The following is a 228,596-nucleotide window of genomic DNA, read 5'->3' as shown; positions in this document are numbered from 1 at the left end:
ACTTCTGTCGTGCCTCTTATTTCCTCTTGATTTATGATTCCTGGACCGGGGTCGTGGATCCACTGGATCCGGGTGTCAGAGACAGGCGCCCAATCCAACCGGTGATCCGACCCGACTCCGATCTGAGCCGTCGTCCCTTTCCCGGAAACCTTCGTCTTGGGCCGCGGTCGTTGTCTTCCATCACCTACGCGCCATTATCTCGTCGGCGCACTGCTGCTCTACCACACATGTTGAATCGCCACAACTGTGTCATGCTGTATCGGTAGCTCACTCCAGGTAAGTTGGCATCTATGTAGTAGTGCGGTATAATGTTGAGACAGTCATAGGAAAGACCAAAGTGAGGAAGATCTCCGTGGCATATGACCAAATCTCCTTTCGCAAGAGATACAATCGTTCCGCTGTCTTTCAGAGGATAACGACTATTCCACCCGTAAGTCGCAAGCCTCATTCCATCCTGCAATACAATCAGAACAAATGCTGGCAAATCTCCCTCGCCAGCATCCACAGTTTCGCTGTTTGGAAAGTCCAGGTGGACTTGCTGCTGCGGGCAACCTGGAAAAGATTTCAGGAACACCCACGAGCCGGGTCGGATGGCCCTGTGTTCGTTTTATGCGACGGCGTAGCTGTCCACAGCAGTCTAGACAGGCACAAGCGAGCTGTCGGATTCATCCCTTTGAGGGACGTATGCCTGCAATCTGAAGTCGTCTTGGTTCGTTCCCATGCTGAAAACGGTGGTTAACAGCTCGATATCAGTAGCCTTCAGTCAAATTACACCCGCTTGCTCATGTGTAATTGTTTTCTGATAACCTGGAACCCGTCTCCACAGATCCTCATGGTGTGCATGAGCGGAGATTGATCGAATTCTCGAACTGACGTACCCTATTAGTTATTTATCATTTTAAACAGCTATGGTTGTTACTTCCTACGCCCGAACATACCGGTCGAGCAATCTCGCAATCTTATTCACTTTCCTCAGAACAAGAGACGTGTTGCAAACTTAGCGCAAACGGTCCCACGCGCATTCTTCGTCGACCTGTTATGCTGGTGGAGGTTCTAGAAGAAGGGGGCGACCTGCAGCGTGATACATCCACGAGACTTGACCGTGTCGTGAGATTTTTTCCTGAAGTTCATAATATCACTGGATGTGTTGATGGATCAGTATGTCTAGGCTCCCGCGAAGTTCGTCGAGAACAGCATGTTATGTGCTATGCTGGATACTCATCAAGCGTGTTGTAGAGCAATCCATTTCCGTTGTAAATATTGCGACCAGAGAATTTTCCGTTAATTTTCAGACGTTCACTGCTAAGTGCATCAAGAATTATCCGTAATTTAGGAGAATGAAGCTAACAGAGCCAATATTAGAAAACTGTGTCAAATACTTGCAACAATAACAACGCATTTTTTTACCGACGCGTTCTGAGGAGTGCGACGATAACACATATAGGTAATTTTAAAATAGTAATACTTAACACTAAGTAGCTAAGCAGATGTATTTTCACTTCGGCGCTGGTTTTCCAATACGTAACGAGATCTACAGTGAAGCTGATGATCTCCGGTCTTCCTTGATGTGCCGCCCGGAATTTTGCTGAGCCCTGGAACGCGATATTTTTCATTTTACTTCTCCCAGCTTTGAACGGTTCTACACGGGACATCGTGAAAATTTTCGGTAGTGTAGGTTGACATAAACTCAGGGTCACGAAAAGCTTCTCATCAAAATATGTGTGCGCAATGACTTTGATTTTGAGCTTGTTCGGTATCGGTAACACTGCTTCGGCTTTTGCATCTTCTAATTAGCGGAATACTTCTCTGTCCCACCAATTTATAGGTAGTTGATATTTCGAACCATAGATTCACTTACACATATGAGCCGAAGACCGGAATAGCCGCGTTTAAAAGCCCGCACTAGCGCACTCTTTATCATATTTTTTGCAGATTAATAACAGTGCTCAGCAAGTAAATAACAACACAAACGCGAAAACATTTTTGAAAGAAATAAGGTTTTATTTCGTAATTACACAGCAAATTAGCGATATTAGTAAAACAAATTACCAGATGTCCACTCCGACTTGGTGACCACGTATGTAACAGCACAACTGCCAGAAACGTGCGGAACACTCTCTAATAGGCACCCAAAAAAGTGAGGTTTAATTGCCTGTTATGACGATATGCGTCAAATCACATGATAATTTCATCCAGTCATCGATTGATATAGTTTTAGGTACGGAATTAACGAATATAAACATCGTTTTATTGATTGAGAATCTGAGAAGTCAGTGCTTTGTAGCCATTTTCTATAGTTGAAGCCGTAGTGGCAAGTGACGTTGGACCGAGCCCATTAGGACCGACGGTCTTACGAAGTCGAGGGAGCTTGAAATCATTGCCTCCCTCGTTAATGATAATGCAATCTAACACTTTTTGCAAAGTGAGGAAGCATTTATCTATAGTTTCGTATTTAACACTATTAAAAGCACTAGCTACAGCTTCGATGAGCCCGTCGATCTGGTTTGTCGGTTGCCGATACTGTATGGACTGAATAGAATTAAAAATTCCCAAATCCAGTATGTTACACTCGGGTGAGCGAGGCGACTGGCACAACATTTGGATGTCCCAACCACCTTCCTTCCCGGCGGCAAGAACCTCACCATGATCTTCTTCTACGTGCGGGCCAGCGTTGTCCTGTTGGACACGTATAACGGAAGTTTTCCGACCTGTTTACGTAAAATGACAAACGTTAATAGAGAGAATGTATCGGCAGTTTGATAAATACACGTACCTGGCCATTTGGCACGAATTGCCGGGAAAACTTTTTCCTTGAGCATCTGCACGTATATCTTTCTTGACATATTGATGTTCGTGGTGATGGGCGTTCCCGCAACCCGAGTTTTGGAGGTTCTCTTTGCTGCGGTGCGCTCAACAATTGGCCAGATCCCAATTTTTCCGTCAAAATACTTTTTTCGGGAAAAATCGTATCGCGGTCTTGCTACTGCTGCAAGAAACATCACCTTACCGATATAGCGTTTGTTCGAACACGATCGGTAAGGTAGTGCTTGATCAGAGGCCAAGTAGTATCGCGAAGACGCCTTGTACATATTGAACCATTTCTCATCTATATGGACAATATCATACATCGCATTGAAACGATACAAAAATCCGCCTAACAATTATATTAGTCAACAATTAATTACAATAAATTGTAAATTAATATCATTCACAATGAAAAATCCACATTCTTACCAATATGGCGCTGCACGTGCGCAAGAGCCCACGTTAGCCGCTGAAGCTTGTGTCCGTCGGTAAGCGTCGGCTTGACCCTTGAAATGAAGCGCCGCAGGACCTTCGACTTGAGGTGCCGGTGCAGCGTCGATCTTGGGATGCCGGAGGCCGCTTCGAGAGCACGCAAAGTCTGCCGCTGGTAGAGCGGCACCGCTGCAACTCGCTCCCCCACCTCCTTGGCGCTGAGGCGGGTCTTCTTCGGCGGGTACGGCCGCCGAGGCTGCACGAGGGCAGCGGAGTCGTTACGTAGACCCCAGATGGTCTCTACGGAAGCGCGGCTAAGCTTGAAGAGCCGCTTGGCTCGCGTTATGGTTCCGTAGCGGAGGCGGCCTTCATTACCCAAGGTGGTAAGGAAGATCACCACCGCAACGCGCGTTTGCGGAGAGATATCCTTGGCCCCGACTGTGCGTGTCATCTTGGTTGCCGAAACTGTTGTGGCGATTTAATGTCCACCACCAACCGTTTTACGGTGGACTTCAGCCCGCCTTAGCCAATACTATTTTAACCAATGAAATCATTCTAACAATGTTGAGTGGTACACAAAAAAACAAAGTACCTATAAATTGGTGGGACAGAGAAGTACAGAACAAAACCACATTACTAGAGCTGCTTCCCCGCCAGAAATGTCCCGGACGTCGGTTGGGCATGGGTGGTGGGAGCACCATCACACACGAAGCAACAGTGGGTTGTTGCGGGTTTCCATCGTGTTGCCTGGAGTTTTAAAGTGCGAGAACATAGTGACCACGCCTTTCGAACTCAAGTGGGCTTCGCTAAACATAATCTGAACAAAACCTGAGAATGTCAACTTTTTTGTTTGAGAGTCGGGACAGAATAGGATTAGTAGTAGGGCGTATCTTCCGTCGATATCTGAACAATCATGAGACCACGGTGATTGAAGGCTTAATGCGTGCCGAGCGCTCGTATAACCCAAGTATCTAAAAAATCGAAAATCGAACTCCCTCATTGTCGGCATGGATAACTTGTTCATCTACCCAAGCGATGTTTCGGTCTTCGGCCTGTGAACCATTCCAACGACGCCGTTGATGTACCCAGGACTGAGAAACAGGGCCGCCTAGTGGGTGTTATAACGTGGTTAAAAGGCTTGCTGGGGCGTTGAGAACAGGCAAACGACGCTGGAAGGGTATAAGCAGCACTATGACATCGAAGGATTTGGCCGGAAGTGGGACTTAGGTAACGGAACTAGGGTGGTGAGTTACGGAAGCTAAGCTAGTGCTGTGAATACGACCAGTGGGTGTAGTAGTTACGTGCTATTTTTCGTTACTGAACACTTTATTGCCTTTATGTTTCGTCGTTTATGATTATAGTAAACGTTTTATCTATAGTCTTTAAATACGGTGCGGCAAAATCCGACCCGCTATTGTCTACGCTAAATAGATAAACCATTAATATCAAAACATACCTAACGGTGTACAACAAATACCAAATTTCGTGTAAGTTATATGGAAAACTATGCACACCTTTATGAAAAAAACTGATTATTTTATTCAAGTCGTGCGACATAAATTGTTCTTTTGTCAATTGCATTACAGAAATAACTTTCGGTAAATAGGGTTAGTTTAGGGTTAGAGGTTATACTTCGACACATTCGAACACATATTTGTCGGAATCCACTTATATTAATGTGTATCTACGAACGCCAAGTTTGTAACACATTTAGCACATATTTTCCGCAATTCACGGAACTAGTCATATTCCTAGGGTGGGACACTAGAGTAGGATACACAACGGCTTCGAATCAGCAGCCAGGCCGTACTGTTCAAACAGCCACGATAAGCAGCAAAGATAAATTGAGTCTATCCGTGTTCGTTCCTTGCCGCATCCAATCGACGATGGGGGAGGACAATGTAAACGTGGAAATTGTCCAAGATAGCTTTCAACTGACGGTTAACCTGAAATTTGTTCAAGCATAAAAATATGTTTATTCCAGGGCGAAGCCAAGGGAATTATGTATACCACATGCAATATCTGTACTGGTTACACTTCGCCTGTTAGCTACTCGTTGCGAGTTCTTCGCTCTCACTCAGCTTCCCGAAGAACATGCCTACCAAGATTTGACTCCACGAAGCTGCGTCATGGTCACCCGTGGGGCTCTAAATCCGCCAGCGCCTACGTCGCATTCATCCCGTGTTGCCGCGGCTCTTTCGGATCGGGAACCACCGGCTGACGCCGCTGTCGTCATCGACGAGACCGGCGGGGATGAGCCCTGGACAACGACCTCCACGAGTAGCACGTCTGACCCCCTCCCGCTTCGTTCGAGCAAGCGAGCGGCAGCGCGGAGCGCCACAGACATGGTGACGCAGCGCTAAACTCCGGCAGCAAGCTAGATGAAAAGGCTGCACTTTCGCCCTCGAAGAAGACGAAGAAGGACGCTGCTCCAAGCTCCCCGGCTGCCGCGGAGCCCAAGCGTCCGGCCGCACCCCGATCCGACCAAAGTTTCAACCTGACGACGTTCATGGCGTCGTTCCAGTCCGGGCGCGGTGGTGTGGCATACGCGCCATCGAGAGTCGAGCGCGACGCTCCAACAGCACTGTTGGCCCCGATGTGACTGCGGAGCTGCAGACACTCCAAGATGAAGTTCATCCCCCACGCGGGCTCGTCGTAGCTCAAGGCCTGGCGGCCTGAGATTATATTAGCCAAGACATCACGGAGCGCAACACTCGAAGCGAGCTGCCACCACCGGAGCTACGGCAACTCACTACTGCGAACTTCCCTGAGAGGACGAAGGACAAGGGGGACCATAACCCGCCGCTGGCGCAGTTGCTTGCGGCGAGTCGCATGTTCCGTACATTCGGGACGGAAACAGATGATGTAGTGGGCCTACTTTGGCTCACTACTTTAGCTTACACGTCGCGCTACGTGTATGAGGAAGCGTAGGAGTTTATTAATAATTTGAATTAATTATACTTGAGTCCACAAGTATAATATAAATCAAATAAAACACCAAGTAGCTAGTTTAAGGTAAAATGAGAACTGTATTGTTTGTAAATTGATCTTCCTCCTAAATCTGCTAAAACTGTTTATCATCTATGAAAGGGTTGGCAGCGGCTGGCTGTCAGAGTCCCGCTAGTATGCATGTCTCTGATTGGTAGAAAGATGCTGCTTTCTACCAATAGGATCTCTGGGTGGGTGTGGACCACTCATTGTGGTGGCCCACTTCAATGTATCCATTGGTGTGCCTTACACCAATGTGAGGAAGTATCTAAAACCTTTAACAGATATTTATCTGTTAAACCATAAGCGACAATTGTCATGCACAAGTGACAGTTGTCACTTGTGACCGTTGTCATGCACAAGTGACTGTTGTCACTTGTGTGTGTAACCCCGTTACAGATGAGCCTCTGTTGGTTTTGTTATTTGCCCTATGGTTGCGAAACTCGAGTACGTCAAGATCCTGGTTACGCTTGCCATGCTGATGGCCATGTTCAGCGGCCAACTGGGCTCACGCGGGCTGGTCGTGATGCATTTCACGGAGTAAAGTAAGATAGAAACTCTGGAAGATGGGTTGACGAACTCGAGTGACTTCAGCGCCACGGCCCCTCTTCCGTTAACCTACAATCACTGCACGACATTCTGGACGCCGTCCACGGCCTGAGCGCGCTCGGCTAGGAAGTGTGGTACGATCACATGAGGAAGTTGGCGTTGCGTCTGCCCGTGTTCATCGCGAAGAACAAGTCAGCGGGCCCGACGAACACCCTGGTGCGCGTCCGCCTCATGCTGTTGTACGTCAACAAGTTCGTCGGCACCGCGTTGGGCCATATGCAGGCTGACAACCCGCAATGGTGGAGTGGCTTCTTCAACCATTGAATACCGGCCGCCTGCGTGGTCCATGACGCTCGTGAGTACGCTGACCCAAGCACCTGAAGATGGTCAACGCCAAGGACCAGCCCGAGGACGTCGTAACACCGAAGAAGAACGATCACTGGCTCGTGATCCCCGACCCGATCCGCTGCCTCATTTCGATGAACCGCCGGGTGCTTGCTCAATGTGGGTGGTATCCCGGGTTCCGGCGGCCCCCGCGAACGCTGCGGCAACCCGCGTCGCGTTCACAACTGGACAGGCAGCCTGTCGGCTCGCGTGCAAGAATGAGTTGACCATACGTACAGCGTCGCCTAGTCGAGCAATGAGGAGCTGCGTTGATGGTGCCATGAGGATGGCGACTCGACGTCCCTACGGTTCGAAGCATAACTTAAGGAGGTTAATATGCCAAGGAATCATGAGAATCCGTGTAGGAGCTACTCATTTGATACGCCCGGTCCTGAACCCACCTCACGATGCACAAGGCGCAAGGGGGAGCGATCGATCTCGCGAGCGGAAATTTTTCTGCGAGAATTGTTTTGTCCTTCCACCGGCACCTCTGGACACCGAAATCTCAGTCGGTGCAGCCCATTAGCCAGTCTCATCCAGCGTCGGTTCGGGTGTAGACATTGGAAGGCTCTTGCACGTCACGGCTATGCAGCAATTATTGACCTTACGATCCGGGTCGACAATACTGTTACCTTCGGCTAGACAGTGTTTGGCCGACACACAAACTTCTGCAATCCAGTCACTTGGGCCAGCTGATGTGAACATCATGAATGTAATAACAACCGTATTTATTGACATGGACTGCCAAACATCTGGCTATAGCATCGAAGTGCTGACTGTAAAGCTGCAACGACCACGGAAGACTTCTGGGTATATAGTGTGCGCTTAGCGCCTCTGCCGAGACGATGAACGTGGAGATCTTCTCGAGTAGCTCAACCAAAGATTTCTCGATGAGGAGTGGCGGCGGGTTATGCGGAATCGCCATGCATAGACCGCTGATTGTCAAAACAGTCCCTGTGTGTCGGCGCGGATGTGAATCTACACAAACGGAACCGACGCAACTTTCTGAATGTGGCCAGGCTTTCTCGGTATATTGCTCCTCTTCTAAGATAAATGTTTTTTAGTGACTTACGATATAGTATGTGACCATTTAGGTGTGCTTTTGAAACGCTACAAGTCCGGTCCAAAACCAAAATCCGAATCCCCCCCAGTCATCGGGGTGGCCACCACCAGGTGCTTGGTGCGCTTCTACACTTCTACGTTGGCAGTATGATCCTATACATGGTGTTTGGTGTACCACCAGCACCATTGTCCAAAACCATTTGCAGTGCAGAGAAGACGCTGGCTCGGGCGCTGACTGAATTTGGTCTGACACGTATTAGCAAGTCCTCTGCACGCCGGCAAGATCAGTTAGCCAGGCTCGTCGAAGAACGCGAGCCTCTACTCCGATTTACATTTGGTTCGTGGACGGCAAGAACTACACAGTCGGTTGGCACCATGCTTCTACAGTTATTTTGTAGAATCTAACATTGATTTGGATGCTAACAGCTTCAGTAGCCGTCAAATTCTGGCCTTCAAACGCCGTGTTGGATGCATACTGTCTTCGTGACTGGTACTATCCATTTTGCTGCGGACAGCTGCATTATTTGGTCCAAAACAAATTCGGAAGTGTTTTAAAACAAATCAGAAAAGGTGCTTGGCGTAATCATCATGTAATTATGTTCAATACGAATATCAAGATGTAGTGTCCATACTTGGTAACAGGCAAATCACAGTAGACGATATGTCCAATGAGACATGCAAACACAGTACCGTGATTTCGTTAAAGGGCGAATTTTGCGACCTTTTACAATAGAATGCCTTAGATTTGCATTGTATAGTTAATAGAGGTGGCTCGCGAAAGGGTTAAGGAACTTAACGAAATCCGCGTTCTGCAGATCCACCTTCCCAATTCTGATATGCCTTTTCACGCCATCCAAAATTTGAAAAGGAAAACACAGTTCGGCGAGCTTTCAACAGAAGATGCCACCGTGCTGGATGCTGTTATCCACAATGTGGTATATGCTTCTAGCGAGGATGTCTACTCGCGTAACTACAAGTCACCCCAAGCGATGTGTGACCGTACTTATTTCGACGGCTTCTTCGACCATTTCGCTCGTAAGTTGAATACTTCTGAAGATATCTGGGTGATGTACCGCAGGACAGATCTTCCGCGCTTTAAATCCCACACCAACAAGCCGCCTACAAAGATTTGTTGGTAAGCTCAAGTGTTGCGTCGACTCGTCCATGGATATGGCTCCATCCATTAGAACTTTAGTAGCCCACGATCGCAGAGTTCCAAATGAACTGAAGTATCAGCTCACACGTGCTGGACGGTTTACAAACTCAAACAACGCCGAAGAGATGCCTAACGTGCTCTGGTTTATGACTCAATCGTTGCAAGCAAGTAGAGTCTCAATATTCACGGGGTATTTCGTTGGAAAACCAGTATACATATGTGGTAGATGAATTTCAATCTGGACTTGTACAAGTTCGCGGCCGTCATCATATATTTCACCTCACCACGTAGGTCTGGTCTTGTGATTTTGCCTTCGCGAAATTTATACTGCTTTTGTATTTGCATGAATCAGCATACAGATAAATCTCCAAAACCGCTGGACCGGTTATCCCGTGGTGCAGGATTGATGGAAGGTATCAATATTCACGCCTGGACTTGGTGAAATATTGAGAGGCTAACCCCATTACTTATCGTCAGGTAGACAATTAGTTCGGTACCGGTTAGTAAGTGCTCGTCAGGTCAAGTACAGGAAGTTTACCCGTGATGAGAGTACACAGTTGAGGCCACGACTGCGAACTCCCGGTGAACGATACAGAGAAAATGTATGTACCACTTATTTGACCGCCAGCGAACTTGCTGACATCGGCAACGATGAAGCAATTAACTATGCTTTGCAGTTTGCATTGACGCAATGAAGATCGATTCGGTAATATAGGTATATGCTACCACGAGGTTCAGACCACTTTCCAGGGGCACAGACGATCAGGATAATTCTCCAGTTGACCGCCCGTCTGAGTGGGATTTCCAGCGACGATGGCCAAACAATTCGTGAAATTTTATCAATCACGTTACATTCTTTGGTAACCCAACTAGCTCGCGAAAAACATAAAGCAAGAAAAGCTAACCTGATGTACGGAGATAGTTCCGGCGATGACGGTGAAATTGTGCGCGAAGTTTTATTAACAAAACCAGTGGCCTGCCGCAAAAACTCTGGAACGGAATTTGGATTAAAAAAGTACCCTCCCGAAAGCAGCCTACCACTGGGCCAGATATTCACCGCAAAAAGAAAAGGCTACTCCCTCCCGGTTTTGTGAAACTTTCGCGGTTGTGCCCTCCACAGAGTCACATAAACTTGAAATCAGACTCAACAGAAGTACCAGAAAAACTGCAACACCAAAAAAGAAGAAGTCTAAGATCCTTGTGGATGAAAAACGTCAAGCCCAATGTGGTTCGCTGCTTCTGAATCGGCGCGAGAGCAAGCAGCTGAGTCGAGTTTTGAAACGTCTACATCGATCTCCGGACGATGAAGAAACATAACGCCCTGAATTGCAACGTCGCCTTGCTGGTATTATTGCCGATTTTGGAGCAGAAGCTAACCAGAAACCCAATTCAAAACCCGGACGAACCCAGTCCTCAATCTCGGCGCGTTCTACTTACTCCATGTGAAATTGCTACGAGCCTGCTTGGATGCTCTCCCACTATCAACAGCACTGCGACGCCGCTTGTTGAGGACTCCAACGAATTTCTGTCAAGTACCCAACCTCAGAGTACTACTACTGAAGTCGTAGTAATTAAAAATGTTGGCGTCTTTTATCGACAACAGATTGAGATATTTCAAAGAGTAGATAACTCTCGTTGAGCAACGAACAGCTTTGTATCGGTGTTTACGAGAGAAAGTAATCCCGCCACTTCCAGCAACCTATCACGATGCAGTCAACAAAGGCGCCGATAGAGTGACCAACACGTATCCGTACAGCGGGATCGACGCATTAGCTAAGGTTCCTGGATGTGAAATTGCTGTGTCGGGCAGTACCTACACTGACGAACTTGAACCTCACATCGATGTGCTTAGCGCGGCCGGACGTATCCTCGTCCTCAATCTGCGCGATCACCGCTTGGTTTTCGACGTGCAGCACCGCTGCAGGCTGCATCGCCACGCCGATCTCCTTGAGTTGCTCCACAATGCCCAGCATCTCGGCCGTCGTCTGCGACGCCGCCACGAACTCGACCTCCGAGGTCGACAGGCTCATGCACTTCTGCTTCTTGCACATCCATCCGACCGTCATGCCGGCCGCCATGCCGCCCACCATCAAGACGCCACCACTAACCGACTTGCAGTCCGTCTTGTCCGCTGCGTAGTCGGCGTCGCTGAACGCCTCCATGAGCACGCCGTCGCTACCCATCGCGGCCGTGTCGCCGTCCATGGTGAACTTAAACGCCATAGTCCCCTACTTCGCGATCTCCTTCGCCAGTCGCCAGTCGCACTCACGCGGCACTTGCGACTGTCGGGTCACTCGGTGCACGGCAAATGCGATGTCGGGCCGAGTGCTCCGAGCAATCCACAGTAGGCTGCCGACGAGCAACTGAAACGTCTGCACCGTCAGTCTCTGTGGCGACCCGCCGCCTCCTGCCGGCAGCAACTCTCTCTTTTCGTCGTCATCCTCGCCGCCAATCGGCACCCGCACTGGCGCCGCATTGGTCAAGCCAAATTACTCTAGCATCTCGTCGATGACCGTTTCTTGATTGAGCGTCCACCCGGCATTATTATCGTAGTTGAACACGATCCCGAGGAACTTGGTCACCACCCCGAGGTCTTTTAGCTCGCCGACCTTCATTTCCTTGAAGAAACCGTCGACCTTCGTCACGCTGGTCCCCGTCACCGGCACGTCGTCCACGTAGATGCCGACCAGTGTCTTGCCGTCGGACTCGGCCTTAACGTACAGGCATCTGTCCGTAAAGCACTGTCTGAAGCCCAGAGACAGCAAAATCTCGTGTGGCATCAGGTTCCAGAGCCTACCCGACTGTTTGATCCGTAGAGCTGCTTCTTCAGCCGCAACGCTTGCTGCCGTTTGTCCTAGACTCCGAGCTTCAGCGACAGCTCGTCGTCGATATTCATTCCTTGTGAAATGTGGAGTAGTATCTCCAATTCCGCGTCCTTCTCCGCTTTGGCGTACGAACTCGGCACTCCCCGGACCCGCGATACGCGAGGATCACCTTGCCGGAAATCATCTCCAACACCGCCGAGAACGTGAAGGTGTAGTCCACACAGTAGACTTGCTCGCCGCCGTGAGCCACCAGGCGCGTCTTCAACCGCTCGATCGTGTCATCAGCGTGGAGCTTCAGCTTGTACACCCACTTGCTGTGCAGCAGCTTTGCGTCGCGCGGCTTGGTGATCACCTCCCAGGCATCGTTGTACTCGAGCGCGGCGATCTCGGTCCTCATCGCCTCCTTCCATTTTTCGTTCCGCGGATCTCGCATGGCTTCGCGGAAGTACTTTGGATCCGCGAGCACCACAGCTTCACACGTGAAAGGTGCACGTGCTTCGCCCCCATGTTTCGCGTCTGCATTCTCGCGCTCAGTACTTTGGCTCACTACTTAAGCTTACACGTTGCGCTACGTGTATGAGGAAGCGTAGGAGTTATTAATAATTGAAGTAATTATACTTGAATCCACAAGTATAATCTAAATCAAATAAAGACACCAAGTAGCTAGATTAAGGTAAAATGAGAACTGTATTGTTTCTAAATTGAAATTCCTCCTAAATGTAATATCATCTATAAAAGGAATTGCCAGCGGCTGGCTGACACAGCCCCGTCAATATGCACATCACTGATTAGTAGAAATATGCTGCTTTCTACCAATAAGGACTACAACCAATTTCGTGTTGCGTCTGTACCCATCTCTGTTTCTTCGCATTGCTCAACAACGGAGACGAATTTGCAATTAATAGTGGCAGGTACGGTGAGCAGAAGTTTTGTACTTTTGGTAGTGTTTAGTGTAATGACCACAACAGCAAGATCACTACAATCCGCTACGCCGGTGCTAACCAGACAAAACGCCTTCCAGCCAGTTTCGTATCACTTTTTATCTTGAGTCCACTATGCTCTCTTCGGAATCTGGCAGTTTCCAGTTTCTGCAGTGATGAGACACGCCAAAGGGTAGGAGTAGTCAAGACGTAATCGATGCGTGTATTGACGGGGTATTATGTTGTGGAGGTGATGAGATGTTCTAACGCTGAAAGCTCGGCTGGTTAACTGGCAGGGTTTATCGAGGGCCGTTGTGCTTGGCGTCGGTTCAAGTCCCCCCGAGTCCATCGGAGGAGGGCTTGTTGCCATGCAGTAATACACGGTTAATTCTTCGCGCAAAAGTGAACCCTCACTACAGCAGAGTCTCGAGTTTTTTTTGCACTTGGGCGCCATATTGGCAAATGGCCTAAACGAGCACCACAAAAAAAACAGATATAGAAATGGTAGGTTCTGGGTCATTCTACAGGCTGGCCAATAGAACTGCTCTGGCCTGAAGGCCAAGCTGCGATAGGTCAAAATTACAGCGACATGAAAGTGTATGGAAACACGAAATTGGTTGTAGTCCTTAGGATCTTTGACTATGTGTGGACCACTCATTGTGGTGGCCCACTGTAACTTACACCAAGGCGAGTATCCATAACTTATAACAGATATTTTATATGTTAGAACCACAAGTGGATTGTAGCCACTTGTGCGTGTAACCCCGTTACACTTATAATCGCCGTCGCCACCACCCGCGCCAACCACATTCTTGAGAGGCGCCTTGTTTATCTTCCTGGCCGTCTTGGCCGTCTTCTTTGTCGGTTTAGACGCCGACTCTTCGTCAGCCGACGACCGAGGCGTCGTCGCTGGCGCTTCGCCCGACGTCTGCCCCACCGCCGTTTCCTTCCGTTTCGCGGCTTCGTCGCGCTCTGCCACTGCGCGTCGCAATTCAGGGGCTTCGAGCTCGAGCTGCGTCTGCAGCTGCGCGTTCTGGTCACTGTTGAGGGTCTCGACGTTCTAAATGTGCTGAATGGTAATCACTACTCTCTCTTTCGACAGGTAGACCTGAAACCCTTTCACCTTGTCATTCTTGCCAACTATCATGCCAACCTGGGGCCGCGGCTTCCACGCCTTCTTGCCGGGGTTGCGGAAGATCGCGCATGGCTGGCAAACGCCACCATGTCCGACAGGTTCGGCGTCGTGCCCGTCAGCATCTCCAATGACGACATGCGCTTGGGGTTGGTGCTGGACGAGCTCCTGTTCAGCACGTAGGTCGCGTACTCGACGGCGCCGCACCAGAAATGAAGAGGCAAGCCGCTCGCGAACAGCATGCAGCGCGCCGTGTTGAGGACCGTCCGGTGTATTCACTCGGCCTTCCCGTTCGAGGTTTGGTTCTCTGCCTCGCTGAACTGCCTTCTCACTCCCGTCGCCTTGCAGAACGGGTCGACATTGGCGTACTCCTTGCTGCCATATGTGCGAAGCACATGGATCCGGCAGTTGAATCGCTTTTCGAAGTACACAAGGAAGTGCCCGAACATCTTCGTCGCAGCCACCTTGTGCTTGACAACGAACACTCACATGTAGATCGTGGGGTATTCCCTCCGGATGGATCGCTTCGAGATTGCCCGATGTACCCAGTATGGAGAAGAATCCAGTCCGGGAGCTACTCTATGATGTTCCAGATTCCAAGTATACTCAAGCCCATATATTAACGACCGACCAAGCCGACCAGCCAGGGTCTGTTATGCACGAGGGGTCACCCGATTTGCTGCACCGCTCCGGATGTCCAAGCTGATTACGCCACCCGGACCCATAGTGAAACCAAGTTAAAAATGTAGCCTGCATGGGAACGACTAGCGTAGAGATCGTCTAGCACTAAAATCAACACAGAGTCTGTTTTGCCTTGTGAGTGACTAGTGGCTCGGCACGCCGTAGGAATCGCCTCGGGCCCGGACGCCCACGCTCGCGAATAAGGCCACCTCGGGAACGGTCCGCCCGTTGCTGCGGCTCTTCACCAAACTCAAGATCTAATTGGCGGGGACCACGGGCGACGCGAGCCACGGGCTGACCCGATCATTTCATATTCCAGTTGGATATCGTCCCAAAACGGTTTTCCATTTCATATTAACTTGCGGTTTTAGGAGGTTGTTAGTAGTCACCCCTTGAACTTGATTGATAGACTGCTGTGTGTTTGGATTGTATCTGTTTTGGAGCGAATGTCTTCCGGACCAAAACTAGTGTTCAGATTCGGAAGTGGTGCGCGATTACTAATTTGGATTAGTCTGCGAATTTGGAACTTGTTGAGTCTGGGGCTCGACGGCCTGGCGCCGGTGCTGTGCCAGCCCCGCGGAATGCTAGGTGCGGTTCGGAAACCGACTGGGCTTCCCGGGATGGGTACGCAAGCACCGGGCCAGACTTAATAAGATTAGGTATATTTAGTTTAAGTATACGAAGGCAAGTGTCGATGTAGTCTACGGTACTACGCTAATGGCTGGTATGGAGCCATTAGAGTTAGAGACTACCTCTCTTTTGATACAGAGGCAGGATTTGTGCGATGAGGAACGGAAGCAGCGGATCGGAAGCGAGGACGGTGTCCTCACTTCCGCTTTTGCTTCGGACTGAGCACGTCTGATAGATAGCATTAGAATAGCGGTAAAGTGGCTAATAAAGACAATTGGCAAACAAAACAAAAGCGTTCTTTCACTTTAACATTTCAAGTTAAGAGTACAAGTGATCATGAGCAACAACGCGAGCAACCCGTTCGACCGTCTCGTCTTTCCGAGCGACACCAAACAGTTTGGGGTGTGGAAGGACCTGATCGTTGGGCACCTTCGCCAGAAGAGTGCGGCTATGCGACGTGAAGCGCTAGTAAAGGGCCTGGTAGAGCCAGCGTTCGCTTACGAGGATTTGCCGCGGACAAGCTGCGAGATTCCCCGTCCGATGGACACGGACGATGCGGAAGCGCAGAGGACATACAAGTGGCAGCTGGCAAATCTCAGCGAGCAAGACACCTACATTAGGTCGCTGCTCAACCAGACGCTGCCCAGGTCGTACATGGAGTCGCTGCGCGTCTCGTTCAATGACGAAAGTCTGCTTGTTGCATGGAAGCGACTCGAGACTGTGTTCGGTCAGTCGAATGCGCAAGGGATGGCCGCAATGATTGCGAGGTTTGACGAGGCTCTGGCAATGGATTTTGCGTCAGTGGGCGAGCTCATCTTGCGTGTCAAGGAGGCGCGTAATCGGATCAATCGTCAATCGCGCGAGGCACTGGACGGCGTGACGATGATTCCGAACCAGTACGCGGCGATGAAGGTTCTGGCTTTGTTCCCAAGCCAGTACTGGGGAAACCAGGTGGATTACACCAACGGCGGGTTCCATCTGGACAAGGTTGAAGCATTGCTGCGCAATGTCTTCATGAACAAGTGCCGCCGCGAAATTGAGGCTGTGCAAGCGGTGGTTGTGCCCGCAAATCATGTGAAGGCGTCGCAGCATCTGGGCAAGCGCAAGGCGCGTGTTGTTGAGCGGAAACGCGAAGACGAGTGCTTCTATTGTGAAGGGCGCTACAACCGGGACGGTCTCGCGCACATGAAACGTGACTGCCCGCGATGAAAAGGACAGAAGCTTGGGCGTGTATCGCACCAACATCTTCAAGAGCCCCACGCTGCAGAAGCCAGTGCCGGTCGCTCACGTGAAGGGGTCAAAAGCGGCCGCCAAGAAAAAGGCCAAGGCGGCGCGCGTCGAAATTCCGGTCGATGCTGTGATGATTCGGCAAATCAAGAGGGCCAAGAAGGTTGCGGTCGCTCAAGTGACAAGCGATATGCAAGAGCCACGACACAGCGATACGCTGACACCGGAGCAAGCCAAGGCGGATGTTGATGCGCTGATGGCTTCGCCACCGCTGACACCTGGGTCACCGGTCGTTTCGGATACGCCGATGAGTGACGACGACGACGTGGCGGACTTTGAGCCAACGATCGTTCCGGCACTTGCTGGAAAGGTCTCGGAGGCTTCCGGCAACATCGAAGTGGCGGCGAAAGCCATTGAAGAGGCGGTAAGAGATTTGTACCCTGACTTGTTAGAACGAAATGTAATTAACATCACCGGTTATGATTGGGTGCTAGATTCAGGCTGCGGTTATGGACTAACCGCCGATGCAACGCTGTTTTTGGGCAAACGGCCGAGCCAAGAGTTTAGGTTTACATTTGGAGAAGGGACTAAACTTAGCAATACACATGTTGGCTCCATACAGCTCTATTTGAGTAGTCCGGATGGAATTCGTCCTTTTAAGTTCAATAATATGGCTTTGGTGCCTAAAGCAAAGGCAAATATACTTAGTGAATATTGGCTAAAACAAACAGGCTACCAAATAGTGGAAAGTATAGACGGGAAGTACAAGTTTGTACTTTGGAAGCATAAGTTGGTATTTGTAGCCATTGCAGTAAACGGGGCTTACTATGTGCAGGCGCGCACGCTGAGAGACAGGCAATTAAACTGCTCTGCAGTAAAGCCAAAACCGATTGCACCATTAAAAGAACCAGGGTACAGACAAATAAAGGCTGATTTTAGAGAGTGGCATGTAAAATTGGGACACCTCAATAGATACAAACTAATAGAGGTAATGAGTGGAAATCTGATACCAGGACTACCGAGCTTTAGTAAAGCAGCACTGACGAAAGTGCCGTTCTTCTGCCATACATGCACCGAAATGAAAATGCGCAGAATGAGTTACAGAAATATGGTGGGATCTAGGGACGATAAACCTATCAGCACCATACACATGGATACAAATGGTCCCATGAGGACGTTAGGAGTATACGGAGTCCTAGGATCGATCAGATATTTTCTCAGTATCATTAACGACCAGACGTCGTGGCGATGGACGTTTGTCCTCCGCAAGAAAACAGAGGTTCAGATAAAGGTCAAAGAGCTGCTACTGCAGTTGGAAAGAGAGGGAAAATTCACGATTCGTCGTATAAGATCCGACGGAGGGAAGGAGTTCGTGAACGCAGCTCTGAAAACATTCTGCACTGATAAAGGAATAACGTTTCAGACCTCGTATGTGTACAGCCCAGATGAAAATGGAGCGGCTGAGCGAGACCATCAGACTAAGATGAGTAAAGTAAGGTGTGCGCTACGTGATGCAGAAATGCCGGCTAAATGGTGGCCGGAAGCACTGAAATACATGACGTATGTGCAGAACTGCACGCCAATGAGCCGTCTAAAGAACAAAAGTCCCTATGAGTTGGTTAAAGGAGTGGGTCCAGACCCAAAGACACTCCAGGTATGGGGATGCGTGTGTTTCGCATATGTACCAGAGGTTGTACGAAAGGATAAAAAGCTATCCGCACGGGCAATCAAGTGCAGATTCCTAGGAATATCTGAGGATACTAAAGGATACCGACTGTTTGATGTTTACAACAGCAAGTTCCTAGTGTCCAGGTCGGTAACATTCGATACAGAGAACTGCTTGAGCATAATTATTCGGTCATTTGGGATAAAACCGGATCAGCTCAGCAAGGAGGAGCTAAAGGAGATCGATGTACTAGATACATTATCCAACAACGATGTGACCAATGTGTTTGTTCCTGTGATTGAACAACCGAGGGGTCATCAGGAGCAGTGGGAGCCAAACGAAAGAAGAGAAAATCGTCAGTATCAGTGGGAGCTAAGCGCAGATCAAGCCGGATCAAAGCCATAAACGCGCAACGCCCAACCCAACAGGACGGTACACGGATCATTCCTGTGTTGTACTCGGACTACAAGTGCTTTCAAACCCACATCGATAAGGCAATTGCAGTAGATACTATTGCGAATAGGATCTCAGTTCCCAAAAGTCTCCGGGAGGCACTAACCGGAGAACACAGGACACAATGGAGAAAGGCACTGGATTTGGAGTACCAGTCACTACTCGATAATGGAACATGGAAGTTAACTCGGCTGCCTCCTGGCAAGAAGCCGTTACCATGTCATTGGGTATTAGCAGTTAAGTATAATGCTGACGGCACCATTGAGCGGTTTAAGGCTAGATTAGTTGCACAAGGAAACCATCAGGAGTATGGTGTCAACTGTGACGATGTCTATGCGCCAGTGGCACGATTCGAATCGCTTCGTCTTGTACTGGCAATTGGAACAATCCTGGATTGCCATATTCACCAGATGGATGTGAGTACAGCCTTTCTCAATGGGTCGATGGAGGGTGAACAGCAGGTGTATATGCACCAACCACCGAGGTACATGTTAGCAGGACATGCGGATTTGGTCTGTGAGCTCAAGAAAAGCATATATGGGTTGAAGCAAGCACCTAAGATTTGGTACAAGGTACTCCACAAGTTCTTCACCAACCTTGGTTTTGTCCGATGCAATAAAGAATACTGCATCTATGTCCAAAAAGTGGGAGAGAGTTGGATCATTGTAGTGGTATATGTGGACGATCTTACGATCATGTCGAAGGATAAGGAACTGATCAACAAACTCAAGCAGGATCTTTCGGGGAGATTTAAGATGAAAGACCTAGGAGACATCCACTATATATTGAAGATGGAGGTTAGAAGGAACAGAAAGAACAGAACCATGACAATCTCACAGCACAAGTACATTGATGAACTATTGAAAAAGTTCAATATGGGGCATTGTACAGCAGTGACTACACCGCAGCTCAGAGGAGTAGAGCTCGTTGCTGAAACGAAGATGTCAGCTCAGGAAATAGCGGCCCAAAAGTTTGACTTTAGAGGGCTAGTCGGATCACTGCAATATCTGGTAAGAGGAACAAGGCCGGACATTGCAAATGCAGTGAGAGAATTGAGTAAATTCCTTTCGTGTTACAATCAGACCCACTGGGAGGCAGCGAGGAGAGTGCTCAAATACTTGAAAGGGACGTCGACGTACGGTCTCCTTCTTGATGGTAATTCGAGAATGGTGACGTATGAAGTGTACACAGACGCAAGCTTCGCGTGTCAACCCAAAGAACGTAAGTCCGTAACGGGTATGTGATCACTATGGCTGGAACCAGTATCTCATGGTGTAGCAGCAAACAGGCATCAGTTTCTCTCTCAACTGCAGAGGCAGAACTCATTGCACTAAGCGAAGGAGCAAAAGAAAGCGAATGGCTATGGTACCTACTGAGGGAAATGGGATTTCCGCAAGACAACCAGTACAGGTGTGGTGTGATAGTAAATCTGCTATTAGCACGGTCAAAAACGCGGGAAACCATAAGGCGACAAAGCATGTTCAAATTCGCTATTTGTTCACTAGAGAACTAGTAGAAGAGGGAAGATTGAATATCCATTACTGCCGTACGGATGACATGGCAGCAGATATTCTGACAAAGGCACTACCGGCAACACAGTTTGCTAAGCTCAGGGAGCTGATAGGGGTGAAAAATCTTAAGACTACTCACGACACTTAGTGGGAGTGTTGAGTCTGGGGCTCGACGGCCTGGCGCCGGTGCTGTGCCAGCCCCGCGGAATGCTAGGTGCGGTTCGGAAACCGACTGGGCTTCCCGGGATGGGTACGCAAGCACCGGGCCAGACTTAATAAGATTAGGTATATTTAGTTTAAGTATACGAAGGCAAGTGTCGATGTAGTCTACGGTACTACGCTAATGGCTGGTATGGAGCCATTAGAGTTAGGGAGACTGCCTCCTCTCTTTTGATACAGAGGCAGGATTTGTGCGATGAGGAACGGAAGCAGCGGATCGGAAGCGAGGACGGTGTCCTCACTTCCGCTTTTGCTTCGGACTGAGCACGTCTGATAGATAGCATTAGGATAGCGGTAAAGTGGCTAATAAAGACAATTGGCAAACAAAACAAAAGCGTTCTTTCACTTTAACAGAACTGACCAGGGTTCCAAACGAGGCTTGTGGACTGGACCGAAGAAGGGTCCGAAAGAATAAGGGAGGCTGCATATTTGAATATAACTCTCTGTTTGTATTGAATGGTGTTCGGGATGGCTTTACTAATAGTCTAACCTCTCCCAGCTGTACTGTCTCCGATTGGACAGGGACGTGAGCAGTCTGTATATTTGGATTCAATTGATATATTTCGAAGGCAACTCACCTGGTGGGATCCAACGATTCGAAGACAAACGAACCTATAGGGATTACACAAGGTCACACGCCAACTCCAATTGAGATGCTTGTATTTTCATTGGAGACTGACCCCCAGTATTGGGTTTTCCGAAGGGACCGTTTGGAATCTAGTTTCCACTTAGTCGTTACTCGGATTTTCTCCTGTTCCTGGGCATTGCGACTATACACACTGGACGATCAAGGCGTTCACCCGCCTCGCCTCAAAGTTGATCTCGTTGTGAGGACTTAATTCCTCAAAATCACCGCTTTGTAGTTATCATTCTCTACCGAAGGCTGGTGCCCATGTTTTGCTGTCTTGTGGGGGAATGGGAATAGAATCCCTTCTGCCAAATATCTCTAATAGTCCAGCGGGACGAGAAGGGGTGTTGACCATTTGTGGAGCCCGCCCTCCCCGCAAACTCGAGCTATGATTGGTTCCTCCCGCTCTTGTGACGATATAAGACTGAGCGTTTATCGACTTAGCTCATTTTATTACCTTCGAAACAGCATTCCAAGCATTTGTTACCAATCTTAGCGATAGCTTACACTATGTTCCAGGTGCGGCTATAATTTTGAGACCCACAATCGTGTTTTTGTCCATTGCAAAAAAGCGGTAAAAGTTTTTTCAATTCTGTCTTTTTTGTCGGGAGGCGTTTATTTTATTTAAAACGATTATAAAAATAATAAAATTAATTTGGTGTTGAATCATACATACATGTATGTGGTGCACCTAAAGGTAATGGTGTCGTGTCAAGTATTGGATGAATGCTCGAGAACCCGATGAAGAGGCTCTGCTGCTCCTGCCGAGCCGTCATTGTAAACAGACTAATTGCACGTGCAGTGCCATAGTTCTGAGGTATATAAGTATAAGTATTAATATAAGTTTACATTAGTATAATACAATGGATTAATATAGCGTATGCAATGCAATCTTGGCGACTGTTTTTGTCTCGATGAAATTTCCAACGTCATGTAGAGCCAAAGATGGTGGAGATCTGACGCTGGCTGGGATGATGAAGCTGCCACCGGCACTGATTGCTGGATGCACCTCAGTTCCTCGCGCGCGAATATTTCGTGTGATCCTGGGGCAGCTCGGATCGGTGACTGCGTCCCGATCTGGTCGCGGCTGGAGCACTGCGCCCGGCGCTAGCCGCGTTGCAAACGCGGGCCCCTCGGCGCCGCGATCTAAGCAAACACGACCGCAGGATCTTGCGCAGAGTCAGCATTTGAAATGTGCTTGCGACGCGCGGCGCGACGACCGTCACGATGGGGTCACCAACGTTGGACCGACGGTCAAAAGAGGCTGTGCGTTGACGCGCCAGTATTACTTGGGCGGTACTGGCGCGGCAACACGGCAATGCCACGGCGTAACCGCAGCCACGTGGCGGGGCGGGGCGGGGCGGTCTATCCACCAACAGCAGCAGCCCGGTCAGCCCATCGAGCATGTATGGCTGTCAGCGAGGCGCAAATTTCGCGCAGCGTGGCGGTGCCACGTTCCACAGGCCCCGGATTAACGCGGTGTGAGCAACACCAGGCTCGGCGCTCGAGGTTAAACGGATTTGCCGGCTGTGCACCGCTGCGCGTGACTGAGTCCGCCGAAAGTTATGCTCAGAAGGCAGTCGTTGACGAGTGTCGAGCATCGACGAGCGGCGAGCGGCCGAGCAGGATTGTGCGGCGCTACGACAGACAGTCAACCGCCCGGCCTGACTGCTGCTGTACGCCACTTTTGGATTTTTGGGAAATTCGTGTTTTCAGAATTTTCGCTTGGCCAATCACAGTCGCGGTGGAGCGGACGGCGGGTAGGGGGGGGTCCGCCCGCTCTGTACCCCGCCTCTGCTTGGCGCGCGTTTCGACTGGCGTCCACTAAGTGGAGCCGCCCCAAGTTTTTGCATCACCGCCCCTCCTCCCACACGCCAATACTCGCGGTCCCGCTCAAGCAAGCCCCAGTCGCAGTTCAGCTAGCCGCCGGCATGGAGCTCATGGACCAGACGGGCTCGTGCAGCATCCGCGTGATCGACCTGGACGACGGCTCGGTGCGCTCCATCTCGTGGGACCCGAACGTGCCCGACCAGGTCTTCGAGAGCCTCGTGGAGTCGCAGCTGCGCGCGCAGTTCGGCGTGTCGGACGAGGCCTGGGTGGACCTCATCGACACGGCCAACTCGAGCCTCGTGCACATCACCAAGGACGTGCTGTCCAACGTGAAGGACTCGCTGTGCCTGTGCCTGTCGCCCAAGACGGAGGCGCTGGCCCCCATGAAGACCAGCGAGGTGTTCGAGGTGGTCTTCCAGGACCGCGCGCTCGGCATGACCATCCGCGAGCACAACGAGAGCGTGATCGTCAACCACTTCAAGCGCAAGCCCGACGGCGCGCTGGGCGAGGCCGAGGCCTCGGGCCTCATCCAGCCCAACGACGTCATCTACAAGGTCAACGGCGCGCGCACGGTCGGCCGCAGCTACGACAACGTGGTGCAGATGCTGCAGACGCAGACGCGGCCGCTCAGCATCCAGTTCTTCCGCCCGTTCCGCCGCGAGGGGCTCTTCGCCGTCGAGTTCCGCGGCGCCAGCCTCAACATGACCATCACCACGGACGACGTCAACGTCATCGTGAAAGACCTGCCCATGGCGCACCCCAACATCGTGGGCTACGCCGAGGCGCACGGCGTGCGCATCTTCGACATCATCCACGCCGTGGACGGAGAGGTCATCAACGGCCTCGAGTACAACCGCGCCATCAGCCTGCTGAGCCGCAGCACGCGCCCCATGGTCGTGGTCTTCGCGCGCTCCAAGGTCATGCCCCCCACGCCCGGCAGGGCCATGGGCGGCATGACCAACCGTTTCTCCTTCGCGTCCACGGTGGCGCCGTCGCCGCGCCCCAGCAGCATCGACGGTTTCGGCTCGCGACGCGGCTCCGGCGCCTCCGCGATGAGTGGCATCGACGGCGAGAACATGATGGTGGAGGAGATGCTCGAGTTCTGCGAGGGCCTGGGCAACGACGGCGTGCTGAACCCCAAGGAGGTCGAGATGCTCAAGGACCTGGTGCTCGCCATGCGGCCAGACGTGTGCAGCGCCGTCAAGAGGAAGAACAACAATGCGATCGTGGCCATCGTGCGGTCGCCGTTCATGCGCCTCTGGGACAGCTTGCTCAAGACCCGGGAGAGCATCCTGCTCGCCGGCCCCGTGTCGCTCAAGCGCAAGAAGCGCTTCCACCTGCTGCTCACAGACCACGAACGGCTTCTCTTTGTCAATAAGGAAACTAACTTATTAGAGGACGAGATCATGTGCTCGCAGATCGTGACCGTGAGCTCGCGCTCCAAGTACCAGGAGCTCACGATCTCCACGAGCAAAATGGACTACGTGCTGATCGACAACTTCATCGGGCCGGTCATCTGGGTGCGCGCCATCCTCCCGTTCACCTGCACGCAGGGACTTCTCAAGGTGGCGAGCAGTAGGCGCTTCCTCGGCTCCAAGAAGCGGTATTTCGTGCTGCGCGGCAACCGCCTGACGGGCTACAAGAAAGAGAGCATGATTCACCAGGTCGGCGCCAAGAGCAGCACTATCTCCCTCGCGGACGCCACCATCGACATCACGGACCCGCGCAGTCTCAGTTTCATCATCACCACGCCCGAGTTTAGCCAAGCCGGCAAGAAGCTCATCCTCACGGCGACTTCGACTCGCGAGTACAACAAGTGGGCTACAGCATTTAAAGCGCAGCAGACAACGTCTCCCACTACTGCGGCGTGAGCTTAGCGAAGGTGGACCGCTGATTTTTGGAGCCAGCAGAACTCAGCTCAGCTCGGACATCGACCGCGAGCGAACAGAGTGAAAGCCTGCCTTCATGGGCAGCACAACGACAGGAAATAGTACTTTGCAGACGCCAGGGAGGCGACTGCGACGAACGCATTGTGCACACTGAAGTGGAACGGAAAAGCAAGCTTGTGCCAGCTTGTGCTGTGCTTACGACGTACGTATGGGGCAAAACGCGAATCAATGAAGCCAAATACAAAAGTTTTATAGTTATCTTCTCACTGTGCTCCAAGCAGCTCTTTGTCTTTCGTGTACGCTTCGACCTCGGCAGCCAGCGCGTGGAACTCCTCGGCGGGAGTAAGGTACGCCCAGGTCTGGTAGAACACCAGTTTTTTCTGCACGGCCGCAAGTTTTTTCAGCGCTGCCTTGCGTTCCTTCTTGACCTGTTTGTCTGCCTCAGAGCTGCTGCCCTCGAGGTCCTGCTGGTACCGCTCCAAAAGAGCACGCGTGTCGCTGAGTGCATCAAGTAGAAACATGTCAGCGCGTAGAATTTGCTGTGCATCTTGAACAGCCAGCGCATTCGCAGTCGCGCCCTCAGTGGACTGCTTCTCCAGACAAGCCAAGCACACGTGCTCTACGGACTCGTAGCGAGCATCTGCACTGAGCACTTGACAAATATCTAACAGCAGCATCGCTGCTTCTGCAACGTCCTGAGCGTAGTCGCCGTTGAACGCTCGGAGGACCAGCGCATAGGCGAACAGCACCTCCACCAAATGATAACGCAGGCACGGCGACGGCTGCCTCCCACCAGGCAGCAGTGCCCCCATACTCTCCGGCATCTTCTGCGCATCGTGGTTGGTAAAGAGCCCAACAGGATACAGGACCGTCGGGTCCACCGTGACAGCCCCTATCGTCTCAACCTCCTCCTTCTCTTCTACATCGTCCCCACCGCCTATCTCCTCCAGTATCAACTGGCGTCGCCGCGCCGACGTCTCGCTCCGGTACTTGCGCTCGCTCATCAACCACCACGGCGACCAGAGCTTGACAAGTTTGCCCAGTCTCCCATCGGCTACTTCTCCGAGGAACCTCTTCCTCTCTTCAAGAGTGAGACTCTCGAGCGTCAACTCCCCAGCTGCATCCAGCATCGCCAGCTCCTGCATCCTCTTGGCCAGCGCTTCTTCATCGTCCTCTCCATCGGCCAACTGCTGCTGCTCCTCTTGAAACTTCTGCACCCTCTCCAGCAGCTCCTGGATGCTCTTCTGCTGATTCTTCTCGTCGTCTCCTCTAGCAGCCGAAGTTAGCTGCATCTCACTGCGTACGTGGCTCTCGAAGAACTGCTCCGTGCACCCCTCGCCATGGGATCGATAGCAGTCCACGCTGCAGTAGGGGGTGTTGCAGCGCGGACAGGTATATCTCGCCTCGTGGTTCGTGCACACGCGGCACACTCGAGCCAGCGACGCATTAGTTACCGACAGACCCTCCCCGAGTAATGGCGAAGCTGGAACAGTGCTGGCTGAAGGCTTCACGCTCGTACGCAGCGAGCCCAAGCGGATCGGCACGCGCTCCATGAAGCCCAGGACGAAATGATACGGACGTTTTCTACCAATGAATATGTAGCCATTTCGCCGCGCGTTATATTGCACTTCGGTGGTCGACTAAAGTGATCTGTGTATCTACATGTACTACCAGGACGCTCTGAAGGGGCAGTACCACACTGTGAGCCAGCGCTTACGAGCGTCGATGATGGCGAAGCACGAGTGGAAACGGGAGGAGGAACCTCGGAAGAGCGGGTCACCACTCACGCGATACACGCGCGAGGTGATCTCGATGTCGCGCTTCCCATTGGCATCGGCGATGCTCTTCTTGACTGAGATCAAAGCGCGATACAGAGCTCGAGTAATGTTCTCGTAGGCTTCCACGCGTGAATCTGCTTGACGCAACGCTCCGCCGCCGATCACAAGCGCGGAGAAGAGCTGGAAGATGAATTCGTGCCGGTCTTTGTCGGAGAAGACGTCGCAGTTGTCCGAGTCTGCGTTCGCCAGCAACTCCGTGAGCAAGTCGCCGGCAGTGCACCCGTCGAAGTCTTCGTCTATGCAGCCGCGGATACTGCCGTCGCGAGACACGATGCCGGCTGTATTGAGCTTCTCGAAGAACGCCATGCTCGTCACGCTGACATGCAACCGCTCGAAATGCAGCGATGAAGCACCGTTGAAGCTTTCAGGTTTGGTTGAGAGCTCTTTCAGGGAAGACGACGATCTGTTGCTAAGGTGTTCAGGGAGCTACAAGACCAGCGTTAGGATGCGCAGCAATGCAATACAAAACGTGTTAGTCTCACAACCGTACCGGCAGAATGCGATGCACGCTCTCGTCCTCGAAAAACTCGGCCAGTAGCGCTTCGTCCGCCTCGCTAGGCAATCGTCGATGCACGCGAAAGCGCTGCAGCTGAAGAGTGTCGTTCAGGTTCCATTGAAGCAGCTTCTGCCGAATTTCAAAGTCGCGCAGAGCTGGAACTGCATCTGGGAGGTGCTCAAACGGCCCCGCCGGCGCCTTGAGAGAGCCTGCATCTGTGTTGCTAGCGTCGTTGTCGCTCACCTGAAGCTGCGTCGGCATGGCTGTCAATCTGCTCACACACGAGGTCTAAAGATTTGTGGCGCATTCGACGAGTCGGCCGTGACTCTTCAACTCGGGGGACACTGAATTCGAGAACCCTTGCAAAGGTATTAAGAATTATCTCCTCTCATTCGCTTCAATCAGGGAAGAGGGTTTGCAGGACGCACAGTGGAGGTGCGTGCTCTTACTTGGCGAAAGTCTTGCTTCGAACCGAGAATACGACGAGGAGCGGGTGCCCATCGAGGTGCACCCGCATCGAGTCGTTGTAGAGCGGTACGCGAAACCTTACCTCGCCTTCCTCTTCCTGACGCGCGATACGCTTGAGTGATAATGTGCAGTGCCCGTTGATCGATTCGTTTTTCACCCAGACTAGCATGTGCAGTTGTTCCAGCGGTCGCGTGTGCTGGATGACAGCATTGAGCGACAGGTTCAGTCCGTTGGAGCCTTGACACCGCTCTCCGATTACGTCGCATTGCTTCGAGTCCTCCCCAACCAGCGGTGCAACGATGCGAGTCTTCTTGGGTACTACCACGTTCGTGTCATTCCATATCAACTGCATGTTGAATACCCTCAAAACTGTCGACACTGGACGGTTCTGCGCCTTCATCTGCCGGACAACGCGAGCCTGGTCGAAATAGCTGCCTGCCGCCGCGTTTGAATACCTGTCTCCCTCACTTTTACCGCTAGCCGTGGAATAGGATCGCGAATTCCGACGTGAAAGCCTTCGCGGAGATGCTGTCGACAAGACGTCACTGTCGTGCTGTAGAAAACTAAGCACGAAGGTTCCGTACACCGGGCTGTGATCGCTGACATCCATCCCGACGCCATGGTTGACGGACCTGTAGTTGTCAATGTATCGCGACGCCTGCTCTTGAGAAGTCGGATCCAGCACCTTCTCGGGGATCAGTTTCGAGTCACTGACAAGCAACGAGTGGATCAAAATTCGATCACACCAGCCGGGTACGCGCTTCTTCACTTTGCCTCCCTTATAAAACGGCTCCTTGTAGAGCACGCGCCAAACTAGCGATGGCCACAGCGGCAAGGACTCGTTCACGGGCCCGCGCTTGGGGAACTTTTTATAAGTCGGGTAAAAGTCTGGGAACTTGTGTGGCTCCATGAAACCCTCGAAGACGCCGCCATTGCGACGGTCATTCAACAAGCCGTCGAACTTATCGTGCAACTCAAGATTGCGGCCCTCCTCAAGCATGTGAAGCACCATCTGCGGGTCTAGTAACACGATGCGGTAGTTCATATCTCCCATCCACACTACGTGATGGAACTGTTCCGTCAAGTCAAAGCTATAGTGGCCCATTACACGGCCCAGGCTAGCGTTCAAGTTCCGAATCTGCTCGCGACGGTACGTATCATTTCGCGCATCCAAGTGGCAGTTCACAAACACGATAGTAGTGTGATTGATCATGAGAGCCACGGCAACACCACCTTTTGATCCGCTCGTAAGTTTGAACTTGTGTGCGCCTGCTCGAATCAGTTTGATCCTGTCCTGAATGTCAGCGCAATAAAACACAGCCATACCCGTGAATTTTGTGCCAACGAAAGCTCCATCGCCACGACCGTGCACAGCATCAATCACTGCGTCAGGCGGCTGATTCTTGTGGTTCACCATGAAGTTGCTGTTCTTGAGCTCCATGCGATAGTATCGGGCTCCTCGCTCATTCCGGTTCAGATACGCCTCCACCGCGTGATACACATTCTCCGACACGCCCTCCTGCACTCCGAGCACGTATAACTGGTAGCCGTGCGGCAAAAAGTTTTGCAGCATTGGTGCTGAACGCTGCTCGTCAATGATACCCTTCCCGTCATCAAATGGGTCGGCAGCGCCCATGTTCCACGTTCCCACCCACATCCGCACGTCTCGTACACTCGTTCGCTTCCCCGCCTTCAATCCTGGCGACGCAGCAGGCAACGAGAAACTTCCTGTCCGCAGACCGGCCTCGAAGTACGAGCGCGGTGACGTGATCGGCTTCTCCACCTCTTCAAAGTCGTCGTCCAAAACCGACGACGAGCTCTGCTGGGCCACTACGGAGGAGGTTTTCCGCGCCTTGAGCGCGAAGCGCTGCGAGCGCATGCTGGCGATGTCTTCTTCCGTCTCGGAGCTCGTGCGCTGGAACGAGTCGCTCTTGCGCGAGGCCTCCTTGTTACGCGCGGTGGCTGCCACGGGCGGGGCTGTTGCGCCCTTGTCCCCGCCGTTAGCAGTGCCGCTACTGGGTGCTGCACCGGGCAACGCGCGTAGCTTCTCCAGCATGAACTCGGGCTGCTCGAGGTCCGCCAGGTTGTTGCAGCTGAAGCTGCTCTTGACGTTGTTGGCGCCGTTCCAGTAGCCCGAGCGCAGCTTGGCCGCCGCCTCGGTGGCGTTGGCCGCGGACGCCAGGCGCCTCGTGCGCGAGCGGTGCGAGGCCGCGGCGGCCTCGGCCACCGTCAGGCCCGTGACGCCGAAGCCGTTGGCGCAGCTGCGCGACTTGTTCAGGCTCGCGCGCCGCGTCTGCTGCTCGCCGGCGTCGCCGCCGTCCGCCTCTGCGTCGAGCCGGAGCGCGCCGATCTCTCCGCCCGCGAAGGACTTGGGCGGCTCCTTGCCGGTCTTGAGCCGGAAGTTCTCGCGCTCCAGCTCCTCCACGCGGCGGCTGAGGCGCGCCGCCGCCTCGGCCCACTCGCTGGAGCCGCGGCGCGGCTCGGCGGCCGCCTCGTCGTGGCCGCCGCCCGTGCTGGCGTTGCGGCGCAGGCCCGCGGCCTCGCCCGCGCGGCCGACGCTGACTCGGCGCCGCCTGTCGGCCGCGTCGTCGCGCCCGGCGCTGCTGTTGCGCGGCGGCAGGCCGGGCCTCCCCGCGCTGCTGCTGCTGCTGTTGGCCGGAGACTTGGCCGGCTGCTTCTTGAGCGGCGGCGGCGTGGGCGGCGCCGGCGCGGAGGCGGACGGCCCGCGCGCGGGCGACACGAGGCGCCGCACGTCCAGCGTCTTCTTGGGCGCGGGCCGCAGCAGCTCCTGCAGCTGCTGCAGCGCGGCCGGCTCCTCGATCTGCGAGAACGCGCGCGTCACGCGGATGCGCGGGCCGCCGGCGGGCGCGGCGGAGTCCATGGCGGGCGGGCGCTGCTGGCCGCTGGTGCTGGTCGGTAGGTAGGGGGCAGATTAAGGCCGCGGCGACTCTGCCGGAAATCGGTTCCTAGTTTTTGTGTTTGTGTGTTGCTGCGGTAGCTGAACCCACCGGCGGCGCGAATAGGGAGTTTTGTATGGCCGCGCGGTTCAACATACGATCGCGTGTGGCGTGCCGCTGTGTTTTCAGAGAAAGACCGAGCCGATCTCGGCAAAATCCAACGCTCGATTAGCCAAACGATCCCGATCTCGTCGAGTTTGGAGAAGATCGACTTGTGCTTGAAGACGAATGTGCTGCGTTGGCGACGTTTTTACGGACGAGCGATAGGTACGTGTAATGCCGCGCGGCGACGTACAGCTGAGACCGGGTGTCCGTCTGCAGTCTGCAGTTGTGAGTTGAACGGCTACGATCTTGTCATGTGGTAGGTCGAAGTAGGTGTGCCATGGCGATAGTACTCGCTGCACCACCGGGTAGACAGACGTCTTCAAGATCGGCGTGTGACGCACATCGAAATGCCCCAACAGACAAGACAAAGGACCAGTAGTACTGGCTGTCTGTCAGTCGAGTTCATACTCAACGTTAGACGCCAAGACAGAACACAAAGCGCCATTAGTGACGGGAATAGTGCTTGCTGCTGCGTTCACTCCCGTCGCTCCTGTTATGTCTTCCCAGGCACCTAAAGCTTCAGGGTGTTTTCGGTTCGCAGTGGCACAGTCACCGCTGGGCTGTTCATGTCGTTCAGGTAAATCGCGAGGAGCTGATCGCCAGGCACCCAAGGAAAAAAAATACCGGCCAGCATGTTCGCAGTGAAAGCATCGCCGTGTGTCTCTTGACGTTGGTGCAGACTCCTTTATTCGATGTCCGACTTAGATTTTTCTTCTTCGGCGACTTCCGTTCACATCGATCATCATTGGAAACATATGCCGCGCGTCCTCGTGTCCGTAGAATCTAAGAATCCTTTTTCGCTGGTGATATCTTCTCCGCTGGCCACACTAGTGATTGCAATAGCCACCACAAGGGCAAAAAGAATGAACCTGCAAACAGGAGCTACAGGCGACAGCATTCCTTCCTCAGACCTTTGGCGTCGCTTCTCACCGAACTTCGCCCTCACCTGCTTGGAAGTGTTGTCCAAGTACTTGGCGTCGTTGATAAACGAGGAAAAAATCTGTTTGCTCGAAGCCTTGCGCTTGTCCGTCTTGATCTAGTAGAACAGGGTAGCCATGAATCATGGGCCCCATGATCATCGTCGCTCAGGTGCAGCCATCGTTTTGATTGACAGAAAGCTGCTTCACACAAATCAGTATTATCCTAAGCCTACTGAAAAACGTTTTTACACTACAGTTAAATTCATTTTCAACGCCCGAAAGTTGAGTTTTAGCGCGGAATCATGGCGGACGGCGGCGCCGGGCGGCTGGACGCGCTGGTGCTCAAACTGCGGCACCCGCTGGCCAAGATCCGCTCCCGGGCGCTGCAGAGCCTGCTGTTCAAGCTGCGCGAGCGGCTGGTGCGCTGGCCGGAGCTGGAGCCGCTGCACGCGTCGCTGGTGCCGGCGCTGCTGGCGAGTCTGGAGCCGCCGCTGGAGCTGCCGGCGCTGCACGTGCTGCAGCTGCTGGTGCAGAGCCAATCGGAGCTGCTGCTGGCCAGTCTGCAGCGCTGCGGGGCGGCGCAGGCGCTGCAGCGCGCCGCTAACGGCAACGCGGAGCTGCGCGAGGACTACGAGAAGGTTAAAAGTTAGCTTAAAATTGAGTGTTTTGAAGTTTAAAAACACGGTAGGAAGAGAAGAAAATACTAAAACTTAGGGTGTTGTCTTGCGCAGTTATTGAGGCAGATTTACGTCACCAAGGTGGCGCAAATGGAGGAGAACAAGGAGCAGGTCAGCAATTCAGCAGAAGAAGGAGAAGAAGAGGAGGAGAAGGAGGACGAGGAGATTGCTGCACAGGATGAGAAGGTTAGGGCCAGTAGAGTGCTGGCTGATAGACGGAGAGCCCCGAAGGTGGACGAGTTGGAGGCTCGAGGGTGGAGGTTCGCTCAGGTGGCGCTGACGTCGGTGGACGAGCAGTTCTTGTTCGAGTTCGAGGTGAAGCTTCAGCTGCGGACGGAGGTACAGGACCTGGTGGCGGCTTGTGCGATGTTCCGGAATGAACTGTTGAGGAACTTCCCGGCTGAAGTGTTTTTGCAGCGCCCGACGGCGCTGCAGTATCTGCTGCATCTTCTGCAGCAGCCGATTTTACCTGGAAGTCCAGGGACGACGAGTGAGTGGAGCGATGGCGGGGGTGGCAACTTGGTGGAGAGAACTATGGAGGTTTCGATGGGCGTGAATTACTTTGACGAGATGTTGAACCCGACGTTTTCGAGCAAACGTGGAAATTTGTCTGGTGCAGCTGTTATGGCGAGCTTGAAAGCGATCGAGTCGTTCTTGCACGCCTTGAAGCTCACGCGAAAAATATGCCTTGACCCAACACAAGTGGTACACGCACCAAATGTACACGTAGAGTTGTTTGATTCGTATGACACAAGACGGGTGCTGTATCCGCGTGCTAGAATAGAAGTGGGAGATGGACCTGGGCGAACTGATCAATTGGAGCAGTTCTCGCTGAGTGGGGCCATTTACAAGATATTCATGAGTGCTCTGCCATTGCTGCGCTCGGCAAGACACCCACGGTTGCACTTATTGAATCTTCTTGTCATGGCATTACCTGAATTACCGGAGAAAGGTTGCACATCAGCTGCAGAAATAAACATTCAGGAACTAGATAAATTGCGGCTTGAGCGAATTTTTGAGATCCTCGGCGGGATCTGCCGCCCTGTACCGCTGGAGCAAGCCGGAAGCAGCCTCGTTGACCCAGACCTCGAGTTTACGTACTCAATCACGTGGAAAACGGTTGAGCTGGTGCTTCGGCTGTTGCGCTTGTACCCGTCATCTCGATATTCTGTAGATACCATACCGAGCAAACATGATACGAATGAGTGTAGTGGCGATGTCATTCTCATTCCCCGAGTGTTGTGGGAGGCTGTAAAACTGTGGGCAGCTAATCCATTACTTCCTGAAGTTGCGGCTGAAGAGTGGAAAGATGAATCTCTCGTCCAAGCTTTGTCCGAAATTGACGGAACGATCCCCGCCTTCGTCAATCTGAAACATTCGTCCCAACAAGACGCAAAGATGATTCTTGATTTTGTGGAAATTGCCAAGGCTCATCGTGATAAATTAACCGATTTAAGTCATTGGGAGAAATCCCCGATTCTGAACCTGCGCACTGCGCAGAAGGCTCTTCAAATTAGAAATGTATTTGATAACGCAGATGCTGAGGCAATTGCAGACGCCACGCTTCACGCGGTCTGGTCAGCATTCTTTGGCAGTGGCAAAGAAAGTGTGGGAGATCTATCTGAACATGATATTGAAACGATTCGATTCATTCTGTACGACCAGCTGAGTGGGTTGATTGGAAAGGATTCCTTGGTATCTGATAATTTGGTGGAGGTCCGCTTTTTCCGGGGCTTCGTGGATCTTATCAACGGCATCAACAACGAGAGCAATGCTGTGCCTGCAGAACATCGGCGCCGATTTGAGAACGAGGTTTTGTGTGAACCAAAATTTCTTATGCACTTGCTACTCGTCCTAGCTAGACAGGACAGAGGCTCTGACGACCGAGTGAACAGCGCAGCATTCTGGGAGATTTTACGTTTTGCATTGAACCAGCTCTCGATCGCATCAAGCGACAAACTGGTACAACTGAGGCCCGTGATCCCGCTGCTCCAGCATTTCGCATATATTGACCCATCCGACGGGTCTTCACCAGAGCAACGCTCGACTCAGCCTCAGCTTGCAGAAATTCTGAACAGGATGGAAGCAAGTGTACCTGATAACGTAAGGTACATTTTGATCAGTCGCTGCCTGCTTCACGAGTCATCGTATATTCGGAAAGCGGCTGCCTCGGGGATTATTCGATTAATGTCCCAAATGAATGTATCTGCACTTGACTCGATTGCCAAGGAAAAAGAGATTCGTGAAGACCCGTTTGGATGCACCTTTAACCGTGATGGAAAAAAAATAACTCTTGATACGACGCTGATGGAGGCGCCGTTACCCGTAACCCGCTCCTACGACTACCAACCAAACGAAAACGAACTCTCGTCACAGTTGAGCAAGTTGACTCATTTGCGCAAAGTGATTTCCAGGACGTCTTCTGCTTTCGAGGGTATGAGGGAGGCGGCGTTTAAAGAGCTGGTCATGCTAATTGAAAACGCACCAGTGGAGTTGTTCTCACTATTTGAAGAACTGGATAAATTAGCCGACTTCTTGGACTTACTTCAAAATGTTCTCCAGACTGATGCGAGTAGTAATGACTCGACGATGGTTCAGCAAGCACTCCTCTTGTATAGGATATTGCTACTTCGCAGCCGGTTGTTGCGATCGGCTATGCAGCGTGATAGTAACATGATGGAGCGTCTGCTGCCGTTAATTTTCCACTCGTCAGCAGCTATTCGAACGCAGATGTACTACATTATCTTGCTGCTGACGTGTGCGACCGAGAGCTTCATTCCCGAGGGAGCACCTACTGAATCTGTCAGCGACAACAAATCCGAATTCACTGGCGAAGCAAAAATTCCGGAAATGATTAAACCAACGTTTGGATTGTATTCCAATCGTTGGGGACGATGCTTCATTGGCACCTGTTCGTTACAGCAACAATTGCAGGCATGTTGTGCGCTGTTTACTCGGCGAGCTGATACGTTGTGGTTTCAAGAAGTGAAGACAATAATCAACCAGATTCCATCTCGCAGCAACGGAAAATATGTGGCACTCGACGGGACGAACACCACTACATTTTCGTCATTGGTTGATGCGGAGTATACGCTGATCGCTGAAAAGGTTCGAGATGCGCCATCGCATGGAAAGTGTCTAAACGCACTATATCACTTGTTGACTATATGCGAAGGTTGGCGTTTCGCACGCAAGCGGTTTGTTGGGGAATGGGTGGCAGATTTTGAAAGGTATTTCGCTGTACCTCCAAAAAGTGAACGGGACGAAGTGATCATCGGCTCGCTTGTGAACACGCTCAGTGTGTTGTTCTGCTCAATGACAAGAGGAGAACAGTTACACACTCTTGTTGTCGTGAAGCGCAATATTCTCCCATTGTTGAAAAGATCGCAGAGCAAGGCATTTGCTCTACAAGTGGCGCGGTTGCTGCTCAACGTGAGCGAATCCAAGGTGCATGATTTGTTTTTGTCACTGGCCGCTGATACGGACATCATCGCTATTATGTGCACTAAATACTCCACAATCTACGCGACAGAACCTGTCCTCCATGCTGTGATGCTCGAGGTGCTGCTACGATTCGCTCGACCGATGGACGAGAATGCAAACACCCGCCTGTCGCCGCCTTCACGGGAGAAGATTTGCAAGCGTCTGACAGAAATGCTGTCACCGTTGCTCACCATTGTATGCCGCCACCGTGTTCCAGGCTCCTTCTTGGAGCGGGACGTTTTCGTTGTTGGTTCTCAGTGCATGATAGCCGTTTTGCGAGCGCTTCCGCGTGAATCTCTGTTGGCTAGCGACAGCCCTCTGCAGCACACCGATAGCACCATCCTTCTAGACGGGAGTTGGGCGTCTCGCTTTCTCTTCGATCACGTGTCGCCAATTCGAGAACTTGGGCTCCTTGTGATCGAGCATGTTGCATCGTGCGACCCTCCATCATCGCGCTTATTGGAAATGGCTTTTGAAACATCTACAGATGATATGGAGTCCGATGCTGTGCGAGCAGCAGCCTGCAATGTTTTGACAAAGGAAATTATTTGCTACAATCGATACCGTCTGGATCAACAAACAGCTATGGTGGAAACTGTTGGAGGGTCCAAGTTTGCACGAGGGACACTGCAATCACTTTCGAATGCTTTGAAAAATCAAAAGCTGTTTGCCCGCACGGCTAGTGCTTTTGCGCGACTTGTTCGAGTGCTTTACATTCAAAGTGAGAGTTTGGCACCGCAATTTGGCGACATACAGAAGGAACTGGAGGGTGCTGAAGAAGAGTACGATATATACCCGATACTGGTGCAGGTAAGAGCAGTATGATAAGAGGCTTGTGCTGAAAGTCTGTTGCAGCTGCTGACTTTGACTGTACTTGCTTAGGCGTTGTCCCTCCGTGAATGGAAACGTAACTGCAATCGATACTGTTCGAGTTGCATGCTCCTGCCAAGATGTGACGACGACGCGTGGAGGTGTTCACTTCTCCCGGCCATTTTAGATTTGATGATCGAATTGCTGAATCTCTTCCAGGCTGTTTGTCGTGATGCTGGTTATGATCAGGTCACTTTCTTCCTCATGGTATACAGTCTGATTGGTTTGTCTTTGGCCAACGGATAGTTAAGATCTAACCGGGTATGCTTGTTTTTCTCTTTTGGTAATGTAGCATACAACGCTACAGTATCAACTGATGGAGCTCGTCGGAGATATCCATGCTTCTTTCGACGACACGCTGCCGAAGGCTACAAAGCGGAAGCAATACGATGTGCTCGACCTTTGTGCTGGAACACTCAGTATCCTCTTGGTACAAGCTTTTGACCAGCATAGCGAATGCGATACAACACAATTTGGAACTCCAACCACATCTGGTTTTGGGTCAAATTTTGTGGTTGTGGTGAAAAAACTGCTAGAATCTCACCACCCCATCGACTTCCGGGTGTCGTTCTCACGTGTTGTACCCGCGGTAAGTGCTTCAAACATTATGATGATCTGGTTACGTGTACACTCACCTATCCTCTGATGACTGCTATTAGATCTCGTTGTTGATACCGGGATCATTCAATTCTTCAGATGGCTCAGTCGTCAATGCGCTATTTTCTGCTGTGTTTGACCTTTACCAAGAGATTGCAGAATTCCGGCCTTTGGGTGCAAACGCTACTACTCCTGCTCAGTCGGAATTGCAGGGCCGTGTATTTCCTCTAGCATCCATCCGGCGAGTCTCATGCGCACTTCAAGTTCTCCTGGAGACAAACCCACGTCTCCAACAGTTTGTTCAGATGAAGCGAGGTATCCCTTTCGCTTTGACATCTATCAAGGAGACCTTCTCCGCAATTCGCATTGCTGGGGGATTTGGCGGAAAGCGAGCGAAGAGCACCAATTCGAACACGCAAGGCGCATACATACTGGATCTCTGTGGACGCATCCAGACGCACATCGAGGTCATTAGCGCAATCATTGGAGGAAACAAGGAGACTCAGCGGCTTGCACAGGTAGGATGTTATTTCTTCAAAACGCATCAAGTCACACATCCATAACGTTTCGATTTTTACACATGCCCAGGACGAGGGTCTTCTTAGTGTAATGCTATCAAATTGGAGCGTGATGAAGGCAGCACACGCACGTGGCTCACAGTTGCTGTTACGTGCGCTCCACCTATTGGCTAACTATGCCTACGGAAACGATAGTGCAAGAGCTTCTATGTTGATTTCACTCTCGCCTGGATCTGGTAAATCCGGTGGAGACAACGCGCTATTACCCCTGCTTTTCGGTCTGGCAAGCACTCGAGGCGACGTGGCAACGACCCGGCGCCAAGTAGCAAACAGTGCTGTAACCGCAACCACCGAAGATATAGCCTTGAGCAACGCTGCTTGCCAAGTGCTGAAGGCCGTTATGCTTAACACAGAATGCGTTTTGGCATCCGTGAAAACTAGATCAGTATCGAAGATGGTGGATTCTCTTCAAGATCGTTTGAAACAGACACGACAAACAATCAAGGTGAATCACCTGGAAAACGAAAACCTCGCTCACATGATCGGCGTGCTCAGCAGTATAGCTTGCAACGAGGAGGGAGCTCGGGTATTCTACACAAACTGGACCACTGTGCTCTCTCTTGTATTCGACGATACGATGCACTCGTCCGATGAGGTGGTTCGACGCAGTGGATGTTTGTTCATGAGGAATCTTGCCCTTTCACAAGCGACGAAGAACAACTTTGCGATGTGGGAGGAATTACTTGATGAAATAGTCGCGACGTCTGTACGTGTGAACGACTCGACGCAAGGCGATTTGATAGCATTGGAATATCTTTCAGCAGCACTTTGGTCTCTTGTCTACGACAACCAAAAGGCGCGTGCGCTGCTGCTATCGAAACCAACCGCTCTGCGCAATCTACAGCAAATTCTCACTTCGCAACAAGCTGGTACGTCTTCACCTGGAGGATTCCACCCTTTTAAGTGTGCTTGATCTAATGTCTTGTATTGACAGGTTCGGAGCAGATACCCGGGGCGAAGACATCCTCCGATGAGATTGTGGAAAACCTGCGACGCATGCTGATGCTCTTGCAGGAGTCGATCAGCTACTAAGTCCAAGCTGCAGATTTCACTCGCTGTCGTCATAATTCACACAAGCTCGTATTTATTAATCACGCATTCGGTCGTGATACACTGTGGGCGGTGCACGCTTCACAGCCCGGACTGGAGAAACAAGACAACCTCTAAGGTAGTGTTCCTGGGCCAATAAATAGACGCACTCCTATGTGCACATTCTGCGGCTTGAAACTTCACGGTCCGTCCAAATTACAAATCGACGCTCAGATCACGGCACGTCAAAGCCCTCTTCTTCATCGCTGCTACGATAGTCATCTTCGTCCTCACCCTCCGAAGAGCTGCCGTCCTTCTCGATACGAACATGAGTCGTTCCTCCTGGACTCACGATTCCCTTCAGAGAATGCGAGCCCACCTCTTCGACAATCATTACCGCTTTCTTCTGCACAAAGAGAAAAAATAACATTAATATGCCTGCGCAACACCATTCGTGGCACAGTTCAAGGCGTACCTTAGCAGACATTGGCTTTGGCTTCATTCCCTTTACCGGGGTAACCATTGATGTCACACGTCGCACCTTGCCACCAGCCATGACTCCACCACCGGCTACGTGTTGACGATTAATACCCAGCACGTACGAGTCGATGTCGTCGCGCCGGCGCGAACTCAGCTTTTTGAGGAGCCCTGGTGCCTCATCATCCACTTCGGAGTCTTCATCAAGGCTATGCGAGGGGGTTGCAAACTCCGGCGACTTGATCAAACCGAAGTCCGGTAGCTCTGGCAAGCCTTCCTTGGATGGAGTTGTTTCGAAAAGGTCGTCCACGTGCTTCTTCTCGTACTGCCAGCCCCATCACAACATTCGGTCAGCTTTTCACTACAAATTTCATCAAGTTCCTCGTAGCCACCACGTTGGCTTACCTCCTCCACGAACTCGCGTACTTGCTTTTTAAACTTGTTTGAACCAGCGCGAGCAATCTTGGTAGGTATAGCTAAATTAGCCTCAGTGTTTGCTCGTTTCATAGCCTTCTTTGCAGGCTTTCGATGTGTGGGCGGGGATCTGAATTGCTCGAACGTCTTCGTCTGGCAGTCTTTCGCTGCTTTTCCAGGCACATACAGCGCCACCTGAGGAATCATACGTCTACGTCAGCGATAAACCTCACCTCTAGATGTTTGCTTTTGTGCTTTCGTACCTGGGCCCAAAAGTTTGACGCAGTTGTTGGTATCTTGAGCTTCGCATCCGTCAGAGCTTCCAACTGCTCGGCCGTCCAGACATCCACTTCTGCTTCCGGTTCAGGTTGATCCTTTTTCGCGTTTTTGTTGTTCTCCTTGATGAGAGCGGGGGCGCGAGCCTGTTATATAAATTAGCGTCAGAAAGCCTGTGGTCACTAGACGCACAACCTACTCGTAGTATAGTTACCTTCTTGGGCTTCGGCGTTTCGTATACATCATCGTCTTGCTTCGGGCTCGGTACAAACGGTGCCTCACTGGCCGAATCATCATCGTCATGGATAGGCGTAGACGGCGGGCTGCTTTCAAGCACTATCGTCAGCTGTGTTTTACCAAAGTAATATCAATCACACCATCTCTTACCTGTCGTCTGCGTCACCACTCGTATTCTTTTTCGCCGATTTTGCTTTGCGTTCCGCTTTTCCAGGTCTCGCAGCGCTCTGCGCCTTGTCCACAAACGGCAGCAAGCGTTTATAAAAGTACGCCGGGATGCCTTCCTTCATGAGGCTCATCGCATCGCGCGGGACACCTGCACTTCTCGCAGCGGCGCGATCAAACTTCCCAGACAACGAGACGTACTGTCCGTCCTTCGACGTAAACCTCGTCGGCCCTTCTCGTTTCCCCACAACAAACCGAGCAACCTCGCCGTCTACCAGGCCAATCAACACCAGCTGCGCCCTCTCCAGACCACCGTCCGCCTCCACCACAGGCGGCCACTCCGGCCGCCACTGCTGCAACACCACCGCCTTCCTGTTCACCCGCCCGCCTTCCTGCAGCGGCTTCTTGTTCTCCTTCTTGCTGTCCTCCTCCTCCTTCTCCTCCCTCACCCTCCTCTTCTTCTTAACCGGCTCCGGCGACTGCGCCGGCGACTGGAACGAGAGTTTCTTCTGCACGACCACCTCCTCCTCCTCTTCCTTCTCCTCCTCCAGCCCTGCAATATCCTCGATCCTCTCCAAGCTGCTGCGCTTCCACTTCTTCTGCTTCATCATGGACCTGGTCACGGGCGTGCGCGTCATCATCTCCAGCACGCCCGCGTGCCTCTCCCGGCGCTTGCTCTTGAGCTTGGCGGCGCTTCTCGTGACGGCCGGAGAGAAGGCTTTCGACCCATTTTCCGCCTCTTCTCGCCTCTTTTTCTTCTTCTTATGGGGCTTCAGCAGCTTCAGGCGGGCGAATGGGTCCTCCTCCTCCTCGTCCGCGGCCTTGGGGCGTCGCGCGGGGGCGCTGAACGCGTGTTCCAGGCCGCGGACGGGGCTGTGGCCCGCCTGGACGCGCCGCTTCTTGCGCAGCTTGCGCGTGGACTGCACCACGGCGTCTTCTCTCCCTAATCCCACCAGCGCGCTCTCCAGAACGGACGCGTAGCGCGTGCGCGCGCGCGGGCGCAGCGGCACCGACGCGCTGCGCTGCATGGAGGTCATGAGCTAATGGCCCACAATTCAAATTATGTCACTGAAGCGAGAGATAATGGGAGTGGGACGGATGGCACTGAAGCGAGGTGCATATGAAGAGGATGCGCTGAATGGTACACTGTACCGACCACGTGACAGGTCGGTCTGACTACCTTGACCGTTACCTGCTTGACGCAGACTCGCTCGCTCGTTCTTGTCCGACATGGCAGGGCTGGCGTCGGGGAGGCGGCAATTGCTGCTGCTCGGCTGCGAACTGCTGCTGTTCGTCCACGAGGGCGTCCACGCCGCCAGCGCACACTATTCCATCGACCTGAACGGCATCGCGTCGGGCACAGGTGCGTGTTGACCATTCGACGTAAAGGAGACCGTGCTGCTAGGTGGAGTTTTTTGTCTGACCGCGGCGTTTGCGGTTGCTGTTGTTGCGTGCAGCATACACTCTCACGGTGGACATCGGCTCGACGAAAGGATCCGGGTCGTCCAGTAGTGTGAGCAGAACTATTGTGGATGTCGGTGTGGCGATGGACAAGTTCTGAGAGTTGTGGTGCTTGGCTGTGAATAGAATGCGTTTCGGCTTATTGCAGACACTGGGTCGTCGAACGACGCGGTGCTTGGTGCTGGGTGCTGCGGGTCGGGGGCGGAGGTGACGTACTCGTGCGCTGCGTCGTCGACGTGCTCAGATAGCGGCAGCGGCTCGGTCACGCTATCGTTTGCAGGGGCGAATATTCAGTGAGTTTTTCGCTTGTTGGTGTGGGCAGGGGGAGAAGTGACTGGTACTTGACTGATCATTTTCGTTGCTGCAGAGGTCAATTTATGACGGATGAGTGGCATTCGGATGAGATCGGAGACATAACCAAGAGTTTCTTGGTCATTGAGGAGCAGGATACGTTCTACCGCTCGACTTACGATGGCATTACGGGTTTGGCTTATGAAGCCTTGGCGGCGTCCGATGGATCTATTAAGTCGCTCTATAGTGTCCTCGTGGATACCGGCAAGACGACGGATTCGTTCGGTATGCTGCTGTGCGGCACGATGCAGCCGATGCTGCAGACAGGAGGAACCGATTTTTCGTACCATTCAGGGCAGTTGTTGATCGGTGGAACGGAAGGCACCGAGGGCGAGAGTTACTATTCGGGCGACATGTTCTACACTCCCATCACACGGGTGAGCAGACTGTCAGAGTTCAAGGGCGTTGGGGTAATTATCTGATGAAGTGTTCGTTGTTATTTCCCTTACAGGAAGCATGGTATGTTGTGACAGTGTCAGATATCGGCTACGACGGCTCAAGTCTCGGCCTCACGTGTGATAAGTACAACGACCCACAGTCTATCATCGACTCTGGAACGAGTAACCTGGCATTCCCGTCGGATGTGTATAATGCGCTCATGGATCAAATCAAGACGGCCACCTTGTCGGCAATACCGGACTTCGATTCCACATACTTCGACGACTCGACTTCATGTTGCGACGAAGTCTATTGTGATCCGACGTCTTCCAATGCTGCACTGCTGGAGCTGCCTTCGATTTACTTAACGTTGGGAATGCAGTCTAGCGATGGATCAACCAGCAAACATTTCACGGTTGAAATTCCGCCCGAGTACTACTGGAGACCAGAGATGAATGGCAACAATGCTAGTACACCTTGTCGCGCAATTGGTATCTCCGAAGGGACCTCGACTGTTCTTGGCGACGTGTTCATGGATGGCTTGTACTCGTACCACGACCGCGCGGATGGGAAGATCGGCTTGGCAGTAGCTCACAACTGTCCGAACGACGTCAACTCCACCAAGAAGGTATACTCGTCAAATGACTCTGACGATTGGTGTTCGTGTTTCTCCAGTACGATGAAGAAGAAGAGTTCGTGGACAACGTATATGCCGTGGGGTAGTGGCTGTTTCTTCTGGCAGTGGTGGATGTACGTGGTGGTTGCCAGCATTTTTGTCGTGATCGCATGCGTCTGCGTGCTGTTTTGGTGGCACAAAACCAACAAGCACATGAAGAAACTGCAGGAAGACGCATGCACTTCCGGCAGCACAGATACACGCACTACACGTCTAGCTACACTACAGTCTTCCGGCTCAGGAAAAGGACCTGCGCTGGTGCCCGCGTCCCCGCCTGACGGTTACTACGCAGCAAGTGCGTCGACGCCGAGGAGAGTGTCTCCCCGTTCGCGTTCAGGGTCTAGGCAGGCAGCGATGCGGTCGCCGAGGTCTCAAGGCAGGACACCAAAGTCGAGGGAACGGGAAGTGCCGATCATGGTGGAGCCCACCTACTCTAATATGAGCTCTCCACGGTCGCCTCTATCTCTATCTTCTACGTCCAGCATCGCCCTCCTGTCGGAGCCCAACTCCTCTCTCGGGTCGATGGAGAGCTGGAAACACCGATCCAAACCACATTCAGTCGGCAGTCACCACAGCTACAACAGCAACCACCACAGCAACAACTACAACGATAGATGGGGTGCGTCTCTGAAAGAAAACGAATTCTAACTTGGCCGCGCAGTCGCGAAGCAGCGTAAAAGGTGTATGTCTACAGTAGACGAGTATAGGCAATGTATAAACACGAAAGTCGTCTCCCAACAAAAGATATGTCCATGTGAAGATAGGTAGAAAACGAAGAAGGCACGGCCGCTGAGCTGGGCATGTAGGGGATACTTTACGCTGAGCAACTTTTACTTACCTGTGCGACTTGTGCAATGAAACTTTCGGTGGACCTCCTGATCCGATTCGAGATTTGCACCACACCGAGGATATTATAAGACCACGGGCCAAGTTATGATTGTCAGTTGACGCTAAACGACTGTAGGGTGTGACAACCCACCGAGATGCGGCTCGTCCGCTTCAACTGACTCGCTTGCGCTTGACATGCAACTTGTGCCTGTTTGACAGTCCTCCACCTCGAACGATTTTTTCGAGCAACGGCAGCAAACTGTACGGAGCGCACTGCAATCGAGCCACACGAGTATAGGAACCGAATGTAGAGCTCGCGATGCAGGGCAAGGGATTGTGAGCGCCGCATTTTGCTGTGCGGCCGCGGCAACAACGCCATTAAACTGGTCGTACTCATCACCACAGGCTCTCTATACGCTCACAACGCCACACCAACTGTTCTACATACAAACATTCATATACGGTCCGTATATCCCCGTGGCACTTTATCATTTCCGTATATCGAAATCCGCAAGTTATCTGCGCGCGCAGATCCGTCCCCTTACAAACGGCCATATACTCGCGCCGGTATCGCGTCTGACGGGGCCCGCCCGCCTCTTCTCGTCTTCACTCCCCATCGCGCGCTCAATCTCGCCTGCGCCGTCCTTCCGTCCGCCGTCGCGCGCGCACTCACGCGCGCAACGCCCCACGACACTCCCGAATCCGCCGCCCCTCAGACCTGATGACGGAGCCGCGCGCGGCGCGCGGCGTGTCCACGTGCTCGGAGGACGACGACTCGCTGAGCCCGCACGAGTTCGTGCAGCGGCAGATGGAGAAGATGCGCAGCCTGGACGAGCGCGAGAACGTGTCGTTCCTGTCGCACCGCAGCAGCAACCACAGCGGCACCAGCGAGCTGTCGGCCAACATGACGGTCTACGAGAAGCTGCAGGCGCTGGCGCTGGCGGAAAATATCAAGTTAGACGGGTCTGGCGCCGGCAGCGGCAGCGGCTTCGGAAGCCGAACTGTCGACCATAAAGATAAAGAGGGACAGGTTGGAGAGGAAGAAGATGAAGACGACGACGACGACGACGATGATGATACCTACGAGATATCATGGGACGGAGGTCCTCTCGGACTTTTATTCAAGGCCAACGCCAACGGGCAGCCCGTCATCCGACGAGTTAATAAGAAGGGAGCGGCTACGGGGCTGCAGTACGCTCGGGCGGGGGACGTGCTGCTAGCTCTCAATGGGGTGAGTGTGTCTGCCACGCCCTTCAGCGAGGTGATCGAGCAGCTCAAGAACCCGGAATTCCCGATTAAATTGGACTTCCGACCTCTGAAACTTAGTGACCTGGCCACGGCGGCGTCCGCGGCGACCTCCAACTGGGGCTTGCCCGACTCGGGCTCAGTTCACAGCAGTGACGCCACCTCGGCCTTCTGCGGCTCCCCGGTCAACTCCAGCGCCACGGTGGACATGAGGAGCAACCGGGGCGCCGGCTGGGGGGAGGCGTCCCCGACCTTCTCGCAGCCGGCCAATGAACCCCCCGCAGAGGAGCCGACGGATGTGGAGTATGACGTTGTGTGGAGCGAAGGACCGCTCGGGTGCGAGCTGAAACAGCGCAATGGACTTCCGGCCGTGAAATCGGTGACCGGCACGGGGGTCACCCCCAGTGTGGCGCAGATCGCGGCGGGCGATATCTTGGTGAGCATCAACGGCTTGCGGACCGAGGAGATCGGATTCAAGAGCACGGTGACGCTGATGATGAGGGCGGCCAAGCCCGTGTATCTCAGGTTCCACCGAGGAGGAGCGCGACAGCCGTCGTACACGGGAAGCACCTTCAGTGACCTCCCGCCGAGCTACCGAGGACCTCAGAGTGGCATGGAGGGGGAATCAACACCGCTGGAACCCAGACAGTACACGGTGCTGTGGCGTGAAGGCCCGCTTGGTATTCAGATTCGCACGTCCAGCAAGGGCCGCGTGGTGGTGGCACGGCTTACGGGTGCTGGCGCCCCTAACGTTAACGACACGGTGGCGCCTGGCGACATTTTCGTTCGCATCGCAGGGGTGGACGTCGACTCGCTGGGCATCGCTGGCGCTTTTGAATTATTAAAGACCGTGCAGAAGCCGGTGGTTCTCGTGTTTCAGCGGCGCGGACGCAGTTCAGGCCACAGCAACCGCTCGCAGTCGCGCGATAGACCTGCTGGACTACCTTCACCAGCCCCAGCCCCGGTACCGGTGCCGTCATCTTCTGCAGTACCTTCGTTCAGGAAATTGCGCGAGGAGGAAGCGGCAGCTGCAGCCGCAGCAGCTGGGCGTCCACCGCTCGGTCGAACAAGCAGTGGTGGATACAGCCCAAGAAGCAAGAGTCGTGGAGGGTTTATGAAGCAGTCTTCATCGCAAGAATTCGAGAACTACGCAGCCTCGGATGACGGCACAAGCATGCACAGCTACGACTACCTGGATTCGCCTCGGTCTAATGCATCTCATCCGAAACACTTCGGCCATTCTCAAAATGACGACGGGGACGATGGACTACCCAACTACTCGGACCTGCCACCTCCGCCGTTCCCGGGTGGCGAGTCCCCTGCGGCGCCCCCTCCTCCTGGCCTTGGACACGAAGACTATTCAGAGGAAGATAGTTTTCCGCCTGAGACTCGGGACGAGAGCCCGTCACTCACAGGCCTGCCTCCACCTCCGTCTTATATGGACGTATTCACGGCTTCTGGACGAGCAAAAGACTCGGTCACAGTGGTCCCTGCATCTGCTCGTAGCAATCTCCCCGGTATTCCCGACGACGAAGACAACGCATATTATGGTAGCGGTCACCTAGAACGCCCGCCTCCGTTCGAGGCCCACAGTGACGACCCACTGCCGCCTCCTCCCGTGTATTCTGACTCCGGGTTGCCTCCTCCTGAGGAAACCCCTAGCCTGCTGAGCCAGCCTAGCCGACTGCAGGAGCTTCGACGCCAGTACATTGAATCAGAGCGAGAACGGAACATGCTGCAGAATGGCGCCGCCACAATGGTCAGCACTTACTCGGATATCGACGACTCGGGGCTCGTGGTGCGCCGTAAACCGCAGCCTGCGTTTGGAGACGACTCGTTAAATGCTGGTGCCCAAGCACCTCAACTGCCTCTACCGGAGCTGTGGGTGCGCTGGAGCGATGGGCCGCTGGGTATTACGTTTAAGCGCAAGAACGGTCAGATTGTGGTGTCACGCCTCACTGGATCGGGCTATTCGCCAGGGCTGACTCAGCTTCGCCCGGGTGACTGGCTTGTGTCGTTCAACAACCAGTCAACTCGCAACCTTCGGCTCGGCGAGACCATGGAACTGCTCAAGCGTTCACCGAAACCGGTGGACATGTGCTTTATCGTTCAGTAATATCCCTAAGGATGCAGTAGAGGAGTTTGTCTGCATTAGCTCCCAGCGTCGTTATTGCGTCATGTATCGCTCGGGAATAGCCCAGAGCGCAATAGTGAATACCAAGCAATTGTAGCTGAGGCTGGACTGACTGATGTGCTGCGGTGACGCTTGCTGTGTTGGGCTACAACAACCTGACGAATGCGCTGTTTTGTTGTGCGTTTCGGCTGGGTGCGTCTTATAAAGATGCAGCCGCACCAAGACGTCGAAGCATTTGTCGATTCCTTCGAGGGAGAATGTTTATATGCTGTCAGCTTGCCGCTACACCTTGTATCTCTCGACAATGCGTGGCTGCTCAAAACCAGTGATATCATATCATATCACTGATATGTGCAAGCAGCTACAGGAATGCAAAGTTCCGTCGTCTGTGAAGGCCATGGTAATCAATGCGGACAAGCTGGAAATGCACAGCGAGCTCGGAACACTTGTATTCCCGAGCAGAGATGCTTTCCTCGATTAATCAACGAGGCTCACGAGTTGGTTCGCCTCCATCATCACGTGCCACGTTTTGCGTGCTATAGGCATGGAGACTTTGACTAGAGCTACGCTCTTTCGATGAGGACTACTTGCAAGCTTATGGCGTCGAATTAGAATATTTGGCGAGAGTTTTCGTAGGCACGTTAACTGCCATTCGCATCGACGACAAGTGCACGGGATTTCGTTGAAGCGCACGGGATCCCGTTGGAGGCACCTAGGAATCAAGCGAATCACTCAAATATCGTCAAGGATTGCATGTGTAGGACTCAGGACACCACCTCAAACACTGTTTTTACTCGGGATTTGAACGTTTTCTTCTGGATAAATATCGCGTGTGAGTGGGGCGAGTAGAGTGCTGGCTGATAGACAGAGAGCACTTGAGGGTGAAGCCTCGCTCAGGTGGCGGTGGACGAGCTTCGAGTTCAAGGTGAAGCTTCATGGTGAACTGTGGGTTTGCTATTACTTAGTTCGCTATTCCCGCTCTAACCTTCGGAGCGCTGTCGGTGTTTACTATATCACGTTGTATGAATTCGGCGATATCGCTACACTACGCTGACACCCCGATCACACACCATACAAAGGGCAAAATAAAATAACTAGGCAGACTTTGCAGCATCGACACTTGCAGTATTCGGCGAAACCACAGACACTGCCGATCCATCAGCGCTTGAGTTGGATTGAGCACGCCTTCGAGCTCGAATGGCAGACATCAAGTCCATAGGCTTGCTGGGCTTTGATACGTTTGACACATTTTTCAGGTCTACACTTGCATCTGAGCGTTTGCCGTTCTGCTTCCGCCGAGACTTGATAGCGTCAAAAAGGAGAGCACTAGTGGGGGGAGAAGCTGGGCATCCGTGAGGCTTGACAGATGGAGAGGAACTTGAGGAGCTATCATCGATTGAAATACGTTGCGGAACGCATTCTTCGAATGGGCCATCGCGGACCGCTCTCTTTACCCAAGAAATTCGTTTCTCATCGCTTTGTACGTTGGTCGAAGGTAGCTCGTACATCAAATTCTTCTGGTGTACATCGTCGACCAACTCCTGGACAGTCTGGAATGTCGCCGCCGCCGTGATGGACTTGTCAGTGCCTTCACCATTGAACAGCAGTGCGCGAACGTCTGCCAGGATGTTGCGAAGGAAAAGGATTGTTCGGCTGGCTTCTCGAATTTCAACGGGTGATCGGGTATCATCCTCATCTTTTGCTGGGTCACGCTTCCCAGTCACGCAAATGCCCGCACGCTTAGCAAGAAGCAGCGTGAGATCTCGTGCACTATTTAGCAGTGAATTGCACTGCCTTAGCTGTTCGCGCTCACCTCCAGCACCAGAAATTGGGAACGAATCGTCAAGTTCTCGTACGTGCTCCAGAATCGAATCCATCTCCTCCAATGCGCCGATTGCTTGAGCGACCTCCCGCATATTCATCTTGTAGTGCGCCTTCAGGTCTCTCTGTCGTTGGTTAGCTACCATCTCTCGAGCATGGGCCTGGGCTTCTAGCAGGGCCTTCTCACCTGCTCCTTCGGGATCGCTCTTCAGGATATCATCTTTAATAAACTCAGCGTCAGGTGTGAACCCCAGGCCGCAGTAGAGGTTCCGAATCTTCTCTTCGGCACGCATTGGACATGCTAAACCCAAAAGTTTGCAGGTGTGCGCTGTATCGTGTGTGTCGCTCGAGTCGCAGTGATTCTGAAAGTTCGTCGCAGCAGTCACAAACGCATCCTTTAGCTTGCAGTACCAGGTGTACTTCTTCTGAGCCATATCATCCTTTTGTTGCTTCTTCCATTCCTGAAAGGGCTCTTGCATCACGACGTGCAGTGCACGGCGCTCCAGTAGCGTGAGACCCGTCGTGCGATAGCCTTCAATGACACTCGGGTGCATCTTAGCAATCGTCTTTGGGTCAGTTCGCAGTAGTTGCAGTGCATTCGTTCGCTTAATGCGGCGCGCGAGCTCACCCGGGAACTTGATGCCAGTCGGTGTCACGAGCTCGATTAGATCTCTCTCGGACAACTTCGAGATGTTCACTGGGATCGCGGACCGCAACAAGCGTAGCGCCTTCAGATTGTCAACTCGATTCGCATCTTCCCATTCCTGCTCTTGTCGCCGCTGCTCTTCAATGTACTCGTCGGTCATGACGAGAGCCATATGGTACTTCTCCATTTCTTGCTCGAGAATGTAGTACTCCTTCCGTGCAGCAGCTTGAGCCTGCTTGTTTTCCAGCACCACTTCGGAAGAACCGATCTCCTGTAGTCGTTTGGAAATCTCGCCCACTTTCTTCTTTGCCACTTCGTACGGAATGACCTCCGCCACGGAAATACCGGCTTGCTTCAGTTGGCGCTCGAGCACTTTCAGTTTTTTCTTGAGTGCCTCGCTTTCGTCGTCTTCATTTGCGTAGAGCTCGGTCTGTCGCAGTTTGCTCAAACAAATGGAGTCCCGGTTGTAAGCAGCTTGTCTGGCGTTTATCTCTTGCAGCCGAAGCTGCTCTTGTAGAAGTTTAATCGTGGCCCGAGCTTCTTGAAGCTGCACCTGTTGCTCCGTTGAGAGCAAATCTTGCTGGCTTTCCTGGTTGGCAATTTGCGCTTCCAGAGACCGAATCCGCTGCTGACTAGCCTCGACCTCCTTCTCCAGTTGCTTCGCCTTCAAAACTGCCTCGAGTTCTTCCTCCATGTTACGCGATCCGGAAAAGCTGCCGTACGAGAAGTTTGCCATGTCCCAAGGCATATCACTGCTGAATGAGTAATCGGACATCGTGTTCATTGTGTTCCGCGATGACGAATGATCGGACGTGTTATCGGAGGGTGACAGGGAAGGCGATGCTTGAACTGAAGTCTGTCGTGACGGTTGTTCAGGCTGAAGGTTGGCGGTAGATAGCGATCCTCCACGAGTTAACGCTGACTGCCTATGGTCAGGGCTGGTATCACTGGCTGAATCAGTAGCATCCGCTTCCTCCTCTTGGTTTTGGCGATCGACTTCCTCCAATTTCTTTCGGTACGCTACGAAGCAGCAGGAGCAAATCCGAAACTTGTTCTCAATCACCGGTAAATTCACCTCGCGAAACACGGAACATCGACTGCAAATTACTTCGCCACACATACGACAAGAGTGTCGTTTACGGAGCACCCCGAAGTCCCGCATGCAGACGTAGCAAGCCTTCCTAGCACTGATAAAATAAACAGTGAGTATTCATAAGCAAACCATAGCACAAACTTCACTCACCTGCGAGGAATCCATTGGTCACGTGAGACGAAGTGATGATGATCTAGCAATAAACGAGAGGAAGCAGCGGTTTGGCTCGCAATCTGCGTGCCTTCATCACTGTCGGATACGAAACTGGTGCAGTCGTTTGCCCCTTCTGCCGAGGTTCGTGAAGTGGCCCCCTGCGTCTTGGAGCAGTATCTTTCGTCCTCACTGTTGATGGCACTGCTGCCACTGCTGCTGCTTGTGGTCGAGTTCTTCTTTCTCTCTCTCCGCCTCGCCCTCTTGGCATTCTTCTTGGTCGACCCGATTCCGCGAGTCTTCACCTTGGTACCTCTATCCACGAGGTTCAGCATGTTATCGTCCAGCAGAACCAGCGGCGGAGGTTTATCCTGCTGAATCACTGGGGCGAGCGTGTTTCGCACCACACTCGTCGACATAAACGCACTCGTCATCCTTCCGCCCTGCTTCGAACTCGCCGTAGCAGCAACGGCAGCGGCATTGCTGGACGGCGAGAGCAACACCGTATTGGCTCGAGTCAACGCCGCTCTCGTGGCGTTGCTGATACCTCCGGGCAACAACATCGGAGCCGGTGTCTTCTTCTTCTCAGCGAAAGCTGCATCCTCCGGGTAAAGCTGGATGTTCTTCCTCACTGTGGTGTCCCTGTTGGCCTCTTGACCCAGGAGCACTGGTCTCCGGTGGTACCCCTTCCTCGGAGGCTCCGACAGCAGCGTGATCGACGACAGTAGATCATCGTCCAGTCCGTTGAGCAGGGACGGATCGGAGCTCATTAGCCTCACCAGAGCCTTCTGCTTGCTCGGAGAGCTGAGCACCCGGTCCATAGCCTCCGTTCTTTCGCGCGTCAATCAATGTTTCTTGTTGCTGCCTGCCTTTGAGCTGTGGACCCCGGTAGAAATTCGTAACTGCAGGATGGTCACCAGAGCGGGGCAACAAACGAAAGCGGCAAACCCGGCAGTCACACACCCCGTGCGATCAAAGCTGTGGGGTGCAGCGGCTTCCACCAGCACTGGCTCGCCTGCTGCGTTCGGTTCTTCTACCAACTAACTATATATCTAACTGCGCTCCGGCACCGCGCCGCTTCAACCGAACATGCGCTCGTGCGATCGCGGTTCATCCCCGCACCCTCACTACGGGCTCCTTTATTTGACCGCCACATGGCTCCCTCCGACTTTGTCTGCAGTTCCGCGCGTTCGATGAAACTTCCCTGGAAACGGCACGCCATTTTCGTGCGTGAATTCCAGCGCCTGGGTGCTGGCTCAGGGCGGACGGTGCCACGCACGATGAAGTGGATGACTGCTCTCGGAGGTAAAGCAGCCGCGATGGTAGATCACAGTCCAGCCGCTACGTTGGCCTGGAATTCAAGGTTCGAGCTCGTTACGAGTCGGACAGCAATTTGGAGAGGGGGAGGGGTCCCGAGGTGCCCTTTGTCGGCATGATGGAGTCGACAGCGGCTGCGTAACTACTTGTTTACTACATGTATGAGTACCTCTCACACCGCCGTTCGAACATGACACGGGTTTTCTGCCCTTCGGGTGGTTCTACGGATCGCAGGTTGTAAAGGCTGTAAAGGTTGTAAAGGAGCAGTGGCCGTACAGTAATCCCGCGTCAATAATCAATAATCAAATGGACCAGGTTATCTAGCACAACATCTTCAAAGTCGAACTCAGTGACTTTAATTTCCCTAGTTAGGTATCCGAACTATTCCGACCCCCCTCCAGCAGTCCACTCGCCGCCTTCACGACGCATGAGGACCTCAACCTGTATCATTCTCGAATTTACCTTGAGCAAGCTTCCAGCCTCAATTCAAGCACCATGGTCTCCACTGCCTCCTTTCTGATCTTCACTGCTGCCGTATCACTTGCCACCTCAGGCGTCAACGCGCATGGGACTCTGATCAAGCCCGAACTCAAGTTCACCGGCACGGGGTACGGTGGCAACTTCGCTGCGTTGGTGCCAATGACGGCGCTCACACCGCAGCAGGGTGACATCTTCACCAACTACCCCGACGCGAGTCTGAATGCCGCGGCGTTCGGTCGAGCGTTCAAGGCGTCGAAGTACACGTCGCTGAAGGAGTTCTTGTTGGCGAACCAGGACATGAGCAAAGGACGCTCCAACATGCCCAAGACACCCGAGTGCGGCTTCACGGACCCCACTGGTGGCGCCGTCCAACCGCTGCCCGACCAACTCGAATGGTACGGCGGCAAGATGAACCATGACGGGCCTTGCGAGGCTTGGTGCGACGACGAAATCGTCCTGCCCTTCACCGTCGATTGCACTGTGACTTTCCCGGAGGGCAAGTTTCCATACGAGAAGTCCAAGTGCGAGGGCAAGAAGCGCCTCACCATGTACTGGATGTCGACGCTGATGGAGTGGCAAGTGTACATCGACTGTGCTAAGATCGGTGAGGGTGGTCCGCCTGCTTCGGCTAGCACAAGTACAGCGGCTGCCAGCAATGCCACCACCATGCCAACTATTGCACCTTCCGCCCCCGTCGGACAGGAAGTGAGCACAACAGCGCACCCGCGGTGCAAGCGAAAATTAGAGAAATCTGAATCCGCCTAAGTTGGTCGCGATGTCATGTCGCTAAACTGAAGCATTGAATGTTTGGAGTAATACATGTATGCAGTGAGATCACGCAGCAAGGCACGTCATCACAATTCATTTCATAGTTTGCAACAGCAATAATGATACGTGACAGCGGGCCCTCTGCAATGAGTCGAAGCATGATGTAGTATATTAGTGCTGTCTGTGATAGACTTTAAGCATTTTCTCCTAGTTTTCTTTTACTTGGTAGTTCACCAGTAAAGTCTTCGTCTGAAGACTATACAGCGTTCTGTACAGTGTAGAGGGGAGGAAGCTTCGTACTACCGGTACATGTAGAAAAATTTATACATGTTGTAGTCCGATCAAACGATGTAATTTCTGCGACGCTCAGCACTCAGCGAATAAACATTGAAGCCCTTGGAGTCCTCATGGTCTCGCTCTCGCTACTCACGACTCATGGGATGCAATAACGGATTTGCTCATACGTCTGGCTCGTTTTCTGCTGTACAGCTTATTCATCATTTCAAAACGATGCTTTTCGCAATCCAAAGGAAACTCTTACAATACACATGTAAGGAGGAGGGTAAAGGAGCCCGTACAGTGTACGTTCGTGCTGAACGGCGTACAGTAAACGGCGTCAATAATCAAAGCGTAATCTTGAAGTTATCTAAAAGGCTGAACCACCGGACGTCCGACATCGAACTTGATCACTCGCAAATTTGCCTGAAACAGCGTATCAGTCTTCTCAAGCCCCATGGCCCCCACCCTCGCTGCTCTCGCCTTCGCTGGCGCCGTTTCGCTAGCTGTTTCCAGCGTCGATGCGCACGGCACACTGATCAAACCAGCACTCACGTTTACGGGCACCGGGTATGGCGGCAACTTCCAATCCGATATCCCGATGAACTCGCTGACTCCACCGTCGGGCGAAACGTTCACCAACTACCCCGATTACTCAAAGAATGCCGCGGCGTTTGCTCGTGCTTTGGAGTCCTCGGAGTACAAGTCTCTCAAGGAGTTCATGTACTCGAAGCAGGACATGAGCAAGGGCCGATTCAACATGCCCAAGACCGCCGAGTGCGGATTCACGGACCCCACTGGTGGCGCCGTCCAACCGCTGCCTGACATGGTGGAATGGTCCGGCGGCCAAATGATCCACGACGGCCCTTGCGAAATCTGGTGCGACGACGTGGTGGCCATGCCGTTCACGCCCAACTGCCGTGCGACGTACTCTGACGGCAAATTCCCGTACGCGAAGGCCAAGTGCGAGGGCAAGAAGCGCCTCACCATGTACTGGCTGGGGACGCTGCTGGAGTGGCAGGTGTACATCGACTGCGCCAAGATCGGCGAGGGCGGCGCGGCGGCTTCCAACAACACCGCCGCCATCGTAGCAGCGGCCAAGAAGGGTCCCAGCAGCTTCGGCAGCGCCAACTCGTACGTGCCAGTTGGAACTGTCAGGGCGGCGGTCTGACCACTTAGAAAATAGTCGGTGGTTATGTGGGAAAGCGTGAAGTAAGGTAGAAAAATGTAGCTCGACTCGCAACCTCGCGCAGGTAAGGCAGCAGTCATAGCGACTAGATGTGGTTCAAGATAATTGGCATTGAGTTTCGTACGGAGTCACATACGTTTGTTGTCGGCAATGGAGGAGGGCCTTTGAAGCTGTAAAGGTGCAAGTCAGAACGCAGCGTTGTAAAAGCTGATTACTACAGCTCTGGATCATCGAACGTAGCGTGAATGGGAAGAAAGATGGGGCTTGTTGACTCACAGACAGCATCCGTGGCACTCAGATGAGTAACAGATCAGTCACGGTACTGCACGCAACACCACACCAGGCAGCAACACAACCTGCAGGCAAGGCCGCCGCAAAAGAGGATCACGTGCCTGCTGCACGATGGACACCAGGTGCCCGTCGTGGAGGTGCGCGTGTTAGCGAAACCGGAGTCGTCGCAGTGGACGATAAAGTCGTCGTAGAGTCCGGCATGAAGGGGAAACATGGTGGAGGTAGTGCCCGCGGAGGAGGGCGACCGAGGGAGAAACGGATTCCTGGTGCAGGCGAAGCAACTGCCAGCAAGGTTCCGAAGAAAACACACAAATGCGGACGCTGCGGAAAACTTGGTCATAACAAACGTGGATGTAACGAGTAGGCAGGTGCCCTACACAAGTGGCTGCTTCTCCTCGGTAGTTTTTCGGTGTCTTATCTACGATCTTTACCTAGGACAGCTTTCTCCGCGCTGAACAAAACACTCGATACCTTTTGATGAATATGTCCATCACGGCTTCCTGCTCCACGGCCACCATGTTCAAGGCGCTCGGCTCTTCAAAGGCGTACTTCTGCATGACGGCCTCAACGGCATGATCCACCACGTACACCTCGACGATGTAGGTATATACTTCGAGATGCCAGTCTCCTCCAAGATAGCTGGCGCCTTCAAGGCAACGGTCACCACGACGACTCTATCATCAACCGCGGGGACTGCCTGGTGTGGTGTTGCGTGCAGTACTATGGATGAGCTGTTACTTCTCTGAGTGGCATACATTTGTTGGAGTGCCCGATTCTGTATTTGGCTGCCCGAATCTGTCATTTCCCCTGTTGACTCAAGATTTTTGCTCGAGGTACATCACAAGGCCGCGGCAAGCGCACGACTCCGGTCTGGAGCACACTTGCACGCCCATTCGCGTTGAGTGCGCGCATCACGTCAGGCGGTTGAACAACGACCCGCAGTTCCCGCAGTCGGTCTGCCTCTCACCCAGGATGTGGAGCACAGCGCCGCCACGGTTGACGTTGAAGTGACCGTGACGCGCACCGCGTCGGAATCAGCAACACGTCAAGCGCAGCAGCCCGATCGGCGAGCCCCGATGCCCACCTCAATGCTCGACGGCTTTGTCAGTGGTCTCAATAGCTGGGTAAATGGCACCACAGCTACTGTTCATGTACACGAATCGACGCTTGTCGACGAGCTGAATGCGAGTCGCTTCAGTTTGTTAAACGAGCTCGACTGGCCCGATGGGTCCATTTCCGCAGCTGCGGGTCAGAGGAAACCCCTCGTGACGCGAAAGACGTCGAGGTGAAGTTGCGAAAGCGGCTCACGGACCCCTATAATTCATGTACAAGGGCGGCGTTGGCACTACGGTACACCGAGTCGGTGTAGTGTTGGTGACCGACAGACAGACAGCCCGAGGCGACCACCGACCAGGTCTCGCTTCCCTTTTTGGATGCTTTCTTCTAGAACCTGGGAGACCAAGTACGTCGTGTGGAGGACACCAATACCTTCGCCGAAGCGACTTGCAACTCACCTTTGCTATCCAATACCCGGACCAATCGGATGGCTGAGCTTTGGTTGCCTAGCTCAATATCGTCAAACAAAGTCATGTTTCTAATACTCGATGTGTTCACATCGAGCTACATTTACAACTTCAACACTACGACGTTACTATACATCTCTATATCCCCGTAGATCTCAATAGTCTATAAAAATCCAGTCGGCGTGCCTCGCCGAAACTGGCTCATCCCCCTGCCCAAGAGAAAGCGCGAGGAGCTCCATTGTTCAATTGGCCGCTGTCTCCAGTGGCGCCCAGCGGTTCACAATCCGCGGAGAGCATGCCCAGAGGCCTCTGCGCCGTTCCAGTCCCTACCACTGCCTCTTAGCTCCCTCGCCGCAGCCCCCATGGCGAGCGCAGCAGCTGCAACGCCAGCGATCGCCTCCTCCGCTTCCCGCCAGCGGCCACAAGACGACGACGCGGGCAAACTCCAACGACAGAAACAACAGCAAGAAGAAGAAGAAGAAGAAGGAGCAACTCAACAGCAACAGGAGCAGGAGCAGGAGGACCGCAGAGTGCACGAGATCACCGAGAGCTCCTCGGACGAGAGTGGAGACGAGCGCCCGCCCAGAGCCCGCGCCATGGACGAGGACGCCGACGACTTCGGCGCCCAAGTGACAGCAGAAGCGGAGGCTGCGACCGTTGAAGACGACGAAGAAGAGGAGGAGGAGGAGGAGAAGACGCAGGACATGCCGCCGCCCGAGGTGGTGGAGAAGATGCGCGCGGGCGTGTACATGCCCGAGCCGGGGGAGGAGTTCTACAACACCAAGAACGTGGCGGACATGCACTACCTGTTCACGAACGACAAGCTCAAGGAGGAGTCGCCCGCCGTGGTGCTGCGCTCCGACCCGTTCTGCATCCCGCGGGTCACGGACAACGTGCCCAACTACCGGCCCATGCTCAACCCGCTGAGCATCTTCCTGGGCGAGGACAAGCTGCTGCCGGGCAACTTCCGGCTGGACCCATCCGAGCGACCGCCGAAGGCCGGCGAGACTGCCGGCGACAAGAAGGACGGCAAGGCCAGAGTCACCAACGGACGCACGTTGCCGGCCCCGCCCGGGATCTCGGGTTCATCCACGAGCACTGGCAAACAGTTCAGGGGCAAGACCAGCGCCTTCATGGGCACCATGCCCCGTCAGACCGAGTTTGCCGAGATTCCAGTGTCCGAGAAGCTGTTCCAGAACCACGAAGTGTTTCGGCCTTCGTCGTCGATTCCGAGGGTTCCGGCATCTCCCCCCAGGGATAAACGCCCAGCTGCATCAATTGGCAGCGGCAGGCACTTTACTACGAGCAGGGCAGAGGAGAAGCAGGTGTCAACGCCGTCCGCGGTTGGATCGAGCGCTACAGGTACTGCTACTACGTCAGCTTCGCTATCGGACGCGATGCTGCTGTCTTCAATCCAGCATACGCTGGACGTGACTACTGCGGCGCTTACAGCGTCGGACGGTACCGTGCCTTCGCTAGACAGTGCCGCCAATGCGATTTCGTCTGCCTCAGAAGCCCCCGCATCAGCAGGATACCATATTCAGCAACTCCAGCCTTTGGATTCCGTCGCTGACACGCTCACGAACTATTTGCCGAGTCGCACTTCATCTACTCAGGACGATGGTCGGCCTGTGGACGGACAATGCTTCAGCGCATCAGGGGGATACAATCCAGCTACGGGCTCAATGGGTTTTGCTCCTGGCAATGCCGGCACATTCGGCAGTCTGCTTTCCCAGCCCGAAACCCAAGCCAGCGCTCCTTACCCAGGTCTCTTTGTCGACAGTGGGGAGGCGCAATCCGCGAACCAGGGCATGCAGTCCTTTAGCACTGCTCTAAGCTCCATTTCTATCACGACTCCTACCAACGGCGCAGCTCATATTCACGCGGGACTTATCACACCTCAAGGCGGTGTGGCAAGGTCTGGTTTGACGACCCCGCGTCGTTCAGGAGCCAAGAAACCGCGTGCGAAGAACGTGTTTCGACCATGTACTACCCCAGGCTGCACGAAAGGTGCCCGAGGCAAGTCTGGACTTTGCCAAAAGCACGGCGGTGGCAAGCGTTGTGCTGCGCCGAACTGCCCAAAGGGTGCACAAGGCAGTAGTAACATGTGCCTCTTTCACGGAGGCGGCTATCGCTGCACAGTTGAAGGATGCAGTACAGGTGCTCGTGGTACGTCGGGTTTGTGTGCTAAACACGGTGGCTACAAGAAAGGCAAAGCAGGTTCGGCTAATGGTAAGCGTGGACCTGATGTAGATGCCACAGCAGCTAAGCGTGTACGCACCGACGAACCGGAACAAACACCAGTGGCTGTCAAGGCAGACTAACGGGTCACTCGACCGTATTTAATATGAAGTGTTCAGTTGATATTCCAGCTGCAGACATTTTCCTCACCATTGCGAGCAGATCTACTGCACTTTAAACTTGTTCGTTGCATTCACGAGTTCCTTCACAGTCGGTGGCTCCATGCCAGAGTGGCCTGCACTTTGGACCACGTGAAGTTCGGACTCGGGTAAAACCTTGTGCAGTTCCCACGCCGTCTGCACTGGACACACCACGTCGTACCTGTGCATTACGGAAGAGATCGGCTAGTCAGCGACAACGTTACTGTTGTTTGGGAATGGCTTTAAAACCATCTTACCTTCCATGCACGATGACAGTTGGGATGTGGCGGATCTTGGACGCGTTGGCCAGCAAGAAATCGTCCGAGGTGAGGAATCCTTTGTGAAACAGGAAGTGATTCTCAATGCGGGCAAACGCTTCCGTTGCCTTTGTGTTGGTCGCCACTTTTTCCGCAGCGTCAAGCTGCAAAGTCGTGTAAATACCATGGCCATGCTAGCACTTGACAACATTGGCAAAACAATCATAGAAGCTCACCGGGGGAATAAGGTTGCTTATCGTACGCTCCCACGTGGCCCAAGCGATCGCAGCAGGAACACGAACCGCTGGAACGTCGCTAGTCAGGCGCTTTCGGTACGCAGCCACGAAGTCATCTCGTTCTTGTTCTGGGATGGCATTTTGAAATGCTTCCCACCGATCAGGATATAGGAGGTTTGTGCCGTGCTACAAGCACCAGCATCATTTTGCGTTTAGTACTACATGTCCGCAATGTAGTCGTCGCCGAACTCACTTGGTACGTGAAGTCGATTTCTTGCTTGCGCAGCAGAAATATCCCACGTAGAATCAGCTCTTGCACTCGATCCGGGTGCGTGATCGCGTACACGATCCCCTGTTCCTCGCAGCATGCATATTTAATCGCCGCCATTCTGTCCAACTTGTTGAGTTATAGTTGCAGAGCGTACCAGGGTGCTTCCCCATGACCCGCCAAAAACTTGCCAACGGTCAACGTGCAAATGTACGCGAAGTTTTTCCAGGTCGTCTACCAAGTGCCAGGTGCTACGAGGGGGGGGAAAGAGGTTACTCATAGCGTGGCGTTTGGACCTCGGCGCAAACGTACGTGTTGTCGTCCAACGATGCAAATGGGGTGCTCCGTCCAGCACCGCGCTGATCCAAGAGAATGATCCGATACTGTTGGGGGTCGTGGTAACGCCGCATATCTTCCGAACAACCGCTTCCTGGCCCGCCGTGCAGAATGACCACAGGCTGCAAACCACCCACCGCAGCGATGAACCTACTGTATGCAAGCCCAGCACGTCCTGAAAGCCGGAGGTCCTATATGTTCAAGCGCACCTTCCCCGCCGGATTTCCGCACTCTTCGAAGTAGAGCGTGTGAATCGGCGACACCTCCAGCATCCCCGTGTTGAACGGCTCAATTGCTGGGAAAAGGAAGGCGTTGACGTCGTGTCCTCCCTGCATGGCGAAGGAGAGCACCGCGCTACGGACTTCGTAGGATTTCAGGATATGAGCTGTGGATACTTAGGGGTGGTGACAAAAATGTATCTAACGTAAATCTCTAGATTCTAGACACATAAAGTAATTAGTCTGGTCCAGACTACATTTGAACATCGATTTACCTATTTTATTGCTCACAACAATTAGTCTGTCTTCAAAACGGACATGCTAATTTGGAACACAGACTAATTTTGAATACCCAAATAGTCTGCTTCGGAAATACTAATTATGAATATTTCTGCCCAGACTAAAATGAACATTTTGATTTCTGTAGCACATGAATTAGTCTGGTCCAGACTAATTTTGAAGCCAGACTAATTACTGTAGATACACTTTCCGTCAATCGGTATCGTATCCACACGAAGGTCTTCCTCTCCACGTCTGTCACCTCGAGGAAGGATGGTGTTGTTGAGGAAGTGTGTGTGATCTTTATCATCGTTGAAGAGTGAAAGACGGTGGCTCTCTTCACGAAGGCTATCAAAGAGAAGAAACCGAAAATGATACAGTGTGACGTCAAGGATCTGGAGCTCTTTCTAGGCAAATGGCTCAGGCACGGCGGCTGTCACGCTACAATTCCTCGTGGACATCGATGAAGATGAAAATCACCACGGCTTCAAGTGGATGCATCCCTTACGATGCATTAACTCTGATTTGTAGTTTGGAACAAATTTTCAACCGAATGATGGCGAAGTCCACGTTCTGCAGCAACTGAGTGATTCGGGTATTCGCACGGCTACCTTGCATGACCCGGACAGGTTTGTCCAGGAATGCGCCTCATTGACGGAATGGAGAGTGTGCTCCGTGCATGAAATTCCGTGCATCTTTAGGTTTGTGAGGGTGTACCTACCCGACATAAACCTTCTCAACTCAATGCAAGACGGAAGCGTTCCTCTATGGAGCGGGGAGTACAACACCAGTAAACATCTTGTTCCAACTAATGCTGTCAAAACGCTCCTACTTACTCAATTGAAGTAGGCAGAAATGATGGTGGCTAACGGAATTCATCTCGTTCTTGCTTCGAGAATCCCATCTTGACCACCGCAGCGCGATCATAGGAGCGCCGTCACTTTTACGCCAATCTCTCATTGAGCCCTACAGCTTCTTGAACTTGTTGGTTGCGTCGACCAGCTCCTTGGCGATTCCGGGCTCCATTGCCGAGTGGCCCGCAGTCTGCACGACGCGGAAGTCAGCCTCGGGGAAGGCCTTGTGGAAGTCCCACGCCGTCTTCATCGGGCACACGACGTCGTATCTGTCAGTCAAGAAAGAGATTCATTAGCCAGTCCTGCGTAATATGTCTGTTCCTGCGACGCCTCATACCTGCCCTGGACGATAACCGTGGGGATGTGACGAATCTTATTGGCGTTCTCATTGAGGAACTCGTCCGTCGGGAAGAATCCCTTGTTGACGAAGTAGTGGTTCTCAATGCGTGCAAACGCCTCCGCGAACTTCTCTTCGTCCATCGACTTGTCCGCCGCATCCGCCTGCACCCACCCACAACATCCCCGTCACTTCAACTTCCTCCACCAAAAGCGCCGCCTCATGCGCAGCAACCAACTCACAGGAGGGATCAAGTTGCTGGTCGTCTTCTCCCACGTCGTCCAGGCGAGCGCCGCAGGGATGCGGACCTTGGGGTCGTCGCTCGTGAGGCGCTTGTGGTACGCCATCAAGAAGTCCCCGCGCTCTTCCTCCGGAATGGCGTCCCGGTACGCCTCCCAGCGGTCCGGGTACAGGAAGTTTGACCCATGCTGGTAGTAAAAGTCGATCTCCTGCTTGCGCAGGTGGAAGATGCCCCTCAACACCAACTCCGTCACCCGCGTCGGGTGCGTGATGGCGTACGCAATCGACTGCAGCACACGACAAACAAAGTCAACACCAAATGACACGTATCCCCCCAATAAGAATAATTACCAGGGTGCTGCCCCACGACCCGCCGAACACCTGCCACTGCTCGACGCCCAAGTGGCGCCGGAGCTTCTCCATGTCCTCCACCAGGTGCCACGTCGTGTTGTCCTCGAGCGACGCGTGCGGCCTGCTGCGCCCCGCCCCGCGCTGGTCCAGCAGGATGATGCGGTAGACGCGCGGGTCGTGGTAGCGCCGCATGCTGGCGGAGCAGCCGGCGCCCGGCCCGCCGTGCACCAAGACCACGGGCTTGCCGTACGGGTTGCCGCACTCCTCGAAGTACAGCTCGTGCACTGGCGACACGCGCAGCATCCCCGTGTTGAAGGGCTGGAGGGCCGGGTACAGGAACTCCTCGGCGCTGGACAGGTAGCGCGGCTCGGAGACGACCGTCTCGCCCTTGTTCTCCGTCTCCTTCGTCTTCTGCGGCTCCGAGGCCGCCGACGTCGAGTAGCTCACGGCCAGCGACGTGAGCGCCACGGCCGACAGCGCCAGCGCCGCGCGCGAGCGTCGCTCGTTCTTGGCGGGGACGTTCACGGGCTGTGGGCGCGCGTTCCTGCTGCTGGGCAGCGCCAGCAGCTGCAGCGTCTTGCCGCCTGCGCGCCGCAGAGACGACAGCTTGGAGCAGATCTTGAGCATTTTTTTATTTGTCTTCAAATTGGAGAAATGGGTAAAAACACGAAGTGGTGAACTCGCAAGAGTGATAATGAGGATGGATTTTTGTTGGTGGGAGGGACGTGGATATGGAGCGGAGCCGTTTTGTACAGTTTTGGATGCTTTCTTGTCTGTGGATTGCGATACGGGCGTGGCTGGAGTTGTTTCTAACGACGATGTAGATTGACGATTGCTGCTGCTTTGGTTGTCGTCTCCTGCACCTGCTTCTCTCTGTCGGGACGGACTCCAGTCGAAACGCACTTGGCCTTATCGTGTCTTTAGTTTTACTTTGCATGGGCGCGGTCCGAACGAAGCCAGAGTAATGTGGAGATCAGGTTCACGCCTTCTTCTTCTTCAGCATCTTCTTGTTACGCATGTCCTCCCGGAAGTCCTCGTATTCGCCAAACAGAGCACTGCAAGTGACCGTGAACAGCAGTAGTGAAGTTAGTACATAAGTAGATCAGTGGGTAGTCGAGCGCAGCATGATCCGAACGTGCGCCGTACCTGCGCTTCTCTTCCTTTTGAATCTCGTCGAACGTGGCCTCCATGTTGATCGAGTCCTCCGAGTCGATCGAGTATCGCCGCTTCCGGTTCTTGCGGAACATGGCTGCAATGTGTCCGGGGCGGTACTCGCCGTCATCACTCACCACAAAGCTGTCGTCCGAGTCTTCGTCCTCGAACGGGTCATTGCGCCGCATGCGCGACTCCTTCTGGAAACGATCGCGGCGCTGCGAAGCCGCTGAGGTCGAGTGCTTATGCCGCAAGTCGTCCAGGGCCTGCTGAATCAAACGGTGGTGGCCCTTCTTGGGCACCAGCGACGGCAAGTCCGACTTCTCGATGGTGCTGAGCAGCTTCACCGAGTCGAAGCCATTCTCAAAGAAGGCCGGAGCGTACTCGCTCATGTCCACGCTCAATCCCTTCAGCCACGACACCACCTCTCGCTGGCCCTCTGAGTAGTTCACCTCCTTCCGCTTCGCAGCAGCGCTAGTTCGTTTCTTGGCCCCTCCAGCCGTCTTACTGCTGCCGGTCGAGCTCGCGCCGACGCCGCACACGCGTGGATACATTTTGTCCAGCATCGCCTTGCGCGCGTCCACAGCAGGCGGCAGATCTCTCGGGGCCGATCCGCCTCTCGATGACGAGGCGCTGGACGGCCGCGATCCAGGTCGCGATCTTCCGTTGGCCTGTGTGCTACTACTGCTGCTGCTGGGCGCGCGCTCGGGCTCGCGGCGGTCTCCATCCCGATCGGCCTGTCCAGACAGCGCCTTGTATTTAAGCATGCGCTGCCGGTGTCTCTCCTCCGCCGACCTGCACCGACGACAGAGATCCTTCTCGTCAGAAACCGGGACTCCTCCTGTTCCATCCCTGGCAGCAAGACCTACATGTTGGCGAGCGACGTCACGGGGCGTCTGGCCTGCGGCAGCACTCTGGACGCAGGCAAGACCCGGTGCGCCACGGGCGGGGCGGACGCCGCTCTGTGGTTCGCGCCAGCAAGCGGCCGGCGCTGGGCCAGCCGCGCCCTGCCGATGGAGCTCCTGGAAGGCGCCGTGGAGACCGTGGTGCCCCTGCGGCCCTTGGCGATGGGCCCGCTGAGCACCTGCACCGTCCTGGAGTCCCTCTTGGCGCGCTCGCTGGCGTAGCCCTCCTGCAGGCGCTTGCGGGCGCTCTCCAGCCGCTTCTGGTCGCCTGAATCTGCTCACAAAGGCACCGACAGACTCGTCAGGCTGTTGTTCTACCCTCTGCTCTACTCTGCTCTACAATATCTGCGGGTTCTACCTCGCTTGGGCGGCGACGGACTGGGCGCGCGCTGTCTCTGCGAGCTGCCGCCGCCGCTGCTGCTGCTCTTGGTGGAGACGCCCACCTGGTCCATCCACTTCTTCGTGAGGCTCGTGCTGTAGCCGCGCACCACCTCGTCGTCGTGCTTCTTGAGCTTGTTCACGGCCGCGCCGATCTTGGTGCGCGCCAGCAGGTCCTTGTCCACCTTGAGCGTCGTGAGGCGCCCCAGCAGGCGCTGCATGTCGGGCACCACGCTCTTGTCCTGCTTCCAGCCGTCGCGCCTGGTCACCTCCGCGATCTGGCGCGCCATGCTGGCCACGTCCTTCTCCCCGGTCAGCGCCATGGGCCTGTGGCTCTAGTCGAATGTGCTGCCGGCGTCCGGTGCCGGTGTCGGTGTCGGCGTCGCTGCGCCTGCCGCCCCCTTGTCCCTTGCTGACTACGCGGCCCACGGTCTAACAATAAGCAAAATGGATGGAAAAAACCTCGGGCGAGAACGCGGAACAAGTAAAACCTTCGTTTCGTGTGGTGCACGTAATATTGTGTACGACTCTTTTTTTTTTTTGACAGGCGAATATTACATGTAATATTCAGGATGATGCTGCGGCTGCGGACACGCCGCTGCTCGCCGCGCGCGCTGCGCACCACGGCCACGCGCCACGCGTCGTACATTCTGGGCATCGAGACGAGGTGCGAGCGCGTTAGGTGCCGCAGTTTACGGAGAGTTTGCATTGATTTTGGCTTCGGCTGCGTCTGCTGCAGCTGCGACGACACGGCGGCGGCGGTGCTGGACGGCGACGGCCGCGTGCTGAGCAGCGTCATCTCGTCCCAGTGGGAGCTCAACGCCAAGTGGAAAGGTGCGGGGCTGCTGTTCAATTTGCACAGCTTTTTACGGTCCGGTTAACGCTGTGGAGGTTGGTGATGCAGGGATTGTGCCGGCGCTGGCGGCTCGCGCGCACGCGGACAACCTGCCGCACGTGATCAACGCTGCCATTGAGCAGAGGTTGAAGGCGACGGACTATATGGAGAGACGCAGGGGTGGTAAATGACTCATTTGTGTTTGTTGCAGTGGGTTGGAGAGCGTGCAGCAGTTGTCGGCGGTGGCGGTGACGTCCGGCCCGGGGTTGGCGCCGTGTCTGGACGTCGGGCTGCGGACGGCGCGGCAAATTTGCCTCGACAACCCGGCCATCGCGTTCTTGCAGATCAACCACCTTGAGGTGGGTTCGACGAATGCTGAGTGTGCATCGCCGTCCTGGAGCGCAGAGTTCTGAACTGTTGTGGTTTGGCAGGCTCACGTCCTGGTCTCGCGACTACCGCAAGTACGTGTGTCTATGGGAACTCCCCTGGTGCCTGTGCACGTGCTCACTGACGCTATATGAATGGTGGTCTTGCTAGTTGGAGACCACTCGGCCGGAGTTCCCGTTCGTCGTTCTGCTCGTGTCTGGAGGCCACTGCTGCCTTGTCCTTGCCAAGGGCCTCGGTGATTATGAGCTGTTGGGCAACACGCTTGACGATTCGATTGGTGAAGCCTATGACAAGGTTGCCAGAATGCTGGACATCACTGCCGCAGGAGGAAAGGGTGTTCACGGCGGCAAACTGATTGAGGACATCGCCGCCCGCGGCGACGACCGGGCCTTCCCGTTCACAGAGCCCATGAAGCATCGAAAGGTGCGAGAGTGATGCAACTACGTGGTTGGTGGCGTACATAACTGACCGATCGTGTTGCTGTTTTGCAGGACTGCGACTTCTCTTACTCCGGAATCAAGACAGCAATGCTTCGAGAAGTGAAGAAGGTAAAGGACTGCCGATTCTTGAATTTTTTTTCGCGATTTGTTTTGCCAGTAAACTAATAATCGTCTTTGTTTACAGCTTGGTGAGTTGGATGAAAAGATGAAGGAGGGCCTGTGTGCTTCGTTCCAGGTAGTCAAGAGTGTTATTCTTTTCTGCTAACTAGGTTGTTTTGACAGCATTTGCGTTTTTTTGCATTGTGAATTTATCAGCGAAAAGCAGTGGATCAGTTGATCACCCGGACACAACGAGCCTGCCAATGGAGTAAAGATCGCATGGGAGATCGCATTTCGAGTCTGGTATGTCGATTTCAATTTCAGTGGATTAAGTAGTTCACTACTAACGTTTCTTGTGGATTTTACTGCCTAGGTTGTGTGCGGTGGCGTGGCATCGAATCAATATCTCCGTGGTCGCATGCAGGCGGCTGCAGAAGAGGAAGGACTTGAGGTGGTATTCCCGCCGGCGAAGTACTGCACTGACAATGGAGTCATGATCGCTTGGGCAGGGCTCGAGCGGTATGCCAAGGGAATGCGCAGCGATCCAGAGCCCGCGCGCTACCAGCCGCGATGGCCGCTCGAAACACTGCAACCACTCTAGTGTCGAGCTGGTGCAGGGTGACAGACAAATGGTGATAGACTAGCATCGAATAGAGTCAGATTTCATGCATGCCCCTATTGTCGTGTTGCTTCGGCTTTGGCAAAGCGATATACTTCGACTCAAGTGCAATATTGGACGAGAGCGCTTATTGTTAATGGGGTTAGTGTGATGGGGATCGCTAGAACTACCACCTACTGTATGCGATTGCTCTGTAAAATTTGTCCTTGGCGGCATACGTTTGAGCCATCGCCGTCGCAAAACGCCCACAGTCAATCCCCTCTGCCAACCTGATGAGCTGCTTGAAGTGAATCCAAGGTTCCCACCGTAATTGGCAGCATGATTCATGCCTGCCAAACGTGAAACCCTCTCGAGCAAGCCTCCGGCCTCTACCATGCATGTTCGGCACCGCAATTGCTAGACAAGGTGACGGGAGGTACTGTATCGTATGTGGTGGCACTACATGTACAAAAATTTGTCGGGATTCACTGAGTTGAAATCACTTTCGAAGAAGGCGATGTAGTTTGGCCTGAGTTGTCGATAGATTTTGCAGCTCCTTCCAGATGCATTCCATACCAGGAGGTACAATATCAGGCTCGGCGGTCGGTTGTAAACCTTGCTTGCTGTTTCCAAGATTGACATCGTCTTCTGTCTTTGACAGATTCACACAGCTCAAAAAGTCATTGTAGTTGATATAGCCATCCTTGCCGGCATTAAACTTGACTGCAAGCAACTTAGCATCTACTTCACTGAGAGTAACACCAACGTAGTCCATGGCCAACATAAATTGTTTGATGGCCAGTACTCCTTGATTGGAGCGATCATATTTCAGGAAGAATGACCTCACTTCGCGTTCCGAAGCTGCAGTTGTAGTCGCACTCTTGCGCTCGTGCCATCTCTTTATGAACGCTTCCCAATTGAAAAATCCCCACAACAATTCGCAGTAGTCTACCTCGCCGCTGTTGTCGGTATCAAAGCGTGTGAAGAACGCCACACTCTGTTCGCTAGTCAACTCAGTTGGGTCTCCGGTGCCATTTTCGCGAAGCATCCGCTGAAATTCGTTGTAGCTCAGCGCTCCACTACGATCGAGATCGTACCGACGGAAAATGTCAACACTTTCGCTGGAGTTTAAGAGTAAGCGACGAACTTTACGCATGGCGCTCTCCAACGCACTCTCATTTGCAACCATTTTTGCTTTCCCCTTGTTGTGTCTGCGGCCGTGTAGATCGTACACAGAACTTTCATCTCGATTGTTGCCGGTGAGTAGTTCCATCTCTTTCTTTGAAAGCGGCCCTGGCCCAATTATTGCCCCACGCGCGGCCTTCTCGGTATTGCCTAGAACCACACGTGTTTGGCGCCTTACTCGCTCTTGATCGCGATGGGCGCTAATCGATGCTTGTTTCACTTTAGACTCCATTGTGTGCAATTCGTCACGGTACTCCAGTGTATCCACGATTAACTGACGAACAGCCTGTGCATCGCGCCGCTTTTGCTCGTTCGCGCGCAGCTTACGTGCAGACTCTTTCAGTAGTCGTGTGTGCCGCAGTTGCGCTAGTTGCTCGACCTTGTCACGCTGTCGCTTCGCAGCCTGGACATCACGTCGCGATGCACAAAGTTCCTGCTGAAAGTGCCGTCGATCTTCACTCCACTCGCCCGATGGTTCCTCAAGTTTGACCACGTCGAGCGAGTCAAGCCGTGGATTCAACCGTACAATGGCCGGCTTGAGCGAAGGTTTTTCGTTTTGTTGCTCCGTTGGAGCTGTAGACGCCAACGAGTTTGCTAAGATGCGATTACTGCTACTTCGGACCGACGTTTCTTTCTTAGACGACTGCTTCATCTGCACATCTTCAGACGGCGAGTCTCGACTCGAACCCCTGGATCGTTTGGTCTCCGCTGGTCGAGCCACTGCGGCATCTTCTTGCTTTTCGTCTCCAGAATTTACAGCTTCAACTTCAGTTTCCTCTTCGGGTGGATCATATGACGGGGGCGATGACTCGATCACTTCAACCTCTTCATACGGAGGGGGCAAATCCTCGTCGTCCTCTGTTTCCTGCTCGCTGTCATCATCACGCTCTTCAAGGTCCTTGCCGCCGCCATCATCCACCACGGGCTCGCTCGAGTCGCCTCCTGGCTCACCCGCGAACAGCTCCAAGTCTTGCTCGGCACTGTACACGTACTCGGCGCCTTTCTCGCCGCACATGAGCACGACCCACTCGTCTGCGAGTTTGTCACCCTCGGAGTCTTCTCCTGCCGGAGCCACGATCATCCAGGCCAGCAGCCACCTTGCCAGCTCCTCTTTCGGGGGAGCCTGCACCTGCCCGCCGCCCGCCAGCCATTTCTTCAGCTGCCGGTCCAATAATTCGTCCCCGCCTTCTTCCCCGCCGGGCGGCCGCCGCTGTTCAGCCTCGGGTCCAACGAACGCGAACTCGAAGGCGCGCAGCATCTGCCGCTGGTTCACAAGCCGCATCAGGTGACGGCCGGTTCCCATCTCTGCTCCGTTCTCCGCGGGCTTCTCCAGAAGCTCCAAGTCGAAACGCAGCGCGAAGCCCGGCGTCCGCTGCTCTGCCACCGAAACCCGCGCGCACACCGCTCGCTGGCGACTCGGGTCGCTGCTCCACGGCGCCACCGCGACCTGGAAGGCCTCGCACTCCCAGTAGAACGCGGAGGCCATGGCTAACTACACCGGAACAGTGGCACCGTCAATAGTTCTGCCTGGTCGCAGCTATTCTCAGACGCGTCAGGGCCCGAAAACGGGCGACGTCACGGGTCTGGTCATGGTCAAGTTGCCCTTGTTGCCGTTGCTTGACGCTCGCCTCTGAAACTGCTTGGTGTAAACAATTCGCGCGGCCTGTTTATGCGCACGTCCATAAGCCTACCTATACCTGGCTTTAGTGTCATGTAGCCATGTACTCAGAGGACTATAAATCCATATCATTACTGAAAACGGCGATGTCGTTATCAGCATATGTCGATATTTCTTGCTGGATCTGGACAAGAGAAAGCGCACATGGACGAATCAGCTCTCCGGGCCTCCGGATGAAACTGGTCGAAGGTGTCGGCTGCGGAGCGGAGGCGACTCAGGGCAGTGCACGACGATTGGCGCTAGTGCGTCACAATTGCTCCGGAGCGGGACGCCCAACGTCGGAGAGCAAAACGCGATGCACATGCGGGCGCTGCTGGGGCTGCTGCTGACGCTGGCGCTGGCCACAGCCGCCGCCGCCAAGGACGGCGTGATGCGCACGCGGCCCGTGCTGCTCATGCCGGGCTTCGCGTCGTCGCAGCTGCAGTCCTGGAGCCACCACCGCTGCGAGACCGGTTTCCGCAAGAACCTGTACCGAGACATCAAGTTCGGCGACCGGCTGTGGATCGACATAGCGCGAGTCCTGGCGCAGAGCGACTGCTGGATCCGCTGCATGAAGCTGGACATCACGACGCAGGAGGAGCTCGAGTGCAAGCTGCGGTGCGGGCCAGAGAGGGGGATAGATGCTGCTCAGCAGCCATTTGGTTCGACTAACGAGTTTTAATCTTCGTGTTTTTGCTGTTTGGGGTCGCAGCGCTTCCCAAGGCCTTGAAGCGGTGTCCGAGCTGGATCCGGGCATTGTCACCGGCCCGCTGTCGACCGTGTGGAGAGACATTATCCATGACCTCGTGCAGCACTTTGAGCTCGACCCGGACCAGCTGATTGTTGCCACGTACGACTGGAGGTTGCCGCCCAGCAAGATGCAGGAGCGCGACAAGTACTTCTTGTCGCTCAAGAAGAAGATCGAGTACACGGTGGAGTTCGACGGAAACATCGGCGGTCTGGTGGTGATCGCGCACTCGATGGGTAACGGAGTGTTCAGGTACTTCCTCGAGTGGCTGAAGGAGGAGGTGGGGCGCAACAACTGGCAGAAGTGGATCGATCGCCACATTTCGGCGTATTTTGCTGTCGGCTCGCCGTTGCTCGGAAGTGCGGAATCACTTGAGCTCATCTCGTCGGGACTGACGGAGGGTCTCCCGGTCACGCAGAGCGAGATGCGAAAGCTCGTTGTTTCGTTCGGTATGTTCTCTCTTGTTCGATGATTCTTGCCTTGTCTAACCACTCTGACCTATGCGTTGCAGGCTCCATCTTGAGCTTTATGCCCATTCCTTCTGGTCTGAACTCGGCGAAGGACGACGAAGTGCTTATCCGAGTTCGATCTCAGCAGGGGCTTATTCCTGGAGATGACCATGTGCTGCAGCGCAACTACACGAGCGCTGACATTGCATCAGGGCAGCTATTCCGCGATATGTCGGCTCATGATCCCATCTTCGCCAAACTAGAGATTTTGCGCCAGAAGTTTTACGTGAATGATCACGTCCTAGATTTTTTCAAGCCATGGGAACGTCCTCCCATTGCTTCCGTTTACAGTGTCTATGGCGTCAATGTTCCGGTGAGTTTTCGAGCCTTATCATCACCGCAGCCAAAGTTGTAGCTGACATTCGTTTCATCATGCTGCACAGACTAAAAACTTTTACGAGTACGAGAATGGAGGCGCACCTGGGCATTGGTTCCAGCTGCAGTACTCAGATGAAGAAGGGCAAGAGCCAACCTGCAGCAAGACGGGAGATGGCACGGTCCCTTACCACTCGCTCTCCTGGGCACACACTTGGCTGGGTACTAAAGGCTCGTCAGTGCGAGTCACCCAAACGCCGCAATCCGTTTACTTTTCCGCAGAAAACATCACACGCGTTCGAGCTGTACGCCATGCGAGCAACCATCACGCCGAGTACTCGCTGCTGAATGGGAAGCAACCGATTTGTGAAGCGGACAGTGAGTCATCCTCCTACGGTGCTGGCGGTACTGCGAGCTTCTTTGCAGGGCTCTTTGGATCGCTTAACCGCGACAGGATAACGTTTTTCGAGAGTTCTAAAGGAGTCGACGGAATCACGCAGTCGGTGCGTACACAGCTCACAGGTGCATTTTAGATGTTTTCTTTGTCAACTCACATACTATGTGTGTTCTTTCCAGACAGGAGTGTGGGAGATCGATGGCGTTGGTCATCGTGATATCCTTTCTAACCCGGCATTTCTGCGCGAGCTGCGCGCCGAGTTGCGTCACATTTTTAATGGAAAAACAAACTCGGACAAGGTAAGTCAATCGAATGTGATAGTGTTATCTGAAGAACTGCAACCTAACAATCGCTTTGATGCGTTGATCGATACCGTAGTCATCTCGCCCGCCGGTTATCGACAGCGACTGCTACTGGAACTATCGCCACGCTCACTGCGAGTTCCCAGAGTTCTGCGAATATCGCTACGTCTTCGGTGATGTGACCTTCGATCAGTCTTGCCGCATTCGACGCAAGGGTGACCTTCCTGTGCCGCCAGCGCACACAACACCGTTCCTGGGTGTTTCGGCGTCGAGTCCGAGCCAAGAGCCTGCCGAGTTCTCGTTTACTGGGCCGTACTGCTCTGCACCCTGCTTGCCGATTTCTTCGTCATCATCCGACATCACAATGTCTTCGTCATCCAATTTCAACGGTCTCGGCTCTCTTCAACAAGAGCCGCTGCAAACATGATAGGGTGGCGGGGGCTTACCCTTTAAAAGTAGTAGAAGTAGTGAGTACAGTCCCCAAACGGTAGCTAGCAAAATATGAAGCTTCGTATTCTCCAATAGCAGATTGACATTTTCCTTCGCCTAGTGGCATGGTTTGGACTCGACTTGACTCAACTCAACGGGTCGATGTTCTTCACTGAAGCAGAGCATCGGCGTGGTAGTTGACGTGGTCCTCCACAAACGACGCGATGAAGTAGTAGCTGTGATCGTATCCATCCTGCAAAACAAAACCAACATCCACTGGTAAGACTAGCGCATCATCTAGCAAAGTACTACGAATCAGTGCAGCAAAACTCACCTGCATGCGAAGCGTCACCTTCTGGCCGACTGAGTTGCACGCGGCCTCGAAAGCCTCCGGCAGCAGCTGCTTGTCCTGCAAGAAGTTGTCCTCGCGACCCTGGTCGATCAGAATCGGCTGCGTAATGGGGCCCTGGCTCAAGATAAGCTGTGTTGCATCGTACTCCTGCAAGTAAAATTAGCACAACGTACACTGTCAGCACAACTTCCAAACTACACGTTTTATCCATCAAAGAAAAAAAGAAACTCACCTTCCAGGTCTCCTGGTCGACACCCAAGTAGCCCGTGAAAGCCTTAATGCCCCACGGGCACTGGCTCGGGTGCGAAATGGGTGCGAACGCCGAAATGGACTTGTACTGGGTCTGCATCGCCGTAGCAACAACAAAAAATCAGTACCACCCCCACTCCACTCGATGCATTGAAGACTGGTCGTACCGGGTTGCGGATTCCGAGCACGAGCGCTCCGTGGCCGCCCATGGAGTGACCCATGATGGACTGCATGTCCTCGAGCACGGGGAAGTTGGCGGCGACGAGCGCCGGCAGCTCCTTGGTCACGTACGAGTACATGCGGTAGTGTTCGTCCCATTTGGGCTCCGTGGCGTCCACGTAGAAGCCGGCGCCCGTGCCGAAGTCCCAGTTGTCCTCGTCCCCGGGGATGCTCACGCCGCGCGGACTCGTGTCGGTGGTGACGATGGCGATGCCACGACTGGCCGCCACCCTCTGCGCCTCGGGCGCCTTGACGAACAGCAGCTCGTCGTTGCACGTGAGCCCCGCCAGGTAGAAGAGCACGGGCACCTTGTGGCTGTCGCTGGCGGTGGGCGGCAGGAAGATGCTGAACTTCATGGTGCATTTGGTGGTGGCGCTCTCGTGCGAGTACTGCTTGATGACGCCCCCGAAGGACTTGACCTGCTTCACGAGCTGCATGGCGGGCGAGGAGGGAGCGGAGGTCTTGACGTGGGGCTTCGGATACGAAAGTGGACGCGGCAGTTGATTGGGATCATGATAATAACGTATATATCCCCATAGTTAAATAAAAATTACGGATATAGACGTATATTGTATTGTGTTTTACTATAGTAGACCTAATGATTAGTCACCTGTGTGAGGTCTTCAACTGCAATTACCCTCGTATCATGCAAATTAGACGCTTGGTTGCTAGATAGATCTCTCTGTATTAATCGTGTGTGTAAGTGTGGCCTAAATCATCGCGCTGACTTCGGAGAGCAGCGGCTGGATGGCGTTGAGGCCTGGCGTCACGTTGAGGCGGCGGATGACCTCAGCGAGGCCCAATTCGACCGACAGACTGCGCGCAGCCTCGAAGTTGTGCAGCAAGCGACCGAGGCCGACGATAATGCCTTCGATCGTCTGCTGTTGCACGGAAGAAGACGCTTGAGCTCTGGAGATGCGGTCCAGCGTCTCGACGGCGCCACACACGATGGTGGTGACAACCACCTCCTCCCCGATCTTGAGCGCCAAGCAGCAGTTGCTGATGATGTGAGCGCTGAGCACGCGAGCTTCTTGGCTGCTGGACGGGTCGGCGATGGTGGCAAACACGAACGGCAAAAATCGAGTCGAGCCGGAGAGCGCCAAGTCGCTGAACCCCGCGTTGGCGAAGGCGTTCAGAAGCACAGCAAGCAGCAGCGTCTTCTGGGCTGCCGTCATCGGCGAAGGCTCTGCTTCCGTTGCGTGCACAATTGACTCAAAGCATGCTTTCTTCTCTTTTGTCGTCACCGACACGTCAGAAGGTAGCAGCAGCAGCACGCGTGACACACCCAGCGCAGGGAAGAAGAATTGTGACTCGTGGCCATGAGCCAGCAGCTTGCTGACGGTCTTCCACCACTGTTCACTCTTGGCCGCATCAACCTCCTTTTCGTCCGCTGCAATGTGCGCCGCCAGAGCATCAAGCGCCGAAACTTCGTCATCCGACAGCAGTTCCTGAGTGTTAAGTGCCTTGACGCGTTTCACCATCTTGTCCAAGTGGAGCGCCGGCGTTCCTGAGATTTTAAACCGCCGCGACGCCAGGTCCACGGACGAGCTGCCAGTTGCAGAAGCAGCCGTGGTGGTAGCAGCTGCAGGGACAGCAAGATTGGCTCGCGACGGGTCGTTGAACGGGATCGAGAAGAGCTGGTCGCCTGGCGCTGCGTGCATTTGGTTGTTCATGTTCTCCAGCATCGGCCTCAACATCGTACTGCACCACAAAACAAAGCAAGTCAGCACCCAACCCATGTCCCTCGCACCACAACCTCTTAATAGCATAGCCACACGCACCCGAACGGCGAGTTGAGCGCCTCGTTGGGCAGGTCGAGGATGTACTGAGGGATGCCCGAGCCCACGAGGAACCTGGCCGCCTCGTCCGAGAAATTGTTGCAGTTGTGGCGCAGCAGGTCGTACGTGGCGTCCGTGAAGCGCGCGCTGTTGGCGCGCAGAAACTGCTCGAACTCTGGCTGCGAGAGGCTCGTCTCGCCCAGCGCGACGGTGCGCACCGGGTGCATGCCGTAGCGCTGCACCACCAGCTCTGGCGCCATGGCCTGGATGCCGCCGCCGCCGAAGAAGTACTCCTGGCCGAAGACCAGCACGCCCGTGTGCCACACGCCGTCGATGGTCTTGCCCAGCAGCGCGGGCGACAGCTGCCGCGCCATGCCGTGGCTCAGGTCGTACACGTGGAGGGTCACGCTCACCATGTCTGCGATGTCCACGATCTCTACGATTCAAGGCAAATTCGGTACTGAGCTGGTGGGTCGTGCGGATAAACGACATATTCGAGAATGTACCATGAAAGTGGTACCATTCCTACATCAGCGAAAGCAATCATTCTGGGCGAAACATGGCTACACTAAGTGCAAGGTGCTGCTGGCGGATTCTGGGCCTGCCTACTGGAGCGGTCGGTAGCCCTGTTTCTTGTTGGTGAGCGGGCCGTGGAACTTGCGGCCGAAGAAGAGCCCGGCGAGACCGGCGAGGATCACCAGCACCGTCGTGGTGAAGTACGACACGGAGCCCTTGTGGGCCACCTCGACGATCTCCGCCTTGGCGGTGGCCACTTCACTGCTGGGCGCTGGTGGGGCCGCAGTCTCGGATGTCGCGGAGGCGGAGGCTGCATCGGCCTCCCCGCTTTCCTCGGCGCCGTCGAAGAAGCCCACCTCCTGCAGCCACCACTTCGGGTAGAAGATGGATTGCACCGTCAGCATCTTCGCGTAGAAGTTGGAGACCTGGTAGCCGTCGTGGAAAGCCGTGACCAGGTAGTCGAACAGGTCGGCAGACGAGCTGTGAGCGCGCTGCGCGTACTTCTCGCTTTCCTTGGTGAGGAAGTCCACGAGAGCCGGCACACCGCCGTTCCGCTTGCGCTGCGCAGCCTCAACGATCACGCTGTTGAGCGTTCCATCCGCGTGACTTTCAACCTCGTCCTGGACCCTCTTGACGAAAGAAATCGCGTACGAGTAGAAGCGCGCGGCCCAGTTACCAACGAGAGCGTGGATCCAGAAGGACGAATCGCGGTCAAACGCATAAAGCGATCCGCGCGAAAGCTGCTTAGGCACTTCGCTCACCTGAACGAACACAGGGGAGTACGTTGTGGCGTGCGGGGCGTACTGACCGAACCAAAGGAACGCGTTGTCAGGGTTGTAGCGGTCCAGGACGGAGACGAACGAGTAGCTAGCGCGGAAGATCGAGATGGCGCGCTCAAAGTGACCGCGGTCGATATCGGCTTGAGTAAGGTCTCCGTTCGGCGCCGGGTCGTATCGGTCAGGGTCTCCGTACGGGCCGCTCTTCGGGCCCTTGGTCATGTCGAACGGCGTGCCCTCGTAGTGGTCTCGCTGGAAGCGCATGATGTCGCGAGGAGACAGCGGGGAGGCCGGCTTAACACTGAACGGGTAATCGGTAGCAAGCACATCGGTCTCAGGAGACAGGGCCAATGCCGGGTTGGCCAGAGTAAACAATCTCCAGATGCGGCGCGTGGAGTAAAACTGGTGGGTTTCCTTGCGGGGTTGAGCGTACGCGCGCGTGAAATCGAACGGCGTGCCCTGGTCGGGCTTCCAAATGTTGTTGCGGATGGCCACGTCGTGCACGTTCGGAGAGGCGAGGAATTCCGACGGGCGGCTTAAGTCCAACTCGCGAATGACAAACTGGTTGGCAACGCCGCTGATCTGATCGTCAGGCACACGCTGCGCAGCCCAGATCGCAGATTTTCCCGTGTCATCAGGCAGGATGTGGAAGATCCAAGCCTCCTTCGTGTCAGTCACCGTCAGCGCCTCGCCAGCCTCGTCGTACACATCCTGTCCCTCCCAGACAGCGCCGTAGTACCCGTACTGGACAGCGAGGTCCCCCATAACCTGCACAGCCTCACGCGCGGTGGTGGCGCGCTGCAGCGCAATACGCGAGAGCTCTCCCACGTCAAACAGCGCCTCGCCGCCTTGCGTCAGCGGCTTGCTCCAGAAGCGCGCGGGGCAGGTGCTCTCTCCGATCGCCACCTGGTGCTCGTTGATAATACCATACGCACCTTCAATGTAGGCGAAGGTCTGCGCTACCTCCGGAATGCTGCCAATGGCTGGCGTCGCGGTCCAGTTGTAGAAGCGCGTGTCGAGGTTCTCCGGGAGGTACTCCTTGCCTCGAGCCCCGCCCACTGCACGAACACCACAGCGTCATCTCTGTCAGCAACTTGAAACTAGCAGAGATCAACCAGTCGATTGGTCTCAACGTTGCACGTACCGTAGCGAGGATAGTCGAAGGCGGCGAGCACGACGTCGTGCTGCGCGCCGTCCTGGTGCGTCTGGGCCGGCACCTTGGCGATGCGGAAGTCGCAGGACGAGCAGTCGTTCGTGTGCGTCGTCATGGGGGTACCCGTGGTCGAAGCCTGCACACAAGTCACGCCAGAGCCACAAGCTGTCGAGTCAACACTTGCCGGCGCACTCGTCAGGCTTCGCGTGAACGCACCTTAGCGCCGACGATGATGGCGGTGCAGCGGTCTTTGGCTTGCGCAACGGAGGCCAGCGCGGCCAGCGCCAGCAGCGTCGGGGCGGCTCTCAGCGCTCCGAGCATCGCGAGGTCAAGTAACTAGGGGGGCCTCTCGTCGCCGACGACTTTCGCGAAGTGCCTGATATGCAATGGCACGTAACGGCTCACATTGCACAATCAGTATGGCCCCCGGTTCTGGTGGAGGGAAGGGACGTCATCCCCCTGTATGAGCTCTATGTGAGCAAAATAACACCTGGAAGAGGAAAGTATGTGGGTACAGACACCCTGTTGTGGCTATCTGGGAGAGAGCCCAGATAAAGTCGCCAAAACCTGGTGGCGCCAAGTTGAAGTGGTCGTGACGAGGCAAAGCCGCCAGCGCGGATTTGTTTAGGTAGCGGAGACCGTCGTGCTGCTCTCGTGCTCCACGAGCAGGACGCAGCAAGCCATTACTTGATAGTGTGGACCTAGTGGTAGCAGGATCTGAGTGTGCGCAAAAATTCTCCAGTCGTTGTCGACAGCTTCGTGCTTTGAGGCTACATGCAGCTCCTGTTCGTGCGTTATTCACTGAATTGTACGTGTAGGATGTTGCCGCCTAGGTGGTCCATCACGTGTGGTTTTGAGCCGCTGGGGGTCTTTTGCGGTGGCAATCGCAGTTGGTAACGCGAGTCTGTCTTGGCAACACGAATTCCGGTATCGGCCGGTGTGCCCCGGATTCTGGCGGTGGTTGCATGCGCCCCCGACCGTTTTCGCGGTTGACTACACTACGCCGTAGCGATTTGGAGTTGCTTCCGTCGAGTTGTAGCCTCGTGGAGTACATGTACAGTGTACTTGTCGCGGCTGGCGGGTTCGTTTGCCTCGCATCGCGTGTTGGTCGATAATCGCAGCGGTGCGCAACGCGATGCTGTCTTGTCAACGGCAAGACACAGCTCCGAGTTCCCGGTCGAAGCCGTTTGCTGGCTCGGGACTTGCGGTATCCGTATAGTAGCCATCGCTGAGCGAGGGCTACTGTACGGATACATGTACCGCAAGTCGCTGAGGACCAGCCCACTCGAGTTCGACTGATGGGATAGCCGAGCGCGCCGAGACCGGCACTGCTCGATGCTTGGACTGTTTTTGGGGGTGGCACAGCTGGTGACTCGAAGCGGATTTGCTATCGCGTGCCAAGCAGAACATTTCGGAAGGCGCCAGTCGGCCGCCGACAAGGCGAGCTACCAGCAGCCAGCGAGTGGTCTCGGCGGCGATATAGGGCGGATGGCGGGCATGTGGCCTGGTGCATCGGGGTGCGTCGGAGGTTGCGCCTCGAAACGATCTTTTTCTGTTTGACGACGATCGAATGAACCCTGCAAAAGGTCGTTTCTGAAGTTAGTGACGTGGTCGGCAACCTGCAAGCCTGGAGAGCGGGTCGAGCCTGCATTCGCGCTGTCGATCGGAAAATCTCTACATGTACTCGGCTGTAACTATTGCAGGCTCGCTCGCTCAAGCTAGTCTCGCGGTCTCCGGAGAATCACAATTTATCCCGTCATACTCAGCCCAAGTGGTTTGTGCGCGCCAGCAGTTGCAGAGAAAAAAAGCGGCGAGAAAAAAGGCTGCTCCGTGGCGTCGCGTGTACTCGCGCCACCGACAGCAGTCTCCTGCCAGCCGGCCATTGGCGCAGCGCTCTCCATGCGGTGCCTGCAGACAGTGGGACCCCTTCATTGGCGAAAAAAGCCTCCTTTTTTCTCAGATGGAGGGGTCCCGCCAGGGGCCAGTATTCGGGATTGGGTGCGGTTCACTCCGAATTTGTATCGCGCATTAGCACATTAGCGCTCAGAAACCCACGCGGGGCTGGGGGAGGCGAAGCGCGGACCGGTTGGGATATAGTATAATATACACATGAGCATGGTGGACCTGCGCGACTCGCGCCTCCTGCGGGACGTGGCGCCCCCGCTCGTTGCGCCCGGCAAGGCCGCGGCCGAGTCCCCGGAAGGCACGACCGCCAGCTCGGACGACGAGGAGAGCGGCAGCAACAGCAACAACCACAGCCACGGCAGCAGCAGCGGGCGCCCCCCGCTCGGCGGCGGCAAGCCCAACGCGGACGAGCTGTTCCTCAAGAGCATGCTGGGGTTGCTGAACAAGCGCGGCTACAATGTGCGCGACTCGGCGCTCGAGACGTCCATCGCGTCCTCGAGCGCCGCCAGCTTCTCGCGCTCCAGCAGCCTCACGAGCACGAGCTCCACCATCTCGTCCGTGCTGCTGGCGCTGCGCGAGCCGCACCACGGCCAGACGCCGCTGCACATCGCCGTGCGCAAGGGCGACCTGCAGGTGCTGGACGCGCTGCTGGGCCACGAGAGCGGCGAGGAGCTGCTGCTCGCGCCCGACTTCAACGGCAACACGGCGCTGCACTTCGCCACGGGCAACTGGCGCCTGCCCTCGTGCCTCGCCGTCACCGAGCGCCTGCTGGAGGCGGGCGCCAGCGTCGACGCGCAGAACAAGCGCGGCCTCACGCCGCTGGCCGTGCACATGCTCACGCTCAAGATCGACAACCCGACGCTCGTCGTGAAACTGCTGGAGGCTGGAGCCGACCCCAACACGGAGGCTGAGGGGGTCGCCGTGCTGCACCTCGCGGCGCGGCGGGACCTGCCCGTGATCTCCGGGGTGCTCGTGGCTTTTGGAGCCTCGATGCTGGCGCTCAACACGGACGGACTCATGTGCTACGAGGTGGCCTCCAGCCGCGTCAAGCAGTTCATGGTCCGCAGCATCAGCAAGGCGCCGGCCTACCTGCCCATGACGCAGCGCAGCACCTGCATGCGCTGCAAGTCGCAGACGCTCATCAACCCCAAGAAGGCGTTCGGGAACCTCATCAAGAAGCTGCTGGGCATGCACATTCGCGCCCACCAGTGCAGCTGCTACCACTGCGGAATGCTCTTCTGCTCGCAGTGCCTCAAGCCGTCCGGCGCGGTCTCCGCCATCTCCTTCGTGCGCGACGACGACGACCCGGACGACAGGGTCAAGACGTGTCGACTCTGCGAGGCCGTGCTCCTGGAGCGCAAGAAGAAACAGGCGTCGCAACACGCGTTCGACATGCATCTCATGGGCTTCAACACATCCATATAGATCACTATCACTGGCAACACAGACATACGGACTGCGCGCGTTGGCGCAGACAACACCACCACCACCACCACACAGGCGACAAAGCTTTGATGAAGAGTGCAATTGTACACACGGCGAGCGAGGAGAGCGCGCACCACACGGGAGGTGCGGCGAGCCTGACTGCTGCTTACAGTATCAGGGCGTTTTGTCTTGGCCCCTCTTCTCTATCTTCAGATGCTTTGCCGCCCGGACCGATAACTTAATATGAGCAGCGTGCATTTTTGTTTTGTTGCCGTGTCCCGGATCGCATTCGTCACGAGGGCTACCAACTTCACTCGAACATACTGCCAAGTCCGTCTCCCTCCGAGAGCCCGTCATCGGCATTAGCGCGTTTAGCCTCACGCATCGCCGCCTTCTCCTCGCCGCGTTTGTTCTGAGCCGGGTCGAACGTCGGGTACGCGTCCAGCACGAACTTGCCCTGCGTACTGGTAGCTTCAATTGCGCGCACAGGGAATTGGGCGAATGCGGTGAAGTGGTGCAGCGTAATGGCTGTAACGACGGTGGTGTCCAGTGCCAGCGCCTTGGAGACCTCTGTTTGGTCGCCGTGGAACGGCACGTGGACGAAGTGGTCGCAGATAGCGCGCTGCTCATCCGAGAGCCCAGGGAACTGCAGTTGCAACACATGGAGCATACAAGTTAGCGAAACTCGGGTTGTGATAGTCTCTCTAGATTGCAGAGAGAGAGAGAAATCTTTACAGCTGCTGGCCCACCTCGTTGTCGATGACGAATGCGCTGGTTCCTTCGTACGGCGTGGCGTGCGCCGCTGATACATCACACATAGAATATCAACGGCCTCAGTCAGTTGCTTCGGGACCCATATCCATGCTGGTAAGCAAGATTCCTGCCCTGCAGGAAGCCTCTACGAAGGCGACGGGAGATAAGACGCACCATAAGACGCTTGCGACTGCTTGCTAAGCCCGAAGATGGTGCAGCCCTTGGCTTTCAGGTACTCGCGCGCCTCTGCGAAGTCATACACGTGCACGACATCCACGTACTTCTGCGCGCGGTGCGCGCCGTGCGTCCCGAAGCGCTCAGAGCCGACTACGCCGTCGTCACGCCACCGCACCAGCCAACCGTTAGTCTTCACCTGTGCGTCACAACATGCGCATCAACCGCCAGCCATTACTGCCACGTACCGACCAAAACTTGGGTCGTCCCGAACGCGGAGGCTGTGCGCAAGTACGTGCCGAGGTTCTGGCGCCCGCTCTTGTTGGACAGCACCATGTACAGCTCCACGGAGCTGGTAGCGGAGCTCGTCGTCATGCTGGTGCTGCTCCTTAGTCGCCAATGCTGTAGTGACGCACCGATTCACTTGAGTGACTCTGCGACGTGTGAGAATCACGTGAGCGTCTGCGTGGTGACTCGCTGGTGCTGCCGGCCGTCGACGCACTGCTCCTTGGCGTAAAACTTGCAGAAGCTGCGGTGGATGGACTTGCCCTCGCTGGCTTGGAGCACCTTGGAGTGCTTGGCGAACTCGGTGTGACGGGCACGAAGCTGCCAAATGTTTTCGTCTTGCAGATCCACCAACGGGTGCAATCGGGACTTGTCCGCTACGAACTCCAGCTCGAGACGCTGCAGCCCGGTGCTTGCCGAGTCGTCTTGCGGGGCGATAGACGATGGGAGCACGGCATCGTTGGTGAAGCGGAGAATGGTACGCAACATCCCGAAGCAGTGACGGAACTTTGCTGCTGGGTGCACACTCGAATCGAGACACGAGCTGTCGCCGAAGACAGCGATGCGACCGCCATAGGTTGACGGCACTTGGTACAGGCCCAGCACTGGAACGTCCGTTAATTCCTGCTCGGACCCGTTCAGTGTTTTTGCACTTTGGTCAGCAGCGTCGATGTATCCGAGGTATCCGCCCACCGGGAAGTTTGTGAGATACGACCCGGACCAGTACGGGTACGACGAGTCGTTGCCTGAATTCAGTAGCGAAACACTGGAGCTGTGGACGACGCCGTCCCCAAACGCGATGGCGAAGTCATGGAGTAAAGTGTTGATTGCTGGGATATTCGCCCCTCCTGTGATGGCACGCCATTTGCTTAATGTACTCGTGTCGAAGAGCTCCAGCGAGTCGAGCATTCGATTGTCGTACCAATCGGCGAAGACGACCAGGGAGACGTTCGAGTATTTGATTGCAGCTTGCAGCGCCACAACTTCATCCCGAAAAAACTCTTCCTCCGGATCGACGACCATCACGACACCATACTGCCCGAGGTCCAAACATGAATATTCAAACGGCAAGATGTCCACAAAGAAGCCCTCGCTAGTTAGGAAGTTCCACAGCTGGTGGTAGTTGGTGTGGGGGTGGTCGCCACCTACGTCCATCAGATCATGTTGGTTTTCGAGGTTGTCCCGCGGTACAAACGCAGACGGGTAAGGAATATTGTGAAACTGGTCCCACAGAATTCGCTTAGACGCCGGGGGAGTAGGGATGACCTTGATCGTCACAGGAATGAGGAGCTCATCAATTTGATTGGCATTTTCCACTTCAAGCCGCAGCGCTCCCTTCGCGATGCCTTCAAATGCAGCAGCCTTCTCGTTTACCTCGATAAAAACACCAATCGAGCCGAAGTACGGCCAAATCGCAGAAGGCGATGAAGTCGACACCGTTAGGTGTTGACCGTTTGCGTCACTAATCCACTGCGGCGGCGTTTTGATCGTTCCCACGACAGACGCAGGATTCATAATAGTTAAATTAACCATCAGAGGTAGCGCGTTGTGGTAAAGCGGCTGGGAGCAATACGGCCACATGCGAGGGCAGTCCGTCATGTCAATCCTGTCCGGGAACGAACTTGGCTTCAGCACGCTACGAGCGACCTCTTTCCCGCTTTGTGTTGCGTTTTGAGCGATCCTATGTCGGACCCATAAACTCTCAATCACCTTGCTCGCCTTCGAGATATTCAGTACTCCATTTCCTTGCTCAAAAATGTGGTTTCGAACCACATGTTCCGAATCGCGGCGAGCTTCCAGTCTGTCAGCGCTCTCCAGTAAAACTTGTTTCATTGATGCTGGGTTTAACAAACTCCACCGCTCTTTAGCAGGGATCATCGATGCGAGAAGAGCAATCGACGCCGACACGATTGGGGCTGATGCACTGGTACCGGAGAGGACTTTACACCCACCGGACGCGTCAGACCCTGGAACATCTTCAGCAAGAGTAACAATGTCGGGCTTAACACGGCCTGAACCAAACGGAAGCTCCCAGGTGGTCATACCGCGAGATGAAAATTCAGCGATCTCGTTATCTTTCGTAATACCTCCAACACCAATGACCTCTGCTTGATCTGCTGGATTCGAGAGCAATCCGTAGTGAGGCCCATCGTTTCCAACTGCAGATACCTACCGGCAAAAGTAACAACTTGTCAGCTTGAATATCCTAACAGCACCAAGGCTCGGGTTGAGATAGCACCTACCAGAATGATCCCATTCGCCGCCAGTTCTTGGACTTTGTCGACGAACGGCAGGTCTTGGAAATCTGGTCCTCCTGTACTCAAGTTCAGCACATGAAGTCCCTTGAACAACGCATAGTTAAACGCATCGAGATACCACGACGTAAATGAAAGCTGCTCTCCTGTAAACATTCTGAACACGAACAGCTCCGCTTCGGGTGCAATTCCAGGACACTTCTCATCTGTGCCACTAATCACGCCCGCGACAAAAGTTCCATGACCCACCGAGTCCGTATTCTTCGGTTCGTGGGTCCAATTGATCCTCTCCTTCACATTCGCCAGCTTCGACGACAAACCCGTATCAAAAATGCCCACTTTCACCCCTTGCCCCTTAAACCCTCGGTCCCACAGCTCTCTCACGCCAAGCGTGTCCACCAGTAACGCCGGCTCCTTCCTCAGCCCGAAGAGCTCTCTCGCCGGCTCGTTCACCGTGCGTTTGCTGCCCGCCGTCTGCAGCTTGTGGCCCTGTTCTCTGTGCTCGTCCAGCCCAAGCAGCTGCAGGTTCCGGTACTCTTTGTTCACTCTGACGGCCTTAATCCGCCGCGTTGCATTGCTCTTCTCATAGTGCCGCATTGCAGCTTCAGAGCCATGACACACAGAGCCTCCTACGGCTTCTGGGTTGCTGCCAGCTCCACAGTAAAACATGCGCAGCACCACGAAGTCTGTGGGCATCTGTCGAGCGAACGGGGACCTGCCAGCCACCTGCAGCCCGTAACCGGACGCGGCGGAGCTTACGCAGCTGCTCACGAGCTGCTCCTGCGCCTCCAGCGCGTCGTAGTCGCGCAATTGCGCGATGAATTCCTGTGTCAACGGGTTCTCATAGAATCTGCAGAGCTTCGACTGCGGCTGTGCGGCGCCAGCGAGCGGCAGAGTGGACGCCACGCATATCAACAGAAGCACCGCGATCTCAGCTATCACCCGGTGTGCCTTGCGCCGCCTCGCGACAGCTGTGGGCCCCTCGCGGGCCCCGAACCTGAGCGCCGTGACGACCATGACGCTCCACTCATCAACTGTGCTGACGTGTTTTTTAACAGCCTGGGTGGATGATGGAGCATAGTGGAACCAAGTCAACAATAGAATCGACTTGTTGGATTCAATTGGGCTGATTAATACTACAGTCCTTCATTTTCGATCAAAAAATGGTGGCGATCGTCGGCTTCGGGTCCTTGCTGTCCGGTAAATTATCCTAAGACGAGACGAAATGCCCTAAGTTTTAGGCTAACGCGTGCGTGGGTGGGTGGGTGCAGAAGTGTCGGCGCGCTCGACGTTCGGCGACGGCGTGCGCAACTTCCGCCTGGCGCGCGTGCTGGACTACCGCCGCGTGTTCGCGCACCCGGCCTCCATCTTCTTCGAGCGCGGGATCGCCAACCTCCAGACCAAGGTGCCGCAACAATAGAATTAGACTAATTAGTGTCTAATTAGTGGGATTTTTTAGTTGGTGTGAGGGTTTTTTTTAACGTGGGTGGGTGATTTAGGAGGTGGCGAGTTTGTCGACGGAGCCGGCGGTTGGGAGCAAGTTCCTGGTCAGCGTGTTCGACATCCCGGAGGAGCTGCTGCCGGATTTCTACGAGCGCGAGGAGGAGTTCAGAATCATCAACGCCAAGTTCCAGGAGCTGGATGGGACATCCGGGGGAGAGGTGAGTGGGTGGGTTGAGGTGGGTTAAATGGGGAGGGGCTGACGAGGTGGGGTGGGTGTTTTAGGCGCTCATGTGCACAAGGTGGAGCGACGAGGAGTACATCGCCAAACGGTGAGAAGCTACGAGGGAGTAAGGTTTGCTTGACGATTGTTGGGCTAACTTTTTTGTGTTGGTGTGTAGTGGGCAGGAGACTTTCGACACCAAGTACAAGGCGTACGGCTTGGACTCCATCTGGGGCTGGGACGCGCAGAGCGGCATCCTTCCGTGCAGGGTACGCAGTAGCTTGCTATTGCAGGAGGATGTACATGTTGTAAGCTTACTGGTGTTTATTCAATCGAAAATGCTGTGTACAGGTGTACCTCCGCCACTGTCTGCTGGCTGTCAAGAAGTTAGGACAGGTATGTGCAGTTATAGCCCAACCGGGCTTGTGTGAGATGGAGGTCTGAGCTAACTTTCTCTGGTTTGCAGGATGTGTACGATGACTTCGTCTCTACGACGTACCTGGGTGATCGCTCAACTACTATCAAGGAGTACATCGAGGCCAACCCGTCCATCATGCTCGAGCAGCCTCCTCCTCATCTTGTTGGCCGCTACAGCGGTTAAGTGGTGCTATTCACCAAAGCAAGGACGCACGAACTGCGAGGCGAACATTGGAAAGCAGGAGAATACCAGTAGTTGACAGCGCATCACTGACGCCGTTAAACTTGAACTCGTCCTAACATTTCCTGATATGTGTGGCTATGAACGGCTGGTGATCATGGGATCCGTGAAACGTAACGAAGACAGGGTGTGAAAACGTGAAACCTCTCACGACGGTTCCCATTTTGTAGTTTTCAGCCGTTGGGCTTCACTCGCCGATTTCACACCTCCAGCAAACTCTAGCAAACTCTACGGCACCGCTGACTTCGATGAGGATTTCCGATGCCTCGCATCACCTTAAAAAAACTTCGTTGTGGGACTATGGAAACCAAGCCGACGCGGAGGATGTTCTCACAACGCCGGATATTCTGCACAAGGCCACGGCCACCATCAGAGCCAGCCTTGGTGTGAACAGCCCGGAGAGTATGTGGAGAGCCGTGGGACAACATTTACAGAAGCAGCTTTTGCAACTGAAGGCAGTGAATATTACGAACTTTGGTGCATTCGGATTTGATCAAAACAATGACCTCGTTTTCGTGCAAGACCCGGTGTTTGTGCATATGACGCGGCTGTGTTTGGCATCCCGAAAGCGTGGGAACATCGTGGCGCCTGCTTTACGGCAGAATGGGCAAGTTGTAGACATTGATGTCGAAGGGCTAGCTGCCGAATACTTGCAAAATTGCAGTAAGGACCTGGTGAAATCCGTGATTTCGAGTGTTTTAGCCTGGGTTACATCGTGGGCCAAAGATGGCCAGCAGATGCGGTTAAGTTTTCTTCCGGTCGGCGAGTGGATTTGTGACGGCGAGAGTTTGGACTTTCGCTTCTCGGAATCATTTCGTGAAGACATTGCACTAATGAAAGTTGTTAAAGATGAGCAAGAAGAAGGAATAGCAGAGATTGTTGGTGGTGGAGACAACATGAACAACAACCAGTTCGATGAGAACGGCCAAGAACTATTTGGTGGTCAAGCCACCGGCTCGCCGCGTTCGGCACTCAATGCTGCAGCTACCGAGAAGGTAAATCACAATCCTGCAGACGATAACGCTAAAGCTGACATCTTTTCTTCTGCTGCCAAAGTAGCAGCAGTACAAAGTGGGTCTTCTGTTGAACGATCTCGCTACAAACTCCGAGCGCCAACCGTTTCATCGATAGCAAAGCAGCTCCCGCCTCACGGCCAGAGACGCAAGAAGCGCGCAGATAACTCTGTGAAGGGGATTTCTAGCAACAACAAAGTGGATATGGCATCTAAGAGAAAAGTCAGTACCTGTTGTGGCGTGTCTTGTGCCGCAGAGCAAGTGAACTCTGCATCGCCAATACCTAATCGGTTTGGAGTTGATGCTGCTACCGAAGGTATTCTCGCTGCAGTGAAAAACATTCGTCCTGGGACATCATCTAGTGTTCGACCTTGTAAAAGCATATCGCACTCGAAGACTACTCCGAGCCCTACGGCGCAGCAAGTCGATACCATCAGCCGTTTGCTGAAAAGACTCAGCAACCGAAGGAGCCAAGCTATGCAAGGACTCAATGCGCTTGTGGCCGTTCTTAGACCCTTCAAGATTGGGGCAATCTCACCCACCGAGTTGAGTCTCGCCTTGAGAAAGCTAGGCGTAAAAGTATCATCGAGTGAGCTGAAGGACATCGCTGCAACTTTTAGCCATGAGAAGCGTGGTTACATCGACATAACCAAGTTTCTCGATTATCTTCGCGGGCCACCACTAAGCGGTGCAAGACTTGATTTGGTGGCAAAAGCGTTTTACCAGATGGCCCCAGCAGGCAGTGGTGTCGTGAACGTTGATGATATGATCAAGCACTACGACGTTGGATTCCTTCCTCAGGTGCGAGACGGAAGACAAAGTAAATTAGAAGCTCTCACAGCTTTTCTGCAAGAGTGGTCAGCCATCTGCACTTCTAGTGGCAATACCGTCGCATTCGAGGCGTTTGTGAAATATTATCAGGTAAGACCTACGTTTAGCACTTACCTTCAATGGGAGTCTTGCTGACTTTGAGTTTGCACTTCTACAGAATGTCAGCGCTTGCATCGGTAATGACTCAGATTTTGAACGACTGATGCGTCAAGCATGGCGTCTGCCAGAGGAAGGTCCAGGCCCAGAATCTGAGTCACCGTCGGGGTCGAACGCCAAGAATTCGACGAGTAGTGTTTCTCCTGGTGTATCGATAAATCTTTCACCACAATCCGGTGCTGTTCCGGTGGCAGTAACTGGAGCTGAGACGGTTGTCGAAAATGATACTCGCCCAAGCAAGGCGTGGGCGTATCTTCGTGCGCTGCTACTTTTTCCCCAACCATACCAAGTTGGAGTCAGTAGCTGGCCAACACTGGACAACATGTGTCGTCGGCTGGGTGCCAACCGTGTTCTGGGCGATGGAAATGAGGCCATGAACGTCAAAGCGTTTGCCCACTCGCTAAACATTATGGACAAGCGTTTGACGCACGATGATGCTTACGATCTATCATGCTTTGTGGCGGACCATTGTGCAGTCTCACTCGATGACAGGGATACGATCGTGCTGTCGTCTCTATATCGTATGTTGACGACTAATTGGAGTGAAAAGGCTACAAGCTATTCTACAGTTGACTACAATTACGTCGAGTACTACGCGTCCAGAGCCATTGAGAGAATTAGAATGCGCATTAACGGACACCAAACTGGAGCAAATCTTGCTAAAACGCTGCCACCAGTGAATCTCAATGTATTGACCAAGTGGCTACAAGCGTCTAGCTCCAACGGTGACTCACTCCTGATGAAGTACGAGTTGAGGAGTGCTCTTATGAAAGTTGGTATTGATATCACTTACCAAGATCTGGATTATCTCTTCGCGTACTTTGACATCAACCGCCAGGGCTACATCAACTACGAGGCGTTTTTGGAGGCTCTCCGAAGTCCGTCAAGTATGCTGCCAAAGCTCGCAAAACCACAGGAAAATCTGTCAACACATTCAGATGTGAAGCTATTGGATGATGCATCGCTTCAAGAACCAACCCGTTTGATATACATGGCAACTCCACAGCCAGCAATTAGCAGAAGAAAACAAGTTTCAGCTCGAGAACCGCAGCCCAATTACCGTCGGCGTAACCTGATCCATCGAGCCATTTGGGACCAGTCAGTAAAGGGGGAAGTGGCGACCACAAACGACACGTTTGACAAACTCGAACTTGAGCGACGTCTTCGCTATCGAGCCGCGCAGCTTATCCAGACAACATTCCGCGCGTTCCGTGCTCGACAGATCGCAGCTCAGCTTCGCCGCAAAGCAGCCGCTACAATTTATCGCTCCAACACCCTGGTCCAAGAGCGCCTGGTATTACTTGCCAGGAAGAAGAAGATGAACAGAACTTCTCTACCAACTGCTTATGGATTTTAACACCCGCACTGTTTTATAGTTGAAGTTGTTATGTTGCATGTCAGCAACTTATTGACTTCAGCTTGTAATTGCACGCATCAAGGGCGGAATGGATGTACTCGATTGTGATGCACCGGAGTCACTGCCGCTATGCCAGTTGCCGGTGCAATGTTCTTTGATGCTCAATGGGCTTGCGATTAGACCACGACGATCTTCGCCACCTGCGATCTCCACACTCGTTGGCCCCGCACGACACGTCCGTTGTTGGAGTACACCCAGTCTTCATTGGTGCGAGCGTTGACGATGTGCGTTTGCGGCTTCACCTTGGGGACTGGGATGTCATCTCCGGTGCCTTGAGCGGCCCAGTTTTGATCGACGGTGGCGATGGCCTGGACGTAGTACGTTCCCGCTGCCGCGAATTTCACATTTGCGGAGAACAATCCCTTCTTGTTATCCCATGCCTTCAAGCCAAGATCCTTGTGATACCATCGCGTAACACCGTGCTGAGCTTGCGTGAGGGTAGAATTAGCGGGGTTGTCAGACCAGACCTTCAGCTGCGTGCTGTCCACTGTGATGGCTCCAGCAACTTCCCATTGGAACGCTGCTGCTTTCTTGACGGTTGCGTTTTGCGGGTGCGTTTTCCAGAGCAAGTACGGCTGCACCAGATCGATGTATAACAGCGACAAGCGTACGTTGCGAGGAACGTGGCCTATTATTTCCGTGGATGGCAAATAATCACTCAAAGCTTCGTCCGACAACGTAGAACTGTCGCCCAAACTTGTAGCATTTGGCTGCTTGGTGTGGCTCGTCTCGATCAGGACGTTGAAAGCGCGATGGGTTGCATTGTTGTACGTGGTTTTAGCGCTTGGATATCCCCCGTAGCTTGTCGGATTGCAGGTTCGAATGGGCTTAGGCGTCGTGAATTCATTTTCCCAAGACGCGGCGTAGCCCCAATCTTCCATGCCGCCGTCCACCGCATACACTACGTCATTCATGGTGCCGTCTGGGTAGTACTCACCGCTGTCTTCGAATTTGCCTCCGAATCGCGACATAATGCGAGATAGTTGTTGCTGACTGCGATCATCGGGGCTTTTTTGGCTCTTTCCAGACGCCATTACGTGGTTCTTGCCTCCCCATTCATAGGTGATGCATTCCGTTCCAGCGTGGAATGTGATACCGAGCTGGAACAAGTGATCGCGCCACAACTCGTTCAGCGCCCGAGCCGCCATAGTCACCATGCACTTTTCACCACTGTCGAGATTGTACGGAAAGTCCCGGTTTGGGTCAACGTTTAGCTCCCTGCGAACGTTGTGGTTGTAGCCGTACGCATTGGGGGTTGGGATGATCACAATGGTACGAGTCTTGACAAGGTGCTTAAGCCACGGGTTACCATCCGCTCTGTTGGCATGAGAAAGCAGCAGCCCCGCCAATTCAACGACAACCTGGGGACCCACCCGTTCGTTGCCGTGGACTTCGCCACTGAAGATCAACTCGGGGCGTTCCGGATCAGGCAATGTTGATTCATCGGTAATTTTGATCACGTAGTTCTCACAGGGGACCGTCACGTTGGCGCGAGTGCAGTTTAGTTCTGGACGCTTGGGCAGGTCGTACTTGTCCTGCACACTAAAGACCTCGGCGTAGTTGGGGTACTTGGTCTCCAACTCCAGCAAGTAGTCGATGATTTCGCCGTAGGAGCGTTCCTTGTACGTCGTGATTTCCGCCAATACTGGTGGTGGGGTGGAGATGCAGGCGACGACGGCACCAAGCGAGAGTAAAAACGCCGAACACTTCATGTTGGTAGGACCAACGAAAATTCCCTAATGTGCTACTGCCGGCTTTGAGAGGCAGTCCCAGCTTACACGAACAGAAAACGAGAAGATACAGTACACAGATGCATCACATTGCCGTAAGCGCACCGTAAACTCACAAAGTTTACATCAGAATGATGCGTGCGCGTTACTACAAATTCACATACAGACAATTCGTAACTTTAGTGATAGCCACATTTTATCACAATTGAGAGGAATCACTATCTGGAGCTGTACGTATATTCAGCACTCATGATAGCAATGCAGTGCCACAATTCGAGCGCGCGATGAGCTCGAATACCGCTAATACGTCGTAGCATAGCTGCAGCGTATCGCTGGCCACTACCACACGAACTATAGTCATGACGTGATGAATAATAATATGTTGGTCAGTGTACAGAAAGGATCAGAAGAACCACCCTCACCCCCGCTTACTGCTGGTTTATTGGCTATACTTGTCCAGGCTGCAGACCGCTTAACTAGTAATGATAGCATGTGCATTTCGTTGGAATAGTATCAAACCAATGCAGCAAGCGACCCATACTGCTTGCTGAGCTTTTTGCTGGACATAGTCCACGAGACGGACTCTACCGATAGTGAATGGCCTCTTGATAATGAGAGGTTATCTCCCTAGGGTTAGGTGTAGCTGTACTTGAATGCACTATAGAATGGGGACGGCGTCCCCCCCCTGCAGAGAGCTCTTCGGTGCTAGCAAAAAATAGTCCATAACGTGAATTGGGCTGGAAGGACGCCATGGAGCCACCGAGGTTGCAAGTTGAGCTCGAAGAGAGCGCTAACGCAACGCTAGATCGCTGTCGCGAGGCAAGGCCGACCAACACAACCCGCGCTTACGCTCTAAACAAAAAGAATTTAAAGCTTGGTGTGAGCGAAAGTGTTTTCACGAAACTACGCGATATCAGGTGACAGCAGCTAAAATGCATTTGTTTCTTAGTGAAGAAGTCGTAGATCGAGAAGTTCGTGTGAAACACTCTACACGCAAAATTGGTGTGGCGACGGTGGAGATGTACGTGAATGCGATTTCTGACTTGTATAACGATCAACAAAGCAGAGGGGCTAATACTCATCCACACCCGAGAAACAACCTGATAAAGGCGCTCCTGTCGTCTCTCAAGTGCGAGAAACACGAAAAGAATAAGCGTGAGTTCGTAGATAGCGGTGTTGGATCTTTGCTGGATGGATATTGTACAACTGAGGATTTAGTCGCAATTTCTCGCTACTATATGAATTTAAACACCGGTAGCGACTTGCGGAATCGCATGAGCCACTTTCTCTGTCATTCATGTTTATTACGAGGGGAGTCTGCGCGCAACTTGGAACTACCCAACTTGTTCAGCGTGGTGCTCGAGCACGAGGGTTTCACGGACTGCCGCGCACTCGTGATGATCATGGAGCGGGGAAAGACGAATCAATATGGGCGCCGTGAATTTGGTTCGTGCATCCGACACCGCAATGTTGAGGTTTGTCCTATCGGCGCCCTCGGTTTGTACCTCTCATTCCGATGGAGTGTTCAATTGGAAGCCGTTCCTAACTTTCTGGAGCCTGCACTGTGGTATAATATCAAAGTCCTCAAGGCAGGAAAAAATTCAACAAAAGCAATGACATACCGAGCACATTACGACGCTACCGTAAATCTTTCTCTACCCTCAGTATGCACTCAAAAGCTAAGACCCACGCTGCCCGAGGATCTGGATCTCGAATGGCCGAACTAGCTGGAGCAACAGAGTCACAGATTAGAAGGTTGGGGCGCTGGAATGCTGGCGCTATGGAGGGATATTACCTGGCGGCTTTGCCTCGGGACGCCATGCGCTCTCTTGCTGGGTTTCCTCCTGACCGCCGCGCATTCTTTTTAGAACGAGCAGCTCTTACTCCTTCTGATAGTCTGCAGCGCGAAGTGTTTCCGTTTGTTGAAAACTACATGGGAGCATATGTAAAACAGTCAGCACCCCACATATCAACCGGTGGGTTTTTGGAATTGCTACTTTACCTCCGAGTAGTCGTCCTACAAGATGCTGTGCTGCTGCGTGAAGTGCATCCATCCCACAAATTGTGGGCGAATCCTCCGTTTAACACGAACGCGTTCCACAATTTCGCAGTTGCGCTCAAGGCAAAAATGCTCACCGAGACGTCACCTCAAGCAACGCGCTTAGCGGAAGTCGTTCCAGATTTGATGGGCCACATCAACCAACAGCATCTACAAACCATAGCACACATTGATAGCAAGGTTAGCGAGGTTGGAGCATCGGTAAACAACTTGGCCGGTGCGTTCACACAACTCACCTCGGGTGCTGCAGCGGTTCGTTTGAGTGGCAACTGGTCTGGGTCGGATGTTGTTGCATCCATACCAAGTACAGCTTCCCAGTCTTCCTCCGTGCCTTCAAGCTACAAAATGGTGAGGTCGCTCAGGACACTACACCAAGTCTGGCAGGAATGGTCCGTCGGAATCCACGGTGGGCCCGCTGTGCGCGACCTCGAGGAAAGCCACGGCTCGTCGTGGCGCAGATCAGCAGCAGACAAACGCTTCTTTTTTCGACGTAAGAGAATCAGCGATCACATCGTAGCAACGGCTCAAGCAAAATGTATTAGTCACGAGCAATCTGTCTGTGCCGTCGAAGCACACCGTACACAGAGAAAGCTTACACTTAATGCGTTGAGCGACAGTCTCAAAGGCAATTCCTAGTTCACATTTAAAACCAATTTCAAACCAGTTAGTACATCCGTCCATGTCCAGTTCCCTCCCTTAGCGTACGTACAGATTTGACTGCCGCTCGTTAGCACTGGCGCGGGCCTTGGTGCACTCCTTCGCCACTCCGCCCTTCTGGCCATCACCCCCTCAGGCGTCGGCGCGGTCGGTGTCTGCGTGCTGGCCGTAACAGCGCAGACCCTGCTGTGCTTCTTCGCCGCGCCGCCCTTCAGGCCATCACCCCCTCCAGCGCCGGTGCGATCGGCGTCTGCGCGGTGGTCGTGTGCGTGGTGGGTGCCCTGCCCGGTCCGCTGGTGCTGCTGTGTTCTGTCAAAATGCCTTTTGTATAAATGTGTGTTGTGCAAATGTGTTTTTTTTGTGTTTTGAGTACGTGGATATGTGCTGTTATCCGGAAGTCCAAACTTCAGATAGTTGACATATCAGAGTGACGGGCGAGGGACGGGGTGGGGACGAGGTGGGACCGCGTCTCTCTAAAACTTCCGATAATGCTAATTGTCAATCTCGTGTTATTAACCACAATTTGGAGGCTACAGATATTTGAATTTGAATTTGTATATGGGCCAGCACGCTAGCACTACATGTACTATCACTATGGGATACCATGGTAAAGAGGATTGTCTGTAATATGTGAACTGGCAGCACACCATCCCGAAGTTGATCATTGTTCGTTCTCCGCACGAGTTCACCCCAGCCGTAATTTAATCCCTCGTCCAGGGCTCACATCAGCGAGAGTGTACCTAGTTGGCCACTCGCACTGCATGTACATGAACTTTGGCGTACATGTACTGACTGTACTGATAAACCAGAGCATGAAAGTTGTGGTCTCGCGACGCCTTATTTAGGAGGAATTGAGATCGTCCAAACCCACCGACTGCGACAACAACAACATGGCGAGACATTTAGACTGATAAACTAAGACAGAGACTATTGTTTCAAGTCAGGGAGCCGGTTCTGAGCTGGTTTGTACGAGTTCGTCAATAAATCTGCTAACCAGCTTATACTGTATAACTACATATTATGTAGTACAAATTGGTACAAACTCAAATTTACTCCAATAGTGCACGCCAAAAATACTGGTGGTTTGAGAGTACAGTACATGAGTGCTGGTCATGAAAAGAACGTGGCCCCCGTAACTCTAACTCGAGCGTTGCTGCGCGCGCCTGCGATACCACAGGGACGAACGTCGCACTCGTGCATTCAGTAATGGTTCGCCAAACACATGTGGCGTCTTCGGCAGCATCACGGGACCTCGCTTCCGGCAACCCGGATCGGCGCTTGAAGCAGTCCTCCACGATGCTGTCCGGCTCTCTGGTTTGTAACAATAGTTACATTAGTATTCTCGTCGTCGTTGATGAGATCGTCGTCGTTATGATATGACGAGCCTAAATGAATGGCCACAAGAGGGCTGGCGTAGCACTTAAGTCACTCTTCAATTTTCCATCGTGAGTCGCTAGTTCCATGACAAATTTGTAGTACATGTAAAGCTACAATGGTAATACATCGAAACAACATCACGGAGACACCGACTGAGGGATAGGACGTTGTCACAGAGCACACTCTTGAATTCCAAAAGAATGCGCCAGGAAGTCATATCCGATACCGGCAGTGTCGATAAACAAGAAACCGAGCCGGTTGCGTTTTGTCCTGTATATACTTCGAGAAACTGATGGTCCTTCAACAAAAGCATGTCTCCTACAGTAGAAGCAGGCATCCCCAAAAAAAGATATCGCTACAAATAAATTTGTATTTAGTGTTACAATACTTTATTTTGGTGCTAATTCAGGTTAAAATCCGTAATTTATGTTGCACCACTTTACTTTAAGGTTACCTATTTTGCACCACCATTCAAAGTACCAGCGTTTTCGGAGCCACACATCGAGCTCCGGCAGCTCACTCAGAACCACAGGCCTAATTTCCAAACACAAACTCAAACTACCACTCCCTACTGCACGCATCCCGACGCCACCATGGCTGACAACCTACTCGCTGCCACTCCGCCTCGCCCGACCTTCACGCCCAGGCAAATAGCAAGCTTTTACTTCAAGCCCTGCGTAGACGTAGAAGGAGAGGCTACGGGGTACTACTCCTGCAAGTCATGTGGGAAATCCCGCAAGCATACGCCACGGACGGGCTACACCAACCTGGTGTCGCACGTCCGAACCGACCATCCTAACTACGAGAGTGACATGCGCGACGCTAGCGTGGCAGCAAGCGGAACGCTGCTGCCATGGGTAAACCAGAAAGCGTCTAACCGCTACGCTTGGTTGCGTTGGGTTGTCATGGGCAACTTGTCGCTTTCCTTTTGTGAATCAAAAGAACGTCGCGACACTCACTGAGAGCATGGAAGCGGTTGTGAAGGCTGTAGAGAAGGCAATTGGGGTGGAAATGCCTGATAGCTTTGGGCATATGATCGACGGATGGTCACATGGAACGGAGCACTACCTAGCCGTCTACGCCTGCTACGAGACCGAGGCCGGGCCGCAGTACCCGCTCCTGTAGCTGGTCCCGGTGATCGACGAGCCCGACGACCAGGTGAATGCCCAGGGCCATCTTACCGCTATCACGCGCTTCCTACCGTTCTTTGGCAAGTCGATTTCTGGCTGCAAGTTCCTGGTTGGAGACAACTGCGCACTTAGCAAGCGGCTTGCAAATTTGCTTGGCGTGCCGCTGGTTGGGTGCGCAAGCCACCGCCTTAACTTGGCCGTTCGTGACTATCTGGAGCCACACGACAGTGCTCTCGAAGAAGTGCAGCAGCTCATGCGCAAACTGCGTACGCTGCGGCAGGCCGCCAAATTAAGGTAATTTGGGTATTCACACTTTTATTTTGGGTTCGGCTAAATACGATTTTATGTGTACACTCCTTTCGAATTTTAGGACCAAAACCGCCCTGGTGCCAGTTCTCCGCCAAGACACACGTTGGTCATCCACGTTTGCTATGCTCAAGCGCTTCTTCAGGCTCCGCGAGTTCCTTTCGGCGGACGACGAGGAACTGGCGGATTACATCCCATCTCGTACAGCACACCGCAAACTTGCGGGGCTACTAGAGAGCTTGCGCGACGTGGAGTCGGTATCGAAGCGTCTGCAATATGACGGGCTAACACTACTGGACGCACGCGATCTCCGCGATCCTCGGATCTAGATACGGCCATCCTTTGCTAAGAACCTGGGTAACTTCTATCCGAGTGCTAAATTATGTACCTGAGTTAGTTAGACTAATTCTGGGATGTTCTTTATGGGTGCTTGTATGCTAGCACCCGACGCAGACATTGTGCATTCTGTTAATTTTGAGAAGGCCGTGGTGAAAGTGCTTGCCGGCGATGCGATGCTGCTAACGGAGGAGGAGAGAGCGACGCTGGAGCCCTTCAAGCTTGTCGGCAGTGCTGTCGTGCCGGAACCACAGGCAAGGACAGCTGAGGGGCTTGCGGAGCAAGTGCTGAAGCGCCACAAGGTGCGAGGTGCTCCTCCTTCGTATGCGCGGTTATAAGCAATTTCACCAACTTCTAATGTGGTGGAAAGGCTTTTTAGCATCGCTCGTGCTGTGCTGCGTCACGAGCGACACCGCCTCTCTCCTATGATGTTTGAGATGATTTTGTTTTTGAAGATTAACAGCCGCCTCTGGAACGTCGCGGTGGTTGAGCAATGTCTTTAGGTGCAAATGCTTTTACTACGGTAATGTATTCTGCCATCTTCATTTACTGCGTTATTTATTTTATCCCGTTCCTCCAACAGCAACAGGGTTTTATTTTTCTTGGTGTGTATCAGTAGAACTATATGATATTTTGGATATGCCTGAGTAGAAGGCAGGAATACTTTGCCGGAGATTCCTGTAGTACACGGGTTCAAATTAGGCTATTAACATAGTCATAAATATCCACGTACTCAAAACACAAAAAACACATTTGCACAACACACATTTAAACAAAATCCATTTGACAGAACGCAGCGGCACTAGCGCACTGGGCGGGGCACCACACTGATGTCGACCGGGTCGGCGCCCGAGGGAGTGATGGCCTGAAGGGCGGCGCGGCGAAGCAGAGCAGCAGGGACCAGCACTGCAACGACTAGCGCGCCGACGACGACCGCGCCGACGCAGGAGGGGGTGATTGTAATGGGCCTACTTTGGCTCACTACTTTAGCTTACACGTCGCGCTACGTGTATGAGGAAGCGTAGGAGTTTATTAATAATTTGAATTAATTATACTTGAGTCCACAAGTATAATATAAATCAAATAAAACGCCAAGTAGCTAGTTTAAGGTAAAATGAGAACTGTATTGTTTGTGAATTGATCTTCCTCCTAAATCTGCTAAAACTGTTTATCATCTATGAAAGGGGTTGACAGCGGCTGGGTGTCAGAGCCCCGCCAATATGCACGTCTCTGATTGGTAGAAAGATGCTGCTTTCTACCAATAGGATCTTTGGGTAGGTGTGGACCACTCATCGTGGTGGCCCACTTCAATGTATCCATTGGTGTGCCTTACACCAACGTGAGGAAGTATCTAAAACCTTTAACAGATATTTATCTGTTAAACCATACGTGACAAATGTCATACACAGGTGACACTTGTCACTTGTGACCGTTGTCATGCACAAGTGACTGTTGTCACTTGTGTGTGTAACCCCGTTACAGTGATGGCCTGATGGGCGGCGCGGTGAAACAGAGCAGCAGGGCCAGCGCCAGTGCTAAAGAGCGGCAGTCAAATCTGTACGTACATCAAGGGGGAGGGGGCTGAGCATGGATTGAACTACTAACTGGTTTTGAAATTGGTTTTAAATGTGAACTAGGAATTGCGTTTGAGACTGTCGCTCAGCGCATTGAGTGTAAGCTTGCTCTGTGTATGGAGTGCTTCGACAGCACAGACGGATTGCTCGCGTTCGTGTTAAACGGAGGATTTGCCCACAACGTATGGGATGGATGCGCTTCACGCAGCAGCACAGCATCTTGTAGGACGACTACCCAGAGGTACAGTAGCAATCCCAAAAATTCTCCAGTTGATATGTGCGGTGTTGACTGTTTTACCTATGTTGTCAAGTAGGTAGATGGAAACACTTCGCGTTGCAGACTATCAGGAGGTGTAAGAGCAGCTCGATCTAAAAAGAATGAGCGGCGGTCCGGGGGAACCCCAGCAAGGGAGCGCATGGCGTCCCGAGGCAAAGCCGCCAGGTAATATCCCTCCATAGCGCCAGCATTCCAGCGCCCCAACCTTCTAATCTGTGACTCTGTTGCTCCAGCTAGTTCGGCCATTCGGGATCCAGATCCTCGGGTAGCGTGGGTATTAGCTTTTGAGTGCATACTGAGGGTAGAGAAAGATTTACGGTAGCGCCGTAATGTGCTCGGTATGTCATTGCTTTTGTTGAATTTTTTTCCTGCCTTGAGAACTTAAAATTATACGACAGTGCAGGCTCTAGAAATTTAGAAACAGCTTCCTTAGGCGCGTCGTGTCGGCAGGCCTTGCCTCGCGACAGCGATCTAGCGTTGCGTTACCGTCCTCTTCGAGCTCAACTTGCAACCTTGGTGGCTCCATGGCACCCCAAACACAATTTACGATATGGACTATTTTTTTGCTATCACCGAAGAGCTGCCTGCGGGGAGGGACGCCGTCCCCATTCTATAGTGCATTCAAGTACAGCTACACCTAACCCTAGGGAGATAACCTCTCACTATTTGTGATGTAGTGCTTCGGCAAGCGCGTCAGCGAGAGCTCTCGTGACAACGCAAGACTCGAGTGAGACAAATGACTGAGAAATTGGATAAGATCGATTCCAACAATGTTTCATCGACTGACGACCGGCGGTGAGCCATATACTGCATGCCACCCCAGCCTTACCGTAACGTGTGATAGTCTGATGGTGAACAAGACCGAGGACGAGTGAATCGCCGGCTGAAGCGGGCTCAGAAATGGCGTTTCTTGTTCTCGTCCGTCTTCCAAAAGGTCGGTAGAGACGGCAACAAGTCGAGAATGGCAATCTCATCCTGAGACCGAGGAAGAAGGCCTCTCATTACTGAAAATTAGACCTCGCACACAATGGGCAGCGGCGCCTCGCGGCACGCACTGTTACAGCGGTCTGGCAGCAGAATCGATGCCCTCCTGGCTGAAGCCCGGGAGAATGCTGACAACGATGATGAGCGGCTTCTCGGCGTCACGTTGGCGAGGATTCCTCCTGGTATGCGCGCTGAGAGCTTGCAGCGGCCCTCAACTGAACGAGCGAGGCCTTACGTCGAGCACTGGTGCCACGATACAACCGTAGAACTTCCTGCTGCTGCCGCTGACGGTGTCGCCGACGAAAAGAGTGGACGTGACGGAGAAGCCGAAGAGGAGGAAGAAGGCTACTCGACAGACGACTTCGAGGACGACGAAGTCACAGAATGGAAGAAAGGTGCCTCCATTGGTGCCGGTAGTTACGGCACGGTAAGCGCTGACAATGCCTATTTGCATGTCTAGCAGCGAGTATTTGGCTGACTAGTATGCTCGCTAATTCAGGTGTACTTGGCTCGCGACGAAGACACGGGCTGTCTGATGGCAGTGAAGGAGATCCTTATTTCGGAGGAGACCGACTCGGCAATCCGTGAGGCTACGCGAGAAGTCGAACTGCTGCGCAGCTTGAAGCACGAGAATATTGTCAAGTATTTGGGCTGCCACGTGGACAACGTCGCTCAGACGCTGTCAATCTTCACTGAGTGGGTACCCGGAGGCAGTCTCGAGCACAACCGCAAACTCTTTGGCGGCAACGAGCGCGTGGTCCGCCGATTCACGCACCAGCTCCTCTCTGGCGTCGCCTATCTTCACACGAAAAATATCATCCACCACGACATCAAGGTAAAATACAGCAATCCTCGTACAAATCTTCGATGACAGTCGGTTTTGCTAACGAAGACTTTGCTTGCAGCCAGCAAATATCCTGGTTGACCAGAATGGTGTGGTGAAGATTGCCGACTTTGGGTCTTCTCGACTTATCAACAGCGCCACTATGGCCAACGCATCTTCCCGATCTTTGCATGGCACGCCGAACTACATGGCACCTGAAGTAATCAAGCAGACTTCAGGTCGCAATCGCAAGGCCGATATCTGGAGCGTTGGCTGCACCGTGCTCCGGTTGCTGACTGGACGTCCGCTTTGGGGAGACCGTCGCTTTGACGCGCAGGCTGCACTCCTGTACTACATCGCGAACCTTCAGGAATTGCCTCCGTTGCCTGAAGGTCTATCACCAGAAGCTCGCGAGTTCATCTTGGCCTGCCTCCAGATCGATCCAGCTATGCGTCCTAGCGCAGCGGAGTTGTTAGAGTTCCCGTTCGCACAATACGCTGGGCACAAGTCAGAGCCCGTCGCCCCCGAGCCGGTTACTACTACTGCACCCAGGCGGCACACTGCTCCAGCAGTATCATCGCCGCCCGTTAGTCCTTCTCACCGCCCGCGGCGATCCGAGAGACGCCATGAATCGTCGAAAGAGGCAAAATCCGATGATTCCAACGATTCTCCAGCCAACCAGACAAGACGAGCGTCGCTTGTGGCAACTTTGTTTTCGCCAACGGATGGAAGTGCCAGTCCTCGGGAGGACAACCCGGAGAAAGAGGCGGCACATGTGGAAGCTGTTGCTCACGATTTGTCTCCAGCCAATTGTGCGTCCGAGGTAACCCATACCTCTCGATTCACTGCCGAGGATTCATCAACCAAGTCAGGAAACAATGAAGACCTGGCCGTGTCAAGATGGGACGATCGGCCGATTTCCTCCGCCGCAGCACGAAAGGAACGCGAGAAATATGAGGCCGAACTCGCTGAAGCTTCACGTCGCAATCAAGAGCGCCAGCGCAAATATCAAGAAGAGGTCGCCGCTTACATTCATGAGTCGTTTGCTGGGCGATCGTAGGCATTTTGACCGAACTCCGCGTAATGTATTTATTATTCCACTCCCGAGGCCCGCACTAACTTGAAGGCTGCGATGCATCACTGCTTCCGCTACCCCCTTCAGCCTCATCGCCGTCTTCATAGGCCTCATCATACCCATCGCCCATCGAGGATGGAGGAAGCGGTGGGCCCAGAATCAAATTGCACAGCAGACTGAAGCTTTCCGTCACCAAGAAGTAGATGAGTAGCCATTGTACCCGGACAAACACCGCCAGCAAACAGATGAGAGCAGCGTAGACTGCCCAAACATCCAGCAGTGCGGTCTTGTGCCACGGAGCTGTCAGGTTCAAAGTGGCCAAATGATCGAATCCCAGTCGTAGCGCAGCATCGATTACGTCGATGGCACGAGACGCGCCACCAGCTCGTTCCAGCAATGAGCCAACTCGCCGCGCCGCACGCGTGTAGGAGGAATTCGCCAGCAATTCAGTGACGGCAGCGTGCACGTACGGGCCCGAGAGAAGGTTTTTGTCCAGCGAAATTCCTGCCCCAGAGTCCGCTACACGAGCTGCCACATCTGGCTGGTCCACGAGGAACGGGATGCACAACAACGGCTTACCCATTACTAGTGCTTCCTGAGCAGATACCATGCCACAGTGCGATACTACCAGCCTGACCGCCGGGTGGCTGAGCACTTCCAGGTTCGACAGAGACGAGCTGGGTGGCTTCAAGACCAGCGATGTCGGCAACGCAGGCGGTAAAATACCGCGCTGATCAGTAGGAAGTATCCAAAGCACCTTCACCGGCGGGTCTCCGGGTCCCATGAGTAATCCTTCGACGAGTGCTTGAGCTTGCCACGCGTCAATGTACGCCATAGTGCCCAGGTTTAAATACACCACACCCCCAGTTGCGGTGTCGAGTTCGTTGTCACCTGAAGTCTTGGAGCGAGGGTGAGATGCCGTCCTCTGCCGGAGACGCAGCGACGGCGTCGATTCAATCGACGCATCAAGCCAACTCAGCAAAGCCGACGGAAGAGGTTGCCGCTCCAATTTGCTCGCATTCCCCCCGGGGACCGGCATGATCGGCCCCACGGCTTCCACCAGTGGCGAGAGAGGCTGCGGGTGCTCCAGCCCAAAGGCCGTATTCAGAATCACTCGCGCCCCCTTGAACAGATCATGCTGCGACCTGAACGGCGGCAGGTCCAGTTCGTACCTCATCTTGTTCAGCTCCATGAACGGCGGGGTCAGCGCCACCGACAGCAGCCTCGGGAACAAAATATTCATGCAGCGATTCCACAGCGACATGTTCTCACTAAAGCCCGTCCCCCACGCGGGCACGTAGCTGGGTGCTCCCCCCAAATCAAACAGCAGCGACGGCGAGTTCAAAATGTACGGCACCTTGAGCTTATGCGCCAGATCCTGCGCCCCCACCGTGGCGATATCCACCACCAACAGGTCTGGGGCATCGGCGTTGCTCCCGTTCTTCTCCAGCTGGGGCAGCAGCGCGTCGAACATGGGCCTCGCAGCCCTGACGTAGATGTCGTTGAACATGGTCAAGATGCCTCGGAAGTTCGAGGCGTCGCGCGTCATGGCGCGCAGCTTGACCCGCAGGTCCTCGGCGGAGATGGGGAACGCCCCCGCCGACAGGAAGGGCACCCCGTAGGCGTGCGCCCACTCCTTACCGGAGTCGTGGGTGGCGAAGGACACTCGATAGCCGCGCTCCTTCATCTCGCTGGCTACGCGCAGCAGCGGCAGCGCGTGGCCCTTGATGGCGATGGACACGAAGATGATATGGCGCTCGTGCGGGTCCACGCGGGCCCTTGGGGGCTGCGCAGGACACGAAAACCCCTCGCCGACGGGTAAGCAGACGGCGTCGTGGACAGTTGATTGCGGAGCTGCTACTGCGTCTTCGGAGCTGTAACTTGCTGCAGAGCTTGATGATGCGTTGGTGTAGCTGGTCACATAGGTGGTGAGCGCCAGGAGCGTCAAGGAGAGGAGCATCAGCGCGCGCAAGACGCCGCTCTGCAGGTGGTCATGCCGCGCCATGGCTCGAAGTGTGGAATGGATTGGATGGGTGTGTGGACCACATGGAGCTATGTGGTGTGGTGCACACCGAAATGATCTTGAAGCGGCGCGGAGAAACGGACGAGGGTCAAGTTGCAGGAAGACTGGTGGGCATTTCGAGTTCTGGAGTAAGACTTGCTGGAGAAGTAAGGAGGCTGGCTGTAGGGGAAAGGATGATTTTCACTGCGTCGGATGGCAAAACATTCGAGGACCGCGCGGCCTGGCGGCTCTACGAGTTCGAGCTTACCTACACGTTCCGGAACAAGACGAGCGAGACGCTCACGAAGCTGCCGGGGCAGATCGAAGGGTGCGTCGTGTTTTAAAGCTAGGGGGCTGAGTGGTTTGAGTTTGTAGTTCGGAGGATGATGGTCTTTGTGTTGTTTGCTGTTCGGGTAGACAACCATTTGATCTTTCGGATCTGGATGGATGTACCGTCATGCTACTGGATCATATCAACCAGGTGCAGATTGACAACCTGTCCAACTGCCGCGTGTTCATCGGTACGCATTTGTCCTCGTTGTAGTGAGATATTGGGGGTGTTAGTTTGGTGCCAAACATGCGTGGTGCATCGACGTTGTTAAGGCCCGAGCTCCGAGTCTGTCTTCGTGAGAAACTGCAGCAACTGTGTCTTCACCATCGCGTGGTATGGTTTTTCACTCGTTGGGTCCACTTTACTGGTGATTACTAAGTGCACGTTTGGTGTGTATAGCAAACAGCTACGCACCCGGGACTGCTCGAGCTGCTCTATCTACCTGTACTCGCTCACGGATCCGATCATCGAGACGTCGCAGGATATCACTTTTGCACCGTTCAACGGAGCGTACTGCGGTATTGAGCGGGTAAGTAGACGTGAACAATGCGCATTCATCGGGTTGGAAATTCATATTATGTGGCACAGAACTTCACAGATGCACGGTTGGAGCCGACCAACAACCACTGGTCGCAAGTCTACGATTTCAATGACCCTGACAAGACTGGCTGCAACTGGCGTATCCTCAGTGAGTTCTCGCGGCAGCTCAGCTCTTTGTCAGCGTTTCTATTTCCTAACACAATGGAACGGTATTTGCTCCATAGAGCACGAGGAAGAAGCAGCTCCATGGGTCATCGACATTGAGCCGCAGGTTCCTGGTGCCGCTGCGTCGTTGGGTGCCTGCGTGAACCCTGTAGCGCGGGACGCGGGTTTCATCCAGTACGCCGACAGTTCTTCGTCTGCCTCTGGTGGGATGCAGTCGTTCACGTTCAGCACTTCACAAAAAGAGGCAACGAAGGTGGTGCAGGCCACCATGGACAACACCCCAGTTGCTCCTTCCATCCCTGCTCCACCTGCACCGCCGGTGGCTCCCACGGCGTCAGCAGCTCCGCCTCCAGTTGTCGAAGCTCCGAGCATTCTACCGCCACCTGCCCCTGTCGAGGCTCCAACCGTCGAAAAGCAAGCCACTGTCACAGCTCCAGAGCACGTGGCTCCTCCACCTGCGATGCCTCCGGTGCTGCCTGCAGTTGAAGGCGCCGACTTGACCACGAAAGGGTACGTTGCGTCTGAACATCCTACACTTGTTTTTGGTGCTTGGTCTCACCATCTGCGACTTGTGCGCTGATTCATCTACAGACCTGAGGAGCCCGCGGTGGACACCGTCGTGGAGCAGGTGACGGAAATGATGGGGATGATGTAACTCAAGACGTCGTCAAGCAACGCAAGAGAACGCCAACACTACAGTATCGGCAAAACACGATGCGAAGTGGTAAAGCTGTTAGGTGGATTCTCGCACATGGCTACAAAAATATGACTTGATTTCAGTATACCTTCACGTGTCACAGCCCAAATTACCAATTTCCAATTGCACAATTGAAACCAGGGCCAGCATGGCACGGAATAGGAACGCGGAGAACCCCGTGCGGGCCGCGACGATGCGCAAATGGTACGCCCGGGCGTGGTGGGTGGGCGTGCACGTGTACGGCTACGTGGTGCTGGGCGTCAAGGGCGCGCTGAGTCCGCAGGCGCTGCCGGTGGCCCAGTTCGTGGTCTACGTGGTGGTCGCAGTGGTGACCATCGGCTGCTACATTGTGCTGCAGCTGTCGTCTCCCGGACAGCTCGACAAGAGGCCGATGCTGGCGCCAGTGCAAACCGCCACGCCGACGGACGTCGCCAGCCCACCGCCGGTTGCACCCGAAGACGACGACGGCACGGAGTTGCTGGCGGACGGACTGGAGAACGGACACGCGCGAGACAGCGCCGACCTGCACTTCTGCAACGAGTGCCACGTTTTCCAACCGCTGCGCACGAAGCACTGGTACAGCTGGTGACTGTGCTGTTGGGTGGGGTGGGTGGGTGCTAATGTGTTGTGTCTGCAGCAAGGATTGCGGGCGGTGTACGCGACAGTATGATCACCAGTACGTCGGGCTGACAAGCCGCTTCTGTAGGATTCCCTAGGAGAATGTTGTGCTGACTGACTGGGTTGTTCTTGTTGTGCTGCGTAGCTGCGACTGCGTGGGCACGTGCGTGGGTGAGAACAACCGCCGGTTGTTCGTGCTGTACCTGTTCCTGCAGATTCTGGAGGGAGCGGTGATGATGGACGTGACGTCGTTGGCGTTCACCGAGGGAGACGACATCAACGAGTGGTTCAAGACCAACGCGCTGTTCATCGTGCTGTGGTTCATGCTCCTGTGCGTGCTGCTCATCGCCGTGCCGCTCTTCTGCTACCAGGCCTACCTCGTCTCGACGAACCAGGTGCGTGCACAACAATTGCAACCCCGAGAAGCACTCGATGGTGTTGCCGAGTCCCTAACATCCTCGCTCTCGTGTCCACTTTCAATTGCCAACTGCAGACCTCGTGGGAACACGCGCGTCGCTCCTCCATCACCTACCTGCAGAACCTGCCGGACAAGCGCTCCCCATTCGACCGCGGCGTGCTGCAGAACTGGTGGGTCTTCATCTGCAACGGCGACCGCAACAAGTGGGTCCACTCTACGGCAGCCAAGCCGGTGACGTCGCACGCTGACGTCGCCAGCTCGCTCGTATAACCCCATCCAAATACACAAATTTTGCTCCGCGAGACCAAATCGCACCATACGGAAACCAAGTTCAATCTGTGTCGTACACATAAACTCCGCCATCATCAAAAACCAAAGCACACACGTGGCCAAGTTGGTCGGCGCATTGAGCTTCTGGACCGATCCCCGCCATGGTCCTGACCTCCGCAGCGCTCAATGCCGCGCTGGCCGTGCTCTCCGTGGCGCTGGCGACAGGCGCCGTGCTGCTGCTGGCCTGGATCCGCGCGCCCATCGCCGAGGCCAAGAAGCTCGCGGCTGAGCTGGACCCCCCGCAGGAAGACTCGTACCAGGATCCGAACGACAACGACAAGCTGTACGCACCAAAACGCAATTTGCATTTGCATTTGCATTTTCTTATTCTTACTCTTACTGTATATTTTACATGCACCCTAATTTTTGTGTGCGCTGAATGTATCCATGTTGCAGGCTGCCATTTGGCTCACTAGGCGACGAGAAGGCCCAGGTGACTTTGAGCGTGGTGATCCCGGCGTACAACGAGGAGCAGCGCATTTTGGTGACGATCAAGGACACGGTGGCCTTCCTGGACGAGAAGAAGAGCAAGGACCCGTCCTTCTCGTACGAGATCCTGGTGGTGGACGACTGCAGCGTGGACGGGACCGTGGACGTGGTCATGAACGAGGTCAAGAGGTTTTCGGTCGACTGCATCAGGCTGCTCAAGCTGCAGAAGAACCACGGCAAAGGTGGAGCCATCCGCAAGGGCGTCATGCGCGCTCGAGGCGAGCGCGTGCTGTTTGCTGACGCGGACAACGCGACGGAGATCAGGGACTACGACAAGTTGGCATCAGCCATGGATGAAGCCCAGGCGGCAACCAGCAATGGGGTTGTTGTGTGCGGCAGTCGCGCACACCTGGAGGAACAGGCGATTGCCAAGCGCAACCCGTTGCGCAACTTGTTGATGCACGGGTTCCACTTGATCGTGTCGACGCTCTGCATCAAGAACGTGCGGGACACGCAGTGTGGGTTCAAACTGTTCGACCGCAAGGCGGCGCGGGTGCTGTTCGCGCCGATGCATATTGAGCGGTGGGCGTTCGATGTGGAGCTACTGTACCTCGCTGCCAGCAGCAAAATGGCTATCAAGGTGGGTTGCGATTTCGTGTTGAATGGCTGGGGGAGTTGCTGAGTGATTTGCGTTGTCGCTTTTGCAGGAGGTTGCGGTGCAGTGGACGGAGGTACCTGGTTCCAAGCTGAGCGTGATCTCGGCAACACTCACGATGCTGCGTGAGATCATCCTCATTCGTTTGTGCTACACGGTCGGGATCTGGAAAGCCAACGACGGTGGATTCCGTCTTGCTAAACGACCGTGAACATACTGATTCATTGGCGTCGTATTGTACTCAGTTTGGGCCATGCAGACTGTACGCGGTAGAGCGCAAAACTTAAATCCATGCCTATCTGTTGTTTTGATGCTACGTTCAAAGTGTTGAGACGATGACAGTCTTGCTTTGGTCTATGGGAGAGGCATTCGTTGGTGCCGTGTTGGGGCTGTATGCACTCACCGAGCGATTTTCTTGTGGTTCCACTGACCCATCAAGTTCTTTTTCGGGGCCTAATTGAACGACGCAGACAAGAAATTAGACCGCAAAACGACAAGCCCTCTATACTGCGGCTAGTTCACAACGTACTCTTGCGCTCACAGTGCCGAGGGAGCCTCGCTTCTTGAGAGGCTGGGTATCTCGTTGCGAACTTGACTTCGTGTCTGTGGCGTGATGAGAGGCGTCGCCCGAGTTCATGAAGCTCAATCCGGTTTTACTGTTCATCTTAGGTGATGCCATTGCCGTCGCTGGCCTCCCTGGTGCAAGAGTTGGTCGCCGCTGTTTGGGTCGTGGAGCTTCCTTCGGAGTGTCGCTACTGGCGTCCTCTAATCCGCCTTTTTGCCGGTCCAGCGGTGTTAACCACGAGCGAAGGTTGATGCTTGGCTGCTTCGAACGAAAATGCGTCCGACGTTCATTCCAGTCTTTCTTGCTCGCATTGTTGTGATGATCGGAAGCACTTTTACTAGCAGATTGACGTCCGCCTACAGCTTTCATTTCGTCTTCAACCGTCTTGACGGCTTCCAGTTTTTCGTTCTCCAGTGCAAGGTACGCGTTCAGATCTACCGCGGTACTCTGTTTGTCGTGGATCTCCTCGACATGCTCCATGAATTTCCCCAGGATGGACTTCTTCTTCGGTGCACCGAAGAACTTGCTGATAGTCTTTTGACTCGTTTTCAGAGCTGCATCTCGTTGTTCCGGCCGTGTTGGGGTCGACCCACTTCGTTTCCTCTTGAGCGACGTGTGCTTCGTCGTCTCGTTATGTTTGTCATACTTGAATCTCTGCTCGGGCCGCGCTGTTTCGCCTTCAGGACGGCGCTTTGGCGAAGCCTTCTCTCCACCATGCCTCTTCTTCAGCTCAACCTTGTCGTGAGGTCGGCTGCTCAAGGCGTGATCCGTGTTTTCTCTGGGCGTCAGTGGTTTCCTCGTCTTCTTCTTCCGTTCGGGCGTCGCCTGCTTCTCAAACGAATATTTCCTATTCCTCGTCTCGTCAGCCGAACTCGTGAAGTAACTACTCATAATCTTCTTGCTACCAGCGTTTGCCTTCTCCGCCTTCTCCTTCGCCAACATTTTCTTTGTCGCCTTCATGGCTTCCTCCAAGCCCTGAACACACAAAAATCCCCAATCAACCTTCTCATCCAGCAGCTCGATCAGCCCAAGCCCACCCCCACCCACCTTCTTCAGCTCCGCATTCAGTCGGTCTGCTCGCGTCTCGCCCTCCACCTCTCCATCCACCAGCCTAAACGTCCGCAGCTTCCGCCACTTTGCATCTGCACAACCGTCTCAATTAACTACAAAACTCTCCCACCAACCAACCGCAATGCGTCCTCTACCAAGACAGCAGTAGTAGCACCCACCGTCGGACGAAATGTCCACGTCGTTCCGGTCGCGCTTCCGCTTCAACATCATGGTCAACGGCAGCCTGGAGGGTAAAAGACCCAATTCGTCAGCTAATTGCGCTCTTGGGACGACAATTCCAGGGCTGCAGTCCCGCGTACATCTCTTGCGTGTCCACACGGATGGGGAACTCGTCGTCTTTGCGGTCGATGCGCAGCACCTTCGACACGCGGTGGCCGCGCGGGTCTCCCGCCACGAAGGCCTGGCGCAGCGGGAAAGGACGGCAATGGGCGATTGTGAGCGCTACAGAAGGAATTAAATCGCGTGCATTGGCACACGGACACTCACCATGGAGAAGTACTCGACCGTGTCGCCCGGGAACAGCGTCTCCGCCTGCAGCTCCGACGCCGAGAGCCCCACCATGGCCGTTGCGCTCTCTCCACCACCTCTATGGCGCTTTGGCCGCTTTAGTGACACGCTTGCGTTTTAGTGACTCGTTTGCGCTTTAGTGCCCTTTTTGTCCCACTTCAAATTTAGAAGTAGCTCAGTTTGCAAGATGCGCCACTCTTAAAACAAAACTGGATGCTATGGTATTTGTACAAAAAAAGCTCTGGTTGCAACTTCTATTTTTGTATCGCTATCTTCTTGTAAATATTTGTACGTATTCTAGGTCCTCTGAAATAGTGCTTATTTAAAACCCAATAATCCCGTCATTTTGATTTTATGGGCGGGTATTTTGAAAAAAAAAACATAACAAAAAAAAACACTTGGATCGACCGACTGTCCATCTCGTTTTAATCGTAGATCTCTCCGGTAGAAGATGAAGGACAGTGCTGCTGCTGCGGACGTGTTGGTGGTGTTCGCCTTCGACCACGGGCTGGTGGACACTGACTCGAGCGTCCACATTGCACATTCGTTGGACGCCGCCTCGTCCTCCACCGTGTCGTCGGGTGGGGACCGCGCGCAGTCGATGGACGATTTCTTCCAGCAGCTCGTGCAAAAGCGTCCGCAGCTGTCCTCCACTGACATCCACAATGCAACCGAGCGTCTCCCTTTCAGTCCTTCCATGGTGGACGCTGTCCGTCTCGCGGCGGGGGACTTCGGTGCAACGGTTGACGTCGTGGGCGACATCCCCGTCCTCTGCGTGCAGAGCTTCATGCACTCCCACGGCCTGGCGCAGCACGTGGACGAGGTGGTGGGGCACCCCACGCACTGGGAGAACGGCGGCAAGAGGCTGAGGGTGAGGCCCTACCAGGGCCCCCACGTGGGCCCGCACGGGTGCCCCACCTGCCCCAAGAGCCTGTGCACAGGGAAGGTGCTGGAGCGCGTCCTGCAGCAACACCGATACTCCCGGGTGCTGTACGTTGGAGCCGGGGCCGGGGACTTCTGTGCTGCTACGAAGCTGGCGAGGTGGGCTAGAGTAGGGCAGCCGTAAAACACTATCCATAGTGATAGTTCCATTGGTGGGTCTCTGACAATTGTTTGTCTTATTAGGGACGATGTGGTGTTTGCTCGTGCTGGGAAGGACGGGAGGGCGTACGAGCTCTTGCCGTTGCTGACTGCGAGTCCGGACAAGGTCCAGGCCCATGTTTTGCAGTGGAAGACCGGGGAGGATATCCTTGCCTACCTGCGGAACTTCTTCTACCAGCAGTACCCGGAGTGTCGTGCGGCGAGTGCTCCAGAGCTGGCATTGACGAGCGGAGGGGGCTTTGAAGTACCGCGTGCGGCTCCTCCGGCGGATGGGAAGCTGTTGGTGATTTTCGACTTCGATGATTCTCTTGTGAACGAGGACTCGGACATCTTTGTGTTCGGGTCGTTCCACCCTGAGCTCTGCCAGACGGTCTACGAACGGCACGCTAAGAACCCGGTATGGCCCAGTGTGTTCGACGACATGCTCCGGGTCTTGGCGGAAGAGAGACCGGACGTGACGCCGGAATTGATTCGCAAGAGGGTGGCACGCATCCCAGTGCAAGCGCGTATGCTTGATGCGATTCGGATGGCGGTGGAGCTGTTTGGGGCTGAGGTGCAAGTCATCAGCGATGGTAACACGTTCTACATCGAGAGCATGTTGGAGCACCGCGAGCTACAACAGCACGTGAAAGAGGTCTTCGCCAACCCGGTCGAGTACGAAGCCACGGACGATGGACGCACCAGGCTTCGTATCCGCCCGTTCCATGCGGATCATTTGGAGCCGCATGGGTGCTCGTGGTGCCCTACGAACATGTGCAAGGGTAGCATATTGGACTCGATTCGCAGTGCCAAGTCATACTCCCGCGTGATCTACGTTGGAGATGGTACTGGGGATTTCTGTCCGGCGTCGCGCTTGTCAAAGTACGTTCTCAATCGGTTGCTGCCTCTGATAAGTTGATGCTAACGAATGTTTTGTTCGGTTAGGGACGACGTGGTACTCGCTCGTTCTCACCTACTTAGCGGTGAGCCGTACGGTCTGCAGCGGCGAATCAACGCGAATCCTGGTGTTGTACAAGCACCTGTAGTGCCTTGGAGCACAGGATATGACATTTATCGCCGTTTCGCGAGATTCTGCCAGCCGCCTTATGTCATCCCAAGCATTACTCCGCGGATCTCTGGCAGCGTGCTTGTCATCTTCGACTACGACTGGTCGCTGATCAACGAGAACTCGGACACCTTTGTTTTTCAGAAGCTTTATCCAGAGCTGCTTGCTACACTACGCGAACGACGTACCAAACAGCCCTCGTGGACGAAGATCATGGACGATATGCTGGGAGACCTGTCTAAGGACAAACCGGAGATCTCGGCAGACATGATCCGAGACGCAGTTGCCCGCGTGCCTGTCCAGCCACACATGCTTGACGCAGTTCGGCTCGCCGCGGAACAATACAGCGCGGATGTCAAGATCGTCAGCGACGCCAACTCCGTCTACATCGAGAGTATGCTGAAACATCACGGTCTAGCGCAACACGTAAGCGAGGTTATCACAAACCCCGCTACTTTTGTATCGTTGGATGGTGGGCGAAGTCGGCTCAGAGTCGGGCCGTATCATGCGGACGATGTTGAGCCTCACGGTTGTGCTTGGTGCCCAACGAACATGTGTAAAGGTCGTATCGTCGACACCCTCCGCCGTGCGCACCCGTTCTCGAGCGTTTTGTACGTCGGTGATGGGTCTGGCGATTTCTGCGCAGCTACTCGCCTGACGAAGTAAGGCCTGTTCACGTTGTTGCTTTATAGCTGTCCACTGGACTAACGTTTATCCTTCTTGACGCTGTGTGTTCCTCATTTTATAGAGACGACGTCGTCTTTGCTCGTGCCGACGAAGCTGACGGGAAGTCTTATGGGCTGCAGAAGTGCATTCACGCTAACCCCAACATGGTTCAGGCGTCAGTGGTGCCTTGGAGCTCAGGCGACGACATTTACCGTTACTTCACGCAGTTTTTCGACGCGCCTTTGTCAAGTTGATCGATCTGTCGGGTCTGCATATTATAGTAGTAGCGCTCTTGCTAAAAGGCAAAACTCACGTAAAGTAGTTAAGTAGCGTTAAAAAAATCAATTCACATCCACCTTCTTCGCCAGAACCAACCTGTCGTAATGGTAGCGCTGCCAGTGACACCAAGCACCAACCAAGATAACCCGTAGTACCTCAATCTTTCCCATGGCGCTTTTGGAACTGAAAAAAAAAAAAAAATGCCAGAGACCTTCGGTTGTTCGCCCCCACGAGCATTATTATCTTCGTTGTTACTGCTGTTCTCCAGCGTATTTCAGCAGCTGAGCAAGCTCCACCTTGTAGTGCCCCAGTTTTTATGCTGGCACTCAGCAAACCGCTTGCGTGTCTTCGTGATCGTCACTACCGCATCTGCATTCGTGGCGCTGGCTTCCATCTTGAACGAGGCATTGACTTGCGCTTCACGCGTCCATTTTGATGCGTAGTTGCTCGCGTCTTGAAACCCTTAAACTTGTGTACCCCTTTCGTCATCGTCATGGACGTTCCAGAACTTCGTAAGAATGCCTCCGCCTTGGCGTTGTCTCTTTCCATCTGGCATCTGCCATGAAAATGGCTTGTCAACCTTCTCGATCTGGGTCTTGAGCCACTCGCTCCGCTTGGAGACGAGCAACATGAGCAAAACAACCTTCTCGTCACTTGCATCGACACAATTGAAACACCCGAAGGCCTTCTACAAAAGCGTTGGACTTAGGAGGCTCGGATCGATCTGCTTGAGTGTGCTCACTACTTTCTCAACCATGGAGGCGGCACTGTGGCGAACCACCTACCCACTTCAAAAGTAATCCGACGACCTTGCATGAACATAACGCCTCTGCAGCGAGTTCGACCAACATGTCCGCTACCGTTTTGAACAGCGCATCTTGTGAAGCTCCGCCGTCCAACTCGCCGAGGATCAGCAGCGCCAATTCCATGCTCGAGTATTCGATGCTTCTTCTTTGAGGTCATAGGTCGAGATACTTTGGTCAAGCAATCCGAAAACTATTTGCCGAAGGCACTCCACTCAAACGTGCAGAATGATCTTCTCGACGACTGGGACGAGTGTGTCGTTGTGTTTCTGATTACCAAGCCGCGGACAAAGCTCCGCGAAAAAGTATTGCTCGAGCTCCTGATCACCAGCCTCCACTGCCAGCTCGCAAAAAAGGTCGAATAAACTTGATATGGAGAGCGTAGCAGTTTGAAAATAATACTTGCCCTCTGAGCGTTCACATCCTTCATAACCACGTCAAGTTTGGCACCATCCACCAGTTTCTGAGCGTGAAGAACTTCGACAACGACATGTAAAGGCATGGCTTTCGCTGCATGTTCCGCATGCTTCGCGGACGGCCACGCAACCATCGCGTATCTCGCATACTTGGTGCTCCTGGTCGGTCCTTCATTGCCCATGTACCCTTCTTCCTTCTTGACCCCGTGGGGAATCCACATTTGAGACAGCGTTTCTTGACCGGGGTTGAGAAAGCTGAATGTCGTCGATTTTCGAACTCGCCCGAGGCTCTCACCGCCGGAGTACCAACGCATAGATTCTTTGCGCTTGCCAGGTTTCCAACCCATGCTGTAGCCAGAGCCAAATTCAATTTTGTGTGCCAAACGCACGATGTAAAACTTGAGCTGTTTGGCTGCCGGTACCAACACATTCGCCTCTTCAAGAGCGCGAAACCTCGCGCTGTCGATGCCTTTCAGTGCTCCGGTGCCCACATCCTGAATACTTTTCGCTGCATACTCGTGAGAGAGCAGCAGTGTGAATGGTTCACCTTCCTCGTCCATGCTGCCCATAAGACCAGCCAGGTCTTCACAGAGCGGCTGACCGTGAGCTTTCTCGAGGTAGCGCATCGTTGGGGGTAAGCAATAGTGAGTACACCAGAGCGAGACGGTAGCCCTTCTTCACCTTCTTCCAACGCATGTTCTGCATCAGCATAGTGCACAGCGCGATGAAGAAGAAACACCACAGTTCCATCAGCCTTCCCGAAATGGTGGCGGTGCCTCACCCCACCACCTCGGTACACGACCAAATCGCCGCCTTCGTGAGAACTGGGCAACTGAACGACCAGCATCGCAATCATGCTGTCCTCTTGTTCCGTGTCTTGGTGCTTGACGAAGTGCCCTCCTTCGCCATACACCAGCAGCTTGTACAGCACGCACTGAAGCGGTATATATTGAATCGGTCTGAGATAACTTGGCACAGTTTGTCAAGGCCGGTTTGCCACGCCTTGTTCTCAAACCTCACTTGTGAGGGCTCGAGCTGCCAACTCTGGCGCACGTCCTCATCCATCTTGGTCTCGATATCCGAAAGGAGACTTCGCGCCCTTTTCGATCAGTTTCTGAGCTTGCTCGGCGCTGATGGGGACCGGAATGGACCCGGCTTCATTGAAAACTAGTCCAGGTGCGGTTGATCTCGTCCTTCAAATGAATATTCCCCCGCTCGTTCATCGGCCCGAGTCAGAACACTGCTTATCTGCCTGGCTGCTCCCGACGGAACTGTAACACCTTCTGGCTCATCTTCTTCCCCTAATGGCCGCTTGCTCTCTTCAAAGTCGCCGTCGATCATTGTTGTGGCTTGAACGGCGAGCAAAATGGAAAATAGCTGGAAAGGACGAGACGGTGGGCTGTAGTCGACTTCGATCTGTCTACTGGGCGTTGAGAAAAGGACATGTGTGAACCTTTCTGCAAAGTACATCGAGTGTTGTTTGCAAATTTTCAAGATATAAATGCTGGAACTTGTGTTGGATTAAAATCGACAAAAACAATTCCGAAGTATCGCCGACGTTATCTGCGTACCTTCGGGGATATCATCTTCACGACTTCTAATGCGACCGATAGTTGGTCTGAAAGTCCACTTGTAGCGTTCCTCGAGGTCAACCTGTTGGCGCAGCCATTGCACGACGTTCTGGCGGTCACTTTGAATCGCGTCGCGAATGAATCGCTGCACATCCACGTCGCCGTTGATCATTTTATTTGAGGTGTAATCCACTTCGTTCTGTCGTGGAAACGGTAGCGGAAAGTTCTGTGAAATGCATCTATTGATTGAGTGAAAGATAAAGACTATGACTAAATACAAAAAATTCCAGCCAATATTTGCGAATTGCAGCTTGGGCGATGAAGACATTCCCGTCTCGACCAGTGCTTACGGCAGTATCTGTCGTTTGCCACAAGTTTCTCTCTCAAAACGAAAGCTCTTCGCTGCCGCGTCTTGCGTATCGTATCGACAGCTTCATTGACAGATTTTCCCACCAAGGTGCTCTCGTCAAGGCTTGCGAACGAGGTGACTCCGCCCAATCGTTGCAGTATTTTTTCTCTCGCGAGGACGCAATCTACTGGTGTGATGCAGTGAAGAAGGCGGTGCGCCATGGATTCACGCACGTGCTTCAGTGGATGGACGAACTTCCAGTTGCGCAGGGGCCCTGGGCAGCAGATTTTGACAATACCATCGAGATGGCTGCCGAAGGTGGCCATCTCGAAACCATACAGTGGCTGCATGGCAATCGTAGGGTTAAATACTCAAATCGAGCGATGACTTCCGCCGCTCGGAACGGCCATTTGGATGTTCTACAGTGGTTGCATGCTAACTGCACTGAGGGGTGCACAAGTGATGCTGCGGATGCAGCAGCTTGCAATGGCCATCTTGAGGTGCTGGAGTGGTTGCACAGAAAGCGAGGTGAAACGTGCACTAAGGCTGGACTCGTATCTGCTGCGGAACATGGACACTTGGAAGTTGTGAAATGGTTGAGTGAATACGCAAGCCTCCAGTTTGATTCCAGTGTAATGGACTCTGCGGCAAGGGACGGCCAGCTTGAGGTAGCTCAGTGGCTTCATGACAACCGTCAGGAAGGATGTACGACCGCTGCAATGGACTCAGCTGCTGGTAGTGGTCATCTCGCAGTGGTGGAATGGTTGCACGAAAACCGGAAAGAAGGATGCACTACGGAGGCAATGGACAGAGCAAGCTCTGAGGGTTTCCTAGACGTAGTCAAGTTCCTTCACGCAAACCGCAGGGAAGGCTGCACCACTTCAGCGATGGATGGGGCCATCTACGGCGGACACATGGATGTTGTTCAGTGGCTCAAAGACAATCGGACGGAAGGTTGGTCGGAGACCTTTCTTGAAGATGGCATAAGCAGCGTCTCTTACAGTGGGCACCTTGAGATGCTGAAATGGATTCACACCAGTGTGCCAAATGGAATTTGGACGCACGAAGTCATGGACTGCGCCGCTCAAAATGGTCATTCAGATGTGGTAAAATGGCTGCAAGAGAACAGAACGGAAGGGTGCAGCACGGACGCGATGGACAAAGCTGCCTGCAATAGCCATTTTGAAATGCTCAAGTGGCTGCATAGCAACCGCAAAGAGGGGTGTACTGCGTTTGCCATCGACCACGCCGCGGCCATTGGTAATTTGGAGATTGCAAAATGGTTGCATGAGAACTGCCGCAAAGGATGTACCCCGGAGGCTTTCACGCTGGCGGCCAAGTACGACAACGTGGAGGTGTTGAAATGGTTGTACGAGACCCAACCGCGGGAAGCCGCAGCCACCCCGAAGCATGTAATTGCGATGCTGGCTAGTATGGCCGCTTATTATCGGCCTTGTCCCCGTGTGGTGAAATGGTTGTTTGAAAGTGGAGAACCTACGTCTGGAATTGTGGAGGGCACTGTTGTGGGGAAAGAAAACCTCGAGTTGATTCAATGGCTCGTCAAGCGGTGCCCCAGTTTCAACTCGCCCAAGGCTGTGCGAATTGCTGCTCGTAACAAAAATGGGGCCTGCATGCGGTGGCTCCTCGAGCAGTTTGGTAAACTCGACGCCGATTTGGTTGCAGACTTGGTGGGTGCATTCGGCTACACGGAAGTGTTGGCGCTTCAAGCGGAGATCCTTCGCTTGGCGTCAATCGCTAGTGCTACGCGGGAGGGAAAACTTGATATTGTGAAGAAGCTTTTCAAAGGGGACCGAGAAAGATTCGTTGATGTGCAGCGAATCATTCGCGAGGCGGTTCAAAGCGACCGCCAGAACGTCGTGCAATGGCTGCGCCAACAGGTTGACCTCGAGGAACGCTACAAGTGGACTTTCAGACCAACTATCGGCCGCATTAGAAGGCGTGAAGATGATATCCCCGAAGGTACGCAGATAACGTCGGCGATACTTCGGAAATGTTTTTGTCGATTTTAATCCAACACAAGTTCCAGCACTTATATCTTGAAAATTTGCAAACAACACTCGATGTACTTTGCAGAAAGGTTCACACATGTCCTTTTCTCAACGCCCAGTAGACAGATCGAAGTCGGCTACAGCCCACCGTCTCGTCCTTTCCAGCTATTTTCCATTTTGCTCGCCGTTCAAGCCACAACAATGATCGACGGCGACTTTGAAGAGAGCAAGCGGCCATTAGGGGAAGAAGATGAGCCAGAAGGTGTTACAGTTCCGTCGGGAGCAGCCAGGCAGATAAGCAGTGTTCTGACTCGGGCCGATGAACGAGCGGGGGAATATTCATTTGAAGGACGAGATCAACCGCACCTGGACTAGTTTTCAATGAAGCCGGGTCCATTCCGGTCCCCATCAGCGCCGAGCAAGCTCAGAAACTGATCGAAAAGGGCGCGAAGTCTCCTTTCGGACATCGAGACCAAGATGGATGAGGACGTGCGCCAGAGTTGGCAGCTCGAGCCCTCACAAGTGAGGTTTGAGAACAAGGCGTGGCAAACCGGCCTTGACAAACTGTGCCAAGTTATCTCAGACCGATTCAATATATACCGCTTCAGTGCGTGCTGTACAAGCTGCTGGTGTATGGCGAAGGAGGGCACTTCGTCAAGCACCAAGACACGGAACAAGAGGACAGCATGATTGCGATGCTGGTCGTTCAGTTGCCCAGTTCTCACGAAGGCGGCGATTTGGTCGTGTACCGAGGTGGTGGGGTGAGGCACCGCCACCATTTCGGGAAGGCTGATGGAACTGTGGTGTTTCTTCTTCATCGCGCTGTGCACTATGCTGATGCAGAACATGCGTTGGAAGAAGGTGAAGAAGGGCTACCGTCTCGCTCTGGTGTACTCACTATTGCTTACCCCCAACGATGCGCTACCTCGAGAAAGCTCACGGTCAGCCGCTCTGTGAAGACCTGGCTGGTCTTATGGGCAGCATGGACGAGGAAGGTGAACCATTCACACTGCTGCTCTCTCACGAGTATGCAGCGAAAAGTATTCAGGATGTGGGCACCGGAGCACTGAAAGGCATCGACAGCGCGAGGTTTCGCGCTCTTGAAGAGGCGAATGTGTTGGTACCGGCAGCCAAACAGCTCAAGTTTTACATCGTGCGTTTGGCACACAAAATTGAATTTGGCTCTGGCTACAGCATGGGTTGGAAACCTGGCAAGCGCAAAGAATCTATGCGTTGGTACTCCGGCGGTGAGAGCCTCGGGCGAGTTCGAAAATCGACGACATTCAGCTTTCTCAACCCCGGTCAAGAAACGCTGTCTCAAATGTGGATTCCCACGGGGTCAAGAAGGAAGAAGGGTACATGGGCAATGAAGGACCGACCAGGAGCACCAAGTATGCGAGATACGCGATGGTTGCGTGGCCGTCCGCGAAGCATGCGGAACATGCAGCGAAAGCCATGCCTTTACATGTCGTTGTCGAAGTTCTTCACGCTCAGAAACTGGTGGATGGTGCCAAACTTGACGTGGTTATGAAGGATGTGAACGCTCAGAGGGCAAGTATTATTTTCAAACTGCTACGCTCTCCATATCAAGTTTATTCGACCTTTTTTGCGAGCTGGCAGTGGAGGCTGGTGATCAGGAGCTCGAGCAATACTTTTTCGCGGAGCTTTGTCCGCGGCTTGGTAATCAGAAACACAACGACACACTCGTCCCAGTCGTCGAGAAGATCATTCTGCACGTTTGAGTGGAGTGCCTTCGGCAAATAGTTTTCGGATTGCTTGAACCAAAGTATCTCGACCTATGACCTCAAAGAAGAAGCATCGAATACTCGAGCATGGAATTGGCGCTGCTGATCCTCGGCGAGTTGGACAGCGGAGCTTCACAAGATGCGCTGTTCAAAACGGTAGCGGACATGTTGGTCGAACTCGCTGCAGAGGCGTTATGTTCATGCAAGGTCGTCGGATTACTTTTGAAGTGGGTAGGTGGTTCGCCACAGTGCCGCCTCCATGGTTGAGAAAGTAGTGAGCACACTCAAGCAGATCGATCCGAGCCTCCTAAGTCCAACGCTTTTGTAGAAGGCCTTCGGGTGTTTCAATTGTGTCGATGCAAGTGACGAGAAGGTTGTTTTGCTCATGTTGCTCGTCTCCAAGCGGAGCGAGTGGCTCAAGACCCAGATCGAGAAGGTTGACAAGCCATTTTCATGGCAGATGCCAGATGGAAAGAGACAACGCCAAGGCGGAGGCATTCTTACGAAGTTCTGGAACGTCCATGACGATGACGAAAGGGGTACACAAGTTTAAGGGTTTCAAGACGCGAGCAACTACGCATCAAAATGGACGCGTGAAGCGCAAGTCAATGCCTCGTTCAAGATGGAAGCCAGCGCCACGAATGCAGATGCGGTAGTGACGATCACGAAGACACGCAAGCGGTTTGCTGAGTGCCAGCATAAAAACTGGGGCACTACAAGGTGGAGTTAGCCCTGTTGCTGGAACTCGCTGGACAATCCGACAACAGTGTCAGTAAGAGAGCTCGCTTGAAGTGGACTCGGAGAGTTGAGGATGATTTATCGTTCCGAGCAAGGCATTCGTTTGTCATCTTCCAACAAAAAATGGAATGAAAATCTACTGTTCAGACTGGTGTCCGCAAAGTAGTGCTGGAATTTCCTTTTACAAGTTCACATACTTCTACGAAGTACGATGACTCCGAGGCATCTTACGCGCCACCCGTCTCCTTGTTGCGCAGAGACCCCGCGAACTCTTCGAACCACGTCAAACTTTCCGGATTCTGTAGCGCGTTTTTGTTGGTCACAGCTTGACCATCAATGATCTTTTTCACGGTGAGCTCCACTTTCTTCCCGCTCACAGTATGAGGGATTGCCGGGCAGGCTACTACCATACCAGGCATGTGTCGTGGAGAAGCTTGGTCACGAATGTGTTGGCGAACCTTTTTCTGGAAGACAGGGGTACACTCGTGGCCGGCTGCCATCACCACAAACAGCAGGATTCGAACGTCGGGAGTGCCGTCATTCAGCGTGTAGTTCTGTCCAACGACCACCGAGTCGGCCACTTCCTCCATTCGCTCCAGTACTTTGTAGATGTCTGCCGTCCCGATGCGAACACCGCCTACAAGATGCGTTGGTTTAGCAAAACGGTATAGAGCTACAAAATAAACTCAAGCACAGACGCTCTTACCAGGCTTCAAGGTTGCATCAGAGCGACCACAGATAATTACGCCACCGCTGTCCGTGACCTTGGCAAAGTCACCATGCCTCCAAATATTTGGAAAGGTGTCGAAGTCTTCACACGCCAACATCACGAGTCAGAGTCACAATCAAACCAAAAGTATACAGCAATAGTTTTCACTCACAGGCATCATGGTACTTCGAGCCACTATCGTCGTTCCAAAAGTACAGCGGCATCGACGGAAACGGCTGCTTGCAGATCAGTTCGCCTTGCTCTTGAATGATCTCCTTGCCATCGTCATCGAAGATACGCACATCCATGCCCAAACCGCGCGTCTGCAGCTCACTGTCAAGCACTGTGATACAACAGCAATCTTGAGTATATACATCCTTTAACTACGACAGCGGGAGCACATTACTTCGTGTACCTGGCATGTTGGTGCAGCCCAGAGCAAAGCATCCGTTCAAATCTGTACCTCCACTGATGGAGGCAAATTGCACATTGCTCTTAATCCCCTCGTACACAAACTGGGGCGACAAAGAGTTAGTTTGCAATGGTATCGTTTTCGCCCCCAAATTATGACCACCAACCTTGAAGATGTTGGTACTGGCTGGGGATCCTGTTGATGTGATCAGCCTCAGCTTGGACAAATCAAACGTTTTGCCGGGAACACATCCTGAGTCCATGACGGCGGCCAAGTAACGTGCACTAGTACCAAATACCGTTACACCAACGTCCTGCATCGACATTTTTGACAACGGAAAATATAAGATGCATTTACGGGTTCAGCAGCCACCACGAACGTTTACTTACCTGCGCGAATTTCCATAACGCGTCTGTGGATGGGTACAACGGATTGCCATCGAAGAGAACCAGTGTTGCCCCAACGCCTAGTGTACTCACGACCCAGTTCCACATCATCCAGCCGGTGGTCGTGTAGTAGAACACGCGATCCTCTCGTTGAACGTTCAGATGCTGCATAAGTTACACCCGCCGATAATTACAAAGCTTTTGTTAGTAACCGCGGACAGAAAGTTTCGAACGACGCTCAACGCTAGACGTACAATTGCGAGCTCCTTCAGGTGGTTCAGAACAACACCGGGACCTTGGACAAGGCACTTTGGAAGCCCTGTCGTTCCCGAGCTGTACATGACGTAGACGGGGTGATCAAAGGGCAACTGTGCGAACGGTATCGTGTCCTTCACAGGCTGCACTGCTTCCTCGATAAAGCGATCATAGTAGACTGCTCCTCGGATATTCGACAGATCCAAATCGTTCTTGCCAGAAATGGTAAAGCGGACGACCACCACCTTCTCCACAGTCGGTAGGTCGTCGATAACTTTTTTCAGCTGTGAAAACATGTCAATTCGGTTGCCCTTGTAGAAGTAGCCATCCGTAGTGAACACGACCTTCGGTGTTATCTGGTGTGATTCGTCGCGGAATGAATATCAGCAACCAAGTAGGGGAAACCTGGTGACAACAGAGTTGAACGAACCTGGGCAAAGCGATCCAGAACTCCTTGAGCTCCAAAATCAGGAGAGCAGCTCGACCAGATTGCTCCAAGGCTGTTGGCAAAAGCAACCAAACGTTAGTACGCATTTCAATGATTTTACAGTCGAATGCCAGGCAGCACGCGAACCTGGTGGTAGCAAGCATGCCGATGATGGCTTCCGGGATGTTCGGGATATACGCTGCAACACGGTCACCCGCGACAACGCCCATTTCCGCCAATCGCGCAGACAACTTCGCCACACGTGCGTACAGTTCCTTGAACGAAATGACCTCTTCCTGGTTACTGGTCTCCGCCTTGAAAATAATCGCCGGCCGGTCATCTCGGAAGCGCAGTAGGTTCTCGGCAAAGTTCAACCGAGCGCCCGGGAAAAACTTGGCACCTAATAGTCCCCACAACCGCGCCGCACAACCGCCATTAACCCACCACCTCTCGATGTATCAACTCAAACCGTCCGTACCTGGCATCTTCTCCTTGTCCTCGATCACCTTCGTGTACGGCTGCGACGAGATCATGCCCGTAAAGTCCCAACACTGCGCCACCAAGCACCAAGTGAGCCTCTACACTAACCCCCGCATTGCACCGCCAGCTGTGATCCACCCACCGCCTCCCAGAACTGTTCGAGGTTGTCCACCGACCACTTCCAGAGCTCCTGGGGGGATTCCAGCGACAACCTTCACCCAGACAACAGCATTAGCCACCCACCCCCTCCCCAACTAGCAACAACAACAATTGTCTCACTTGAAGCGCTCATTCACCAGCTGCGTGAACTTGGTCCAGTTGGAGGAGGCCAAGAGCTCCGGCGACGGCGTCCACACTGCTCCACGAATGATACATCGGGTTCCGGGGCGGTTAGCACCGGTGCAACAATGTTTAAAACAATTGCAGACGTACGGGGGCCCTCGTCCACGTCTCCTTTGCTCACTGCAGCCCTCTTGGCGTCCGTGGCGACTGCATCGTCGCCCTTGCGCTTGCCCAGCACCGCCATCGTCCACGTGCGGTTGTAAATGGTCGAGTGAGCCGGTTAGGGACACTTGAAGTCGTACTTAACAGAAGTTGAAGCTGGGATTTTGATGTGGTGCACGCGAGTGTTGCGAGATGGCTACATGTATGCTTGACGTTGCAGTTCTGGGAAAAATGGTTTGGATTGTAACTTACAGGCCTTAGCTACCTACGGGGCTAGCTAGCAGGATGTCGCCTTGATGGAGATGGAGCGGGAGTGCCTCGCAATCCAGGAGGCAGCTTTATAAATTTGCACTGCACCGTCTACACGAGCGACACGGCAGCTTCCGAGAGGCGAGGGCGTCCCAGGAAGGCGCGCGCGGCGGCGTTGACGGCCATGCTGTTGTTTTGACGCGCGTGACCCAAGGCGGTCATTCGAGCCACGGCGCGGAAGGTTGGACGTGCGGAAGCACGTGGGGCGTTGAACGACGCGTTCGCGGTGGTCATATTGTCCCGGACGCGGCCCAACAGCTGCATGAAGCTCGAGTTGAAGCCCAGCTCCGGCGTGAAGTGAAGCAGCTCGACGCGCGACAGCGTGTAGTGCTTGTCGAGAGGAATCTCCATATCGTTCAGCATGATCGGCAGGATGGGCTTGCCCTTGTCCTCTGCAAACGCCAACTGGTCCTTGACAAGTTCGCTGTTGACGGTCTTCCTGGACAGCACGACGATGAACACGTCACACTTGAGGATGGCTTCTTTGGCGGCGTGGATGCGCTCGGTCATGTCCGCATACGTCTGGGTGCCGTCCAGGAGACACCTCACTTGGTTATCCTGAAGTCGGTCATGGAGACGCTTGACGAAGTGGTGGTGGTGATCGCCGTGCGATACGAATGCAAAACTAAGGTTGTCGAGCGTAGCAGGATCCCAATCCGCGATGTTCTCGCCGAATCCGACCACGCTGGTGCCATTCGCCAAGCGACGGCGGCTTCCAGTGACATTAGCCTCACGCTGCTTCTCAATTTCATCACGAACGCCGTCAAGCAGGAGGCGGAATTGAGCCGCGAAACGCTCCTCGTCGTACTCGTACATGATCTTTCGCTTGTTGGCGTTGTTGACGCTCTTGATGGCTTGTTCGAAAGGAACCATCTGCCGCGTGTAGATGTACACCTGCATTTCATCGGTGACAGCAGCACCCTCAGGAGACACAGCAATGATTGGCTTACCAAGCTGCTTGGCCAGCGCCAGCTCCTTGAGACACCATTCAGAGACCGGGTAGTCCTCCGTGTACAGACAGATAATCACCTCGGCATTTTTGATGCCACGTGCAATCTCTTCGCGCCACACGGATCCACCGCCAATACCAGTGGGGTCCATAAGGTCCAGCCACGACGTGATGTTCGCACGCTCGAGACTGTCACGGATTTTCAGAGCGAACTCGCTGTGTGAATGCGTGTAGCTGATCATAACATCGCGGTCACCGGCAGCCTGCTTGATTTCAAACTGCAACTGCGTCGAGGTAGTGCAGTCCACTGGGCGGTATCCATCGCGATTCGTCTCCATTACGTCTGCACCTGCGTCCAAGAGTGCTAGCGCCGTGCCCTTTTGCTCACACTTCATGGCAATATGCAGCGCTGTATCACCGTTCGGAAGACGATCGTCGATATCTGCGCCGTACTCAACGAGGCACTCAAACAGGTCGACACTCACGTTTTTCGATGATGCTGCGCATAGCAGAGGGGTGTGGTCACGATAATCGCGCAAATTCACATCAGCGCCCTTGCTCAGTAGCAAACGAACGACTTCCGGCTTGTTCACACGTGCGGCCCAATGGAGAGGTGAGCGGCCGAAGATATCCTGGAAGTCCGGGTCAGATCCGGCTTCAAGAAGCTTTTTCACAGCCTGGACAGCACCGTTAATTGCTGCCCAGTGCAATGGCGTTCGGCGATGCATACCAGTGTAGCCGTACTCGCCCACACAATTCGGGTCAGCTCCCGTTTTCAGCAGCCTTTTGATTCCTGTGATATCGTCTTTTGCTGCAGCTTCATGGAGTGGCGTAAGCGCCACGTCAGCTCCCCATTCTTCCAGCTCATGTGCAACAGGAAAGTTGCCACGCATGTAGGCCATTTGCAGCACTGTCAGTGTGTTCATGTGACCTGGATCAGGTACCTCCAGGTGGTTGGCGCCAGCCTCGAGAAGCAGTGTGACGATGTCGGGGTTTTCAGCCACAAAAAGCGGCGGCATGCGATCCGACCAGTACGACGCCTTGGACTTGAGGTTCACGTTTGCGCCATGATCCACAAGCCATTGAACCGCTTGAATCTGCCCCGTGCTCACTGCGCAATGCAGCGGCGTCACGAGCGTCGTTCTGAAGATGGACGCAGCCATCTCATCTTCGGACGTCAGTGGCTTGGACACGAAAATCTGTGCAAACGTCCAGAAGAGGTCGCCCGTCGTAAAGCGCACGCGGGATACCTTGTCGTAGCTGTCTACACGAAAGCCAGCGTCCAGCAGCAACTGCAGCGTCTGGACGTTGCCCAAGTAGGCGGCCACGTGCATGGGGTTCTTCTTGGATCGGCCGAAGAGCTTGCACACGAGTCTGGCGTCGCAGTACATTTCTTCGGCGAAGTCGGTGCCCAGGCGCTCCTTGGCGTACTCGAGCAGACTCTCCAGCTTGGCCACGTTCCCGAGCGACGTCTCCTTGTACAGGTGCTTGCGCAGGTCGTTGATGACGCGCGAGCGCTCCGACTTGTACCTGCTCCGGCGTCGCTGCAGCCTCGACCTGATTCCTCCGGTCTGGTCCGTCTCCTTGAACGCGCCCAGCTGCATGCTCAGGTGCTCGCGGAAGCGCGCGAAGTACGTGAGTACCACGAAGTTGGCGAAGAAGGTGACGACCGCGAACACGACGTACAGGATGGCCCCGGCGCGGCTGCAGTGGAAGTTGTTGCCCTGGAAGATGGCGTACGCGAAGTAGAGGATGACCACGAGGCTGAACACGAGCACGACGACGCTCAGCAGCTCGCAGAACTGGAAGAACACGGAGCGCTGGATCTTCTGGCGGCCGCCGCCGTCGCGCCGCCGCCGGAACGGCTCGAAGACGCGCAGCCCCGAGGCCGGCAGCCCGATGAGCACGAGCAGCGGCGCCACGTGGTACACCAGCATGGCGTACACCACGATGGTGTCGCAGGCGCCGCAGTAGTCGGTGCCGGCCACGCACGCCGTGGTGTTGGTGCGGCGGAAGGCCAGCGCGTAGCCCACGTCCTGCACGTAGACGCCGCCGTGGCCCACGTCGTGCGAGGCCCAGAACACGACGATGCCCGCGACGCCCAGCGCCGCCACCAGCAGCGTGCTCATGCGCAGGCGCCACGTGAAGTACGAGTTGCGGCCGTAGCCCGGGCCCAGGAACGTGCGGGGCAGCGCCTTGGGCGTGCCGCGCGGCGCGGCCGGCAGCGCGTCGTCGTCCGCGTCGCCCATCTCCAGCACGGCCTCGTCCGTGGAGCCGCTGGGCAGCGGCGTGGGCGTGCGCGACGCCTTGTCGGTGGCGGCCGCCGCGGTGGACGGGCCCTGCGAGCTGCGGCGGCTGACGCGCTCGCCGCCGTGGCCCGAGAACGAGCCCTGCTCCGGCAGCGCGTGGTAGTCCGCGGCCTCCGTCATGGACGCGGCGGTGGCTGGCGGAGAGAGCGGAGGGATGGTAGCGAGTGGATCGAGGGCAGGCAGGGGAGGAAGATGGCACGCCGGCGCTGGAAGTCCCGTAATGCGGTTAGAGCATGCGCTGGAAGCTGGCGAACTCTAATCTTTCGGGTCACGACGTGGCGTTTTTGTTGAATAGCGCCCTGGCTCTGCGCGGCAAAGCGGAGGTTTTGTAATGGATGCGGAGTTACGCTGTTGCAGTAGATTGTGCCGGAAGTGCTGATTTTTGAAGCGGATGCATGAGGAGGTGCGTGTACTTATCTACTCGTTGGAAGATAATTGTTTGGAATAGATACTGATTGTATTGGATTTAGAGGTTGTGGAATGATTCTGTAAACACTTGATAGTAGGGAAAGGGTTGCGAGAGGGATTTTTGTGACGCTTTCCAGCTTTTATGCTGGATAAAGTGGCCTTTTCGGTTGGGACAAACTCGAGCTGGTCAAGATGCAGCGCTCGCTTTGCTGGGGCAGCGACGGGAACGGCGAGGCGGTCTGCGGTGCTCCATGGCGATTGAGATTCGAGCGCGTTCGAGTCGAACGGACCGCGCACAGGAATCGATGGCGGCCGTTGGCCGTGCGTGGTAGGGTACATCTCACAATGTATCAAGGACAACTGTGCCTATAAGCAAGGTGCCAGGTTAGCTGGTGGTCTGATATTACTTCAAAAATGAGCCCGTCAAGCATTAGTGGGCAAGTTCTCCCGTAGGTTATAGGCCCAGCAGCATTTCTTCATCAATGCAGCGCAGGGGGTTTGAGAGGCTGCAGCATGCATTGCTGCCGCCGTTACTGTCCGATTCCGTTTCTCCGCCTGCCTAGGCTGCAATCGCCACACGCCATCGATGGATAGCTGTAAACGTGACTGACGTCGTGGGAGGCCGTACGGACTGGACACGCGGTCTCTGCAGCACGCACGGACACCCGGAGAGAGTTTTCTGTCCGCGCTCCATCTGCCGGCGGGCGGGGCCAAAGTTGAAGGCCCGCAGCTGGACCATTGCTTCGGCGACGCAGCAGTGCTGCGGCAGCACACATCTTGTGCCGCATGCCGTTATGCTAAAATACATTCACGCACAGTATCCGACGGCGTGCAGGCTCCGTGGATAATAAGCACGTTGCATCTGCTTCCAGACTGTCGTGACTTTTTGACAAGCATGTGCCAGAGATTCCCCAAGCCTAATCGCGTTTTCGTGCGACGTGCAGTACCGTGGCCGCGCAGTTTCCGTCCGCCGGCGTTCAGCGGCGGAGGAGGCACAAGCAAAAGCGCGGGAAAGCCTCCAAGACGATGACGGACGAGCCGCACAAGCCGCTGAGCGTGGACCCGCAGGCCGAGACGCCGGCCGAGGCGCAGGCACCTGCCTCCGGGTCGTCGGCCGCGTCCTCGACGGGCGCGAGTCTGGGGGGCCGCGTGCGCCGCACGACGCAGAAGTTCACGTTCGCGCAGGCCAAGGGCGACGAGCCCGAGGAGTTCGCGCCGCCCGCGGGCAAGGGCGTCAAAGTGCGCGACATGGAGTTTGTCTGCGGCAACGTAAGGACGGCGGCGGATGAGACTGACGCGCAATTGGGGCATCAATTCTCAAGCTTTTGGTTGTTTGTTGCGTGCCAATTGCTGCTGCAGGTGGAGGCGCTGGGCAAGAAGCAGCAGGACATGATCAAGCAGCTCTACAGCGTCATGTACGGCCGGCGGTTCCAGCAGAAGAACGTGCGTGTGCTTGCAATTAGAGCTGCAGTGCAGGGAGCGGTTGACTGACCGATTGGTGGTGGCTGCTGCAGATGAAACTCATCAAGGAGCACATCCTCGACTTCTCGGGCGTCATCGAGCAGGACGAGAAGGTGCGGGGATTGGCTGGGGTTGTTGCTGTTGCTGGGCGGGGGCTGACGGTGAATTGGCAATTGGGTTTGTAGTCGCGCGAGCACTTGTTCGCCAAGATGGGCAAGTGGAAGCGCATTTTCGTGCACGAAGTGATGGATCTGCTTGCGGTATGGGACTGTTTTGCACTGTTTGGGGGTGTTTTGACTTGTTGTGAGGACAGCACTGTGCTCATATTTCGGTATGGTGTCGTGTGCTGCAGGTGGATCGCTCTAAAAAGTCTTTTGATGAGGCGGGCAAGCCGCACGACAAGGAGGCGCTTATTGACCGCCTGATCGATTGGCTTTACAACCCGCAGGAAACGAAGGTGTGGGATGGATTCTCTGCAAGAGGATGGTTCGTGGGGTGTGTGCTGAGTTGGTTGTCATGTGATGATTGTGCAACAGCTCGGCGAGAAGAAGGCCGCCATTGCCGCCAAGAAGGAGAAACAGAAAGCTAACAAGCGAGCGAAAAAGGCCAAGAAGGCGGTGCGACGTCGCTGCTTTGAATTGGTGGTGTGCCTCGAGATTAATTGTCGCTCACATGCCGTCATGACCTCGATCTACCATACAGAGTGAAAGCGAGCCTGCCAAGAAGAAGCGGAAAACTACCAAGAAGAAGGCTGCGGTTGCAGACGAGGAAGAGGATGAGGAGAATGATCATGAATCCACCGAGTCCGAAGGTGAAGAGTCATCCAGCGACTTCGAAGAGGGCGACAAGAAGCCTACCAAGAAGAGGAAAGCCACTCGCCGGCCGAAGAAGTCGCGCGTCGTAGAAAGCGACGACGAGGACGACGACGAAGGCGAGAAGGACAACAACGCCGCTGCCGACAAGGACGAAGAGCAGCCCGCTGCCGAGCCCGAGGAGGAGTCCGCGGTTGCTAAAAAGGAGGAGCCCGAGACGGAGCCGCTGGACGCCGACGTCTGCAGCAAAGTCAGGGACATTATCGCCCACGGCAACGCCGAGGAGCTGACGGTGAAGAAGGTAAGACCCCGCGTGTAGCTCCTGCATCACTCAAATGTGTGAACCAGAACTAACAGATTTAAATCGTCGTGCCGTGCACACGCAGATCGTACGGCAGCTGAGCGCGGACCTGGGTCGCGACATGTCCTCGCAGAAGAAGGCTATCAAGGAGTTCATCACGAACGACCAGGCGGAGATCTAGTCGGTCGGTCTGTGCAGATAGTTAGTCGCTCCAACTTTTTTCCTCCACATCCGCCCTTCCGATGGTCGATTGGCTGAGAGTTTTGGTGTCCTCACGTCCATGCCAAAGCCTCGCGTCCGTCCGTGAAAGTGTGTTGTTAGTGTAGGTAGCGCTAGTCAATCAACAAGTTGCCTTTTTCGTTCGCCCTCTATGATTGGCTGAGAAATCCCCTGTATCCACCCGACGATTGGTCGATATCGCTTCAAGCTCCTCACCGACGGCCTTCCATCCATTTCGTGACGGGCAGCAGCATGGGTAAGAAGAGCAAGAGCAAGAGCGAGGCGCCGCCCGCCGCGGAGCCGGAGCTGCCGGCGCTGGAGCCCGAAGTGGTGGAGGCCGTGCAGGATCAGGTGAAGCACCAGAACGCGTCGGCGCTGGCCGACGGCTTCGCCCAGAGCGCAGCGTTCTTCGGCAAGAAGGCGTCGTACGCGCCGGCGGTGGCGGAGGCGCCCAAGGAGCAGCAACCGGAGCAGAAGGCGGACGACAAGAAGAATAAAAAGAAGAAGGAGAAGAAGAAGGCCAAAAAGAGTAAGAAGACTCAGGAGAAGGAAGAAGAGGAGAAGGACGAGAAGGAGGAGGAGGAGGCTGCAGAGGAGAACGGTGACGAGGCGGAGGACGGCGAGAAGAAGAAGAAGAAAAAGAAGAAGAGCAAGAAGAACAAGTCGGAGGAAGGAGAAGATGAGGAGCAGCAGAAGGAGCCCACGATCGAGGACGAGAAGGCGAGCCGCACGGTGTTTGTGGGCAACGTGTCGCTTGACGCCACGCTGAAGGACATCAAGAACCACTTCTCGGTGTGCGGCAAGGTGGAGAGCGTGCGTCTCCGCCACCTGCCCATCGCCGGCTGCGCCGTGGACCAGGCTGGCAACCAGAAGCTCATGATGAAGGTGTGCGCGAACAAGAAGATCCTGACCACCGCCAAGGACAACTGCAACGCCTACGTCATCTTCGAAGAGGAGAGCAGCGTGGAGAACGCACTCAAGCTCAACGGAACGGTGCGCTGAGCTGCTTGCTTCTTGAGACGTCGAGGCTTATTGTGGAGCTAACATTTTCTTGTTTTGTTTTCGTGCAGACTCTGGTACAGAAGAAGATCCGCGTGGACCGCTCCAACCCTGTGATCGACGCTCGCCGCAGTGTGTTCGTCGGAAACGTGTCGTTCAAGTGCACGGACGAACAGTTGATGCTCTTCTTCACGAAGCGCCTCCGAACTGAAGAGGAGCCCGAGCCGATCGAGAACGTGCGCCTCATCCGCGACCGCGAGTCCGGCCTCGGCAAGGGCTTTGGCTACCTGTTACTGAAAACCCCAGCTCTCGTTGCCAAGACGCTGGCGCTTCGTGATCTGAAGATGGAGACCCGCGAGCTACGTGTGCAGGTGTGCGGCAAGCGCTTCAAGAACAAGCGCGGCGAGGAAAGTGAGAAGGAGAAGTTCGAGGGCCTTCGTGCGTCTGCCGGCGCTCGCGCTCGCATCCAGCTGAAGCGTAAGGCTGGAATTGACGACCTGGACCGTGGGCTGCCCACCAAGAAAATGAAGCGGGCGGCCGCCGCGGCTGGACTGGGCAAGAAGCTGAAGCCCAAGCACGCAGCACGAAAGGCGGCCAAGGCCGCGGCGGAGGCTGCTGCCGCCGCCGCCAAGGGTAACGGCTCCAAGAAGCGCAAGCACGACCACAGCGACAGCAAAAAGCCCAAGGCCAAAAAGCCGAAGCACGCCGGCCGTAAGGCAGCGAAGGCGAAGGAGTAGATACCTAGAGAGCACGCTAAACAAGACATTGCATTTGTGAATTCATGCACGTGCTGGAGTTCAGTGCTCGCGCGCACAACAACCAGCACCCAGGTCAGCTTAGCTCGCTCGGGGCTGCAGAGGGGTGTAACCCGATCGCTGCTTCCAGCGCTTCAGAGCCGCCATCACGAGCACACACGCAGCAGCTCCTGCAACAGTACCCAGACCCAGGAAGGCCCAGTTATCACCTCCAGACGACACCGTGGAGACTGTGGTAGTCGCAGTAGTGTCTGTCGTCTTCACCACCGCAGTAGCAGCTTCTTCAAGCGGAAAATCGCTCAGCGCCATGTACATGAGACTCATGACTCCCGTGTGAGGCAGCGTATTGTTGTACAGCGCCACGATCCGGACAATGTCGGTCGTGCGCATGCGTCGAGGCGGGTCAAACGTGCACGTGCTCATCGAGATCACATAGCCGTCTTCGTTGCCAGCTTCCGTTCCTGAGCCATATTCCGGCACCGATGCGCACAACAAGTCTCCCGTCGCATCATCATACAGCTGGATCCCTAGGCCGCCACGATGCTGGTGACCGACAGCATACACGAGCTCCACCTCTCGTTCCGGCTCCGGCGGGTTCTGGCGGTAAGCGAACAGCGGGATACTGCCGTTGTCCAGCCGCTGGCGCGTCGACAGCGTGTGCACACACCCAGGGTGCGTCTCTGGGTCGCACACCGGTACGTCGTACTCGATGTTCCCCATGTGCTCCAGATCCCCGGAGGCGTCGCAACAAGCCGCAAGGTACAGCGGGCGGTTCTCCGGCACGATCTCCGCGTACTCCAGCGAGTAGCGCAGCTGGTACTTGGCGTTGCTGGCTGCTGCCACCTCCAGCTCGTCGTGCTCGAGGCAGAACTCGGCGTCCTCGCAGCAGCGCAAGCCTCCGTGGTACGTCTCGGCCGAGCACACCGTGTTCTTTTCGAAGCGGAGCTGCGCGTTGCAGCTGCCGTTACGGAAGCGGATGCCGTTGACGGCGTCGGCTGTGAACACGTCCTCGGCCGTGCAGGGGCACTCCAGACAGCGGTGCGCGCGCCGCGGCGTCATGCTGCGCGTGTTGATGATGTGCACGTTGGCGACCCACTCGTCCTCGCCCTCCACCGTCATGAAGGCGTAGGGGAAGTAGAACTCCTGCGGGGTGCCGCGGCACTCGGTGCCGGCGCCGAACGCGACGCTGCGGCTGAAGTTCTTGGGCTTCATGGGCGCCCAGCGGCTCTTCATGACGTCGTACTGCTTGTGCGTGGAGCCGAACACGTGGTGGTGCAGGTAGGCGTCGAACGAGGGCACGGGCACCACGTTCCCGGCCGCGTCCCGCTCCACCACGTCCGCCTCGAAGCGGTAGACGGCGATGGGGCCCTTGGGGATCGGCAGCCGGTGGAACGTGTTGGTCACCTCGCCCTGCGACAGCGACAGCGGCGGCGTCAGCGCCGTGTAGCGCTTGGTCTCGGGCTTCCCTGCGGCGGCGGCGAGCGCGCTCAGCAGCAGGAGGGCGAGCTGGAGCGGCGCCATGACTGGACTGAGCTGGATCCTTCGGCCAGGGGGTCACTTGAGCCCAACGCTGCAAACCAAGAAGTGAGGCGCTTGGGGTACGGCGGGTTACTGTCGGAATGATGGTCACGGGGAAACTTCAACTTGCGATTACGGACCAAAGCCGCTGCCAGAAACCATCATCCGTCAAGCTGTGCAATAGGTTTGGTAGAAACTTTTTAAGGCCAATTTACAATTTACATTTAACATTAGTTAGTACATGCATGTATGCCGCTTATCTCTTCTGGTGGTTGATGTAGCGCAGCGAGAGCAGCGCCAGGAGCCGCAGCACAGCGATGCACAGGAGAGAGTAGCCGAAGTTGCTCCAGATGTCGTCGTGCTTCATCTCGAAGACCGACTCGACGTAGCCCTTGACGGTGATATGGTCGATGGTCACCGGCAGGTTCGTCACCGGCTGGCATCCGAGCTCCGAGCCCACGTTCTCGTACGCGCCCAGCGTGCTGTTCCAGGTCGGCTCGGCCGGGCAGTCGGAGAAAACCAACGCGGTGAGGATCGCCATGGGGTATTTCTGCGGGGTGATCGTGTAGAGCCACCGGTACCCTTCGGGGATGGAGTCGGTAGGGGGGTTGAAGCCCATGAACGAGAAGAAGATGGAGTTCACCAGAACACCGATGATCGCAGAGACCTCGACACTGGGTAGCGCGTAGACGAAGAGCTGGCCCATGTACGTCTGCATCAGCACCAACAACGAAATGTTGATCCAGTACAGCACAGCCGTCCCAAAACCGGTGAAGCCGACCAACGGATAGAAGATCGCCGTGAAGAGGAGACATCCAAAGAAGACGTACGGGATTTCGGCGATTGTCGAGCCCACGAAGTACCAGAGCGAGTTGTACGTCTGGGATGCACGCTCGCGGTAGTATGCGCCGCGTTCTCCGGATGCGATCGGTAGGACACCGTTAAACGACACGATACCGTTAAACAGTGTCGTCATGAAAACCATACCCACACCACCGTTGATCCCCTGGTAGCTCACATACTCCACGTCAACGTAGGTCAGGCCGAAAAGCAATGCCAGGAACAGGCCAATGACAAAGCGCGTCATGTTGTACGTGGGCGTACGCCAGTACATCCGCATGAACCGCATCGTCAAGAACTTCGCCTGCGTCCACGAACTCGCCGCACGCTTCTTCTGGAAAATCATCTCCGGCAAACTGGATGACGGAACCGCGACGCCCTCCTCCGCCATCTCGGCATCCAACACACGCTTCTCCTTGCTCTCCTTGAAATACTGCACGAAGTCCGTCTGGTTCGTCACCACCTTGCCCACACCTGCGCCAATGCATTCCAGCATCCAAGTCGCAGGGTTGTACCGTTCAGGAAGCGGAGCAACACCCGGGATGGCCTCGAAGTACTCCACCAGCTTGTAGCACTTCTCGCCCAGCTCGCCTACGAACACCGTCTCACCGCCACGCTTCAGCAGCAGCAAATGGTCGAATAGGTAGAACACATCGGACGATGGCTGATGGATCGTACACACCACTGTACGGCCGGTGTCCGCCACCTTGCGCACGCCATCCATGATCACCTTGGCCGACCGCGCGTCCAGTCCGCTGGTGGGCTCGTCCAGGAAGAGCACGCTCGGCTGAGCGGCAAGCTCCACGCCGATCGTCAACCGCTTCATTTGCTCCACCGAGCTGCCGCGCACGATCTGGTCCGCGATGCCGTTCATGCCGAGCAGGTCGAGGCACTCGTTTACTGTGTCGTACTTCTTGTTGTCCGGGATGCTGCTGTCCTGGCGAAGGAACGCGCTGAACGCGAAAGCCTCGCGGATCGTCGTGGCGTCCGAGTGGATGTCCATCTGCTCGCAATAGCCCGTGCACCGCCGAATAGCGAGGTCGGTGGCTTCGTAGCCGTTGAAGAGAATCTTGCCCTTGATGGTGCCTCCCGTCTTACGGCCGGCAATGACGTCCATGAGTGTCGTCTTGCCTGCCCCCGACGACCCCATGAGCGCCGTCATGGTCCCTGGTTTGGCGAACCCGCTGATGCCTTTCAGTAGATCGAGTGACTCCTTCGGGTTCTTCGGGTGCGGCACCGAGTACCACAAGTCCTGAAAGGCGATCGTCACGGGTGTGAAGTTCTTCTCGCGCTGCGTATCGACATCGAGTGCGATGGCATCCAGCGTTGTTGTTGCGTTTGCGTAGGCTGAATTGCGAGGCGTCTTGACCAGCGCGTACGCCGTCTCCACCTCCACTTCGCTGTCGTCTTCGGTCTTCTTGACGATCGTGTGCTCGGGACTCTCATACCGCTTGTACTCAAGCACCAAACAGCCCAGACCCATGAACGCCGCGTAGCACAGCATCATGAACACGATACCCGACCACACCCACATCTTCGCCGACGGCACGTCGTACTGCTCCAAATAATATTCGCCCATCTTCTTGTTGAACTGAGCGCAGTAGTCGAGGCCATCGTACACGCACACGTCGAACTCGTCCGCGCGATACTGGTTCACCGCAAGCGCGCGGAGGCACCACGCGATGGGGTTGATCCAATAGAACCAAACAAACCAGCCAGGCATTGTGCTCTTCGTCATCACGAAGCCAGCGAACAGGATGAAGAAGGCAATGCTGAATGTCGAGCCCGGTTTGGCGATGTGGAAATCCGGAGACACGGCTGTCAGCAAGAAGAACCACGCCGCGAACACCAGGTTCGTCAGCACCAGCAGGATCAGGTAGCAGATAAAGGCCCCCGCCGTCGCCGTGAACCCGCACATCCAGTACACCATGCTTCCAAACACGATACTCTCCGCGAGCGCCAACGGCACCTGCGCCACCGAGCATGCCAGCACGTACGCCGACGTGGGGAAGAAGTTGGCCCCACGCTGCTTGTAGAACACGTCGCGCGACGCCATGAACGTCGGCACCTGTGAGACCTGGCCCAGCGCCAGGAACAGGATCACCTGGAACATGATGCCCATGGCCACCTGCACGTCCGTCGGGTCCACTTGCCAGAACGTGCTCGAGTAGATCAGCCCCATGGCGATGACCATGATGGTGCGTCCCCGGATGAACGCTCGGTTGCGCATCGTGACCATGGTCTGCCGCTTCATGAGAATGCGCGTGCTCTCCCAGAACGACCGGCGGAACTCGGGCATCGTGTCCATATGAGTGCCGACGTCCGTGAGCAGCTCCGGGTGGTGCGGTGCGTGCAGCGCCCGCATCATGCCGGCGTAGATGCCGGACTCGCGGAAGATGTCTGCGAACTCGCTCGCGCGCCGCGGGAAGTGTGCCATGCCGCGCGGCAGCACGCCCTCGTACTTGTACTGCTCGTCGGTGCCCAGGTCCAGCAAGAAGTCGGCAACGTCGCGGTCGAGCGGACACACGAAGCCCAGACTCTCGAAGTAGCTCAGCGCTTGATCGCGCGGGCCGTGGTAGATCACCTCTCCCTCGTTCATGATCATGACCTCGTCGAACAGGGCAAAGACCTCGGGTGCCGGCTGCAGCAGCGCGATGACCACGGTCTTGAGCAGCGTCTTGGCGATGCCGCGCTGCGTGTTGATGATGTCGTAGGTGGCGGCGCTATCGAGGCCCGTGCTGATTTCGTCCATGAGCGTCATGTACTTCATGCCGAACTCCATCTCGCCGGTCGTCACTCGTTTGCGCTCGCCGCCCGATACACCACGCAACATGCCGTTGCCCACGATGGTGTCCTTGCAGTTCTCGAGACCGAGCTGCTTCATGACGACCTCCGGGTAGTGCGCGTACAGCGCCTTGATGGCGTCGAGCGCCTCCGCCGTGGCCTCGGGGGTGCCTCTCGACAGCAGCTTCTCTCCACGCTTGGAGATCCCACCGCCGCAGAAGGCGTGCGCGAACTCGAGCGTCTCCTTGACGGTCAGAGTGGGGAAATGCTTGTCACGCTGCGTCACATAGGCCGCGAACTGCGGCAACCGCTTCATGATATCGGCCTGCGGAACACCGTTGTACGTGATCTCTCCGTCGATCGTCACGTTCTTCTCGAGCGGGAAGCGGCCGCTCAGCACCTTCATGAGGGACGACTTGCCCGATCCGGGCTGGCCCAGCAAGAGGGTGATAGTCCCGGGCTTGAAGACGCCGCTGGCGTTCTTGAGGATGGTTTTCTCGGCCGTGTACTTGTCCTTGTTGATGCTGGTGGCGGCCTTTTTGACGCTGTTGTAGAGCGTGGGCAGCTGGGCCTTCGGGTCCGCGTGTCTGGAGGCGAAGACCTTGGCGGAGATGGAGAGGTCCTTGAAACGCACCTCCATTTGAGGCATGGCCTTGCCCATGGCGGCCTCGAGCTTGTCGGCGACGAAGCTGTGGAGGACCGTGGGGCCGTGCGCCATCAGCGCATCGCTCGAGTCTAGCCCCACTGTTGGCTTGGTGGGGGTCTCCATCTTGTCACCTCGGGAACTACTTCCGATGAGGGCAATGCGGCGCGCGGGAGAACGGAGAATGAAGGGGAAGCTGCGCTGAGGCGAGGCGGCGCTGAAGCGGTGCAGATGGCTGCGCTCATGATCACGTGATGGCATGAACGGCACCGCGGCAGACGTTGCAAGCTGCTGCGAGCAATCTCGGGTCAGCTCGATTGCGCGCCTGGAGGGTTCGACTGACCATACGATGGTGTAACTTGGTGTTTGTATGCTCCAGGTTGAAGTGCTAACGAAACGGCTGGTTGCCGATTGCGCGCCCCCCGCGCTGAGGCTTACGCGCAGCATAATGCTGTGATGGTAACGCAACCTCGGAAGTCGAAGTGCCCGCTTGCCGTTGATTTGCGTCTGCGAAGCTCCTTGCGCTGCAGCTGAGGCAAATCTTATCGTCTGGACGCTAGGACTCAAACGTGAGGTGCTGCCGATCGAGGGAAGCAGTTCCAGTCGACGATGAATTCCGAACGCTGTGCTTAACGCGCACCAAAATTGGTTGCATGGAGGCAGCAGTACATGTAGTTCGCCTTGCTGGGAGTTTGGCGTCCTGCGCACGGGTGGCATGCTGGCGGTCTTATTACAGCATCGCCGGGATTACCCTCTCGCTGTTCGTTGCGCAGCCATCACAACGTGGTACCACATTGATAGGTGATCAAAGTGTAAGGACACACGCGTAATCGTTTTACAGCTTACTGGTACTTGGGAACCAAACTCTCGAAGAGCTGAGTTGAACACGGATAGTAACCTGCATACTTGCTGATCGGAAGCTGAGAAAATTCCAATAGCCTCGATAATAACTGACAGTATTATTGCGGGTTCTACTTGAAAGTTCCCGGGCCGATTGAATTGACCGAGCCCAATCGCCCCGCAAATCGCCCAAGGTCATACAAATTTTTATATTACGCATTTAAGTACGATTTCAATTTCCCTGATCAGCTTGACATGTTGCCTCCGGCGATTGTCTGATGACTTGGTGTTTGTATAGGCGGCCCTCCGATCGATAAGACCGATCAGCCAGCTTTGGCAAATATGTGCGGAATTCACAATAGCTTACTGGAATAACTTACTGGACCCCGTCCTCAGTTTGGTGCAATAAATAAGAAAAAAGCAAAGCATGCCGCCGAACTCCAGAAATGGAACTACTGTAAAACCTGTAATTATGCCCCGTGCGGCACTCCGTTAGTACCCCCTGCTAGGATGGGGTACTATTAAAGGTGGGGTACTATTAAAGGTGGGGTACTATTAAAGGTGGGGTACTATTAAAGGTGGGGTACTATTAAAGAGATGGGACACTATAGTAGTCAAGTGAGAGCCGTGTTGATTTAGGAAGAGTCCTAAAAGCTGCATGTGCTTGCTTAGAGATCAGCCTCTCCAATGACGTCGATGAACGAGTCGCCATCTTCAGACTCGCTGCTGTTTTCAGCTTCCACAACTACACTGTCGTTGGTAGATGCAGCCGCGCGATGTTCAGTCAGCACAGCCACAAAAGCCTCTCCGTACATGGAGTGCGTGGTCAGAGAGGTTGGTTATCCGCTCCAAGGAAACAACGACGGAAGCTTGTGATGATGGTCTCGCTGGACACAGCCTTCCAAGCACGGGTCAGGCAGCTTCGAACCACATCGTTTCCCGGTACTTTCACGTTACCATATCGAGTGTACTGAAAGTTGCCGCTCGTGTTCCACTTGTCACTGCTTGTCAAAACGTTTTCCTTCGAGGCTTGAATCACGCGTAGTCTGTAACTCCTCTTCCACGGTGAACTTGCGCTTCATTGTCACGACTCACATTTGACAATGAGATAGATCGAGCCAAACCGGCGAGACCTTGTTTTAAGCGCCAAAGTTGATTTTTGCATACGATGCCTACGATCATCTGATAATGATGATAATTCTGATAATTTGAATCAGGGGTGGGGTACTATTAAAGGGACGAGGCACTATTACAGGTGTTACAGTGTGTACAAGTGCCCGCTGGCCGTTGATTGCGTCTGCGACGCTCCTTGCGCTGCAGCTGAGGCAAATCTTATCGTCTGGACGCTAGGACTCATCGCGAGGTGGTGCCGATCAAGGGAAGCAGTTCCAGTCGACGATGAATTCCGAACGCTGTGCTCACCGCGAGCGAAATTTGGTTGCATGGAGGCAGCAATACATGTAGTTCGCCTTGCTGGGAGTTTGGCGTCCTGCGCGCGGGTGGCATGCTGGCGGTCTTATTGCAGCACCGCCGGGATTACCCTCTCGCTGTTCGTTGCGCAGCCATCACAACGTGGCACCGCATTGATAGGTGATCAAAGTGTAAGGACACGCGCTTAATCGGTTTACAGCTTTACTTAGTACGCAAGTGGGAGCCAAACTCTCGAAGAGCTGAATTGAACACGGACAGTAACCTGCATACATGTATTTGCTGATCGAAAGCTGAGAAAATTCCAATATCCTCAATAATAACTGGCAGTAGCTTACTGGATTAACGTACTGGACCCCGTCCTCGATTTGGTGCAATAAAAAAAAGCAAAGCATGCCGCCGAACTCCAGAAATGGAGCTTGATATTTTCCTGACCTTCGTAGTCAAGATTGGAAGTTTTGCTGAAACGGATACACGTTCAATGACTTTGCTAGGATATCCGCAACAGCTGTATTCACTCGATGCTGTCGCAGTGGAAGTGGCTTCGAAGATGCGTCATTCCTGTGGTCCATGATGTAATGCTGAGACTCTTCTTTGGTGATCTTATTGTGGGCTCCCGGCTTTATATTTTAAGGCCGCTACAATAATGTAAATCCAAAAAGCCCACAGTGCGTCCGAAGATCATGTATTGCAAGTGAAACAGTAGCGCACTGTTTCTTCTCGTGTCCAGCACTGGGCGAAATCCGGCAGGCAATGTGGCAGCAGTGAAGCCACGCTTATATAGCAAAACCGGATTGACAACTACTACTTTTTGCTAGCATTGGGATCTTAATGCAGGCTGGAGACGGTACCAAAAGGAAGCCTTGCTGCTCTAGATAGTGCACACTGCCATTTCGTTTCACGCCAAACTCCATCTCGCCCGTGGTCACTCGTTTGCGCTCACCACCAGACACGCCGCGCAGCATGGCGTTGCCCACGAATGTAACGCACTGCGTTATATGTTACTGGTTTCGTAATTTATTACGGAGCACGTAATTTATATTTGTTGTGGTACGTATTACGGGACGGCTTTACGGGACGACTTACGGGACGAAGTTTACGGGACGACCGTCAACTAAAAAATTGCATACAACAAGGAGTGGCCATGAAGTGAGTACCGTATTCCTTATGTGCTTGCTGACATGCATCTGCATGATTTGCAACTTGTCGTCCAAACATTGATCAACAGTAATCTTCGACAAATGCAACAGTAGACAAATGTAACAGTAGTGATCAAACGGAAAATTGTATTACGCGCTTACCACTCGTCGATCTCGTCGCCATCATTGTAAAATACTGTGATCATGTTATAACGTACCTGTTTGGTCGGCATTATAGACTTTAGTCACCCGTAGCTCCAACATTTTCTGCTGGACATCCACAGCAAAGTTGATGGCGATTGTGTCCGCTGCTTCAAGCGAAACTTGCCCTTGTCTAGTCCGTGCACGGATACTGAGTCGGTGCCGCTTCATAAAGCCCTTCCTCCAGTGCCACGAAGCCTCGAAGGGGCTGATCTCGTACTCGTGTGCAGTCGCCCTGGCCTGCAGCTCCAGCATTTTGGAGCTCACGGGAGCCCCGTCCTTCCTCAGCGCGTTGATCCACTGCACCAGCTCCATCTCAGCGTCGGTGGGGAGGATGGTAGTGCTGCCGGTCGGGCGTATGTACTTTAGACTTGCTTGGCGGGGTCGGCGCACAACTCTTCGAGTTGGTCGTGCTCCTACGCCACTGGTACATTGGCTTTCTCTTCTGCTCTCTTGCATGGCCTGCCAGCTTAGGAAAGTATTTGTCTAGCGTAGCGTCGACTTTGTTGTTAGCAAAGAATCTTACTATCTCCAGCTTCTCACTCTTAGTGAAGGAGTCCCGAGTCGGTGCCAGTCACGCGGCTGCGTCCTGGTGGTTTCCGCTTCATGCCGTCGGCTGTGCGCTGCTTATGTCGAAATTGCAAGTGAGAAATTTGTGGTTGAGCTGAGCTGTCAGCAAGCACATAAAGTAAAACTGTACAATCAACACTCGAATTTGATTGGCTACTTAGATTTGTCAGTAAAATGAATCAGTCAGCAAGCACATAAGGAATACGGTAGCTAGTCTAGAGTACAAGAGAGTACGGACTTTAAGTTACAATATCACTTTTCTTTTTGCCTTCTACGAGCCCAAGCTTCAGCTACATCACAACGATGGTGTCCTTGCAATTTTCTAGTCCGAGCTGTTTAATTACCACGTCCGGGTAGTGCGCGTACAGCGCCTTGAGGGCGTCGAGCGCCTCCGCCGTGGCCTCGGGGGTGCCTCTCAACAGCAGCTTCTCTCCACGCTTGGAGATCCCACCGCCGCAGAAGGCGTGCGCGAACTCGAGAGTAGTCGAGTCCGGCACATAACACCTCCAGTTTTTTCTGACCGTAATTTACCAACGAGCACTGCTCTGCATCTTCCTGACCACCAGCTGCTGAAAACGTCGACACCGCCGCTAAGTAGCGCCTGGTGCGAAGGAGGTCTCCTCCACACCTCCGAGCACCGCACACAGCAACAATGGGTGTACATCCAAAGAAGGTATAAAGGATGATAAAAGTTAGCTGATCTTAAGACAAAAATCTAGTAAGTATATAATAAATACTACTAGTAATAACCATGTGCAATTATATCTTAGACAGTGGATTCAAGTGCACGGCGAGACCATTGCATGAGCGTTGCGGTAAGCATCCACTTGCGAAATTCCCTACGATAAAAGTGCATTCACCAGAAGTTGATGAAGATATGATGAAGAAAATAATTTCAGCTCCAATGAAGGAAAGGATCACTTGCTTATGTGGATCATCGATGGAGAGATGGAACTTTGCTCAACACCGTAATAAAGAAAAGCATTCCAAGTGGATAAGCACCATGCCATACCCACAAGATCTTGGCTGGTGGGGTCCGGACTATAGTAAATTGTAGTAAGGGACCGATTCAAAAAAATGCATTTTTTTATAAAAAAATATAGACGCTGTAGTCGCACATCTTTCATAACCTTTCGATATACGTAATAGTGATCACTGAAGTCATCACTTTGGTGAGAGTATTCGTGAATAAGTTGTCTCCGATTCCTCAAAACTTAAGCAAACTCATTGAGAGCCTCCTTTAGCTTAGGCATCTTCTCATTAACAAAGTCATTCTTCTTCAACCAATCGATATATCCACAATCAAAGGAATAGATCTGTTTGATCGTCTTACCTTTGTGCTTTCCCCAGGTCATCAGGAACGATCCATCATCATTAACGAACTTTTCCTTCAGAAAATCACCAATCGCAGGGTTAGAATCGATTAGAATCTTTTGATTCAACAACCAACGGCAATAGCCAGGGTCAGAAATATAAACTTCTTCAATCGTCTCCGACTTATGCTTTCCAAAACTTAGTACTGAACTCGTAATTATTATCGACTCTATCTATGTACAGTCCATCACTAAATATTAAAAAATATTAATTAATTGTGGGTATCTACGATCTTAGAAAAAACAAATCAGTCATTAGTATACGCATGAACAGTTTAACTGGTAGAGGAGTCTTACACTTACTTCTATTCCAGAATGAGAGAGATATTAAAGTTAAGCAAGTCGCTTGCGGAATAGGTAAGACGCTCCTATCAGTTAAAAGTAATGATGATAGGATTAAGCTAGAGAAAGGAGATTATACCATCGTTCGATCCTACAAACGAGAACTTAGTTAGCAGTATATTCTAAAATCTCACCTGTGAGTCTATTGTAGGTCAACGTATTTTCGAAGCCGACTAGTACCAGCATGTTGCAGCCCTGCGTCGAGGCGTTAGTTCCCATGACCTGAATACTCTGAGGAACGTCAGGCTCCGTCAGGCGCGATACATCGGCTACGAGGACACGGTTAGTCTGCTGCCAGGTTTGGTAGTCAATAAGTCCGTTCGATAACTCCTTTGTTTGGTCACCATTGATCGAGCCGAGCTTAGAGAACTCATTAATGAAATCTTGGAAATCATAGTCATAGCTGATATCAAACACTTGCTGACTACCGATACGTACGTTGAATTACGAATCGACGAACCAGGCTGGACGGTCCAAGGAGCGCTATCGAAGCAACTTTGGAATTGCTGAATGGTAGAGGCATTGAAGTTGCCCGAAGAGGTCTCAGCGAATGGAAGTAGAGCAACTACCTTAGCGTTATTCAGGCTTGCCGACAGCTGTAGGCCAAACGCAGTGTTTAGCTGAATAGACGATACACCAGTGCCAGCTCGCTGGTAAAACCACTGTGCGTAGTAATCCATATATCTGATAGTCTTGCTAGGCTTACTGATGATAGCTTGGGGGTTCTCAAGATCAAGGAACGGAACCTAGAGACGGGTAGTCGTGAATGGGAAGTATGTAGAATCAATAGTAGGCTCCAGGGAGTTTGTAATTGCACCCCACGCAACCGAGAATTGGCCTGCAGTCGTAGCATTAAACACACCTGAGTTCGGAGCAGAGCCAGCAGCAGATGCTACCATAATAGAACAGCTCTGACCCGAAACAAGTGTAGTTGATGATAGAGTCATTGACTGAGTGTGATGACGGACGAACCCTGATTCACTCGGAAACGAAGCTTGATCTGGGGGTTAGCCATGAGGTCCAACTCCTTGAAAATCGGGTGGAGATCGACGAGTTTGATCTTAAGCATATAGTTCCACGTTCCTGCAACAGCACCTGCAGCAGTTGAACCAGGAACAAAAGCACCACGTCCAAACTGGTTAGCGATCGTATTAGCAGCACCCGATGCGATAGTAGCCCATCCGTTCGTGTTCTGACCACCAGCTACTGGAGGGTTGCTTAGAAGCCGCTTGACGAATCCATCATTTACAGGGTATGAAGCAGCACCGGTCGGTGACGACGGCAGAAGACGTCCCAAGAGCTGGAGTAATATCCGCAGCAGTAGCACTGTACCCATCACCCTAGAGACTACTGCTACCAGATGTGAATAGCAACGAGCCCGAGCTAGGCAATCTTCAGCACCATGCTTATTTACATAGTCGAGCGAAGTCTCCGCGTGAGCTCGTAGGTTGTTAGCAAATAGCTTGTACTCACTCATGCTGATGGCAGACTTGCCATTGAGCTCGAGAGCCATCCCATCGATAACATTCCAAACACCGCATTTAGGACCAACAGATAGACGGTTGGCTACAGATGCAAGTGTAGTGCTTGCGTGAGTGTTCTTCATGCTAACTTTGTACGGGATTACAACGTACGCATCGCGAAGTCATGCGAATCCCTCCGCCCCATTGAGCTGAGCAGTACCATCGATTGTAATAACGCCATTCGCGTATGAACCCTGATTGAGATCGATCACATACCGAACGCGCTTGCGTGAACTGCCCTTGACGGCCGGATCGCTCTTCAGCGAAGACTGATATAGAAATTGATCGACAAGTTGAGTATCCGACATAGAGACAACGACGTTGTCGAAGCGCAAAACTTTGTTTTAGTTGGTGTGAGAGCACATATATAGCTCTCGATATAGGATCTACGAAAAAATAATTAAATGAACGTAGTCAAACCAGTATCCTCTGATCACGATTTAATATCTTTAGCGAAGAAGCTGGATATCCATATTGATCACATCTATGAGTCGAATGAGATCAAATCGGCTCTCCCGAGAAAAGGATCCTTTCTGATACTTCTACGAAAGCCAAAACAGAACGTTGGGCACTGGACAGCGGCCATGCTCACGAATACTATGACTCAATAGGAGAAGGCCCACCAACAAGCTATAGTATCAGCAAATATAGCGGAATTCAGGCCCAATCCGCTCATGGAGAATATTGCGGTATATGGTTGTATCCTTTGGTTATATGCAAAGCAGCATAATCACATTAATATCTTCAATGATTTTATAATTTAAAGATCGTTGTGCTTTAAAATCTGAGTTAAATATACTACGATCATGTACCGTGGACTTATCATCTCAAGCGGTGTCCCCGCCCATAAGCTACGTAAAGCTGTCAAATCTGGCAAGCTATCGCTTACAGCAGCTGAGCTGGCTGGCACAGGTGCCAAATTACACTTGCACCCTGAATCTCATGAGAAGGCGTTAAATGCCAAAAAGGGCGGTCGCGGCGTCCGGCTTCACATCACGAAGCACGAAATTAAGAAAGGCTACAAGAAGGTTCAAGGAGGCTCTATCTGGAGTAAGATTTGGCTGGGAATAAAGTCTGGTTTCAAATTCGCCAAAGACTCGGGACTACTAAGCAAGGCAGCTGAAGCTGCTATTCCAATGTTAGCTACCAAAGTTGGTGCTCCTGAAGCTTCTGTACCTATTAGAGCAGGTCTAAAGTCTCTTACCGGAATCGGTGTAGATGATTATGATAGTGATGAGGAAGGAGGTCGCGTTAATTTCGCAGATGTCAAGCGACATGCGGGCAATGCCCTCCGATATGCTAAACCAAAGGGGATCATCACTGGCGTCATCGATGAGGGCGAGCGTTTCCTACACTCTAAGGCAACCAAGCCTGAACATCACGAGCTCATCGCCAGTGTCCGCAAGGATATCAAGCATCGCTTTGGAGTATGTGTAGCACCTAAGCGAAAAACCAAGTTTTCGAAGGGTTCCGCTGAAGCTTAGGCTCATATGGCTAAGGTTCGTTCTATGCGTAAAAACATGACCGGGGACTCTTTCACTATGTGGTCGTACTAAGAAGAAGAAAAACTTCTTGTTTAGCTTCGTTTCTTACGCAGTAAAAGCATGATAATAACGCTATTATCACGACATTTCACTGGTTGATTGTTCTGGTTCCATATCGATAGGGTAATGCTCGCCCGAGGGCCGTCATGCGTCTGGCACAAGTTTCATGCGATGGGAAGTACTGAATCTGCTGACCTATACCAGCATTTCCTTTACCAAAACAGGCCATCGTATCTCCTGAAATCACGAAGTCATTCCTGATCAGATCACACCGAACTATGTAGCTCGTAGAAGGACAAATAGCAGAGATGGTATTGCTCAGAAGACTCGTAGAAGTTGTTTGAGATGCACTTAGATATGTTCCTGTTGTAAAGCCAAGAATCGAACCAAATTGGCATTATTGATGATCAAACGCGGAACTCGTGTCGTCGTTGGGAGACCAGTTCCCGTTGTCGAATACAGACCCGTTGCTGGTCGCGTGTATCCAGTTGGAAGCGATGTGGGCGTAGCTGAGCAATCAAGCTGGCACGCATAATAGGTTGAATTCTCTTCGATTTGAATGCATAAAACATTGTTTCCATTACTATCGATCAGATACGCTCCAGCTGCGACCAGCGCCGTTTGTATATTTCGGTTGATATCGGAGTACAAGTAGTATCCGTCTTGGAGATTGACACTAATAGTAGAAGTGGTAGCAGCAGTAGGCACTTCAATCGCGAAACTGGTGTTAACGAATTGCCCTGAATCGATGTTGAACTCGGAGGTGTACAGTGAAATCGATTGAATCGAAGCCTCGACATCTCGGAAATTACAAGCTGAGCCTGGAAATTGATATCGCCAGGTATTATTCAAGTCGTGTTGGACTAAGTTAGTATTATCAATCTTGACGAAACTACTCATATTTGTTATATAATCCGACTAATAGTTTTCGCCAATTTTAATTGGCTGATCGAAATTATACCTGAGCTGACCCTTTACAGAGTCTATGAACAGCATCTGGCCCTTTCCGCGCCCGACAGCTCGATTATAATAATGCAGAATGCTTTCCTCAGTGAGACCAGGAATGTTGAAGTCAGTTATTAGTAGCTTTAGATCGCGACGAGAATTCGCGCGAAGGATCACCATATACTCAGTATTGAGTCTTATCATCTTATCTGTAGCAAACCAGCTATGACTCAGGAAGATAGTCGATAGTTTATGATGGCGACCCCTTGTGAAATAATGGCTGAACACATTCTTCTGAAGGGGCTTATCATTCGAATAGTCGTTGACGATAACGAGCTCGGGTTTGTTGCCTGGCGTGCATCGGATAGCATCAACATTAGGTGGAGTCTCATGGAGACTGACAAATCCTTCAAGCTTACCCTTCAGGTAGTCGTATAGCTCTTGATGAGGATTTCTCGCGATGATATGGAGATGAGAGAAAACATGAGGCGAATGCTTCAGGATATGAAAAACCAAATTGTTCTTACCAGAGAACGATGGACCCAGTATTACCATTCTAAGTAACTTTTTAATACCCAGTTCCTTGATATCACCGACTGACTCGGATTTGTACTTCTTTGGGAGTGATCCACCATAGTCGGGAATAGAGCTTATGACTAAAAATCAATTGACTTATATAAGAGGCCACAGAAAAGTGGATTTAGTTATCCCCCGCCTACTTTCGTTTCTTTCATGCTACAATCCAGCATTTTACCTCTCGCTTGATCAGACGGGATACTTGACATATGCATACGCCCAAACACTATATCTCGGTATAAACGATTATCTTCTTAGCTATATTACGGGTATAACGGCTGGTACAGTTACTCCCGGCGTAGCACTTGTCGCTGCTCCAGATGGCTCACTCAGCGGGTTAGGAGCTATAAGTTGCTCCAGCGTAATGGTGAATGGTTCAGCAGTATCATCGGCGCCGAGCTACGTACTCGGTATTACACCTGGCACTTCAGCTTTATCGAAATCGCTGGTACTTGATGCATCGGTCAATATCACTGGAATCAATTCGCTATCAGCTGCAAACCTAACAGGAACCATCCAAACCGCAGCCCAGCCTAATATCACGTCGTTAGGTACTCTAACCGGTCTTACGGTGAGTGGAAACATTAGTAGTACTCTGAGTACATCAGCTCAGCCTAATATCACTTCCGTTGGTACGCTAACTGGTCTTACGGTGAGTGGAAATATCAGTGGTACTCTGAGTACATCATCTCAGCCTAATATTACATCGTTTTGTAATTTAACTGGTCTTACCGTGATTGGCAATATCAGTGGTACTTTAAGCACGGCACCTCAACCTAATATCACTTCCGTTGGTACGCTAACGTCTCTATCACTTTCGGGTGGAATATCAGCTGCTACTACTATTAGCGCTTCTGGAGTAGTTTCATTGACTAATACAACTTTATCTACATCAGCTTCAACTGGTGCTTTAGTTATTTCTGGAGGTGTTGGAATAGCCAAAAATATAACATTTGGGGGATCCGGAGGTACATACACTAGCTGGGGCATAAGTGGTATTCAATTCAATAGCTTAGCAACGACCTATACCATCAATTCAAGTGGTACTTTTGCTTCCTCAGTAGTTCATAGCTTTGCCCAACCAACCATTGGTGGAACTTCTTCAACTACTATTACTACGGCCGCGACTGTATACATTGATAATTCACCTAGAGCTGGAGCCTCTGCTATAATCGGTAGTGCTTATTCACTCTGGATTAATTCTGAGCCAGCATTAATTGGAGATGCTACTACCTGCACTTCAGCCACCACTGGTAGCTTGGTACTTAGTGGTGGTCTGGGTATTGCGAAAAATATCACACTTGGTGGTGTTGGAGGAGCTACTATTTCATCAGCATCATGGCTAACCAATGGCATTGCTTTTAATTCTGCCTCAAATACTCATATAAATACGAGTACCACGGCTTCTGCAACTGCTACAAGTGCTGTCGTAAGCAGCTTTTATGGAGGAACAATGCGAGCTTCGAACACAGCAGTGGTAATAACTACAGGAGCAACTGTTTAAATAGATGGGCCTCCCATTGGTGGCACGAATCTTTCCTTTACCAGTAAATACTTACTTTGGATCAATTCTGGTACAACTCTCTTAGCTGATACAACTCTATCTACATCATCTACTACTGGTTCTTTAGTTATCTCCGGAGGCATTGGTATAGGCAAGAACATCACGATCAGTGGTACGAATATTTCAGCAGCATCCTGGACAACATCAGGTATTCAACATAATTCACTGGCAACAACCTTTACGAATTCGAGCACTGCTTCTTCTGGAACTGCCGCAAGTGCTGTCTTACCTCATTTGGATCACCCACTATCGCAGCCACAAATACAGGAGTTATCACTACACGAGCGGCAACGGTATATATTAGCGGAGCTCCAATAGCTGGAAGCAATATGACTTTAACCAATTCTCATGCTTTATGGATACCAAGTGGTTCATCTTATTTGAGTGGAGCTATCCCCGCTACATCACAAGCCACGGGAACCCTTATCGTAGGTGGTGGAATCGGTTGCGGAGGCGATGTCTGGGAAAATCTCTTTCAAGCCGTTAGTGGTGTTCTCGTTAATACACAAGCTGCTTCTCAAACTTCGTGGCAAACAATTGCTGGAGATGGAGTCAATTGACTCGATGGTACTTATACTATCTGTTCGGACTACTATGGATCCAATGCAACACCTGTAAGGGGATGCATTCAGGTCAGCCATGGCTCTAATGCACCATCTACAAACGCAATGTACGTTGGAACGATGAGCAACTGTGATTTACGATTTGGTACAGCTGATAGCACTCGCATGACAATTTTGGGAGGAACGAACGCTGGGAGGGTAGGCATAGGTACTGCGACGCCTCTATATGGTTTGTTCGTGGGAATAACGGTTTCAACCACTATAGACGCTGGGGCAACTGGTGTAGAGTATTTCAAGCAATCTGGAGGTCTTGTCTCGACAGTTGGTCCTATAAGGTCTGTTCCAATAGCTATCGCTTGTGGTGGTTCAATGCTTAGATCTACTGCTTATTATACATATAGTGATCGACATCCAACGCATTGTTTTGAACCGGTGGAGGACTCTGTGTGCGATGGTCTACTGAAAATTGAGCCTTGTATGTTTAAATACAAAAACGACTCGGAGGACACTCCTATGCACCTCAGATACTGTGCTCAGGATATGCTGAAGGCAGGCCTCTACCATTGTATCAACTACGTTTCGAATCCAGATCTACACGTCGAGGATGAAACAGTTGATCTGGAAGGTCTTCAGATGACTGCTGACTATGGCAAGGTCTCCTGTCTCCTCCATAAGCTGTTTTTGAGACAGCAGACTGAGTTGGGGATTCTCAAAGCGGATCGATACGTTGTGTACGCACGTCTTGATGAGTTAAAAAAAATAGTTGCTTCAATGACTTCATAGTGCAATGGTCTTGACCGATCGCTTTTTTTTTAAGCCCAAACGCTTGATCCGGCCTTAGATTCTGACTTCTCCCATTCGTCACCAGTAGCATTAGTTTGAGTGGATACAATTTTCTTCGCCGAATATGGCTTGTCAGATGCCCACACGGCAGGTCGATCGCTTGATGGAACCTCCTTGACGAGCAGATCCTTCATGATAGCCTTCAGCTCAGCAAGATTTTGATCAGCATTTAGATTATAGAGCCCTCCGCTCTTTGAAATGTTTCGTGGGTCGAGTACTAACATAGCTGTAGTAGTCGCGTGATAATCGATTTGAATTCAGAATCAGAAATCAATCGATTGCTGAACATGTCAACGCATACTACCTTGAGTTGGTTTAGAATCGATGGATTGGTATTGCCAAGCATCAGCTCACCCTTCTGTTTATCATATTACATACGAAGCGACTCTAGCGGATCATTTAAATGCTTGTCAAAATTGTATTGAAGATGGGTCATCTCAAGTATCTCTTTGAATAGCTTCTTATCATCAATACATAGATGATCATACTTCTCCTGACTGATATCGTTTCTAAATACCAGATCCTTTATCATGGTCTGTAGAGAATCACTGATCTCACGCATAGGACTAACCTTTCTGCGATTTGGCTGAACGATGGTCAGCGTCCTGTTGTCAAGATCTGGAAGTTGGATGAATTTACAACCAAGCTTGCAATATGCATATGCCGATGGGGTCGCTTTTCCCTGAATGTCGTTGAGATTATATGTTCTACCTTTACGCTCAACACCTTCCAATGGCGCTACTCCTGCCCCTCGTAGCCCTCGGCCTTTTAATCCACCGCGACCCGATACATGGGTTTGGGCCTTAGCCATTTGATATTTGCGAAGTTTAATCGAATAAGTCACCTTAGTTGCCTTTACCGCTACTCTTGATGCTCTTATAGCTTCCTTATCGGCTTCTGAATTTGAATTTTTAAAATCGTGGATATGCTTCTGCAATTGACTCATAGCTTCTCCATACCATAAATTCTCCGACCTCCCGACCAGTTCCGACCTGTACCAAAACACTGGTACCCCATATCACATACCTTCACAAGTTAATATATTAGTTTATGCGTTTGGTTGTGTGCCACACCGATCACTTTCATTCAGGCGAGGCTGGGTTGCGGCGGGGTGGACAGCAGGAGGCGGTGGCAGCGGGGCGGAGGCGGAGCGGGAGCGGGGTGGACGGCGGAGTGGACGGCGGGGCGGAGGGGACAGGAGGCGGCGACAGGAAGAGGCAGGTTGCGCCGACGACCTTGATGGCTTACCCGGCAGGGCGGCTGGCAGGTTGCCCGTTTGGTGAGCACCTGCAAGCGTCACGCCGCGCCCTCCGGCAGCCTCCAGCGACCCTGCCGCCACGTTGCAAGTAGCACTATATTAAAATAAAAAGCGTAAATAAAAATGAAGTTCTTCATCATTATTGCACGCCTGACTCGCAGCGAGCCGCTAGGCCCTAACGCATTCACATTTAATATTTGAAATGTGGGATATTAATAAATTACATGTACGCTCATACATTTTTTTTACAGAGTCCATGTGTACCTGAACGACGGTACAGGTCGGAGACATGACAAATATGCGTGTGATATGCAATTATATTAGAATTTGTATTGCCATATACATATTTTGCGTGTGCCTCCGACCTGATACATCGGAGCTGCCAGCATACCGGACTCACCTACCCCTATCGAAATCTATTGGCCGAAATCCAAACGAGCCGTATGATGAATAGCCTAAGTTAATAAAAATGCTGTGATTGGCTATTAAAGGCTATACAAAACTTAAGTTAGGTCGGAGAGTTGATGATATTCTACCATATGTTTGAAACGTTGCTTCTGCTTCATCATGGAGCTTTTGAAGGTTCTCATCGCCATAATCGCCATAACCAAGTGGTGTTTTAACATCAAAAACGTTGCTGAAGATGGCTTCTCGCAGCAACGTCAGATTATCATTAAGATTTTTCTCGATATTCCTGTCTCCGGTATCATCGACATATTTTCCGCAGTCTTCACGATCAGTTAGTAAGGATTGGAATGTGTCCATCCATCGGATTGTTTTCATTAGGTAAGACATTCGATTGCTTTTCACCTCATTGTCCTGAGCATTTCTAAAATATAATGGCTTAGCAATTGTTGGCTTACCGAGATAATACGTTGGATGGACCTTCACACCTTTGTCCGAATTAACAATTGAACTTAATCTGACCGCAATTTTGATATCATTTTCAGCAAGCTTCCTATAATAAGCAGTGAGGATCAATTTAGCTTCAAGATCTGGGATAGAAAGAGTTTGTCCATGTCTTCATCTGTACCAGTTTTAACCCCTGGTCGTTCGTCGATCAGATCTTCAGTGAGCTCATAAGGTTTTGCAACTTTCTCAGTAGCCATCTCAGTATGTCATACTAAACTCAGCCCTTTCTCCTTGATCATTGATAAGAACCTGTCAAGAGTAAGTGTCCAACTAACTTTTTTTCCTGTTCCGCTGGCCGATGTCTGTTAGAATCCTTACCAAAAAGATAGATTAAGGGAATTTGCCAATTTAGTGCACTTTTCAAAGGGCATCAGTCAAGGCGCGGTAGCCGAAAGTCTACTGTGAGTTTCAGTGTGGAATATGCATGCCCAGACAGGTGTTTGTTTACTCTCTTTCATAGATTAATTCTGGTGTGGAGAGGCTCTTAGTGGGTAGTTTGGATGGATTGTAGTGAATGGCCTATTTCCTGCTGATTGCCAGTTTAGTGCTCCTTTTAATCTTAGTATTTGTATGAACCAGCAACTCTCAAACTGGGATAGTGTTTCTTTCGTTCAGCGGTTAGGTAACCTATAATATACGATAAAACGCAAACACATCAGTATTGAAAGGATATGTATCTTGGAAATAATTTGTCATTTCGACAGTGCTGACAGCTCAGTCGGTTAACGCCGCTGGCTTATTGAGGGCCCTACGGGGAGCAGGGTTGTCGCGGGTTCGAGTCCCCTCGGACACGTTAATTCTCCGCACTGTTATAAAGGTACGATTATCTGCTCATTTGTGTGTGCATGTAACGGGGTTACACGTACAAGTGGCTGCAAGCCACTTGTGAATTTAACAGATAGGTTATCTGTTAAAAGTTTTGGATACTTCATCACCTTGGTGTAAGACACACCAATGGATACATTGAAGTGGACCACCACAATGAGTGGTCCACACATACCCAAAGATCCTATTGGTAGAAAGCAGCATCTTTCTACCAATCAGAGACATGCATATTAGCGGGGCTCTGACAGCCAGCCGCTGCCAACCCCTTCATATATGATAAACAGTTTTTAGCAGATTTTAATGGAAGATCAATTTACAAACAATACAGTTCTCATTTTACCTAATCTAAGTCACTTGGAATCCTATCTTACTTAACTTATATTTGTGTATTCAAATATAATTAACCTAAGTAATTACTAAGTACTTACGCTTCCTCATACACGTTGCGCAACGTGTAAGCTAAAGTAGTGAGTCAAGTTAGACCCACTACACCTGGTAGCACTTTGTAGTCCGTCCAACGACCGACTGCTTGACGTTCGTACGCGGTGTACGAACGCGGAGCCGAGAACCCCATGAGCACGGAGGTGCCCATGGAGAGCTCCAATACGCCTGCAACGCACGTTGCACGCGCAGACTGCCCCCACCTGTCTGACCCAGAGTGGGAAGCCCTCCAACGACTGTCAACAGTCATTGGAGAAGCGGCGATAGCTACAATGCTGCGTACGCTATCGCCCACGGAGCAACATGGTGTTGCTCTGGGGTTCATCATGAAGGAGCAGCGTGACGCTGCTTCCTCAGTGACGGCGTCGTCAGGGACGACACCGCGTGCTCAACCATTAAAATTGAGCGTAAGTAATTACGTGGGAAGAGAGGGCGAGCCTCTTCTCCGATGGCTTGTCGAGCTCGACACAGCCATAGCGGCTCGACGCATCGTCGACCCGCTGTCGAAGGTCGCGTTCGCCATGTCCTGCCTTGGCGGACGCGCAAGGAGTTGGGCGTATGGACGCCGACTCTCCGATCCTACGTGCTTCAGCACGTACGAAGTGTTCAAAGAGGAGCTCAAACAAGCGTTTGAGCCCCCGCAAAACGAGTTCCGGTCGAGGGCGAAGTTCCTTGACCTTCAGCAGGGTAAGCATGACGTCCATGCTTACGCGCAGCGCGCACGATATTTGGTATCAAATATCGTGACAACCCGATTGACGAGGCGACCAAGGTCGTCACGTTCATGAAGGGGCTTAGAGATGGGCCTGTGAAGACCTATCTCTTCCGAGAGTACCCGAGTACTCTCGAAGCTGCGATTACTCTTGCCATGCAAGAAGAGTTTAGCCTGCGGCAGGCTAAACTGCATGTGAACGTGCCGAGGTCGTAACCGCGCCCGGTAGTGAGCACGGGAGGTCCGGAACCAATGGACCTCTCGAATGCAACGGCTGCTGGTTACCAGCAGCAGGGAGGTAACGTGCGATGCTTCCGTTGCGGAAGGATCGGTCACTTTGCACGGGAGTGCACAGCTCCCATGCCCCCTGGAGGTGGCCGTCGTGGCGATGCTAGGCATCGCCGCGGACCAACAAAAAACGCGAACGTCCAGTAGGCGCGGGGCGCCCTACTGGTAATGCAGTCGCGCGTGCCGACATCGGGCACGCGACACTGAGGACTGCAGCCCCCAGTGAGACCAGCTCTCACTGCAAGAAACAAGATGACAGGCCAAACCTAGTCATCTTGAAGGTTTACTCGAAGAGAGCGAGTGACTCTCTTCGAGCTTTGGTAGATTCAGGCGCGTCGAACAACTTCGTTCGACTACGAAGCCTGTTGAGACTTGACTTCGAGGAGGTAGATACACCTCGAAGTCTTCTGGAGGTACGATTGGCAACAGGTGCCATCGTAAAGACCGAGAAGCGCGTCGTGAACGTGCGCTTCTCGTACAAACAACGAGTGTTTGTCGAACGCTTTATCGTCCTGGACCTGGACGATAAGTTCGACATGGTAATGGGCATGCCGTGGCTTGCACGGCATGATCCGGTGATAGACTGGAAGAAGCGCACGCTCGTGCGCTTCGGACGCGACAGCGGAACAGAAAGCGATGGCCCTGTTACCGCAGCGCACGCACCAGCAGGTGCGCGCGGCTCACCAGTCGAGACAGCGCTTAATGCTGCTGTCCCGGAGTTCCCAAGGAGTGCGCGAGGGCGCGCACAAGTGAGACCCACGTCGGCAATGCTGCCGACGTCGGAAGAAAAAGATGTGTTGGTTCCGGGAACCAACACCCACGTTCAAGCGTGTAAGGGACAGTCCCTGACCCGAAGAGGTCAGGTCGACAACGGCGCGTCGGCTCCGGGAGCCGACGCACCCCCGGTCATGAGGGGCTCCGCCAATGAATGGCGTCGAGGTGACGAAGGCGTGTCAACTCCGGGAGTTGACGCTGCAAACAGTGCGGACTGTTGCAAACGTACCGCACTGACGCAATTTGCATGCTGTCGTGCAGCCGGGCTGCACGACGAAGCGCCATGCGATCAAGCCGGGCCTGATATCGCGCGCCCGCAGACAGGGTCTACCGGCGGAGAGACACATTACCGTGCAGCCGGGCTGCACGAAGGAAAATGCGGTCAAGCCGGGTTTGATACCGCGCGCCCGCGGACAGGGTCCGCCGGCGAACAACTGTCCACGGCCGGGCCTGGACCAAAAGAACAACTGTGCGGAGCCGGGCTCCGCACAACAAGAAGACAGCGCAAGCGGAGAACGCTGCGCAAGTCTCGGTCCGGGACCGAGACGCAACAAGAGCAGTCTGCTGGGCAGACTGCGGCGGTGACGCCGAATGTAAAGACGCTAAGCGTCTTGACGCGCACCGATACTGGATTCCAGTATCGTGACATGGAACTCGCTAGTCCTCCGACGACGGCGTCGGAGTTGACTTCGCTTCCAGCCGTGTGCTGGAAGCGCTTCACACGCGACTTGCACGATGGACGCATCAAGCAGGTCTGCGTTCTTTCGAACAGCGAAAGAGCGGATAGCGAGAGCGAAGAGCTGAGGCAGCTCTTCATGGGAAGTACCACTGAGAGTGAAGACACTCTCAGTGCGAATACGAAGCGAGAGCGCTTCGAGGAACAAGGTTGGAACTCGCTGAAGTCGAGTCCCTATTACGAATTGTTGAGGGAGTACAAATACGTACTCCCGGAAGAGATTCCTGCGGAGCTTCCGCAGGATAAGGGCATTCAGCACGAGATTGATCTCGTGCCGGGCACGAAGTACTGTGTCACGCGGCAGTGGCCACTGCCGCGAGAGCAAGTTAAAGCAATCGACGACTTCTTTGAAAGTCGTCGCAAAGCAGGACAAGTGCGGGAATCAAAGTCCCCGCACAGTGCTCCGACGTTCTGTGTCAAAAAGCCACAGGGCGGATGGCGCATCGTTCATGCCTACAACAAGCTGAACGATGCGACAGTACTGGCGCAGACGCCGATACCGCGAAAAGATGTTATCATCGATTCGACGGCCGGGAGCACCGTTTACAGTGCTCTCGACGTGCGAGATGGATTCTACCAAATCCTAATGCGTGAGAGCGATATCCCTCTCACGGCAGTGAGCACGCCAAGCGGCATGCTCTGGGAATGGCTAGTAATGCCACAGGGGCTTAAGAACGCCCCTGCGACTTTCAACAGGTGCGTAACGCACTTGTTGCGCTCGGTGCGCGACTTCGCACCGAGCTACTTCGATGATGTGTTCATCCACAGCCGAGCTGTGGACGGGAAGACCGACGTAGAGATGCACAGGGTGCATCTCCGGAAGCTACTCGAGCTTATGCGAAAGCATAATCACTACGCGAACCTGAAGAAGTGTATCTTCGGGGCGAGCGAGATACCCGTCCTCGGGTGTCTCGTAGGGAAAAATGGTGTTCGCCCTGACCAGGAAAAGGTCAGAGTGATTAATGCATGGCCAACGCCATCAAGAGTCAAGGAACTGAGGCAGTTCCTTGGCTTGGCCACGTACTTGTGCAAGTACGTGGAGGATTATGCGGGCAAGATCTGCCCGCTGTCACAGCTTCTTAAGAAAGAAGCTGTGTGGAATTGGAAACCCGATTGCCAAAACGCATTCGATGCAGTCAAGCGGGGCTTGACTGAGGCGCCGATCTTGGCAGTGGCTGACCAAGATCGTCCATTTCACGTAGTATGTGACGCATTCGATTTCGCGATAGGATGCGCGTTGATGCAGCCCGATCACGAGGGCCGTGATCGTGTCGTCTACTACCAATCGCGTCAGCTGAAGCCAGCTGAGCGCAACTATCCGGTGCATGACAAGGAACTCCTTGCCATGAAGTACGCACTCGCAAAGTTCCGAGTGTATTTGCTTGGAAGTAGACCATTTGTGGTCTGCACCGACCATGCTTCACTGCGCACCGCAGTGAAGTCGCCACACATATCACAAAGAATGGCGAGATGGCTCTCATTCTTTGCGGAGTATACCTTCCGGGTCGAATACAAACCCGGAAGATTAAATGTAGTGGCCGACGCGTTATCACGTCGGCCGGACTACGTGGAAGCTGCTGACGTCAATGCCATTGAGGTCATGCGATCAAGCAAACCCACATCGTCCCTGTTGGATGATGTGAAGGCCGCGTACGCGCACGACGCGGACGCGAAACTCTTGTTGGCCTATGGCACAACACCTTCTGACAAGGCTCGTCAGAAGTTGCCCAAACACCTTCGTGCGCGTGCACACCGATATCGGGTGCACGACGGACTGCTTCTTTACAATGCAGTCGACGACAACGCGGATCGCGTTGTCGTACCGAACGATCATGACCTGCGACTCAGGATCATGTACGAATATCATGATGCCCCGACTGTGGGAAATCTCGGACGTGAGAAGACATACGTCCTTCTCACGCGCGACTTCTACTGGCACCACCAGTATAAGTGGGTGCGCAAGTACATCCGTGCTTGCGAGGTATGCCAACGCGTAAAGCCTGCGCCATTCGCGCAGGCTCCTTTGCAATCACTACCGACTCCGTCGGAGTGTTGGAAGTCCATGTCTTTGGACTTCATCTTTGGTCTTCCCCCGGACAGCGGAGGGAATACCGGTGTTGTGGTCTTCGTCGACCGCTTCAGCAAGATGGTACATCTTGCTGCGGTGCCGGCAGAGGTGACCGCGAAGCAGACGGCCCGTCTGTTCGTCGACATGGTGTTCAAACACCATGGCATGCCGACCGACATCGTGTCGGACAGAGACCCGCGCTTCACAGCGCACCTGTGGCAAGAAGTGTTTACACTTCTTGGGGGCCAACTTTCCATGTCGACTGCGTATCATCCGCAGACGGACGGTCAAACCGAGCGCGTGAATCGCGTGCTCGTCGATATGTTGAAGAGCTACGCTCACTCGTTCCAATACTGGAGCGAGTGCCTATCGATGGCAGAGTTTGCCATCAATAACTCAGTGCATGCCTCGACCGGGCATACACCGTTCTACGTGAATGCCATGCGGCATCCACGTCTACCGAGTTTACTCGGAGTGATGGCTCCCACTTTAAGTGGAGGAGGATCTACGCCTGCAATACAGCAGCCGCAGAAAACCGCTGACACTTGCACAGTGTCAGCTGCAACAATGGACAAACCACATGAGTCTGCGCAGGGCGCAGACTCCCCCAACAACAAGGCCAACGACCACGGGTCTGCGCAGGGCGCAGACACCGCAAAGAACCACGCAGAGGCCGGGCCTCTAGCGGAGAGCGAGCTGAATGACTTCAGCTCGGATGCAATCAGTTTCATCACCAAAAGACAAGCCGTGATTCGGTTTGTCCAAGACACAATAGCAGCTTCTGTTGATCAACAGAAGCTGAACGCAGACAATGCGGGCAGAGGCAACACAAATGAATTTAAAGTTGGTTCATTGGTTTTGTTAGCTACACAAAACCTGCCTAGACATGCAGTTTCGGATTTCGGAGCAAGCAAGCTTGCTCCGCGCTTCATCGGGCCGTTCACTGTGTTGGCACGGCACGGCAACGCATACACACTAGACATACCGTCTAGCATGCGCCTCCATCCGACCTTTTACGTCGGACGGCTGAAGCCATACCTGCAGCACGAGCCATCTAGCTCGGCTGACCCGAAGCCTCGGCAGGAGCCGAGGCAGAAGCGGAGGACTTGGCCTCGGCGACGAGCAGCCTCTCCTCCAGCGCGCGGACGCGCTGGAGCAACCCTTCATCTGGGTCCCCAGCTCGACCTGGATATTCGAGGCGGTCTGCGAGACCGCCGCGACTTGGGCCTTCTGGTTCGCCAGCTCCTGTTTCAGGGCGGCGAACTCAGCGCCCTGCAGACGCTCCACGGCGGTCACCCGGTCGTGGAGAGGCGCATACTGATCAGCCCGGGGCTGATCATACCCGGGGCGTGTTCCCACCCCCGCCACCGCCGATCCGTGACGCCCGCGGCTCAACCCGCTGGATTGTTGAGCGGATTGTTGACCATAGTATCCCGAAAACGAACCCTCAAGGGGCTCGTTTTCGTATTCGTTGGAGAGGATTTCCTCCCCATCGAGATACATGGGAGCCGCGGAACGTCTTGCTGGAGGACGTTCCGGAAATGGTGAGGGCGTACGAGGAGCAGTACGCGCTGGCGCAGCGGAAGTAATACGAGCGCTGCGATCATCGCTAGCGCCCGAACCCTCACGTGCTAAGAACTTAGCACGGAGCTCTTTGAGACTCTCGGACACACGGAACGACGTGTACCCGTTCAGGTCGCGGTCGCTCAAGCGGACCGCGCCTGGGAAGCACTTCGCGCACTGAAAGCCCTCGGGCACAGCGCACGGCACATTTGCCTCCTCCGCAGCAACGTGGAGTTGCTCCAACTTTCCACGCTTCGAGTACGTCTCGAAGTGATCACGCGCTTGCTTAATCCGATCACGGTAAGCACTCGGCTTCTTGTTGACGTTTTCAACAAAGGCGTTCCAACTTTGACGAAGTGCCTGCCATTCGGGCACTTTGCTGCGAGAAGAGGTCTCCTTGCTTTGAAACCATCGAAGCTCATGAAAGAGTCCGATGTAGTAATCGCGCCTTTGATGCGTCTCCGCATCAAAGTGCAGCTCGGCAGCCACAGCGTCATCTTTGATGGCGCTGCATACGTACAGCGGCACCTCATTCGGAGGTACCGAGTTCCCATACCGGTCCGTGATCTCGGACGCGGACGGAATCCACGGATCGCGCGCTGCAGGCGCAGCGCGCGGAGAGCCTTGAGCTTTCACATCACGCGCTACAACAGCAGCGCGCGGAGTACTGAGAGCCCCAGCGGAAGCGAGTGGGGTATCGCTCTCAGTACACGAACGCTTCGAACTCGAAGCGTCCGATTCGTCCCCTTCACGCCGGCGGACGTTCTTGGCGTGAGGGTCGAGCGATTCGCTCGACACTGAGTCTTTGCGCTTTGAGGGCGAGTCCTCCTCGCCCTCCATATCCTCATCGTCGTCGTCGAAGTCGACGACGTCGCCGTACTTCGCCTTCTGGCGTTCGAAGTAGTCGTCGATGGAGAGATGACTCCCCACCGACTTTGTGGACTTCTTCTGAGGCGCGCTCATCGTTGAATGAGCGCGGATTTCTTCTCCAAACGCGGAGAAATGACAAATGGTCAATTCCGAAGATTGACGTGCGGAGACCCCGCGCGTCTAACCTTAAGGGGGGGATGGTGTAACGGGGTTACACATACAAGTGGCTGCAAGTCACTTGTGAATTTAACAGATAGGTTATCTGTTAAAGATTTTGGATACTTCCTCACCTTGGTGTAAGACACACCAATGGATACATTGAAGTGGACCACCACAATGAGTGGTCCACACATACTCAAAGATCCTATTGGTAGAAAGCAGGATCTTTCTACCAATCAGAGACATGCATATTAGCGGGGCTCTGACAGCCAGCCGCTGCCAACCCCTTCATAGATGATAAACAGTTTTTAGCAGATTTTAGAGGAAGATCAATTTACAAGCAATACAGTTCTCATTTTACCTAATCTAAGTCGCTTGGAATCCTATCTTACTTAACTTATATTTGTGTATTCAAATATAATTAACCTAAGTAATTACTAAGTACTTACGCTTCCTCATACACGTTGCGCAACGTGTAAGCAAAAGTAGTGAGTCAAGTTTGACCCACTACAGTGCAATTGACTTACAGTAACTAACATTGTTTTGACTGTCTGTCTTATCTCTTGACTAAACTATCGCTTCAAACAGCGATTGCTCGGGTGCTCCTGGAGCATTTTCAACCACCGTATGAACCGGTGTCAGTCGGGAACGTTTTTGCCGTGCCTTTCGAGGCTTTGCTTGTAAGTTCTCTAGCAGTTCACGGGTTAGCAATCGCCCACCAACTGTCGCTGTTTTCCGCTTCCTGCCTTTTGTGCGTGGCGGTGGGAGGACGAGAAGCTGTTGTTGCACGGTTTCCTTCACGCGAAGCCAAGCGGCTCGCTTAATCGACGCCGGTGCTCCATTTCGAGCGAAATTCTCGCCCACATGGTGCATTCTAGCCAAGGATAGCGGGAAAAGCCCGCATGCTTTGAAGCCGGCTTTGATGTTTGGCGATAGGTTTCCGCTTTCCCACGCCAGAGCCGCGAGCGTGATTTCTGTTTTCTTGTCGATCTTGTAGTCACCACCGTCGTTTGTAAACGCCTCAACTAACCCTCGCACCTTTCCTTTAAATGACGCAAAGACAGCTACGTCAAGGGGCTGGAACAGATGCGTGGCATTCGCAGGTAGGCATACCAGTTGAATCTGAAACGCACTGGCCACATCTACCAACTCCACCGAGTAGTGCGAGCTGCATCCGTCCATGATAAGCAGCAGAGGTCTAGCAACGCTACTTGGTACCGCGGCAGCAAAGAACCCAAGCCAGGACCGGAACAAAGTGCTGTTCATGAATCCAGATTCGGTTGTAGTCACCGCAGCACCTGGGATACCACAGTCGTCCATTATTTCGAGAGAGACCGTCTTCCCCGGAATCACAAAGAGTGGAGGAACCACTGCTCCTGCCGCACTGCCGCATGCCACCACCGAGAGATGGAAGCTTGTTCCGGCGTCAGTGTGCCAGACGTTGCTCGAACCACGAGCAGCGACGACCTTTTTGGTCTTTGTACTGGTCTGGAACGCCGTTTCATCAACATTAAAGACTCTCTCCGGGCTGTAATGGCCTTTGATATACAGCTTAGCCAATGTTCCAAACAACTGCCAAATGTCAGCAGTGTCAATCGCATTTCGCGCCTTCGATATCGACTGCGATGGCCGTACAGACAGAGCTGGGTGCCGCTTCATAAAGAGCTTGTACCAGCCGCTACCAACGCCAGTGCCCGTAGTCATCTCAGCGATCGTGCTGGCCTTGGCAGTGATTTCCCCACGCTTGGTCGGCTTTCCGATAAGCTGTCGCCCCATTATCCACTCACAAAGGTTTCGCTCTGCCTCAGCTGTCAAGCGTGGTTGAGGGCCACGTCGCTGAGACTCCATCGATTCGCCTTTCTTGCGCTTGCCTACCCACTTAATTAGCGTGCGGTACGGAATCTTGGTGCTCATGCTAACAGCTTTTGCCTTCTCGCCAGCAACAACTCGCTCCACGGCAGAGTTTAGCTTGCTCTTGGTGTAGTCTCCGCGCTTCTTGGTCATGATTCTCGGGGCGAGGTCAATTTGGTAGTGATAGTCAAATAGTTAAGCTCATGCCACTAGTACTAACTGCAAAAGCAGACGAGACAAATAGGGTGGTCGAGAGTTAGCCAACAGGAGCTGAATACATAATGGCAGGTTTTACGGTTTCGAATATTTCATCCAGTAATATACCAGAGCTCGTAGGTTTTTGGCGTGATTGGTCGTTTCTATTAGTGCACTAATATGCTTCTAGTGCACTAAAGTGGCAGATTCCCTTATAAATTTATTGTCAATCCACAGATAGCCTTTACTATAGATTTTACCATCCTTGAACACCGGGGTGATGCTCTCGTGAAGTTTATTAGCCTCAAGTATATCCTTATTCGGAATGATAAACCATGTCAGCTTGTTCTTAGCATCATTGTCATCTAACTTTGTAGAAGCTCCTTGCGCTGCAGCTGAGGCAAATCTTATCGTCTGGACGCTAGGACTCATCGCGAGGTGGTGCCGATCAAGGGAAGCAGTTCCAGTCGACGATGAATTCCGAACGCTGTGCTCACCGCGAGCGAAATTTGGTTGCATGGAGGCAGCAATACATGTGGTTCGCCTTGCTGGGAGTTTGGCGTCCTGCGCGCGGGTGGCATGCTGGCGGTCTTATTGCAGCACCGCCGGGATTACCCTCTCGCTGTTCGTTGCGCAGCCATCACAACGTGGCACCGCATGTAACGGAGTGCAATGCCTCCGTTGAGTACGATCTGGTCGCACTGGTTTATGCAGTGTTTGCGCCCAAGTCGTCGTTATTAAGTCCTATTGTTTACTTATGTTTACTAGCCTAAATGAAAGGCCACAAGAGCTTGGCTGTCGTAGCAGACTTAAATATCAATTCACTCTTCAATTTTCCGTCGTGAGCGCTAGTACCATTACACCGCATTGATAGGTGATCAAAGTGTAAGGACACGCGCTTAATCGGTTTACAGCTTACTTAGTACGCAAGTGGGAGCCAAACTCTCGAAGAGCTGAATTGAACACGGACAGTAACCTGCATATTTGCTGATCGGAAGCTGAGAAAATTCGCAGTTCGAAGAACTGTCGTTTGGGGCTGTTTTTCGGATGTCATCAAGTGACATTGGTGCAACATTCTCCTACTCCAGGGATGTCATCGAGTAACATAGGTGCAACACCAGATACAGGGCAACGAAGTCGTGGGCGGCACGAAGAGAAGCTCTGAAATGTCGTAACCTAAAGTTGAAGAAGCAGATGAAACAAAGCTACGCCCTCCCTCGATTTGGTTGTTTCTCGTAGCCTACGAGGCGTGGTCACAGGCAAGCTCTAACAAAGTCGTGCTTCGCCCGGAACAGCTCTGGATTTTAATTTGCGGACCGCATAGCACAACAATACTAGTACTGCTCTCATCTTTCTTGAATAACAGGAAAGAGGTAGTTTAGTTGTTGCTTCCACTCACCTACTGTCCTAATCGGATCTAGGACAGCAGTAGGAGCTGAAGCAGAACTGCATTGCAATACTAAATGGTATATTAGCCTTCAATCTTTACCGGTCACATTCCGAGAGAGCACTGCTCAAAACTAATACTGCATTGCTATGTAGATAAGACTGGTCATGCATATGGGTCTGCACAAGGAACTATGTCAATAAGACGGACGTGTTGGCTCGCGCGGACCATACGATGACCCAAAATTGTCGGGCTTATTCGTCAGGTGATTTTATTCTAAACGGTGCACTTTCGAAATCTCAGTCGCACGTTTTGATCGAGAAGTATTGGCAATTCATGAATCTTGAGAAATTGCCCTCAAGTCACCTATGTTGTAAAGTTTCGTGCTACCAACAAGCAGTCAAGGTTTAGTTCAACCCACTCGTGTTTATTTGATCATGGCATGCATTCTCTTATTTTTCATTTTATTTTCCGCGGATAATGCTTTTTTATTTGATCATGGCATGCATTATCTTCTTTTTCATTTTATTTTCCGCGGATAATGCTGTTCGTGCCCAGGGTCCACTCTAGTTCTCCTCCGTACCTGCGGCCATTAGTGGAATATAATATAATACCCATTTACAGAGCTACAGATATAGTTTACCTGACATTCCCAGATTGAAACTCATGTTGCGCACCTTAGCTTACCAACGTTGGACATTGTTACTCCAAAGTTCACTAAATAAAGCATCCACGATAAAAGTGTCGCTTCCCGTGGCCGCCGAATGTGAGCGACGTACCACGTGTTTTCTGTTGGAGTAATGGACCTCACAGAGGAATTAGGACAGAGGAGTACAGTATGTCATGGACATATACGAATGTGGGAGCTTGAGCGTAGAGAAGACGGTAGAAAAGACGAGTCGAAAGCTTTGAAAAACCAAAAGAGTGACTGACAATCAACATTCTCCAATTGCATGTTGCTCGAGAAGAGAAAAATCCGACGGATGTCGCTTGAGTAGACAGAAAAATCATTTGCCACAGGTATTGACGTTGCTTAGAGGCTACGCAAGTGAGTAGGTATTTTATTTCAATCTCAACAGGATGGGTCAACGTAGCAGCATAATATGTAAATCAAACAGGTTATTCAAAATAACAGGCATTAAACACGGACAGATCTTCTACTTCACAGACCATATTCAAAGTGCAAGGGGAGACATCGGAATCTATGGTTGTCGTCGAATGGAAGTCGTCGGTCGGAAGCATCAATAAGCCCCAGCAAGCATATCTGTTGGTTTCTCGCGTCGTTTCTCGTTCGGCTTTCTCGACTTTATCTCCCTTTACTCCTACCCTTGCTCAGTGGTCCAAGCCTCCAACATTGGCATTGCAAGAAGAAAAACTGTTATGTGATCTATCCGCTGCCGTTTTGCAATCTTTTAATACCAATTAATTTATTCCCTTTCAGTCTATGTGTCGTTTGTTTCAACCTTCGAACTGCGGTCCACCACCCGGGTCCCCGAATTCCAATATCCTCAATAATAACTGGCAGTAGCTTACTGGATTAACGTACTGGACCCCGTCCTCGATTTGGTGCGATAAAAAAAGCAAAGCATGCCGCCGAACTCCAGAAATGGAGCTTGATATTTTCCTGACCTTCGTAGTCAAGATTGGAAGTTCTGCTGAAACGGATACACGTTCAATGACTTTGCTAGGATATCCGCAACAGCTGTATTCACTCGATGCTGTCGCAGTGGAAGTGGCTTCGAAGATGCGTCATTCCTGTGGTCCATGATGTAATGCTGAGACTCTTCTTTGGTGATCTTATTGTGGGCTCCCGGCTTTATATTTTAAGGCCGCTACAATAATGTAAATCCAAAAAGCCCACAGTGCGTCCGAAGATCATGTATTGCAAGTGAAACAGTAGCGCACTGTTTCTTCTCGTGTCCAGCACTGGGCGAAATCCGGCAGGCAATGTGGCAGCAGTGAAGCCACGCTTATATAGCAAAACCGGATTGACAACTACTACTTTTTGCTAGCATTGGGATTTTAATGCAGGCTGGAGACGGTACCAAAAGAAAGCCTTGCTGCTCTAGATAGTGCACACTGCCATTTCGTTTCACGCCAAACTCCATCTCGCCCGTGGTCACTCGTTTGCGCTCACCACCAGACACGCCGCGCAGCATGGCGTTGCCCACGATGGTGTCCTTGCAATTTTCTAGTCCGATGTAATGGTACTAGCGCTCACGATGGAAAATTGAAGAGTGACATTGAGTTTTAACTGTCGCTAGCATGTTGCTGCACTACCCTGTTGTAGCTACGTCCGCTAAACTATTGACAAAAACTTCTTCTCAACTATCATTGGTCAAGTTCTCAATTGACGTGTACGCCAAATGTACCAATTGATAATTTACGTATGAAGAAATTGACGAATCATGCATAGTTACATGAATCCGTCACATCCGAGCTGTTTAATTACCACGTCCGGGTAGTGCGCGTACAGCGCCTTGAGGGCGTCGAGCGCCTCCATCGTGGCCTCGGGGGTGCCTCTCGACAGCAGATTCTCTCCATGCTTGGACACGTCGCCGCCGCAGAAGGCGTGCGCGAGCTCGAGCGTCTCCTTGACGGTCAAGGTTGCGAAATGCTTGTCACGCTGCGTCACACAGGCCGCGAACTGCGGCAACCGCTTCATGATATCGGCCTGCGGAACACCGTTGTACGTGATCTTTCCGTCGATCGTCACGTGCTTCTCGAGCGGGAAGCGGCCGCTCAGCACCTTCATGAGCGACGACTTGCCCGATCCGGGCTGACCCAGCAAGAGGGTGATAGTCCCGGGCTTGAAGACGCCGCTGGCGTTCTTGAGGATGATCTTCTCGGCCGTGTGGTTCTTGGCGTTGATCTTGGCAGCAGACTTCTTGACACTGTTGTAGAGCGTGGGCAGCTGGGCCTTCGGGTTCGAGTGTCTGGAGGCGAAGACCTTGGCGGAGATGGAGAGGTCCTTGAAGCGCACCTCCATTTGAGGCATGGCTTTGTCCATGGCGGCCTGCACCTTGTCGGCGACGAAGCTGTGCAGGACCGTGGGGCCGTGCGCTATCAGCGCATCGCTCGAGTCCAAGTCAAGATATGGTCTCCCTGCTAAGCCGTTCTCCACTGCGTCGTTGTATTTGTGCCTTGCTTAGCGACCTGCCCCCGATGCGTAAGGATTGGAATGCCAAACCCCTGAGGTGTGGTGGCGGCGGCGCGGTTTTGGTGGTGCTGCTCACCCTGACTTCAGCTTTAACTAGCCTCGGACAGGCTGCGTATTGCAGTAGTGGGCAGCGCAGTACCTCGATACAGCAATGTGTATCACAGTAGCGCGTTGATCGAGTTAGGCGGTATCCGGAGCTGTGGGAGCGGAAGATACGTTAAACCATCCACTCCGATGGCTTCAAGCGCGACTCGTGCTGAACACCTGCACTTCAACTTCGACGAAGCAGTCGCGAACGAAATTTGCAAGGCTGACTTCCATTGCCCGCCATCCTGGCGGCCGCGACTGGTTCAACCCACTCACTTGACTGTGGCTGTACTTGACTGTTGCTGTCCGCAATGTTCCCCAAGGTGCGGTGCCACTCCGCTCAAACTCGGAAACTAGAATATTTCCCACTCTGTAGCGACATCAAATCCAGATCTGAGCATACAAAACCAGAACTTATACCGGTAGTAAACTTTATCTGTTGTACTGATCCATGATGAGCAGCTCTTCTGCAGCACCGGACGCCGCCGCCGCCTCCGCTGAAGACCCCGTAGCGTCGACGCTGGGCGCCGACCCTCTCTTCACTATGGAGGCCATTGCAACGCTTGCCACACTCGGACTGGGCTTGCTCTACTGGTTCTGCTGGCGCCCCAGTGCCGCCCCCACCCCCATCTCCACCAATACCTCCGCCACGTCCAGCAACGCCAATGCAGCAGCCTCCACGGGGTTCACAAGGCCTCGCGAGGAGCGATACGCTGCGTTCGTGGACAGTGAAGTGGCAGCCAATGAGATCGTGCTGTTCGTGGCCACAGGAGACCGCGTCGGCCCGTTCCGAGCGCTGTTTGATGCGCTCCGCGTGAAGCTCCACGTCGTGGACTTGAGCCGCACTGCAGGGGGCAAAAACGTGCTAGCAGCGCTGCACGAGAAGCACCAGGAGCAGGTGGACGGCGAACAACAGGAGCTTTTGTTCGTGAGGGGGAGACTTGTGGGAGGGTTGAAGCATCTACGCGCACTGCTGGTCGGCGGGAAGAAGCACGAGCTCGGGCACGAGTGCGACTGGGGCCACGTTCGTGTGGACGAGAAGAGCGACACGGGGTTCATGGTGCTGAGTGCGCGCAACGGATTCCAGTTTGTACGGGATGTTGGTCACGATACGAAGGTCGCGGCAAAGTTGGAGACGAGACCACTGCATACGGTTGAGGAACTCCGCGAGTTTGACACAACGACGCTGGTCGGGTGCTCGGTGCCCATTGCGCCCAGATCGAGGCAACAACGTAGACGCAGTAAGCTGCTGGTGTGTCATGACATGAAGGGGGGATACCAGGAAGACCGTTTCAAACAGGGCTGCTCCGACTTCGATGCCTACAGGTTTTATCAGTGGGATCTCGTGGATTTGTTCGTGTACTTTGGCCATGCTTTGGTATGCCCGCCACCTACTGGGTGGATCGCTGCTGGTCACCGGCACGGCACTCGCGTGTTGGGAACGTTCTTAACCGAAGGCGACCAGGGCACTGAGTTTTGCAAGGAGTTGTTCCGGGATACTCAGTCTGCCGAGGTAAGTTCACCACGACTGGAACGTGAAATTCGTACGATTAACTGACGGATACTATTGTGGTGGCGGCTTAACATTGCAGGCGTTTGCTTCGAAACTCGCTGGTATCGCTTGGCACGGTGGTTTTGACGGTTGGCTCATCAACATTGAAAATGACGTTCCGGCCGAGCTGGTAACCAACATTGACGTGTTTTTGCGCACGCTGCGCAAGGGAATGCAGCTTCAGAACCCTCTGGCGCAGGTTGTCTGGTATGGAAGCCTTTCCAGATCGGGTAAACGCAAGTCGTTTGCTCGTTTGGATGAGGCAAGCGTTGATTTCTTCAGTAACGTTGATGCGTTCTACGCGGACTATGGCTGGGTGTCAGACGACGCCAAGTTCTCGGCTGCTTTCGATCTCGACCGCCGTTATGACGTGTTCATGGGCATTGATGTATTTGGCAGACACAACATGCTTGGCGGTGGTAAGATGAATTGTAGCGAGCCGCTCCGTTTGGCGTGGAACTCGGGCGTCTCTGCAGCTCTGTTTGCTCCCGGTTGGACACACGAATGCTACCAGCACGAGGCGCAAGAAGATTTCGTTGTTGTCGAGAACCGCTTCTGGGAAGCAGTGCGAGAGAGTTGGAAAGTGAGGAGTCCGTGCTACGATGCTCTTGGTGGGGAAAACTGTCTGTACAGCTCCTTCAATATTGGTCGTGGCGTCGGTGCCTGGGCGAAAGGAGAGCGTATAAGCACTGATACCTGGTCCAACATGACAGAACTTGATGTGCAGCCAAACCAGGCGCTTCACGTCGGAAGCATCGTAACTACTGCAACGGGGTCGATGAAGGCATCGATCTGTCATGACGTGGCATTTCAGGGAGGGTCAAGCGTGCAGTTGCAGGTAGGTGTCATGCTACTGTAGTTGAGTTTTGGTGTCATTACTGAGGTGCGCTTTTTGCATGCTAGGGCCAATTGGTAGGGCGAGAGAAGTCATATTTCAAGCTCTTTGACGTGGACATCGAGTTCTCACCGCGTCGTATCATGGAGCTTTCGTACACTACTGCGACACGTGAGGAATCAGTCTGCCTGCTTGTGTTGACAATTTGTCCGGGTCTCGATCGTGCTACGCACTACGTAATCCTGCGCTCCATGGACGACTCAGGTCCCGAAGCCGGGGATAACCGCGTGGACCCGAAGAAAACCTTGTCAACAGTTGCCAAGGCGTCGCTGGAGAAGCATTTCTACTTGCCAGTGTCGACCGATTTTTTCGACGTCGAAGCGGTCAATGCTGAAGCCTCACTCGGAATCACCGCAGATGGGTGGTGCAAGAAGACGTATCGCCTGGGTGGGCAGCTTTGGGACCAGAAACACATCGTCGAGATCGGTATGCTCTGCACCAAGAAGCTGAGGAAGGTACCTGGCGAGCGCGAGGACTACCTCGCTTACATCGGCGAGGTCTGCGTGGTCGGCAGTAGTGGCAAACCACTTGTGAAAGCGGCGCACCGAGACGTGCACACCCAACCGCGGTCGTGCATGAACGCGACAGTCATGTCCTTCACGCGCAACAATGCTAACTCGGTGTCGTTTGGAGTACAGTGGGAATTGACGGCGGACGGAGCGCCCGTGCGTTACGTGCTAGTGTTTGCTCGCACCGAAGCTGGCGAGCGGATTTTCTCGGGCAAGAGCTTTGACAACTCGCTCTGGGTGGACAGCTGCGCCTGGCAGCAGCCCGACATCATCGAGGGGGCCACGTCGTCGTCGTCGCACACGTCGACTCGCCTCACGATCGAACTGCAGAGTGTTTCGTGGGCCGGCCAGAGTAGCACGGTCGTTTGTCAACTACATCTGGAAGAGTGACGCGTGGACAACCACTGACGTCTTGTCTTGCAGTGAGGTTGCTCGCAAGAGAGCAAGAGAAAGAAGTTTGTAGAGATCGGCTTGCCGTGGCAACTTAGAGGCAGGTGAGGACTGGAGCTGATAAAGAAAGAGCGTGAAGTGTATCCTGCACAGCTTGTTCGATGGTGTGACGCGTAGCGAAATCGGATGCAGGTTGCAGGCGCCCATGTGTCCAGAAGAGCAAGACCTGCCCAGCGCGGGATGCAATTGCATCAGGGCTCTGGAAGAGTTCGATTGGTGTGGAGCGTGCTGGGCCCGTCTCAACCAAGATGACTCGGTTGCGGTGGTCTGCTTCAGACTAGTTTGACGTTTGTCTCAGCGCGAAAACTGAACCAAGCCGGGGCGCTCACTTCAACGTCTCAACTGGCGATATGACCGCCGCGCAATCTCGCGCCGCTCGGATCGCGCGCCACCACCGCGAAATCAACAAGTCCCTGTTGACGCGCAGCTCCGATTGTGTTGCCCTCGGCCTGCGACTGGCGGAGCTCTCGTTAAACGAAGCTCATTCCGGAATTTGCTCGCTACCTCTCAAGCACTTTCCTCCTCCTCGTCACAAGGGCGATGAACTCCTCCGACAAGAAGCTCGGGCTGGATTCGGCCGACGCGCTGATGGCGCAGGGCCCCAACGCGTTGCACAGCTACGTGGCCGACAAGGTGCAGGCCGCCATGGGCAAAGCCATGCCTCAAATGGAGGTGCGCTTCAAGGACCTCTCCATCTCCGCCAAGGTCTTCGCCTCCAGACACTCGAACCCGAAGGCCCAGCTGCCCACGCTCTACAACAGTGTCAAGAAGTCTGCTGCCAAGATCAACGCCAAGAACCACACGGCCGAGAAGATCATCCTCAAGAACGCCAGCGGCGTCTTCAAGCCCGGGACTATCACCCTTTTGCTGGGTCAGCCCGGATCGGGCAAGTCGTCGCTCATGAAGGTGCTGAGCGGCCGCTTCCCGCTCGAGAAGCACGTGACGATCGACGGAAAGATCACGTACAACGGTGTTCCGCAGGCCGATATCATGAAGCGGTTGCCGCAGTTCGCGGCCTATGTGACGCAGCGTGACAAGCACTTCCCCACTCTGACTGTCAAGGAGACGCTCGAGTTCGCGCACGCCTTCTGCGGCGGTGGAATCTCTAAACGTGCGGAGGAACTGCTGTCCAAGGGAACATTGGAGGAAAACACAGCCGCGTTGGAGGCGCTGTCGGCGTTGTACGCGCACTACCCGGACGTGGTAATTAAACAGCTCGGACTAGAAAATTGCAAGGACACCATCGTGGGCAACGCCATGCTGCGCGGCGTGTCTGGCGGTGAGCGCAAACGAGTGACCACGGGCGAGATGGAGTTTGGCATGAAGTACATGACGCTCATGGACGAGATCAGTACGGGCCTCGACAGCGCTGCCACCTTCGACATCATCAGTACACAGCGTGGAATCGCGAAAACACTGCAGAAGACAGTGGTCATCGCCTTGCTGCAGCCTTCACCCGAAGTTTTTCAGCTGTTCGACGACGTGATGATCCTGAACGAGGGTGAAGTCATGTACCACGGGCCTCGCGATCAAGCTGTGCCCTTTTTCGAGAGCCTCGGCTTCAAGTGCCCACCCGACCGAGATGAGGCCGACTTCCTTTTGGATCTAGGAACCAACCAGCAGTACGGCTACGAGGTTGACCTGCCCGCTGGTATGACACACCACCCGCGTCTTGCGAGTGAGTTCGCAGAGATTTTCCGATGTTCGTCCATCCACCAGCGTATGCTCCAAGCGTTGGAAGTTCCACACAACCCCGAACTCTTGGAAAATGTCGGTGCGCACATGGACCCGATGCCAGAGTTTCGTCGAGGATTCTGGGAGAACACCCGGACTCTCATGAAGCGGCAGACTATGGTTACTCTCCGCAACACTGCGTTCATTAAGGGCCGCTGCATTATGGTGGTTCTGATGGGGCTCATCTACTCGAGCACGTTTTGGCAAGTTGACCCCACTGATGTCCAAGTGGCGCTAGGCATTATGTTCCAGGCTGTCCTATTCCTTGCTCTGGGCCAAGTTTCCCAGATACCGACGTTTATGGCAGCTCGAGACGTGTTTTACAAGCAACGAGGAGCAAATTTCTTCCCGACGTCGGCGTATGTACTCGCGTGCTCTGTCGCTCAAGTCCCTATGGCCATCGCTGAAAGTATCATCTTCGGATCGATGGTCTACTGGATGTGTGGCTTTGTGGCAACAGCAGGTGCCTTCATCTGCTACATGATCCTGCTCATCTTGACGAACCTGGTCTTCTCTTCGTGGTTCTTCTTGCTGACGGCCATGTCGCCGGACTTCCACATTGCGAAGCCGTTCGCAACATTCACCGTGGTTTTCTTCATCCTATTTGCTGGCTTCGTCATGGCGAAGAGCACCATGCCTGGCTGGTTTGTTTGGATCTATTGGATCAACCCAATCGCGTGGTGTCTCCGTGGCCTTGCAGTCAACCAATATCGTGCTGGCAAGTTTGATGTCTGCATCTACGAGGGTGTGAACTACTGCAGTGACTACAACATGACTATGGGCGAATACTACTTATCACAATACGATGTTCCGTCCTCGAAGGTGTGGGTGTGGGCTGCTATGCTGTTCATGATTGCGTGCTACGCTCTCTTCATGGCTCTGGGCTGCTACGTGCTTGAATATCACCGCTTCGAGAGCCCCGAGCACACAATTATCAAGGACAATGACGAAGAATCCGACGAAAGCTACGCATTGGCAGCAACTCCAAAGGGATCCAGTACCAGCTCAGCCGCTAGAGCGATTGCTTTGGATATTGGGCGCGAAAAGAACTTTGTTCCTGTGACGATCGCATTCAAAGATTTGTGGTACTCAGTCCCGAAGCCGGGTAACCCGAAGGAATCTCTAGACTTACTGAAGGGCATCAGTGGATTTGCCAAACCTGGTACTATGACAGCTTTGATGGGATCGTCGGGCGCTGGCAAGACGACGCTAATGGACGTGATCGCGGGTCGCAAGACTGGCGGCAAAATTCAGGGGAAGATTTTGTTTAACGGCTACGAGGCCACGGACTTGGCTATCCGTCGTTGCACGGGCTACTGCGAGCAAATGGACATCCACTCGGATGCCACTACGTTCCGCGAGGCCTTCACATTTAGTGCATTCCTGCGTCAAGACAGCGCCATTCCCGACAGCAAGAAATTTGATTCGGTGGAAGAGGCGCTAGACCTGCTGGACATGCACGATATCGCAGATCAAATTGTGCGCGGCAGCTCGGTGGAGCAGATGAAGCGATTGACGATTGGCGTGGAGCTTGCCGCTCAGCCTAGCGTGCTGTTCCTGGATGAGCCGACCAGTGGTTTGGATGCGCGTTCAGCCAAGTTGATCATGGACGGCGTTCGTAAGGTGGCCGACAGCGGGCGGACCATCGTGTGCACGATTCACCAGCCTTCATCGGATGTGTTTTACCTGTTCGACCACTTGCTGCTGCTGAAGCGTGGCGGTGAAACCGTCTTCGTTGGCGAACTGGGCGAGAAATGCCGCAAACTGGTGGAATACTTCGAGTCGATCCCGGGTGTTGCTCCACTTCCTGAACGGTACAACCCTGCGACTTGGATGCTGGAGTGCATTGGTGCAGGTGTCAACAACGGTGGGCGTAACTCCATGGACTTTGTCGAGTACTTCAAGAACAGCGAGGAGAAGCGTGTTCTGGACAACGAGATGGCACAGGAAGGCGTTACTATTCCCGCACCTGGCCTCCCGGAGATGATTTTCCAGAAGAAGCGTGCGGCGAGTTCGTGGACGCAGGCGAAGTTCTTGACGATGCGGTTCATGCGGATGTACTGGCGCACGCCCACGTACAACATGACGCGCTTCGTCATTGGCCTGTTCCTGGCCTTACTTTTCGGCCTGACCTACGTTGACGTGGAGTACGTGAGCTACCAGGGGATCAATGGAGGTGTGGGAATGGTGTTCATGACGACGCTTTTCAATGGCGTTGTCTCGTTCAACGGTGTTCTGCCCATAGCCTCTGGCGACCGCGCCGCATTTTACCGAGAGCGTGCATCTCAGACATACAACTCGCTCTGGTACTTCGTGGGCTCGACAATCGCCGAAATCCCGTACGTCTTCTTCAGCTGCTTGATTTTCACGGTCATCTTCTTCCCGCTGGTCGGCTTCACTGGGTTTGGAGCGGGAGTGCTGTACTGGATCAACGTTTCGTTGCTGGTGCTGATGCAGACATATATGGGCCAGCTCTTCGTGTACGCCCTGCCCAGTGTGGAGGTGGCGGCTATCATCGGCGTGCTCGTGAATTCAATTTTCTTCTTGTTCATGGGCTTCAACCCGCCGACCAATTCAATCCCTGAGGGCTACCGCTGGCTGTATGCGATCACACCGCAGAAATATTCACTCGCGATTCTGGAGGCCCTCGTGTTCACCAACTGCCCGAATGAACCGACGTGGAACAGCACGCTGGGTGAATACGAGAACGTGGGCTCGGAGCTCGCGTGCCAGCCCGTGACAGGTCTGCCACTCACGATCGACCACATCACCGTCAAGGGCTACGTCGAGTCGGTCTTCGAGATGAAGCACGACGACATCTGGAGCAACTTCGGCTACGTCTTCCTGTTCATCGGTGTCCTGCGGCTCCTGGCGTTGCTGTCGCTGCGCTACATCAACCACCAGAAGAGATAAGCTGCTTAGCGTTGCTATCCTTTTTAATGATGTAGCGCTAGACGAGCTAGTGCTCAATATAAATGCAATAACAACAAACTCATTTTAGTGCACCTCAGAGCTCGCAAATGGCGATTTTCGGGTTACCCGCACCCGCCCGATCGCTCCTCTTGTTCACTCCGGGTACCCGCACCCGCCCGACAGCACCGTTCGGGTACCCGAACTTTACCCGGCCCACTATATACAAACAGAGCCAATCAAAACAAAATGTGCAATATATGGTGAGTTTATCTTTACTCTCAGTCGATGAGATCGCTATTAGATCTCACTACGAGAATATCATCTAGCATCGATGGATTGAGGGAATTCTGCGATTTACACATTACGGTTCCCGCAGTGGAGAAATTGCTTTCCGATACAGCGCTTGACGCCGGAATGCACAGTACCGCCCTTGCCACCATCGCAAGCTTCGGGTATGCTGGTTTACGTGTGGAGTTCCACCATTCCAACATGTCGAGGTTGGTTTTGTCGTCTTTACCTAGGGAGCAGCTCATGTATTTGTCGAACTCCTCTTGCTCATCAAGATTTACGCATGGTGCATTTTCGTCATCGCTCTCGTCCGAAGAGCACAAGTCTGCAGCACCCACAATGAATGAAGCGGAACTTGTTTTCTGCTTTTTGTGCGAGCGAGTACGGCCTGCACACGGTTTAGTAGATGATACAGTCGATCGGGTTGGTGAAGCACTGAAAGAACTGGTACTCTCCCAGCGTCTTGTACAATTCTTGGGATGAAAATGGCACGGAGAATCTATAACAAAGGCCAGCGGTTGTACTGTATGCAACATTACAGATAGACTCGGGTACCCGCAACCCACCCAAGGATAATTTCGGGTACCCGCACCCTACCCGAAGTTCGGGTATACCCGGCCGGGTAAGCATTTTACCCGGGCTCGGGTACCAGATTGCGAGCTCTGGTGCACCTGACCATATTAATGTTTCACTCTTGGTGATAGTCACCAGTGATCACTTGGTTTTTGTATGGGAGAAGGAAGGGAGGGGGTGAATCGATTCTCCCCTAGGCGAGCGAAAGCGATGCCTGTCGCAAAAACTGTTGCTGTAACGCACGGATTTCCGCCCAGGACCAAACGCGGCCTGGTATCGCTCGTCTTGGGGCTACGTCGGAGTTCACATGGCTTTCAGAATTGAGGCGTGGGCGTAGTTGTGAAATCGACAACTCGGCCATTGTTGGATTTGACGCTCATGACACCCGTCCCCTAGGAACCTGTTAAAAGGCATTGGTTTGGCTCTTTTCTGGGTTTTCTAAAAGTACATGTAAAAATAGGAACTGTCCAACAGCGTCACTGTTGCCAAAAGCCAGTCACAAATATTTCGGTGTTAGAAACCGCGATGATTGACGACGTGCTGGACGACGCGTTCCTGTCCGAGCTCTCAGTGCTTCTGGCCGGCAACCCGCTGCAAGCACCGCCTGCTGGGGGAGCCCACGACGCGCTGCTTCTTGCCAGCAACCAGCTCATAGAGGAGACAGAGGCCTTACTGTCGTCCTGCAGCTCATCACCAGAGGGGACTTCAGCCGATAACACGCAACCGGAGCGGGTTTGCGATGCCCGCACTACCCCGGAAGCAAAGAGCCAAGTACTGGACGAACGACAGAAAGTGCGGAATGCCAATGCGGCCAAGAGGCGACTCAAGTACGCCAAGAAGGTCAAGGACGAGAAGGAGCAGTTGGTGCAACAGGAAAAACAGCTAGTGGCAAAGTTGGCCGGCCTAAAGGCCACGAAGAGTGAAAACAAGTGGATTATGGAGAGGACGAGGTCCATGCCTGTGTGGAGAGCCATTGCCACGCGCCAACTACAAGGTCGGCTTGTGGCTGAAACGGAACGGCGCCGGCTGCGAGAGCTTGTTGCAGCTCGTGCTACGCTGATCCACGAGCTAGGGGAGAAGATGCGCCGACATTTGCAAGGATCGGGTGTGAGCATGGATGAAACTGAAGGGCAGAGTGCGCCTCCGTTAGAACAAGAAGACGTGCTACTTTTTGATAAGTATTTGTTGGAAGTGGATACCGCTTTCGACGGGATTGACGAGGTTCACCGCGCCTGGCGTGTAGAGGATGCTCCTTTATCATCAGTTCGTGCAAGACCGAGCGGTGAGGGACTGAAATACTTTGAAAATTTGGATGTGCAGTTGACCCCTTTCGACTTCAGGCGGACTGGTGACGCGCTGTGGGAATCAATGCGTCTGGTTCACTTCCGAAGTGACCGTCAGCGCTACAGAAGCGTTGTTGACCTTGATAGCGTGATTGCAGTCAAGTTTCAAGTGGGAAATAATTGCCAAGATGCCTCAAACTTGATCATCCGGATCGTCATGAAGCGGCGTGTCGAGCCTGAGAGGATAGTGATTTTGTGGCGGGCTCATACCAAGGGTGAAGGTGAGCTTAATGGTATCCACGCCGACGAGACTGGCTGGTCAGTAGTTCGTCCAACGGATGCAGAGTCCAAGAGTGCGGTAGGTATGTCTACTGCGATCCTGACCTTTATCAGGTTTGTACCGTACAATGCAAAGGGATGCGAGAGCAAGCTTGCTCAATTCTTAAAGTTAGCGGAGTTTTCGGGTCACGAACATGGAGCGGAGATAGTGCGATCGATGGAATCTATTCTGCTTGATGGCGCACGCAGCACCCAACTGGGCTGTTAGGCAAGCTGAGCAGGGCGGTCTTCAGGCCCTTGCGCTGAAGACCAGAAGTGATCTTCAACGTACCTGAAGACCACTCTTCGGCTGTTCGAGTTTCTCGCCGTCTTCCAAGCCCGAAGTTCCTAAGTTCCCGACTGCTCGCGCTGTTGTTATCAACCATCAGGAGAGATAGGCGAACGGCTACATACTGTGTATCTTTTTATCGTACGATACGGCTTTGTGTGACTACAGTACATTGGTGCGTAGAGTAACCTTATTTCTTCGTAGTGGATCATTGGGTTGACCCACTTCATCCCCACCGCCCGTACTGTCGCGCTACAGTTCTCGTTACAGCTCGAGCTGTAGCCATTACATGTACAGTAGGTTGTTGAAGTCTGAAGTCTGAAGTCTGAAGTCTGAAGTCTGAAGTCTGAAGTCTGAAGTCTGGAGCAGATCGGGTCGTACAGTAGCCACCGATGAGACAGTCGAGCTGGTCTCGACGATCTCGATCCCGTGTCGACACTTTGCGAGGCTGCAGCGGTGCCGGCGACGACTGGAAGCGAGGAGGTAAAAAAATCCGACAAGAGCACCCGCATCGGCGAGCTGACGCTCGACGCTGGCTTGCTGATATCGTCCGAAGGTGGACATCGGTGTAAGTTACGCCGCGTAGCATCGACGCTGTCAAACCAATGGTTTGAAACCACCGCTTAGTATGAGGGCGAGGGGGGTGAGTTTGGCCGTCCGCGCAGAGCTGAAAGGACCGTGTTCCACCCCCACTGAGAAAACATGCATGCGCCGCCGCAACGTCCGCCTCGCCTCTAACCGCACCTCCAAGCGCAAGCTCACCACTCATCCACGATGCACCAGCGAAGTTAGCACCCAGCTGGCGGCGGACACAATCATTGGAGCCTGTCGTGCTCGTGAGGCTGGGGGATTGCGCTCGACGTCGCCGGCCGCAAGCGGAGATCAAGTCGGCGGCGGAGGACGATGACCGAGAATGGTGGTTGCAGCGCGTGCGCTGCGCGCAAACAGCGTGGCGACTACGCGCACGCGCCAGCGGCTGACCTCCCGCGCATGGTCGGACTCATCGATACCTAGCGCTGGTTTAACCAAAACGATCGCCGCCGCGCCTTACCGCGACAAAGGATACTTTTTGCGGCGGTGCTGCCGCTAACGCCTCGGTACCGAGGCGAAAGCGCGCGTATTGCCGTCGGGCAAACGCCGCCGACGCTGCCGCCGAGGTCAGCGCATCAGCGTAATGTCAGTCACGCGACTTTCGATTCGATTGACAGCAGCGCGCCATACAAACGGCCAGTCGAACGGCTGGCTCCAGCGGCTCTACTGGCGAGAAAAAGCGCGACCAGCGCTGATGTCATCAGTGATGATGCCACAGCCCTACTCGCCGCGGCGGCGCGCGTAGTACAGGCTCGGCTCTGCAGCCGATTGCTCGCACACAGGTGTGTGTCGCACCTCGCGCTGTCCCGCATTGCGGGCCGATACTGGATCCCTGCATCGACCGTATTCGACCCGCCGGCAACGAGGCGCTTGGTATTCCAACTGCGGACACATGCACCTAGGCAGCGTCCACAGCGACGGCCAAGTTCACGACTGCTCGACTCGTCCTTCGTGGTATCGCGCCGCACTAGCGAAACGGCCGTTTCGGTTAGCGGAGTCCCGCGCGCACTTCTTCGAGTATACACTTGTGCGCGCAATCCAGCGCGTCTACACCCACTCATATTACGCGCGTCCCCTAGCCGCGACGTTGCGGATCTCTCTCTTGGCGGTACATGTACATGCACATGCACGGGTCGTCCGCCGCCGGTCGATGCGTGAGCTCCTCGCCCGGCTCCGATCCGTCCATTCCTGAATTTGCTCGACGAGAGCGACGCCGACGTCAACTCATAGATCAGCAGCAGCAGCCACAGCTACTGCTACTGCACACACGTCGCTGTCCGCCATGTCGACCACCTCAGACCAGAGGACCCCGGGCCACGAGTCGGGCGCGGCGCTCATGGCGTACGGGCCGGAGGTGCTGCACGACTACGTGGCCACACGCTTCGAGGCGGCGCTGGGCCGCACCATGCCGCAGATGGAGGTGCGCTTCACCAACCTGTCGATCGCCGCCGACGTGGTGGTGGTCGAGGAGAACGAGAGCAAGACGGAGCTGCCGACGCTCTGGAACACGGCCAGGAAGGGCCTGGCCAAGTTCTCGGCCAAGAAGCACGTGGTGCGCAAGGAGATCCTGCGCAACGCCAGCGGCGTGCTCAAGCCGGGCACCATCACGCTGGTGCTGGGCCAGCCGGGCTCGGGCAAGTCGTCGCTCATGAAGGTGCTGAGCGGCCGCTTCCCGCTCGAGAAGAACGTGACGATCGAGGGCGATGTGACGTACAACGGCGTCGCGCAGGCCGACATCATGAAGCGCCTGCCGCAGTTCGCGGCCTACGTGACGCAGCGCGACAAGCACTTCCCCACGCTCACCGTCAAGGAGACGCTCGAGTACGCGCACCGCTTCTGCGGCGGCGAGATGTCCAAGCGCGCCGAGGAGAAGCTGTCCAAGGGCACGCCCGAGGAGAACAGGGCCGCGCTGGACGCCGCGCAGGCGCTGTTCGCGCACTACCCGGACGTGGTGATCCAGCAGCTCGGCCTCGAGAACTGCCAGGACACGATCGTGGGGAACGGCATGATGCGCGGCGTGTCAGGTGGCGAGCGCAAGCGCGTGACGACCGGCGAGATGGAGTTCGGCATGAAGTACGTGACGCTCATGGACGAGATCAGCACGGGCCTCGACAGCGCCGCCACGTTCGACATCATCAAGACGCAGCGCAGCATCGCCAAGAAGCTGCAGAAGACGGTGGTCATCGCGCTGCTGCAGCCAGCGCCCGAGGTGTTCGACCTCTTCGACGACGTGATCATCCTGAACGAGGGCGAGGTCATGTACCACGGCCCGCGCGAGCAGGTCGTGGGCCACTTCGAGAGCCTGGGCTTCCAGTGTCCGCCCGAGCGCGACGTGGCCGACTACCTGCTAGACCTGGGCACGAACCAGCAGCACAAGTACGAGACGGCGCTGCCGTCGGGCATGGCGCACCACCCGCGCATGGCGAGCGAGTTCGCGGAGTACTACCGGCGCTCGAGCATCCACCGCGACATGCTGGCGGCGCTGGAAGCCCCGTACGACCCGCACCTGCTGGAGAACGTCAGCAACGACATCGACCCGATGCCCGAGTTCCACCAGTCCTTCGTGGACAACACGTGGACGCTCATGGAGCGCCAGAACAAGGTCACGATGCGCAACACTGCATTCCTCAAGGGCCGAGGCATCATGGTCATCGTCATGGGCCTGATCAACGCGTCGACGTTCTGGAACGTGGACCCCGTGAACGTGCAGGTGCTGCTGGGCGTGCTGTTCCAGGCCGTGCTGTTCCTGTCGCTGGGCCAGGCGTCGCAGATCCCGACGTACATGGCTGCGCGCGACATCTTCTACAAGCAGCGCGGCGCCAACTTCTATCGCACGGCCTCGTACGTGCTCTCGTGCTCGGTCTCGCAGGTGCCGCTGGCGTTCGCGGAGACGATCGTGTTCGGCCCGCTGGTGTACTGGTTGTGCGGCTTCGTGTCGTCGGCCAGCGCCTTCATCATCTACGTGATCATGCTCATCCTGACGAACCTGGCGTTCGCGGCGTGGTTCTTCTTCATCGCGTCCATCTCACCGGACCTGCACGTGTCCAAGCCGATCGCCATGATCACGATCCTCTTCTTCGTGCTGTTCGCGGGCTTCATCGTGGCCAAGAGCCAAATGCCGGACTGGTTGGTATGGATCTATTGGATCGACCCGATCGCGTGGTGCCTGCGCGCGCTGGCCGTGAACCAGTACCGCTCGTCGGTGTTCGAGGTGTGTCTGTACGAGGGCGTCGACTACTGCACGGAGTTCGGCATGTACATGGGCGAGTACTACTTGTCGCTGTACGACGTGCCGTCGGCCAAGTCGTGGATCGTGTACGGCATCATCTTCATGGTGGTGGCGTACGTGGTGTTCATGTTCCTGGGGTGCTTGGTGCTGGAGTACAAGCGCTACGAGAGCCCGGAGCACACGATCCTGACAAAGAAGACCGTGGACGAGGACGAGGCCGGCAGCTACGCGCTGGTGGCGACGCCTAAGAAGAGCAAGTCGCCCGCCGGCGGCGATGCTTTCGTGGTGGACGTGAAGGAGCGCGAGAAGAACTTCACGCCGGTGGCCGTGGCGTTCCAGGACTTGTGGTACTCGGTGCCGAACCCGAAGAACCCGAAGGAGACGCTGGACCTGCTGAAGGGTGTCAGCGGCTTCGCGATGCCCGGCTCGGTGACGGCGCTTATGGGCTCGTCGGGCGCAGGCAAGACGACGCTGATGGACGTGATCGCTGGCCGCAAGACGGGCGGTACGATCAAGGGCAAGATTCTGCTGAACGGCTACGAGGCGAACGACCTGGCCATCCGCCGCTGCACGGGCTACTGCGAGCAGATGGACGTGCACTCGGAGGCGTCGACGTTCCGCGAGGCTTTCACGTTCAGCGCGTTCCTCCGCCAGGACAGCAACGTGCCGGACAGCAAGAAGTACGACTCGGTGGACGAGGTGCTGGACCTGCTGGACATGCACGACATCGCGGACCAGATCATCCGCGGCAGCTCGGTGGAGCAGATGAAGCGCCTGACGATCGGTGTCGAGCTTGCTGCTCAGCCCAGCGTGATTTTCTTGGACGAGCCCACGAGCGGATTGGACGCTCGCTCGGCGAAGTTGATCATGGACGGCGTGCGCAAGGTGGCGGACAGCGGCCGCACGATCGTGTGCACGATCCACCAGCCTTCGACGGAGGTGTTCTACCTGTTCGACAACCTGCTCCTGCTGAAGCGCGGTGGCGAGACCGTGTTCGTGGGCGAGCTTGGCGAGAAGTGCCGCAAGCTGGTGGAGTACTTCGAGTCGATCCCGGGCGTGACTCCTCTTCCGAAGGGCTACAACCCAGCCACGTGGATGCTGGAGGTGATTGGCGCTGGTGTGGGCCATGCCGCCGGCACGACAGACTTTGTGGAGACGTTCAAGAACAGCGAGGAGAAGCGCGTTCTGGACGCGAACCTGGCGAAGGAGGGCGTCACCATCCCGTCGCCAGACCACCCGGAGATGGTGTTCACGAAGAAGCGCGCCGCCAGCTCGTGGACGCAGGCCCAGTTCCTGGTGGGCCGCTTCATGAACATGTACTGGCGCACGCCGTCGTACAACCTGACCCGCTTCGTCGTGACGTTCCTACTGGCGCTGGTGTTCGGTTTCCTGTTCCTGAACGGCGACTACGTGACCTACCAGGGCATCAACGGCGGCGTGGGCATGGTGTTCATGACGACGCTGTTCAACGGTATCGTGTCGTTCAACAGCGTGCTGCCGATTTCGTGCGAGGAACGCGAGTCATTCTACCGCGAGCGCGCCGCGCAGACGTACAACGCGCTGTGGTACTTCGTGGGCTCGACGCTGGCGGAGATCCCGTACGTGTTCGCGAGCGGCTTCATCTTCACGTTCGTGTGGTTCTTCATGGTGGGCTTCACTGGCTTCGGCACGGCGTTGTTGTACTGGATCAACGTGTCGCTGCTGATCCTGCTGCAGACGTACATGGGCCAGTTCCTGGCGTACGCGCTGCCGAGCGTGGAAGTGGCGGCTATCATCGGTGTGCTGATGAACTCGATTTTCTTCCTGTTTATGGGCTTCAACCCTCCGGCGAACGCCATCCCGAGCGGCTACAAGTGGTTGTACGCGATCACCCCGCAGCGCTACCCGCTCGCGATCCTGGGCTCGCTTGTGTTCGGCCAGTGCGATGTGGACCCTACGTGGAACGAAAGCACGCAGGCGTACGAGAACGTGGGCTCGCAGCTCGGTTGCCAGCCGGTGACGGGCCTGCCCGTGTCAATCGACCACATCACGGTGAAGGGCTACGTGGGCTCTGTATTCGGCATGCACCACTCGGACATGTGGACGTACTTCGGCTACGTGTTCATCTTCATCGCGGTGTTCCGTGTGCTGGCGCTGCTGTCGCTGCGCTTCCTGAACCACCAGAAGAGATAAGCATATACTGTAGTATCCGGTACCGGGGGTGTCGCCGCTCCCCTTAGACAAAACCTTTTGAACAAATAAACTAACTTAGAATTGAGCACGGAGTTGCTTCACAGATTTTGTTCCCGCAACCTACACCGAGTACTGCATGTATCAGTCAGTAGACGAGTCACGCATGCTCCGGTAAAAATGACGTGCGTATTCAAGCATCGATCGTATATTGTAGCGGCAGCGCACGACGCGAATCGTCGAGTGGAGTAGCAGGAAGCGATGAATCTAAGTTGAAGTTGTTATGTTGCACTTCAGCGATTGGGAGGTAACCCCCCCCCCCCTCCATTTGCTGACAACAAGGGTAAGTATGTGACTTGAGACGAAGCTTAGTGTTCATTATTTTGAACCACATCTAGTCGCTGTGGCTGCAACCTTACCTCCTCGAGGTCGCGAGCTGAGCAACATATTTTCTATCTTTACGTTGACCTACATAGCACCGACCATTCTCTATGTAGGCACTGTATTTAGACCGTCGCCCTGCCAGGCCGAACTGGCACGTACGACTTGGCGCTGGCGAAGCTGCTGGGACCCTTCTTGGCCGCAGCTACGATGGCGGCGGTGTTGTTGGAAGCCGCCGCGCCACCCTCACCGATCTTAGCACAGTCGATGTACACTTGCCACTCCATCAGCGTCGACATCCAGTACATGGTGAGGCGCTTCTTGCCCTCGCACTTGGCCTTCGCGTACGGGAATTTGCCGTAAGGGTACGCCGTACGGCAGTTGGCCATGAACGGCATGACCACCACGTCGCCGCACCAGATTTCGCAAGGGCCGTCGTGGATCATTTGGCCACCGGACCATTCCACCATGTCCGGCAGCGGTTGGACGGCGCCACCAGTGGGGTCCGTGAATCCGCACTCGGCGGTCTTGGGCATGTTGAATCGGCCCTTGCTCATGTCCTGCTTCGAGTACGTGAACTCTTTGAGAGACTTGTACTCCGAGGACTCCAAAGCACGAGCAAACGCCGCGGCATTCTTTGAGTAATCGGGGTAGTTGGTGAACGTTTCGCCCGACGGTGGAGTCAGCGAGTTCATCGGGATGAGAGATTGGAAGTTGCCGCCATACCCGGTGCCCGTAAACGTGAGTGCTGGTTTGATCAGTGTGCCGTGCGCATCGACGCTGGAAACAGCCAGCGAGACGACGCCAGCGAAGGTGAGAGCAGCGACCGTGGAGACCATGGGACTTGAGTAGACTGGTAAGTTGTTTCAGGCAATTTTGCGAATGATCAAGTTTGATCTCGGACGTCCGGTGGTTCAGCCTTTCAGATAACTTCCAGCTGCGGGTGCAAGCTTATTAACACCCTTCGATTATTGACGCCGTTTACTGTACGCCGTTCATCACGAACGTACACTGTACGCGCTCCCACACTCGTGTAATGTCCAGCCGATCGCGAGGTGAGTATGTATTAATAATATTAATACATACCAGTAGTTTATTAATATATGTCAAGAAACGATAAGCAAGAGATACGGCAGAAAAACCACCAACTGGGCGAGAAGAACTGCTGTCCAGCAAATCAAATGCTTCCCATGACTTGTGAGTCACGAGAGCGGCACCACGACCGTTCCAAGGGAGGGTTTCAACGTTTCTTCGCTGAGCGTTGGGCATCACCGCTGTCATAACCTCGATCCAAGTTTTTGGGGCTGTTATGCTAATGCTACGTATCCTTCGTATCCTTCCCGCTACACTACAGTATGTCAGTAAAGTGTTCATGTGTAGACTCTACACTGCTACGTATCCTTCCCGCTACACTACAGTAAGTAAAGTATCATATGTGTAGACTCTACAGCGTTTTCGACAGTGTAGCGGGAAGGATACGAAGGATACGTAGCATTAGCATAACAGCCCCAAAAACTTGGATCGAGGTTATGACAGCGGTGATGCCCAACGCTCAGCGAAGAAACGTTGAAACCCTCCCTTGGAACGGTCGTGGTGCCGCTCTCGTGACTCACAAGTCATGGGAAGCATTTGATTTGCTGGACAGCAGTTCTTCTCGCCCAGTTGGTGGTTTTTCTGCCGTATCTCTTGCTTATCGTTTCTTGACATATATTAATAAACTACTGGTATGTATTAATATTATTAATACATACTCACCTCGCGATCGGCTGGACATTACACGAGTGTGGGAGCGCGTACAGTGTACGTTCGTGATGAACGGCGTACAGTAAACGGCGTCAATAATCGAAGGGTGTTAATAAGCTTGCACCCGCAGCTGGAAGTTATCTGAAAGGCTGAACCACCGGACGTCCGAGATCAAACTTGATCATTCGCAAAATTGCCTGAAACAACTTACCAGTCTACTCAAGTCCCATGGTCTCCACGGTCGCTGCTCTCACCTTCGCTGGCGTCGTCTCGCTGGCTGTTTCCAGCGTCGATGCGCACGGCACACTGATCAAACCAGCACTCACGTTTACGGGCACCGGGTATGGCGGCAACTTCCAATCTCTCATCCCGATGAACTCGCTGACTCCACCGTCGGGCGAAACGTTCACCAACCACCCCGATTACTCAAAGAATGCCGCGGCGTTTGCTCGTGCTTTGGAGTCCTCGGAGTACAAGTCTCTCAAAGAGTTCACGTACTCGAAGCAGGACATGAGCAAGGGCCGATTCAACATGCCCAAGACCGCCGAGTGCGGATTCACGGACCCCACTGGTGGCGCCGTCCAACCGCTGCCGGACATGGTGGAATGGTCCGGTGGCCAAATGATCCACGACGGCCCTTGCGAAATCTGGTGCGGCGACGTGGTGGTCATGCCGTTCATGGCCAACTGCCGTACGGCGTACCCTTACGGCAAATTCCCGTACGCGAAGGCCAAGTGCGAGGGCAAGAAGCGCCTCACCATGTACTGGATGTCGACGCTGATGGAGTGGCAAGTGTACATCGACTGTGCTAAGATCGGTGAGGGTGGCGCGGCGGCTTCCAACAACACCGCCGCCATCGTAGCTGCGGCCAAGAAGGGTCCCAGCAGCTTCGCCAGCGCCAAGTCGTACGTGCCAGTTCGGCCTGGCAGGGCGACGGTCTAAATACAGTGCCTACATAGAGAATGGTCGGTGCTATGTAGGTCAACGTAAAGATAGAAAATATGTTGCTCAGCTCGCGACCTCGAGGAGGTAAGGTTGCAGCCACAGCGACTAGATGTGGTTCAAAATAATGAACACTAAGCTTCGTCTCAAGTCACATACTTACCCTTGTTGTCAGCAAATGGAGGGGGGGGGGGGTTACCTCCCAATCGCTGAAGTGCAACATAACAACTTCAACTTAGATGTCATTGTGATCATCGCTTCCTGCTACTCCACTCGACGATTCGCGTCGTGCGCTGCCGCTACAATATACGATCGATGCTTGAATACGCACGTCATTTTTACCGGAGCATGCGTGACTCGTCTACTGACTGATACATGCAGTACTCGGTGTAGGTTGCGGGAACAAAATCTGTGAAGCAACTCCGTGCTCAATTCTAAGTTAGTTTATTTGTTCAAAAGGTTTTGTCTAAGGGGAGCGGCGACACCCCCGGTACCGGATACTACAGTATATGCTTATCTCTTCTGGTGGTTCAGGAAGCGCAGCGACAGCAGCGCCAGCACACGGAACACCGCGATGAAGATGAACACGTAGCCGAAGTACGTCCACATGTCCGAGTGGTGCATGCCGAATACAGAGCCCACGTAGCCCTTCACCGTGATGTGGTCGATTGACACGGGCAGGCCCGTCACCGGCTGGCAACCGAGCTGCGAGCCCACGTTCTCGTACGCCTGCGTGCTTTCGTTCCACGTAGGGTCCACATCGCACTGGCCGAACACAAGCGAGCCCAGGATCGCGAGCGGGTAGCGCTGCGGGGTGATCGCGTACAACCACTTGTAGCCGCTCGGGATGGCGTTCGCCGGAGGGTTGAAGCCCATAAACAGGAAGAAAATCGAGTTCATCAGCACACCGATGATAGCCGCCACTTCCACGCTCGGCAGCGCGTACGCCAGGAACTGGCCCATGTACGTCTGCAGCAGGATCAGCAGCGACACGTTGATCCAGTACAACAACGCCGTGCCGAAGCCAGTGAAGCCCACCATGAAGAACCACACGAACGTGAAGATGAAGCCGCTCGCGAACACGTACGGGATCTCCGCCAGCGTCGAGCCCACGAAGTACCACAGCGCGTTGTACGTCTGCGCGGCGCGCTCGCGGTAGAATGACTCGCGTTCCTCGCACGAAATCGGCAGCACGCTGTTGAACGACACGATACCGTTGAACAGCGTCGTCATGAACACCATGCCCACGCCGCCGTTGATGCCCTGGTAGGTCACGTAGTCGCCGTTCAGGAACAGGAAACCGAACACCAGCGCCAGTAGGAACGTCACGACGAAGCGGGTCAGGTTGTACGACGGCGTGCGCCAGTACATGTTCATGAAGCGGCCCACCAGGAACTGGGCCTGCGTCCACGAGCTGGCGGCGCGCTTCTTCGTGAACACCATCTCCGGGTGGTCTGGCGACGGGATGGTGACGCCCTCCTTCGCCAGGTTCGCGTCCAGAACGCGCTTCTCCTCGCTGTTCTTGAACGTCTCCACAAAGTCTGTCGTGCCGGCGGCATGGCCCACACCAGCGCCAATCACCTCCAGCATCCACGTGGCTGGGTTGTAGCCCTTCGGAAGAGGAGTCACGCCCGGGATCGACTCGAAGTACTCCACCAGCTTGCGGCACTTCTCGCCAAGCTCGCCCACGAACACGGTCTCGCCACCGCGCTTCAGCAGGAGCAGGTTGTCGAACAGGTAGAACACCTCCGTCGAAGGCTGGTGGATCGTGCACACGATCGTGCGGCCGCTGTCCGCCACCTTGCGCACGCCGTCCATGATCAACTTCGCCGAGCGAGCGTCCAATCCGCTCGTGGGCTCGTCCAAGAAAATCACGCTGGGCTGAGCAGCAAGCTCGACACCGATCGTCAGGCGCTTCATCTGCTCCACCGAGCTGCCGCGGATGATCTGGTCCGCGATGTCGTGCATGTCCAGCAGGTCCAGCACCTCGTCCACCGAGTCGTACTTCTTGCTGTCCGGCACGTTGCTGTCCTGGCGGAGGAACGCGCTGAACGTGAAAGCCTCGCGGAACGTCGACGCCTCCGAGTGCACGTCCATCTGCTCGCAGTAGCCCGTGCAGCGGCGGATGGCCAGGTCGTTCGCCTCGTAGCCGTTCAGCAGAATCTTGCCCTTGATCGTACCGCCCGTCTTGCGGCCAGCGATCACGTCCATCAGCGTCGTCTTGCCTGCGCCCGACGAGCCCATAAGCGCCGTCACCGAGCCGGGCATCGCGAAGCCGCTGACACCCTTCAGCAGGTCCAGCGTCTCCTTCGGGTTCTTCGGGTTCGGCACCGAGTACCACAAGTCCTGGAACGCCACGGCCACCGGCGTGAAGTTCTTCTCGCGCTCCTTCACGTCCACCACGAAAGCATCGCCGCCGGCGGGCGACTTGCTCTTCTTAGGCGTCGCCACCAGCGCGTAGCTGCCGGCCTCGTCCTCGTCCACGGTCTTCTTTGTCAGGATCGTGTGCTCCGGGCTCTCGTAGCGCTTGTACTCCAGCACCAAGCACCCCAGGAACATGAACACCACGTACGCCACCACCATGAAGATGATGCCGTACACGATCCACGACTTGGCCGACGGCACGTCGTACAGCGACAAGTAGTACTCGCCCATGTACATGCCGAACTCCGTGCAGTAGTCGACGCCCTCGTACAGACACACCTCGAACACCGACGAGCGGTACTGGTTCACGGCCAGCGCGCGCAGGCACCACGCGATCGGGTCGATCCAATAGATCCATACCAACCAGTCCGGCATTTGGCTCTTGGCCACGATGAAGCCCGCGAACAGCACGAAGAAGAGGATCGTGATCATGGCGATCGGCTTGGACACGTGCAGGTCCGGTGAGATGGACGCGATGAAGAAGAACCACGCCGCGAACGCCAGGTTCGTCAGGATGAGCATGATCACGTAGATGATGAAGGCGCTGGCCGACGACACGAAGCCGCACAACCAGTACACCAGCGGGCCGAACACGATCGTCTCCGCGAACGCCAGCGGCACCTGCGAGACCGAGCACGAGAGCACGTACGAGGCCGTGCGGTAGAAGTTGGCGCCGCGCTGCTTGTAGAAGATGTCGCGCGCAGCCATGTACGTCGGGATCTGCGACGCCTGGCCCAGCGACAGGAACAGCACGGCCTGGAACAGCACGCCCAGCAGCACCTGCACGTTCACGGGGTCCACGTTCCAGAACGTCGACGCGTTGATCAGGCCCATGACGATGACCATGATGCCTCGGCCCTTGAGGAATGCAGTGTTGCGCATCGTGACCTTGTTCTGGCGCTCCATGAGCGTCCACGTGTTGTCCACGAAGGACTGGTGGAACTCGGGCATCGGGTCGATGTCGTTGCTGACGTTCTCCAGCAGGTGCGGGTCGTACGGGGCTTCCAGCGCCGCCAGCATGTCGCGGTGGATGCTCGAGCGCCGGTAGTGCTCCGCGAACTCGCTCGCCAGGCGCGGGTGGTGCGCCATGCCCGACGGCAGCGCCGTCTCGTACTTGTGCTGCTGGTTCGTGCCCAGGTCCAGCAGGTAGTCGGCCACGTCGCGCTCGGGCGGACACTGGAAGCCCAGGCTCTCGAAGTGGCCCACGACCTGCTCGCGCGGGCCGTGGTACATGACCTCGCCCTCGTTCAGGATGATCACGTCGTCGAAGAGGTCGAACACCTCGGGCGCCGGCTGCAGCAGCGCGATGACCACCGTCTTCTGCAGCTTCTTAGCGATGCTGCGCTGCGTCTTGATGATGTCGAACGTGGCGGCGCTGTCGAGGCCCGTGCTGATCTCGTCCATGAGCGTCACGTACTTCATGCCGAACTCCATCTCGCCGGTCGTCACGCGCTTGCGCTCGCCACCCGACACGCCGCGCATCATGCCGTTGCCCACGATCGTGTCCTGGCAGTTCTCGAGGCCGAGCTGCTGGATCACCACGTCCGGGTAGTGCGCGAACAGCGCCTGCGCGGCGTCCAGCGCGGCCCTGTTCTCCTCGGGCGTGCCCTTGGACAGCTTCTCCTCGGCGCGCTTGGACATCTCGCCGCCGCAGAAGCGGTGCGCGTACTCGAGCGTCTCCTTGACGGTGAGCGTGGGGAAGTGCTTGTCGCGCTGCGTCACGTAGGCCGCGAACTGCGGCAGGCGCTTCATGATGTCAGCCTGCGCGACGCCGTTGTACGTCACATCGCCCTCGATCGTCACGTTCTTCTCGAGCGGGAAGCGGCCGCTCAGCACCTTCATGAGCGACGACTTGCCCGAGCCCGGCTGGCCCAGCACCAGCGTGATGGTGCCCGGCTTGAGCACGCCGCTGGCGTTGCGCAGGATCTCCTTGCGCACCACGTGCTTCTTGGCCGAGAACTTGGCCAGGCCCTTCCTGGCCGTGTTCCAGAGCGTCGGCAGCTCCGTCTTGCTCTCGTTCTCCTCGACCACCACCACGTCGGCGGCGATCGACAGGTTGGTGAAGCGCACCTCCATCTGCGGCATGGTGCGGCCCAGCGCCGCCTCGAAGCGTGTGGCCACGTAGTCGTGCAGCACCTCCGGCCCGTACGCCATGAGCGCCGCGCCCGACTCGTGGCCCGGGGTCCTCTGGTCTGAGGTGGTCGACATGGCGGACAGCGACGTGTGTGCAGTAGCAGTAGCTGTGGCTGCTGCTGCTGATCTATGAGTTGACGTCGGCGTCGCTCTCGTCGAGCAAATTCAGGAATGGACGGATCGGAGCCGGGCGAGGAGCTCACGCATCGACCGGCGGCGGACGACCCGTGCATGTGCATGTACATGTACCGCCAAGAGAGAGATCCGCAACGTCGCGGCTAGGGGACGCGCGTAATATGAGTGGGTGTAGACGCGCTGGATTGCGCGCACAAGTGTATACTCGAAGAAGTGCGCGCGGGACTCCGCTAACCGAAACGGCCGTTTCGCTAGTGCGGCGCGATACCACGAAGGACGAGTCGAGCAGTCGTGAACTTGGCCGTCGCTGTGGACGCTGCCTAGGTGCATGTGTCCGCAGTTGGAATACCAAGCGCCTCGTTGCCGGCGGGTCGAATACGGTCGATGCAGGGATCCAGTATCGGCCCGCAATGCGGGACAGCGCGAGGTGCGACACACACCTGTGTGCGAGCAATCGGCTGCAGAGCCGAGCCTGTACTACGCGCGCCGCCGCGGCGAGTAGGGCTGTGGCATCATCACTGATGACATCAGCGCTGGTCGCGCTTTTCTCGCCAGTAGAGCCGCTGGAGCCAGCCGTTCGACTGGCCGTTTGTATGGCGCGCTGCTGTCAATCGAATCGAAAGTCGCGTGACTGACATTACGCTGATGCGCTGACCTCGGCGGCAGCGTCGGCGGCGTTTGCCCGACGGCAATACGCGCGCTTTCGCCTCGGTACCGAGGCGTTAGCGGCAGCACCGCCGCAAAAAGTATCCTTTGTCGCGGTAAGGCGCGGCGGCGATCGTTTTGGTTAAACCAGCGCTAGGTATCGATGAGTCCGACCATGCGCGGGAGGTCAGCCGCTGGCGCGTGCGCGTAGTCGCCACGCTGTTTGCGCGCAGCGCACGCGCTGCAACCACCATTCTCGGTCATCGTCCTCCGCCGCCGACTTGATCTCCGCTTGCGGCCGGCGACGTCGAGCGCAATCCCCCAGCCTCACGAGCACGACAGGCTCCAATGATTGTGTCCGCCGCCAGCTGGGTGCTAACTTCGCTGGTGCATCGTGGATGAGTGGTGAGCTTGCGCTTGGAGGTGCGGTTAGAGGCGAGGCGGACGTTGCGGCGGCGCATGCATGTTTTCTCAGTGGGGGTGGAACACGGTCCTTTCAGCTCTGCGCGGACGGCCAAACTCACCCCCCTCGCCCTCATACTAAGCGGTGGTTTCAAACCATTGGTTTGACAGCGTCGATGCTACGCGGCGTAACTTACACCGATGTCCACCTTCGGACGATATCAGCAAGCCAGCGTCGAGCGTCAGCTCGCCGATGCGGGTGCTCTTGTCGGATTTTTTTACCTCCTCGCTTCCAGTCGTCGCCGGCACCGCTGCAGCCTCGCAAAGTGTCGACACGGGATCGAGATCGTCGAGACCAGCTCGACTGTCTCATCGGTGGCTACTGTACGACCCGATCTGCTCCAGACTTCAGACTTCAGACTTCAGACTTCAGACTTCAGACTTCAGACTTCAGACTTCAACAACCTACTGTACATGTAATGGCTACAGCTCGAGCTGTAACGAGAACTGTAGCGCGACAGTACAGGTGTCCCCGCTGAATCTGCAAAGGTGGGACCAAAAAAAACTGCGAGGTTACAATATCTGCACAGGTTGCGCATAGACGCTAATGTACTGCTTTTATAGATGCCAATGTACTGTTATGGATCGACATAGCTGAGTTTGCGCTAGATACGATGCCAGAATGCATCCAGCAGTTCCTGATAGAGGCCGGAGTTACAGCATTCCAAGCCTGTGACGCCCAACTTAAGGCTGTATAGATTGAGATCTTCTCCTGCGGCAACCCTACAATATACCGATCAATGCTATCCTTGACCTTAATGCGCGTGAAGAGACTCTTGATGCACGCAATGATGCCCTGATCTAAGATATAATGTTCATTGTGGGCCTTTCATTTCTACCGATCTAGCAACTCGATGTTTCCCGCAGAGACATTTTCCCGCAATGATCTTACTAATTCAGTACATATCACCAGACAGCTGTGGCAAATCTTGTGCACTGGCAGACTCCCGCACACTCTGTGTTCGCGGTAGATAGCCGATGGCAGTTGCAGATTCAGCGGGGACACCTGTACGGGCCGTGAGGACGAAGTGGGTCAACCCAATGATTCACTACGAAGAAATAAGGTTACTCTGCGCACCAATGTACTGTTTTAGTCACACAAAGCCGTATTGTACGATAAAATGATATAGGTTGCAATCTGCGGTTGCTGTCGCCTATCTCTTCTGATGGTTGATGAAGCGCAGCGACAGCAGCGCGAGCAGCCGGAAGACGGCGAGGAAAACGAATGCATAGCCGACATTGCTCCAGATCTCAGAGTGCTTCATCTGGAAGTGGTCTTCGACATACCCCTTCACGGTGGTGTGCCCCAGAGTAAGAGGGGCGTCCTCAAGTTGTTGGCAAGCCTGCTCGGAGCCGCCATCCTCGTACACCTCGAGCGCGCTGTTCCACATGGGCTCGTCGCTGCAGTCCGTGAAGGCGAGCGCGTTGAGAATGCCCATGATGTACTTCTGCGGGGTGATCAGGTACAACCAGTGGTAACCAGACGGAATCGAGGCGGCCGGCGGATTGAAGCCCGAGAACAGCAGACAGATCGAGTTGTAGAGAACACCGAGAATTGCTGCCACCTCCACACTCGGCAGCGCATAAATGAAGAGCTGGCCCAGATACGCCTGCATCAGCACGAAGAGCGACATTGTGATCCAGTACATGACACCGGACGCGTGGTTCGTGAAACCCACCCACGGGTAGAAGATGATCGTAAAGACCCCGCCACTCAAGAACGCGTATGGGAGTTCCGCCACCGTAGAGCCCACGAAGTACCAAAGGCAATTGTACGTCTGAGACGCTCGCTCACGATAGAATGCTGGGCGCTCGGCGGACGTGATCGGTAGTGTGCCAGTGAACGAGATAACGCCATTGAAAAGCGTGGTCGTGAAGATCATGCCGATACCCGAGTTGACCTCTTGGTACGTCTTGTAGTCCTTCCCCATGAATACGAGACCAAAGACAATTGCCAGCATCAGCGAGATCGCGAGCCTTGTGATATTGTATGAGGGTGTACGCCAGTATCGGTCGTTGAACCGCTTCACCAAGAACCGCAGCTGGGTCATCGAGCTCGCCGCGCGCTTTTTCGTGAAGACCAGTTCAGGAACCCCAGGGGCTGGGTGGCTCACGCCAGGTCTCTCCAAGCCTGCATCCAATATACGCTTCTCCTCGCTGTCCCTGAACTCCTGTACAAAGTCCGTTGTGACCTTGTTGCTCACGCCAGCACCGATCACTTCCAACATCCAGGTTGCTGGGTTTTGTCCCTCTGGAAGAAGTAGTGTGCCTGGGATTGCTTCGAGGTAGTTCACCAGATTTTGACTCTTCTCGCCCAACTCGCCCACGAACACAGTCTCACCGCCGCGCTTCAGTAGCAGTAGGTGGTCGAACAGGAAAAATACATCAGCAGACGGTTGGTGAATCGTGCACACGACGGTCCGTCCGCTGTCGGCCACCTTACGAACGCCGTCCATGATCAGCTTGGACGAATGCGCATCCAGTCCGCTGGTGGGTTCGTCCAAGAACAGCACGCTGGGCTGAGCTGCAAGCTCCACACCGATCGTCAAGCGCTTCATCTGCTCCATCGAACTTCCTCGGACAATTTGATCGGCGATTTCGTGCATGTCCAGCAGATCCAAAACCTCATCGACCGAGTCGTATTTCTTGCTGTCTGGCACGCTGCTGTCTTGACGAAGGAATGCACTAAATGTGAAAGCCTCGCGGAAAGTTGTTGCATCCGAGTGGATGTCCATTTGCTCGCAGTAGGCGGTGCATCGACGAATAGCTAACTCGTTCGCCTCGTAGCCGTTCAGCATGATCTTGCCCGTAATTTTGCCTCCGGTCTTGCGGCCAGCTATCACGTCCATCAGAGTTGTCTTTCCGGCACCTGATGAGCCCATGAGAGCCGTCAACGTACCAGGTTCGGCAAAACCACTGACTCCCTTGAGAAGATCGATACTCTCCTTCGGATTGCTAGGCTTGGGCACTGAGTACCATAAGTCTTGGAATGTAAGAGTGACAGGTACGAAGTTCTTCTCACGAGAATGCACGTCAACCACGACTTCAGCAGATGACGGAGACCACCCTGAGGAGGTGTTGGAGCTATTGGGTGTTGAAACCAGCGCATAGTGGTTGGAACCGCCTGTCGACCTGGAGTGCTCACGCTCGATATCCTTTGGTGTGAGAACAACGTTCCTCGGGCCATCATAGCGCTTGTATTCAAGAACGAACGCACCCAGAGCCATAAAGAACAAGTACGCCGCAGTCAGGTAAACGATTCCTGCCCAAACCCACTCGCTCCTTGACGGTACGCTGTACTCCGACAAAAAATACTTGCCCATCGTGGCATTGAATTCACCGCAGTAGTCCACGCTTTCGTATACGCACACATCATACTTCGCGGCGCGATACTCGTTCACGTCGAGCGCGCGCAGACACCAGGCCATGGGGTTGAGCCAATACACCCATATCAACCAGTCGGGAATCACGTTTCTTGACGCCACAAAGCCTCCGAAGAGCACGAAGACTGCGATCGAGAACGTCGACATCGGCTTGGCGATATTGAAGTCGGGTGACACCGCCGTCAGGCAGAAGAACCACGACGCGAACACCAAATTGGTCAGAACGAGGAGTACGATGAAGATGAAATAGTGGCCTGCGTGGACGACGAAGCCGCTCATCCAGTAGACTAATGAGCCAAACACGACACTTTCGAAAATGGCCTGCGGAACAAGCGCCACGGAGTTTGCGATCGCATACGAAGAAGCTCGAGCAAAGTTGGCGGCTCGTTGCTTGTAGAAGATGTCTCGGGCAGCCATGAACGTCGGGACCTGGGAGGTTTGGCCAAGTGCCATGAAAATGGTCGCCTGGAATGTTACACCAAGTCTTCGCTGCACGTCAACTGAGTCTGCTTGGTAGAATGTGCTGCCGTAAATCAAGCCCATTACGACCACCATGAGCGCTCGCGTCCGGATGAATGCATGGTTCCTGATGGTCACCATCCACTGTCGGCGAGTCAGCGTCTTCGTGTTTTCCCAAAACGACTGTCGGAACTCTGGCATAGACTCCATGTGCTTGCTTGCATCCTCCAAGAGGTGCGGGTGGAACGGGTCATCCAGCAGCTCAACCAAGTTGTTGTAGACCGCTGACTGCCGGAAGAGCTCAGCAAACTCGCTTGCTCTGCGCGGGTGTTTCTCCAAGTGGCGTGGCAGTCGTGCTTGGTATTTGCCCTGCTGCTTTGTGCCTAGATCCAGTAAGAAGTCGGCCACGTCGCGACCGGGCGGGCACTTGAAACCCAAGCTCTCGAAGAATGGGAGTGTCTGCACTCGAGGTCCATGGTACATCACTTCACCGTCGTTCAGGATCACAACGTTGTCAAACAGGTCGAACACCTCCGGAGCGGGTTGAAGCAGCGCGATGACAATGGTCTTGTGCAGCTTCTTGGCAATACTGCGCTGGGTCTTGATGATGTCAAACGTGGCGGCGCTGTCGAGACCCGTGCTGATCTCGTCCATGAGCGTCATGTATTTCATGCCAAACTCCATCTCGCCGGTCGTCACGCGCTTTCGTTCTCCGCCTGACACACCACGACGCATGGCATTGCCGATGATTGTGCTTTGACAATTCTGCAGTCCGAGCTGGTCGATGATCAGGTCCGGGTAGTGCTTAAAGTACGCCTTGGCCGCTTCGAGTGCTGCCAAGTTGTCTTCAGAGGTGCCATTTGAGAGCAAGTCCTCGTTGTGCTTTGAGAGACCTCCGCCGCAGAACTCGTGGGCAAACTCCAGCGTCTCGCGAACTGTCAACGAGGGGAAATGTTTATCCTCCTGCGTCACGTACGCCGCGAACTGCGGGAGTTGCTTGGCAAAGTCCTTCTGTTCGCGTCCATTGTACAATATGTTGCCCTCGATCGTGACATTCTTGCTCTTGGGGAACTGGCCGGCCAGAACGCGCATGAGGGACGACTTGCCCGATCCGGGTTGACCCAGCAGCAGCGTGATAGTGCCCGGCTTGAATACGCCGCTCGCGTTCTTGAGGATGTGCTTCTTCTCCATTCGCTTGTTCGGCGCGAGCTTGGCTAGGTTGCGCTTGGTCACGTTGTAGATGGTGGGCAGCTCCGACTTGGCCGAGACGTCTCCGATGACAGCGACGTCGACCGTGATGGACAAATTGCTGTAGCGAACTTCCATTTGAGGCAGCTCGCGCCCGATAGCAGCCTCCATCGTGTTGGCCACGTACCCGTGCAGTTCGTGCGGGCCCTTGGCCAGCATGGTCTTGCTGGACTCGAGATCCACTTTGGTTACCCGTGAAGCCCTCATCGCTTAAAGTCTCCGCTAAGAGCCCAATGCCCTCGAGGTCGCAGGCTTTTGCCAAGCTGAGCAAATTTGATAATGGCTTTAGTGCTCGCTCGACTGCGGAGAGCGCAGGGCATTCGGTGGACGGACAGTCGGGTGTTCGTGACCTCGCATGCTGGTGCCTGGCGCGCAAGCAAACGCAGCCGAGTTGACGCGGTGTCCGTCCCGCGGCTGTCGATTGAGCGGCACGATTGGTGGGAATGCAGCAGCAGGTGCAACCTGAACAGGACACTTCGGACACATCGAGGGTGGCGCGCAATCCCCGACGCGTAATAACGAACAGAAACAGTGTTCAAGTTGCCTTTTTCGCTTGCCATCGGATGGGGTCGCGTGAGTTCGATTGCGCGCCATGTGCGTCTCTGGCTGGATCTGAAGCAAGACCGCCGGGTTTGCTTGGCGCAGCCTGCAACCAGACGAGCATTTAAAAATTAACGCAGGGAAGCGATTAAATTTCGTGGTTGTCTCAGATTCCCCATACATGTACATGTATTACACCAGAGCTTCCGATAGCATCCACCCCTGTGACGATAGCTTTGGCTTGCTGGTGTATAACGTCAGAACAGCTTCAATAGAAAGCACACCGGCAAGGTTCAAAGCCGTACATGAAGGATGTCGATGCCATCACTTCCTGCTAGCTTATCGTGGTGACGTTGGTGGAGAATGGCTCTACTCTGGTGTTTGCTCGTTGTCGTTTGCAGTAGCTCGTACGGCTTCGACGCACGTCCGTCAGTTCGCCAAACGAGGTGACCGTTCCTGTAGCGTGTCCAGTTATCCGCCACAGGAGTGGAAGCATTCATCCGAGTGAAGCCGAACGCCCAAACAACAAACGGCCGAAATCCTGATTTCTGTATGCGTGGCCGTTTTGCTTCGGTTGCAAAACGCGATGAGCCAAGGCGTCTTCACGCCACAGTCTCGAAGATGCATCTTGGTCTATTCCTCACTGCACGATCCCCGCTGGCACTGCCTTCTCGGTGCGCAATGCTCCAAATGGCGCACCATTGTCGCTTTTGCTGAGTTGAGGTGAGCATGGCGCCAAAGATATCGTCAGTACTCGGCTTTCACGAGCGCGAGCAGCTCCACAAGAACCCATCCATCCTGGCCTACACGGGAGACGTAGGTCAGAACTACCTCGACCTAGGTGACGGCTATGGGAATCAAGAGGGCCAGCAAGAAACCCTTCCCCAGCAGCGCGGTCGAAGCCGCACAAACTCAGACAAGAAGACGACAGCAACCAGCTCGCGCTTGGCATCAATTTCGACCAGCCTCCACAGTGCTCGCGCTGCCGTGACCACGCGCGCCAAGAAGCTCCATGTGCGCGTAACTACCCGCCAGGCCATCAGCCAGCTGCGCAAGACTATGACAAAGGGCTCATCGTCACGGACCGACCGCTCTCAGACCAGGGAGTCCGAGGTAGCAGACCACCACCAATCCAACCAGTCCAACAGCGACCACTTCGACAGCGATCACGTTACCGCCATGGGGAACCAAGCTGGAGTCGAGAACGTTGGCTACGCTGAGTACGCTGAGGTTAGTCTGGAAAACGACATGGAGTTTCGCCATTCGACTCGGGGTTCCACAGCAGCCAGAGGCAGCCGGCTGGCCAAGCTCCTCCCGTCGCGCCCCTGGATCAGAGGCTCCAAGCAGAAGCCAAGATTCAGCGACGAGCTCTACTAGCGTTCTTCGTGTGGTACCCTTTTCATACACACTGAAGTTGAAGTTAGCCGTTGAAGTTGTTGACCAGAATGTGTTTGGTTGATCGCATTGTAGCTAACAGTAAAGCCCCTTGTGCTGCACTTTCGTGTTATGGCTTTCGCGGGTGAACACAAACAGTAGTAGTAGTTAGGTAGCAGATTCTATGGCCTCGCCAGCAAAAGCAACGCTCGGGTGCTATCCCAGCGCCAAGCATACCGCCCACAGCGCTGGAACGATGCGGCTTCAGGTCCGTTAGCCGAATATTTTTATACAACTTACTAAGCTTAAACCGCGCGGATGCAGTGGTGCTTGGGGTGCAGCAGCCAGCAACGGAAGCCACCAGCGAATCTGAATCTGACTGTCTGCAGTCGCGACACCTATGCTCCGCGCGCTGCAGCTGGAAGGCAGCGCATGTTCATGATCCAGCACAACCCCCGCCAAAGCTCTGCCGCGGCGTGCGTCACCGTGCCGATGGGGCCGCAGGCTATAAAGCCCATACCACACATGGATGGGAAGATTCGAGCGGTTAGCGTAACCGAATCTGGGCCAATTAGCTCCCGAGCGGTCACTTGCGTATACGCCAGGCGAGCGTCATTATCCCTCGCGCGAGCATGCGCGACTCGAGACGCGTCAAGGCCGAGCCGCTGGGGCAGGTGACGCCGCGCAAGCGCGCGTCGTCGGGCGGCTTCAGCACCGAAGCCAGCAGCTCGTCCGAGATGACGGAGCCCCTCGTGCCCAAAGATCGGCAGTTAGGATACGGCAGCACCACGCCGGAGGTGGAGCCGCAGGATGACGGGGGCGACGTCGTCGTGAGCGACCAGGTGTTGGTCTCCGCCATCGCCAACCTCAGCACCGCCGTACGTAGAGATATCTCCCTGATTGAGTACATGGAGAGTGCTGCACTGACTGACTCGTGGCGCGTCCTCCTCAGTACAACCTGGCGGTGATCAACTACGCGCTGATGATGCTGCAGCGGTCGTACCCGAACTCGAGTCCGGAGCTGCGCTCGACGGTGGACTCGTGCTCGCTGGTCGGGGCCATCGTGGGGCAGCTCACCTTCGGCTACGTGGGGGCGGTGATGGGGCGCCGCAAGGGGATGATCTTCACGCTGCTGCTGTCCATCCTGGGGGCCGCCTCGAGCGCGCTGCTGCCGTGGGGCACCGACTCGGTCTACCACGTGCTGGCGGCGTGCCGCTTCGTCTTGGGCGTGGGGGTTGGAGGGGTCTACCCGCTGTCGGCGGCCTCGGCCGTGGAGTCGACGGACAGCGACGACGACTCAAAGAAGAGCAAGGTCGTGGCGGCGGTCTTCAGCTTCCAGGGCATTGGACAGTTACTGGCACCACTCATGGCCTACGTCATGTTGGCCATGAATGCCCAGCATACGATTGGGTGGAGGGTGCTGCTACTGGTCGGCGCGTTCCCCGGGCTGTTCGTGCTGCGACGAGCGTTCGAGGTTAAGGAAGACTTGCCGCCGTCGCCGATCACCCCGCCGATCGTGCTGAAAAGGATGGACGCAGAGGTGACGTGCAGGTCAAAGCTGTGGGAAAAGCTGCGGGACAGCACCAAGCTGCAGCACAAACTCTTCGGAGCATGCGCGACTTGGTTCCTGTTCGACCTCACGTTTTACGGGAACGTCATCTTCACTCCGATTATTCTGCAAGACACCTACGGATTGGACAAGCACCACTTCGCTGATGTCGCACTATGCTCGCTGGTCGTAGCAGCCATCGCTCTGCCCGGCAACCTGCTCACCGTATTTATTGTCGGCAAAGTCAGCTTCAAGGCGATCCAGATACTGGGCTTTGTCGTCATGGCGCTGCTCTTCCTGGTGCTTGGGTTCTTCTACGAGCAACTGCTGGACTACAGAGGACTGCTGCTCGGAATGTACGCGCTCACGTTCTTCTTCTCAAATTTTGGGCCGAACGTCGGCACATTTTGCCTCCCCGCGGAGATTTTCCCGGAAGACGTGCGCGTTGAGCTCAATGGTGTCGCTGCCGCTGCCGGCAAACTGGGCGCTGCAATCGGTGCGGCGTCATTTGGAATCATCGAAGCTCGTTTTGGTGTATCGTATCTCCTGACTCTCAGTGCGACGGTATCTCTGCTTGGAGCACTCGTGACCTACAAATTCATCCCTTCGAAGCACTACACCCCCTAATAGGTTTGTACCGCTAGACTAGCGCTTCACCTGCCTGTTGCTGGCATAACAATGCTTTATATATCGATCTACTCTTGTGCTCCAGCCCACCTGCTTCGATGCCTATAAAGCGCACTGATCGATATTCTAGCTTAGGAAAGACTGCCGAGTCTGGTTCATTTTACTTGCGCCGGGCAGCGTTGCGCTCTCGTCTCGCCTTGAGTGTCTTGTCTTGGTTGGCCACCTCATCTCGAAATGCCTTCAGCAGATGCCCACCAGCAAGGCTGTTGCCACCGCAAAGTTGCGTGAACCGAGCATGAGTGAACCGAATGAGCATTCTGCCATCAATGGAGCTGTTCACGTTGTCCGCGAACTTTTGAAACCTGCCCTTGCGCACCGAGCAGATCCAGTTTCTCACGCGGTCATTGTCCCATTCGCGGATCGGGACTACCCGCTCTTCTTCGCCCTCTCCAACTTCTTTCACATCAACTCGATCCGTGCTGACATGCGGAGTATCTTCGAGCATCTGACCGGCACACAACAGAGTGTGAAGTGTGTGTTCCGTGTCTATCGATAGCGGAGAGATCGTAGCAATCACACTGGCTCGGGAATTCATGCTCCAAAGACAACTCTTCAAAATGCGAGTCAGATTGCTGGCACGATAGGGAACAAAACCCGTGCTGTCTTCGCGTCCGATGGCCCGAACGCACTCCTTCAGTGCTAGGTGGCTCTTGTTGATCTCAATCGCTTCCTTACGCCGAGCTGCGTCATGGTAGAATGAATCTTCATTGCGCTCGCTGCCAGCCAAATCCAGCAACACGAGCTGTCCGTAGAGCTCACCCAACTCCCCTTTTCTAGAACTGCGGTGACGCAAATTAACGTAGCACACCAAGTGAGAGCGCGACGACTGATGATTCACCGTTGTCGACTCGGTGGAGCGCAAGTCCTTCACGCCCTCCAGCACTTCCAGCAGAGAGTTGGTCGAGTCGGCCTCCACTTCGGTCGTACCCACCAAGCTCGTATTGCCTTCTCCGTCATCACACACAAGCACCTTCGCGCGGTCGTGGATGAGGTCTGAACCGGGAAACAGACAGCAACAACCGTCATTACCAGGGTTTCAACCAGGCTCCTGCATCTCGAACGCACCATAGCACTTCGAGCCGGCGACCTCAACAGCTGAGACAGAGACGACGAAGTCCACGTCGCCCACCGCCTCGGTGAACAGGTCATCCGCGACGTACTGGAAGAGCCCACTCATGGTGTACGTCTTGCCGGATCCCGTCTGTCCGTACATCATGCACACGGCCTTGCCACCCTGCATGGCGTGCAGCAGCAAGTGCTTGACCGCGTCCTCGTAGATGGTCTCCGTGTCGACCTTCTCGTCGTAGCAGGTGGAGAAGCGCTGGTGGTGGGACACCACGTACTTGTGCCGCATATCTGCACCCCGCACAAGCAGCACGCATCAGCGTAAAATGCCTAGTAAATTAGCCCCCTTCTCTCCGTACCGGGGTACATTTTGCACTCGTGGATGACGATCTCGCGCTGGCCGACGGCCGTGGTGACGTCGAACTCGTGCTTGCGCAGCTCGTGCGGCAGCAGCGGGCGCTTGCGCACGTACACATGCATGTGGTCGCTGCCGGGCGCCTCTCGGTTCGCCTCGTCGCTCTCGCCTCCGTCGGCGTGCAGCCTACTCTGCATCTGCTGCAGATACTGGCCGCGCAGCTCGCGCAACGTGCGCTGGAAGTCCGCCGCGTGCACCTTGCGCGCCGTACTGGGGTGGAGACAGAGCGGTGGGTTAGCTGAGCTTGTGCGCTGTCAGAGGGTACTAAGTGAGGACGACGCCACCTACGCACCGCTTGTCCATGTTCTCGCCGACAGGGCGCCATTCCCGGTCTGGCACCATCGTCCTCGCAGTGTCCTGGCCGCTTGCTTGGCACAGGGCAAGTTCTGCAGTGACGGATCCTGTGCGGCAGTTGAAGTCGCAATCATTCCTGTTTCAACGTGGACCACACACTTTTCAATTCGCATTGCATTTATCAAAACTTTTCACAGGTTGATGGCCAGTGAAAAGTTTTTACATGTATTCACCAATGGGCGCCTTCCAAAACCATCATAAAACCGTTTTATCGCCGAAGTTTTATACCCCCTTTTATCACTTTTTTATGCGACAGCGACCGCAAAAGGGACTGTCTAACGAGGGCTACAGCAAACGCTACCACTTCCGGTACCGTGGTCCGACCACATCATAGGATTTGTGGTAGCTTTATGCAGATTAGAGATGCAATTCTGCAGCACGGATGAAAATATCCTCCACCTCTATATCCTGCCCGTAACTACTTTCTTCCATGCTCCTCTCGTCTACTCCATTGAAAACAATGCCAGTGTGGTGGAAACATTGTAAAAATTGTAGCCTTGTCCTGAAGATCCTACCAGATTTCTTTTCGCCAGTGTATTGCCTGGAGCTGGTCGACCTTGTAGGCTTCGCCCTTCTTAATCTCCTCTGCACGTTTGATCTTCTCTTATACCCACCGGAGCTGCTTCTTATGATAAGCACGCTTGAACCCGGCAATCATCCCTGCATCCATGGGTTGCAGAAAAGCTGTCGTGTTTGGTGGTAGACACTCTAGGCGAACGTTAGTGCGTACAATATCGCCAAGGCTATGCGAAGAAGCATTGTCGACTAGCAGCAAGATGTGCCGTCCAGACGCTCGAATGGCGCGGTCGAGGTTGAGCAGCCATTCACGGAAAACTTGACCTGTCATCCACACCTTCTGGTCCGACTTGTACCTGAAGCAGAGCTGGGACGCAGTGCGATTATTGAAACAGTACGGTTGCTTGGCGCGGCCCAAAAAGAGTGGAGGTAGCGCATCGGAGCCGTCGGCGGTTGCGGTGAGAGCGATGGTGATTCGTGTCTTCGTATTCTTCACGCCGCGGGCGCGTCTCGTGCAGATGGATCGGGCCGGTGCCATAGCACAGCACAAGCCCGTTTCATCCATGCTGTATACATCTTGAGGAGAGTACTAGTCTGTCAGGTCCTGCAGCTGCTGCCTACCTAGGTAAAGAGCAGACGTATCGGCGAACGCAGCCTCACCATAACGCTGGTGCGTAAGCCGTCGCGGTGCTCAAACCCAGTGGTATCCGTCAGAGAAGTTCAACTCCCACGCGTCACAGAGTTCCTTCTCCAAGTCCTTCGCCTTCATCTGGATCAGCTCCCGCGAGAGGCAGACGTTCTGGGCCTCGATGCGCTGGATCCACCCCAACTTCTGTTCTAACCTTAATGACGTCACCTCCGGCGGCTTGCGGCGCATGCCGTCGCCGTACGCTTCGCTCATGATGGCGGGCGACTTTCGTACGATGTCGGAGATCGTCGTCTGGGCTGGCGTCCGCTTGAGCTTTAACGTTAGCTTTGCCCACACGACAAGATCATGCTGGGTCATTGTAGGGCACTCGTCACCAGCTGGATGAAGTCTCGCTTCTACCGGATCCTCATCCAGGCTCCCATGACGCACTGCGGGTGGTGGGAGGCTCCGATTCTGTTGTGTAAAGTGGTGCGCGGCAACAACCAGTGGGGTGTTGGCCAGACAATGACTGGTGGGTGGCGTATATGCACTGCTGCTTCTGGGTCGCGATTATCACTGGTGGGCGTGAGTTCCCGTCAATACCATACCAAATCCTCTTTAACAAGATTTTATCAGAACGAGGAGGATATTAATTGTAACTAGTTCCGGAATCGGGAACAGTTATTGTATTTCAAATCAAGGTCATTTTCAAAAAAAGGAACAGATACATTTTTTTGTACTATTTAAAACTTCAACGTTGTAGACGGATAATATCTTTGTTGGCGGCATAGCGAACGCCTTGCAATATTCCTGCTCGGCACTACTAATAAAAAAATGTACCATTCCGCAAGCACATGGCGGCATAGCTGAGAAGAAAGTGAACGTTCTAGATTGTTCACACGCCCGAAGGATTCAGTACTGATTAGCTTTCCCTTGTCAATTCGAGTTCAGTCCCGCATCATTATCTCTACGGCTACACTATCTTGGGACGCAATGCACGCTTCTAACAACGACACCAGCGCGGCGACGTTTGCAATCCCGCCACCTCCGGAAGAAACGTTTCTATCGGAGGTCAAAGCTCTCGCTGCAGTTCACCGCTGGACACGAGCGCACTGCTACAATCGGGCTTTCTTCGTAGGCAACAACGTGGAAGTGCGGTTTGAAGTGTGACCGAAAGGGATCACCCAAACATCTTCCGGATAACGACAGAGTGCGACCAATGTGTGGCTCCAAGCGAATGGGGTGCTAGATGAAGTTAGTATTACAAGCCGTATCGAAGGACGACCTTGAAGGGCCGCGGGAAATCGTCCACACGCGGAATGGGTGTAAACTGCATAATCATCCGCCCTCTGAAGACACGCGAGTCCACTCGTGTCATCGTCGGCGCTCCGCGCCTGCAGAAACCAGTGCTGATACTACCCGGCCAGGAATTGGTGGAAGCCCAGACGAATGCTGGCGAGTATTTTCGCCACTCTCCAACAGGCCGATCCAGATTCGTTCGTCATTCCTAAGACATCGCAAATACGATGAACGCGGCCCGCCGCCGCGAGTTGCCTACCAACACAGCAATGGAAGCTCTCTGTGCGGACCTCTTAAGCGTGGTTTCGTTTATCGCTTCGCATCCAACCCGGATACACAAGAACTGTGGTATCTCTTTTGAGCGCATCGTCACGCCACGATGTCCTCGTCGTGGATTGCACGTACAACACATACAAATTCAAGGTCTCACTTTTCGACACCATTGCTGTGACGGTTTTAACACTGGCCCTCCCGTGGAGCAGTGCTGGCTGCCCGGAGGAAAAGAGGAAGATTACGTGTGGGCGTTGAGTATGTTGCGACTGTTTCTGATTGAAAAGGATATTGAGCTACTCGGTGTGGTGCTAACTGATCGCGACTAGGCGTTCATGAATGCAGTTGATCGGGTGTTACCTGAAATACCAGCGATGGTATGTCGTTGACATATGAACACTAACGTGGAGGCTATGGCTTGCAAACATCTAGGTCAAGTGACTATGGTAGACCCCATTACTGGAGATAAGACAAAGGTAAATGTATGGGAAACGGATGACTGCATGGCGGCATTTCACGAGGTGGTTGACTCACGTACGGAGGCAGAGTTCGAGACCCGGCGCGGTGCCTTAAAAGCACACCGTGCATATCTGGCATCTTACATTGACACTAACTGGTGGAAGTACATGTACAGAGAGAATTGTTCATGCTTGGACGGACCGGTATCCACACTTTGATGTTCGCGACACATCCTTGGTTGAGGGTACGCACGCTAAATGCAAGGCGTGGATTCACAGCGGCCGAGGCGATCTATTCACGGTCTTAGAAAGTCTGTTGCCTTGTTGGGAAGGTGCAGCAGCTGACACTCGACTGATCTCAGCGTGTAATGGTGTCATCACTCCAGCATTACTTCAGCCGAGCCAATACACTACTGTTGTCCGAGACATCACCGTCGATGCGCTAACCGAGACCCAGAAATTGTGAAAGGATGCATGCAAAATCGTGTACACTCCGCTTCCTATGGATACATGCTCTGGGACGTTCAGGGTAGTTGCAGTTGGTCTAACTTGACTCACTACTTTTGCTTACACGTTGCGCTACGTGTATGAGGAAGCGTAAGTACTTAGTAATTACTTGAGTTACTTATATTTGAATACACAAATATAATTTAAATCAGATAAGACTCCAAGAGACTTAGATTAGGTAAAATGAGAACTGTATAGTTTGTAAATTGGTCTTCCTCCTAAATATGCTAAAACTGTTTATCATCTATGAAAGGGGTTGAAAGCGGCTGGCCCGCCAATATGCACGTCTCTAATTGGTAGAAAGATGCTGCTTTCTACCAATAGGATCTTTAGGTAGGTGTGGCCCACTCATTGTGGTGGCCCACTTCAATGTATCCATTGGTGTGGACACCAAGGTGAGGAAGTATCTAAAATTTTTAACAGATATCTTATCTGCTAAAATCATCAGTGGCTTGTAGCCACTTGTGCGTGTAACCCCGTTACACCTCCCCCCTTAAGGTTAGACGCGCGGGGTCTCCGCACGTCAATCTTCTGAATTGACCATTCGTCAATTCTCCGCGTTTGGAGAAGAAACCCGCGCTCATTCAACGATGAGCGCGCCACAGAAGAAGACCTCGAAGTCGGTGGGGAGTCATCTCTCCATCGACGACTACTTCGAGCGTCAGAAGGCGAAGTACGGCGACGTCGTCGACTTCGACGACGACGATGAAGACATGGAGGGCGAGGAGGACTCGCCCTCAAAGCGTAAAGACTCAGTGTCGAGCGAATCGCTCGACCCTCACGCCAAGAACGTTCGCCCGCGTGAAGGGGACGAATCGGACGCTTCGAGTTCGATCCGTTCGCGTACTGAGAGCGATACCCCACTCGCTTCCGCTGGGGCTCTCAGTACTACGCGCGCTGCTGCTGCAGCGCGTGATGTCAAAGCTCAAGGCTCTCCGCGCGCTGTGCCTGCAGCGCGCGATCCATGGATGCCGTCCGCGTCCGAGATCGCGGACCGGTATGGGAACTCAGTACCTCCGAATGAGGTGCCGTTGTACGTATGCAGCTCCATCAAAGATGACGCCGTGGCTACCGAGTTGCACTTTGATGCGGAAACACATCAAAGGCGCGATTACTACATCGGACTCTTCCATGAGCTCCGATGGTTTCAAAGCAAGAAGACATCTTCTCGCAGCAAAGTGCCCGAGTGGCAGGCACTTTGTCAAAGTTGGAGCGCTTTTGTTGAGAACTTCAACAAGAAGCCGAGTGCTTATCGTGATCAGATTAAGCAAGCGCGTGATCGCGTCGAGACGTACTCGAAGCGTGGAAAGTTGGAGCAACTCCACGTTGCTGCGGAGGAGGCTAATGTGTCGTGCGCTGTGCCCGAGGGCTTTCAGTGCGCGAAGTGCTTCCCAGGCGCGGTCCGCTTGAGCGACCGCGACCTGAACGAGTACACGTCATTCCGTGTGCCCGAGAGTCTCAAAGAGCTCCGTGCTAAGTTCTTAACATGTGAGGGTTTGTGGTGAAGCAGACCGCGAGACGAGAAGTGATGAGCGAGGCGCGCCAGAGGACCGTTGCCCAAAGTGAAAGAACGCGATCTGTACGGAATCTTCTGCGGAAAGGGTGAAAGACTCCTCAGATGTCAAGGCTGAGTCGGAGCTGTCATTCAGGGCTCTCGGACTACCTCACTTTAGTGACACCCCGCGTGAGTGACCCCGCATCAGGTCTAGGACGACCCCGTCCTAGGAATCCCTGAGACGCGGTCTGGAGGACCCCGTCTCAGAGATCAAGCGTCATAAATCAGGGCATGGGTCATCGAAGTAGGGTTAGACATGGAACCGTACCTTAGCAATCTTCAAGTAGTCAATCGGTAGGATAGGATAGGTGTAAGGCTCAGTCCCGAATCTTCTTTGTGCCGCTCAAGTGGATTTCTCCCTTTCGGTCCAAGGCTTCCGAGTGCCGGCAAGCAGAGCCGCCCCGATAACGCGGCCCCTCGTCCCTCGGTCGTCGGTGTACTCACCCTCAGACCCGTGCCCGACAGGAGGGACACGTTAAACGATACCGCTCAAGCACGCCCGATAACGCGTCGCTGAAGGCGAAGACCCGTGCCGGCCCCGATAACGCCGCACAAGACGGCGTCGGCCCCGATAACGCCACGCACCCCAAGGACGCGACGCACCGATAACTGCACGTGTTCAAGGGCAAGAAAGGAGAAAAGACGGATCAAGGACAAGATCGTCCCAGTAAGGAAGACTTCACGCTCCAAGCTCGAGCTACTCGTTACCCTATCCTGAGATACGCTACTCAAGTCCCGGGGAAATATCCGACGCGCCCACCGACAGCGGACGCGACGGGTTTGTGCGAGGACGACTTTGCAGATTTCTGTGAAAGCGCTACTCCACAGGTTCGGGCGCTAGCGATGACCGCAGCGCTCGCACTACTTCCGCTGCGCCAGCGCGTACTGCTCTTCGTACGCCCTCACCATTTCCGGAACGTCCTCCAGCAAGACGTTCCGCGGCTCCCATGTATCTTGATGGGGAGGAGATCCTCTCCAACGAATACGAAAACGAGCCCCTTGAGGGTTTGTTTTCGGGATACTATGGTCAACAATCCGCTCAACAATCCAGCGGGTTGAGCCGCGGGCGTCATGGGTCGGCGGTGGCGGGGGTGGGAACACGCCCCGGGTATGATCAGCCCCGGGCTGATCAGTACGCGTCTCTTCACGACCGGGTGATCGCGGTGGAGCGTCTGCAGGGCGCTGAGTTCGCCGCCCTGAAGCAGGAGCTGGCGAACCAGAAGGCCCAAGTCGCGGCGGTCTCGCAGACCGCCTCGAACATCCAGGTCGAGTTGGGGACCCGGATGAAGGAGTTGCTCCAGCGCGTCCGCGCGCTGGAGGAGAGGTTGCTCGTCGCCGAGGCCAAGGCTTCCGCTTCTGCCTCGGCTCCTGCCGAGGCTTCGGGTCAGCCGAGCTAGATGGCTCGTGCTGCAGGTATGGCTTCAGCCGTCCGACGTAAAAGGTCGGATGGAGGTGCATGCTAGACGGTATGTCTAGCGTGTAAGCGTTGCCGTGCCGTACCAACACAGTGAACGGCCCGATGAAGTGCGGAGCAAGCTTACTTGCTCCGAAATCCGAAACTGCATGTTTAGGCAGGTTTTGAGTAGCTAACAAAACCAATGAACTAACTTTGAATTCATTTGTGTTGCCTCTGCCCACATTGTCTGCGTTCAGCTTCTGTTGGTCAACAGAAGCTGCTATTGCATCTTGGACAAACCGAATCACGGCTTGTCTTTTGGTATGGAAGTTGATTGCATCCGAGCTGAAGTCATTCAGCTCGCTCTCCGCTAGAGGCCCGGCTTCTGTGTGGTTCATCGCGGTGTCTGCGCCTGGCGCAGACCCGTGGTCTTTGGCCTTGTTGTTGGAGGAGTCTGCGCCCTGCGCAGACTCATGCGTTTTGTTCGTTGTTGCAGCTGACACTGTGCAAGTGTCAGTGGTTTTCTGCGGCTGCTGTATTGCAGTCGTAGATCCTCCCCCACTTAATGTGGGAGCCATCACTCCGAGTAAACTCGGTAGACGTGGATGCCGCATGGCATTCACGTAGAACGGTGTATGCACATCTACTATGATCAAATGTGGCATTCGCGTTGCCGCCATGTTCTTGATCAATCGTTAAGCTGACCAGCCTTTGACCAAGGACACAGGCTAACAACCTGTGGGCACTATTTGAAGATCAACTGGGTATAAAACTAATTAAAAAAATCTAATACTAAGGCCATAGTGCCAGCGCTGAATTTCAGTGGACAATGGTATTGTTCATCAAGGTCCCCGTCACTACGACGTCATCAATCCAGTGGAGTGCAAAGCACTACCGCGCTAAAGACTCCGATTGTTCAAGATCGCCCACACCGTACTGAATTTCGACACGTGGATCATTGGTTGGCTGCTATAGACATGTTTGGGAAAGTTGTGAAAGGTACGGCTACCGTATGTAAGCACCACCAACTTGATTTGAGCTGCTCCGCTGTCGAACTGGCGAGATAAACTAATACACCATTTTAATAGGCCTTAACTCTTGATCTACCTCGAAATTTGGTGGACGCAAGGTGCTTTGTATCGTCCTGTTAAGGTAAACGAGTTCCGGCCTCCAAGCGTGTGCTCACTATATTTAAACAAGAAGGTTGCCTCGCGTCAAAACCTCTTCAGACGGGGCTATGTACCATCCAGCCGTTTTCAGCTGGACGCATCGGTCAAATATTTAACTAGCGTATTCGCATAACTATATATAGGTGAATCACCTCTGAATTGCTATTTTAGTCGGTCATGTAGCACTTAACCAAGTCAAAGCATTCTATTGAATGTTCTCGTTATCTAAATACAATTTGTAGACCTTCACCTATAAAAAGGACTCGAATACGGTAAAAAATCAAATCGAGCTTAATTTTGTCAATTACTCCATCGAATGTTAGCAGACTTACGCCAATATTGCGTATGCGCGGGCTGACGCGAGTATAGGCATCGTATCTTATCCGTTTTCCGCGTTGGTAGCATTGTGATATCAGCACTCGCTAGAGATGGTTTTGGATAGGGTGAATAAAGAACATTTAAAACCAACCTAAATGTCTTAAATGCTTAGAACTATCCAATACGTCCAATAGTGTCTAAACGTCGGTGCAGCCTGATATTCAAGGGTCCTCACGGGGGGTCTTGCCGACTATACACATTCTTGCCCATCAAGTGCTCCCGAACAGCCCCCGCCTTCTCCATGCCGATCTACTACAGCGCCGGCAGCACTCCTCCGATGTCTGCTGCCTTGCCATCTGGGTCGCCTCTGTCGGTATCGCAATCTGCAACGCGTACTTTATGTTCATGTGAATTCATCACGATCTTCGGCATTGAGACGCTCGCCACGCTATAGCCCGTACCGTGCAGAGGATTAGGGCTCAGATTCACTTGAGCAGTCTCAGCCGTCACGAGGTGCGTTGCTTTCTCGCCGCAGTCCGCTTTGTCTGCGCCTGGCCGCCCGCCGCGCTCTCCAAGGGTACCTAGGGCGTCGCTACCTCCAGTTTGCAAGACCGGACGCCCCTGTGATGAGATCTGGCAGCACTACACCGTTGAGTGTGAGGGGGCGAAGGACCACGGGCGTTACAAGTACTGCGGTGAGCTCAAGAAGAACGGGAAGCCTAGCGGTAACCTACTGAAACATCGGCCAACCCCAAAGCAGTGTCCAAATGTTCATCGTGCGGTTCAAGCATCTCTGTGGCCAGTGGCTACTGGGCCCGCGCCGACAATTAGCGCTGCGCTGCAGCCAAGATACCTTTGAAGTGGAACTGGCTAAGCGTTTTTCGTGTGTGCCCTGCCGTTCATGCTAATTTAAGTGCTAGTCTTTAGAGAATTCCTTGCAATGGTGGCCCCAATCATGAAGATATCATCGCGGCTCAAGCTGGGCGGGGTACTGCTGAATCGCGTGAAGGCCAAGATACGACGCAACATCATCAAGCTCATTAATGCGCAAACCTACGTATCCCTTGTCACAGACGGCTAGGGCGACACCAACAGCGCCAGTATTATAAATTTTATGGTGGTCGCTCCAGGAATGCCAGCTATATTTTGGTCATGGTGGTCTATTCGGTCAGAGCAGCACACAGCGGCGTATCTTCCTGGTGAAATCGAGAAATTCATCGCTGAAATTGAACGAGACGCGACGGCGCATGTAATCGCTGTGGTTACCGACAACGCGCAAAACGTGCGCAGTGCATCGGGCCAAATTCAAATTCGATGGCCTAACATTGAAGGTGGTGGGTGCTCAGCCCATGTACTCAATCTCCTCATGCAGGATGTATGCCGATTTTCCGCTATTAAAGCTGTGCAGACACGTGCTGTAGCGATTGCGCGGTCTGTCGGAGACCACCTGGTGTTGCTTGGCGAATTCAAGCGTTTAGAACAGGGTGTACGCGATGTCAGCTTCCGAGCAAGGAATCTGGTATTACCAGTACCAACAAGGTGGTACTTCGGGTATGCATGCTTGCGCAGTCTACTCAATAGCCACGAACAGCTCGAAAAACGTTTTTGAGTCAGGAATATGAGCATTTTCGTGATCGCTATCGTGGAACAGCAAAAGGTCGGAAGAAACTACGACATATATCGGACGTGGTACGCGACAGTGGCTTTTGGAATGGCTTTACAATTATTGTTCGTCTCCTCGACCCTATGATTGAGGCACTATAAGAATTAGAGGAGGTCAACATATTTGCGTCTGGGGCCTATAGGTGGTTCCGGTAGTTGCGATAGCATTCTGCATACGGGATTGCATCACCCGAGGAAGAAGAGCGACGATCTGAATCGATGCCGTCGCAGGAGAACACAGGCCGACACGAACCTGCTGTTCGATATCAAAACGGCAGCGATCTGCTGAGCAGCACTGCAGAACGCATGGTCTCTACTGGGCAATCAATTCCGACACCGATTTCCCTGTAGATGATAATAGCTTACTCGATACAGGTGAATATGATACCGTTGCGGCACTGCCGCTTGTGGAGCTTCGAAAAGTATTCCGCGAAAAAATCAGGAGGTGTTGCCACACCAACGCAATGTCCATCGCGTTCATGCTCGATCAGGCTACGGATCTTGATGATTTTGCAGGCTCGGATGACGACGACGTAGAGAACCAAGTGTGCGAAATGGCGAAACGATATGGAAACTTGAGCCCGGAGGATGGAATCGCCAAGTTATCTACCGAGATTCTCAAGTTTAAAAGTGATAAGCGCCGGGGTAGTGAAGGTATGCGGCAGACGTACTCCGAGTCAAGTCCGCGCCACTACTGGAACTCAAAGAGCGAGTAAAGATTTCCTCTCCTCAAGAAGATTGCGCAGATTGTATTCAAGATTCCGACATTTTAGAATATATTCGACCATATTCACTCCAAGCAGAGGAACCGACTCTCCGTTGATTGATTACCGAATGCACAGCTCCCTTGCTGAAATCGTTCACCACAGCGCCGCAGCATCGACAGTTAGATATCAAAGCAACTCGTACGAAGCCGCGTAGTGGCCGATTCCAGCACTGGAACCGGTGGCGACAGCAATCTTACCGTGAAAGTGAAGGAGGATGGAGCGGGTGGGCGAGGCTTCACGTTTTGCACGTCCAAATGTGTTTAAAAGCATATACCTCGGATTGGAATGTTGTGGTGTGCGATTTGGAAGACGTTTGGATTTTGAATGGAATTTTCACGTTTTGCAAAAGAATTTTGGAAAAATCGAAACGCGTCCATAACCATCCCTAGCACTTGACAAAGGCTTGGTACTGTGGCCTTGGGTAGACGATTATCGAAATCGTTAGGAGAGGCAACCCTAAATGGGGGACCCTGTTGACGCACCCGCGCTTGATACCGAGCCTCAGCAACAATTTGTGTGGATCGAAACAACCATAATATATGAAATGACGTGCTTTACACGGTTATTGTTGGACTTGATTTTAAATAGCGCGTGAATGATTCTGGCGTGTGCTTGAGACGTCGTGATGGTTCTATCGTATCTGTCGACGCAACCTTTGTTGCGGGAAAGTCGAAATTTCGAGGGCGTTATGAAAGATTGTACAACGCAAGTTGATAAACCTAGGCAGTATGTGGCATTTAGTTGGTATGGAGGTGCCGTACATACCAGGACGCATGCCGGGTTAGTGTCATAGGGTGTATGTCGAAGAGCTTGCGTAGAAGTGGTACTAGCCCGTGCGAGATCTATAGTTTTATCATAGCCCCATCCACTGAAACTGATACCGATGACGTAAAGCTTATGACCTGAATCGAACCTGTCGCACCTTGTCGATTGCACGTGAGTCGACCAGGTCGGTGCGATGATGACGCTGGGGTAGCGCATACAAAGGGTATACTGACAGCGTCGCGTGGCTTTTCGTGTAGTGTGCACACGCAACGCAGAACTTGGACCTCTCTACCGAACTAATCGAATTACTCCACTCCGGATGCCCGCTCAGATCCAAAGCACCTGTCATGCATATAGACCAGTCATTCTATTACGGGTTATGCGCGGCCCAGGCATGCCAATGTTCAGATCGGATGTGGAAGATCCGTGACGAGTGACCGAAAGTATATGCAGTTGAAAACTCATAATGCAACGAATGTTACAAGATATGACATAGCACTTGGTCTGGTCTAGGAGCTGGGCTTAGCGACTTCTATCTATGTACTGTGATAACCACTGTTGATAGCAACACATCGATATGGCAAACACGGACGATGTAAATGCGAAGGCTTTGGCAATTTTAAGCGTACCGACTACTAAAACGTTGGCGGATTTGTTTACCAAGGCATTGCGCCTGGCAGGATGCGAGGAGCAGAGAGGAGGACTGGACACCGAAGGTGTGCCAATCGCCAAGGCAGACATACATTGGCCAACGCGATTTGCACGGACTTGAGATCATGACTACTTTGACTTCCGCTTAGTTTTGAGCAGTTATCCAGAAAACGGTGTTCTCCCTGCCAGTTGTTGGACACGGCGATCCTTTAGGTTTGCCCGGAATGTACACTGGTCCACTCAACTGCTGTGTTTCAATCAGGACATAGCCTTGCTTTTTCATATTTGGTCGAGTTGAAATGACCTAAAATCTCACTCACCGCACGAGGATAGTTGCCTTTTTGTCATCATGTTACATTTCTTTCTCCAACCACAGAACAATGCGCCTATGCGGCTGTGCTGATATTCCGTACCGAAAGTTGACGAAATATTTCGATGACACAACACCTCTGATGTCACAGGTCAGATATGCCGTTACTGTGTCACCACTAGCTGTAATGTCAATCTCCGCACACTGTGACCCACTACTATGTCTGTGTTGCATAAGAAGCCTAGTTTTGTTTTCTCGGCGGTACCCCCCCCCCTCTAAACGCCGGTTTTGCCCCTATGGACTAACCTGTACGGTGCGAGATGTGATGTTTGAATCCTTCATCGTTGACTGGCGTGCCACAAAAGCACATAGCACGACAGAAGACTACAATCTATGTACAAGATGAATGTCGCTGCCAAAGTCATCACAAGGCGATTCCTCGCTTCGTATTGCGCTAGCTACACACATGTATCGCTTGTAGTGCTTATTTTGATGTGGACTCAGAATATTTGAAGGCGTTACGTTTTTTTTTACAAATACTATTGTCACAATTTTTCTAACCAAAATTGCTGTTACCGTAGCTGTTGGCGTCGTTTGGTGGCGTTCCACGAGGGCACAATTTGATTAATTTATTGCAGCGCCTCTGCTGCCAGGAAGTGGCGTGAATGACCCCCCTGTAAACGCTGCAATGATTTTGGTACCACCACATCGGGGGTCATGCGATATGTAGTCCGTTTGAGTGTTTAGCTGAGTGTGCTGACGAGTCGGTGAAAAGTAATGGGACTATCGAGAAGGCTGAATCCGATGGACGTTCAAGTGGTGGGCGCCTCATGTGGGATGCCATTGCGTAACCGCTCGCCGTTTGATCTCGATGTTGTGAGTGCAGCAAGTGATGAACCTCCACCGGACTACGTACCCGACCGCTTCGGATTTCCATCGGCCGAAGAACTTCCCAATAAAACTATCAAGTCAGCGTTAAATAGAGCAGTGACATCACCGCGACCGGGAACCGAATCGCTCAGGAAAATCTTCGTTTTCTTTCGTGGAGCCCTTAATGGCTCTAACTATATCTCGGGCGTGTAACCTTGGCGAAGCCGTCACTTCGCAGAGTAGTGTGGCAGCCTCAATTCCGAGCGAGCGATGGTGCTGTACCAGGTACCAACACGCAACCCCCAGACAACACTGCTGATGACCCGATCTTGCCAAGACCCTCGTGGTTCCGTCGCCGAACCAGTCTGACTTGCTCCCGCGAAATCGGATCCGAACCTTTCGACGCGACCCAGCGCTTGCTGATTTTGGTCGCAGCTATTCAAGAACCGAACATCGATTATACGTGTTCCGTACGATTTTACCTTTGCCCCGCCCGCAAAGTATTCAAACCTCTTCAAAAGAAAGAAGAAGCCTAGCACCGAAGCCCCCTATATGACTCGGTGCTGAGAAGATTCGAAGTTGAAATCCCTGTGAAGGCTCTTAAGGAATTACAGTGTGATGGGTCATTTCGGCTTGCTGGGGGATATTCTCGCCGCATACCGGTAGTGGCACGCTGGTGTCCTGGGGCAAGTCCGACGCAGTACCGCAAATCGCCGATGATACTATGGCACATGTCTAACGTTGGTACCGCAAGCACCGCGTAGCGTGATGTAGCCTCTGGCCCGACTAAAAAAGCGTTCAAAGCGGTTGTTGTACTTCACCATTTACAAGGCATATCTAAGGAGCAGAACCCTCGCCATAAAATCGCAACTAAAACTCGGAAGATATCTCGTCCCAATACGCATGCGTAGCACAGCGTGCCATTAACAATGCGTCGAAGTTTATCGATTTGATACAGGAGGCAGATAAGTATATTATCAAGACGCTGGACATGTCATAACCATTTGGCCTACTTAGTCGCGAGTCGGAGCATGCGATACAATACGCGAGTGGTCTAATGAAGAGAATAACATTTCCCTGGTTCCACCTACACATCTACCGCGTGAAGAAGTTGGGGCCGTGACTGCATTACGGACTGCCGAATCGGTTACGGTCATGTATCGGAGCACCTTTCTCACCACCGGCGCCTTCTACCACCTGACGTACCTCTCCATCCACGAATTGACCTGACGGCTGCACTGCTTGTGTGTTGAAACCCGTGAAGACACATATTCTGTCTTGTACTTCTTTTAAAGTATCGATCATAGAAAATGTTAAAAAGTTGTGAAGTTACAGCGGCCGAAAACAAATACCTCCATTTCCGGACCCCCGAAATTCGGGATATTATTTGAGGAGTATATTTTTTCAATGTTAACATTCTATTTTGTCGGAAAGACCGTGTACAAAGCAATTGAACTAGAGTTCATTTTCGCTTTCCACGAGTGTTTTTAGCGTTTAAATTTTTGATGTACGAGTTTTGCCTGGTCAACTCTAAACGTGATTATCTCAAAAACACCAAAGGGTGGCTAAGCATCATTTTGTTTGACGCGGTATCAAATACAACCAAAACATTTCTAATATATATTTAACCTTTTCGCGAGCCACCTCTATTAATACAAACGTAAGGCATTCAATTGCCCTTTAACGAAATCATGGTACTGCGTTTGAATGTCTCACGGACACGTCGTCTACTGTGATTTGGCGGTTAGAAAGAGTGGGAATTTACAGTAATATTTTTATTGAGCGTGATTATATGATGGTTACGCCATGCACCTGAGATTGTCGCCCAACAGTTGCCGGACTACCGCATCCCGCCTTTCCGTAAGCAGGGGCCCGGAGGTAAATCAGTACAGTTGCTTCCGAGCTGTGAATGTCACGTGCACCCAGGAGAAGGAAAAGACGCTGGTCGTATTCGCTGAGGAAAACAGCCTCCTAACGCTGGAGTCGATAACTCGTGTGGTGTGAGCGGGCTTTGGTGTTCAACTAAACACATCCGTGATCAGCCAATAGTTCACCGATAAGCTCTTCAGCCCGAGCGTGTTGCTGTTTATAGAGTAACATGACGGGTTCTATGCATAAATCTAACGCTGTGCTGCGATATAAAGGTGCGATTGGGGACTAGAATTCGCTACAGTTAGAAGCACAAAAATCTCGCCCTTGATCCACTGAAGTACAGTCGTGTAGGTGCGTTCGTCGTTTACTACGATGACAATCCACAATCGGTACAGCAAGCACAGGTAAGCTCGACCGATGAAAGCGCGACAGTATGCATTTACCACCGAGTAAGGGTAACGTCACGCAGCCGTTTCTAAAATGTTGCCGACAACGCGCCACCACTGGGTCGGCGTGGGGTGTGTATTAAATTCGGGTTGGTGGATATCTAGGATTTGGTGTGGCTGTACCCGTTTGACGTAAACTTTTCAAGCATACCTACTTAACAAGTCATGTAGCACTACATGATACGTACGGAGATAACAGTGGTGCTCTAGCGCCACTCCGGCATGTGACCCACGTGTCTGCTCCACATATCGCAGCCATCAATGAAATTCGCCCACAGCGCTTTAATGTATTCGACACTGACCACCTTTTCATTCACAACCGGGATGCGCTTGTCCAACGGCCCGTCCAGCCGCATCCAATGTCCCACAGATACCTGTCCGCCCAGCTCCACTACGTTATCTTTGCTGCTCAGTTGGACTGTTCGTCGCTTGCCGAATTCCGCAGTAGCCTCCTCGCGCATGTTGCAGATTCATCGCGAACACCAGTGCGGGAAACTACTGGGAAACAGACCAGGCGTATTCTGCTGTGATATTCAACCAATGGCAAACACGTGGCGATGCGAAAGCCGCCAGCGCCAAAGTGTGCATTCATAGAGCTCCGATGGATATACTTTCGCTCGATTAGTTCAAGGACGATGTAATCGAGACCCCGGTTGAAGGCAGTGGGTCGTGTGGAATCAAAACGGAGCCCCCCGCCCCCCCCGGCGGAAATCTCCTTCAGTAATTTCGACATGCAACGCAGTAGAGACTTTGTACAACATGCGGGCGGAATGTCGAATCGGCGTCTACACACTTATAACTCCTTGCCTACATTTCGTATGGCAAGAGCGTCCCCGACGATATGTGTTGGTTGATAGTTCAGGGAAAGCAGAGGTTGAAAATTGTGACTTGAGAGTGGGGGGCCCTGTCTAGGGTTGTGCTCGCGAGTACGGAGGATGCACGCCTCGTACTCATTCGTTGAGATGTAGTAGGCAAATGCCCATGGTCTTGCTTCGAACCTGTGTGGTTTGACAATGCGCCGCCAGGCATCGCCGTTTACTGGGAAAACTCGGATCTCGCAGGGAAGCATATACACCTCTGCATTTTGAATTGATGTTTGAAAAAGTAGGTAGACGTTTCGCGCTTTTGGCTAAATTGGCATAAACTCGCTAAGGTGAGCTGCAGCCTCTCGCATCGGGCCAAGTGTATCTAAGAACTCGTACGCTTCCTTGAATTACCAGCAAATATCACTTTTTGAAGCAGTGTTGAATCGTAAGTTGTAGTACGACACTGTGCGCTTGTAGCAACCATTGTCTCGGAGATGGCATGTTTGGAAACGCCCAGGTAACGATACGGGTTTGATGGTATCCTGCAGTCTCTTTACGAGTGCTCCGGTATAAACAATAATCTGGCCGGCGGCGTAAAGCCCACAAATACAATGATCACATTCTACAATGTTTGGGCGCTGACGGGAAAATGTTTGCGCAATTTAACAATTCGGACTTAGCTCCTAGGAACAATTAGGCTTGAAGAATGGCTTTGAACGCGACGGTGACGGCCATCGTCACGAACTAATTAGCGTGCATCACATGCTAAACTACAACCAAGTCTGTCTACGGCGCACATGGTTTCAGCCGGGACATGGCACACATAAAATAGACACATCAATTTAGATAATACCTAAATTCCTACCGTGATGATTCTTTTTATCTCCAACATAAAAGATAAAACACTTATCGCCGCGCCAATACGCTTGACTAGAGAGGAAACTTGCTCACCAAAGTTTTCAATGAATCAGTTATGATTTCCAGCCCGCAAAGGCTTCGTATAATGGAGATACCTGCTTGCTCAAAGGTGGACTACGGATTCGTGGTGATAAACACACCAATTGTGGCTCGGAACAATCCTTATTTTGTTTTATTATCATTCTGTGCACGAACACAACTGCCGCTGGAAGACGGGATGCGTCGTAGAGAGTCAATTAATTAGAGCTTGTGGAACCTAGAGTTTACTTCATTAAAAAAAACTGATTTGTTGGCTTGGTTTAAATAGTGTTTTACTGGAGCCGACGCTAACGATGATGCAAACGCTTTAAATAATACGGCAAGATTACTCGACGTCTATATACATACAAGTGTCTACCGACCACTGGTTCACAGGGACCAACTTAATTCTCTCGCGAGCCTCAGGGATAAACTATAGTGTACAAACTTATGATACTTCCTCCATTAAATACGCAAAATGCGCCCGTGAAGAAAAGGATTGGGATAAGTCCGGACTCCTCGAACTCTCCTGAGGCGTCCGGACTTATCCCAATCATGTACGAGCTGTGATACTAAAAGATATCTCTTCTTAAAGGTTGCAGGATGAGCCCTATAAAAAATTGACGGTACTATTCCAGTATAACACCAACTGGGTATTATCCATATTTTTGCGGACGACTAGTTCAATAGATTATGCACTGGGTGAAATATTATAGTACAGCGTATCTCTGCGAAATCGATCTATTAATATATATTCGCTTTAGCTAGCCTGTGAAAGTCAGCTTCCAATTGTCGGTAGTAGTCCATCGCTGGCATAATGAGTAAAGCGCGCACAACTCCAAGGGCGAGTTCGAGCTTAGGATGTCGGCCGGCGCAAGTCCGCGGTACCCATGACGGCTGAGCCGTCCTGCATGGAGCCTCTGTGTATATTGCGCCCCTACTAGCCATCATTGTGAGCTGGCACTCGCAATTGTACCAGCCCTACTCGTCGTTGCCGGCTAAGGACGACCGATTCGGCTAGATGCAATATTGTTGTTCAAACTAACAATGGTTGCCGCTATGGCAGAGCAGCGACACCATAGATAGAGACTTCTGGGTGGGCGGTCCAGCCGCCATGGCTAGCCCCAATCTGCGCCTACCACCTCACGACCCAACACGCTGTCGCCACCGCTGTGAGATCGCCCTTGCACTAGTTCCCGCCATCTGCGCGGCGACGTACCACTGGTTCGGAGAGATGGCGATCTTATTATTCAAACTAACATTGGCTGCCGTGCTGACAGAGCGGATATATCATCAATCGCTCTATAATACAAAATTGCGCATAGATTTGGTACGTCGACCTCTCGATATCGCCCATCCCGCATTAATAGAAAACAATATTTCGATTGCACGTCAATACTCAAGTCAACGTCTTTGAAAAACGATATAATCGAACTCGCAATTGGGGGGAGGAAAGTGAGAAGGCCATATCACTCCAATGACCAAAAATCACCAATGGGTACACAGAAATCAGAGCCAATGAACTCGACGGGGGTTGCGACAAGGAGCGCAAAGAAGCCAGTGATTATGAATAAGTCGAGAAAGCCGTCGCAGACGAAGACTCTCCGTCACGACGTCCCCTCCGCCTGGCTGTAACCATCTGGAGGCCAGCCTTGAAATCAACGGGTGTGCAGTCATCACCGCAACGGAGGTCAAAGAGGAAGCTGCCGGTGTGAACATCCAAGTCAGGCTCGGTTTGAGACCTGCACTGCCGGTATGATCACTAGTGATGATGACGGGGTACGATCGCGCTTAGTGCACACTCGCTGCCAGTGACTGGATGACGTCATGCTGCCCATGTCAGGCCACCGGCGAAATGGCCACGGTAGGGCGCTTTGCAACAGCTCTGAACTCTCTCCTGATTCAACCCTGACGGATAAAAACGGTGTATTCTTGATTGGTATATTATTTGAGAAGCGTTTCTACTCGAAGAACAAGGACATTAAGTATGATGCAACCGCCTGATCAAGCCTGGATGCGCTGGTAGAGTCGTGGTATGTGTTCGTCTGTAGTCTCGTTGACGATGATGGCGAATGGATGGCGGGATTAAGGCATCACTCATGCACTACAACCTGGAAGGGTACAATATTCAAGTACACCAGCTATCGAGTGCTGAAATCGTGCCGTATCGCGCGACCGTGGACCTGCGTTGTCCCGTGGGCTGCGCTGATTTCCAGGAGGCAACTGGGGTCGTACGCCGTGGAGAGGGTGGAAACATTTCGTCCACGCTGTATTACCTGGCAAGTCATTTTGATGCGCGATAGAAATTGCAGAGTCGTGTCGTTGCTGTGGATAAAACGTGCAAGCAAATGATGGAGTTCGACGTAATGGACAAGACACGGCTTGCTCAGGTGGACCCGCCGAAATCTAAGCAGCTAATTCGAGATATTCAAAGTGGCATCTATTTTGCTGGACTTCCAAGCCACCAAGTTCGGGGAGCAGTCCGTTCGCTAGTTCAGTACCGTGTTTCAGCCGAAGGAAAAAATCAAAAACATCGAGCGACGCTTAGAAGAAATATAAAGGATGCTATATAAAAATGGTGTGCTCCAACGTCAACGCCAAACTAAATAAGGTAAAACAAGAAGTAATACAATCTTTATACCGAGTAGTAGCACAAAATAGTCCCCCGTTTTCTAATCATGTTCAATATAAATATCAAGACGTGGTTTCCACACTATGTAACCGCCAAATCACAGGAGATGACATGTCCCATGAGACTTGCGAACGCGGTTCCGTGATTTCGTTTAAGGGCGAATTTTGTGGCCTTTTATAATTAACTGCCTTAGATTTGTATTGTATAGTTAATAGAGGTGGCTCGCGAAAGGATTAAAAAAACAGTACACAATATAACGTTTGTGATGGTACATTCATAGCAACACGATAGAACAAATTGCATCTCTGTAACTGCTCTGACTCGATAGACAGAGTCTGCTACCCTGCTAGACAAAGCTGATCAATCAAAGTGCGAGAAAAACATTGTTGTACCAGCATGCTGGCAAGGTGTACAATCTCAGTAACAGCAGGTAGTCTGCATTGGTAATACTTGAATGTGGATTGTTGGTTAAATGTAAAGTGAACGAAATAGTCGAACGACAAAATAGGAGTAACACACCGCAAAATGGAGCTGGCACCCAAAATTTGTGAGTGCCACACAGATAAGATCGAGGGGGAAAGACATGGACCACCCATTGCGGTCCAGTCCCGCGAAGGCTTCATCGAAGCTTCTCTCTTCTAAATCGTTCACACACGGTGAACATCAACAGCACGGCGTGCCTCAGGCGCGCACTCGGGCTGCCATGGCGGCACCGCGGCGGACATTGGCGGACACAGTGGTATTGCGCGTATGTGGACATCAACTAGCAGTTTGTGCGGAAAGAGTTGAAGGGTTGCTCCTACCGTTCTACCTGATGGCTGTGGGCTGCTGCCTACGTATGCGTAGTATTGCTACGTCACGTTCAGCGCGGGACATACATAGCCCTTGGGATTAACATTAGACTGTAGCATTATTAAAGTTAGCTAAAAAAATAAAGTGTGAATGATTTTCTACACATGTCTCCCTTCTTTAGTCTTCCGCAGCTTCGACTTCAATGTAAGCACGTTCTACCTTAAGCCGTTTGTGCTGCCTGTACATCTTGATTTCACCGGAGGGAAGGTTGGAGGCGGCCTTCCATGTTGGCTCCCATGTCGTGAAGAACTCAACCCTTCCATTAACGCGGCTACCCTCCAGAAGGGTGTGCATCTGGTGCGCCGGCATGTCCATTCCAGCGGGAATGACCCATTCCGCTCCCCCTGCGTCGCCGCCACTTCGAGCAGCTTCTATAAGGCGGGCTTTAGTGATGCGCCGGTGGAGTACCACGTCCAGCAGCCGCTTAATTGCGTCCCCGGTACTTGAGGCGTCGTTTTGGATTATGCCCCATGACCTCAAGTACCAAGCTGATCACCTGATCTACCCCACCCTCGTGCTTTGCGATGTTGCTCGCACCGATCGAAGAAAGCCTGGAAAGCGTTGGGGGGGGGGGGGGCTTGATTGGAGTCGGTGGTCTACATCTTGTGATCGCTTGGGGGAATTTGAGAAGTGAGTAGCAAGTAAGTTGTGCGTAGGCAGCACTGTTGGTTCCATTTTTTTGCAGTAGTTTCACTAAAACGGATGGGAAGTGCAACACGACTTTATTATAGTTAAGCCACACAACTGTTAGTCAGTACTCAGTGCGTGTCCA

General features: G+C 53.7%; 51 protein-coding genes across 58 annotated transcripts; 25 read left to right on the top strand and 26 right to left on the bottom strand.

Annotated features, from left to right (window-relative positions):
- Positions 1-23,199: 23,199 nt before the first annotated feature.
- IUM83_10432 (pleckstrin homology domain-containing) lies at positions 23,200-24,969 on the top strand (the record flags this gene model as incomplete). The annotated part of the gene is made up of 1 exon (XM_067934936.1): positions 23,200-24,969. The coding sequence occupies one exon, from the start codon at positions 23,200-23,202 to the stop codon at positions 24,967-24,969; it is 1,770 nt and encodes a 589-aa protein (XP_067781374.1).
- A 918-nt stretch (positions 24,970-25,887) lies between these two features.
- On the bottom strand, positions 25,888-26,540 carry IUM83_10431 (putative Zn-finger protein; the record flags this gene model as incomplete). Its single annotated transcript, XM_067934935.1, has 2 exons — positions 25,888-25,906; positions 25,978-26,540. The coding sequence occupies 2 exons, from the start codon at positions 26,538-26,540 to the stop codon at positions 25,888-25,890; spliced, it is 582 nt and encodes a 193-aa protein (XP_067781440.1).
- A 114-nt stretch (positions 26,541-26,654) lies between these two features.
- Positions 26,655-27,582, bottom strand: IUM83_10430 (uncharacterized protein; the record flags this gene model as incomplete). The annotated part of the gene is made up of 2 exons (XM_067934934.1): positions 26,655-27,251; positions 27,316-27,582. 2 exons carry the CDS (start codon positions 27,580-27,582, stop codon positions 26,655-26,657), a joined length of 864 nt encoding a protein of 287 aa, XP_067781375.1.
- Positions 27,583-27,766: 184 nt separating this feature from the next.
- Positions 27,767-30,670, bottom strand: IUM83_10429 (Multidrug and toxin extrusion protein 1; the record flags this gene model as incomplete). Its single annotated transcript, XM_067934933.1, has 1 exon — positions 27,767-30,670. The coding sequence occupies one exon, from the start codon at positions 30,668-30,670 to the stop codon at positions 27,767-27,769; it is 2,904 nt and encodes a 967-aa protein (XP_067781515.1).
- A 1,403-nt stretch (positions 30,671-32,073) lies between these two features.
- Positions 32,074-39,008, top strand: IUM83_10428 (Multidrug and toxin extrusion protein 1; the record flags this gene model as incomplete). The annotated part of the gene is made up of 4 exons (XM_067934932.1): positions 32,074-32,409; positions 32,503-32,938; positions 38,672-38,845; positions 38,911-39,008. 4 exons carry the CDS (start codon positions 32,074-32,076, stop codon positions 39,006-39,008), a joined length of 1,044 nt encoding a protein of 347 aa, XP_067781319.1.
- Positions 39,009-39,240: 232 nt separating this feature from the next.
- IUM83_10427 (Myb-like domain) lies at positions 39,241-41,611 on the bottom strand (the record flags this gene model as incomplete). 2 transcript variants are annotated; one of them, XM_067934931.1, is made up of 6 exons in its annotated part: positions 39,241-39,411; positions 39,481-39,807; positions 39,888-40,091; positions 40,160-40,318; positions 40,387-40,498; positions 40,560-41,611. In XM_067934931.1, the coding sequence occupies 6 exons, from the start codon at positions 41,609-41,611 to the stop codon at positions 39,241-39,243; spliced, it is 2,025 nt and encodes a 674-aa protein (XP_067781325.1). The 2 variants fall into 2 exon arrangements, with proteins under 2 accessions (XP_067781325.1, XP_067781326.1); XM_067934930.1 differs by having other exon boundaries at positions 40,387-40,495.
- A 193-nt stretch (positions 41,612-41,804) lies between these two features.
- Positions 41,805-43,487, top strand: IUM83_10426 (putative beta-secretase; the record flags this gene model as incomplete). Its single annotated transcript, XM_067934929.1, has 6 exons — positions 41,805-41,937; positions 42,032-42,087; positions 42,162-42,328; positions 42,403-42,763; positions 42,838-43,392; positions 43,440-43,487. 6 exons carry the CDS (start codon positions 41,805-41,807, stop codon positions 43,485-43,487), a joined length of 1,320 nt encoding a protein of 439 aa, XP_067781533.1.
- Positions 43,488-44,989: 1,502 nt separating this feature from the next.
- IUM83_10425 (PDZ domain) lies at positions 44,990-47,629 on the top strand (the record flags this gene model as incomplete). Its single annotated transcript, XM_067934928.1, has 1 exon — positions 44,990-47,629. The coding sequence occupies one exon, from the start codon at positions 44,990-44,992 to the stop codon at positions 47,627-47,629; it is 2,640 nt and encodes an 879-aa protein (XP_067781528.1).
- A 1,725-nt stretch (positions 47,630-49,354) lies between these two features.
- IUM83_10424 (1-phosphatidylinositol-3-phosphate 5-kinase) lies at positions 49,355-50,898 on the bottom strand (the record flags this gene model as incomplete). The annotated part of the gene is made up of 2 exons (XM_067934927.1): positions 49,355-49,386; positions 49,461-50,898. The coding sequence occupies 2 exons, from the start codon at positions 50,896-50,898 to the stop codon at positions 49,355-49,357; spliced, it is 1,470 nt and encodes a 489-aa protein (XP_067781468.1).
- A 455-nt stretch (positions 50,899-51,353) lies between these two features.
- IUM83_10423 (1-phosphatidylinositol 3-phosphate 5-kinase FAB1) lies at positions 51,354-52,178 on the bottom strand (the record flags this gene model as incomplete). The annotated part of the gene is made up of 1 exon (XM_067934926.1): positions 51,354-52,178. One exon carries the CDS (start codon positions 52,176-52,178, stop codon positions 51,354-51,356), a length of 825 nt encoding a protein of 274 aa, XP_067781322.1.
- Positions 52,179-53,169: 991 nt separating this feature from the next.
- On the top strand, positions 53,170-53,919 carry IUM83_10422 (Sodium/myo-inositol cotransporter; the record flags this gene model as incomplete). Of its 2 annotated transcripts, none has more annotated exons than XM_067934925.1 (1): positions 53,170-53,919. In XM_067934925.1, the coding sequence occupies one exon, from the start codon at positions 53,170-53,172 to the stop codon at positions 53,917-53,919; it is 750 nt and encodes a 249-aa protein (XP_067781323.1). The 2 variants fall into 2 exon arrangements, with proteins under 2 accessions (XP_067781323.1, XP_067781324.1); XM_067934924.1 differs by having other exon boundaries at positions 53,452-53,919.
- Positions 53,920-54,655: 736 nt separating this feature from the next.
- On the top strand, positions 54,656-55,369 carry IUM83_10421 (uncharacterized protein; the record flags this gene model as incomplete). Its single annotated transcript, XM_067934923.1, has 1 exon — positions 54,656-55,369. The coding sequence occupies one exon, from the start codon at positions 54,656-54,658 to the stop codon at positions 55,367-55,369; it is 714 nt and encodes a 237-aa protein (XP_067781320.1).
- A 2,194-nt stretch (positions 55,370-57,563) lies between these two features.
- Positions 57,564-59,525, top strand: IUM83_10420 (mitogen-activated protein kinase kinase kinase 11; the record flags this gene model as incomplete). The annotated part of the gene is made up of 2 exons (XM_067934922.1): positions 57,564-59,370; positions 59,455-59,525. The coding sequence occupies 2 exons, from the start codon at positions 57,564-57,566 to the stop codon at positions 59,523-59,525; spliced, it is 1,878 nt and encodes a 625-aa protein (XP_067781321.1).
- Positions 59,526-59,606: 81 nt separating this feature from the next.
- Positions 59,607-61,014, bottom strand: IUM83_10419 (prolyl aminopeptidase; the record flags this gene model as incomplete). The annotated part of the gene is made up of 7 exons (XM_067934921.1): positions 59,607-59,763; positions 59,840-60,033; positions 60,142-60,261; positions 60,329-60,427; positions 60,501-60,594; positions 60,656-60,801; positions 60,889-61,014. 7 exons carry the CDS (start codon positions 61,012-61,014, stop codon positions 59,607-59,609), a joined length of 936 nt encoding a protein of 311 aa, XP_067781329.1.
- A 1,128-nt stretch (positions 61,015-62,142) lies between these two features.
- Positions 62,143-63,585, bottom strand: IUM83_10418 (prolyl aminopeptidase; the record flags this gene model as incomplete). The annotated part of the gene is made up of 4 exons (XM_067934920.1): positions 62,143-62,299; positions 62,368-62,531; positions 62,610-62,894; positions 62,959-63,585. The coding sequence occupies 4 exons, from the start codon at positions 63,583-63,585 to the stop codon at positions 62,143-62,145; spliced, it is 1,233 nt and encodes a 410-aa protein (XP_067781328.1).
- Positions 63,586-63,937: 352 nt separating this feature from the next.
- On the bottom strand, positions 63,938-65,716 carry IUM83_10417 (osialoglycoprotein endopeptidase; the record flags this gene model as incomplete). Its single annotated transcript, XM_067934919.1, has 4 exons — positions 63,938-64,013; positions 64,105-64,905; positions 64,980-65,289; positions 65,374-65,716. The coding sequence occupies 4 exons, from the start codon at positions 65,714-65,716 to the stop codon at positions 63,938-63,940; spliced, it is 1,530 nt and encodes a 509-aa protein (XP_067781391.1).
- Positions 65,717-65,968: 252 nt separating this feature from the next.
- On the top strand, positions 65,969-67,755 carry IUM83_10416 (putative O-sialoglycoprotein endopeptidase; the record flags this gene model as incomplete). Its single annotated transcript, XM_067934918.1, has 10 exons — positions 65,969-66,060; positions 66,133-66,227; positions 66,298-66,373; positions 66,440-66,587; positions 66,660-66,689; positions 66,766-67,038; positions 67,107-67,163; positions 67,240-67,290; positions 67,371-67,457; positions 67,528-67,755. 10 exons carry the CDS (start codon positions 65,969-65,971, stop codon positions 67,753-67,755), a joined length of 1,137 nt encoding a protein of 378 aa, XP_067781434.1.
- A 1,356-nt stretch (positions 67,756-69,111) lies between these two features.
- IUM83_10415 (EF-hand domain pair) lies at positions 69,112-70,423 on the bottom strand (the record flags this gene model as incomplete). Of its 2 annotated transcripts, none has more annotated exons than XM_067934917.1 (2): positions 69,112-69,137; positions 69,217-70,423. In XM_067934917.1, 2 exons carry the CDS (start codon positions 70,421-70,423, stop codon positions 69,112-69,114), a joined length of 1,233 nt encoding a protein of 410 aa, XP_067781432.1. The 2 variants fall into 2 exon arrangements, with proteins under 2 accessions (XP_067781432.1, XP_067781433.1); XM_067934916.1 differs by lacking the exon at positions 69,112-69,137 and having other exon boundaries at positions 69,321-69,325; positions 69,397-70,423.
- A 487-nt stretch (positions 70,424-70,910) lies between these two features.
- Positions 70,911-73,292, top strand: IUM83_10414 (phospholipid sterol acyl transferase 1; the record flags this gene model as incomplete). Its single annotated transcript, XM_067934915.1, has 6 exons — positions 70,911-71,212; positions 71,307-71,791; positions 71,854-72,164; positions 72,235-72,669; positions 72,743-72,862; positions 72,942-73,292. 6 exons carry the CDS (start codon positions 70,911-70,913, stop codon positions 73,290-73,292), a joined length of 2,004 nt encoding a protein of 667 aa, XP_067781431.1.
- A 171-nt stretch (positions 73,293-73,463) lies between these two features.
- Positions 73,464-74,551, bottom strand: IUM83_10413 (S-formylglutathione hydrolase; the record flags this gene model as incomplete). Its single annotated transcript, XM_067934914.1, has 4 exons — positions 73,464-73,547; positions 73,629-73,793; positions 73,879-73,989; positions 74,063-74,551. 4 exons carry the CDS (start codon positions 74,549-74,551, stop codon positions 73,464-73,466), a joined length of 849 nt encoding a protein of 282 aa, XP_067781436.1.
- Positions 74,552-74,824: 273 nt separating this feature from the next.
- Positions 74,825-76,308, bottom strand: IUM83_10412 (putative peptidase; the record flags this gene model as incomplete). The annotated part of the gene is made up of 2 exons (XM_067934913.1): positions 74,825-75,815; positions 75,896-76,308. The coding sequence occupies 2 exons, from the start codon at positions 76,306-76,308 to the stop codon at positions 74,825-74,827; spliced, it is 1,404 nt and encodes a 467-aa protein (XP_067781327.1).
- Positions 76,309-76,497: 189 nt separating this feature from the next.
- Positions 76,498-78,658, bottom strand: IUM83_10411 (putative peptidase; the record flags this gene model as incomplete). Its single annotated transcript, XM_067934912.1, has 3 exons — positions 76,498-78,242; positions 78,329-78,473; positions 78,554-78,658. 3 exons carry the CDS (start codon positions 78,656-78,658, stop codon positions 76,498-76,500), a joined length of 1,995 nt encoding a protein of 664 aa, XP_067781435.1.
- A 1,794-nt stretch (positions 78,659-80,452) lies between these two features.
- Positions 80,453-81,667, top strand: IUM83_10410 (Myosin-like protein; the record flags this gene model as incomplete). Its single annotated transcript, XM_067934911.1, has 1 exon — positions 80,453-81,667. One exon carries the CDS (start codon positions 80,453-80,455, stop codon positions 81,665-81,667), a length of 1,215 nt encoding a protein of 404 aa, XP_067781392.1.
- A 310-nt stretch (positions 81,668-81,977) lies between these two features.
- On the bottom strand, positions 81,978-82,969 carry IUM83_10409 (trna rrna methyltransferase family protein; the record flags this gene model as incomplete). Of its 2 annotated transcripts, none has more annotated exons than XM_067934910.1 (4): positions 81,978-82,313; positions 82,417-82,469; positions 82,595-82,747; positions 82,843-82,969. In XM_067934910.1, 4 exons carry the CDS (start codon positions 82,967-82,969, stop codon positions 81,978-81,980), a joined length of 669 nt encoding a protein of 222 aa, XP_067781530.1. The 2 variants fall into 2 exon arrangements, with proteins under 2 accessions (XP_067781530.1, XP_067781531.1); XM_067934909.1 differs by lacking the exon at positions 82,417-82,469 and having other exon boundaries at positions 82,595-82,640; positions 82,702-82,747.
- A 75-nt stretch (positions 82,970-83,044) lies between these two features.
- Positions 83,045-86,151, bottom strand: IUM83_10408 (Membrane-bound transcription factor site-1 protease; the record flags this gene model as incomplete). Its single annotated transcript, XM_067934908.1, has 4 exons — positions 83,045-84,717; positions 84,832-85,048; positions 85,123-85,221; positions 85,384-86,151. The coding sequence occupies 4 exons, from the start codon at positions 86,149-86,151 to the stop codon at positions 83,045-83,047; spliced, it is 2,757 nt and encodes a 918-aa protein (XP_067781532.1).
- Positions 86,152-86,297: 146 nt separating this feature from the next.
- On the top strand, positions 86,298-87,398 carry IUM83_10407 (uncharacterized protein; the record flags this gene model as incomplete). The annotated part of the gene is made up of 7 exons (XM_067934907.1): positions 86,298-86,334; positions 86,406-86,539; positions 86,634-86,795; positions 86,860-86,906; positions 86,976-87,066; positions 87,149-87,193; positions 87,264-87,398. 7 exons carry the CDS (start codon positions 86,298-86,300, stop codon positions 87,396-87,398), a joined length of 651 nt encoding a protein of 216 aa, XP_067781480.1.
- Positions 87,399-87,703: 305 nt separating this feature from the next.
- IUM83_10406 (uncharacterized protein) lies at positions 87,704-89,479 on the top strand (the record flags this gene model as incomplete). Its single annotated transcript, XM_067934906.1, has 5 exons — positions 87,704-88,450; positions 88,515-88,526; positions 89,195-89,269; positions 89,347-89,389; positions 89,457-89,479. 5 exons carry the CDS (start codon positions 87,704-87,706, stop codon positions 89,477-89,479), a joined length of 900 nt encoding a protein of 299 aa, XP_067781523.1.
- A 1,509-nt stretch (positions 89,480-90,988) lies between these two features.
- Positions 90,989-92,584, bottom strand: IUM83_10405 (Carboxypeptidase N catalytic chain; the record flags this gene model as incomplete). The annotated part of the gene is made up of 1 exon (XM_067934905.1): positions 90,989-92,584. One exon carries the CDS (start codon positions 92,582-92,584, stop codon positions 90,989-90,991), a length of 1,596 nt encoding a protein of 531 aa, XP_067781524.1.
- Positions 92,585-101,345: 8,761 nt separating this feature from the next.
- Positions 101,346-102,173, top strand: IUM83_10404 (STE/STE11 protein kinase; the record flags this gene model as incomplete). The annotated part of the gene is made up of 2 exons (XM_067934904.1): positions 101,346-101,729; positions 101,802-102,173. The coding sequence occupies 2 exons, from the start codon at positions 101,346-101,348 to the stop codon at positions 102,171-102,173; spliced, it is 756 nt and encodes a 251-aa protein (XP_067781525.1).
- A 960-nt stretch (positions 102,174-103,133) lies between these two features.
- IUM83_10403 (UDP-glucoronosyl and UDP-glucosyl transferase) lies at positions 103,134-105,205 on the bottom strand (the record flags this gene model as incomplete). Its single annotated transcript, XM_067934903.1, has 2 exons — positions 103,134-103,150; positions 103,267-105,205. The coding sequence occupies 2 exons, from the start codon at positions 105,203-105,205 to the stop codon at positions 103,134-103,136; spliced, it is 1,956 nt and encodes a 651-aa protein (XP_067781529.1).
- Positions 105,206-105,396: 191 nt separating this feature from the next.
- Positions 105,397-106,893, top strand: IUM83_10402 (dolichyl-phosphate beta; the record flags this gene model as incomplete). The annotated part of the gene is made up of 7 exons (XM_067934902.1): positions 105,397-105,530; positions 105,620-105,723; positions 105,806-105,866; positions 105,933-106,062; positions 106,122-106,221; positions 106,298-106,748; positions 106,830-106,893. The coding sequence occupies 7 exons, from the start codon at positions 105,397-105,399 to the stop codon at positions 106,891-106,893; spliced, it is 1,044 nt and encodes a 347-aa protein (XP_067781526.1).
- A 190-nt stretch (positions 106,894-107,083) lies between these two features.
- On the top strand, positions 107,084-108,241 carry IUM83_10401 (putative palmitoyltransferase; the record flags this gene model as incomplete). The annotated part of the gene is made up of 4 exons (XM_067934901.1): positions 107,084-107,511; positions 107,573-107,611; positions 107,699-107,948; positions 108,047-108,241. The coding sequence occupies 4 exons, from the start codon at positions 107,084-107,086 to the stop codon at positions 108,239-108,241; spliced, it is 912 nt and encodes a 303-aa protein (XP_067781527.1).
- Positions 108,242-108,402: 161 nt separating this feature from the next.
- On the top strand, positions 108,403-109,596 carry IUM83_10400 (putative dolichyl-phosphate beta-glucosyltransferase; the record flags this gene model as incomplete). 2 transcript variants are annotated; one of them, XM_067934899.1, is made up of 3 exons in its annotated part: positions 108,403-108,554; positions 108,698-109,370; positions 109,438-109,596. In XM_067934899.1, 3 exons carry the CDS (start codon positions 108,403-108,405, stop codon positions 109,594-109,596), a joined length of 984 nt encoding a protein of 327 aa, XP_067781483.1. The 2 variants fall into 2 exon arrangements, with proteins under 2 accessions (XP_067781483.1, XP_067781482.1); XM_067934900.1 differs by having other exon boundaries at positions 108,403-108,584.
- Positions 109,597-109,784: 188 nt separating this feature from the next.
- IUM83_10399 (uncharacterized protein) lies at positions 109,785-111,582 on the bottom strand (the record flags this gene model as incomplete). Its single annotated transcript, XM_067934898.1, has 6 exons — positions 109,785-109,838; positions 109,915-110,925; positions 110,998-111,092; positions 111,180-111,244; positions 111,321-111,421; positions 111,508-111,582. The coding sequence occupies 6 exons, from the start codon at positions 111,580-111,582 to the stop codon at positions 109,785-109,787; spliced, it is 1,401 nt and encodes a 466-aa protein (XP_067781390.1).
- Positions 111,583-111,979: 397 nt separating this feature from the next.
- On the top strand, positions 111,980-114,594 carry IUM83_10398 (Pyridoxal phosphate phosphatase; the record flags this gene model as incomplete). The annotated part of the gene is made up of 4 exons (XM_067934897.1): positions 111,980-112,569; positions 112,654-113,490; positions 113,554-114,336; positions 114,423-114,594. The coding sequence occupies 4 exons, from the start codon at positions 111,980-111,982 to the stop codon at positions 114,592-114,594; spliced, it is 2,382 nt and encodes a 793-aa protein (XP_067781415.1).
- Positions 114,595-122,477: 7,883 nt separating this feature from the next.
- IUM83_10397 (acetoacetate-CoA ligase) lies at positions 122,478-125,445 on the bottom strand (the record flags this gene model as incomplete). Its single annotated transcript, XM_067934896.1, has 13 exons — positions 122,478-122,887; positions 122,957-123,061; positions 123,132-123,302; positions 123,375-123,474; positions 123,538-123,684; positions 123,761-123,922; positions 124,012-124,368; positions 124,443-124,512; positions 124,587-124,839; positions 124,918-124,990; positions 125,062-125,131; positions 125,199-125,274; positions 125,352-125,445. 13 exons carry the CDS (start codon positions 125,443-125,445, stop codon positions 122,478-122,480), a joined length of 2,088 nt encoding a protein of 695 aa, XP_067781411.1.
- Positions 125,446-125,723: 278 nt separating this feature from the next.
- IUM83_10396 (transient receptor potential ca2 channel (trp-cc) family protein) lies at positions 125,724-129,050 on the bottom strand (the record flags this gene model as incomplete). Its single annotated transcript, XM_067934895.1, has 1 exon — positions 125,724-129,050. The coding sequence occupies one exon, from the start codon at positions 129,048-129,050 to the stop codon at positions 125,724-125,726; it is 3,327 nt and encodes a 1,108-aa protein (XP_067781412.1).
- Positions 129,051-130,364: 1,314 nt separating this feature from the next.
- On the top strand, positions 130,365-132,093 carry IUM83_10395 (protein dek; the record flags this gene model as incomplete). Its single annotated transcript, XM_067934894.1, has 8 exons — positions 130,365-130,607; positions 130,698-130,781; positions 130,853-130,912; positions 130,985-131,059; positions 131,152-131,256; positions 131,336-131,416; positions 131,502-131,912; positions 131,998-132,093. 8 exons carry the CDS (start codon positions 130,365-130,367, stop codon positions 132,091-132,093), a joined length of 1,155 nt encoding a protein of 384 aa, XP_067781413.1.
- A 290-nt stretch (positions 132,094-132,383) lies between these two features.
- Positions 132,384-133,867, top strand: IUM83_10394 (RNA-binding protein; the record flags this gene model as incomplete). The annotated part of the gene is made up of 2 exons (XM_067934893.1): positions 132,384-133,124; positions 133,202-133,867. The coding sequence occupies 2 exons, from the start codon at positions 132,384-132,386 to the stop codon at positions 133,865-133,867; spliced, it is 1,407 nt and encodes a 468-aa protein (XP_067781414.1).
- Positions 133,868-133,966: 99 nt separating this feature from the next.
- IUM83_10393 lies at positions 133,967-139,796 on the bottom strand (the record flags this gene model as incomplete). 2 transcript variants are annotated; one of them, XM_067934891.1, is made up of 2 exons in its annotated part: positions 133,967-135,425; positions 138,241-139,796. In XM_067934891.1, 2 exons carry the CDS (start codon positions 139,794-139,796, stop codon positions 133,967-133,969), a joined length of 3,015 nt encoding a protein of 1,004 aa, XP_067781407.1. The 2 variants fall into 2 exon arrangements, with proteins under 2 accessions (XP_067781407.1, XP_067781408.1); XM_067934892.1 differs by lacking the exon at positions 138,241-139,796 and having other exon boundaries at positions 133,967-135,406.
- A 29,780-nt stretch (positions 139,797-169,576) lies between these two features.
- IUM83_10392 (ATP-binding cassette (ABC) Superfamily) lies at positions 169,577-170,248 on the bottom strand (the record flags this gene model as incomplete). Its single annotated transcript, XM_067934890.1, has 1 exon — positions 169,577-170,248. One exon carries the CDS (start codon positions 170,246-170,248, stop codon positions 169,577-169,579), a length of 672 nt encoding a protein of 223 aa, XP_067781389.1.
- A 610-nt stretch (positions 170,249-170,858) lies between these two features.
- On the top strand, positions 170,859-173,753 carry IUM83_10391 (cytosolic endo-beta-N-acetylglucosaminidase 1; the record flags this gene model as incomplete). Its single annotated transcript, XM_067934889.1, has 3 exons — positions 170,859-171,920; positions 172,000-172,797; positions 172,863-173,753. The coding sequence occupies 3 exons, from the start codon at positions 170,859-170,861 to the stop codon at positions 173,751-173,753; spliced, it is 2,751 nt and encodes a 916-aa protein (XP_067781409.1).
- A 600-nt stretch (positions 173,754-174,353) lies between these two features.
- On the top strand, positions 174,354-178,460 carry IUM83_10390 (ATP-binding Cassette (ABC) Superfamily; the record flags this gene model as incomplete). The annotated part of the gene is made up of 2 exons (XM_067934888.1): positions 174,354-177,500; positions 177,573-178,460. 2 exons carry the CDS (start codon positions 174,354-174,356, stop codon positions 178,458-178,460), a joined length of 4,035 nt encoding a protein of 1,344 aa, XP_067781410.1.
- A 1,386-nt stretch (positions 178,461-179,846) lies between these two features.
- On the top strand, positions 179,847-187,203 carry IUM83_10389 (ATP-binding Cassette (ABC) Superfamily; the record flags this gene model as incomplete). Its single annotated transcript, XM_067934887.1, has 2 exons — positions 179,847-180,214; positions 183,009-187,203. The coding sequence occupies 2 exons, from the start codon at positions 179,847-179,849 to the stop codon at positions 187,201-187,203; spliced, it is 4,563 nt and encodes a 1,520-aa protein (XP_067781508.1).
- Positions 187,204-187,706: 503 nt separating this feature from the next.
- Positions 187,707-188,420, bottom strand: IUM83_10388 (uncharacterized protein; the record flags this gene model as incomplete). The annotated part of the gene is made up of 1 exon (XM_067934886.1): positions 187,707-188,420. One exon carries the CDS (start codon positions 188,418-188,420, stop codon positions 187,707-187,709), a length of 714 nt encoding a protein of 237 aa, XP_067781507.1.
- Positions 188,421-189,552: 1,132 nt separating this feature from the next.
- Positions 189,553-190,266, top strand: IUM83_10387 (uncharacterized protein; the record flags this gene model as incomplete). Its single annotated transcript, XM_067934885.1, has 1 exon — positions 189,553-190,266. The coding sequence occupies one exon, from the start codon at positions 189,553-189,555 to the stop codon at positions 190,264-190,266; it is 714 nt and encodes a 237-aa protein (XP_067781418.1).
- Positions 190,267-190,779: 513 nt separating this feature from the next.
- On the bottom strand, positions 190,780-194,898 carry IUM83_10386 (ATP-binding Cassette (ABC) Superfamily; the record flags this gene model as incomplete). The annotated part of the gene is made up of 1 exon (XM_067934884.1): positions 190,780-194,898. One exon carries the CDS (start codon positions 194,896-194,898, stop codon positions 190,780-190,782), a length of 4,119 nt encoding a protein of 1,372 aa, XP_067781506.1.
- A 2,321-nt stretch (positions 194,899-197,219) lies between these two features.
- On the bottom strand, positions 197,220-201,314 carry IUM83_10385 (the record flags this gene model as incomplete). Of its 2 annotated transcripts, XM_067934882.1 has the most annotated exons (2): positions 199,207-199,220; positions 199,283-201,314. In XM_067934882.1, 2 exons carry the CDS (start codon positions 201,312-201,314, stop codon positions 199,207-199,209), a joined length of 2,046 nt encoding a protein of 681 aa, XP_067781505.1. The 2 variants fall into 2 exon arrangements, with proteins under 2 accessions (XP_067781504.1, XP_067781505.1); XM_067934883.1 differs by having other exon boundaries at positions 197,220-201,314.
- A 1,110-nt stretch (positions 201,315-202,424) lies between these two features.
- On the top strand, positions 202,425-203,072 carry IUM83_10384 (uncharacterized protein; the record flags this gene model as incomplete). The annotated part of the gene is made up of 1 exon (XM_067934881.1): positions 202,425-203,072. The coding sequence occupies one exon, from the start codon at positions 202,425-202,427 to the stop codon at positions 203,070-203,072; it is 648 nt and encodes a 215-aa protein (XP_067781503.1).
- Positions 203,073-203,701: 629 nt separating this feature from the next.
- Positions 203,702-205,245, top strand: IUM83_10383 (Inorganic phosphate transporter; the record flags this gene model as incomplete). Its single annotated transcript, XM_067934880.1, has 2 exons — positions 203,702-203,947; positions 204,022-205,245. 2 exons carry the CDS (start codon positions 203,702-203,704, stop codon positions 205,243-205,245), a joined length of 1,470 nt encoding a protein of 489 aa, XP_067781502.1.
- A 160-nt stretch (positions 205,246-205,405) lies between these two features.
- On the bottom strand, positions 205,406-207,127 carry IUM83_10382 (kinesin-like protein; the record flags this gene model as incomplete). The annotated part of the gene is made up of 4 exons (XM_067934879.1): positions 205,406-206,298; positions 206,371-206,661; positions 206,730-206,995; positions 207,078-207,127. 4 exons carry the CDS (start codon positions 207,125-207,127, stop codon positions 205,406-205,408), a joined length of 1,500 nt encoding a protein of 499 aa, XP_067781501.1.
- Positions 207,128-228,596: the final 21,469 nt, after the last annotated feature.

Source organism: Phytophthora cinnamomi, assembly GCF_018691715.1.
Source record: "Phytophthora cinnamomi strain GKB4 chromosome Unknown Contig117, whole genome shotgun sequence".
NCBI lineage: Eukaryota > Oomycota > Peronosporomycetes > Peronosporales > Peronosporaceae > Phytophthora > Phytophthora cinnamomi.
Note: the sequence above shows the minus strand (reverse complement) of the source record. Positions and strands in the feature narration are given on the sequence as shown.